Below are 288,358 nucleotides of genomic sequence, written 5' to 3'. Positions count from 1 at the left end.
AATGTTTTTCTCAATTTCTTATCTTCTCTTCTAGACATCAACTCAACTATATTCCTCACATCATATAATGATTAAAAAAATCATTATCTTGTCAAAGACTAATTGATCAAGTTCTCCTTGCAATTTCATCATACCTACTCCTAATTACTCCTCAACTTTACCAAGTCATCTAGATATCTCTCTTTTCAAATCTACTTCATCAATCAAATATATATGGCACTTAGCACATGTAGTAAATCTCTCTCCATTAGGTTTGACATTAATGGCAACATAAAAATTTTTCTAATTGCAATTTCCAACAATCTCCATCTTTGGCATTGATGGTGACACTTGTGATTCCCATGCAAATGCAAAATACATCACTTGATGTATCAGTATTAGATCCCTCTATGATTTGATATAGATCTTCATTAATATCCTTAGTTTCATTTTGATTCTCATCTTTCACTCACTTACACTTCTCCTTCTAAGATACCAATTGTATAGTTTTCAAAGATAACATCATTTGTATTACCAACAATTTTGGCAATACTTCTAGTTATATGTCTCCCTCTTTTGACAACTATCACTTTATATAGATTCTCTATGTAGATATAGAATGGTAGCAGAATAACTTCTCCATGTCATATATACATCATCCTAATGTCATTGTCCAACTAATATAAAAATATCACTTCCTCTTACATGTTTTGATTTAAGTCCTTGTAGTCTCATTTACTCATAGTTCAATCCATCATTTAAGAATTTTTACGAAGCTCCTAAAGTGTGACCTCTTTGCATCAATGTGTAAGGTATTCTTATCATGACATTTTATGCAATGCATCATTTCTTCTCAGATTTCTTCAAATGGGGTAATTATACCTAACTTACCTCTTAGATACTCATAAGAATCCTTAATTAATGCCTTAGTGAATATATCAGCTATCTTCTCTTTTGTATTCACATATTCTAGCCTCACTTCTTTGTCTTGTACCAACTCTCTCAAGTAATGATACTTGATTGCAATGTGTTTTGTCTTTGTATGCATCAAATGATTCTTAGATATGTTTATAACACTTAAATTATCAAAATGTATCACAAGAGGTCCAATGATTTCTTCATTCATACCTTTCAACAATGATTTGATCCATATAATGTTTGAATAATTAATTGATGTAGCAACATATTCAGCCTTTGTTATGGATTAATAAATTGAAAATTTCTTCTTTCTTATCCATGAAATCAATCTCCTGACTAGAAAGAAAATGCCCCCACTTGTACCTCTTCTATCATCAATGTTGCCTACCCAATCAACATCTATATAAATCTTCATCTCAAACTTGTCACTCATTTTATACTATAATCCATAGTCCTTTTCTCCTTTCAAATATCTCAGTATCCTTTTTACAACCAACATGTGATTTTCTCTAGGATTGGCATAAAATCTAGTAACAATATCAATTTCTAATACAATTTCATGTCTATTATATATTTACAACATATTGTAGTTTTCCAATCATTGACCTATATAATGTTAGATTCACCTTAGCTAAATCATCATTCTTTGAAAGTCTATGTCTAGTCACCATAGGTGTTTCATTTGGTCTTGAGTCTTCCATTCCAAAGGTCTTCAATATCTCCTTAATTGAGTGATATAAATACCTTTCTTCATATGATAAACTTGCAAACCAAGTAAGAAATTTATCTCTCCAAAGATTGATAGTTCAAATTTCTTCTTTATCTCATTAGAAAATTACTTGCACATCAAATATTGTCCTCCAAATATCTTACTTTTATATTCACTTTTCAAGTACAAATTTCTATTGTCATTAGTTCTTGCAAAACTAACTTTTACCAAATAAGTGTATAATCTTTCATACAATTCTCTAGGGGCTTGCGTCAAACCATATAATTCTTTATACAATTTACATACCATATTCCTCTTGCCCAAATCAAAAAATCAATCAAGTTGTTCAATATATGATTATTCTTCTAAGATTTCATTCAAAAATGCAGATTTGACATCCATTTGGTATACTTTGAATCCTTTGTCAATGACATATGCAAGAAAAGTTCTCACTCCTTCCAATATTGCAACTAGTGTAAATGTCTCTCAATAGTGAACTCCTTCTTGTGCATATTCCTTACAAACTAGTCTTGCTTTGTTCCTTGTGACTTCACCTTTCTCATTTATCTTGTTTCTAAAAATCCACTTGGTTTCAATCACATTCTTGTCCTCTGGTTTGGGTACTAATTTCCATGTATTGTCCTTCTCTATCTAATCAATTTTCAAATTAATTGCCTTAATCCTGACTTCATTCTCTATAGAACCTTTAATTGATTTAGGTTCAACTCACAGAATAGAAATGTATCATTTTAAAACTTACTTCTTGTTGTGACTCATGAATCTTTGTTTCCAATGATTTGGTTAGTGCATGACTCCTTACATAATTTTCTAGGATAGGTTTAGGTCTTCTTTATTCTTTCCATATCTCACATGTTTCTTCTTTCTCTTCTATTTTAGGTATATTTGGCTACAACTCAACATTGTTAATATGCTATTTGGTTCCCTCATTCTAATGTTTGGCTTCATCTATCTATGACTCAACTCCTACATCTTCATGCTTGGAACCTTGGTGATGCTTGGAAAATATTTTCTACTAAACCTCAATAGTGTCTAGCTACTAATACTCAACAACCTCCTTCTCTAGTCTAGGTAAGGTACTAGGTTCACCTTCATATATGTAGAGAAATATTTTTTAATGTTCAAGTTCTTTCTTGCATTCCTCCTCATTCTTTTCTACAAATTCACGAAATCTAACATTTGCACTTTCCACAATTTTGTTAGTGTTAAAACTCAAACACTTGTATGCCTTGGTTTTAGTGGAATAACCTATGAATATGTTGGAAGTCTAAATTGGAAACCAAGATATTAAGAGGGGGAGGGGGTGAATTAGGATCTGTAACACTTTAACCTTTTTAATATTTCTATAATGCATTCACCACATTCACCATCTCATATCCAATTGTCTATGCATGCATAACTTATATAACCAAACTAAAATAACATATAGATCTAATATATTAAACACATGGATTAAAAGTAATAACATGACACAAAGATTTTGGGTACCCAAACACACTTCAATATGAGTGTAAACTTGGGGTGGGGATGGCAATGATAAATATTCACTAATGTAATAATAAAGTTAACATGTTAGGGTTACAATATTTTACCATATCTAATGATCAACCCTATGATGTGTCTTCCCTATTAAAAAATTTTGAGAATATTAGATCTCACCCTATTAAAGGATTCACACTTACAACAAAGTAAGGATTCTATTAGGAGATTTACAAAGATCTGTTAAGACCACTCTATTAAGATATTTACTCTGACTCAATCTATTAAAACTAATTTAGTACCTAATAAAAAACTCTCTTTACCTCTTCTAGAATGTTTGCACATTCACATTTGAATTGTATGAATATCTTGTTTTCTCCTTCATATCACCATACACTTCACCATACCATACAAAACTATGTTAAGTCCTTCCCTATTTAAAGATTTCATAAAGAGTTTTCTAGATGCTTCCCATTTTTGCCTCTCCATCTGATTCACTCATCACAGAACATAGGGATCTATGATCCACATCATAAAAAACATAAAACTCTCTGTAACAAACTTTGAAAATATTAAATGTCTTTCCCATGTCATCCTAAAATGATTTACCTCAAAGTTTGTATCATTCTTGACTTGAGTGTAAATTATGCGTTACTCAACACTTATTTTTTTTGATACTCAGAACTAATTATATATGCTATGACACTCGGTCTCTACTAAGATTGGTACCTTCTATGTAACTCAGATTTAATAGACTCAAACTACTTGATCAACATTAGACCTGTCTTGCATTGAGAATACTCAGCAACCATAGACTTACTTAGCTCCTATAGATCTCGGTATATACAAGTTTATATATAAGTCTATCTCTTGACTCGACCTATATAGAGTAGCTTGGTCATAGTAATGATTGTTTGACTCCACCTCATAAATGACCAGGTGTTTGCAACTAATAGACAAGAATAGTTAGAGAGACCAACAATCTCCCCCTTTAACATTAGTGGCAAAAGAACTTTTTCATGATTAGATAATTACAATGCTAAACATGATTACTCCCCCTAAGCCTATGATTTAGTTCAAAAATAGAACTACAAAAATTTGACTTATGCCAAATAAAAAAATAATGAAAAATATATACACATGACTCTAAGTAGTTTGATTATTTTAGTGTCATACCCTATTTTCCTTTATCATTTTGATTGCCTTTTGAACTTTGAACTCTTCTGATCATCACTATATTCCCCTTGTTATTTTCTTCTTTTCTCCATTCAAAATATGTAATCATCATTACAATTACATTTCCAACTTGTTTTTTTCAATTATGTCTATTTCTAGGGTTGAATGGGTGGAATCAGACAATACTTTTCAATAAAAGGTTTGTGTACTTGGGTTATCATAGAGAGTACATGATCCCAAGTGGTTCTTGTTGATTCCAAAGTGTGATTTTGCAATTGTAACCTAGCTACCAAATCAATCAGCCAAATCAATCAAATTATCAACCACTAAAAGATTATGATCTTCATTGACAAGATCTTGGGCTGATTTGATTTATCTCTACATAACTTCTAAATGATGTATCAACTTTGATTGAATGGAGATCAATAGTGATCTTATGTTGCTATCAGTTGCTTGAGGCTTGACCAATTTTCCTTGACCATTCAATAACTTATTATAGTTTTGGGAGCTAGAGTTAGGTGACTATAAAATAGTGTGTCTTTTTGTCTTCATATTAGCCTAACTTTGATGGATATTTTCCTAAAGATCACTAGTGAGTCTTGGCACATCTCATAAAATATTGTACAAATTATGTACTTTCTAAATTAGTTCTATTGTGTTCTGTACACATTCTTGCAATTGAACTTTCTACTTGGAAATTGTTGTAGAAACTTTGTCCACAACCTTATTCTCAAATTTTCATTGGAGAGAGGTCCTTTATTGCTTTCCTTGTACGAGGTGTAGAAATTTTGCTTCTCAACACTACTTTGGGAGGTGGTGAGGGAGTATCACCACTCAATCATGTTTGTACATCAATGCTAGAGACAACAATAGTAGCACTTGGCTCTATTTTATTTTCCTCCTCATTTACCTCAATGTGAGGTCCTAACACTTTTGGTCCTTCTTGACCTTTGGTAGGAAAGTCTACACTAGTGTCCTTATTAGTTTCTTCCACCTCTTGCTCCTTTTCTACATCTGAGGGCTTCTCTGGAGCATCAACGGTGTTGGTATGAATTGGTGACATGTTGCCTTGCAGACTTGACACACCTAAACTAATTTCATCACTCTCATCATCTTGAATGGTAATAGTCTTAATATGTTTCTCTTCTTTTTTTATGAGACCAAAAATGCTTTTCCAAAGTAGCTCGTTTTGTTGAATTAAAATTTCAGTATTATTTTGCAATAACATAAATATTCTAAATTTAGGAATGAATCTGTTCCTATATCTCTATTGGTTAACAATTTGTCACTCTTGCTAACTTGGCTTTACCTTGACTCTAGATGCCCAAAATGTGAGGAAATAAAAGGATGTTACCAATAAATGGGTCAATGTATGTGTTATATCACTACCCTATGAATTATAAGGTATAACTCCTTTATATGCAATATATGTAATGAATTGTGTTTTTAGTAGATTATTAGGATATTAGATATGCTCTTAATCTGAGAGAAGAAAAGGATAGACTAGGATGTTCATAACTACAAACACCCTAGGCATAAATAGATTTGGGAAACTTATAACACCCAGTGGAATGGATATCACAAGCTACCTTGAAGTTCTTCAAGAATCTACTCCTACTTCTAAGTGTAGGTTTACCATTTAAATGCGAAAGATGAATGAAGAGATAAGCACATGAGGGAAAATTGAATTTCTTTCACTACCAGTCTTGAATGAAAAGGAATCCAACCAATAACTAATAGATTCATATTCATTTATCTTTCATTTTCCAATGAAACTATCTAACATGATATGAGATGAACAAGAGAGGAAGTAGAATCATATGTGAGGAAAGTAAATGGAATCACTTTCACTACAAACATCAAAATGAAATGGAATCCACTTGATTATCACAGATTCACATACAATTATCCTTCAACTCTTTATGCAAAACTAATCTAAGAATGGGAAATAAAACATGACCAGTAAACATAAAGTAAATTGAACTAAAGACTCATTCACCATCAAGTTTGCCAACCTTTGTATTGTCAAATGAGGTTACATTTATGGCTAGCTGTTATCCTTTCTAATTTTGGCAAAGCAACCATCATAAATAGAAAATAAAATGAGGATGAAATATGACATTATCCAATAATATGACCAAGTGGCATCTTCTCCATTAATGATTCTAAATCAAAGATATTCTTGGAAGCCCTCCATGATTTTTTAACTTCTTTCAATCTTCAGAGAACCCTGTAATAACACTTTTTTCTCCATCTTCTAGTATTTTGTGCCAAATATGCATGATTCATATCCCAACATTCACTACTAATTTAAAATTCCATCATTGATCTTAGAATCTACAATCAAGATTATATCATGAGAAACCTCTTTATGTCTTTCCTTTATATTTCCTCAGTGGGTCCCTCTTATTACTATGTTGCATAGAATAATGATCAAGCAACTTCCCATAGCGAGATAGTGACATTCATAGATCTCTTTCTTATCTCACAGTGATAACAAAATGATGTTTCATCTTTTTACTTTGTGGCATGGGTCCCTCTTTCCAGCTAGGCACACCATGGTGAACAAGTGATGTCATTTCATTACGTGAAGGATTTGATATGGACTTGTTTTGGTTTGTGGCTAAGTTTTGACTATGGGTCCCTCTTGTTACTATGTCACTATGAATAATGGTTGAGAAACTCTACATAGTAAGATAGTGACAAATATAGATTCATCCTAATCTAACAATGATCATTTAAGATTTTAACTCATTAATTTCCCTTTGCATCATGGGTCTGGCTTCCAGTTATATACTTCTTGGCATACATGTGGTAGTACTTTATTGTCTAACATTAGACTATTTTGCCTCATTGGCACCTTGTGACTAGATTCTAATGGTGCTTCGTGAGATGTGATAGCCCACTAGACACGTGTATTCATGTTGCTATGTCACAAAGAATAATGATCAAACATCTTAATATAGTGATATAAAGACCTTCATAGATCTTGTTTGATCTGACAATCAATGATATGCATTTAACTTTTCATTTGAATAAGACCCAATATGAAGGGTAAGCATCTGACTTTTCAACTGGCCAATAGCATAGGTTTTTTCATTTAATTGACTTTTTAGCTTGGTGATGTGGATAATTAGACATGTTTTGATTCATCAAATTGATTTCAACTTTTCTCTTCACCACCTTTGACCACGTTCTTCACCATTTCTACATTTTTTAGTATTCATTCTACATCAAATTCAACTAAGCTTCTTGTAGTTCATTCTCACAATCTGTATATTGTCTTTAAGCTTGGTCTTTGATGTTCCTCTACTATATTTTCTCTGTATATGCTCATGATTTCTCCATTTTACCTGCATTTTGTCTTTGATGGAACACTTAATCATAGGGTCACAATTTCTCAGAGATTTATAGGACTGCTTTCATGAAGAGCTACATTTCAACATGAATCTTTTCCTTCAACATCATTAGGAACAAGAAAATATGAATTAGCAGAATATCCATACCTTCTTCTCATCAAGAAAATGCATAACAAACCCTTCAAACACTAATCACCTAGCTTTGGACTTATGCATTGCTCACATGATTTCCTGCATTACATTTGCTTGAAGGAATGATGAGAAGAAAGATCATCCTATAGGAAATCTAGACTCAAACTCATTACTTTGACACGTGAATTGACTCAAAACCTTAAGGAAAAAGATATGAATTGAAACTTGGTCAATAATCTCTCAAAAAATGTATCCTTCTATTCTTGTGGTAGATCAAGAATAACCTTGGATAATGTGCTAGTTCTAATATTTTTCTCTTCTTGTACTTCCTATTGCCACCTTCTAACAAGTCTATTGTATAAATCTATAGGTATATTCATCTCTAGTTCATTTGGAACTAACTTATAAATTTCCATCATATCTATCACGACTTCCTCAAATTTTGTTCCATCAATATTATCCAATGTGTCATATTTCACAAATCTAAAACTAGATAAGCCTGAAGATTTTCTTAGGTCAGCAAATACCTCATCAACAAAATTTGTTCTCCTTGTGAGTGGTCCTTTAATCATTCTTCTTCTCTTTGGTTTTGATCTACTCGACTCAATAGTCTCTACTACTCTTTATTTTGTAGACTGCTTGGTACTAGCTACTGCCCTAGTCCTTGGTTTGGTAGGTGGTGGAGGAGAGAGGGGTGTCACCACTAGCTCCTTTGTAGTTTCTTTAGCCTTTTTTCTTGGTGGTGTGACAACAACTAGGGCTTTACCCTTGACTCCTTTTACTTCCTCTTCCTCATCATCACTACCCTTTTCTTCATATTCTTTAAGACCTTGTGTAATCTATAGGGGTTCCTTTCTCTTTCCTTGGGTGCCATAATTTTCTTGTAGGTCTTCAATCATTTTCTTTCTTTTCTTTTCATTAGAATCTATCTTGATATCTATAGTAATTCTTGCCTTAGCTTCTTCATATTTCTCACAATATTTAGCTTTTGTATCAATATCTTCTTTCAATAATGCAACAATGTTTGCATTAACTATGTCATTGTCAATCTTATAATCAAATAATGTTAGCCATGCCTTCCTTGGCTTAATTTCTTGCACATATGTGTTATCTGTGTCTACCAAGAAACATACATCATCAAAATGTTTCATTACCAAATCTTCTAGTATCCTCATCCTCATTCTCATTCTTTGTCTAAATTCTTCAAAATATGTATCCATGATATTTTCAAAATTCTCTCCTAATTTCTTTATATACTCATTGATTTTTCTTATTATAGTTTTTCCTTGTTCCCAAACAATATTACCAATACCAAGAAAATGCTTCTGAATGTAAAATAAAATACACATGACAAGTGAACCAAACTTACACATTGAGTTCTTTGCCTTCTTGATGGCTATTAGGTTTTCTACTAATTGCAGTCTCTACAACTTGGCAAGATCATATTCATGACCTTTCATGACTATCTTCCATCCTTGATCCACTCTGATACATGACATACTATCCAATTTGTAAGAAATAACTCTCACATTAAATTCAATCAATGGATTAGGAATTTTTATGATGGACACCCTCATCCATTCCACTCGGCATCTATGTTTGCATCAACTTTCTCATGACTCAAACTTCTCATTGTCTTCTTCTTGTCCAATGTAGGAGAGCCAGTAATCTTGTGAATCATCTTCTTGGTTATTTCAATTTGTCCACTTTGTAGCCAAAACTTCATGTTGTGGATCTTGATTAGCACAACCTTGATCCATTCAATCTTGAAATTTCTTGGGAATTCTAGGGAATGATTCTCTCAATGATTTTGAATACCTCCTTCAAAACCCCTTCATCACACAATTTCTCATATGCTTCCCAAATTTCATAATATCCTACTTCTCCAATTTTACACATGTAGCAACTCTACACATCATGTATCATAATTACCTTGGGTGGTATCAAGGATAACACACCCATTGAGTCACCTTTCATTGCAATCTTGGGAATAGCATGAAATTTAGGTGGAGGACAAGCATCACCCCTCACTAATTGAACATTACTAATCTCTACTACTTGACTCTTTCTTGCAAATGATGAAGTTGCCATTTTTCTCTTTGTTAGGGTTTGAAAAATTTCTTCCTTTGGATCACTCAACACTACTCAAAATTTCACTTGATCAATCTTCTTATATCATATTTTCTCTTAAATCACCTTAGGACCTCTATTTCACTCAAATCACTCTATTTTCTCATATTCTGTATGCAAGGTATGAAATAATGTCTTCAAATTTTTATATATACTTCCTTTTAATCGATTTAGGTTCTCCATTAATGTTGTTTACTCAAGTACATGGAAGCTAGCTATCTTGGTTGACAATGTGTCTTTGAACTAGGTCTTTATTATACAACTCTGTCTCTTCCATCTAACTTGGCCTATACATTAGTTTCTTTAGAAATACTAAGCTAGATATTGTAATGCTTGGTCAATATAGACAATTTTTACTGATGTTCAACACTATCTATACAAATGATTCTTTTGCACTATTCCTTTCATAGATCTATTCTTATGCATGTTTTCTTATGAAAATATGAACTTTAGCATACTTTGTGTTAGGAATTGATGTAAAATGCATCATTAGATATACGGTTCCATACATACCTTTCTCACCTAATTTGCAATGATATGATCACTTTCTCCATTGGATTGGGTGATTTGAACTTCATTTTCTCCATTGTTTCCATCTTATGTCTTTTTCTTCCATGTTTGATCAATGTGAACTTTACCTTTACCCTTGGTGTTGTTGAGATTTATTGTTGGTACTTGAGTTCTGTAGTATTTTCTTGAATTTCCAAACTTGTGACATTTGGAACATACATTGTTAGGTGCATGGTTCTTCTTTTGATTAGTCTAGTAAGGATTTTTTTGTGATCTACATTCATATGCTCTATGTCCATACTTTTGAAAATTGTACCAATAGCCTTCAAATCTAGGTGTAGTAGAGACATTCTTAATTCCTAACCTACACTCATGTATTTTGTGTCATTGCTTCTTGTAGTAAAAACAATAATCGATAAACTTAGGTTTAGGATTTTTCATAACATTTTTTGTTTGGTAGCTATTTGTAGTATGACCAAGTTTTCCAAAATGATAGCATGTTATTTTGCCTTAGATTTTTCATTTCTCAATTCTCTACTGTTGGATGATTCTCCTAGCTTGGTAGATGAATTTCCTAAACTAGTAGTGTTGCCAGGTGACCTCATAAGTTCTTCAAAGTATTTCATTGCTTCATTTGGCTTGATGAATCTCTCCACAAGTTCTTTCTTAGTTTTTAGTTCATTCTCTAGTAAGTCCTTCTATGATATCAAATATGATATTTCTACATCCTTTTTGTCCACCTCTTGATTTGAAAACATAGCCTTACTGCTTGAATCTTGCTAGAATATATAGCTCACTGATATAATTGGGGGGGGGGGGGGGGGTTTAATCGGTTATCCAAAAATGATCACAATTATCAACCTTAAATAAACTTAACCATATGATCAATATAAACTAAAACCACAACAACAAGATATTCATACACAATAACACCATATATGTTAATTAGGGAAACCCTTGATCAGAGGGAAAAACTTGGTGGAGATGGTACACACAAGATGATATACTAATATAAATATTGCTTGTTAGAGGATGATCCTGTTAGGACTTTGTGAATACATTCAGTATATATGAGTCTTTGTTAGGAGACTTTGAATCCTTGTTAGGATATTCCAACCCTATTAGGAGTTGTGGAAGACAACTAGACCCACTACCCAAATAGCTTCAAGGGCAAGACCAATGAACCCACTATCCAAATGATCTCTGTATTATTCCTTGAATAATAATAGAAATGAAATATACTTCCTTTCTCTTCCTATGTCCTATCAACTGAACCTCTACTCCTTTTGATCTTGTAACTAAATCACATAACTCACATCTAATAATCCCTTAGATTGCTTAAACACATTCAGTAATCAGTTTGCTCCTTTTTTGCACTTCACACTTCATAGATTTTCCACACTTACAAACAAGGAAAACATCTTTCCTTTATACCATATCTTCATAATAATTCCTTGAGTCAACCTTGAGGCTTTTTCAATTAATTATATTAAGATAATTAATTAATTACAATTACAACAACATTGTCAACTCACAATCTATACAAAGCTTCATATGTGTGATACTAGGGATTGTGCACTTGCTGAAATCAACAACAAACTATCCTCTATCATTGCTTGACTATGCATCTTCTTATTGCATCTCAGATATAAGATAGTGAACAAACATCAAGAATTGCTTTCCCAATACTCTATCTCTAAACTGCTCTCTGTAAATTAGGTACAACTTCCGTACATCTTCAACTTAGACTCTGCATACTTGACCACATCATTAGGAAACTATGTCGAACATGTCCATAATGGTGCATCACTAGCTAATCAAACCATTGTCTATGCCAGTAAGATCTATGTCTACTACTCAACCAATCTTTATAGAAACCATGCTATATTGACATCAATGAAAAACACAATCATGAATGCAACATGTCAATACTCTCCAATGCTTAGGATACTCCCCCAAAGTAGTATCATCAACATTCATGCTAAAAACCTCCCCATTTGGCATTGATGGCAACATAGATGAAAAGCCATCTAAGTTTCGAGAATGCTAAATAGTGTTATGCTATTGTTGCCAACTAGCATCAATTGTCCACACACTAAAAATTCTCAATACAATGGGCATATACTCTTGCTTCTTAGGCATCAATTATTTACTTCACACTAAACAATTCATAGTAAATTAGGTGTGTAACACTCTACTTAGGAATCCAAGAGAAATAAACCTAACATATTACAATGTTTACTGAACTATTAAAATTTTTTTTTAAACAACATCAAAGTAACAACGCGAAAGAAATATACACATGCACAACATTTACAAAAATAAAATTACAATATGGATTTCATTCCTAAAGGGTTTCTTTGCACTGAGTTACATTTAAGAAAGTTTTATTAATAAATTTAAGTCTCAATTACAATGTCCATAATCATAGAATGAATAAAAACATATATAATCATATAAGAAAATGCATAAGTAAAACTAATAATATGAAAGCACATCTAATGAGTAACATCCACTACACATGTCATAGGGTATGTGAAAATAAATACAAGTACATCAATATACAATACAATATTCCATAGGATCTCAAAACACATGATACATAGATACATCAAATGAAAAGAAGTCTTTAAAATAAGAGGAAGAATGATAATGGTACCACTGTATCAATGAGTATCCAACATCTATTAATTTGAGGGGGACCCAAATGGTAAGAATACACTAACTCCCAACGATGTGGACACCTAATTAGGCTCCCACTCCCACCGTGTAGGAGAGATAATGTACAATCCACACACAAATAATCAAATTATAAAATAATCCTAGGCAAGGAATACTTGTAGCCAAAACTACCTCAAGGGTAACACAAACTACTAAAGAAGAAGAGATAATCAAAATTGAAAGGACACTCATTCCAATACTAACATATCATACCAAGTCAACATACAAATATCAAAACCAAAAGTATACAACCACCTCAAAATCAATATCAAGTGTCACAAACACAATGACCAACAAATAACAACTACCATCAATAAAAGTAAACTATCAATCACTAGTTCCAACAATAAAAATACTACCAATTAATAACTGATCATTCATTAATAAAAGTCAATTATAATCAATGATGAACAACTCACAATAAATACACCATCAAAAATTAATATCCAACAAGTACACCACTAGAGGCCAATATAAAAAAAACCATGAAGGAGACTCAGACTACATACTATGGAGTTTCATCACATGAGCTAACTCTAAAGCTACCTTGGCAGTCTCTCAAGACCCTGACCCCCTAGTGACTCTATGCAGAACCAAAATACCCTCTTGTGATGATGAGGAAACTAGTCATACCTCTCAAGGTATCATCTCCATCTCATCCCTAGTCTATATAAGCACTCAAGGCATGGACAAGAAAAAAGCTCTAACTTATCTTTTAAATGTATCTTAAGCAAAATGACTAGGCAAGATATTTTAATTACTATGTTATCACTGACACAACTTACAATGAGTTACCCTAGCAACCACTTTGGGCTTCGATCCCCATTACAAACCACTCACATAGACATGCACCTAGACTACCTTCCCAAAAGTCACAAACCACAATAGTTTCCCATACCACAAGAGTAATATTGATTGAATTTGGTTCCTTAATAGGCAACCCAAAAAAATAACATTGGTTCTGGAAACTCAAGTTCTCATAAATGCTCAATAGCATAAAGCTCATAAAACATAAATCTCAATTAAAATCATAAATTTCATCATGACATCCACTCAAAGAATCATAAAAGAAATCTCAAAAATGCGTCTAGTGCACATCCTAACTTGGCCAACTAAACAACCCACAAAGAATAACTTTCAAGAAAATAAACATTATAGGACTATAAATAGAATATTAGAAAACACATAGATTTTAGCCACACGATCTAATTCCACCAATTTCTCTTCTTTAGTTTGGGTCACAAGGATGTGTTTAGAAATAAAGTAAGAATATACATGTTAATATAAATAGTTATGCTAATATATTTATTTAAAAAAATAAGTATTTAAATATCCAATCCTTTTGTGCATATAAAATATCATGCAATATTATCATGTTATTAATTTAAATAATCTTAAATCATAAATGAATTAATTAATAACATAAATGTATATTATTAGTTTAAATACTAATATCAATTTCATTTCTAAAATATTAATTATTTAAGTCCAATATTAATATTTACTTTTTATTTAATTCATAATGCAACTAGAGATAAAATTATAAACTTAATTTAATTATTTATAATTTCTCTCATAAAGTCAAATAATTATTAACTAAATGATTACAAAGTGAACTCTACCACAACTTCTTTTAAAATATAATAAAATTCTAAATATTTATTTATTAACCTCCCACTTGCATTAATAAATATAAAATTATTTATATGCAATTAAGATTTTAATTAGACTTAAATAATCACTAATACTAACATTCACTTAATAACTAAATGGATAATATTTATAAAATTCTAGAAATTAACAAATTATTATTATTATTTTTAAATAAATAAATCTGAAAATTAAATTATATCAAATAAAAATACACATGCAATTATTATTTTCACATGTCTTTGATCTCTCATATCATGCAACTATACTATACTTAGTTTTCTATTTTTAACATATTTGTTTTCACATGCATGTAACCATACTACACTTATATTTCTATTTTTAGCATATTTGTTTTCACATGCATGCATAAATTTAGTTACAACATGCTTTCCTCTCAATCAATCTTTTTTCTTTTTTCTAATAAATTTTGTAATTAAATTGTTTTAGTTATAAGAATAATATTTATCTATATTTAGAAAATTCATGATAATCTCATGGCTCTAATAACAAATTCAAAGTTGAAAACTTAACTGTTCAATTTATTATTTTCTTCCAAATTTCCATAATCAAATATTCCCTAAATTATCTAAAGGGGTTTAAAAGAATACACTCATAATAATTTTCTACAATTTTTTTATAATTTTTTTCAATCAAGTTTTCTTGATTAATAAGTTTTCCTTTTCAAAATTTACAACATAATTCCTTATTCAACAATCACTACAATAAATTAATAAGCAATATGCAAACACCTAGGAATACATGAAGTAGATAGATCTTTCAATCAAATTTTACAATGGGTTTTCAAACCTTACCTCAAAACCACAACTAAAATCTGAGACAATATGTGAATGCATGCAAATCCAAACCCTCTGAAACTTTCAACAATTCTTTTGATCTGATTCTAAATTTTTGCTCCCAAGACTTGTGTGTGTAGAAATGAGTTGAAATCTCTTAATAAAGAGTTTTCAAACATGCAAAGGCCTCTCCTTAAAAATAAACTTTTACTATTTAATTCTTTCATGCACACTTATAGAACCTTTTAAATCAAGATATTCTTTTATATTTTATTTTTCTCCAGTTTATTTATAGTGCAAGCACTAATTATATCATAGTTTATTAATTAAATTAATAATGACAATCAAAGCTCATTATTTAAATGTAATTAATTTTTATTAAATAAATAATTAGAATAAAGCATTATTAAATCTTTAACATTTTAATATTTTAATTTTCTTTTTGTCTAACTTCTTAAATCAGAGTTTTAAATTAAATCTTTTAAATTGAAGTATATATTTAATTAGTTAATAATTAATTAATAAAAATTAAATATCATCATATTCTCATTTCTCTATAAATAATTTTCTAAATTTAGACTTCTAAATTAAGACTTTAAATTAAAGGACATATTTAATTAGTTTTTAAATTAATTAAATATTCTCATGCTTAAATATTTTCTTTTTAATCAAATAATATTTAATTATATGATTAACCCAAATATTATAATTAAATCATTTACCAAATAAATCACATAGCGAAATCTACATAAAAGCAACATTACCAAAATAGACCAAAACTAAAAATCAAACAATATAGACAAAGATAAACTCATATGTTTAAAAAAGGTGAAAAGTCAAATACATGTCCTCCTTCTCAGGACAAGTAATTAGGCTATGATTGGGATTGAACCTAAACATTATCTCCCTATTCGTGTGATTAAGTTATTGCAATAGGGCATGTTCATCCTAGCAATTCAGTGAAGTCGATGCTCGGTACCTGCAAATTTGTATAAAAGATGAGCATGTACATATTCATATATATCTAAACTAAACAAAAAATGGTAGGGAGTGATCCATTATGTACATCTCAACTAGCAGATGACTACAACTCCCCCCCTTAACCACATCATACATGTCAGATAGAAAAGTAAAACAAACACGCACACTATACACATACAAGTATGGGATAAGTACTATAATAAGTCTTGAGTACAAATCATCACATATTCAAATATGGAAAACTCATCATTGTGGATATAAAGTACTCATCATTTGATATCATCTAAAAAATAATCATATTTTCATAATTATAAATCCAACACCCTTGAAACTAACACATGCATGAAATAGGCATAAACATAGTTTGATAAGTATAATGGAAAAGTAAACTATGGGTGGGCACTACAAGGTACATATTCCTACTTCCTTTCATTAATATTTCTAAATCTCTCTTTAGAGATATCTCTCCCTCATGCATATTCTCTCCCCCATACTTAGGAGTATTCTCTCCCTCATACTTAGGAGTTGTTTTGCATGCATATTCTCTCCCCCATTGACATCAATGTCAAAGGCCTCAATCTTAGTGTTACAACATACCAATTGTTAATATGCTACACCAAGTCTTCAACTAGCTTGAGTGTCCAAAGACACTATTCAAAACCAAATACCAAGAGTTCTCAATGACTCTTCTCATCATAGATACTCTCCCATACAAGAAGCATCAACATTTTGTCCAAGCTAACAATAGTGCTCTATACCACTAGATTGATGCACTCTCTGCATCATCTACTTAGGAGTAGGAAGGGGGATAACCCCAAGCATACCTCTTGAGTAATCAAATGTATCTTTAGGAAAAGGCTTTATAAAGATATTTGCAATCTAGTCTTTAGTACTCACATACTCCAATCTAATCTTCTTTTTTGTTGCTTTCTCTCGCAACACATGATACTCAATAGATATATTCTTAGTCTTAGAATGCAATACAAGATTCTTAAACATACTCATTGTACTTATGTTATCACAATAAATGATAATAGGTTCTTCAAACTCAATTATGATATCCTTCAACATCTTCTTCATCCACATAACTTGATTATAGTTATTTGCTTCTGTAACATACTATGTCTTAGTTGTACTCTAAGAATTGAAATCTTGCTTCTTTCTTAGCCAAGAAACCAATCTTCCTCCAAGAAATAATGCTCCATCACTAGTGCTCTTTCTGTCATCCATACTACTTGCCCAATCCGCATTAGTATATTCATATAGAGTGAAATCACTTGATCTATCATACCAAATTCCATAGTCAGATGTTCCTTTCAAATATCTGAATATTCTATTTACTACTGAAAAATGATACTCCTTAGGATCAGTTTGAAATCTAGCTACAATCCCAACTGTATTTTATATATTTAGTCTAGTGTGAGTTAGATACTGCAAACCTCCAATCATGGATCTGTACTTCTTCTACTCTATTGCAGGTGTCTCATCTTTATTAGATAACTTGTGACCAGTTACCATAGGTCTACCAACAAGTTTACAACTTTCTAAAAGAAATCTTTTCAACAAGTCATTTAGGTACTTAGCTTATGAAATTAAAATACCATCACTATTCTGTACAATCTGCAATCCTAGGAAAAACTTCATTTCTCCTATCATGCTCATTTCAAACTCATTCTTCTTCTCTTCAACAAACTTATCACTTGTTTCATCATTTCTTTCAAAAATGATGTCGTCAGCAAATATTACTATTATTAGCAAACCATTCTCAACTTCTTTCAAATACAAATTATTATCTATTGTACCTTTAGAAAATCCAAGCTTTTCCAAATAACTATCCAACCTTGCACACTAGGTTCTAGGTGATTTCTTCAAACTATATAAATCTTTCTTTAATTTACATACCATGTCTTTGAGAAAAGCCTTCAGGCTTCTCAATATATACCTCTTCTTCAAGTTCTCCATTTAGGAAGGCTGATTTAACATCCATTTGATAAACCTTGAACTACTTATTTGCTACATAAGCCAAGAACATCCTTACTACTTCCATTTTGGTTATAGTTGCATATGTCTCCTCATAGTCTATGCCTTCTTGCTATGAATATCCCTTGCATACAAGTCTAGCCTTGTTCCTCACAACTTCACCTTTCTCATTCATCTTATTTCTGAATACCCATATAGTTCCTATCATGTTCTTGTTTTTAGGTCTAGGAACTAACTCCCATGTATCATTCATCACAATCTGATCTAATTCTTCCTTCATTGCTTGAATCCAATGATCATATTTACATGCTTCATCTAATTTCTTAGGTTAAGCTTAAGATATCAAACATATCTCCTCATTTACTATGTTTCTTATCATCACACCTTTGTCTTTGCTTCCAATTATCTTCTCAAGAGGATGATTCTTTGTCAGATTCCTGTCAGAGGTAGGAGTTGACATCTCAAATTTTTATCTCTTCTCTAGGTTCAGATCTCTTCTCTCCTCTTTTCTCAACAGTTAGCACATCATTTTGCAAATTATTGTAAGTCTCAAAGAAAACTTCAACATTCTATCTAACAGTTCTAGAATTATCTTCTTCTTCATCTAAATTATAATATATCATTTTTTCCTTAGTTCCTATCTTTTCATCAATCCTTACATTTGCACATTCATCTATTATCTTAGTTCTATAGTTAAAGCATATGTATGCCTTTCTTTTTGATGAATAGCCAAGAAAAATACCTTCATCACTTCTTGGATCAAACTTACCAATGTCATCATCTCTCTTAATATAACATTTTCTCCCAAATATTTTGCAATATTTAATTGTTGGTGAATGAACAAACCATAGTTCATAAGTTGTCTTATTCATACCTTTTCTGATATGTACTCTATTTAGAGTGTATACTATTGTATTGACTGCTTCTCTTCAAAATGTCTTAGAAACATCATTCTCAAACAACATCACTCTTGCTGCTTCTACTACTGACTTATTTTTTTTTTTAGCAATCCCAATAGCTATCTTTTGATTCCACTCTCTTCACAAAATATGTTAAACTTTCTAGAGGTGAATTCTCCTCCTTTGTCTAATCTCAAACAATTTATCTTAACATCAGATTCATTCTCAACTCTATTATTGAACATCTTAAACTCCTCAAAAGCTTCAATTTTCTTTTTAAGAAATACTACCCACATCATTCTAGTGAAATCATCGACAAAAATCATAAAGTACCTTTCACTATAGAATCCTCTTGTTCTAGAAAAACCACTTAGATATGTGTGAACTATCTCCAATTTCTCTCTCATAGTAAACTTCTTGCTAGGAAATTATACTTATTTTGTTTAGCCAAAATATATTTTTTACACACAAAATTAGTAAGTTTTTTAATCTTAGACAAGTCTCTGACTACAAATGTGCTACTAATCTTCACATTATTATCAAAGTTTATGTTAGAAAATCTTCTATGCCACAATCAATTGTTGTTCACTTTAGCTACCAAACATGTCATTTTAGTAGGATTCAATTGAAATATATTGCCTATGGATCTTGTGCCTATTCCAATTAGCTTACCATTTCTATCTTTGATAATGTAGGTCTTCTCAGTAAATTGCAATTTACTAACACTCAAAAAGTTATGCTTCAATCCATCAACAAAATAAATATCATTAGTGTTAGTGTTATCATCAAAAGTAATGGATCCAATTCTTATTATATGATAGGCTACATTGTTACTAGCTCTAACAATACCTCCATCATGATTCTTGAACTTAAAAAACTTATTCATATCACTAGTCATGTGATGTGAACAACCACTTTCTATTATCCAATCAAAATTCTTTTCCACTTGGGAAATTAGAGCTCTTTCTTCTCTAATTTCTCTATCAATATCATCTTTCTTGATAGCCACAAGTTCCAATTCATCATCACTTTCACTTTGAGCTTTCTCATTAGATTCTTCATCTTCATTTGCATACAAACAATTTCTTCTCATTAGATTCTTCATCTTAATTTGTATACAAACAATTTCTATCTCTATCTCTTCTAGGCTTAAACTTTCCCTTATACTTTCTCTCTCTTTTAGGACATTTAGATGCATAATGACCAAACTCATCACAAGTCCAACATTTAAAGATTTTCTTACCATCTTTTTCTCTTCTCACAAGAAGGGATATTTCTTCCTTAATCTTCTTGTCTTCATCAAATTTTTTGCTACCAGCAAAATCTCCAAGTATACTTGCACTCCTTGTCAGATTAAGTTGAATGTTGAGGGCACTAAAAGCTATTTTGACTCTAGCTAGATCTCGAGACTGTCTCAGATCTACTTGTACAGATTTTAATCTTCCAAACAATGTTTCCTTCCTAAAATCTTTAATGTAGGGAATTACTAGCTAAATCATCTAAGCTACTTGCTTGAATGGTGACATCAATATTTTCAAGATCTTCCATATTCTTTCATCATCTTCCTTGATTTCACCAAGGGATTGAATTCCTGCAACAATTTATGATATTCTACCAATATAAATTCTTATTGATTCATCTTCCATCATTTTAGTATCTTGAAATGTGCATATCCAATTCTCCAATCTCATTCTTTTTTCATGTGTATCACCTTCAAAAGTATGTTCTAATGCTTTCCAAATTTCATGAGATATTTGAAGTAACTTTACCTAATTGTATACATTCTCTTGAAGAGCTAATAGTAGAGCTTCTTTGTCTCTCATGTTACACATGAAGAGATCTCTTTTTGCTTTAGTGCATTGTTCAAGTTGTTCTTCATCCATAATTGTCTTATCACTCTTTGTCAAGATCCAATAACCTAGACCCATGCACAAAAGACAAGTCTTCATCTTCTCCTTCCAACTGTCATAGTTGGTCCCATCAAATCTAGGACTATCCTTTCTGAAAATATTTTCCATTGATCTCCCAAATTTGTTAAGCTTATCCTTCAAAGACCTAATGCTCTGATACTAATTGTTAGAACATATAGTCCACTAATATAACTGAGGGGGGTTGGGTGAATCAGTTATCCAACTATTATCAAAATTATCAACCTTAAAGAAACTTAACCATATGAAAAATATAAACTGAAACCACAAAAAGACACTCATACACAATAACACTAGATATATTAAATAGGGAAACCCTTGATCAAAGGTAAAACCATAGTGGGGATGGTACCCACAAGATGATGTACTAATATAAATATTCCTTATTAGAGGATGGACCCTGTTAGGAGTCTATGAATACATTCAGTACATATGAGTCCTTGTTAGGAGACTTTTAATCCTTGTTAGGAGATTTCAACCCTGTTAGGAGTTGTGGAAGACATCTAGACCCACTACACAAAAAAAATCAAGTAAAGACAAATGAAGCTACTATCCAAATGATCTCTGTATTATTGATTGCAAAATAATAGAAATGGAATGTACTTCTTTTGTCTTCCTATTCCTCTATCCTATCAACTAAACCTCTACTCCTTTTGATCTTGTAACTAGATCACATAACTCGCATCCAATAATCCTTTGGATTGCTTACACGCATTCAATAAGCACTTCACACTTCATATATTTTCCACACACTTACAAAAAAGGAAAACATCTTTCTTTTATACCATATCTTCATAACAATCCCTTGAGTCAGCCTTGAGACTTTCCTAATTAATTATAATAAGATAATTAATTAATTACAATTACAATAGCATTGTCATCTCACACTCTATACAAAATTTCACACGTGTGATACTAGGGCTAACATACTTTCTGATGTCACCAATAGACTATCCTCTATCATTTCTTGATTGTGCATCTTCTCATTGTATCTTAGATGTAAGATATCAAACACACATTAGGAACTACTTTCCCAATACTTTTTCTCTGAGCTGCTCTCTATAAATTAGGTACAAATTCCATATGTCTTCAACTTAGACTTGGTACACTTGGCCATGTAATCATGACACTATGCCAAAAATTTCCATAACTACACATCGCTAGACAATCAAACCATTGTCCATACCATTAAGATCTCTCTCTTCTACTCAACCTATCTTTATATAAACCATGCTATATTGACATCAATGATATAAAAAGTCATGAATTCAACATGTCAATACTCTCTAATGCTCAGGATACTCCCCCAAAGTAGTATCATCAACATTCATGCTAACACCAATAGTGTTGTTAGGCAACCTCATAAGTTCTTCAAAGTATTTCATTTATTCATTGGTCTTGATGAATCTCTCCACAAGTTCTTTCTCAAGTTTTAGTTAATTTTGTAGTAAGTCCTTCTATAATATCAGATTTGATATTTCCACATCCTTTATATCCAACTCCTAATTTGCAAGGATTGGCTGATTCATCATGTCAAGTTGAGTGTTTGTGATGTTATTTACATCATATATCCTTTCTTCAAGGCTAGTTTTCATTATCCCTTTCTCTTCCTTAGCGAAAACCTTGTCTTCCTCATATTTATTATTTTTCTCAATTACTTCACATAGCCTTACTGATTGAATCTCATGTTCCCTTTTTAGTCCCCCATCTTCTTCCTTCACGATTCTATTCTTATCTAGTAGTTTTATAGATGATGTGTCATTTGAATTTAGTGTTTCAAATAGTCCTTCCAGTTTGACTTCTTCATAATGAAGCTATTTATCCTGAATAGCCAATTCCTTTCTCCTTTTTAGGGATTTTTTCATATTTTTTCAAGCTATCTCAAATTTCTATAGTATGATTTACATATCAATCACCTGCTTGTCAATAAATTTTGCCAATTTAAAAGCCTCCATCTCCAAGATCTAAACTCCAAGTTGTTAAATGCATCCAAGAGAACTTTTCTCTAATATCAATGATTGGAAATCTAAATTGAAACCCAAGATACTAAGAGGGAGAGGGGGTGATTTAGGATCTGTAACACTTTAACCCTTTCAATAATTCTCTATGGAATTCACCACATTTATCATCACATATCCAATTTCTTATACATGCATAACTTATATAATCAAATTGTAATAACATATAGATCTAATCTATCAAAAATGTGCATTAAAAGTAATTGCATGACACAAAGATTTTGGTTAGCTAGAAACACTTCAATATGAAGGTAAAACTAGAGTGATGATGACACCCACAAATCTTCACTACTATAGTAATAAAGTTAACATGTTAGGGTTACAATGTTTTACCATATCCAATGATCTCCCTATTACAAATGGTTGGAATAAATGACAGGGGGGGAGTGAATTAGTTACTCAAAGTCAATATGTACCACTTGAACAATTAAACAATAAAAACTTTAGTGTTCTTCTTATCTTGTTGTTGCTTAGCCTATACCATAAAACTATCATAAAAATAAATTGCATTGCATAATGAAAATATTATCAAATACAAGCACACATGAAGCATTCATCACAATTTTAACACTAGGATTTTATGTGGAAACCAATTTGGGAAAAACCACCAGCAACATGTAACTCTTTTTCACTTTTTCAAAGTGGGATCTGTTAGGAGCCAACCCTATTAAAGTTTACAAAACAAACTATTAAATGTTACCTAGTTAGAGGATTTATTCACCCTATTAAGAGTGGCCTTGTAAGAGGACTTTGATCATTTCATTTAGAATGTGACCTAGTTAAAGGATTTATAGAGACTGTTAAGTCTTCAAATAAATTTTAGGACAACCTCTATTAAAAATATTTTAATACAAACTATTTACAATCACTAGAAAGAAAATAGTAGGTTTGATCTATGTGATTACAACTGACTTTTATGGTTTAGATCTCTATTCAGTCCTTGTGCTAACTGGATGATAAGTTCTTCACTTTCATCTTTGATCTAAATTCTCTTGGACCCTTCAAGAAATCAATCCACTCTTCCCAATAACTCTTAAGCCTTCTTCTTAGATTCATTTATCAACATCAACATCATCTTTGAAATATTTCTATATTAGCTTCACAATGGCTCACACTCATGTATTTTTGATCAACCTTTCTCTGTATGTCTCTCTTTACATACAAGATTCACACATACACACTCACACACACCACATTACACCCTTGTTCATATTTGTACCTCCTTAAATAGGCAATTCATGCTTTACCATTTTCTACATCCATCATAGATCTTAGGGTTTATGATCAGGTTCAACTCAATTCACTATATATGTCCATTTTCTTGATCTTCTTCTAGAAACTTCTCTAGAATTTTTCTATTGGGTATTTACCTAATCCTTTCCTTGAATTTAATGATCCAACTAATCAATCTTATCGTCAATGCAATTTACATCTCCCAAGAAATCAACTAAGTCAACTTAATGTCACAATTTTCTTGAATTCATTCTTATACTGTCACTCAACAATCTCTAAACTTTGGCACTAAGTCATCACTAAAATACTTAGTCTCTATAAAGGTTTCTAACTCGGTATCAACTATCTTTCTCAGTCAATGCTAATTCTCGGTCAACACTAGATTTTCTTAGCACTAATTTTAGCTTGGTTGACACTAGCATTACTCGATACTAACTATATTTTACACTTATGCTTGACTTTTCTTAGCTTTCTTGACATAAAAAATCACTTTTTTTTATCAAATTTTATCTAATCAAATGCCCATTGTAACTTCCTTTTCATAACTCAACCTTTCCTCTAGGTGCTATTTTTATGAGAAACTTCTCAAATCCTCTTCATCAATCAAATAGATATGACATTTAGATTAGTTAGCAATATATCTTATCAATAGATTTAACGTCAATGACAAAACAACAATTACTCCAATTGCAAGTTTCTAACAATCTCCCTCTTTGACATTGATGGAAGCATCTCAAACATCTTAATAGTAATTGTATCTTAGTTACCATAGAATCAAAAAGATTTTTTTATTGACACTCTAATTCTTCTTTTCTAAATTGCTCTCTCTGAATCTCTCTTAGGAGTAATTTCTCCCTCTTTTTGTAATCTCTCCTTTTGTAAATTTTTTGAATTTCTCTCTCTAAAATTTCACATTTTAGTAATTTTTCACTTTTAATTAATCTACCCCTTTGAAAAAAATTTCAAATATGTGTAGCTATCTCAACTTTAAATTCTTCATACATATGAATTATGTAGATTTAGTATGTCTTGTTGATACCTGTCATTTTTTTATGACTGATCTATTATGTTGCATTGAATTGGTTACCTTAGGCATTTCCCAAAGTAAAATTTTATTTCATCACTATGTAGGATATCCTAATTAGTATATGTGATGCAATGCACCTTTCCTGCTTAAATAGATTTTATTACGGGAATCACTCCTAGTTTACCTCTAAAATATTCATGAGCATATTTAGGTAAGGGTTTTGTGAATATGTCAGCAATATGCTCCTTGGAATTCACATATTCTAGCTGCACTTCTTTGTCTTGAACTCATTCCCTCAAGTAGTGATACTTGATAGTAATGTGCTTTGTCTTAGTGCACATCACTAGATTCTTTGAAATGTTGATAGAACTTGTGTTATCACAATAGATAACCACTAGATCTATGATTTCTTCTTTCATGCCTTTCAGTAATTGTTTGATCCACATAATATTTGAATAATTAACTATAGATTCCACATACTTGACTTCAGCTATAGATTGGGAAATGCAAATTTTTTTTTTCTTGACCATGAAATCAATCTCTTTCCTTGAAAGAATGCATCTCCACTAGTACTTTTTCTACCATCAATATTTCTTGCCCAATCTAAGTCAGTAAACACCCTTAGTTCAAACTTATAATTTATTTTGTAATACAATCCATAGTCTTTAGTACGTTTTAGATATTTCATTATACTTTTCACTACCATCATGTGATTCTCTTTAGGATTTTTTGAAAATATAACAACTATTTGAACTGCCAAAGCAATATCTAGCCTATTGTGAATAACATAGTGTAGTTTTCCAATCATGTATTTGTATAGGGTCTGATTCACATTAGAAGAATCATCAGTCTTAGATAGATTATGTCTAGTAGACATAGGTATACTCAATGGCATGGAATCTTCCATACCAAAAGTCTTTAGTATCTCCTTGATATATTTGGATTCTATAAGGAAAATACCAAACTTCATTTGAGACACTTGTAGTTCAATAAAGAATTTTATTTCACCAAACATAAAAATTTCAAATTCATTCTTCATTTCATTAGAAAATGATCTTCATAAAGATTTTCTTCCTCCAAATATAATAACATCTTTAATTTATACTTTTTCCTCTAGTATACCATTTAAAAATGTAGATTTGACATCCATTTGATATACCTTGAAATTTTTGTAGGGCGAGTTCTAACCTCTTCAAGTCTTTCCACTAGAGCAAAAGTTTCTTCATAAAAAGCTCCTTCTTCTTGAGCATAACCCTTGCATACCAGTATTTCCTTGTTTAGATTGTTACTTCTCCATTCTCATTGAGTTATTTCCTAAAAACCCACTTTGTCTCAATGAAAATTTTTGTCTTTAGGTATTGGCACTAAAGTCCAAGTATTGTTATTCTCAATCTAGACAATTTCTTCATTCATTGCCTGGATCTAATCTTCATTGTCTAAAGCATCCTTTATTGACTTGGGATCAAAATAAAAAAGTAAGCATGTATTATCTTTGAGTCTTCTTCTTGTCATAACACTTGATTCAAAATCACCAATGATTTTTTCATTTTTATGATGTCTTCTCACATATTTTTCTAGCATAGGTAGTTTCCTTCTCTAATCTTCTACAGGTTCATCTTGAAAATTAATCTCAAATTCATTTGCTCTTCCTTTCTCTAGTTTTGGTTTAGGTTCTGCATGCTCAAAATTTTTGACGTAATGGTTGATATTTCATTTTTGTGACTCAACATCTTCAATTTTTTGCTCAATACCCAATCTTAGCTACTCAACAATTTGCATTTGTATTCCATCATTTCCTGTCTAATGGGAACTTGCAACTTGACTTGTCTATTCACTTTGAGTATTGGGAGTATCATCGTCCACATAGATGAATGTACTATAGTCTTCAGCTTCTTCATTACATGAAGTGTCACCACTTTTTACAAACTCATCAACTCTCACATTTGCACTTTCCACAACTTTGTTAGTGTTAGAATTTAAACACTTATAAGCTTTTCTTTTAGTGGAATAATCTAGGAACATGCCTTCATCACTTTTTGCATCAATATTTCCATTCCTATTATCTTTTAGTATATAGCATCTACTACCAAATATTTTTAAATATTTAACATTAGGAGCATGGCCATACCATAGTTCAAAAGGTGTTGCATTTGTAAATTTTTTGACTTTTACTCTATTCAAGGTATAGACAATAGTGCTAACCGCTTCTCTCCAATATTAATGTAATACATTCTTCTCCATCATTAATGTTCTTACACAATCCATTTTTTTAATCTATTACTCCTTTTAGCTATTCCATTCCAAGGAGGGGTCCTTGGTATTGACATTTGTCTCTTGATTCCTCTGTCATTGTAGAATGTATTGAACTCATGTGAAATGAATTCATTACATCTATAAGATCTCAAACACTTTAGAATCTTCCATGTTTCTTTTACAAATTTGGCTAAATACCACTTAAATAATTGAAAAGTATTAGATTTATCTTTAAGGAACATCATAGTAATAAATTTAGAGTAGTCATCCAAAAATAGAATGAAAAATTGATCTACACAGTAACTTTGAACACTAATGGGTCCACATAGGTTAGTATGAACCAATTCAAAAGTATCATTAGTAGTATATGTTTTTCTGTTAAAACTAGACTTTTTCATCTTTCCCAATCGACACTATTTACACATAGCTTTTTCAATCTTCTTTAGTTTAGGAAACCCTCTTACTTTCATCATCTTACCGATATTCATGAAATTGTCAAAGTTCACATGACACAATATTTTGTGCCACAACCAAACATCTTTTGATAGCTCTAGATAGAATAAGTTACATCTTGTCTACTCACAAATTCCAATTATCTTACCATCATCATCATGTATCTTGGAATTTCTATTATGAAATTCAACTTTGTAACCTGATTTGTTTAGCTATGAAAGACTCAAAAAATTGTAGTTAAGTACTTCAACCCAGTAAACATTGTCACATGTTCTCTTGTCAGTTAGTTGAATAGTAACTTTACCTTTTATAACACATGGGATATCATTACCAAATTTAACACATCCACCATTATATGGACCAATATCTTCAAATTTATCTTTATCACCAGTCATATGATTAGATCATCCACTATCAATTATCCATCTGTCACTTTTGTTCACATAAGAAATTAATGCAGTTTTCTCATCTTCATTAGAATCGTCTTTCATAGAAACATAGAAAACTTCATCATCATTACTCTTAGATTCATTTTCAGTCCTTTCTTCATCAATATAACAAGATTTATTACCTTTTTCATCCTTTCTTCTCTGTAGTGATTGTCATATTTTCTTCCTTTGTACTTTCTTTCATTCCTTTCATCCTTATCTTCTATGTCAAGACATCTAGCAGCAATATGACCAAATTTATTGTATGAAAAACAAAAATGATAGGTAATTAAAAATTTTATTTACCTCTTCCTCTTCCAAACCTTTTTGCAATGAGGGATTCAAGTTCATCAATCTCATCATCAAAACTATCACTTTCACTATTCACATATTTCCCTTTCTTCTTGCTAAGAACTAGTTGTGACTTGAAAGAAGATTCAATAGTAGTAGGTGTGTAGTTATCAAAGTTAGACATTTCAAAAGAAGTAAGTCTACCAATTACACCTTGTAAGGTCAAATTGTTACATGGTGTGCATCTTAGTTCTTGGATTGCAAAGACTCTAATGCCATAAATAGGGAGTAGAGTCCTCAATACCTTGCTTATCATTGTTTCATCTTTGATATTTCCTGCATTTGCACTTCAAATAGCATTAACAACCTCTTTAAATATTTTGAAATATTTTACTATGCTCTCACCTTCCATCATTCTCATGTCATCAAATTTACCTCTCATGCTTTCTCATTTTGCTCTTAGAACATTGTCATCACTTCTATATATGGTCTTCAATTTTTCCCACATCTTCTTTGCATTATCATAGTCTTTTACATCATAAAACTTGGAATAGATTAGTGATATAGAATTATCCAACATTTCTTGGTTGTGTTCTATCTTCTATTTTAGTTTCTCAATAGTTAGAGGAGTAGTTATTACCTTTACATATTCATTGTCTATAAAATTGACAACAACATCACTGATACTCGATATGTTCAACTTCATCAAGGTCTACCATGTAGGAAATTTCTTCTTATTTAGCTTGAGTATATGTCTCTTATTAGTCATGATATTTAGCTTTAAGTACCTTCAAAATTTTCTCTACAAGCATTAAGCTTTGATACCAATTATTAGAAATGTTTAGAATAGCTAAGAGTGGGGTGGGGGTTGAATCAGTTACTCAAGGTCAATATATACCACTTGAACAATTAAACAATAAGCACTTTACTATTTTTATTATCTTGTTGTTTCTTGGTCTATACTATACAATTGTCATAAACATAACTTACACTGTATAATGAAAACATTATCAAATGTAAGCACACATAAAGCATTCATCACAATTTTGACACCAGGATTTTGTGGAAACCCAATTTAGGAAAAACCACCAACAATATGTCACTCTTCTTCACTCTTTCAAAGTGAGCTCTATTAGGAGCCAACCCTATTAAAGCTTACAAATCACACTATTAAATGTGATATGGTTAGAGAATTTATTCATACTATTAGTAGTCTCCTTGTAAGAGGACTTTGATCATTCTATTTAGAATGTGACCTAGTTAAGGGATTTACACAGATTATTAAGTCTTCAAATACAAATCAAATTTTTGGTTTAGATCTCTATTCGGTCCTTGTGATGACTGGCTGATAAGTTCTTCACTTTCATATCTGATCTTGATTCACTTGGAGACCCTTGAATCAATCAATCTAGTCTTCTTAATAACAATTAACCCTTCTTCTTAGATTCATTTCTCAACACTAACATCATCTGTGCAAGATTTCTCTATTAGCTTTATAATCAATCACACTCATGCATTTATGGTCAACCTTGCTATGTATGTCTCTCCCCACATACAAGGTTCACACATACATACTCAAATTCAACACACCACACCCTTGTTCATCTCTATACATCCATAAATATACAATTCATGCTTTACTTTTTTCTATATCCATCGTTGATCTTAGGTTTTATGATCAGGTTCAAATCAATTCACTATATCTATCCATCATCTTGATCATCTTGTAAAAACTTCTATAGAATTCATCTATTAGATATTTAACTAATCTTTTCCTTGAATGTAATGATCCAACTCATCAATCTTATTTTCAACATGGTTTACATCTCCCAATAAATCAACTGAGTCAGCTTGATCTCATGATTTCCTTGAATTCATTCTTAAACTATCACTCAACACTAGCATTACTTGACACTAATTATATTTTACACTTCTTCTTAGCTTGGCTTAGCTTTTTTTCATAAATAATTACTTTTCTTTATCAAAGTCTATCTAATGAAATGTCCATCATAACTTTCTATTCATAACTCAACCTTTCCTCTAGGTGATAATGTTTATAGTAGCTTCTCAAATCATCTTCATCTATCAAATAGATATGACATTTATATTAGGTAGCAATATATCTTATCAATAAAGTTGACATCAATGAAAAAATAAAAATTGTTCCAATTGTAAGTTTCCAACACTACCCTTTGAGGGGTCTGCCTTGTTAAAAGCTTTTGAGATTGTTAAATCTCACCTTGTTAGAGAATTTCACACTTATAAAAAGGTAAGGACTCTATTAGGATATTTATAAAGATATGTTAAGACCTCTCTATTAAGAGATTTACCTTGATTCAATCTATTAAAACTAATTTAGTGCTTGATCTTTGGTCTACTATGATAAGATGATATTGGATCTCCTCTTTCCAATCTGATCTGATCTATAATCTGATAACACTTTTCTATCCTTCACTGCTTGACTAGGTCACTTACTCTATTTTTGAATAGCAAAACTCTTTTTTCCTCTTCTAAAATATTTACACATTCACACTCGAATTGCATGAATAGCTTGTCCACTCCTCCATATCACCATACACTTAACCATACCATACAAAACTATGTTAAGTTCTACCCTATTTAAAGATTTCATAAATATTTTTCTAGATTCTTCCTTTTTTTTCCTCTCCATCTAATTTGTTCATCATAGAACATAGGTATCTATGATCCACATGATAAAACATGTAAAACTCTTTGTAACAAAATCTACAAATATTAAATATCTTTTTCATGTTGGCTTGAAATGGTTTACCTCAAAGTTTTTATCATTCTTGACTTGAATGTAACATTTTTGTTTCTCAACACTTACTATTTATGATACTCAACACTAACTATATATGTTACTGATGCTTGGTCTCTACTTAGATGGTTACTTTTTGTGTAACTCAGCTTCAATATGCTTGAACTGATTGGTCAAAATTCATCTCGGCTTGCATTGAGAATACTCAATTGCCATAGAATTGATCAACTCTTGTATAGCTTGGTATATACAAGTTTATATATAAGTCTATCTCATGACTTGATCTATATAAAGTAGGTTGGTAGTAGTGATGATCGTCTGACTATACCTCATAAATGACTCATTGTTTGACACCAATAGAAAAAAATAGTTAGAGAGACCAACATGAATATATCTTCATCACTTTGTGCTTCAAGTTTTCCTTTCCTTTCATATTTCAATATGCAACATTTTCTTTAAAAGACTTTGAAATAATTGATATTAGGTGCATAGTGATACCAAAGTTAAGAAGGGGTTTTATTTGTACTTTTCTTTACTTGGATTTGATTCAGAGTATAGAATATAGAACTTATAGATTTCCTCCAATAATTTTGTAAAATATTCTTCTCCATCATCAATGTCCTTCAATAGTCCATGATTGATCTATTCCTTCTTTCATCTATCCTAGTTTGTGGTAGAGTTCTAGGTGGACTCATTTGTCTCTTGATTCTTTTTTTGTTGCACAATATATTGAACTCATCTTATATGAATTGATCTCCTTTATCTGATCTCAAAAACTTCATACTCTTTCCTAATTTCTTTTCAACTCTAGCCAAATACTACTTAAACATTTGAAATGCATTAGATTTCTCTTTAAGAAATATCACAGTCATCATTGTAGAGAAGACATCAAAAAATAGAATGAAATATTTTTCACCATAATAGCTTTGCACTCTAATAGGACCACATAAGTTAGTATGAACTAACTCCAAAATATCATAAGAATAATTAATCTTACTCTTGAAACTAGATTTTTTCATTTTTCCCATTTTTAAAATCTTAGTAATCCTCTTACTCTTTTCATCTTACTAATTCTCACCAAATTATCAAAGTTCACATGACATAGCCTCTTATTCCATAACCAAATATCTTCAAATTATGCAAATAGACAAGTATCTTTAGATAGGTCTAGATAAAATAAGTTACCTCTTGTTTGATCACCACTTCCAATTAGTTCACTAGTAGCATCATTAATCTTTTCCTTTTGATTTTGGAATTGAACTCGGTATCTTGAATTGATCAACTCTACCATAGTCAAAAAAATTATATTTTAAACCAGCAACCAAATATGAATTGTAAAATTTGGCTCTATCATTCAATATTTTTGATCCTTTACCATTCACATAACATTTTGCATCATTGCCAAACTTAACACTACTTCCATTATAATTTTCTAGCTTTTAAAAATATCTTGTATCACTAGTCATATGATGTGAATAGTGTTATCATAAATGCTAATGATACCATTGTGGAGAGTACCCTAAGCTTTGAAGAGTATTGACATGTTGCATTCATGACTGTGTTTTTCATTGATGTCAACATAGCATTATTTTTGTAAAGAATGGCTGAGTATTAGACATAGATCTTGGTGGTATAGACAATGGCTTGATTTTTTGGTGATGCATAGTTATGGACATGTTCAATACAATATTTTTGATGATGTGGTCAAGTTCATAGAGTCTGAGTTGAAGACATATGAAAGATTTACCTAATTTATAGAGAACAATTTAGAGACAAAGTATTGGGAAAGTAGTTCCTAATGGTTGTTAGCTATCTTACATCTGAGATGTAATGAAGAGATGCATAGTCAGGTAGTGAAAAATGATGGTCCATTGATAACATCAGTGAGTGCACAAGCCCTAGTATCACACATGTGAAGTTTTGTATGGACTATGAGCCAATAATGCTATTGTAATTGTAATTAATTAATTATCTTATTATAATTAATTGAGAAATCCTCAAGGCTGACTCAAGAAATTATTATGAATATATAGTATAAAGGAAATATTTTTTCATAGATTTTAACATGGATGTGTTGAAAATAGATTGATACAAGTATGATAAATGTGTTTCAATCATTGTTTTTTCACTGATGTCAAACCAACTAGTTTTTGGTAAGATAATTGATTATATGATTTAAGTACTATCATTTATTTGATTGATGAAGAATATTTGATCAAATGAGGTAACAATAACACCTAGAGGAAAGGTCTAGTTATGATATGATAAGGAGTACAAGAATTAGTTAAGACCATGATATTATAGTGCACTGATAATCTATTTAAGGTTGCAAAGGTTGGTTACACTAATTAAGTTTAGAAGAACAAGTTAAATGAAGTTTTTCTATCAAGCTTAACATTATTCACAATAGATGCCAAGAAAAACTAGTTCATGTTGAGCCAAAAATTAGTTGAAGATGAGAAAAGTTAAGCTGAGTGAAACAATGTAAGCCAAGTAAAGTTTAGTTTATGCCAAGCACTAGTAAACTTTAGTTCATGTAGAGTGATTTAATAGAGGATATTGAGCAACATAGTATATGATGAGTATTATAAGCTAGTTAATGTAGAGTGTCAACATAATGAGAAAGAACAAGAATTTGATGAATCTGAGTTGACAAGTTTGATTTCTTGGATTGTGTGAACCATGTGGAAGATAAGGTTGATGAGCAGGTGGCATAGAATCCATGGTAAACCATTTTGAGGAAAATTTCAAGAGGATTGAAGGAGAAGTTTCTAGAAGGTAATGTAATGAAATGAGGGATAGATTCATTGAATCCTACCTAATCCAACCTAACCCTAAAATGGACAATAGAGGATGAACGAAAAAATATCTTAGTTCTCTATTTATAGAGATGGCTATTTAGAAACAAGGGTTATCATGTGTGAGAACCTATGGAAGAGAAGGAATCTAGGGTATTTCTTCATTTAGTGACCTAAGAGAAGAGAATACATTGGAAAGCAAAGAAAGAAAGCTTAAGGGTATGTATTCTTGAAGGGTGAACAAGCTATTAGAGCTGAAGTGTATGAAAGCCAAGTAGAATAGAGGACTGAAACAAAGATTTGTAATCTAAAAATGGAGTTGTAAGTGTTGAAAGCATGAATGCTGATGATATTCCTATGGGGGAGTATTGTAGAAACACAATTAGATCATTATCATGATGATATGTTACATTCATGACTATTTTTGTCATTGATGTCAACATATAAGTTTTCTATGGTATCTAATAGAAGAACAATGGAAAGATCAATTTGGTACAAATAGACAGTTGAGAATTTTCACTAAGTGAGGTTAAAGAGAGATCATACTATGTGTCTAGTATATGTAGCTAACCTTGAAAGCATAAGATATTAAGTTTAGAAGAAGTTATGCAAGTTTTGGTGAAGACTATTGTGATATAGAGTTTATAAAGGCATTTCTGGTAAACTTGTTATATCTCTTAGTAGAGTTGTTATTTTGAGAAGCCAAAGTTAAAGATGTGAAGAAGACATGTTGTTGATGATGTGGCTAACTTTTCTCATCATAATGACACATGTATTGAAAGTTATTTAAGTTGTAAGGTGAAAGATTAAAGTTATCAGTAAGTGTAATGTGCTCTTAATGTTGTCCTATAATAATTAATTGAGAAGGTGTAACAATTGACTTAGGGAATTGTTTTATGCTTTCAGTATAAAGGAAGGCCATTTTCCTTTATGATATATAATGAATATGTGATATGTATGAATGATTTTAAGTAGCACAAAGAGAGGAATGCAAAGTTGAGTAGAGTAGAGAGACGGTGAAGGAAAATTTGTTGTTGAGGTTTTATTGTGTGATCCAAAGTTTGATATTTGGATCTAGAGTTCGCAAACTAGTCTACAAGGTCTAACAGTGATTGGTATAGTTGAAAAGATAGAGGGAAAAAGTTAAAGTATAGTGAATACAATTATTTTGAAAGGAATAGTTGAGAGATTATTTGGACAGTGAGTTCAGTGATCTTTCCCCATAAGCTATTTGGATAGTGGGTCCTTCTATTTTCTACAACTCCTAACAGAGTTGGAATCTTCTAACAAGGATTCAAAGTTTCCTAAAGAGGACTCATATGTACTAAATGGTGTAATAAATTCCTAATAGGGTCCATTCTCTAACAAGGAATATTTATATTAATACATCATGTTGTGGGCATCATTCCCACTAGGGTTTTCCCTCTGATCAAGGGTTTCCCTAGTTAACATATCTCATGTAATTATGTATGTGCATATTTGTATGGTTGTTTTTAACTTTAGTTGAATGCTTAAATTTATTTAAGGTGGATAAATGTTTTAATCATTGGATAACTAATTCACCCCTCCCACCTGCCTTAGTTATCTTGGTGGACTATTGTCTCTAACAATTGGTATCAAAGTATCAAGTCCTTGAAGATACAGTTTAACAGCTTTGGGAGATCCATGGCAAACATATTTAGGAAAGATAGTCTAAAGTTTGATGGAACAAATTTTGATAGTTGGAAGGAAAAGATGAAGACACATCTGCTATGTATGGGTCAAGGATATTGGATCTTGACAAAATTAGAAAAGAAAATCATTGCAAAGAAATATTTGGAAACTTGTACCGAGGAAGAAAGGGAACTCTTCATGTGTGACATGAGAGATAGAGAAGCACTATCTGCACTTCCAAAAATTGAGTACAATTAGGTAAAGTAATTTGTTAGTTCTCATATGATTTGGAAAGCTTTGCAAAATATTTTTGAAGGTGATGAACATTTTAAGATTTGAGGTTACAAAGTTTGATTTGTGCATTTAAAGATGCTAAGATGATGAAAGACAAATCTATAAAAACATTTGTAGGCAAAATATCATAAATTATTGTAGGCATTAGATGTCAAGGAGGAACCAAGCAAGATGATAAGGTGATATGGAAGATATTGAAGAGCTTAACACCACCATTTTAGCTAGTAGTTCAAATGATATAGTTGTTGATCTCTTGTACCAAAGATTTCACAAAGGAAATATTGCTTGGAAGACATGAATCACTTGAGAATGAGCTTAGATAGTCTAGAGAATTGACTAGAATAGAAACAACTTTTAGTGCCTTGAATATTTGACCTAGTTTACAAGGATCACAAGTGCTAGAGGAGACTTTGATAGTAGCACTAGAATTGACGAGGATAGAAAAATTGAAGAAGCAATAGCCCTTCTAGTAAGAAGAGAAAAAGATGGTAAGAAAATATTTAAATGTTGGACTTGTAATGAATTTGGTCATTATGCATGTAAGTGTCCTAAAAGAGAGAAAAATTATATAAGTAATTTCAAACCTAGAAGATATAGAGAATGTTTGTATGCAAATGAAGAAGTTGATTATGATGAACAAGCAGTAAGTGGTAGTGATGATGAAATTGGATTTGTGACTATTAAAGAAAAAAGTCCAGAGAAAATGGCTTTGGTATCATAGGATGAAAATAAATCTGATTGGATAATTGATAGTGGTTATTCACATCATATGACTAGTGATATGAACAAATTTGTTAACTTCAAAAGTCATGATGGAGGCATTGTTAGAGTTGGAAAAAATGCAACATGCCAAGTCAAAGGTATTGGATCTATAACTCTTGATGGTAAAACTAACATTGAGGATGTATATTTTGTTGATGGTTTGAAGCATAATCTTTGAGTGTTTGATGACTAGTGGACAAAGGTTATTAGGTGTAGCTCATAGAGAAGACATGCATGATTAGAGACAAAGACGGAAAGGTAATTAAAATAGGAACTAGATTTAGAGGTAATGCATTTTAGTTGACTCCTCCTGAAATGACATGTTTGGTTGCTAAGGTTGATGATAGTTGGTTATGGCATAAGAGATTTTGTCATATAAACTTTGATAACATTGTGAGGACTAGTAGTATGTTTGCAGTTAGAGATTTTCTTAAGATTGTAAAACCTACTAACACAATTTGTAAGGAGTGTGTCTTGGCAAAGCATAACAAAACTTCTTTTCCCATAAAGAAGTTTACTACTACAACAAAAGTGTAGATTGTACATATAGATCTCAGTGGTCCTACAAAGACTAAAGGATTATATGGTGAAAGGTATTTAATGAGTTTAGTTGATGAATTTTCTAGAATGATGCAGGTTGCATTTTTTAAAGAAAAATCTGAGGCATTTGATAAGTTCAAGATATTAAAGAATAGAGTTTAGAATGAATTAGACATGAAGATTAAATGTTTAAGATCAGATAGAGAAGGATAATTTATTTCAAATGAATTTAACATCTTTTGTGAAGCTAATGGAATAAAAAGATAGTTAGCAGCTCCAAGAACCCTTGAACAGAATGGTATAGCAGAAAGAAGAAACAAATTAGTAATAGAAGTAGCAAGAGATATCTTAGCTAAGAATGTTGTATCCAAGATGTTTTGGAGAGAAGCTATGAATACAATAGTCAACACTATGAATATAGTGCAAGTCAGAAAAGACACAAACAAGACCCCTTATGAATTGTGGTTTGGTCACTCACCTATAATTAAGTATTTCAAAATTTTTGGCAATAAGTGTTATATCAAAAGAGATGATGATATTGGTAAGTTTGATGCTAGAAGTAATGAAGGTATGTTTCTTGGTTATTCATTGAAAATAAAGGCTTATAGATGTTATAATATAAGAACTAAGACCATTATGGAAACTGCTAATGTGAGAGTTGATGAGAAATTTAGGATACAAGAAAGTATAGTTGATTACAATTCAGATGATGAGGATGTTGTTAGTAAACCAAGGAATGATGAAGTATTATTTGAGACTAAAAATGATTTGTAGAATGAAGGAGAGACAAGGAAGGAACAAAGTTCAGAACCTTCAATAGAGCTAAGAGTTGAGATAGCAACTCCTGCCTCAGGTAAGAATATGACAAAGAATCATCCACTTAAGCAGATCATAGGAAGTAGAGATAAAGGTGCGATGAAAAGAAGTAGAATCAATTAAGAACTATGTTTGATATCTGAAGTTGAACCTAAGAATACAAATGAAGGATCTAAATATGACTATTGAAAACAAGCTATGAAAGAGGAATTGGATCAGATAGTAAATATTGAGACATGGGAATTAGTTCCTAGACTAGCAGAGAAGAATGTGATAGGAACTAAATGAGTATTTAGAAACAAGATGAATGAATGAAAAAGGTGAAGTTGTAAGGAACAAAGCAAGATTGGCATGCAAAGGTTACTCACAACAAGAAGGAATAGACTATGATGAGACCTATGCTCCTGTGAAAAGAATAGAAGTAGTAAGGTTATTCTTTGCATATGCATCATATAATAAATTCAAAGTATATTAGATGGATGACAAGTTAGCATTTTTGAATGGAGAACTTGAAGAAGATATATACATAGAACAACCTAAAGTGTGTCCTTTGATAGATGAAAAGGATATAGTATGTAGACTGAAGAAAGCATTGTATGGCTTGAAGCAAGCACCCAAAACTTAGTATGCAAGGTTGAGCAAGCATTTGGCAAAGCTTGGATATAGCACAGGTATGGTAGATAGTAATATCTATTGGAAAGAAATTGATGATGGATTGATGATTTTGGTAAGATTTGTTGATGATATCATATTTGGAGGAAATGATGATGAAAGTGACAAGTTTGTAGAAGAAATGAAGAAGGAATTCAAAATGAGCATGATAGGAGAGATGAAATATTTTCTAGGATTACAAATTGTGTAGGACAAAGAAGGAATCCTTATTTCTCAGCCTAAGTATTTGAAAGATTTACTGAAAAGGTTTGTTTTGGAAACATGTAAATCCATTGGAACACCCATGGTAACTAGATACAAGTTATCTACAAAGGATGAGACACCTACTATTGAGCAAAAGAAGTAAAAATCTATGATCAGAGGATTGCAATATTTGACTCACACAAGGCTAGATATAGAAAATGTAGTTGGAATTGTTGTAAGATTCCAAGTTGATCCCAAAGAATCACATTATGCAGTAGTCAAAAGGCTATTTAGATATCTAAAAGGAATACTAAAGTTTGGATTGTGGTATGATAGATCTAATGATTTCACTCTACATGCTTATACTGATGTTGATTGGGTAGGTAGTATGGATGAAGAAAGAGCACTAGTGGTGGAGCCTTCTTTCTTAGAGGAAGATTGATTTCTTGGCTAAGCAAGAAGTATGACTGCACCTCACATAGTACAATGGAAGAAAAATATGTTGCACCAACAAACAATTTTATTCAAGTTGTTTGGATGAAGTAGATGTTGAAGGATATAAGGATAGAATTCAGTGAACTTGTTGTCATACATTGTGAAAACATAAGCATAGTTAATATATCTAAGAATCCACTGTTGCATTCTAAGACTAAGCACATTTCTATCAAGTATCACATGTTGATATAAAAAGTTATAGAAAAATAAATTAGATTGGAGTATGTAAGAACTAAAGAGCAGATTGCAAATATTTTCACTAAGCCTCTTCCCAAAGAGACTTTTGAGTATTTGCAAGGTATGCCCCTTCCTACATCAGAATGGATTGATGCAAGAGTGCATCAATCCAGTGTAATAGAGCACTATTGTTTGTCTAGACTAAATGTTGATGCTTTGTATATGGGGTAGAAATAATTTTTGCAGAGATTGTTGGTTGCTGAAACCTTTGACATTGATGTCAATGGGAGACAAGTTTAGCATGAAAAACATGTTGGTGAAGTACAAAAAAATAGGTTGGAAAAGTATAACATGGAAAAATAGTTTGATGTAGACAACATTGAGTTATATTAATGTGAAAGAATGATTGATGAAGATGATTTGAAAGGAAAAGATTAACAATCTTTTGTAGTTGGTATTCTTGGAATTAGATATTTTTCATCTATGTTGCCATCAATGCCAAAGGGGGAGATTGTTGGAAGCATGAATTTTGATGATATTCCTATGGGGGAGTATTAGAGAAATATGATTAGATCATTATTATGATGATATGTTACATTCATGATTGTGATTTTCATTGATGCCAACATAACAATTTTTTGTGGTATCTGACATAAGGACAACGAAAAGATAAAGTTGGTATAGATAAATAGTTGAGCATTTTCACTAAGTGATGTTAAAGGGAGATCATACCATGTGTCTAGTATATGTAGATAACCTCTAAAGCATAAGATATTAAGTTTAGAAGAAGTTATGCAAGTTTTGGTGAAGACTGTTCTGATATAGAGTTTACAGAGGCATGTTCTAGTAAACTTGTTATATCTCTTAGCAGAGTTGTTATTTTGAGAAGTTGAAGTTAAAGATGTGAAGAAGACATGTTGGTGATGCATTGGTTAAGTTCCCTCTTCATAAAGAAATGTGTAAAAAAAATTATTTAAGTTGCAAGGTGAAAGATTAAAGTTATATCTAAGTGTAACATGTTCTTAATGTGGTCCTATAATAATTAATTGAGAAGGTGTAACAACTGACTTAGGGAATTATTTTATTGATTTAGTATAAAGGAAGGACAATTTCCTTTATCATATATAATGAATATGTGAGATATATGAATTATTATAAGAAACATAAAGAGTAGAATGCAAATTTGATCAGAGCAGAGTGAAGGTGAAGGAAACTTTGTTGTCAAGGTTTTATTGTGTGATCCAAAGTTGGATACTTGGATCCAAGGTTTGTGACTTGGTCTACAAGGTAGGAAAGTGATTGGTCTATTTGATATGATAGAGGAAAGAAGTTAAAGTAACGTACATACAAATATTCTAAAAGGAATAGTTGATAGATTAATTGGATAGTGAGTGCGATGATCTTGCCCTAGAAGCTTGGATAGTGGGTCCTTCTATCTTCTACAACTTCTAACAAGGTTGGAATCTTCTAATAAGGATTTAAAGTCTCCTAAAAGGGACTCATATGTAATAAATATTTTAATAAACTCTTAATAGGGTCCATCCTCTAACAAGGAACATTTATATTAGTACATCATCTTGTGGGCATCATTCCCACTAGGTTTTTCCCTCTGATCAAGGGTTTCCATAGTTAACATATCTGGTGCAATTGTGTATATGCATCTTTCTATGGTTGTTATTTACTTTGGTTGAATGGTTAAGTTTATTTAAGGTGGATAAATATTTTAATCATTGGATAACTAATTCACCACCCCCCTCTCAGTTATCTTGGTGGACTATTGTTCCTAACAATAAGTTTTTATTAGATCAAGCCTTACTATTACTCTCTAATCATTGTATCAATCTAGGGTAAATCTTTTGGATTAAGGTTGACCTAACAGTCATTTGTAAATCCTTTAACCATGTGACATTCAAAGTGAATGATCTAAAGTCCTCTAACAAGGCTCACTCCTAACAAGATGATTGAAATCCTTTAACTAGGTCTAAATTTGGTTTTCATGTTAAATCATTATGTCAAATGTGTTATTGAATCTATTATGTTTCATGTTTATATTTCTGTAAATTGACTTGATAGTAACCTACAAGTTTAAGTGATTGCATAATCTAATGGATGTAAGCATGATGAAATTTTTTTTATGGATATGGATTCACTAAGCTATGAAAAGTTTTATTTGTATATCTAGACCTTGGATAAGTGATTCACCCACCCTCTTAGTTATTCTAAAGAATTCCAACAATTGGTATTAGAGCCATCTACTTAAGAAAGCACAAAGATTAAGATGTCAAAAAGAGGGTTACCCAAGATTAATAGAGATAACTTTCCTACTTGGAAAAGTATGATGAAGCTACACCTAGGAGGTCTTGGAGATCATACACAAACTATCATTACTGTTGAGCATGTCAATCCTACTAGAGCCATAATTATTGAAGATTTGAAAAAGAAGAAAGAACACAACTAGGCAATGATGGAGATTGCCTCTACCCTAAGCTATGTCAAGTTTGATGATATCAAAGGTCTTGATAGTGCAAAGAAAATGTGGGATGCTCTACACACTATCTATAGAGGTGAGAAGAATTTTCTAAGAGCCAAAGCTAAAAGTCTTAGAGGTAAGTTCAATGATATGAGAATGCAAGAAGGTCAGAATATTGCTCAATATTTCTCTAGGATAAAAGATTTTGTTAATGCAATAATAGGAGCTACTAGTACAATAGATGATGATACTACACTAAGAAATTTTTTGAGAACACTACTATCTATATATGTTATTAGAGTTTCTACAATACAAGAATTGAGATGTATGCCAGAGAATAATCTAACTCTTGAAGGTCTGGTAGGTAGGCTCACTGCTTTTGAGCTATCTAACTTGGATAATTATAGACCTGAAAATATTGAATCTTCTTTTAAAGCTAAGCTATCATTAAAGGAACCCAATGAGAAGAAGAAGAAAAAGGAAAAATATGTGTCCAGTGATAGTGATACAGATAAGGAAGATGTAGATCAAATTGAAGCATTATTAGAAAGGAGATTTCATAAAGGTCAAGGAAAGTTTAAAGATAAGTTATCTGTCATGTGTTCCAATTGTAATGAGGTTGGTCATATTGCTGCCAGATGTATAGAGAAGAAGAATTACAGAGGAGATGACAAGTACAAAAGTGGAAGAGATGAAGACAATAAATTCTACAAAGACAAAGGCAATAAGTCTTGCTACATTGCTGAAGAGGAAACAAAAGATGGATCTGGCAATCATGATGATGAAGTGGTGTATGTTGCAATGAAGGATGAATCTGATGAGGATGAGGCAACTACACTAGTGTCTTGCATGAAAAATAATGATAGATGGATCATTGATAGTGGGTGTTCACATCACATGATTGAAGAAAAAAGTAAGTTCATTACCTTGAATTATTATGATGGAAATAGTGTAAGGTTTGGTAATGATGCACCATGTTTGATAAAATGAAAATGTTCTATCAAGATCATAGAAAAGATTTTATGTGACAATGATTACTATGTTGAAGGACTTAACTATAATTTGTTGAGTGTGTCACAACTAAATAATTTAGGATGTAAGGTTGAGTTTGAAAACAAGATTTATAAGATATATGATATTGATGGAAAAATAATTGGAAAAAGTGATCAAACTAGATGTAATATATTCTACTTTGATATAGAGGATGGTACTTGTTTATTTATTGAATTTAATGATGTGTGGCTATGGCACAAGAGGTTATTTCATGTTAATTTTGATAACTTGGTTAGTATCAGTAACATGAAAATAGTAAGAGGCTTGTATAAGTTGAAGAAGGCTAACAATGTAATTTGCAAATAATGTCACATAGGCAAAATGAAAAAGTCAAGTTTTAAGAGTAAGAATCATACCTCTAAAGGAATATTAGAGATTTTTCATATTGACTTGTGTGGAAAAATTGAAGTGAAAAGCTACAAATGAGATAAGTACATTATACTACTTATTGATGATTATTCTAGAATGATGACAGTCATGTTTCTGAAATAGAAATTTTATGCTTTCCAAATGTTTAAGTGGTACTAAGCAAGAGTTGAGAAAGAAATAGGTAAAATTTTAAAATGTTTGAGATCTAATAAAGGAGGAGAATTTACATCAAATGAGTTTGAGATGTTTTGTAATGATAGAGGAATCAAAAGACAAACATCTACTCTTAGAACTCCTCCACAAAATATAATTGTTGAAATGAGGAACAAATTTGTAATGGACTATGCTAGGACACTAATTATGGAGAAGAATGTTGCTTTGAAATACTAGAGAGAAGCTATAAGTACAACTATTGATACCTTGAATCATGTACAAGTCAAGAAAGGTACTCATTCAACACCTTTTGAAATATGGTATGGATACTCACCCAATGTAAAATATTTTAAAATATTTGAAACCAAATTCTATATTCTCAAAGATTTCAAGAATGGTAAACTAGATGAAAAAAGTGAAAAAAGTATAGTTCTTTGTTATTCCACAAGAAGTAAAGCTTATAGGTGTTTAAATACTAACACTAACAAAGTTGTGGAAAGTGCAAATGTGAAATTTGATGAATATACAGAAGAATACAAATCATTTGCATACTTTTATAAAGGTATGCCTATTGATGAAGATATTTTAAATCAAGTTGCAAACCAAATACAAGTTTTAGTGACTGTCGAGTCACATACTATGGATGTTGAGTTGCATTCATGAACTCAGCTACATTCAGGTGCTAAGTTAAAAAATGAAGTTGAGGCACATTTTGATTCTAAAATTTGTGTACATGAAAGAGATTTTGAACTACCTTACAGAGAGGTACATAGTGATTCAAAAGTTGAGAGACCAAATGTAGAAGTAAGAGCTAAACCAAGATTGTCTAAGTATCTCAAGAGACATCATCCTAGTACACCAATCATTGGAGATAAAGATGCTAGACCAATGCCAAGGAATGAGTTGAGAAATAATACATGTTTGATAAGCATGCAAGAACCCAAAACAATGAAAGATGCTTTAGAAGATATGGACTAGAGTAAAGACATGAAAGAAGAGATTGAACAAATTGAGAAAAATAAGACATGGACTCTAATTCCTAGACTAGAAGAGAAAAAATGTGATTGGTACCAAGTGGGTATATAGAAATAATTTAGATGAAAATGCTGAAGTCACAAGGAGCAAGGAAAGATTAGTTTGTAAAGGATATGCATAGGAAGAAGGGATTGACTATGGAGAAACATTTGCCCCTGTTGCAAGACTAGAAGGAGTAAGAACTTTTCTTGCTTACTCTGCATAGAAAGGTTTTAAAGTTTATCAAATGGATATTAAGTCTACATTTTTGAATGGTATATTGGAGGAAGAGGTTTATATAAAACAACTAGAAGGATTTTTTGATGCTAACAACAAAAACATGGTAAGTAGACTACACAAAGATTTATATGGTTTGAAGCAAGCACCAAGAGCATGGTATGAGAGGCTTCATAATTATCTTGTGAAGATTGGATTTGAGAGGAATGATGATAAAATAAATCTATACTTGAAGATATAAAAAGAAAAAGGTATTTTTTATCTAAATTTTTTGTTGATGTTATCATATTTGGAGGTCAAGATACTTTATGTAATGCTTTTGCAAATGAAACAAAGAAAAAATTTGAGATGTCTATGTTTGGAGAGATCAAGTTCTTTGTGGGTTTGTAAGTACATTAGATGAAATATGGTATATACATCACTTAATAAACATATGTCAAGGAGACACTAAAAACTTTTGGATTGGAGGATTCAAGGCCAGTAAGTACACCTATGGTGATAGGACATAAATTGTCAAAGAATGATGATTCAATTGAGGTGAATCAAACATTATACTGGTCTATGATTGGAAAATTACAATATGTAGTACATAGAAAACCTAATATTGCATTATCTATAGGGATAGTTGAAAGATTCTTTGCTAATCCTAGGGAGAATCATTTGATGGATGTTAAGAGAATAATGAGATATCTAAAAGGAACAGAAGACTATGGTCTATACTACAAGAAAAATGAGAAATTTGAATTAAGAGCCTATACTGATGCTAATTGGGTTGGAAATATTGATGATAGAAAGAGCACCAATGGAGGAGCATTTTTCTTAGGCAAATGGATGGTTACATGGACTAGCAAGAAATAAAATTGTATTTCTCAATCTACTGCTCAAGCTAAATATGTTGCTGCTGTGGTAAATTGTACAAACATTGTATGGATCAAACAACTACTCAAAGGTATGAAGGAAGAAATCATTGAACCTATGATATTTTATTGTGATAATACAAGTGCTATAAATATATCAAATAATCTTATGATGTATACAAAGACTAAGCACATTGAAATCAAGTATCATTACTTGAGAAAATTAGTTCAAGATAAAGAGGTGAAGATGGAATATGTTAACACAAAAGAGAAAATAGCTAATATCTTCACAAAAGAGTTACCTAAGGATGCTCATGAGTATCTAAGAGGTAAACTAGGGGTGATATCCCTATCAAAGGCTATCTAAGAAGCATGAGGAGTGCCATGCATCAAATGAATTGATTGACATATGTTACACATTGATGAAATGTATATTACTTTAGGAGCTGCCTAAAGTTATCAAAGAGATAGAGCTATAAATCAATCATAAGCAAGGTGATAGGGGGATAAATTGAAAATATTCATATCTACATATGAAGATGAAAAGTCTATGTCATTGTTGTCAAAGAGGGAGAAAGTGTATTGAGAGTTAAAGCATACTTAGAGTTGACTGCTTGGGGAGTAAGTGTGCTGAGGGAGAAAGTGTACCTCCTAATTACATCTACATAGTAAGAGGGAGATAATGTTGAGGGAGATATAATAAGTAATTAAGAGCGAGTCATAAGGATGAGTTGATTGATTTTCTATTGGTTAGAACATAATTTTGTAACCTATTCAAAAGATGAAAGTTGCCGATAGAGGGAGAGATTTGAATGCAATGAACTATTTTCTTTTTGGTATTCTAATTGGTCATACTAATTATGTTTGGTTAGTTTGGTTTGGCATCAATGCCAAAGAGGGAGATTGTTGAAAAAAAACTGATACAAGTATGATAAATGTGTTTCAATCATTGTTTTGTCACTGATGTCAAACTTGCTAGTTGCTAGTACCATCCCCACTAGGGTTTTCCCTCTGATCAAGGGTTTCCCTATTTAACATATCAAGTGTTATTATGTATGAGTATCTTGTTGTGGTTTTAGTTTATATTACTCACATGGTTAATATTTTTTAAGTTTGATAATTTTGATATTAGTTGGATAACCAATTCACCCCCCCAAGTTATATCAATGGATTATATATTCTAACAATTGGTATTATAGTGTCAGGTCCTTGAAGGATAAGATTAACAACTTTGGGAGATCAATGAAAAATATTTTTAGAAAGGATAGTCCTAAATATTATGGGGCCAACTATGAAAGTTGGAAGGAGAAGATGAAGACTCATCTATTATGCATGGGTCTAGGATATTAGATTTTGACAAAGAGTAAGAAGACAATTGTTGAAGAAGAAAAGCTAGAAGGTTTAAGTGAAGAAGAGAGAGATCTATTCACGTGTAACATAAGAGCAAGGGAATCTCTACTAACAACTCTTCTAGAGAATTAGTACAGTCAAGTAAAGTCACTTGAAACATCTTATGAAATTTAGAAAGCATTAGAATCTATTTTTGAAGGTGATGATCATGCAAAGAGAATGCGATTACAAAATTGGACATGTGCATTTCAAGATGCTAGAATGATGAAAGATGAATCTGTAAGAAGTTATATTGGTAGAATATTAGAAATGTTTTTAGGAATTCAATCTCATGGTGGAACTAAGGAAGATGATGAAGTCATATGGAAGATCTTGAAAAGTTTGACACCACCTTTCAAGCCAATAGCTTAGACGATTTAGCTAGTTATGCCTTGCACTAAGGTTCTCACAAAGGAAACATTAATTGGAAGATTGGAATAAGAAGAAGCAAATCTAAGATGGTTTAGTGAACTTTAAAGAGTTGAAAAGGCTTTCAATACCCTAAAAATTCAACCTAATTTGACAAAAAGTGCAAGCACTCCCAGATATTTTGCTAGTAGCAGTAGAGCTAATGAAGACAAGAAGATTGAGTAAGGAATAACCCTTTTGGTAAGAAGAGAAAAAGTTGGTAAGAAGATATTTAAATGTTGGACCTTTAATTAATTTGGTCATTATGCATCTAAATGCCCTAAAAGAGAGAAAAAGTACAAGGGAAAGTTTAACCCCAGAAGAGATAGAGATAGAAATTGTTTATATGCAAATTAAGATAAAGAATTTGATAAGAAAGGTCAAAGTGAAAGTGGTGATGAATTAGGATTTGTGGATATCAAGGAAGATGATCTTGATAGAGAAACTAGGAAGAAAGAGCACTAGTTATTGTTGTTACAAAAGCTTGCACCCTTGTCCAAAATTTTACCTAAGTACAACCTTGTGAAACATGGAAACAACCTCCAAGCTATGGGACTTGAACTATGAGGTTGAGTCTCTAGAGAAGGTCAGCTTCCTTTGTTATCAAGATGCACCTAAACTAAACTTGAAGAGGAAAAGGGAGAAGGAATGCATATAAGAAAACTACCTAGTCTATTCTAAGGAGGCAATGCACCAAAATAGAGTGTTTGACCTTAGCTCTACCCATAAATGCATAGTTAACCAGTTATAACCACAAAAAATATAGATTCAGAACTTGCTTAATTTAAAAACCACATATAGATCAGACAACAAAATAATGTTACAGGAAGAAAATTCACTCAATATCATTCAAATGCCAAAAATAGATACATTCATACAAAATTGCAGAATATAGACAAGAACATTAACCAAAGGCAAAGAAGTATTGCATAATGTGTTAATGGCTGAAAGAGATACAATAGAGGATTACAATGGCTTAGAGGTAAAGAGAATTTATAATGCACATGCAAAACATGCCAAGGGAAATAGAGAATTATATATATATATATATATATATATATATATCATTTAGGTTTATCAAATGTGCTTTTATAGCTTAAGAATAACTAGATATTTCTGACATAATCACTTCACGACCACTACATCCAACTACTATTGCAAATATGGAAAATATATAATCATGGTACAAAAATGGATGCTGAAAATTCACTTGTCCACCAAAAAAAGCTCTAAGAGGTTAGAATAGTGGCCATTAACTTTTGATTGAATAGGTGGATCAAGAGGCAACAATAGAGTGTTCTTTTGCATTTATTAGACCTAGGGAATGATGAAAGTGGTTACAAGAGATTGAAAAGATTAGATCTATCACCAAAGAGATGCTTCCTTTGTCATAACTGCACCAAAATTAGCTATGTCATTAGTTAACTAGAGTCAAACCATCAGGCCTTTCCACATGGTCCAAACATCCTTTATCATTCTACCACTTTGCTAACATTCAACCTTATGTCTTATGTTTGATTGCTCATGATCACAACTTCACCACCACCTTTCTTAATTAATAATTATTTCTTATGAAACAATGAACAACTAGAAATCACTACTTTATAGCCTTCCCTTGATACCTTTCATTAACTACCATGACCTCATGAAGCTTGAGATCTTGACCACATTCTCACTGTCGCCACTTTGACCTGAGGTTCACCTCCCAACCTTGAGACCAAGAAAAACAAAGAAATCACTTGATCAAAACTCTAACCATAGCTTCATTCTTAACATGCTATGATAGCACACTAGTCCTAGATTTGAAAATATCTAACAATTTAAAATGCATCCTTGAAATACGAAAGATTTTTCCCTTACTACACTGTTGCAACCTAAACCACAGTATGCCAAACTCACCCTATAACCAAGTGAAAACAATGTAATCACCCTGTTGGGATCCTACCTTGGTTGAGCCAATTGACTCTATGGAAATGCAAATACAATGTAATCCCACCTTCCCCACTTGAACTCCAGTTAGCACTTAATGCATCGCAACAGTGTGAACCTAAAGGGTGATTGCATGGTCACAACTTAAAATATTTCAAAGGAATACATGAAATAAGGCCATGAGACTTAGGATAAAAGATATGGAAAAAGTTTTAAATAGATCCTTGTGTAACATTTGATCACTTGAATATTTGAAAAAGTATGACCATTATATGACTAAACATTTTGAAATCAGTTTCTGGTGGGAAGACATTTTGGTTAACATTTCTTGCAACTTAGAGGGGATGTAAGCCTACTTGGCATAAGACTAGTGACCACTAAAGATTCATTGGGCTATAGGGTCTTTGAATCTAAGAACATATCCATTTCATCATCTCTACTGCATCCTAAGCCATAAAACAAATCTTTCTATCTCTATAACTCTACAAAACTTGAACCAAAACTCTCTACTACAAAAAAATGTGCCCATGCACTTCTTGGAAAACAAGAAAGAATAGTAAGCAAACTAACTAACCATATACATGAAATATTTATTCCTATAAAAAACAAGGCTTGAAATATATTTTATTGATTGGAATAGGCAAGATTTCACCATTAGGCTTTCTTAATTGGAAAACATTGGCTTGCTTGCAACTGATGATTACATAGGGACCACTCCATAGTGCATCAAATTTTGAATGTCTTCCTACCTTCACTCTATTTGCATCCCATTTTAGCACAAGATCACCCTCTCTAAAAATTTTGAACTTAGCTTTCTTATCAAATCTTTTCTTCACCTATTTTTGATGCATTTCCAAGGTCCATATTGCTTGATGTCTCTTCTCCTCCAACTCTATCAGTTCTATCATTCTTATAGACATGACATCATTTTCAATTAAATCCAACTAATGAGCTAGCTCAAGAACAGGAAGCTCTAATGAAATTGTAATTCTTGCTTCTTTTCCATATACCAATATGATAGGAGAGTTTCTAATAGCCCTTTTAGGTGTTATTTTGTTAGCCCAAAGGGTAGTTCTCAATTTTTGGTGCCAACACCTTTGATTATCTTCAATAGTCCTCTTGATGATTTTGATAAAATTATTATTGGAGGAATTAGCCAAGCCATTGCCTTGGGGGTAGTAATTAGAAGAAGAGCTCAGGTATATGCCATGATCAATTGCCCATGCACAAATTGGAGCTCCTACAAATGATTTTGCATTGTTTGAAATTATGGTGGAAGGGGCACCAAACTTGGTTACAATTCCATCAAGGAATTCAATAATTGAAGATTTTGTGGCATCCTTTAATGCAATTAACTTTGTCCATCTGGTAAAGTAATCTGTAGCATCTAGAATCCATTTGTGACTAGAGATGGAAGGTGGATTGATGGGAGCAATAAAATCTAATCCCCATTGATTTAAGGGTTGATCCACTTGAATGGTATGCAGTGGAAGGACCTTGAGTCTTTGTTTACTTGAAAAGAAGGTGCACTTTCACACTTCCTTACATGTCTATGGTAGTCACAGAACAAGGATGACCAATAGTAACCAACTCTCATTTGTTGAAAATAGATTGATACAAGTATGATAAATGTTTTTCAATCATTATTTTGTCATTGATGTCAAACCTACTACTTTTAGATAAGACAATTGCTTAAATGATCTAAGTACTATCATTTGTTTGATTGATGAAGGGCTCTCCCCTTGATACCATAAACCATAACATAAAACAAAGAAATAACAACAAATGCAAGAAAAAAAATGGACTTCTTATTTGTACAAAAAATGTAGAATTACAAAATTCACATGTACAATATGCTAACCCACATGGGCACCTTCATTACAATAAATTGCAAGATAAATTGTGAACTATCACCCAAAGTTGTTTTAGACAATGTTCAAGCCTTTCTTAAATAGGCAATTTTATGCCACCCAAGAAGCTTCGAGATGCTCAAACTTAATATCTAGGGCCAACAAACCCTAACAATACTTATAGAGTTGGCTAAATACATTTTTGACAAATTATTTTAGAAATTTTGGTATATCAACTTTAGAAGGCCATAACTCTCGAACCATTTCTCTGATTGGTTATTGTAACCGCTTTTCAAAAACACAAGCTCTTGATCAACAAGCTCATAACTATGCAATTTCCCTTTCGTCGAGTTTCATACCTCATCTAGGCACTCTAAGGCCTCCAATGGTGAGCCTGAAGATTTTTCTACAAATTTTTCTTCCAAAAATCCACAATAACTTTTTTGATACTTAAGTTGGAGCAATGAGGTTTTTATGGTAGGCTTATAACTCTAAAATGAACCTCCTTGTAGAAAATGAGAATATTTTGAGCTCATATGACAAACTTACTAAAAATAGAAAGTTCCCATAAATAGTAATCACCTTGTCTACTAGTCCTTATTGAAATAGAAAAGATTGAAAATAAAATATTTTTGGGTGATCCAAGATTGCTCTTACACCCACGATGCTCCTACATCATTGATTGATGAAGAGAATTTGATCAAATGAGGTAACAATAGCACCTAGAGGAAAGATTAAGTTATGATATGAAAAGGAGTACAAGAATCAGTTAAGATAGTGATATTATAGTGCATTGATAATCTACTTAAGATTGTAAAGGTTGGTTACATTGATTAAGTTTAGAAGAACAAGTTAAATGAAGTTTGTCTACCAAGCTTGACAGATTAGACAACAGATGCTGAGAAAATTTAGTGCAAGTCGAGAAGAAAATTAGTTGGAGCCGACTAAAGTCAATTATAGTGTAAGCCAAGTGAAATAGTGTAAGCTGAGTAAAGTTTAGTTGATGCTGAGCACTAGTAAACTTTAGTTCATGCTAAGTGTTTTGACAGTGGATGCTGAGAAATACAGTATGTGATGAGCATCAGAAGCCAATTAATGTCAAGTGTTAGCATTATGAGAAAGATCAAGAATTTAATGAATCTGAGCCAAAAAGTTTGATTTCTTGGATTGTGGGAATTGTGTGGAAGATGAGATTGATGAGGTGGTGGCACATAATTCAAGATGAACCATTTTGAGGTGAATTTAGAGAGAATTGAAGGAGAAATTTCTAGAAGGGAATAAAATGAAGTGAGGGGTAGATTCAATGAATTCTACCTAATCTAACCTAACCCTATAATGGATGATGGAGGATGAATGGAAAAATATCTTAATTCTATATTTATAGAGATGGTTGGTTAGAAGAAATGGTTGTCATGTGCGAGAACCAATGGATGACAAGGAGTCTAGGGTATTGCTTCATTCAGTGAACTATGAGAAGAGACTACATTGGAAAACAAAGCAAGAAGGATTAAGTGTATGGATGCTTGAAGGGTGACCAAGCTACTAGAGCTGAAGAGTGTGAAAGCCAAGAAGAATGGAGAACTGAAATAGAGATCTATAATTTGCAAGTGAAGTTCTAAGTTGTTATTAGATCAAGCCTTACTATTACTCTCTAATAATTGTATCAGTCTAAGGTAAATCCTTTGGATTAAGGTTGACCTAATAGTTATTTGTAAATCCTTTAAGTAGGTGACATTCCAAGTGAATGATTTGAAGTCCTCTAACAAGGCTCACTCCTAACATGGTGATTGAAATCCTTTAACCAAGTCACATTAAAACAATCCATATTGTAACCTTTAACAAGGTTAGCCTTTCACAAGGCATCACTTCAGAAGAGTGAGAATGAGTAGCATGTTACAAGTAGTTTTTCCCAAATTGGGTTTTCACATTAAATCATTGTCTCAAATGTGTCATTGGATCTATTATGTTTCATGTTTACATTTATACAAATTGGTTTGATAGTAACCTACAAGTTTAAGTGATTGCATAATCTAATGGATGCATACATGATAAAAATGTTTCATGGACATAGGTTCACTAAGCTGTGAAAAGATATAATTGTACATCTAGATCTTGGATAACTGATTCAACCCCCTCTTAGTTATTCTAAATAATTCCAACATAATTATCTTCATGGTAGTTGGCCTTGCTAAAAAGTGACTACCATTAGGACCACCATGAAGCTTTTTAATCATTCTCTCTTCTTGGTCTGCATCAATACATCTTACCAAAGCTTCATTGAAGTCCTTCCTAAAAAGAAAACTATCAACTATAGAATAGGGGATTTATTTCAATATGAACTATCTTCTTTTGGCCATATACAACCCTTGAGGATATCAATTTCTTTCTAAGAAGGTCTTCATGTCATCTATCCATCTCCTTAGATTATTATTTCTCACCTCCTACTGTTCTATCAATACCAAGGCAACTTCTTCATCTAATTTGTGAGATGCAATCATCTACTTGCACAACCCTTTCACTCTTACCATATTGTACTTTGGATGTCCACATCATACTCCATCATCTTAGTGATCCAACTTGCCCTTTTCTCATTGATATCTTTTCTCAATAAGAAATCTTTAACACTTGCATGGGAGATTAATAAGTGGATCTTATTGTGAGATATAAGGTGCCTGATCTTCTTAAAAGCTCTCATGACCATAAGGGGTTTCTTCTCCACATAGATGTACTTATCTTCATACTCCTTCAACCCTTCACTAAAGAAGGCAATAGGTTGTTGTTCATTCTTATCATTCAATTGAGTCAAAACAACACAAATACTTGATTCACCACCCAAGGTGTAAAGGATGAACTCCTCAAAATTTAGATCAACGAGAGTAGGGGTTGAAGCTATGGCTACTTTGATCTCTTTAAAACTTTATTTCCATTCCTTAGTCCATGAAAAGACCATATTCTTCTTAAGCATAGCCATAAGAAGTTTCACCATGGTAGCTAAATTAGGAATAGACCTCCTTAAAAAATTTATTCTACCAAGAAAACTTTACAGACCTTTCTTGTGGTTAGGAAGAGAGAGAGCAAGTATGACTTTGGTTCTTTTTGGATCAATAGTTAGACTATCCTTGGATACAATGTGTCCTAACAACTTCCCTTGGCTAGTGGAAAAGAAACACTTGATTGGATTCAAAGATACTCCATACTTTCTATATTTTATGAATACTTGTCTGAGATGGCCAAAATGATCTGCTACATTTTTTGAATATATTGTAATATTATTAAGGTAGACCAACACAAACCTTTCAATAATGTTCTCTAAGGCCATCTCCATTGCCTTTTGAAATGTGGCACCTACATTTGTTAGTCCAAAAGGCATTTTACTATAGGCATAGATGCCCCATTTGGTGGTGAAAGCAATCTTATATTTGTCAGCCTCTTTGACTAACACCTGATTGTAACCAAAGAATTCATCAAGGAATGAAAAACTCTCTGAACCACTAACTTTGGACAATATTTTTTCCATGGAAGGGAGGGGATGATGATTCTTAAGGGGGGCTCGGTTAAGATCCCTAAAGTCTACACATAGTCTGATTGCTCCACTCTTTTTCCTAATAGGGATAGGGTTTGATACCCAAGAGGAATGCTCAATAGGTAAAATGATATTGGCCTCAATTAATTTAGATATCTCTTTTCTCATTAATAGTTCAATTTTGGGATTCATTGGTATCTAGTTTTGCCTAATAGGTTTGACATTATCAACTAGATCTATGGTATGTTGAAACAAATTTGGGTCAAAACTATTTAAATCATCATATCTCCAAGAAAGTACATCATTACATTCTTGAGATAGATGAACAAATCTTTCTTGCTCAATTTCAGAACATACCTTCTCCATGTTTAGCATCCTTCCATTAGCTACTACAAGTGGCATATGATCATCTTTATTTGTAGAAAGGTTCAAAACTTTATCCCTTACATGATCATTAGGATTGAAGATGCTCTCTAAGGTAATAAGACCCTTAGGCAACTTATTGGAGTTGAGGTTGATGATTTGATCACCATACTAGTCATGCAATATTGACTGATTTCTATCTAAGAACTCCACTTCATTCTGCAAGAAACTTATAATTTGTGCATTAGATTCAAAGACTTGCCAATTGATATTATTATCAAGGATAGAAGGTCTAACCACCACTTTAATCTTTTGTCTCTTCTCATCTTCAAGGCTCCTTGGTACATCATAAGATGCACCCACAATATGTCAACATGTCTATTTCCTTTTCTAGGGATGCTTTGAATATTAAATGCATTGAAATTTTCAAGAAAATCTCATACTCTATGTTTATAAAACTTGGAAAACTATTTTTGGTGATATTTTGATTTCTCACTTGATTAACCACCAGATCACTATCTCCATATACACTTAAGACTTGAATTCATCTTTTTTGAGCAAGTAGGATACCCTAACTTAATGCCTCATGCTCAACCACATCATTAGTACAACTAAATTGAAACCTAAATGAGAAGTAGTACCTTTCTAGTGTATGAGAAACCAACATCACACCAGCCCTTGATCCATTTTTATTTTTTGATCCATCAAAATACATACTCCATGTCCTACTTGTGTCTTCTTTTTTATTCATTAGTTTAGGGATGAGAGCATCCTTGTTTGATATACAATAAGTACCAAGGCCTATCTCCAAGGTTTCTACTATAAGATCAAACTGATATGTATTAGCCCATTCATCTAAGAGGAAATTAGATATCTCTACTAGAGAAGTGGAAGGCTTGTTTGCTCTATCATTTTCATCTATCTCTAGGATGATGTAGTTCATATTGATGAGATTAGGAGTATAGGGTTCAATATGATGGAGGGCTAATGGTTTTTCTCTTATTGAAGCTTTGGTTCCATACCTTGTTCTAAAAAACATGTAAGGGCAATCTGAGGATATGTAACCACCTATTTTGATGGAAATCTCTTGAAAGACAAATGATAAAGTGTGGTTTAACCTCAGAAATTGATATATTTTGAGCTACAGTACAACCAGGACATACATGTAGGACTATTGCAACATTCCTAAGGATTCCTACAATTTTGATAGTACTACCATCTAACTACAATATATCCTTAACAATGGGTTCATATTTCATTTTTAAGATATCGACAACACACTTGAGCAATACTGAACTACTAGCCCCTGAATCAATTGTGCAATTGTGGACTAGCTTATCTCTTATAATCAAAGAAATTTAAAATGGAGGCCTAACCTTTTTACTTGTTTCTACCTCTTTTGATTCTTCCTTCTAACACAATATCCATAGGAGTAGTTATAAGAAGGGCATAAATCTTGATCTTGGGCAAGATTTTTTAAGGGACTAAAGCCCTATTTAGGTTGGTGTTTGTAGTCTGGGTATTTTCAATAGGTCTATTCTAATTATAGGGAACCTGACTCTAGTTTGGAGGTCTATTATGTATGGGACCTTGATATTGGAGTTGGGAAGACTTATTATTTTGAGCTTGTTGCCTCTTCATAGTCACCAACTCATTGCCCATTTTTTGCACTACTAAACTATTGTACCATATCTTCTTTTCTTGATCATGCATCCTCTTATCCATATTATGCATCAATGTCTGCATCATGACCTCAATCCTATCAACTCCATTAGAGGATATGGAGGCTATTGGGACCACAACATGAGGCTGAATTGTAGAGGAAGTATGAATAGGGGCTATAGTAGGCTAATGATTGGGCATGTTAGGGAAGAAAGAAATTGTAGGCCTTGAAGATAAATTCCCTCCTTGTATCAAGATATTTTATTCTCTTATGGAAACCTCATAATCATTTGGTAGAGTGTCCCCTCCCATAGATTACAGAGTGGTAGCAATATCATTGTTCAAGGCTTTAAGGTAATACAAGAATGCATTACTAAGAGAAGGCTTCATTGCATTAGATATTTTGTCCCATGTCTTTTGAAATCTATAATTAAAATCAATCATACATTCATGGGGTTCCCTCTTGATAGTTTTCAACTTTCCTAAAAGTGATAGGTGATCAATTTTTTCCTCAAAATACTTGCATAGGGCTGCTCCTAACCCATCCCAATTAGAAATAGAGTTATGAGGCAAACCTCTATACCATTGTAGCACTTTCCCCTTGAAGTATGAAGCTAGAAGCCTAATAAAAATATCATCCTTAGATATTTTGTGTATACTACATACATTTGAAATCTCATGGATGTGTTCTAAGGGGGAGATGGAGGTTTCACTAGTAAACTCATGGATACTTTTAAGAGCTAATATTGGTATGTCATGTCTTTGGGCTAATAGGAGTGGACTTCCACCATTAAAGGTGGTGAAAGCATGAGCTCTAGCCATGTAAGCAAATGATCTATTTATGTGAGTAGATGGTATTATAGGTTAAGATCTAACAATAGGAGGAGTCGAGATGGATCTTACAGGGGTATGTGTTATTGTTGCACTCCTAACTAGTGATAGAGATACCCTAACCTTTCTTCTTGGATTAGAAAATGAAAGCTTCCAGTATTGGAACTTACCTATAGAAGATGTCCTTGTTTTAGCTTTGGGCATGAATCAAAACAACTTGGTCTAGAAACTAGATGTGGAATGGAGTAGAGTCCCTAGCTACTTGGATATGAGCCTCTTGAAGGCCTAAAAAATAGTGAGAATAACACTATCTTCTCACTGCATATTGAAATTTTTATTTTCTGACACTAGTGAACTTGAAATCTTCTGAATATAGTCCCACCAGGCATGCCAAAAACTTTTGTCACAAAATCTTTCACCCTTGTCCAAAATTTTATGTAAGGAAAACCTTGTGAAACATGGAAATAACCTCCAAGTTGTGGGACATGAACTATGAGGTTGAGTCTCTAGAGAAGGTTGGCTTCCTTTGCTATTAGGATGCACCTAAAATAAACTTGAAGAGGAATAGGGAGAAGGAATGCATAGAAGCAAACTACCAAATATAATCTAAGGAGGTGATGTACCAAAATGGAGTGTTTGATCTTATCTCTTCCCATAAATGCACAGTTAACTAGTTATAACCTCAAAGAATATAGGTTTAGACCTTGCTTAATTTAACAACCACATGTAGATTAGAAAAAAAAGAATGTTATAGGAAGAAATTTCACTCAATATCATTCAAATGCCAAAAATAGATACAATCATGAAAATTGTAGGATATAGACAAGAACATCAACCAGAGGCAAAGAAGTCTTGCACAGTGTGTTAATGGATGAAAGAGATACAATAGAGAATTACAATGGCACACAGGCAAAGGGAATTTACAATGCACATGCAAAACATGCCAAGGAAAAAAAAGAATAATTTATATATCATTTAGGTTTATCAAATGTGATTTTATAGCTTAAGCATAACTAGATATTTTTGACAAAATAACTTCACAACCACTACATCCAACCACTATTGCAAATTTGGAAAATATCTAATCATGGTACAAAACTAGATGCTAAAAATTCACTTGTCCACCAAACAAATCTCTAAGAGGTCAGAAACAATGTCCATTAACTTCTGAATAAATAGGTGGATAAATAGGTGGTGATGGAGTGTTCTTTTTCATTTATCAAACCTAGGGAAAGATTAAAGTGGTTGTAGGAGATCAAAAAGATCAAATCATCAAAGAGCTTATTAGTTTTCCATAAGTGTGCCAAAATCAGCTGTGTCATTGGTCAATTAGAGTCAAACCTTTAGGCCTTTCCACGTGGACCAAACATCCTTTATCATTCTACCACTCTACCAGGACTCAACCTTATGTCTTATGTTTGACCGCCCTTGCTTATAGCTTCATCACCACCTTTCTCCATTAATAGTTATTACTTGCAAAATTGTGACCAACTGGTAATCACTACTTCATAGCCTACCATTGACACCTTTCATCAATTTCCATGACCTTGAAAAGACTAAGATCCTAACCACATTCACACGATCACCACTTTGACCTAAGGTTCACCTCCCAATCTTGTGACCAAGCAAAAAAAGAAATTTCTTGATCATAACTCTAACCATAGATTCCTTCTTAACATGCTATGATAGTGCACTAGCCATAGATTTGAAAAGATCTAACGATGCAAAATGCATCCTTGAAACACTAAAGATTTTTCCCTTACCACACTGTCACAACCTAAACCACAGTATGCCAAACTCACCCTATGACTAGGTGAAAACAACATGATCACCCTATCAGGACCTTGGTTGAGTCAACTAAATTTGTAATGATCTAGCACAATGCAATCATTTCTTTGCCACTTGAACTCCAGTTAGAACTTAACCCATTACGAGTGTGTGAACCCAAAGGGTTATTGCATGGTCATAATTTGAAATGTTTCAAAGGTATACATGAAATAAGGCCATGAGACTTAGGATGAAATAACTGAAAAAAGTTTTAAATAGATCTTTTTATAACATTTGATCATTTGAATATTTGAAAATGTATGACTGTTAGATTGCTCAACATTTTGAAATCAATTTATGGTGGGAATACATTTTGGTTAATGGTTACCAAAGTAGAAAAGAAGTTAGATTGGACAATTGATAGTGGTTGTTCACATCACATGACTAGTGATATGAATAAGTTTGTTAAGTTCAAGAATCATAATGGAGATATTGTTAGAGTTGGTAACAATGTAGCCTATTATATAACATGAATTGGATCCATTACTCTTGATGGTAAAACTAACACTGATGATGTCTATTTTATTGATGAATTGAAGAATAGCTTATTGAGTGTTGGATAGTTGGTGGACAAGGGTTATCTATTGGAGTTCATTGAGATTACTTGCATTATCAAAGACAAAGGTGGTAAGATGATTGGAATTGACACTAGATCTAGAGGTAATGTATTTCAATTGAATACTACTAAATTGACATGTTTGGTAGCTAAAGTGGATAGCAATTGGTTTTAGCATAGAAGATTCTATCACATAAACTTTGATAATATTGTGGAGGTTAGTATCACTTTTGTAGTTAGAGACTTGCCTAAAATTACAAAGCCTACTAATGTTGTGTGTAAGGAATGTATTTTGGCTAAGCAAAAGAAAGTATCATTCCCTAGCAAGAAGTTCACTACCATAGAGAAGCTGGAGATCATTCACATAGATCTGAGTGTTCCTTCTAGAATAAGAGGATTCTATGGTAAAAGGTATTTTATGATTTTTGTTGATGATTTCACTAGAATGATGTGGGTAGAATTTCTTAAAGGGATATAAAAATTCTTTTGAGAAGTTTATGATATTCAAGAATAGAGTTTAGAGTTGCTTGAGAATGATGTTTCTAAGAAATTTTGGAGAGAAGCAATCAATATAGTTATATATACTCCTAACAGAGTATAGATTGAAAAAGGTATCAAAAAGACACCTTATGAACTATGGTTTGGTCATTCACCATTAGTTATTTATTTCATAATTTTTGGGGGCAAATGTTACATTAAGAAAGATGTTGACATTGGTAAGTTTGATTCAAGAAGTGATGAAGGTATATTTCTTGGATATTAATTGAAAAGTAAGGCTTACAAATGTTTCAACTATAGAACTAAGACAATAGTTGAATGCACAAAAGTAAGGATTGATGAAAAGTTTGAAACTAAATAAAAGATGGTAGATTATAACTCAGATGGAGAAGAAGATAATCTTGGAATTGTTAGACAAAATGATAAAGTTTTTGTTGAGACTAACAATGATTTATAGAATGATGTGCTAACTATTTAAAAAAGAGGAGAACACAGATCTAGACCGAGAGAAGAGATGAGAGTTGAGATGTCAACTCATACCTCTAATAGGTATTGAACAAAGAATCACCCTCTTGAGTAGATAATTGGAAGCATAGACAAAGGAGTGATGAGAATGAATAGAGTAAATGAGGAGATATGTTTGATATCTCAAGTTGAATCTAAGAGTATAGATGAAGTAGTCAAAGATGATCATTGGATTCAAGAAATGAAGGAAGAATTGGATTAGATAGTAAAGAATGATACATGGGAGTTAGTTCCTAGACCTTGATGCAGGAGCATCTTGGGTTTGCTTGCAATCCTATATATTTGGAGGGATTTTGGTTAATTGTTGTGGATCTTGGTAGATACTAGTGCTTAGCATGGTTTGGGAACTTGGCATGGTCTTTGTTTACTTGACATGGTCTAGGAACTTGACATAGTCTTTGGTTGCTCAGCATGGTTTGGTAACTCGACATGGTCTTTGGTTGCTCAGCATGGTCTAGGAACTTAGCATGGTCTTTGGTTGCTCAACATGGTCTAGGAACTCAACATGTTCTTTATTTTTTTGGCATGGTCTAGGGACTCGGCATGGTCTTTGGTTACTCGACATGGTCTTTGGTTGCTTGACATGGTCTATGTAGCTTAGCGTTGCTTAGTAATTTGGTGCCTATTGCAGGCCATATAACTAATTTTTTACAATGAGTTAGAGGATGAAAATTTTAGGGATTGAAGAGGGCCTAGATTAATAACTATGGTTTGAAGTGAGAGTTCTAATTCAATCAAAACTAGGAGATATCAAAATTTTACTTAGATATCAATTTTGGGCATTTAATTGCTATAACAGGCCAACTTGTGGCATTTAATTTATGTATTTGTATTTAATTTGTGTTCTTGGCTGACTTTTGGCTTAGATTGGTATAAGTAGGGGTTGTGGGGAAGTCTTTTGTCATTATTGATCCATCTTGGAGAGGAGGAGGAGCTAGAAGAGTGAATTTTGAGCAAAGCTAGTAGTTGAGGCTTGTGAAACAAGGAGACTTCGTGGAGGCTTGCGAGCACAAGTTAAGATATTGGAGGTTTCTACTAGAGTGTGGATTTGGACTAGCTAGAGTTCGATTTGGATATTGAGGGATCTTGTAGAACTATTACTTGCTTTGTATTTGGTCGTAATCGAAAAGGCCTTATTGCCTGACACATTGCATGTAATCAGTTATATCTATGAATAAACTATTGTGACTTGGCTTCAAATCTTGCATTATTATTTGTGTTTCCACTATGTAGTTATTTGCGAGGGGCTAGGATATCTCCTTTGGGGATTCTACTACCTTGCACTGCATCAAATGGTATTAGAGTGAAGGTTGTTCTTGAGTGTGTTGATAGATTGTTGAAGCTGAGGCAGTTTACACCAGGATCTACAAATAAGGTTGATCTTGTGGCTAATTGATCTTCTAGATTGGTGGATTTTTTGCTTAGGGTTTTCTAAAATTTTGGAAGACGCCTTCAAGAAGATTGGACCCTAGGAAAATTATTTATCTTAGTGATGCTGTAGAAGAATAGATCTTAGAGAAGGTTAAAGAAAATTTTAGATTTGAGATGGAGGAGGTTAAAACCAATTTTAGATCTTAGATAGCATTAATGAAGAGTGACATGGTTGCTGAAATTGTAAGTTCTTTAGGTGGCATACCTAGGCATGAGGGTATTGAAGGTAGTTATGAGAAAGTTTCCAAAGACTTTGAAGTTGCTAGATTGAGTAAAAAGAATATAATTGATTATGTAGAGAGACCTATTAGAATTAGGGTTGGTTAGTTTGATCAACCTAGATCTCAATTGAAGCTAAAGCATAAGATGGAAGTTTCTAATTTCTTGGATACTTTGAATCTTGGAGACTTAATTGATTGGATTGGTGAATTGGAAGACTACTTTGAGCTTGAGGATATTAAAGATCCACTTAGAGTAAGATTGACACAAAATAAGTTGAAGGGACATGCTTTTCTTTGGTGGAAGGAACTACAAAGGGATAGAGAAGAGGAAGGTGAAATGAAGATCACTAGGTGGAGATTGATGGTGACTAAGTTGAAGGCTAAGTTCATTCCTATTGATTATGAACTTGAGTTGTTTAAAAGGTTGTAGAATTTGAAACAGAAGGATATGAATGTGAAGGGTTATATCGAGGAGTTCTACAAGTTGACTATTCAATTTGGGCATAGAGAATTGTCAAAGGAAAAGGTAGCATGGTACATTAATGGTCTGAAATTAAATATTTAGGATGAGTTTGGTATGCTGAATATTTCTTCAGTTGAGGATGCTTATTAGTGTTCTTTGAGAGTAGAGGAGAAGCTAAAGAGGAAGAATCAAGGTAATTCCCAATGGAAAGAGAAGTAGGATAGCTCAGCACAAGTTAAACTAAATGTAGAATGTGAATAGAAAAGAAGGATAGGTGCAGGTTGGTTCCAAGGTAATTGTTTCAAGTGTGGCCAATAAGGGCATAGATATTTTGAATGTCCAATTGCAAGGAAAACTACTGTTGTGAATGAGGATGCAGTCTTCGACAGTCAACTTGAGCAAGGAGAGAGCTTGTTGGCTTGGCAAATATTTATTGGTAAGAGGACATTGGATTCTTGTTAGAGGACTAGTTTTTCAAAACTCATTGTAATTCTAGTGGTAAAGTGTGCAAAGTGGTTGTGGATGGTGGTAGTATTGATAATCTTGTTGCTGAGGAGATGGTTTAGAAACTTGGTTTGAAGAGAGTGAGACATCCTTATTCTTATAGGATTGGTTGATTGCAAGGTGAGCATGCTTTGGAAGTGAGGGAGAAATACCTTGTTGATTTCTGGATTGGGCAATATAAGGATCAAGTGTTGTACAATATTGTGGATATAACCAATTTTCATGTATTACTTGGTAGACCTTGGCAGTATGATTGTAGGGCTATGCATGATTGTGTTAGAAATGTGTTTATTATTGAGAAAGGTGGTAGGAATTTTTCCCTAATTCATTTGCAAAATGAAGAGCTCAGTAGGAGGAACCTGAGTATTGGTAGCCTAGTTGAGTTGGTAGATTCTAAGAAGGTTGGAGATCAAAATAGAAAGTAGACCTATGAAACACATGTGGTGGATGTGAAGAAGAAGAAGAAAAAAAAGGGAAAGAATGTACAAGTTGAAGACTTGGAGGACATGTATGTGAAGAATGAATTTGGGATTTATGTGCAAATTCCTAGAAGATGTTCTTCCAGTTACTAGAACATCTTTTCGAACCTAGGGTTCTGATGTAGGAGCATCTTAGGTTTGCTTGCAATCCTACATGATTGGAGGGATTTTGGTTAAGTATTGTGGAGCTTGGTAGATACTGGTGCTCAGCATGGTCTGGTAACTCAACATGGTCTTTGGTTGCTCAGCATGATCTGAGAACTCAACATGGTCTTTGGTTGCTCGACATGGTCTGGGAACTTGGCATGGTCTTTGGTTGCTCAGTATGGTCTAGGAACTTAGCATGATATTTGGTTGCTCAGAATGGTTTGGGAACTTAACATGGTCTTTGGTTGCTTGACATGGTTAGGAACTCGACATGGTCTTTGGTTGCTCAACATGGTCTTTGGTTGCTTGACATGGTCTATGGAGGTTGGCCTTGCTTAGGAATTTGGTGCCTATTGTAGAACATGTAAATAATTTTCCATAATGAGCTAGAGAATCAAAATTTCAAGGATTGAAGAGGGCCTAGATTACTAACTAAAATTTTAAGCATGAGTTCTAATTCAACTAAAACTAGGAGATATCATGATTTTACTCTGATATCAATTTTGGGAATTTAATTATTGTTGTAGGCTGACTTGTGGCATTTAATTTATGTATTTGTATTTAATTTGTGTTCTAGGCTGACTTTTTTCTTATATTGGTATAAGTAGGGGTTGTGGGGAAGTCTTTTTTAATTATTGATCCATCTTGGAGAGGAGGAGGAGCTAGACGAGAAAATTTTGAGGAAAGCTAGTAGCTGAGGCTTGCAAAACAAGGAGATTGCTTGGAGGCTTGCGAGCACAAATTGAGATCTTGGAGGTTTCTATCAAAGTGTGGATCTAAACTAGCAAGGGTTTGATTTGGATCTTGAGGGATCTTGCAAAACTATTACTTAATTTTTATTTGGCCATAATTGGGAAGGCCTTACAATCAGATACATTGCATGTAATTAGTTATATTGATGAATAAACTATTGTTACTTGGCTTCAAATCTTGCATTATTATTTTTGTTTCCACTATGTGGTTATTTGCTGGGGGCTAGGATATTTCCTTTGGGGATTCTCCTACCTTGCACTACATTTGACCTAAAGACAATAATGTGATAGGAGCCAAGTGGGTATTCATGAATAAGATGAATGAGCAAGGAAAAGTTGTGAGAAACAAGGATAGAGTTGTATGCAAGGGATATTCATAGCAAGAAGGCGTAGACTATGAGGAGACATGCACTTGTAGCCAAAATGGAAGTAGTAATGATGTTCTTATCTTATGCAGCAAATAATAAGTTCAAGGTTTATTAGATGGATGTTAAGTCAACCTTTCTGATAGAGAACTTGAAGAAGAGGTATATATTGAGAAGCTTGAAGGTTTTTCTTTATCAAAAGACAAAGACATGGTATGTAGATTAAAGAAAGCTTTATATCATCTAAAGCAAGCACCTAGAACCTGGTATGAGAGGTTAGACAATCATTTGGCAAAGCTTGGATTTGCTAAAGGTATGACATACAATAACTTGTATTTGAAAGAAGTTGAAAATGGTTTGCTGATTATTGTAATTTTTGTTGATGACTTCATTTTTGGAGGTAATGGTGAAGAAGGTGATAAGTTTTCCAAAGAGATGAAGATTGAATTTGAAATGAGCATGATAGGATAAATGAAGTTTTTATTAGTATTGTAGATTGTATAGAATAGTGATGGTATTTTCATTTCACAAGTTAAGTACTTGAAAGACTTGTTGAAAAGTTTTGGTTTGAAAAGTTGTAAACCTGTCAGTACACCTATGATTACTGGTCACAAGTTATCAAGCAAAGATGAGACACGTGCAATAGAGAAGAAGTACATATCCATGATTGGAGGCTTTTAGTATCTAACTCACACCAAACTAGATACAGAAAATTTAGAGGGGATTGTAGCTAGATTTAAAGCTAATCCTAAGGAAGATCATTTTGTAGCAATGAAGAGAATATTCAGATATCTGAAAGGAGCATCTGACTATGGAATTTGGAGTGATTTCACTCTATGTACATATATTGATGTAGATTGGGCAAGAAGTATTAATGATAGTAAGAGCACAAGTGGTAGAGCATTCTTTCTTGGAGGAAGATTGGTTTCTTGGCTAAGTAAGAAGCAAGATTATATTTTGTAGAGTACTATCAAGGAAGAGTATGTTACAACAAAAAATAACTATATTCAAGCTATGTGGATGAGGAAGATGTTGAAGGATATCAAAATTGAGTTTGAAGAACCTATTATCATTTACTATGATAACACAAGTACAATGAGTATGTCTAAGAATCTTGTATTGCATTCTAAGACTAAGTATATATCTATTATGTATCATGTGTTGAGAGAGAAAGCAACATAAGAGGAGATCAGATTGAAGTATGTAAGTACTAAAGATAATATTGTAGATATCTTTATGAATCCTTTATGTAAAGATACTTTTGAGTACTTAAGAAGAATGCTTGGGGTTATGCCTCTACCTACTTTTGAGTAGATGATGCAGAGAGTGCATCGATCAAGTGGTACAAAGCACTATTATTAAGCCTAGACTAAATGACGATGCTTCCTGTATGGGGGAGTATCTAGTATATACTGGGTCATTGAGGAATCTTGGTAATTGGTATTTAATAGTGTCTTTGGACACTCGAGCTGATTGAAGAGTTGAAGAAGTAGTTATAACAATTGGTATTTTTGTATGTGTTTGAGGTATTTGACATTGATTTCAATGGGGGAGAATATGCATGAAAAACTTCTCCTAAGGTATGGGGGAGAGCATCTCCTAAGTGTGGGGGAGAGATAGCTTTCTAGAGAGATTCATTAGAGAAAGCAAGAATGTGCACTTGATGTATTGTGTATTATTTAGTGTGAAGTAAACAATTGATGTCTAAGAAGAAGGAGTATGTACTTATGTGCATCTATTGTGTTTGAGATTCTTTGTAGCATGTGACAATTGATGCCAGTCTCAAAATCCAAAGGATTTCAAACTTTTTTGATGGAGAAGATTTGAGTAGATGAGAACAAAAGAAGCAATAGAGTATTATTTGGTATTCTTGGAACTTAGATATTTTTTATCTATGTTGTCATCAATACCAAAGGTGGAGATTTTTATCATGAATGCCGATGATACTACTGTGGAGAGTATCATGATCTTTGGAGAGTATTTGAATTTTTTATTCATGACTATGTTTGTCATTGATGTCAACATAGCATGGTTTTTGTAAAGATAGGCTGAGTAGCAGACATAGATCTTGATGGTATAGACAATGGCTTGATTTTCTAGTGATGCATAGTTATGGACATATTTGACATAGTGTTTTGATGATGTGGTCAAGTGTATAGAGTCTAAGTCAAAGAAGTACAAAAGATGTACCCTATTTAAAAAGAGTAGTTTAGAGATAGAGTATTGGGAAAACACTTCCTAATGGTTATTAGCTATCTTACATCTGAGATATAATGAAGAGATGCACAATCAAGAAATGGAAGAGGATAGTTTGTTGATGATGTCAACCAGTGCACAAGCCCTAGTATTGCACGTGTGAAGTTTTGTGTAGAATGTGAGCTAAAAGTGCTATTGTAATTGTAATTAACTAATTATCTTATTATAATTAATTAGGAAAGCCTCAAGGTCAACTCAAGGAATTATTATGAAGACATGATATAAAGGAAAGATATTTTCCTTGATTATAACATGGATGGTGTGTTTATTCAAGTATTGTGATCATCGCATCAAGTGTGAAGTGCAAAAAGGAACAAAATGCTTATTGAATGCATGTAAGTGATCCAAGGGATTATTGGATGTGATATTTGTGATTTGGTTACAATACCATTCTATGATTCTACAAGGAATAATATAGAGATCATTTGGATAGTGGGTTCATTGGTTTTTCCCTTAAATCTATTTGGGCAGTAGGTCCAACTATCTTCCACAACTCCTAACAAGATTGGAATCTCCTAACAAGGATTCAAAGTCTCCTAACAGGGACTCATATATATTGAATGTTGTAACAAACTCCTGATAGGGTCTATCCTCTAACAAGGAATATTTATATTAGTACATCATCTTATGATTACCATCCCCACTAGGGATTTCCCTCTAATCAAAGGTTTCCCTATTTAACATATCTAGTGTTATTGTGTATGAGTATATTGTTTTGGTTTTAGTTTATATTAATCATATGGTTAAGATTGTTTAAGTTTGATAATTGTGATATTAGTTGGTTAACTAATTCACCCCCCCAACCCCCCTCGTCTCGTAGTTATATTAGTGGACTATGTATTCTAACAAACAACCACTATCAATTATTCATCTTCCATTCTTATTCACATGTGAAATTAAAGAAATTTTCTCATCTTAATTAGAATCATCTCTTATTGCTACATATACAACTTCTTCATCATTGTCATTAGTATCACTAATAGAACCATCTTCTTCAACAATTTAACAATATTTCCTACCTTTTACTTCATAGTCTTTTTTACCTCGATTGTCTTTCCTTTCCCTTCTTCCTCTTTATTTTCTATCCTTCCTTTGATTCATTATCGCTATCACTATCCACATATATTATCTTCTTCCTTATCTTAGATCCATCAATGGTTAGTTGAGACTTGAAAGAACATTCAACACTAGAAAGTGAAGACTTATCAAAATTTGATGACTCAAATGTAGTGAGTCTACCAGTTAGCTATCCAAGGTTAGATCATTACTAGGTGTACATCTTAGCTCTTGAAATATAGATACTCTACTTATATAGATAGGAAGAAAAGTTCTCAATATCTTATGTATTATAGTATCATCATATATGATTCCTCCAACTCCTCTAATAGCATTCATAAACTCCTTGATTTGGCCACAATACTATACAATAATTTCACCTTCTTTGATTCTCATGTCATCAAATTTACCTCTAAAACTTTTAACTTTAGCTCTCAACACATTTTTGTCTCCTCCATGGAGTTGTGATTGGTTGTCCCACATTTTCTTTGTAGTAGTAGATTCCTTCTCATCATCAAATTCAACATAACTTAGTGGAGATGCCAGATCCATATATTTGGTTATGTTCTTGCTTCTCCTTCATTTTCTCAATAGTCATGGGTCTAGGAACTTCAATGTATTCATTTTCTAGGTTGTATGTTGCAAAATATCTAACTCTAGATAGATACAATTTCATCAATTATTTCCATGCTAGAAAGTTCTCCCTATTCAACCTAGGTACCTCTCTCTTGTACATCTTGATCTTTAGCTTAATTCCTTCAAAATTTCCTTACAATCACCAAATAATCTGATACCAATTGTTAGAATATTTAGAATAAATGAGGGGGTGGGGGTGGGGGTGAAATAATTATCCTTAGGTCTAGATGTACCAATTCAACATTTAATAACTTCAAATAGCTTAAAAAAACTAATTAAATAACTTGGTCTATAAAGCATATCATCATCAACTTAACATTTTTTTCAGTACTAAACTATTTGTTCAGTATATATGCCAACTAATAGCAAAATAAACAATAGTAAATAATATGACTAGGATTTAGCATGGAAACCCAATTTGGGAAAAGACCATCAATAACATGCTACCACTTTTCATTCTTCTAAAGTGAGCTTGATTAAGAGCCAACCCTATTAAAGGTTACACAACATACTATTAGATTTGATCCTATTAAATAATGTAATTACCCTATTAAAAAAAAGCTTAGCTAGAGGAATTTGGATCATTCCATTAGAATTCCACCTTGATTAAATATTTAAAAAATAAATGTTAGGTCAGCCTTGATTAAAGGATTTTGACCACCATAATGGTTAGAAAGTAATAGCGGGTTTTATCTGTAAAACACAACTCACTTCGCAAATTCAAATCTCCATTCAGCTCATGGTAGTTCATTGAATGGACTTCATTAACATCTTCATCACTGATCTTGTTGGAAACCCTTCAAGTAATTACACTTCTCCAATCTCCTCACTTTTCCTCTGCTACTCTATTCTTCATAGGTTCTTTCTTAAGATTTCCAAACAACAAAAAACCAACCCTAGGAAACATCTCTTATGCTTGCTTAAGTAGATAGCTTTGATCTTTTTATACTTAAATATCACCTTAAATATTAGGGTCATAATAGGTCCATTGAATCTATCCATAATTTAATACTTCTACTCCTTTCTTGATACTTCTAGAAACTTCTTGTTAAATCCTTACCTTGGATTGCATAAAAAAATCAATTTGTGCATTAAATATTCCAACTCATAAATCTTTATCTTTCACATGCTTTAACTAATATGAAAATTAAATCATGTTAGCCACAAACTCGATTCTTTTGCAAACTATTATTTTTCTAACACTCAACCATCACTATGTTCTTCTGCTCAATCACCAGTGTGTAGCTCATTCTTTACTGTTATGTCTTGCTTGGCTTCTATTGGCCTTCTCAGTCTTCACTATGCTTGGTATCTACTATATATTATTGTTCACTTTCTCTTTCATAACTAACACTTGGCTCATACTATTTTCTTACCTAACCATAAAGGTCCTTAATCTTCTACTTCAATAGCCTTGTAAAACTGTCACTTAGTCAAGATTAGTATCTTACTCAATTTCTAATTGTCTTCTCTTCTAGACATCAACTGATCTATCTTCCTCACTTCATATAATGATTTAAAAACTCATTATCTTGTCAAACACTAACTGATCAACTATCCATTATAATTCCATCATACTTACTCCTCATCACTCCTCAACTTTACTAGGTCATTTAGGTATAGATCTCTTTTCAAATTCTCTTCACCAATCAAATAGATATGACACTCAACATGGGTAGTAAATGCCTCTCCAGTAGGTTTGACATCAATGACAACATAACATTTTTTCCAATTGTAGTTTCCAATAAAGTGTACATATAGGGTTACACTATCATGTTTAATGAGCTTTATCAAAAAATAGAATGTCATCAAAACCCTACATTATTTATCTTATCAGAGACTATAAGACTTGTTGGCATAACAAAACAGAAAAGTAAAAAAACTAATTTATGGAAGGGTTTGGAAATCCTAATTAGGTCATAGAGTACAAAAAAAAAGTAAAATAAATATATAGGATAGTCTGATGTGTTGGAGGAGTGCTTTGCATTAGTAAGGTGATTATCAAAATAGTGAACAATGAATTGACTATTGGTATAATGCAACAACCTATGGAAATGAAAACATATAGCAAAGAGTAAAGAGGACCTATCATGAAAAAGGAAATTAAAAGTACAAGTCAGTTTCTTGTTAATTTTATCAACAAGTTTTCAACAAGATTATAAACTTCTTTCACAAGATGGTCTTTAAAAGGACTTAGAAGTTCCTATTATTAACTTATTGTAAATCCTTTAATTGGGTAAATGTTGTATTAGTGGGATTTAATCTCTTAACATAGTAGTATTTAATATGATTTTGGATACTTTTTGCAGGTAATTATAGAATTTTAATATACTGTAGTCATTCAGAAGATGACAATATTGTAAGCTCTTATTCAGGCACCTTGTTACTGCACTAATGAGTTGTGGGTATCATCCTCACTATAGATTTTCCCTCTAACCAAGGATTTTTTGTGATACAAAAATTATTATGTTATGTATTTTATGATTTTGTGATTTTTTTGGTTACTTTACATTATTAATTTTTATATGAATGCATTAACTATTGATAATTTTATCGGAGACATAGAAGGGTTGTTGGCTTAAGTATTATAACAGACTCAATTTATAAGAAGAAAAGGGTTGGAACTAAAAATGATTAGGTATTGATTCACCCCCACCCCCTCTTAGTACCTCACATGTAGCTTACCAAATATTGGTATCAGATCCCTTGGTTCTTGGAAGGAAGTTTGACAACTTGAGCATATTTGGGACTATGTTGAGCTACAAATATAAGCAAGAACTGAAAGAAGTCATGCAAGATGCAAATGAACAAAATTTTGAATAAAAATTAAAATTAAGAGCATCATATAAAAAAGGAAAAGAACTTGCTAGAAAATTACAATTAATTCTTGATTATTTGGAAAGATTATCATAAGGAATCAGATACTCGAATAAATGAACTATTGGGTAAAAATGGCAAATTAATTAAAAATAAAAATGAATTGAAGGAAAGGCTTAGTCCAATGAAAAGAGAATAAGATAGACAAGCTACTAAACTAACTAAATTATGGGATAGAGTGGGAACTCTTGATAATGAGAAACATGATATTGAACCAAGATATCAAGATGTTTCAAAGACAATTACTAGTAAAGACCTAGTTATGGAGAGACAACATAATGATATTCAAGCACAAGATGATTTGATTAACAGAATTAGTGAAATAAGTCAAAATATTGAAACTAAGAATCAAAGACTAAAAAATAATAATAGTAACCTAAGAAATAAGCTAAAAGTTAAGAAGGATATAAATGTTAGAATTACCAAATTTGAGGAAAGTACGCTTGAACTAGAAAAGCCCTTGGTGAAATATAAGGAGAAACTGAATGACATGAATAAGGTTACTATCAAAAATACTACTAAGGATAAATGTGAGACACCAAAATATGAATGATCAATGAAAGAAGAAGATGGAATAGGAAGGTTAAAATACATCCTAATTTCTACTATGGTCAATAATATATCCATATAGAATATGAATGGAAATACAAGCAAGAAGTAAATCCAAAAAGGATACCTTTTAATGGTTACTACTATAATTGTAACACATATGGTCACAAATCTTGAGAGTGCAGGTCAAGAGCTAATATCAGGATAGATGGAAAGAATTTTAATGGTTATTTCTGTAAACACAAACAATATGGTTACAAGGAAGAAACTTTCAAGATAAGATCATTGTGTTGACTAATGGAGGTATCAATAGGATAATCAAGATACTAAGAGGGGTCATGAATCAGAATCTTAAGCACTTTTACTTTTAACCAATTCATTCACACATTCACTAGTTAACCTATGCATGTAAAACTTGTAATAATGAACTTGTTGTATCATGTAAATCTAATCTATCACATGCATGAAAATAAACACATAAGATAATATTTGTTACCCAAAAACCCTCCAAGGTGAAGGTAGAACTGGGGTGAGGATGACACCCACAAATCTTCACTACTACACTCATAAAGCTAATCTATTATGGTTACAATGTTTGATCATAAAATATGATCTACCTTGTGAGGGGTATGCCATGTTAAAATCTTATGAGATTTCTAGGTCTCACCTTGTTAGAGGATTTAACACTTACAAGAAAGTAAGGACTCTATTAGGAGATTTACAAAGATCTGTTAAGACCACTTTGTTAAGAAATTTATCCTACTTCAAGTCGATTAGAATTGATTTAGTACCTGACTCTCGATATTCTTTGTAAGTTGATTTCATGTCTTCTCCTTGCTAATTGATCCTCTCCTCTGATATGATAATAATTGTCTTCCCCTTCACTACTATGATTAGGTCACTTTCTTTGCTAAAAGATAAAAAAATAGCTTTACTAACTTCTAATATAATCTTGATCCTTCACTTCACTAATCACTTATTACTCCTTATTTGCATGCATATTCTTCTCTTCTCCATGCCATACTACACAATTCTCTCTTTGTCTCTATGATATAAGTTAAGATCTTCTCTATTTAAAGAGTTTCATAAAGAGGTTTCTATATGCTTCAATAATAGCCTCTTCATCTAAATTGTTGATCACAAAATATAGGGATCTATAATCCATGTCATTCATGTGTAAAACTCTCTGTAACAATCTCTAAAAATATTAAATATTCCTTCCATGTCAGATAAAATATAATTTACCTTAAAATATACTCCATTCTTGATTTCTTTAGAAAACTAAACATTGCTTGGCCTTAACTATTTTTTGACACTCGACACTATTACTACTCAGTCTGTATTGTGCTTGGCATAAACTATGTCACTCAGCACTTGTATCCCCAAAAAATTCTCAGTTGATGTTGAGCTCAACTTGTATAGAAAATTCTAAGTGACCATACACTTGCTTGCCTCCTAAAGAGCTCGGTACATACTTGCTTATCTACATGACTTGCCCTATGTAGAGTAGCTCGGTCACAATGATGACCATCTGACTTTACCTTGTAAATGACTAAGTGTTTAACACTAATAGAGAACAATAGTTAGAGATACCAAAAATATCCCCCTTTGACATTAGAGGAAAAAATACTTTTCCATATTTACACCATTACAAATACAATCTGATATAAGTTTTCCCCCTAAGTCTTAAGACTTATGCAAAAAATGAATAATGAATATGTTGCATATATTTCCAAAATCTAGTTCCCCCTTATTTTTGAACACTTATTTCATGACTAATGGGGTGGAATGTGTGTAATAAATCCATATCTTTCAATGAAAATCTTATGAACTCAGGTGATCAAGGACAATGCATGATCCCATGTGGTTCTTACAGTTCCAATAATATGATTCTGCAACTGTAATCTTGTATCTAAGTCAATTAAGTTGTTAGCCACTGAAATATTGTGATCTTATTTGATAAGATCATGAGCTGATTGCAACTCCCTTTACATTACCTCCAAATGAGGTATCATCATTTCTTGAATAGAGATCAATTTAGATCTCATGTTGCTGTCAACAAATTGAAGCTCAACCAATGTGCCTTGAGCAATCATTAAATTATTGTAATGATCTATGCTAGATCCTACTGATTGAGAAATAATGTTGTTGGATCTCTTCATATCAGCTTGAATTTTGTTTATTTTTGCCTAAATATCATTTGTGAATCATGGCATATCTAACAAAATGTTGTACAAGTGTTGTACCATTTGAAATAGTTCTGTCACAACCTATATTTTCTCTTGTGATTGTACTTTTTTCTTAGTAATTTTGTGGAAACTTTGTCAAAAAAATTACTCTTGAATCTTCTTGCACACCAATCCATCAATTTTTTGTTTGACTCCATATTACTAGCATTGACTTGTTCAACAATGTTTACAAGTTGGGTGATGATTGGAGCTTCTTCATTAAAATTTTGTATATCAAAAGCATGAAATTTTTTTTTTTTCACATTATAGAGTACCTAATTTTTCTTCTATTCTTTTCCTAACTCATCTTGTTGTTTCTTATTTTCCAAAACCTCCTATAGAAAAATGGTTTTCTCCAAGGTGAGATTTTCCAAGTCCAATTGTGGTATCTCAATTATTTCATCTAGACTAACTTCAATATCTGGTGAAGTATCCTTTACTGTTCTCCTTTTCCTTGCTGAAGAACTGATGTTGCTCAACACTACTTTGAGAATTGGTGAAGGAGTTTCACCACTCGGTCATGCTTATGCATTTATGCTTGAGACAACAATGGTTGCACTTGATTTAGCTCTACTTATTCCTTTGTTTTCCTCAATGTGAGGTGTTGAAATAGTCTTACTTTCTACACTTGTTTCTTTTTCCTTGGTTCCTACCTCTATATCTACAAGCCTTCATTTCTTGGCCTCTGGAGTGTCAAGGGTGTCAACATGTACTGGTGACATGCTACCTTGCAGACTTGGCACACCTCAATTTTCTCCACTTTTGTAATCATCTTCAATGTTTATAGTTTTTGTCTCTACTACCTTGGTAGATAATCCAAAAATGATTTTCCAAAGCAATTCATCTTGATGTGCTACAACTTCTATTTTATTCTGTAGGATCAAAAATATTTTTAATTTACCAACAAATATGCTCCTTTACTTTACCAAAAATATGCCTTGGTGATCCTAGGACAGATCAGCCATAACTCTGACTAACATGTCAAACGTTATCTTTTTCTCTTCTACTTCTACTTGCAACCATCTTCTTTCTAATATCTCAAATAATTCCTTAGGTGTTTCCTTCTCAATTTCACTAGGAGCTAACTTATGATTAGCAATCATATCCACCATAGTTTCCTTAGTTCTAGTTTGGTCAGCATTATCCAATGTATCATACTTTGCAAATCTAAAATAGGATAATCTTAAAGATCCTCATAAATTTGCACATACCTCTTCAATAGATTTAGATAACCCTTTAGGTGGTCCTCTAACCAATTTCCTTCTCTTTATTTTAGGGGCACTGGGCTTAGTAGTCTATGATACTCTCTATTTTGCATACTTCTCAACACTAGTAGCTACCCTGGTCCTTGGCTTATTATTTATAACATACATGCCCAGTTACAAGGCCTTCTAGGTTACAACCAATTACAATATATACTTATAGATTCACGAACCAACTTTAGGTTTGCACTTCAGACTCATATCCCTTTCAATCCTCTAAGTTCTAAGTTATACCCCTCTATCTAAAACTCAATCCTAGACCTCCTTAAATTTTTTCAAAAATGGCTTACAGAAGATTCTAGAACATAGGAAAGCCACAAGTCAGCTCACAATAATTATTAACTAAATAAATTAAATACAAACAAGGTCAGCCCAAACTGGAACTAGACACAAACTACTCAGCAAATGAAAACTTTTCCAAAATTGGCACTTGGCATCCATAGAAGCTCAACATCCAAAGAATCACTCGGTAGCAACTACAAACTCGACATCCTCTAATGCTCAAAAACCATGGAGGACTCGACAACCAAAGAATTAATCAGCAACAAAAGGAAATCACTCAACAACCAAAGGATGACTCAGTGACCAAAGAAATCACTCGATAATAACTAAGAACTCAACAACAACTAGAGCTAGACAACAACTGGCAGAATGAAAAAAAAGTGTTCAATTAGGCAACCCAAGATGCTCCTACATCAAACAACCAGGGTAGGAAGAAATAATTCTCCTGAATCATGTAAGTGTCACAACCTGAGCTAAATCCAACTCAAATTGAGAAATCCATGTAGGAACTTCAACTAGTCTATTCTTCCACTTGACTAGATACTCATAGTAATCTTTTCCTCTTATGCTTTTACTGACTCTCTGATCCAATATTTGTTCAACTTCTTCAATCTATTTCTTAGGATAATCTTTTGATACAACAACTTCATCATCTGACTCATGATACTTATATAAATTAGCAACATTGAATATAGGAAATATATCCATGTCATTAGGTAACTCAACTTCATAAGCATTGCCACTTTCAAACTTCTTCATCTTCAACTTACTGTATGTTCCAATAGAAAATCTTTCTTTCTTCAAATGAACCATCACCTCATCACCAATTTTAAAATCATAATGTCTTCTAGACTTATCAGCATTCTCCTTATACTTCTGATTACTTTGTTCCAACCCCAACTTCACTTGATTATGCAAAGATCCCATAAAATCAAAAATTCTTCTCCTACAACACTTCTCTTTTCCTCAAAAACAACATCCCTCAAATTTGATACTCCTCTAGGCTTCATTTTGGTAACGATCTCAAAAGGTGTCTTTCCTATACTTCTATTCACATAATTATTACATGCAAACTCAGCTTGTGCTAATACCATCTTCGAATTACTTGGCTTGTCTCCAACTAAACATCTCAAAAAATTAGCCAAGCTTCTATTCACAACCTCTTTCTATCCATCTATATGTGGATGGAATGTAAAACTAAACTTTAACTTAGTACCCATCTTCTTCCACAAAGTCTTCCAAAAATAACCAACAAGCTTACTATCTCTGTTAGAAATAATACTTCTTGGTAATCCATGCAATCTCACAATCTCTTTAAAAAAAAGTTCAACAACATGCTCAACATCTAATGTCTTCTTACATGGTATGAAATGAGACATCTTAGAAAATATATCCACAAAAACAAATATAGAATCATACCTCTTTACTATTTTAGGCAATCCAAGAACAAAATCCATATTGATGTCACTCCAAGGTTTCTCAGGAACAACAATAGGTATATACAAACCAATATTCTAACTTACTCCTTTTGCAACTTGACAAACTCCACAAATCTTCACAAATATTTGAACATCCTTATACATTTGGAGCCAATAATACTTATCCTTCAACAAACTCAATGTCTTATCAATTCAAAAATGTCCAACTAATCCACCCTATTCTTTTCCATGATCAAATTAACTCTCATAGAACTTGTAGGAATGCATAATTGCATAGCTTTGAACAACATACCTTATTGAATTAAATTCTCATCATGCTTTCTTATGTGATCTTTGAGGTTTGGTGCTTTGCACTCCCTCCATGCCTCATAAAAATTAGGGTCAATATCATACAACTCTTTCATTTCATCAAAACCAAGAAATTCAACCTTCATTTCAATCAATAGAGAATGTATTCTACTCAATGCATCAACAACTTTATTAGTAACTCCACTCTTATGCTTAATTACAAATGTGAAACTCTACAAGTACCCAACCCACTTCATGTGTCTTTGGTTCAATTTATGTTGACTTCCCAAGTACTGTAAATTTTTATAATTAGTATACAACACAAACTCCTTGGGAATCAAATAATGTCTTCACTTCTTTAAGGCTTGAACAATAGCATAAAACTCTTGATCATACATAGAATACTTCCTTTTAGCATTATTCAACTTTTCACTAAAGAAAGCAATAGGTTTTCCTTATTGACTTAATATAGCTCCTATTGCACTACCACTTGCATCACATTCAAATTGAAATACTTTGTTCAAATCAAGTAAAGCCAATATATGTAACTCAAATACCTTTTGTGTCAAAGTCTCAAAACTCTTATCAGCTCCATGTGTCCACTTGAATTCCTTCTTATCTCCTCTCATTGTCTTAGTCATAACATTACAAACAGAACTGAAATTCCTTATAAACTTTCTATAAAAACTAGCCAAACCATGAAATGATCTTACCTCACCCACATTCTCAGGTGTAGTCCATTCCAAAATTGCTTTAACCTTCTCTAGATCCATTCTCAAACCATGATATGAAATAAAAAAATCCCAAATACACAATCTCCTCTTGCATAAAAGAACACTTTTTTAGATTAATTAGTAAATTCTCTTTCAATATTTGCAATACTTGTCTGACATGCTCAATGTGTTCTTTCTTAGTCTTATTGAATATCAGAATATCATCCAAATAAAATAAAAAACTTACCAAAAATATTTTTCAAAAATTCATTTCTCAACCTCATAAAAGTACTAGGTGCATTAGTCAAACCAAAAGGCATAACCAACCATTCATATAAACCATATTTTGTCTTGAGAGTAGTCTTCCATTCATCATATTCTCTTATTCTGAAATGATGATAGCCACTCTTCAAATCAATCTTGGTAAAATAATTTTCTCCACTCTAATAATCCATTATGTCATCCATCCTTGGCATAGGAAACCTATATTTCACTATAACCTTGTTAACAACTTTGGAATCAGTACACATTCTCCATTCTCCATTCTTCTTAGGTGCCAACAGAGTAGGTACATCACATGGCCTTAAACTTTCTCTGATCAATACTATTGGCCTGGATTTTTACCATCTTTGTTTTGTTGAATCAACAGTGAAAAACCCTAAATGTGTGTTCTAAAATTTTGACATTAGGATATGACCCTGGGTAAAATTTGAAAAAAACATAAAGCCTTTATTTTGTTTTTCCTTAGCCCTTGAAATTTCCTAAAAAAATATTTCAAATAGAATTTAGGTGGGACATGCTTATCCTAATAGTATTATTGTGCAAGGCTTATTTTATTAATTTTCATGATAAACCTTTATTAACCTTGCCTTTAATTGCAATTATTTTGAGTGTTTTTCTTAACTACAACAAGATTTTGATTCACCGTTGATCTAAGTGAGATTGATGAATGACATATCCCCGCTATAAGAAAATGCAAGGTCTTTAACTAAAGTGGGCATGTACCTTTGTGCCATGTAACCCTTGCTGATGGTGGATTTTTAGTGTGCTACAAAAGCCATGGTCTATCAGAATCTGTCAAACCTTTTGTAGAGTTGTCAGTGCTCATCAGTGCACATTCTAATTTTTAGTGATGTCATTGGTTAGATCATTTAATAAGGATGAAACTTTGCATTCAATTATACTACATCATTGACTTGTGCAAAATCAATAATCAATGCTTGCCTACTTGATGAAGTTGAAAGAGATTTAAATAATGTAGACAAGCGCTATGCTAACACTTGTCCAAGATGATAATGGGTGACATGCTATGAGTAGATTTTAAGATTTAGATTGTTCCACCATTGATATTTCAAAGATGAATGACTAGCATTTCCCTACTATAAGAAAATGCACAACTGATAAATAAAGTGGGCAAGTGCCAATGCGCCACATGCCATAGTGAGAGCAAGCTTTGAGGAGGACGCTGAGTCACACAATTTTGTAAAGCCTTGTTGAATTAGAGTGCATTCATTAGTGGAGCATGACATACATACCAAGTTGCAAATGATGTCATGGGTGCAAAAATTCTCAGAATTAATATTACAGTCTGTGCCACTATCAAACTTGTTAGAGCACATTCCTTTAAAAGGTGACATCCTATTAGACAAAATAGCTGACTGGATGACACAAGAGTGCAAATTTGTGTGATCATTAATTTGTGCAAGATCAAAGGCAAGTGTTTGCCCAAATTTTCAAGATGTAAGAGATTTAAATAATGTGGGGAAGTGCCTTGTGGACAAGTGTCCATGATGATATCAACACCGCAAGATAGACCAGTACTACTAACAGTTGTTCTCCTTCCATATCACAAGTTTCAAAATTCAATAAGTTCTTTATGCTAACATGGTTTATAATAACATCTCTTGGCTCCACCATTGATCTTGACTTGGTCAATGGATAACACTTTCCTTCTTGATGAAGTTGCACGACAGATAAATAAAGTAGGTAAGTGCCTTAGTGACATGTGTCCTTAATGATGTCATCACTTTTATCTCAAACTATCAAAAGGGTTTAAATCATCCAGTTGTTCATCTTTCAAAGATGTACAACTGGTGCTTGCCTACATTATGAAAGTTCTCATTGGTTAGACAAAGCGAGGAAGTGCTAGCATGACACATAACAAATATGACGTTAGGGATCCACCCCTTCAGGAGATAATAAGGTACCTATTTACATAGAGTTTTTTAGAATGTACTGCTTCAAACAAAGATTTTCTATTGGTTGATGTAGCTGATTGGGTGTTATAGTAGTATAGTAATCTATGATCGTCGATTTAACCATGATCAAGGGTGGGAACTTCCCCACATTCTCAAGGTGCAAGGAATTTAAGAAATGTAGGGAAGCGTTAACATGACATGTGGAAAAGTGGGACCAACTACAACCAAGGTGGGTTGATGTGTACCAGGTTGGAAGATTTATCATGCCCAAGTCAGAAGTCAGATGAAAGATTCTGATCATTGGATCAAGTTCAGATCAACAATTATTGCCGTGTCACTATGAGAAGTTGTGCATTGTTTACCCCATGTTACATGGTAACCAAGGGACCCACTATGGTTATGTGAATGTAATTTAGTTTCCTTACCTTTAGATAAAATCTAGATCAATGGATGTTGCTTTGTTGCTATGGCAACATGCTCATTTTTTATGTATAGCAATATAGCGACTCAACAAAATGTGTCCTCAAGGATTAGTGGGTCCAGTTTGAAGTGCCAACAGTGAAGAAAAGGTATAGATGGAGATTTTTCATTGGTTTGACTACCAATAGTATTGGAATATGCCATGGACTAGTAGGAAAAATATGTTCAAAGTGATGACACTGGTTCAAAATACAATATCATAGAGGAATATACTAGTGAAGGTGAATAGGGGAGTCTAAATGCCTAATGTTCAAAAGATGTAGAATGCAATATGGATAAAGATGATAACATTAGCAAAGGTGAAGCTAATAGCAGGGCTCATTTTCATAGATCAAAAAGAAAGAAACACAAGATAGAGGGTACATTGTTTACATCTTCTGGAAGACATTCCAAGAAGAAAGATGCAGAAAGAGGTGATGGAACTCGAAGCAGGAAAAATAAGTAAAAATATTCTAGACATGGCACATTTCTTGCAAAGGAAAGATTAACTTAAAAAACCATAAGACCACAGAGACATGTTGTTTCAAATGCCCTTACCTTATTTTCCTGCATAGGTGATAGTTCTATAGATGAAGAATGTGATAAAGGAAGTAGTGGGAAGATACATGGCATTATGCATTCGGGATTGGCTCGACCACCATTAAAGTGTTGAGATATATAAAAGGAAGCTACCAATTAACAAGGGACCCACCTAGCATAAAAAGGGTATTTGAATGTTTTTAATCCCCCATGCCTTATGAAGGGGATATTTGAAGTATTTATATATTAAACCATGCAGGATGGAAGATTTCTTAAAAGACATTGGCTTTTGGAAGCTTAGGCTCACATGCATGGTGGACCCCATGGATGGCCAACTAGAGATTCCCTACAAATGTTTTGAATGTGCACAATGAGGAGATGATGTGGATTTGGAGGCATCAGATGATGCCATGTGGATGATCTTGCGGTAGGTGCTATATTGCCAAGGAAAAGATGCACGATGATTAACATGGTGACATAGCGACCAACCTAGGTGGTGGGTGACATGGTGGTGATCATGCAATGATGTGGTGATGATTAGGAAATGAGGTTGTAGAAGATGTGGACCTGAGAGTAAATCAAATTTTTCCATGTGGCACAACCCAAGAGGCTAGTCATGAGATCGGGTGAGGAAAGATTAAGACCTCCAATGTTACACCCGAGCGATGTTACAACCATGTCGTGTGGTTGGGGACCAGATTTAAAAAAATGCATGATGTTACAATTTCATCATAAGATTGGGATGGTCTAAGGATTGGAGATGCAAGCCTGGAGTGGTGCGATGCTATGATGCCATCGTAGAATTGTAGCATTGAAGGATCGAGAAATGAAGAGAAAAGGTGTGTGATATTACGATGGTTTTGTAAGATTGGAGTAGTGGACTTCACAATGAGATCATAACCAAAGATGCATGGTGATATGATGCTACGACCAGCCCTTTCCATGAGGTCGTGAACTTCAAATTGAAAAGCCTTGATGTTATGATGGATTACCTTGACATTGTAGGATCACAAGGTACTTTTAAAATGTTTATAATGTTATGCAAATGATGAGGTTGTCATAGGATAAGAGAAAGAAAATTCTATGGCCATGATAATATGATTTCACTTGATCATAATATCGTAAAGTTCAAATGTTTCAAATGCATAATATGATGTGGGGCTGCTCGAGGACAATTAGCAAATGGAGGATGGATAGTTGGCAGTGGTTGATTGGAAAAATGAATATAAAAATCAATTCAGTAATTTCAATGTAGTATTCTAAATGGTTTAAATATTTAAATGATTTTAATGTTTCTATATAATTTTGACTATATAATCTTTTAAATTTTTTATTAAAGCTCTATTCATGGCTTGGGAGCCAGAATTTTGGACTCATCTCATGGGCACAATTTTTATCAAAAATATGTAGCATAATATACCATTGGAATTGGCAAAGAACAAACTCTCCATTTTTGCAGTTAGATTTTGTGCAAGTGTTAACCATGAGCAGCTACATGCAAAATTATAATTTTGGGGCCTTCTAAGTGAAATGGGCTAAAATTGAAAACACAGTTATAGGATTAGTAAAACATGGTAAAAATGCAGTTGGGGTCACTTTTGATCACCTTTATGCAGTTTAAACCCATTTTTTTGCTAGCATTTCATGAGATTTTAAAATTTTAGGCAAACATAATGGTTTTCATCATTAAACAGGAGATGTTTCAAGTTAATTAGAGAAGATTAATGAAAACCAAATTAGATCAAAGGGGAGAGAGATTATAGAGATTCTTTTCATTGCAAAGGAGGGAATTTCAAGTGGACACATGTCATCTTCTTATCAGATCCAGGAAATTGCTCCTTGTCTATATCTTCTTCTTTCTCATCCACTGTAAGGGGTTGGAAAATATTAGAAATTCTAGAATGAAAACATTTAGTAGAATTGGCTCTAGAATTGATGAAGTTTGAATGGAAAGATCTTAGATGTGTTTGTTCTAGACCATGAAGCTTTTCTTTGGCTATGATACCCCCTTCCCATCCCATCAGTTTCTCATTTCAACCATTTTCTCTCTTGTATGATAGCATATGTTATTATACATTCAAGTTTATTGGGTATCTTGTGAGTCAATTTTATGCATTTTCATGTATTATTTCAAGAAAATCAATACAAAGAACAACAGGTGTTGAGTTTCAGTTTAAATCTTGTCTCCTTTCTCAATAAGTTGTAATGTTTTATGATCTTTGAACAAAGTTCCTAGATCATAGTTGTAGTCCCTTAAGGTTATATGTTGTTTCATTATTGCTTGTAATTCAAGAAATTATGTAAATGCTTTAGGGAAATCAATAGGGTTGCAGGTTTATTGAGGAGGAAATTAGGTAAGAATGAGATTTAGATTGAACATTGATATCCAATTTTCAAGTTAAATGGATAGATCTAGAGTCTTGGCATAGGATATGTGTCTAGGATATCCAAAATGCATAAGAGAGATTTATGAATTTTTCTAATGGATTAGGCACTGATCAACTACAGGATCATTAAGTTGTTGTCTATACTTGGTTTTCATCCACTTTCCCCACCCACATAAAATCAAATCAAATTCAAATCATCTTTATATTTTATGTTGAAGAGCTATAATAGAATTACCTCACTTAGCTTGTGAATTTCATTATTTTTCACTTAGCTACTACAAATCTATGTCATTTCATCAGTCATTAGGACAAATAAGGCTTAAATTTGCTCAATAGATTCAAGAATATATTTTTGCATTGGTACCAAATTAATTGAATCTGAGGTCTACCCACCTAGGTTTTGTAGAGCTTGAAGTAGAAGAAGGGTCAAGCCTTATAGTTGGCTCAATGTCTAAAATGGCATGTTAAAATGGGAGTTAGCTACCCCTAGGTGTACCATATTCTCATCAAGGTAATTTGAAACCCGTAACATTCCAGAACACCAACAAAATGGTGGCTCTACTAGGGAGTTACATTGAATCTAAATGGTAGAAAAATCTTGAGAATTTGAAGGAGATTCAATGCAATAGGAAGAATATTTTATAGCAGTGAGGTAATTGTGATGTTCTTTTCATATCCATGCTAAATTTTGTGTTCCCTAGTTAAGATTTTTTCATGGACATCAGTATGTTGTAAGATTGGATGTAAATTGTGTTTTATGACTATTATAAGTCTATCTTCAATTAGTTCAGTCTTTGCAAGTGCTGTTGAGAAAGCTTTAGAGTCAAGAATTGATTTATGAAGTGTATTCTCTTTTTAAGGTGTTAGTGATCTGCAAGTTTTTTCCATATTGAAAGTTTGGTTCAGAATTTATAAGTGGTAAATTGTTTCAAATATTTTCTCACTAAATGTGAGTGGAAACTCTAGTCTAAACCTTTGTGCTAGTGCATGGTTTATTTTAAAATCATAAGCTTTTAGTATTTGTGGGCAAATCTATTTTGTTGGGAAAGAGGAAGTATCAGTTTCTTGATTGATAGTTTATGTGGTTGTTTATATCTACTAAAGTAATTGATTTCAAAAGGTGAATCACTATTGTGATTTCATTTTCCTCTTTAAGGAGGTGGTGGCTCTAAAGGATTCTATCTATAGTGTGAAGGATTTCATGTTTGCAACTATGCCAATTAGTAGATTAGAGGTTTCAAATAGCAACACATAAAGGTATTTTCAATTTTCATGTATTTGTCGTTCATGAAAGTTAAATGAACAAAATGGTTGCCTCCATCTAGTGTTTCAACACTAAGAAAAAAAAGGTAGGAGTTTAAAATTTTAAAAGATGGATTTAGAGACTAGGTTTGGAAATGATATGCCAATTCTTGAATGTGTTCGTGCAAATATTGCTAGGTTGAAAAGAAAGATTTATGATACGATTTTCATAATATTAAGAGATACAATTGGTGATATTAAGGATCTTAGTGGATTCAAATTTACTTGAAGTTTAAATTAGTATTTATGAATCTTGATGAGTTTTTCAGACCTAAGGAGTCTTCATGGCTAGTGGTACTCTTAGAAGTTTTTATGCCACATTCAATTGATTGGTCAACAAAGTCAAGATTAGATAAGATTTGTGAAATCCAAGATTTTATCATGGAGATTGAAAGTGCTTTGAATGCTAATGAATCTAATGATAATGAATTAAATGAATCTATTGAAAAAGATGTTAAAGATGAAGTGTCTTAATTATATGAATCAGAGGATAGTAATTAGCAGTTTGATGACATGCATAATGTGGATTCATTTTTTTATGATGATGAGTATAAAGAAGAGGAAAAGTGTAACAATAGTAATAGTCTTTCTTCTAGTGATGAATGTGAATGTGTTATGATACTAGTCGATAAGGTATTGTCTAAAGAAGAAGATGTATGGAATGATTAGAGTTATGATTCTTCAGGATGTATTACTAATGAGTTTGTTGTTATAAATGTGTCAAGTTATCTAGATAATAATCACAACCAAGGAAAAGAAGCTAGTAATGAAGTCTTGTTAAGTGTTGATGAGATTTCCAATTTGTTGGCTCATGATTTTGAAAGGTATGCTAATCTATCCAAGGATGCTTGTACTTTGCCACATTTTGTATTTTCATATGATGAAGTCATTTACCCTAAATTTGATGTTGAAGAAGATATAATTTCATAATATGCTCTTTCAAATTTTGGAGATGTATGTGATGGTAATTCATACATCAATACACATGATGACTTCTATGTTGAGAATGAAGATGTAGAGATAAGGTTTGTTGCTGGTTCATTTTTTTTTTTTTTTTCATGAAGCCAAGATACATTCAAATTGTTCATGTGATGAGGAAAGAAATAGTAATGAATTAGTTCATTCTAATGAGTTAACTAAGGAAAACAATGATATGGATCAACATATTGTGAGAAGGCAATTTCATGATGATTCTTGTGATTTGGTATCTAATCATTTGTTGGAATGTGAAGAAAATGTAGCAAATGTTTAGTCTAATTTATGGAGTATTGATATTCCAGCCAAGGAGAAATCAGATTTTTCATTCCCTTCATACCTAGATGCACAAGGTGATTTACAAATTGATTCATGTAACTCTTTGAATGAAGTAGAATATCAAACTTTTGTGTTTCCAATTGAAGGTGTCCATGAATCAGTTAATGATGACCAATTTCAGTTTGATATCAGTAGTTATGATCATGTTGATTCATATTTTCATAGTGAGCAAGATGAATAAAATATGTCTGGTTTTTTATGTGCACTATGAAAGTGATGATAATAGTTTTGTTTTGCCTAACGAAGTGAATGAAAGTACTAATGTGTTGGATGAAACAAAGGAGAATGAAAATTGTAGTTTACCTCATGAGAATGTCAATGATAATTAGGTATATGATAGAGGTAAAAATTTTTTTTGAAGTTCAGTGGCCTGGGGCCATCGGTTGTACATAGTAGAGGTAGTTGTTTCTTGCTTTCAATAAAGTTGTTCAAGAGAGAAGTTTTTGATGTTTTGAGAATTGTCTACTTCTTCTAGAGATCTGAATCCTTGTCATGCCCGCAAGGGACATGCATCCCCAGATAGAGCCATTGTTGGCCTAGTTTTTTACCATCCTTGTTTTGTTGAATCAGCAGTGAAAAACCCTGAATGTGTGTTTTAAAATCTTAACATTAGGATAGGACCCTGGGTAAAAATTTAAAAAACCCTAGTGCCTTTATTTTGTTTTGCCTTAGCCTTTGAAATTTCCTAAAAATAATATTTCAAATAGAATTTGGGTGGGACATGCTTATCCTAATAGTAATAATGTGCAAGGCTTATTTTATTAATTTTCATGATAAAAATTTATTAACCTTGCCTTTAATTACAATTATTTTGAGTATTTTTCTTAATTGTAGCAAGATTTTGATTCACTGTTGATCTAAGTGAGATTGACAGATGGTGTATCCTTGCTATAAGAAAATGCAAGGTCTTTAACTAAAATGGGCAAGCGCCTTTGCACCACGTACCCCTTGCTAACAGTGGATTTTTAGTGTGGCAAAAAAACCATTGTGTGCCAAAATCTATCAAACCTTTTGCAGAGTTGTCAGTGCTCATCAACACATGTTCTAATTTTTAGAGATGTCATTGGTTGGCTCATTTAATAAGGGTGACACTTTTCATTCAATTCTATTGCACCATTGATCTGTGCTAAATCAATGATTAGTGCTTTCCTGCTTGATGAAGTTAATAAAGATTTAAATAATGTAGGCAAACATTGTGTTGATACTTGTCCAAGATGACAATGGGTGACATGCTATGAGAAGAATTTAAGATTTAGATCATGAAAGATCAATAGCTAGTGCTTCCCAACTCTTAGAAAATGCACAACTGATAATTAAAGTGGGCAAGCGCCAATGCGCCACGTGCCATAGTTGGACCAAGCTCTGAGAAGGATGCTGAGTCATGCTAGGTTGTAAAGCCTTGCTGAATTGGAGTGCATTCAATGGTGGAGCACAACATATATACCAAGTTGCAAATGATTTCATGGGCATAGAAATTCTCAAAATTAATATCATAGTCTGTGCCACTATCAAACTTGTCAGAGCATGTTCGTTTTAAAGGTGACATCCTATTGGAAAAAATAGCTAACTAGATGACATAAGGGTGCAAGTTTGTGTGATCATTGATTTGTGCAAGATCAAAGGCCAACACTTGCCCACATTTTCAAGATGCAAGAGATTTAAATAATGCCGGTAAGTGCCTTGTGGACACATGTCCATGATGATGTCAGTGCTGCAAGATAGACTAGCACTATTAATAGTTGTTCTCCTTCTGTATCATAGCTGTCAAAATTCCATAAGTTGTTTATGTTGACATGGTTTCCAATAACATCTCTTGGCTCCACCATTGATCTTGAATCGATCAATAGACAACACTTTCCAGCTTGATGAAGTTACACAATAGATAAATAAAGCAGGTAAGTGCCTCAGTGACATGTGTCCTTTATGATGTCATCACTTTTATCTCAGACTATCAAAAGGGTTTAAATCATGCAACCATTGATCTTTTAGAGATCAATGACTGGCACTTACCCACATTATGAAAGTGCTCACTAGTTAGACAAAGTGGGGAAGCCCCAGCCTAACACGTACAAAATATGATGTCAGGGACCCACCCCTTTAGGAGATAATAAGGTACCTATTTACATAAAGTTTTTGAAAATGTACTGCTTCACATGGAGATTTTCTATTGGTTGATGCAAATGACTGGGCATTATAGTAATACAATAATCTATGATAATCAATTTAACCATGATCAAGGGTGGGTGCTTGCTTGCATTCTCAAGGTGCAAGGAATTTAAGAAATGCAGGGAAGTGCTAACGGGACATGTGGCAAAGTGGGACCAACTACAACCAAGGTGGGCTGATTTGTACAAGGTTAGAATATTTATCATGCCCAAGTCAAAAGTCAGATGAAATATTGTGATCATTGGATCAAGTTCAGATCAATGATTATCACTACGTCGCTATGAGAAGTTGTGTGCTGTTTAGCCCATGCAACATGGTGACTAGGGGACCCACTATAGTTATGTGAATGTAATGTAGTTTCATTGCCTTTAGATCAAATCTAGATCTATGGTTGTTGCTTCATTTCTATGGAGATTTGCTCGATTGTTAAGGATAGTGACATAGCAAGTAGAGGAAATGGATAGGGGGCCCACCACATTTGATATTTAAAAATGCATTAAAATATTTGTCGTCAGATTGAGATGAAATCAATGGCTATCACTTCATCGCTATGGAAACATGCTTATGTTTTATGTATAGCAATGTAGCAACTCAACAACACGTGTCCTCAATGATTAGTGGGTCCAGTTTGAAGCACCAACAATGAACAAAAGGTACAGATGGAGAGTTTTCATTGGTTTGACTTATAGTAGTATTTGAAGATGCCATGTATTGGGAGTAGGAAAATGATGTTCAAAGTGATGACACTACTTCAAAAAATAATATCATAGAGGAATGTACCAGTGAAGGTGAACAGAGGAGTCTAAATGCCTATTCTTCAAAAGATGTCGAATGCAGTATGGATTAAGATGCTAACAGTAACAAAGGTGAAGCTAATAGAAAAGCTCATTTTTGTAGATGGAACTCGAAGCAGGAAAAGAGAAGTACAAATATTCTAAACATGGCATGTTTCTTACAAAGGAAAGATTATCTCAAAAAACCACAAGACCATAGAGACATGTTGCATAGGATGACCTTACCTTATTTTCCTACATAGGTGATAGTTCTATAGATGAAGAATGTGATAAAGGAAGTAGTGGGAAGAGACAGGGCTTTATGCATTGGGGATTGGCTCGACCACTATTAAAGTGTTGAGATATATAAAAGGAAGCCGTCAATTAACAAGGGAGTTGCCTAGCATAAAAAGGGTATTTGAATGTTTTTAATCCCACATCTCTTGTGAATGGGATATTTGAAGTGTTTAAATATTAAACCATGCAGGATGGAAGATGTCTTAAAAGACATTGGCTTTTGGAAGCCTAGGCTTGCATGTATGGTGGACCCCATGGATGGCGATCTAGAGACACCCTGCAAATATTTTGAATGCATGAAATGAGGAGCTGATGTGGAGTTGGAGGCATCATATGATACCACATGGATGATCCTATAGTAGGCACTATGTCACCAAGGAAAAATGCACAATGATTAACATGGTGACATAGTGACCAACCTAGGTGGCGGGTGACATGGTGGTGATCATGCAATGATGTGGTGATGATCAGGAAATAAGGTTGCATAAGATGTGGACCCAAGAGAAAATCAAATGTTGCCACATGGCATGACCCAAGAGGCCCATTGTGAGATCGAGTGAGGAAATATTAAGACCTCCACTATTACGCTTAAGTGATGTTATGACCATGTCATGTGATTGGAGACCAGCTTTGAAAAAATACACGATGTTATGATTTCATCATAAAATTAGGATGGTTGAAGGATTAGAGATGCAAGCATGGATTGGTGTGATGCTATAATGCCATCATAGAATCATAGAATTAGAGGATCGAGACATGAAGAGAAAAGGTGTGCGATATTGTGATGGTTTCATAAGATTAGAGAAGTGGACTTCACCATGAGATTGTAACCAAAGATGCATGGTGATATGATGCTACGACTAGCCTTTACCATGAGTTTGTGAACTTCAAATTGAAAAGCCTGGATGTTATGATGGATTACCTTGGCATTGTAGGATCACAAGGTACTTTAAAAATGTTTACGATGCTACAAAAATGATGATGTTATCATGGGATCAGAGACAGAAAATTCTATGGCTATGATAATATAATTTCACTTGATCATAATATTGTAAAGTTCAAATGTTTCAGATGCATAATATGATGTGGGGCTACCCAAGTACAATTAGCAAATGGAGGATGGATAGGTGGTAGTGGTTAATTGGAAAAATGAATATAAAAATCAATTTAGAGATTTCAACGCAGTATTTCAAATGGATTAAATATTTAAATTATTTTAATGTTTCTATATCATTTTGACTATATAATCATTTAATTTTTTTATTAAAGCTCTATTCATGGCTTGGGAACCAGAATTTTGAACTCATCTTAGGGGCACAATTTTTATCAAAAATATGCAACATAATATACCGCTGGAATCAATAAAGAATGAACTCTCCATTTTTGCAGTCACATTTTGTGCAGGTGTTAACTATGAGCGGCTATAGGCAGATTTATAATTTTGGGGCCTTCTCAGTGAAATGGGCTAAAATTTAAAATACAGTTACAAGATTGGTAAAACTTGGTAATAATGCAGTCAGGGTCACTTTTGATCACCTTTATTTAGTTTAAACCAAAATTTTACTAGAATTTCATGAGGTTTTTAGATTTTAGGAAAATAGAATGGTTTTCATCATTGAATAGGAGATGTTCAAGTCGGTTAGAGAATATTAATTAAAACCAAATCAAATCAAAGGGGAGAGAGATTAGAGAGATTCTTTTTACTGCAAAGGAGGGAATTTCAAGTGGACACATGTCATCTTCAAATCAAATCTAGGAATTCACTCCTTGTCTATATCTTCTTCTTTCTCATCCATTGTAAGGGGTTGGAAAATATTCGAAATTCTGGAATGAAAACATTTAGTAAAATTGGCTCTAGAAGTGATGAAGTTTGAATGGAAAGATCTTAGATGTGTTGCTTCCAAACCATGAAGCTTTTCTTTTGCTATGATACCCCCTTCCCATCCCATCAATTTCTTATTTTAACCATTTTTTCTCTTGTATGACAACATATTTTATTGTACAGTCAAGTTTATTAGGTATCTTGTGAGTCAATTTTATACATTTTCATGTATTATTTCAAGGAAATCAATACAAAGAATAGCAAGTGTTGAGTTTTAGTTTAAATCTTGTTTCCTTTCTCAATAAGTTGTAATGTTTTTTGATCTTTGAACAAAGTGCCTAGATCATAGTTGTAGTCCCTTAAGGTTGTATGTTGTTTCATTGTTTCTTGTAATTTATGGAATTATGTAAATGCTTCAAGGAAATCAATAGGGTTGCAGGTTTATTGAGGAGGATATCAGATAAGAATGAGATTTAGATTGAATGGTTATATCCAATTTACAAGGTAAATGGATAGATCTGGAGTCTTGGCATCGGATACGTGTCTAGGATATCCAAAATGCATAAGAGAGATTTATGAATTTTCCCAATGGATCAGGCACTGATCAGCTATAGGATTATTAAGTTGTTGTCTATACTTAGTTTTCATCCACTTTCCCCACCCACATAAAATCAAATCAAATTCAACTCATCTTTATATTTTATGTTGAAAAGCTATAATAAAATTCCCTCACTTAGCTTTTGAATTTCATTATTTTGCACTTAGCTACTGTAGATCTATGTCATTTTATGAGTCATTAGGAGAAATAATGGTTAAATCTGCTCAATAGATTTAGGAATATGTTTTTTCATTGGTACCATATTAATTGAATCTAAGGTCCACCTACCTAAGTTTTGTAGAGCCTAAAGTAAAAGAAGGGTCAAGCCTTATAGTTGGCTCAGTGTCTAAAATGGCATGCTAAAAATGGGAGTTAGCTACCCCTAGATGCACCATATTCTCATTGGGGTAATTTGAAACCTATAACATTCCAAAACACCAACAAATCCTTTCTCCAATAATTCATGAACTTGTTTATTAAGTTCATTCTCTATAGGTGTCAATCTATATAGTCCTTTATTCAACAAACTAGCTCTAGGAATCAGATCCATACAATGACTTATGCTTCTCACTAGCGATAAACCATCAGAAATATCCTCAGTAACAATCTCTGTATACTCATTCAGAAATTTTTTAATTTCCTATGGTACTCGGCTACCACTATCTATTGTCACTTTGTCATTACTACCAACACTCAGTCCTCTAGGAACTATAGCAAAACAAACTTGATTCTTCTTTACTTCCTTTTCAAATTGCTTTCCATTAACCATGCAAAATTTTATTGCAGTACAAATAACCTCATCTAGACTTTTAATCAAAGGCAGTAATATTTGCTTCCTCCCATTCACCCAAAGAGTATATTGATTCAATCTTCCATCATGTATAACATATCTATCATATTTCCAAGGTCTACCCAAGAAAATATGACAACAATCCATAGGCATAATATCACACAAAAGTTCATCAAAATAATGTCCAATCTTGAACTTCACAATACATTGCTCACTTACCAATATTTTATGCTCATCTTTGATCCATGAAATGTGATAGGGTTGGTGTTGGAAATATAGATGAAGTAATTGAGAGGGGAGGGGTGAATTGGTTACCATAAAAACAATTTTAAAAATCCCTTAGATGTCTATAATACTTACTGCTGATACTTGATAAATAGTACAGGAATATTGCAACTTGGTAGATTAACTAATTACTGATCATCTAACATTCATAGTTTTTATTATGCTTGCAAAGGTTAAAATAAATGAACACAAGAGACACTAGATTTAACATGGAAACCCAATATGGGAAAAACCACCAAGTAACTAGTCACCAATTTTCACTCTTCTGAAGTGAGCCCTGTTAGGAGCCAACCTTGTTAAAGGTTACAATTCACACTGCTAGGTGCGACCTTGTTAGAGGATTTAATCACCCTATTAGGAGTGGCCTGGTTAGAGGTCTTTAGAATAATTCAACTGAACTATCACCTTGTTAGAGGATTTACAAAATGGCTGTTAAACCAACTCTATAAAGAGATTTTGGATTCACTATTACAATGATTAGAAAACAACAATGAAGTGATTTGAATGATATGCAACTTATCTTTTTCTGATTACAGATCTTCATTCGGCTTCACTGGATCCTTACTGATCAAATACAACTTTGCAGCTCCAACAGGATATCTAATCCTTCATTAGAATTTGCTCAATATTTGCTTATTCCATCCTCATCCATATACTCACATTCACACTTTAATTCACAACTTGAACATCTAAATATATACCTTTCAGATTATCAAGTCAGCTCAAATATAAGTTACAACAACTGAAAAAATTATTACATTAGTCGGCTGCATGAAATAATTGAACTTAATATCAAACCAATAAAATCCTTCATTAACCACTGCTCCAGAATGGTTTTCTAGTGTTAACCAAGTGAGGCTTGGTAAACAATGTAAACCCTGCAAAAATTCTTTGGAGACCGAGTGAACTTGGTTAGCACTGACCTTCTTTTGCTGACCTTGTGAGCTCGGTAGAAGCTAACTCTCTACCACATTTCCTTTGATAACCAAGTGATCTCAGTAGACATTAACTTTTCTTCATTAACCTTGGGAGCTCGGTTAACACTAACTTTCTGCTACAAAATCCTTTGATGCCTGAGTGAGCTTGATAAACATTAACTTTTCTTCGTTAACCTTGGGAGCTCGGTTAACACTAACTTTCTGCTACAAAATCCTTTGATGCCCGAGTTAGCTCGGTAAGAACTGACTTTACTAAGTAATGTTCGAGAATGCTTGGTAGACACTGTAAATTGCTTTGGTGATCATCTGAGCTCGATAGACTCTATCTGATGACTGATATGAAATTTTTGTAACATCAAAGACAATACACAATTAAAAATTGTATCCAATAGTTGGGATGCTTCAGCCTCAACAACTAAAACTTTGTAACCAACTCTTTTGATGCCAAATTTTTAGAACTTCCACTATCAATGATCACTTTGCAACATTTTCTAGCCATCTTGCACCTAATTTTGAAAAGACTTCTCCTTAAAATATGGTCCTCATCACTTCCCTTATTACATAATGTTCTTATTACCATTGGATTTTCTCCAGCCTTAGGTACACTTGGTGAACTCTCAATGTCTCCTTGGATCACAAAATTTCTATTATTCTGCCTAATTTCAAAGGATCTATATTCAAAAGAGCTCTGCCCTTCTTTACCACATCTAAAACAATTACCATGAAAACCACCTCTAGAATAAGAATTACCTCTTCCTCAGTAAGAACTAGTACCACCTCAATAAGAATCACCACCTTTCCACTTGGTCTTGCCTTTGACATCATTTTTCCATTCAAATTTTCCTTTATCTTGCAAAAAAAATTAGATCTACCACCTTCTATAGAGGATCTACCTTTGCCTCTGTGGAATCTACCACCTCTACCTCTTTGTCTTTGTTCATTCTTTTTTGTCAAGATCTCTTTAGCTTTTAAGGCATATTGATATGCTTCTTCCACACTTTCCAATTTCACAAAACTTATTTCATCTTGAATTCTAGATTTCAATCCATTTATGTACCTTGCAATTTTCTCAACATCATCATCCACATGTCTAGATCTGATGTCCAATCTATAAAATTCCTTGGTATACTCTTTCATAGTTATGTCCCTTTATCTCAAATTTTGCATCTTTCTCAACAAGCTAACTTGGTAATCAACAAGAAGAAATTTGTTCTTTACCTTGTTCACCATTTTTACCCAAGTCCTATTCTTCTCCTTTCATCTCCTTTGTCTATTAGGTCACAAATGCTCCCACCATAGTGAGGCATGACCTTTCAACCTTGTAACTACAATTTTCACTTTCCTATTATTAGGAGTGTTTTCATACTCAAAGAACTCCTCCATTTTAAAGATCCAACCAACAGAACATTGGTTTCCAATTTTCCATCATAAGGAACAACTTTTATAGCATGCTTTGGATTTTCCCTAGACAACATCCTGAATAACCTTGCTTCATCTTGGTTTTCTTTAGGTTTTGGATTAGTGTTTGGTGCTACTACTTCATCATTACTTACATCATCAAGATGTGCTCCTCTCCTCTAGGTTATCTCCACAACATCTAATCTGGCTGCAATTTGTCTCAATGTATCTAATATTGCATTATCAACATTTCCTCTACCTCGAACCATCTTTAAAAATTAGGTTTCTGCAAGATCATAGACCTCTACAAGTTATAGGTCAAATCCACAGATCTACTTCCCCACAACCAAATTCACTTAGGTTTCTATATGATCCAATCACCACAAGGATGAACCTCAAGCTATGATACCACCTAACATAAGGAGAAAGGGAAATAATTAGGCCCAATGGCACACCCAGCAATCTAATCTACCTTGCAAGAGTTAACACAGTGGAAACAGGCAACAAAGCACAACATTAAGGACGAAGAGAACAAATGTTTTATTGATTTATTAGATAATCAACATACATGCCTAGCTATAAGGCCTTTTGGGTTATGAAAAATTACAATATATAATTACATATTCACAAAACAACTTCAAGTTTGCATTCTAGACTCATATCCCTTTCAATCCTCTAAGTTATACGTTCTACCCCTTTGTCTAAAACTCAATCCTAGACCTCCTTAAATTCTTGCCAAAATGACTTACAGAAGATTCTAAAACATAGGAAAGCCACAAGTTGGCTCACAATAGTTATTAACTAAATAAATGAAATACAATAAAGGTTGGCCCAAATTGGAATTAGACACAAACTACTTGACAAATGAAAGCTTTTACAAAAATGGCACTCAGCATCCAGACAAGCTTGACATCCAAAGAATCACTTGGTGACAACTATGAACTTGGCATCCTCCAATGCTTGGCAACCATGGAGGACTCAAAAACCAAAGGATTACTTAGTAACCAAAAGAAATCGCTCGACAACCAAAGGATCATTTAACAACCAAAGGATCACTTAGTGACAAAACAAATCACTCAGTAATAACTAAGAACTTGGCAAAAACTGGAGCTTAGCAACAACTGGTAGAATGAAAAAAAGTGTAGGATTACAAGGCAACCTAGGATGCTCCTACATTATGCATCCTCATTTTCATTCTTTTCCTAAATTCTTCAAAGTAAGCATCCATATCATTCTTAAAATTTTCTCCTAATTGAGTAATGTATTCATTTATCTATCTTTTCATTGGGTTGTCTTGTTCCCAAACAATATCACCAACACCATGAAAATACTTTTGGATATAAAATAAAATGGATAGAATGAGGGATCCAAACTTTCACATTGAATTCTTTAATTTCCTTATAGATGATAGATTCTCTAGTACTTGCACTTTTTGTAGCTTGGCAAGATCATACTCAGGATATTTCATCACTATCTTCCATGCTTGATCCACTACCATACACGACATACTATTTAATCTTCTTGAGCTATAAACCTCACTACAAATTCAATTAGTGGATCAATTTTTTTTTGTAATGGATAGACCTCATCCATTCCTCTTAGCTCCAATGTTTGCTTCAACTTCTTTACGACTCAGGCATCACATGGTTTTCTTCTTATCTAGGATAGGATAACCTATCACTCTATGAATCATTTTCTTCATGATTTCCATGGGTCCATTCTGTAACCAATATTTCATGTCACGGATTCTTCTCTAAACAATATTAATCCATTTGATCTTGAAATTATTTGAGAATTGTAGGGCACAAGTTAAACCCTTTCCTCTCAACAACTTTATATTCATCCTTCAAGATTCCTTTGTTGCATAACTTTTCATATGCATATTTGATCTCATAGTCTCCCACTTCTCTAATTTTACACATGTAATATCTCCTAAAATCATAAATCATAATAACTTTGGGTGGTATCAAGGATAGCGCACCCATTGAATCTCCTTTCATTTCAATTTTTGGAATAGCTCAAAACTTTGGTGGAGGACAACTATCACTCTTCACCAATTGAATTTTAATAAACTCTTGGATAATTCTAGTGGTAGATGAAACTTCCATATTTATTGTTAGGGTTTGAAGTCTCTTATTTTACCTTTGAATTACTTGGCATGTTTTAGATCTTCACTTGTTTTAGGCTTCTTTCCCAAATTGCTCCTGAAATCCTTTGCTAGCCACTCAAATCATCGAATCGCTCTTTTCTCTTGAAATATATATGCAAGGTATGAGATAATGTCTTCAAAATTGGTATATACCTTCTTTTGACCAATTTAGAGTCTACATGAATTTTGTGTACTCACATAGGTGGAAGCCAATTGTCTCGGTCAATAATGATGCCTTTAGAACTAGGTATTTTCTCTACAACTCATTTGCTTCCATATCACTCAATCTCTACCATTTCATTCAGTCTCTACCATTTCATTATGAGGTGCTTGATCTTTTTTGCAATACTCGATCAACATAAACATTTTTTACTAATGCTTAACAATCCTTCATGAATCTATTCTTATACATCTTTATATATGCAGATACGAACTTTGGCACATTTCATGTAAGGAACTAGTTTATCATATGTCAATTAAATATATAGTTCCATACATACCTTTCGTTCTTATTTTGAGATGACATGATCACCTTCTCCATTGGATTAGGTGACCTCATCTCCATTTCCTCCACTATTTCCATCTTATGTTCTCTTTTTCCATTTTTGATTCATTTCCTTCTTAATTTTCTGAATCTCTACTTTTCCTTTGCCTTTTCCTTTTGTTTGATTTTTTGAATGCACTTGAGCCCTATAATTCTTGCTTAGATATCCAAACTTGTGACATTTGGAGCATGCATTGTTAGGTGCATTATTCTTCCTTTGATTTGTCTATTACGATTTTGAATAGAAAGAAATTGTATTCTCTTCTCAACTCTAATTTCCAAAAGGAATGATCTAAATTGATTAAACACACGAAAGTGATCAATGCAGAAATGGATCATGTAATGGAGAATAGGGAGAAAAGAGTTCCTACGGTCTTTCTATTTTGAGGAGTGTGTGCTTAAATCTTGAAATAGATAAAAGACAAATACTAACCTTGAAGTAGGTAAATGTTGTTTTCTGATGTCTATGTATAGTTTTGGGGAATTCTCCCAAATGTTCTAGCTTGGAAATGTCAAGATGGAGAAAACCTAGAAATGTTTTGTCCTTTTGAAGGGAGGTTGACCTTGACCTTGATAGCAGGGCACAATCTTACCCTAGGGCACAATTGTACCTTGAAATGTTGACCTTGAATTGCACTACTCTAACAAAATTTTTGTTTGCAGATCTTGCAAGTAAAATGGTTTGTTTTATTGAATGGGTTGTTTTCCTTAGTCAAACCCCAGTTCATAATGAACCTTGAAATATAATTGAAATTGTAATATGTATAAACAAAGTAAATGGAACTATTCACCTTGCCTATGTTGAGATCCTTGTGGAAGATTCAAATCCTTGAATTTACAAGTATAGATTCTCCCAATGAATGTATAAATGTATGTAGGATGTCTCCAAATCAATGGCATTATATTTTCAACACCAATCTTGAATGTATCTTTGCATAGGATAAGTCTTGGATGAATATGGATGGAGAAATATTCAACAAGAGGGATCCATAGAGATTGAATCCTTCAATAGCTAACAATGGATCTCCTTGATGAATCTTGAATGATTGAATGTTTGAACATTTGAATGCTTGGTGGATAGTAGATATTCACTTCATGTAGGTGGATGCTTGCATAGTAATAGATGTAAAAATGAGGGAAGAAGGATTCTTTACATAGAGATCTAGGACACTAACTCCTAGAGTAGGTTGACATGGGAGAATTAAATCCCATTTAACCTTAACCCCTAGAAGTGGACCTAGATTAAATGTAATTTAAGAGTCTACCATTCTGAAAACTAAAACAAGTAACCTAGAAGCTAGAAAAGAAACTTTCCAAAGCCTGAGATCCCAAAAATTTCAAAAATTGAAAAATGAACCTGGGGTAAGGGACGAGGTCAACCTTTCCATAGGTCTAGCTGGAGGTCATCCTAGAGCTAGGTAAAGGTTGAGGTCAACCTTGACCTAAAAGGTCATCCTTGACTCAAAAGTCAAAGTCCTCAGTTTCATAGAGAAAGTTATTAGAAATAGGATGGAAATCGATAGAGAGAAGCAAAACATGAGGGAAACAAGTAGATCCATGCAAAGACCCATTCAAGGAGCTTGAAATGACCCATACTACTTACTCAGATGGATAAACATGTTAGAAATAGGAACTACTAGGTAGGGTGGGGGGGTTTAATCAATAATCTACAAACTTTAGTTGCCAACCGGATATTATTTGTTACTTTAAACCATACATAACAAATTAATAAAGTAATACTAAACATTAATAGTAACCATGCAAAAAGAAAACTAATAACACCATATTTTGTTAACTAGGGAAACCTTGGCCAAGGGAAAACCTTGGTGGGGATGATACCCACTAGATAATATACTGATATATAAGTTCCTTGTCAAAGGATGGACCCTATTAGGAGCCAATGAGAAAATTCAATATAGAGAATCCTTGTTAGGAGACTTTGAATCCCTATTAGGAGATTCCAACCCTATTAGGAGTTGTAGTACAATAGATGCAAGATGAGCCCATTGCCCAAACATGCACTTCCAATTACAAGAAGAGCTCACTACTCAAACAATTAATCAAACTTATAGAATATAGATTCTATAACTTTTTTCTCATCAGATCTCTAATCTTTAACACAATCTTGGATCACAAAAATAGCTTTAAAAAACTTCACATATATCACTTTTACAAAAGTTTGCATACAACATATCACAACTTCTTTTCACAATTACTCACTTGAATTCGCAAGATGTCCTTTGCATAAATCCAATGTCTTGACACAAATTTATGATAAGTCAACTAAAACCATAATAGACTTTTCCAACCTAGAGTAAACATCTAGGATGTTGACCCTAATTGGTCAAGTAATTATTGTAAACAAAATAATTCCTTTCCTTTAATTCTACTATCCAATTTCATTTGTAAAACAAAAATATCTCTTTATCATATAGTTTATACTAAATTCTAAGGTTATACACATCATCATCAACATGTATACTATCTCCATCTAACTTCACTAGTCATAATATGACATTAGCAACAAGTTAGAAACAAAAAAATACACTAATGTATACCAAATTCCTACTTAGACAATTTTTGGTTACCAAAAGCTAAGTATCTTTATTTATGAGGTTTCCTGTAAGCATGTACACCATCTGTTGCCATAAATGACAATAATTACATATTTTCATTATCCAATTGTCAACAATCTCCCCCTTTGGCATTGATGGCAACAAAATAGGGAAAATTGGCTAAGTATCAAAAACTTGTCAAAAATAATAAAGTAACACTTCATGAATCATCTATTACAAATTGTCCATCTTACATATGCTCCCCCTTATAATATGTTTTCATACCTTACAATATTATTTTCTCCTCTTTACTTGATTTAATATTTTCTTAAGTACTTCTCCCCATTTGACATCAATGACAAAGGTTAAAAGGCCAAAATTGTCCAAAACTTGTCCATCTACTATCAAAATCTCTGTAAACATCTACCTTAAACTGATAGTATCTTCATGCAATCATAAAAACTTGCCTTAATATTGCTCATACCTTTTGTCCATGTATCCCTATTTGATTTAGTAGAGGTCAGACTTGCACATAGGGAATATGATACAATCTCAACTGCAGTAAGGTCGAAGTATAAAAAGTTAGAATAAGTGTCCTTGGCCTTGACACATTCCTCCAGCTATTTCTCAACAATAAATATTTTTAGAGAAATAGACTCTCTGAAATCCAATACTCTCTTCAAAATTTTTTCCTTTTTAAGTTCTAGTTTTGTAATATCACTATGAATATTGCTCACTTGTCCTTCAAAACCATCAATTTTACTAGAAGGATATTGTAACTAGCTAGATAGATCTTCTAGCTCACTCATCTTTCCTCCAATTTTACTATCAATATCCTTAGTAAAATTATAAGATATGATACACTTGATGTACAATATCTTGTCATCCTATTGACACTTTCAAATTTTCTTGATACAAGTATCAAGACTTATAGAATTGTTCTTGTTGTTCTGACAAATAGTGCTAAACAAGTTAGCATCATGTGAGATCTATGCCTTTGTTTCTACAACATTCAATAAATTTGTGAATTCCTCATCAAATAATTTTAGCACTACCTATGCCTTATATTTAGGATCTACCTCTATATGTTGCACTACCAGAGTACTATGCAATCTATTAGTAACCTCCATCAAGGTTCTTTACAAGCTCTTCACTATCTTGTTCTTCTGAATAAGATTTGACAAAGATGAGATCAAGTCAGTTTGATCATCATCATCAATTTCTAGGCTAGCAAGTGAAAGCAAAGTAGATGAACTAGAAGGTTTAGTGTCATCTTCCCTTTGCTTCTTTTCAACTGCCTCTTTGACTCTTCTTTCTTCTTCCTCTTTCTCTTCTCTTTCCTTTCTTTCTTTCTCTCTCTTTTCTTCTTCTTCTAATATCTTCTTCTTATCTTCCTCTATTTTCCTTTTCATTTCTTCTTCAACTAATCTTTTCTTCTCTTCCTCTACTTTTCTTTTCATCTCATCTTCAAGCAATTTCTGCTTAGCTTCTTCTATTTTCTTCTTCTCTTCCTCTAATAACCTCTTCTCTTCTTCAATTTGCTTCAATTTATCTTCAATATCTTTGGTGTGAGGTTCATTCCATTTAGAACCCTCAAAGGGATTTATATCATCAATGTTAATGGTAACATTGGTCTGATCTATCTACATTGTGTCACCACTCACTAACACTTTTGAGCTTTTGAGTGCTGGTGATGATGCTTCCTTGGAATCTATCATCATCTAACTTATAGCTGATGTAGTTTCACTTATTATCTTATCTTTCTCACCCCATAAATAGAAATGGTCTTACTTTGTTCCTCAAGTAAGGTGCTAGATTTTTCAACAATCTCATGACTTCTTCTTCTTCATCAGTCTTGTATATTGTTCTTATCATAGACTTCCAAAGTTCTATGTCCTCTTCTTGGGCTGGTGCCTTCTTTTCAATGAGTCTATCATAGACCTTTTGGTTTAGTGTGCCCTCAATATCTTTTAGTTTAGGATTATTGGCTATTATGTATCTCATAGTAGATATATCAATTTGATCTTTCTCAAAATTATTATATAAGTCATAAATTTTTTTCATCTGAACAAAGTTTCCTTCATTAGCAATAGCTAAACTTTTCTTATTTATCTTCGACTTCTAGGGCTACCGAGATTTTCTTTCTGACTACTTAGAAGTAGTTATCTTCTTTGCCCATTTATCTTGTTGTTGTTGTTGTTGTTCTTCACTAGACTCAACAATTGTCAACAATGTCTTTTGTATCTTTGCTAGTCCGATGGCTTGTTGCTTGACCCTTTTTGTCTTTGTGGTTACAACTTCCACTAATCTCTCTAATTTCCTCTTCAGCTCACTTGGCTGAACATTTGATACTGTCGCATAAGGAATGCTTTGTTCCAAAGATGTCTCTACAATAGACACTAAAAAAGGTTGCACACATGTTATACCTTTCTTCATGGTTTGCCTGACTACTTGTGACTGACTCTCAGTCCTAGTAGCTTCTGTTAAGGTTTTCTTCATTATTATTTCTATCTTCTTATGAGATCCCTTCTCTAAGGATGTCTAATGAGTTGATTGGGTAATCTAATCATAAGTTCCAAATCTATATTTAGCTTGGTTCTTCTCTAATTTCAACAATAAATCAATGTATCCAACTATTGTTTCATCACTCAATTCATAACCCAAGGGATCAAGAAATGTTTCCTAAGGTTCTACTACTTGAATATAAGTAAAATATGTATCAACTGTAAAAAAAAAATCTTCTTTAAATCTATCTACAATTGTAGGTGTAATTCTAAATCTTTGCCTCATATCAATCTAAAATGTTTTCATTATCAAGTTTCCACTATCCAATATTTTATCTGCTGGATGTCTTCTACATAAATCTATTATCTTCTCCATTGTACACCTCTCACTTCTCATAATCTCTATGACTGAAAAATATGGAAATCTCTTAAGCACATGAAAAAATAAATGATTAATTAGTGACTAAAATTTAAACACACTATTCTTAGTCTTTTTGATCTTCTCTAGGTTCTCAAGAAGTTGCATTCTTAGAATTTCACTAAGGTTAACTTGTTCCTTCTCAAAACATATTTTATATGCTGCATAGATGAGTCTGGCTAACAATTCATCAATCTTTGAACATGCACATATAGAGTAGGCAATGATTCTACTCAAGAATCTTACATCATCTTGTTTAATGGTGTTGATCACCATGGTCTTTCCATTATACACCACCTTTGTATAGCTCTCAACTTTTTTCTTAACCAATCTCTCACCTATAGGTACACTCCTTATTTAAAAAGACCAATTACCTCATGAATAAGGTTGGCTGAAATATCAACTACACTATCTTCCATCCATAGTTTTCCATTATGTATTCTACTTAGTATGATCTTTGCCTACACATTTGTATCTAATTCTCGATAGAAATGATATTTGAACAACTCTAGTTCCTTGAAGTGTTCAAATCTAGATTTCATAGTCATATCGTGATTAAAGACTAATTCCATATCCTTGTTCATATACTCACTCCCAATAGATTCTAACTTACTAGTAAGATAACTTCATATATCTTCGAAATACACTACATTGTTTGGAGCAATGGATAATATTGAGTTAGGGTTTCCTTCTATGGATTTCATGGAAACAACCTTCAATCTTTGTATGTCCTCATTCTCAACATTGTGAGCTACTAATATATCCATGATTATATCAAATATGAACTTTTATCAAATAAATTCTACATAAAAATGATAAAATACCTCTTTTTGAAAATAGGGTTTTCTTCAAAATCACCTTGTCAAGTTGCTTCTAAGTGCTCTATACTTCTGATGTGATCACAATGAAGTGAAAATCAAGCATGTACTCCATTTATTCCTTCAACTAGAACTTGCATTAATTATATATTTTGCAAACATGAAAAAGTTGTCAATTACATTCTAAAATCAAAACTGCTCAACATCTTCTATCTGATCTTTAGATGCTACGTAAGGTTTTCTATAGCTTCCTTCCATCATAATAATGCTCCACAAAACTTCACTCCATGAAATTCTCTATAAAAAAAAAGTTTTCATCTTTTGCCACAGAATTAAATTTCTCTATAATAACAGTAAATCTTTAATTCCTTTGTAACTAGTTTACATAAGCTCCAAATTACAAGTGAGCTTAGCTACCATCTAAACTTATCTCGATGTACCTTTTCCCAACTTCACTACCCACAATTTGATCTTTGAATGAAGTTTTCAAATTCTGGTGTTGTGAACAAGCTTAATTCAACTTAATTGGATCAAACTTGATAACTAACTTCGATCTTCCTGTCTCATCATCATCTAACTTATCTCTTGAGATGTATAATCCTTTTACAAAAGCCTCATTTAGTTCTTCTCAAAGTTCACTGACTACATTTCTTTGTTCCTCACTATCTTTCTTAGTTTTGGATTTCCTTTCATGGTTGCTTCTATCATTTCCAACATTTCTTCCATCATTCCTTCTATTTCCAAAGTTTCTTCCATTGGTCCTTCTATCTTTGAAGTTTCTGTCCATTCTACAATACTTTTTTGTATGTCTAAAGTTGTTACATAACTAACATATTGGAGTTCTTCTTATAGGATTCTGCTAATCATTAGGTGTATGACAATTTTGAGCTATCTGTCCAAAGTTGTTACACTTATAACACATGATCTGCCTTCTTTCTTCATAATGTCTTCCTTCTATTGATATCCTTTCATTAGATCTTCTTCTATCTATAGGGTTAGTATTTCTAGAAATTCTACTATTCCTTTTATTATTATCATATTTAGGTTTCCTACAATCATTTTCTTTATGACCCATACCATGAAAATTATGACAATAAACATCTATAACATGATTGAATGACTTATCTTTACAATCTCTTTTCATATGACATATTTCATTACATGAAAAACACTTACCTTTAAATTCATACCTAGTTTCCTTAGGAGATTCCACTTTCTTTGGTTCATCCAAAATCTCAACGTCTTTGTCTTGTCCAAATTCTTTAGGTTTATCAGAGGATTGACTAGATTCAATCTTATCATTAGATTTGGCTTTTTCTTCCAAATCTGATCTACTCTCAAGTTTCTTTCTAGACATGTTAAATAGATAACCAAGACTGGTCTTCTCAAAAGTAGGTCTTTGTATTGACATTGAATCATCAAGATTTTCTCTACTAGAATAAAGCTTCTCAAGTGGTTTCTTGCACTGAGTTAATTCACCTTTCACAATAGTGTTGTACTTATGAAGTTCTTCATGATCTTCTTTCAATGTTTCAAACTTAGATGTCTGCTTTGACAGACTTGCTCTAAGATTTGCATTCTTAGTATTCAAATTAGTTTCAACTTTGCTAGGATCACTCCTAAATGTTAACTTCAAATTCATAATCTTCAATTCATGCTTCAAGATCTTGTACTTTATCTTCAATTTTAAATAATCATCATCACTAGTTTCAGACTTGGATTTGAGATGTTCAATCTTTTCCTTCAATTGTCCAATATATACTTTGGAGTCTTCATATATGTCCTTCATCTTATCTCTTTCTTCAATTAGGAGATCAATTTGTTCAAGTGCCTCTTCAAGGTTCTTCATCAACCATTCCATATCCATAGGGATCTCACTCAAGCGGTTAAGCATCTTTTGAGTAATTGGGCTCTAATACCATTTTTTAGAAATAGGAATTACTTGGGGGGGGGGGGGGGGGTGTGAATTAGTAACCTAAATTTAGTTTCCAACTGGATATTATTTGTTACTTTAATCAATACATAACAAAGTAATAAAGCAATTTTGAATAGTAATAATAATCGTGCAAAAAGAAAACTCATAACACCATACTTTGTTAACTAGGGAAACCCTAGCCAAGGGAAAACCCTAGTGGGGATGATACCCACTAGATAATATACTAATAAATAGGTTCCTTGTTAGAGGATGGACCCTATTAGGAGTTAGTGAGAAAATTCAATATAGAGAGTCCCTGTTAGGAGACTTTGAATCCCTATTAGGAGTTGTAGTACTATAGATACAAGATAAGCCACTACCCAAACATGCACTTCCAATTACAAAAAGAGCTCACTTCTCAAACAAGTAATCAGACTTCTAGAATATAGATTCTATAACTTCTTTCTTGTCTAATTTTTGATCTTCAACACAATCTTAGATCACAAGAATAGCTTTACAAAAATTTGCATATATCACTTTCTTAAAAGTTTGCATACAACATATCACAACTTCTTTTCACAATTACTCACTTGAATTCGCAAGATGTCCTTTGCATAAATACCATGTATTTACACAAATTACTACTAGGTCAACTAAGACCACAATACACTTTTCCAACTTAGAGTAAACATCTAGGATGTCAGCCCTAATTGGTCAAGTAATTATTTTGTAAACAAAATAATTCCTTTCCTTTAATTATGTTGTCCTATTTCATTGGTAAAACATGAATATATCTTTACCATACAATCTATACTGACTTCTAAGGTTATACATGTCATCATCAACATGTATATTATCTCCACCTAACTTTTCTAGTCATAATATTACATCAGCAACAAGTTACAAACAAAACAATACACTATTGTATAGCAAATTCATACTTAGACAATTTTTGAGTACCAAATGCTAAGTATCTTTATTTTTGAGGTTTCTTGTAAGAATATACATCAAGCGTTGCCATAAATTGAAACAATTACATATCTTCATTAGCCAATTGTCAACAAAACATTCTTAACATGGAAGTGCTTCTATTTTAAGATGATACAAGTTTTATCCGAGATCTACATTCATATGCTCTATGTCCATAGTTCTGATAGTTATAGAAATATGCTTCAAATATAGGTGTAGTAAATGCATTCCTAATTCTTGACTTACACTCATGTATTTGATGTCATTATTTCTTGCAGTAAAAGTAGTAACTAGTAAACTTAAGTTTTATATTTTGCATACCATGTTTGTTTTGACAAATTTTTGTAGTGTGACCAAGTTTTCCATAGTGATAACATGTTGGTTTTTTCTTTGACTTTGCATTTCTCATCTCTCCATTCCTAGATGATTCTCCTCGCTTAGTGCATGAATGTCTTGACCTATCAAAACAACTAGATGACTTCATAAATCCTTCAAAGTATTTCAATGCCTCTTTTGGTTTGTTGAATCTCTCCATAGATTCTTTTTTAGTTTTCAATTCATTCTTTAGTATGTCCTTTAGTGATTTGAGATTTACAATTTCCACATCCTTGTGATTCAATTCCTAATTTGCAAGCACTAGTTGATTCATCATGTCTAGTTGTGTGTTTGCGAGCTTCTGCACATTTGATATCCTTTTTTCCAGTCTTGTAGACATTTCTCTTTTGTCTTCCTTAGCCATAGTCTTGTCATCTTCGGATTTTTTATTTTTATTTTTTTTCTTCTGTCAGTTCACATAATCTTACTAGTTGGATTTCATTTTCTTTTTTCAATTCTCTTATTTCTGCATTTAGATTTTTTCTCTTTTCAAGTAGATATGGAGATGATTTATCATTCAGATTGATTGATTAAAAAAATCCTTTAGTCTCAACTTCTTCATAAGATTTTTTTTTTAATCTAGACAACAATTTTCATTCTCCTTTTTAGAGAGTCCTTTAGATCTTATCTTGCTTTCTCAAGTTTTTGTAGTATGAGTTGGACGTCAATGAGCTAATTTTCAATAACCTGGTCCACTTTAAAATCCTCCATCTCCAAGATTTAATCTTCAAGTGTTTAAGCTTCTCTCAAAGAACTAGTGCTTTGATGCCAATTGTTGACTGATGGAGGTATAAATAGGATAATCAAGATACTAGGTGGGAGGTTGAATTAGAATCTTAGGCACTTTTACTTTTCACCAATTCATTCACATATTCACTAGTTAACCTATGCATGTAAAACTTGTAATAATGAAATTTTTATATCATGTGAATCTGATCTATCATATTTATGAAATAAATACACAACATAGTATTTTTTACCCAAAAACCCTCTGAGGAGAAGGTAAAATTGGGGTGGGGATGACACCCATAACTATTCACTACTATGGTAATAAAGTTAACTTGTTATAGTTACAATGTTTGATCATAAAATATGATCTACCCTATGAGGGGTCTTCCTTGTTAAAATCTTAAGAGACCTCTAGGTCTCACCTTGTTAGAGGATTTAACATTTACAACAAAGGATGTAATCTATTAGGAGATTTATAAAGATTTGTTAAGACCACTCTCTTAAGAGATTTACCTTGATCCAAGTTGGTTAGAACTGATTCAGTATGCTTTGTAAGTTGATTTTGAGTCTTCTCCTTGCTAACTGATCCTCTCCTCTAATATGATAATACCTATCTTCCCCTTCACTTCTATGATTAGGTCACTTTCTCTATTAAGAAATAATATAAAACCTTCACTAACTTATGATCTGATCTTGATCCTTCACTTTATTAATCACATATTACTTATTTTTTTCAAGTATAATCTTCTCTTATCCACACCATACTACACCATTCTTTTTGTCTCTATGATCTAGGTTAAGATCTTCTCTATTTAAAGAGTTTTCTAGATGCTACAATAATAGCCTCTCCATCTGAATTTTTTCTCACAAAACATAGGGATTTGTAATCCATGTCATTCATGCATAAAAATCTCTATAGAAATCTCTACAAATATTAAATATTCCTTCCATGTTGGCTCGAAAACAATTTACCTAAAAATTTGATCCATTCCTAACTTTTATGTAAACTCTACATTGCTTGGCCTTTACTATTTTCTAACACTTAACATAATTTTTTCTTAGTTTGTATTGTGCTCAACACAAACTATGTCACTCTGCACTTGTATGCTCAAAAACTACTTGGTCAATGTTGATCTTGGCTCATATAGAAAATACTAGGTGACCAATACACTTTCTTGGCTCCTATAGATCTCAGTACATACTTTCTTATCTACATGACTTGACCTATGTAGAGTAGTTCAGTTGTAGTGATGACCATATGATTTTGTCTTGTAAATGATTGAGTGTTTAAATTATCTAGAAGATAATGGAGCTAAGCTTTTTATGATGTTATCAATTTGGAAGACACAAACACATAACTAATCTATGGAGATCACTTAGAACACCATGTTATTTCCTCTCTAAATATGTATATTCCACCTATAACTACTGGTATCTTTTTGGTGCTAACAATGATCAAATTGGGAAAGGAAAAAGAACTGTGGATAGAGAAAAATTAAGAAATGAAATGAAAGGGATATGGGTTAGGAAAGGAGAAGAAACTACAAAAACCAAGGAGCCCTTGTTGGATGCCTGTTGTGGTTCCATAACACACGCCCCATTCCCTACTAGGAATGGGGACCCCCTAGTTTTTTTGGGTCCCCAAACTCACAATTTGGGACCTGGGAAAATTTAAAAAAGCCAAAAAAATTAAAAAATAGAAAAACCAAAAAAATTGAAAAATTGAAAAAACCAAAAAAAAATTGAAAAATCAAAAAAAAAAAAAAAAAATTGAAAAGGACATAAATTTTTTAAAATTTAAACAAAAAATCAAAAACTTTTTGTGCACTCACTCACCTTATGTGCTTTGCAAGGGCATGCACCTACATATTTGTGTAGGGGTGTGTCATGCACCCTAAGGGCAAGCGGGGTTATATAAACCCTGCCCCCTCCAAACTTTTCACTTATTTTTCTTGTTTCCTATGCGTAGCTTACATTTTGGCATTCCAAGTTTGCACCTTTGACTGCACACCTAAATGAGGTGCACCCCTCCTCCCCACTTCATGAACCACACATGCCATGCACCACCATATAACACATTGCACACACTACCACTATGCTTGCCACCATGCAAAAACTCATGAATGCACTTCAAACCCATGCTTGCCACCATGCGTGGCCTGCACCACACTCTCTATGAAACCCAAAACACACCTCCACTTCACCCTATATGTGGCCCCTCTTTGCAACACAAACACCTACACCCCACACTCATGACATCGCTCCTATCACCATGCACGTCAAACATGCCTCCCCTGTGTGCTGCTACATATTCTCAATACCATGTGCTCCATGCTTACTCTCATGTACCATCATGTTGCTTCACCACGATACCCCCCCACACCCCCTGCATGTTGTATATCGACTTTGTCGTGCCCTCATTCCACCGTGCACAATGCATGACTGACACCGCGTCACATGTGCCAAAAAGCATCACGTTCTCATCTATGCCTTCAAAAAATAAAAATAAAAATTATATATATATATATATATATATATGTATATATATATATATATATATATATATATATATATATATATATATATATATATATCTATATATATATATATATATATATAAATTTAAAATAATAATAATAATAAAAAATAAAAGTGCCAAAATTGAGCATCATATATATATATATATATATATATATATATATTTTGTTTTTATTTGTTAATAAATAATTGAATGCTTTTGTGTTTTAATTTCTAAGTTTATAATATTTTTGAACTAATAGATGCCTTTCTTGTGTCGTATAGATATAATGGCATCCACATCCAGAGAGAAAATGACACCTAAGCCTATTGTGTTTAAGTTCCAAGGCATGCCATTGAAGTCAAAGTTCCATGATGATTATGCAAAAATTAAAGACAATGATTTGGGATGTACTCACTTGGGAGAGTTCTTTAGAATCTGCAACAAACCCATTGAAAGGTTAGGTCTAATATCCACCTTGATCTGTTTTAGGTTGGTGAGTGCAACTTTTCATCTAGTATCAATACAATCAACAAAATTGATCATGGTGCTAGCTCAACATTTTGTTCCTGAAGAGAGAGTGGTTAAGAGCATGATAGGAGAAGTGGTCCTTAACCTCTAACCCAACAACATTGAGAGGGTCTTCCATCTCCTAAGGGTGGATTAGTTCATAAGACTCTCCTATGAAGTAGTAGAGAGGTGGTACAAGGAGCACCTAAAAGAAACATCTGAAATCATCCAATCCTCATATCTCATTAAGAAGACTCCTTTAAATAGGATCACAAGGAAAGTGGACATGATTAGGGGATACATGAAGGAAGATATTGGCTATTCCATCATCCTTTTGAGCAAAGTCATGGGTCTACTAGTAGTTGGCCACCTCAGTGCTTTCATGGTCAATTTTATTGAGACAATCAAGACGATGAGGATGCCACTAGACTTGGCCACCACACTAAGTGAAAACTTGTGTGAGCAATTAGGGGTAGTTAAAAACAAAAGGAAGTTCTATATGACTTCTTACATGGTATATCTACTTTTAGCAAGAGTGACAAACTACCCCGATTTGTACAAAGAGGTAGTATGCAAGATCCTAATGCCTAGCCCTACATTGTCTACCATCAACTAGTGAGGAAGAAGCTCTCAGCACAGAGTAAGGAATACATAATCATGAATGACGCATTCGTCTTCATGGTTATCTGATTCATAGAAGGTGATTATGCAAAGAGGTTATCCAATGAGGTAAAAGCATAGATAATAGCTCTTGGGGCCTATTTCATCCAGTTTAAGACATTCACATATTTGTGGGTAGCTGGTGCACCTGTCAACCCTAGGAAGCTCCCCAGATATCTAAGTGACAAACTGGTGTTATTGGAAATTTCTTGATAGATTGAATTTTTGTATGAGAGGGTGAAGAGATAATGAAGACCTTGTTGGACATGGCCCTTGCTCGTTGGACCATACTAGGTGAAACAAAAACAAGATATTCTATCCTTTGAGTAGGAGTGGCAGAATTATCCCCTTAAGGAGTACAATTCTCCTAGGCCCTATTTTGATAATATCATAAAGGTAGAGAATTTGGCCAGCAAGGAGTTCCACCATGAAGATGTCATTGAAGACCATTGGATGAATGCAACAAATGACTACAATGTCCACATTAGGGACTATTGTAGGATGACTTTGTATTTAGTAGAGAAGGCTCTCAAACTAGACATTCTGGAGGAAATAAGGCAACAAGATTCATGGGAACTACTGGACCCCTTGTTCAACTTAGAAAAAATAAGAGAGAGACCCATCATGAATGCTGAGGTTGATAGGGAGGAGGTTAATGATATTAATCATTGGGCAAGGCATGTAGTAAGAATGACAAAGGATTGGATCAAGAGGCCTTTTTAGCTTGATCCAATACTGAACACCATGATTTTTCATGCTCAAGCCTGACCAAAGAAAGGTAGAGGGGAAAAAGTTACAATTCCTACCTTCGAGGCCTAGTCTCCCATCAGGCTAGAGATGGTATACCAACTTGATCACCCAATTGGATACTATCATCCTCCAGAGAGGAAAGGAAAGAACAAAAGGAAGAGGACCTCCCCTCAAAGGATTCAAATAGAATAGGATGAAGCACAAGTACCTCCCCAACAACAAGAAGAGAGTGTACAAGGGTCTGAGGATACTAGAGTTGCTCAAGTCCAAGATGACCCTTAGTTGCCTCCCTTTGTGCCTAGCCAATCAAAAGAGGGAAAGAGTTAGTGGGTTTCCATTCCTCCTTCACAAGAAGAGATAGCATCCCCTTCTGCCTCTACAAAAAAAAAGAGGATTAAAATCCGAATGAAGAAAAGGCAAAGGGTGACCAAAAGAATGGTCCCTTTTCCATTTGTTCTCGAGACCATACCAAAGGGAGAAGAAGAGGAGATAGATGAAGGAGAACAACTACCCCTGTAGAGAAGAACTCAACTAGCTAGAGCCATAGAGAAATAAAGGAGAAGAAGTATCACAGGTGCATTTCCATCCACCCTAGCAAGACCCTTGGAAGTCTCTTCTTCTAAAGATGAAGTAAAAAATTGGGTGGATGAGCAGAGTGAAGAAGGTGTTGACATTTTCAAAATGTTAGATTTTGATTTCATGCCCGTTAGAATAGAGTTAATTGGGGATAAGATCAGGGATATCCCTATAGGTGAACCTCAATAAGAAGACTAGATGCAGATGCTGCCAGAATCACAGGGTCCTGATCTTACTCCCCCCATCTCCACCACAAGTCATGGTGGTAGATAAAGGCTCAGTTACTCCTTTTCCCCAGAGTTGAGAAGAGGAACAAGTTCAAAAGGAACCATCACAAGGGGAGGAACCAAAAAAAATGGTGACTGATGAAGTTTTGAAGGGGGGATAGATGGTAGAATATTCTCAATCACCTTCCCAAGACACTAAGGTGCAAGTTGTATAGTACTAAGATAGAGACCACATAAGGAGAACCCTCATAAAAGGAAACATCTTTGAGGAAGAGTGATAAGGGGAAGGAGGTAGTAGAACATACTCCTTCATCCTTAAGAGGTAGGTCTGATGTAGGATCATCTTGGATTTACTTGGTGACTACTTTGGAGTTCATGGGAGGAGGCTCAGTAGTTGCTTTGGAGGGTGTTTGGACTGGTACTCGATCAAAGAAGGATTGAAGCTTGGCATGGTCTAGGGAGCTTGGCATGGTCTAGGGAGCTTGACATGGTCTATGCATCTCAGCATGGTCTTGGGAGCTCAGCATGGTCCTTGGTTTCTCGGCATGGTCTATGGAGCTTGGCATGGTCTTTGGTTGCTCATCATGGTTTGAGAATTTGGTGTCTATTTTAGGCTATATAACTAATTTTTCACAACGAGTTAAAGAATGAAAATTTTAGAGATTTAAGAGGGCCTAGAATTCTACCTATGGTTCAAATCTTGAGTTCTAATTCATTTGGAGCTAGGAGATATCACAAGTTTACTAAGACATCAAAATTTGGGAATTTAATTGTTGTAGGAGGCCGACTTTGGCATTTAATTTATGCATTTGCATTTAATTTGTGTTTTGGGCTGACTTATGGCTTAGATTGGTATATGTAGGGATTGTGGGGAAGTCTTTAGTCATTATTCATTCACTCAGAAGAGGAGTGGGTGTGGGAAGTAGCTGAAGAGTGAGTTTTCCTGAGTCTATGAATAGAGCGCCGAATGTGAGGCAGTTTACACTTGGATGAAATTGGAGCAGAGCTAGTAGTCATGGCTTGGAAAATAAGGAGATAGCTTGGTGGGCTTGTGAGCACAAGTTGAGATCTCCCTTGTGGGTTTCTACTAGAGTGTGATCTAGACTAGCTAGGGTTTGGGATTAGATCTTGAGGGATCTTGCAGAACTATTACTTGCTTTGTATTTGGCCATAACCAAGAAGGCCTTATAGCCCGACACATTGCATGTAATTAGTTATATTTTATGAATATATTATTGTGATTTGGTATCAAATGTTGTGTTATTGCTTCTTGTTATTGTGTTTTTGCTGCATGGTTTTATTGTAGGGGGCTAGGACATCTCCTTTGGGGATGCTCTTGCCTTGCACTAGGTCAAGGTCTTTAGCTGAGTACATCCCAAGATGGCTTCAGAAGGAAGTAATGAGAAGTAGCAAACCTCAATTTTGTGCCAGTGAGGAAGATATTTTAGAGATTTTAGAGATTTTGAATAAGCCTTAGTCCCTATTGCATGAGGCAAGATTGTTGGCATTTGTCACCAATACATGAGACTAGGAGTTGTTTGCACAAGTGGCTATCCCACCTAAAGACACATATGTAGAAAGCATTGGTCCCCAAGATTATCAACTCAAAGAGGTTATGCTAGGAAGACCTACATGGGATACAACCTGACTGATGGTGACCATGGGAATCAAAAAATTCTTCAAGAGCATGGAGTAGGAAGAGATTGAACTCTGAACACTTCAAAGGTAGAATGAGATCCTGAGGGGATATTTGGCTTAAGTGGTTGGTGCTCTTGATCCTAAGCACTATGAGGAAACATTGAATACCATACTCAAAGAAGGGGTAGCTGTACATGTAGATCCATTTTTTGAAAGCTTGTCAATAGTGGTAGGAAATTTTTGAGGATAAAGGAATTTTGATAATTCAAGGGAACCTAAAGTTACTGCATGCTATGCAGGAGAATGTGAATAAAATGGTAGTGACTTTGAAGTAGGACTTTAGCATTATGGATGAGGTAAGGGCCTAGAGCAAGGACTTACAAATTTTCTAGACAATAAAGAGGCAAAGGTATAAAGTTTTGGTAGATGTGTACACTACTGAAGAATTAGATTTGATCAATGATTGGATATAAAAGATCATTGATAGTAATAAAGTAATGGAAACACTACATGCGAAGACCCATAGGCTCAAGGACCAAGCTCGAGAGAAAATTTTGGAAGCAAAGAAGCATTACAACAATGCTGGCCTAAGGATTTTTGGCAATGAAGAATAGGAGAAGTTGTCTGTAGAGGTAGTAGTGTAAAGTTTTAAGAAGATTTTTGTGGAAGCTACTAATGATGAAGATATCTAACAAGCCTTTAGGATTGAAGAAGCTTTGTTAGAGTTGGATACCAAACTTGGGGATTTTGTTGAAACCTAAATTGAAGTAGACAATTGTAGGAAAAAGGTCAAGGAAAAATACGAGGCTTTAGATTTACTAGATGTGGCTAAAATTAGTGAGATTATAGAGAAATTCAAGGGAAATTATCCAAACTTAGCTTTGGGATTAAGAAGAACAAAACCCAGATGCTAGAATTTTAATTTTGACACTCAGTAAAATTTTGAAGTTTTGGACCATTTTGAGGTGTGTAGGTCCACAAGTCCATAGCTCTATAGGTGCATAGGTCCATAGCTTTGCAAGTTTGTAGATGCACATTTTCAGAAAGCTTTGCTAATAGTTAACTGTTAGTTCCAAGAATAGAGCTTTCCATGCATCAGAAGCACATTAAGATGGTAGTTTAACTTCAACTAACACCTAGTAAAGGATCAACTTCCAATTTGGCACTTCAAGATACTTCCACTTTGACTCAGAGCTTTCTCATTCTTTCTTCTCTCATAAATTCTTTGTTTTTGACATGTAAAGGCTCATGCATCCAATTAATAAATATAAAGTGGATGGAGTCCCACTAAGCACCAGTTAGATAGTTAGTTCGTATATAATTAGTTTGTTTTATTAAATTAAAAGCATTTTATTTCATGAAGATATCTCTCAGTCTCAACACAAATTGAGGAGATGATTTCTCATAAATACCCCATTGTAATATGTAAGGAGGGTCGTTGCTATTTTGCAATAAAATTATGTTTTTGGTGCTTGCATTTGGAGTGTAGTAATTCTTGCCTAAATTTGTCATTGTTTTGTGAATTATATTCATGGAATTGTGATTGAGCCAAAGGTTTATTGCTTTTTTTCTGGTTGTGCATTTCATTAGTTCTGGTGTTTGTTATGGTATTGACGAATTCCACTATGTAACTAGCTTAAGAAGAAATCGTTGAATTGTTCCTACATAAATTTTCAACTCACATAAGTGCACTTCTCATGGCCTTTCAATTTGATGAAGGGTGAAACATCATACACTCATTAAGGTTCTCACCGATGATAGCATCAGAGGAATTAGGGAAGCGTTGCTCCTTTTTTCATTGGTTATTTTGATCTCTTTGAAAGCTTAATTTGTAGACGTGTCATTCTCCATAATTTATGTCTATTAGGAATTTTCAACTTCATGTTATTTAAATTTGAGTTTCATTATTTTCTTTGCTAACCCGCTTGTTAGAATAGGAATTCATATTAGTTTCATTCTTAGCTTGCATTAATAAGAAAAACATGGAAAATAAAAAAACATAGTTCTTTTCCACATGTTATTTTGAAGTAGTGTGCAGATTTTTCATCTCATCCAAAATCAAAATGAACCAAAAAAGACCTCCTTGTGAACAATCACATTTATATTCAACTGAATAGATTCTAGTAGATCACAAGATCAACCCAAAACCTTGGAGTTGATTCACAAAATCAGCTTTGCAAGAGAGGAGTTCACAAGAATTCCTGTCATTTAGCATCATGCATAACCTAATGTAGTGCAAGGCAGGGGAGTGCCCAAAGGAGATTTCCTAGCCCCAAACTATATAACCATGTAGTGGAAACACAACAAGAAGAAGCAACAATGCAAGATCTAATACCAAATCATAATAATATATTCATAAAATATAACTGATTACATGCAATGTGTCAGGCTGTAAGACCTTCCCAATTACGGCCAAATATAAAGCAAGTAATAGTTCTACAAGATCCCTCAAGATCCAAACCAAAGCCCTAGCTAGTCCAAATCCACATTCTAGTAGAAATCTCCAAGGAAGATCTCAACTTGAGCTCACAAGCCCACCAAGCATTCTCCTTATTTTCCAAGCTGCAGCTACTAGCCTTTTCTCAACATTTACTCTCTCCAATCTCCTCCTTTTCTCCACAATGGATGATTAATGCCTAAAGACTCCTCCAAAATCCCTACTTATACCAATCTAAGCCACAAGTCAGCCTAGAACACAAATTAAATAAAAATACATAAATTAAATGCCACAAGTCAGCCTCCTACAACAATTAAATTCCCAAAATTGATGTCTTAGTAAAATTGTGATATCTCCTAGTTCTAAATGAATTAGAACTAGAGCTTAAAACCCTAGGTATAAATCTAGGCCCTATTCAATCTTTTAAATTTTCATCCTTTAAATCATTTTGGAAAATTAGTTATATAGCATAAAACAAACACAAAAATTCCTAGACCATGCCAAGCTCCAAACCATGTCAAGCTCCATAGATCATGCCGAGTTCCATAGACCATGCTAAGCTCCCAAGACATTCCAAGCTCCCTAGACCATGCCGAGCTCCATAGACCATGCTGAGCTCCCAAGACCATGCCAAGCTCCCAAACCATGCCGAGCTCCATAGACCACGCCGAGCTCCCAATGTATGTTGAGCACCAGTATTCACCAAGTTCCATAACCCTTAACCAAAATTCCTCTCAAACATGCAGGATTGCAAGTGAACCCAAGATGCTCTTGCATCATAATAATAGCTCAATAATGACATAGGGATTTCATCCACAAACTAATCTTGTAAGTGCATGATTAGGGACATGAAATTTCATTGACTATACATAAGGCTCCAAAAAGATTAAATAAGGAGAAAATTACATCTAGGCATAGTTTGGTGAATTGGTGAAATTGAGTTAAATATTTTGTTATCAATAAATGAGTTATTAGTTACCATCAACTAGCATTTTAAGTTATTAGTCAAATAGTCATTGAACACTATTACTATAATTAGCAAAAATTGTCATAAAAGTTTTCATAGTTGTGAAAAAAGAAAGTTTTTGAAAGAGAAACTAAAAAAAGTGAGATCTTAAGCTAAAGTTTGGAATCAAATTGAAACACTATGGAAATAAAGAGTATACTAATTAGGAGATCTAGTGAAGAAGAACCTCAATATAGGTTGTACTCATTTAGACCTAAAGATCTAGCCAAAATGGGAGCATTATCAAATATACTATATGATGTATTGTTCATAGAGGATGTGAGCCAAAACCTATAGAGAAAGTAAATTAAAATTGGAAATGAAGAAATTGGCATACATACGAATAATTTTTCAATACCATTAAACACACAATGATGAATTTGGGTTGGCACACATTGTTCACATGCCCAAGAGCCTTGATTAAGATTGGGTCAACATTGTACTCAGTAGGAAATATAAAGAGTTTCTATGGTTGGAAAATAGGAAAGTGGAAATAAAAAAGGACATTATTTGTAATGTTATAGGACTATAGAGGAATGATTGAAAGTGCATAAAGGATTTTGATTCTAATATAAAAATCATTAAATTGATGAGATACATTCAATACAAGAACATGTTTGATGTAAGTACTATCAAAGACAAAGGTGTGAAGTTTGCATCTCTGATTATAGGATATAAGATCTATCAAGATAAAAAGTTGACAAGACACCCGAAGGAGCCATACCAGTAACTTATGAGACAATCATGGAAGGAAATAAATTTGATTTAGCTGAAATATTAAGAGATTAGTTGATGAAAAATCCATGGAAGATGAAGAAGAAAGGATTAAGGTATGGACACTTACTAGTTTGCATATTCTTTATATGCAAAATTATTTTCCTAGAGTTGGAATAGTTAACTAGATAGCTAGAGAACCTATTGTACATCAGATAAATATATTTGTTGAGAGATTAGGAAGGAATTACAATAGTGTAATGCAATTTTACTTAAATAAGTTTAAGAGAAGATGAAGAGATGAAATCAAATTCCATATCAGATAGTGAATAGACATAGGAAGGACATATTTTTCTAGTAAGCACAAATTCATGCATAGTAAAGGCTATATAGAAAAGATTATCATGGGTAACACCATTTGGATATGAAGTATTGGATGATACATAAATTACTTTTTGAACGTAAAGATGAAAGAATTGAAAGATCTGGGACATATGAGGAAAACTACAATAAAATTACCACCAAAGAGAAGAAGTCAAAAGGTGAAGGAAGCAACAAACATAAGTCTACCGATATGCCTCTAACATATGTGGAGATAAAGAAGAAAAAAAAAGTCACAGAATGAAAGAAGAGGAGACAAAAAAAGTCTACAACAAATCAATCTTCTAGAAGGATGAGAAGCCATATTGTAGGAAGAACTCAAACAAGAACATAGAAGAAGAAGAAATAACCTCAGCTAGTTGAGAAACAATCAAGAACAAGAATTGAAAGGATAGTAGAAGAAATAGAAAAAGGTATGAAGGAATTTTTAAGTATAGGAACCATGTAGAATTATAAATTTAGTAAATGGAATGAAGAAGAGAAATAAATTATAGAGGAAGTTGTGATATACATAATGCATAATTTTTTTTGATATTTTTGAAGTGTGTTGAAGGACATAATCCCAAAATAACTTTATGAAAAAATTGTAGTAAAATGGAATAATGCAGATCATATAGAAAGGGAAAGTAGAGAAAGAACATTGTATATGGCACAACTAGATAGAGTCATTATAGAGACAGATAGATTGTTAGAGGAGCATGCAAATAAATTCTCAATTAGTCATAGGAAAGAAAAGATAATGGCTGGAATGTTTGAAGATATTGAGAAAGATAGATTGAGAATTTTGAACATAATTTTCCATGCTAAAGACACTACAACAGAGTAATATTTACCTATAGGAATAGTAAATGATTTGAATTAGAAAGTAGAGTGAAGTGGGAATATTTACTTAACCTTGATGAAATCCCAGTGAATCTAGAGAGCGAATATGAAAATGCTACAAATTTTTATGATAAACTTGAGGTAGAAACCAAAGAAGATGATAAGTAAGAAGGAAAGGATGAGGAATGAGAAGATAAACTAACAAATCTACCCAATATATGGAAGGAACCAAAGAAGAAGAAATGTCCATTGATAATCCTATTTTTATTGAAGTAGTGATGAATACAAGTACAAGAGAGAGGATATAAGTTGAAAAAAAGGTTTTGGAAGATAAAAGCAACTCTCTAGAAGTGTAGGTTGCTAGAACTTTGTAGAACATAACATAGGTGGAAGAAACCACAAAGAAAAGAAAAAGAGAAATTGATGATGAGGAAAAGAAAATTAATAAAAAGGCTTAATTTTAAATATTAATGAGGCCCTAGATGCTGAAATTAGTCAAGAAGATCAAAAATTATATGCAAAGAGGCTACAAGAGAGGAGAGATTTATTAAGTATATTCGAAGATAAATAGAGAATGAGGAATCTAAAGAGAAAATTAAGGGAATTCTCACATTTATTACTTGAAGTAAAAATTGACAATGAACAACAAAGTTAAAAATAGTTACAAATTGTTTTGGATGCAATAAAGAAGGATCTTAATATCAAGAAGGAATTGAATGGAAAACTACAAAAAGGATCAGACAAGGTAATATTAGATGAAGCTATGATAGTAATATTGGTGAAGAAGAGAAAACTATAAGATATAATAAAAGAAGGTTTGAAGATTATAAAGATGATTCTAATGATAAATGAGCCTACAAAGAAGACTCTTATCAGGTATCACTGTATATGAATCTCATGTACCAACTTATCCAAATGTCAGATACTCTATTAAGTAAACTATATATAGAAAATGATGAAGATGTTGGCGATCTAATAATATAGGTAAAAGGTCATATTTCTAGTAATACAAGTTTGCAAGATCATTGGAATAATGTTTTGATGAGTATAACTAGAAAGATGACATATATTGAGGTAGCCACATAGTGAGAATGATGAGTTTTATTATTTTCCTTTGGCGTTGTTGTAAAATGAGGAGAGATGTATATATCAGAGAGATTGAGAGATTGTATTTATGAGAAAGATGTATTAGGCATAAATCGTAAGGAGATATGTATAGAATTGATTGAATAGAAACAAAAAGGATCAAAAGGGGATTATTTGTTAATCTCATATTGGTTTTGACAAGTGAATGTATATATACTTAAGTCATTTGCTTAGTTTATGCCAAATAAGTAACATATGCCGAGCACAACATGTAAGTTAGAGCATGCCAAGTAAATAGTGAGTGCTGATTCACTCATGTGTCGAGTCATTCAAGTGTTGAGTAGATAGTATGTGTCGAGTGATTTAGTTGTCAAGCAAGCAATGCATGCCATTCAGATACCAAGTGACAACATTGAATTCATAGTTAGTGCCAAGCACCCAGGACTTTAGATGCTTTGTAACACAGTTTTGACACAATTGTTTGTATTGGCACAAACTACTATGTAAACATTTTTTAGCTAAACTAAGGATTGATTTACAATCTTTTGTTGATAAGGAAAAATCTTAAGTGTGAATCCCTATGTATTACATGCATCCAATTAGAAAAAGGGAATGTTTAAGCGGTAATATGGGTGAATCACAACCATTAATTCATACCTAATCCTAAGTCACCTAGGTCTTCTTAAGGAGGACAAGCCCTAAATGTTCCAAGCATAGATAGAGAGAGAAGAGTAGAGAATCACAGTTTTGCATGTGAATATAGAACATTCATGGTGACCAAGGTATTATGATATGAGTTACATTTTATAATTAGTTCAAGGAGAATAGAGGAAGGAAACAACGGAAAATAGAGAGACATCTGATTAGAAAGGATCAAGTACACATTAGTATAGAGGTGATCTGACATCAAACAATAGGGTGTTAATTGTAGAATCATTGCTAAGACATTCTAATAGGTGAATCAGTTAAATCTCTTGATAGAGTAGTCCTAATAGGCTGTATTGAAATCCTCTAACAAGGTGCTTACTTAATTGTGAGTTGAAGTCCTTTAATCAGACACACTTCTAATAGGGTGTTGAAATCCTTTAACAAGGTAAGACCTAGTAGTCTTTGTAAGCTTTTAATAGGGCATACCTTTCATTAGATAGATCATGTTTCATGATCAAATATTGTAACCTTCATTAGATACACTTTATTATTGAAGTAGTGAAGATTTGTGGGTGTCATCCCCACCCCAATTTTACCTTCTCATTGGAACCCTACATTGTTTATCTCATCAGAGATGATAAGACTTATTGAGATAACAAACTATAAATCAAAATTAGTTTATGGAAGGGTTTGGAAACCCTAATTAGGTTGTAAAGTGAAAAAAAGTAGGTAAGAAAAAATGAGAAGAAAATAAGTAAAATAAATATATATATAGGATAGTGTGATGTGTTGGAGAAGGAGTGCTCTATAGTAGTAAGGTGATTATGGAACAATGAATAGTGAAGTTAAGTATTGGTATAGTACAACAAGCTATCAGAAGGAGAACAAATAGTAAAGAGTAAAGAGGACCTATGAAGAAAAAGGAGGGGAAAAGTAAACATCAATTTCTTATTATTTTTACCTAATAAGTTTATCAAAAAGATTGTAAAATACTTTTACAAGGTGGTCTTTAATAGGACTTTAAAGTTCTTATTATGAACTCATTGTAAATCCTTTAATGGATGAACACTATAATAGTGGGATTGAATCTCTTAATAGAGTAGACTTTAATAGGACTATTGATACTATTAGAGTAAATGACTAATTTCATTTCATTTATTAAACTACCTTTACTTCCTTCTTTAGATTTCACTTTATGCTCATGCATTTCCATTTAATAATTAAATTGTAATTATTAAAAGTCATTTATCTCTTAGGGTTTCTCTTTTAGGTTATATGATCTCCTTCTACGAGGATTGATCAAATGTAAATCTCAATTCATTCTTTAAGTTTGATAATATAGTTTTCCATATTTTTAGAGAAAATCTCTTTCCTCTTATTTGTCTTTTTTCAAGTTTTGTGGATTTGTATTGCTCAAATCCTTCATGGTATAAGAGTTGGATCTTTTGTAGCTTGTTTAGTTTTTGAAGAAAGAGGGAATGAGGGTTTGATAGAACACATCTAGCTATTCTTGGGTATCCAATAGTCTACAATTTCATCTTTATGGGTGAAATACCCCTTTAGTTATGTAGACCAAGCTTGATGACTTGTTTGGTACAACGAATGAGTTTAGGGTACTTCATATTGAGGTTGAGCTTACCTCTCTTGTACCAGATTCTTTTCCTTCCATTAAGGAATTTTTAATGAAGTTCAAACAATAGAGATATTTATTGTAAGGTTGCGGGGAAACCAAGGCTAGCACTAAATGCATTCACCTTATTCTTTCTAAGCTTCATTAAAACTTTTAGATTTTTGCTTCCACCTTCCATTCCACCATGCATGCTTTGGGTACTATATTTACCATGCCATTCTTTAAGGATTTATGAGATCGTTTTTCTTGAGAGCAAGCTAAGCTCTCTCAGTTAGATTCTCTCATAGGATTATAGACTTATGCATTGGTAGCTCAAACATCTTTTGGAAAGAAGGAGAATAAGTAGAAGTCACATCCTATAGAGTTTTGGATTGATTCTAGCCCTCAAATCACATCAGGCCCACCTCCTCCTAAGGGGGCTAAATTAAATCTAGATAGACTAAAGTTTTCTTATTGTAATAATCCAAATCATGATGAGTCACATTGATATGAGAAGAAGTTAGATGGCTAAACCAAACAAGTTTTAGATTTGACAACTCTCCTACAGAAGAGAAACATTGATATTCCTTCTACTTCTCATAGATATTCTTCATCATCATCATTTTAGTTAGATGGTAAAGACATAGGAAAGGGTCATGCACTATGTGTAACTACTACTCCACATTCTTTTAGATGCTTACTAGATTCAGGTGCTTCACACCATATGACATATTCTCAAGATTTGTTCTCTTCTTTTGAGACTTCTCCTACTCCACATATTTTGATGGAGAACAACACTATTATGACTATATGTTGGAAAGGTTTTATTAACACTAACAATGGTATATTTCATGATGTACTATGTATTTCATCTTTATCCTCTAATGTTCTCTCTATTTATCAAATGACACATAGTGGGACAATGAAGATAATTAAGTTTGCACAAAATTCAATGCACATGAGAGATAATGAGACATAAAATATTGTTGCTATAGGGAATGTTGACCATTTTCCCTACTTATACTTGTTGTGGTTTCATAATGCACACCCTATTTTTCCTAGAAATGGGGACCCCCTACTTAATTTTTTTATCTTTTTGGATCCCTAGTATGGGGTCTGAGTCTTTTTTCGCACTCTATCTAGTGTTTTTGGTCAAATTTGGGTCCTGATTTAGAAACCTAGATTCTAAAAATCATCATTGGAGAGATAAGTCATTATTGCAAAGAAAAAATGCACACCAATGCACCTCCCTAGGTGTGCTAGTATGCCAAAGCACTTAGTTCAAAGCATCACCCTTGGTGATGCAAAGTAGCACAACACCAAGTGGTGCCCTTGGTCCATGGGTCTATAAAACTTGGGACCCCCACCCCTCTCCCAACTTGTTTTCATTTCTTCTTCTCTAGCCCAATCAACCACAACACCACACATACTGAGGTGTGCATCCTCAACTTTTCCACTTGTACTCATTCAAAATAAACAAACTCTAAGCATAGGTGCATAGCTGCACACCTTTCTTTCAATTGCAAAACCTCTAGAAAACTTGAAAAATCTTAAATCTTTAATAAGCTTAACACCCATAAAGGTGCATAGCTTCTCACCTAGTTTCATCCTCTATTTTTTGCACTAAGTGTTTAATAGGGTGCACATAAGCACACCCCATGAGGTGCACTACTATGAATCCCATATATTAAAAAGCCTAATAAGGAAAAAGGTGCACCGAATGACTAGATGTACCTTTTTTTTCTTAAAAGGGTTGTAATTAGGTTTTTTAGGTATCTTCGAGCAATTCAGGTTTCTATTTTTTTTTTGTGTTGGTATTAGGGCTTGAGTTAATTAATTTTCTTTAGCCTTGGACTAATATGCATTCCTTTTGTGTAGATTCAATGGCCTCTTCATCATCTTCCCTTGCTGCAAAGATGGTTCCAAAAACTATGTTATTCAAGTTTTAGGGTGTTCTAACGAAGTCATGTTTCCAGAAGGATTATTCAGAGATTTAGGACACCAAATTGGTCATATAGATTTAAGCACATTCTAGCACCATGCAAAAATCCCACCAAAAGGTCTCCAATGATATGAGATTTGATCCAATTGGCACTTGTTAATGCAACATCACATCCAGTGTTAGTGTAGTCCTCAGAATTGATTATGACACTCGAGGAAAACTATTTGCCCGAAGAAAGGGTTGTGAAGAGAATAATTAGTGAGATCATCTTGGATCTCCAACCCAATAACATAGAGAAGGTGTTACATCTTTCAAGGGTAGATCAATTCATTAGGTTAACCTATCACTGAGTAGAAATATGGTACGAAGAGCATGCTGATGAATCTTCTCAAATCATTCAATCCTCATACCTCATTGAGAAGACTCCTCTAGGCCATAAAAAAGGAAAAGTCAACATGACAAGAGGATATATGAAGGAAGATATTGGATATTTGATCATACCCTTGAGTAGAGTAATGGGGTTTCTAGCATCGAGACACTTGAACATTTGGATGGTGCATTTCATTGAGACTATCAAGATGAAAAAGATGTTGATTGATTAGGCTTCCATTCTCAGTGAGAACTTGGGTGAGTAGCTGATGGCAGTTAAGAATAACTAAAATTTTTACATGACATCATACTTAGTGTAGTTGTTAGCTGCAAGGGTGAAAAATTACATTGGGCTCTACAAAAAGGGTAGCATGCAAGATGTAAATGCATGGCCCTATATAGTATATCCTCAGCTAGTGAATAAGCTCCCACATCACAACAAGGAATACATAATAGTGAATGATGCATTTATATTCACAATAATCCAGTTCATTGAAGGAGATTATGCAAAGAGGAGGTCAGAGGAGGTAGTAGCTATGATATCAAAGGTTGGAGCCTACGACATCCAATTTTGAACATTTACATATTTGAGGGTAGTAGGTACAACTATCAACCTAAAGAAGCTCCCTAGGTATCCAAGTGATAGACTTATATTGTTGGAGATTGTTCAACAACTCTTTTCTACATATGGAAGAGTTAGAAAATAGCACAAAATATGTTGAGTATGGCCTATTATTATAGGACCTTTGAGTGCGGTTCAAAGACAAGACATTCCATCTTTTGAGCCTGAATGGGATCAATATCCCTTAGAAGAATATAATTCTCCTTAGCCCTATTTTGATAACATTGGGAGAGTGCAATATCTAGTTGGCAAGACATTTCAACATGAAGGTGCAATCGAGGATCACTAGATGAATGAAATAGATGACTAAGGTCTCCATATAAGGGATTATTGTAGGATGACTCTCTATCTAGCAGGTAGTAATTGAAAGATAAAAATTCCTTTGAAGGAAATACAACAAGATACATAAGATCTTCTCAATCCATTGTTCAATAGGGAGAAGATTGGCAATAGACCTATCATGAATGCCATGAATGATAAAGAAGAAAACTTGAACATCAATCAAAGGGTGAGGCATGTCATCAAATTGATAAAGGATTGGATCAAGAGATCTTTCAAACTTGATCCAATTCCTCAAGCGATGGTCTTTCATGCTCAATCCCACCTAGCTAAAGGTTGAGGAGCTAAGGTCTTAGTACCTACATTCACAGCTCAATCACTAGTTAGACAAAAATGGTGCACCATCTTGATAGACTAGTTGGATATTATCGAGCTCAAAAGGGTAAAGGTAAGAGGAAGAGAACTTCTCCTCAACAAGCTGAGCCAAAAGAGCAAGCAACTCAAGCACCTCCATAGCTAGGAGAAGAAAATGTAAAAGGGTCAAAAGATGTGGAAGCCACATAAGCCCAAGACAATCATCAAGTGCCGCCAGCTGAAAAAGGCCAAGGAGAAGCTAAAATAGAAGTACAAGAGGTATCCCCACCTCAAAAAAAGGTACAAGTATATTAGAAATATAAGAGGAGTAACTGAGAGGGGAGGGGTGAATTAGTTACTAAAAAATAAATCCCAAATCCCTTTTGATGTCAATACAAGATTATAAACTAAAACTAAGTTCTATTGATGCTCTGTAAAAGTACTATAGCTCAGTAAATGTAGAAAATGTTAACTTTGTAGAACTTAAGATATTGTTAGTGATTACTTAATCTTAATAGCAAGCATGAAAATAAAAACATGAACACATATTACACTAGGATTCAACGTGGAAACCAAATATGGGAAAAACCACCAATTGTAAGTAGTTACTATTTTTCACTCTTCTAAAGTGAGCCCTATTAGGAGCCAACCTGTTAGAGGTTACAAAATACACTATTAGGTGTGACCCTATTAAAGGATTTAATCACCCTGTTAGGAGTGACCTTGTTAGAGGTCTTGATATAATTCAATAGAATTTTCACCTTGTTAGAGGATTTACAAATGGCTATTAAACCAACTATGTTAAGAGATTCTAGATCACTACTACAATGGTTAGAGAGTAACAACAAAATGACCTAATTGAGATGCAACTGAATTGCTGATTATAGATCTCTGTTCTAGTTTATACTTGATCCTTCCTGATTGAATATCACTTTTCTGCTCCACAAGGATACTGCTTATCCTTCAAGTTTTCTTCCTCCTTTTATCCCTTACAACTCAGTCAATACTTCTTACATCCTTTGGAATCACAATTTGACCTTTTACTTATACCTTCCAAATTATCAAGTTGGCTCAAATAAAAATTGGAATAACTAGTATTCATCGCCATAGTCGGCTAGAATCAATAGATACAAAAAATAAGCTTCACATACCAAAATAAGAAAATTCTTCATTGGCTGACCCAGCTTGGTAGAGACTAACTTAGAAGCAATTTCCTATATTAACTGTTGGTCATTTTTGCCTTCCTACCAGAATCACCGCATTTTGATCTAACGTATTAAAGTTCACAAGTTTTAAATATTCAAATATTCAAAAGGGGGCACAAAATACCTTATGTTAACCTTATTATATTTCTTTCCCTATGCATTTTAATGCTTCTGCGAGCTTGCAGGTCCCCATCATCGGATTGAGATAGATCGACGGTTGGTGCTATCTCACTACGGGAAGTTGCATGTTGTTTTTCCATAGTGACATAGCACCCTTTGGCCATGTGTCAGGTGGGTCCTCCCTTCCCTTGTTGTTTCTTCGACACTGAGTTTTGCTAGATCCACGGTGGGCAGTATGGTGCTATTGAAAAATCTATGTTCCTCACCATTAGCGACACAGTGCCCAGACGAAAAATTATACTGCATCAACATTAGAAGGAAGGTGGGTCCCAAGTATGCCCCGTTGGATATCAGTGATGAAATTTGTCAGACACGTTGGCAGTTGGTCAATTTTTTCATTGGCTAAAGTATGACTGTGTAGAGTGTGGGTCCTACTTCACTTGGCATGCCACAAATGAGGATTTGTTAGACAGGTGGGCACGTGGCCAGTTTCTATTGGTTGGTATACTAAAAGGTCAGATCCATCTTGCTCACCGTAAGATCTCAGAAAATCAACGGTGGGCACTATCTCGCTATGGGAAGCTGCAAGGATATTATCCATAGTGACATAGCGCCTCGACGATGCGTGGCAAAGATGACGAAATGGGCCCGCCCTTCTCCAAAGTAATATTATGGCTTGTCCTCGATGGCAGTTGTTAGGTGGGTCATAGTATAGTGGTGATATTTCATTGGTCCATTCAGCCAACTCAATGTGCGGTTGTACAATTTTGTTGATCACCATAGATCTAAGGAAATTGATAGTAGGTGCTATCTCACTATGGGAAGCTACGAGGATATTACCCATAGCAACATAGCACCATTGTGCCATGTGGACAAGTGGGGCCAAGTCCCACCAAGATGAGGATGTCAGGTTGTGCCAGGTGTTTTTCAAGTGTTTCATGGGCCCAGAGGTTTTAAGGAGATAGCACAGTAATACAATGAGTCTTCACGATCGTCAAATAAATCTGGATCCATAGTGGACACTATCTCACTATGGGAAATTGCTCAAAGGATATGCATAGTGACATAGCACCTCAGTGACATGTGTCCTAGTGGGTCTAGTTAAGGCAGTAACGGTTAGCGACTGGCAGTTAATGTGATTGTCACAGTCAGGGTTGCAAGGTGGCACAGTTAGTAAAGAAAGATTGGTCAACCATGGGAAGACCTTATGGGTGGCAAAGAGAAATTAACTGATTGGTCCATGTAGTCTATATTTCTTACAGTGTTTGGCTAACTCGCTGACTTTGCTGATTCATGCACCAAAAATGATAAGAAATTGAGGTTTTACATGCATCTGATCTTATGATCGATTCCAACCACCAGAAGTGAATGTGAAGCATGCAAAGACACTCTACCACCCCAACCTAATCTATCTACTTAGTCAGAGCATAGTTATAGTGCCACCTCTATCTTCTCAAGGCCCTGTTTTAGTTAACAATCAAATTTCGTGGTACCAAAAGCTATACTTAGATCAAATTTCTTCAGATCCCCATGATTGTTCTTGACAGAGCCTTGATGGCAGTGGTTGTAGGATAGTTTTGGAGGGAAAATCTTAGTTATGCCTGAACTATAAAGGCAATTTTTGTGAATTTTGTAGAGTTGACCTTTCTCTATTTTCTTTGTTACTGCTCTATAGATTCTCAGTGTAAATTCCCCTGTGCCTCTGAACTACATGATTTTCTGTCCCATCTCCTTCAACCATTGGTATGAAAGTGCAAGAATTCTTTGCCTCTTACTATTGTTTAGTAGAGATCTATGATCTACATGACTGTATCTCCTTGGCCTATGAATGATAATATAAGTGAATCTCTCTTTCCTTGTGTCATTCATCTTGGTCTTATGATCTGCATGTGATTATTAGATTAAAGAAAGTTTGAATGTGTATATCCTTAGTTTTATTTTGGTTCAATAGTGCATATATGGGCAGAGTTTGGTCTAAATACTCTACTTTGGTGCATCACCTCTTTAGATTAGATTAGGTAGATTTTCTTTCATGCTCTCCTTCTCCCTTTTCCTCTCCAAGAGTAGTTAGGTGCATCCTAATAGTAAGAGGAAGTTGACCTTCTCTAGAGACTCAACCTCATAGTTAAAGTCCCATAGCTTGGAGGTTGTTTCCATGTTTCACTAGGTTGTCCTCATGCATAGGCTTTGGACAAGGGTGCAAACCTAAGTGACAACAATTTTTGGTATGCCTAGTGGGACAAATTTTTCAAAAAATTTCAAGCCTACTAGTGTCAAAAGGGAAGATTTCAAGATCAATACCAAGGAGATAATACTAACTTCAGTGTTTAAGCCTTCAAGAGGCTCATTCTTCAAAGTACTTGGCAACTTTGAGCTTCAAATACATATCTGGTTCTAGACCAAAGTTGCAGTGATTCATGCCCAGAGCTGAAACAAGGGCATCTTCTAGAGGTAAGTTTCAATATCAAGAGCTTTCATTTTCAAACCCTAGAAGAAGGAAGACTAGAATATCTTTATCATCAGTTAGGAGTGCAATAGTAAAAAATACACCTACAAGATCTATCTCTACTCATCCTACTGTTAGATCATAGCCTAGATTGCCATCAATACATATCAATAGATCACTTGTCTATATGGCATTTCCTAGAGCTCATACTTTTTCCACCTTTAATGGTGGGAGCCCTCTCTTATTAGCCCAAAGACATGACATACTAGTAGCTGCTCTCAAAAGTATATCAGAGTTTATTGGTGAAACTTCTACCTCTCCCTCAGAACACATTCAAGAGGTTGCAAATATTTGCAATATCCATGGTATTACAGAGGATGATGTTGCAGTTAGGCTCCTAGCCTCATCCTTGAAAGGAAAAGCACTACAATAGTATAGAGGTTTAGCTCACAGTTCTATAACAGATTGGGATGGATTAGGCGTAGGATTGTGCAAACATTTTGAGGATAAAAGTGACTATTTATTACTTTTAGAGCAGTTGACTACTATAAAAAGAGCTCTCCATGAATGTATGACTGAATTTAATTATAGATTTCAAAAGACATGGGATAGAATACCTACTTCAGTGAAGCCTACCCTTGGTAATGCCTTCTTGCATTACCTTAGACCTTTTAATAGTGATATTGCCACTACAATCCAAACTATGGGAGGAGATACTTTTCCTAATGGTTATGACATAGCCATAAAATCAAAAAACATCCAAATACAAGGAGGTAAGCTAGCTCCAATGCCTCCTATGTCTTTCTTTCTTGATGTTCCAAATCATCAACCAACAATGGCTCCTCTTCCCACAACTTCTACATCACAATCCCTTGTCCTAGTCCCTCAAGCTTCCAAATCTTCAAATGGGATAGATGAAATCAAAGAGATGATGCCATCTCTAATGCAAAACATAGATAAAAGAGAAAAGAACCTAGAAAAAAGATTGCAAGATTATGGGAAGAAGCTGGAGGATAACTCCTCTATGATGTAGAAAGTAAGCAACAAGGTGGTGACTTTAGAAAGATATCAAGCTCAAGGTAGTAAGCCTCATCAATTTCAATATCAAACTCCAAGAAGTGGCATGCCTCCAAATCCTAATCATTGGAACAATTCTTTTGATCAGAGTAGGTAGGGTGGCCATGCTTCAACCTCAAATGTGAACCAAAGTAGGGCCATAGTCCCTCAAAACAATATGGCTCAAGATCAAGATTCTTGTCCCTCCTGTAACTACTCCTATGCCTATTGTATGTGTCAAAAGGCTGAATCTTTTATGTAGGGTATAATTTAGTGGCTAATATTCGTAAATTGGCTAATTTTAGAATTTTTTGGCTAGAAATTTGGCTAATAATTTAAGATTTAATACAACTTAAATCGCCATAGTTTTATAAAATTCAGTTAAAGAATATTTAAAATCGCTCAATAATTTATTTTATTAAAAAATTTAAACGCAAATATTCACCACAATATTCATTACATGAATAGATTTGAGTTACCTAAATATAATATGTTATTGGAGAAATTAAATTGAACTAATCAATAATTATCATAATTATTAGTTACTTTAGGGAAATATCACCAATATTTATTTTTCACTATTGATTTAAAGCATATGTAACAATTCTCATAATATTCCACGAGGTAAAAAAATGTTCAATTTTGATTTGTAATACTCCATGGTGATTAATGAAATTCCTATTATTATTGAGATTCATCAATATTTTATACAAAAAAAATTATGATTTAAAAATAATCGCCAATATTAATCATATTTAGAATAAAAAATTGAGAGATTTGCCAATAGAAATAATTTTGTTTTTACAAAATAATGAAAGATTCACCAATATTTTATTTCTTTATTTGGAGGTGGCTTTCTTAAAGTTTACCTTGCTTTTATGGCTTTGGTAGTCCAAGAACCTACAATACAACTATCATACAAGGAGGACCAATTTAAAGATACATCAAATATGCAAAGATAGGGTGATTGCTCTTTTATGAATCATTAGATGGAGGAGCATTGTAATGTAAACCAGGATTCCATTGCTCATAACACTAGAAGCAAAAGAAGAGCTATGGAAGATGTTGTCCCTCCTCCCCCCAATTAGGCCTTAACTTCAAATGCGATATCTAATGAGAAAGTAGAAAATAATCAATCAAGTATCTTTTAGCAGCAAAGGCAAAATCATGGCAGAAAGGATGCAAGTGATCCTCAGGTTATTCCATCTCAACCTCATAAAATTGCAGCTCCCAAAGCTTCTACCAAAGTACCTACTATGCCATTCAGTGTGGTAGAGAAAATGAAGAAAACAAATGTGAATATCTCCATGTGGGATGCTATTGCTACTATACCCATGCAAAAGAGGTTGCTACAACAAGAATTAGAAAGAATTGAACCAAAGGATCAGACACTCAGCATGGAAAGTGCCACAAGCCTAGTACAACCATCAAGGGAGGTAGAAACAAGTAAAAAGGTTAGACCTCCTCCATTCTAAACTAGTCCATAATTACATGATTGATTCAGGGGCTAGCAGTTCAATGATGCCTAGGTGTGTTGCTGATGCTTTAGGAATGAAATATGAGCCCATTGTTAGGGATGTATTTTAGTTGGATGGTAGTATTGTCAAGATTGTAGGGATCCTTAGTAATGTGGAGATGGCCTTGCATACATGCCCTGGTTGTACTATAACCCAAGATATCTATGTTGCTGAGGTCAAACCATATTTTACCATCTATCTATCAAGAGACTTCACTGCCCAAATAGGTGGTTTCATATCTTCTGATTGGTCATATATGTCTTTTAAGATGAGATATGGAGCCAATGCTTCAATCAGAGTAGAGCCTCAAGCTCTCCATCATACTGAATCTTACACCCCTAATTCCATCAACATGAATTGCCCTATCCTAGAGATGGATGAGAATGACATAGTGAATGAGCCCACCACTTCCCTAGCAGAGATACCTAATTTTTTCTTGGATGAGTGGGCTAATGCATTTCAATTTGATTCTACATTAGAAACTCTTGAGACAAGTCTTAGTACATATTGTATATTGGAGAAAGATGCTCTAGTTCCCAATCTTGTGGAGACTAAAGAAGATATGAGTGGGATATGGAGTATGTACTTTGATGGATCAAGGAATAAGATTGGGTCAGGGGCTGGTGTGATGTTAATTTCTCCTGCACAAGTAAGGTACTATTTCTCCTTTAGGCTCCAGTTCAGTTGCACTAATAATGTGGTTGAATACGAATCCTTGATTCAAGGTCTCCTACTTGCTCAAAAAAGAGGAATCCAAGCCTTAAGGGTGTATGGAGATAGTGAGTTGGTGGTTAATCAAGTAAGGAATTAGAATACCACCAAAAATGGTTCACTCAAGTCTTATAAAATAGAGTATGGGATTTTCTTGAAGGTTTCAATGCATTTAATATTCAAAGTATCCCTAGAAAGGAAAATAGATATGCTGATAGACTTGCAGCAATAGGTGCATCTTATGATGTGCTAGGGAATCTTGAAAAGGAGAAGAAGAAACAAATCAGAGTGATAGTAAGGCCTACTATCCCTGATAAAAACATCCATTGGCAAGTGTTTGAATTTGATGAGAAAATTGTGAGCTTCTTGCAAAATGAGGCAAAATTTTCAGAGAGAAATCAGTCAAGACTGCAAGATCAATATGGTGACCAAATCATTAACCTCAGCTGCAACAAGTTGCCTAAGGGTCTCATTACCTTAGAGAGTGTTTTTAATCCTAATGACCAAGCAAGAGGCAGGGCCATGAACCTAGTTGCTGATGAAGGTGACTACACTCCAGTCACGATTGCTGATGGAAAGTCCTTGAACATGGGTAAGGTATGTTCTAAAATTGAACAAGAAATTTTTTTTCATCTATGTCAAGAATTTAATGATATATTTACTTGGACATATGAAAATTTAAAGGGTTTTGACCCAAGGTTATTTCAGCATACTATAGATTTAGTTGATGATGTAAAACTAGTAAGACAAAAGCAGAGACCAGTGAATCCCAAGATTGAACCCTTAATGAGAAAGGAGCTATCCAAGTTGATTGAGGCCAATATAATTTTTCCCATTAAACACTCATCATGTGTAGCAAACCTTATCCCTATTAGGAAGAAGAACAAAGAAATTAGATTGTGTGTGGATTTTAGGGACCTTAACCAAGCTTCCTTTAAAGATCACCATCCTCTCCCTTCTATGGAGTAGATTTTGTCCAAGGTCAGTGGTTCAAAGAGATTTTCATTTCTTGATGGGTTTTCTGGCTACAATCAAGTGCTGGTTAAAGAGTCTGATAGGTAGAAGACTACATTTACCACTAAATGGGGTACCTATGCTTATTGTAAGATGCCATTTGGGCTAACCAATGCAGGTGCTACATTTCAAAAGGCAATGGAGATGGCCTTCAAAAGATTGATTGACAAGTTTGTCTTAGTTTACCTTGATGATATCACTGTGTATTCAAAGGATGTAGATCATTTTGATCATCTAAGACAGGTATTCCTAAGGTGCAGAGAGTTTGGGGTTTCCCTTAACCCAAGCAAGTGTGTCTTTGCTACTAACCAAGGAAAATTATTAGGACATATTGTATCTGAGGATGGCTTAACCATTGATCTAGAGAGAACAAAAGCAATACTTGCCCTCCCTCTTCCTCAACACAAGAAAGGGCTGCAAAGTTTCCTAGGCAAGATAAATTTTGTGAGAAGATTTATCCCTAATTTTTCTACCATGGTGAAACCTCTTACAGCTATGCTCAAGAAAGGTATGGTCTTTGCATGGACCAAGCAAGGGAAGGAAAGTTTTGAAGAGATCAAGACAGCCATAGCCTCAGCCCCTACTCTCATGAATCCAAACTTTGAGAAAGATTTCATCTTTTATAACCTAGGTGGTGAGTCAAGCATTTCTACTGTCCTGACTCAAAGAAATGATAAAGATGAAGAGCATCCCATAGCCTTCTTTAGTGAAGGGCTTAAAGAATATGAAGATAAATACATCTATGTAGAGAAGCAATCCCTTGTAGTCATTAGAGCTTTAAATAAATTTAGACACCTCCTATCTCATAATAAGATTCATTTGTTAGTACCTCAAGCCAGTGTGAAGTAGTTCCTTTTGAGCAAAGATGTTAGTGAGAAAAGAGCTAGTTGGATTACAAGAGTGATGGAATATGATGTTGACATCCAAATCATCAAGCTGGTAAGAGGGAAAGGATTGTGCAAATAGATGCTATCATCTTAGAAAATAGATGAGGAAGTTGCCATGATATTAACAGAGCAACAAGAGGTAAGAAATAACGACCCAAGGAGTTGGATGGATGATATGATGAATTTCTTATTAGGCAATGGATACCCTCAAGGATTAGATAGAAATAAAAGGAGATAGTATAGATTATAGTTAATTCCTTATGTCATCATTGACGGTGTCCTCTTTAGAAAAGATTTTAATGGAGCCTTATTAAGATGCCTTGATGCAAACCAGGCTGAAAGAATGATCAAAGAACTTCATGATGGTCCTAATGGTGGCCACTTCTTAGCAAGGAAAACTACAATGAAGATCATGAGGGCTAGTTATTATTGGCCATATTTGTTTCATGATTGTCATAAGTATGTGAGGAAGTGTGAAAAATGTACCTTCTTCTCTGGTAAACAAAGGCTTGCAGCTCTTCCCCTTCATCCCATTTAGGTGGACTGGCTTTTTTCTCAATGGGGATTAGATTTCATAGGCCCTATTAATCCTCCTTCTAATTTAGGTCACAAATGGATTTTAGCTACTACAGATTACTTCACCAGATGGACAGAGGCAGTTGCATTGAAGGATGCCATTATATCTTTAGTTGTTGAGTTCCTTGATGGAATTGTGACTAGGTTTGGTGCCCCTTCAACCATTATTTTAGATAATGCAAAGTCTTTTGTTGGAGCTCAGATTTGTGCATGGGAAATGAATTATTATGTCTATTTGAGCACATCCTCAAATTACTATCCTCAAGGTAATGGTTTGGCTGAGTCCTCCAACAAGAACCTGATCAGGATCATGAAAAGGTCAATAAAAGATAACCAGAGGTGTTGGCATAAAAAACTAAAGACTGCACTGTGGGCTGATAGAATAATGCCTAAAAGGTCAATAGGGAATTCACCATTTGTGTTAGTTTATGGCAGAGAAGCAAGACTTCCAATTTCATTGGAGTTCACATCCCTAGAGCTAGCTCATTAGTTGGAGTTGATTGAAGATGATGCCATGACAGTAAGAATGGAAGAGCTGATGGAGCTGGAAGAAAAGAGAAATAAAGCCATGTAGACCCTAGAGACACACCAGCAGTAGGTAAAAAAGAGTTTTGATAGGAAGGCTAGGGTCAGAATCTTTAGGGAGGGAGATTTGGTTTTGAAATGGGATGCAGATAGGGAAAAAATAGGAAGACACTCAAAGTTTGATGCATTGTGGAGTGGTCCCTATCTGATTATTAGTTGCAAACAAGTCAATGCTTTCCAGTTAAGCAAGCCTGACGGTGAGATTCTGCCTATCCTAGTCAATGGGATCTATCTCAAGCCATGTTTCTGAGGGTTTGAGATTCCATGTACATAGTTATCTTAGTTTTGTTCCCAGTTTGTTCCCTGCTTTTCCAAGAAGTGCATGAGCACAGGATTGTCTTCGCAAGACAACAAGTTTTGAAATTTTGAAGGTCGCAGAAGGAGGTTTTGGTCTCTAGTTTCAGTTGCAGAGATAGGGGTTCAAGGTTTTCCTCTCAGAGGTAGGGTTAGGGTTTCATAGTATATTCAAGATCCACATCTTTTTGACTCTGTAGCCCAATAGATGTATGAGGTCACTGGTCTACGCATAGCTAACTTGCATCCCCTCTAACTCGCCAGATTTGTTGGTCATTTTTTCCTTCCCGCCAGAATCACCTCATTTTGATCTAATGTATTAACGTTCACAAGTTTTAAATATTCAAATATTCAAAAGGGGGCACAAAATACCTTATGTTAACCTTATTATATTTCTTTCCTTGTGCATTTTAATGCTTCTACGAGCCTGTAGGTCCCCACATTGGATTGAGATAGATCAACGGTTGGTGCTATCTTGCAATGGGAAGTTGTACATTATTTTTTCATAGTGACATAGTGCCCTTTGGTTGCATGTCAAGTGGGTCCTCCCTTCCCTTGTTGTTTCTCTGATGCTGAGTTTTGCTAGATCCACGGTGGGCGCTATGGCACTATCAAAAAATTTGTGTTCCTCATCATTAACGACATAGCACCTAGATGGAAAATGATACTGTGGCGACATCAGAAGGAAGGTGGGTCCCAAGTATGCCCCGTCAAATATCAGTGATGAAATTTTTTAGACATGTTGCCAGTTGGTCAATTTGTTCATTGGCTAAAGTATGACTGTGTAGAGCGTGGGTCTTACTTCACTTGGTAGGCCGCAAATGAGGATTTTTCAGACAGGTGGGCACGTGGCTAGTTTCTATTGGTTGGTATACTAATAGGTCAGATCCATCTTGCTCACAGCCAAATCCCAAAAAATTAACGGTGGGTGCTATCTCACTATGGGAAGCTAGGAGGATATTATCCATAGCGACATAGCACCTCAGCGATGTGTGGAACAAATGACGTAATGGGCTCGCCCTTCTCCAAAGTAATTTTATGGCTCATCCTCGGTGGCAGTTTTTAGGTAGGTCATAGTACAGTGGTGATATTTCATTGGTCCATTTAGCCAACTCAATGTGCAATTGTACAATTTTTTTGATCACCATAGATCTAAGGAAATCGACGGTACGCGCTATCTCGCTATGGGAAGCTGTGAGGATATTACCCATAGTGACATACCACCATTGTGCCATGTGGACCAGTGGGGCTAGGTCTCACCAAGATGAGGATGCCAGGTTGTGCCATGTGGTTGCCAAGTGTTTCATGGGCCCAGAGGTTTTAAGGAGATAGTGCAGTAATACAGAAAGTCTTCACAATTGTCAGATCAGTCTGGATCCATGCTGGGTGCTATCTCGCTATAGGGAATTTCTTAGAGGATACACATAGGACATAGTGCCTTAGTGACACATATCTTAGTGGGTCCAGTTAAGGTAGTAACGGTTAGCGGCTGGCAGTTAATGTGACTATCACGGTCAGGGTTGCAAGGTGGCGCAATTAGTAAAGAAAGATTGGTCAACCACGGGAAGACCTTGTGGGTGGCAAAGAGAAATTAACTGATTGGTCCACGTGGCCTATTTTTCTTATAGTGTTTGGCTAACTTGCTGACTTTGCTAATTCATGCACCAAAAATGATAAGAAATCAAAGTTTTACATGCATCCGATCTTATGATCGATTCCAACCACTAGAAGTGAATGTGAAGCATGCAGAGACACTCTACCACCTCAATCTAATCTATCTACTTGGTTAGAGCATAGGTATAGCACCATCTCTATCTTCTCAAGGCCCTATTTTAGTTGACAGTTAGATTTTGTGGTACCAAAAGCTATACTTAGATTAGATTACTTTACATCCCCATGATTGTTCTTGACAGAGCCTTGATGGTAGTGGTTGTAGGATAGTTTTGGAGGAAAAATCTCAGTTATGCCTAAACTATAAAGGCAATTTTTGTGAATTTTGTAGGGTCAACCTTTCTTTGTTTTCTCTGTTACTACTTTACAGATTCTCAGTGTAAATTCCCTTGTGCCTCTGAACTAAATGATTTTATGACTCATCTCCTTCAACCATTGGTATGAAAGTGCAAGAATTCTTTGCCTCTTACTGGTGTTTTGTAGAGATCTATGATCTGCATGACTGTATCTCCTTGGCCTATGAATGATAATATAAGTGAATCTCTCTTTCCTTGTGTCATTCATCTTGGTCTTTTGATCTGCATGTGATTATTAGATTAAAGCAAGTCTGAATATGTATATCCTTAGTTTCATTCTAGCTCAATAGTGCATATATGGGTAGAGTTTGGTCTGAACACTCTATTTTGGTGCATCACCTCTTTAGATTAGATTAGGTAGATTTTCTTTCATACTCTCCTTCTCCCTTTTCCTCTCCAAGAGTAGTTAGGTGCATCCAGATAGTAAGAGGAAGCCAGCCTTCTCTGGAGACTCAACCTCACAGTTCAAGTCCCACAGCTTGGAGGTTGTTTCCATGTTTCACTAGGTTGTCCTCATGCATAGGCTTTGGATAAGGGTGCAAACCTAAGTGACAACATTAACCAACATAAGCTTGGTTAACATTGCGAACTTGCAAAAATCCTTTGCTAACCAAGTGAACTTGGTTAACACTAACTTTGTTCAACTTTTCCTTCATTAACCGAGTTAGCTTGGTTAACACTCTTTTCCTGCATAAATTCCTTTGATGCTCGAGTGAGCTTGGTAGACATTATCTTTGCACAAAGAAAACATAGGAATGCTTGGTAGAAAAGGAAAGTTGTCTTTATTGACCAAGTGAGCTTGACAAGCACTGACTGTAAACTGATATGACATTTGTGTAACATCAAAGACAACACACAATTAATCAATTATATCCAATAATCTCCCTCTTTGGCATTGATGGCAACACAACATGTCATAGCATAATGAAATTTTGAAGATAAGACTTCCTCTTTTATTTCACATAGAAGACTTCTCATACATAGAAATATTTTCCCTCTGTGAAGGAACTACTTAACTTGTTCCTCTTGGAATGACAAAATTTCAGAAAGATATGACAATAAACTTCTCCCTCTTTGAGAACACATGCCAAAGACACTTCTAATTAGTATCAATGTACCTTGAGTATTGATTCATCTACAATATGTTCTTGTCAATACTCCATCAACTAGATGATCTTCAACTTAGTTCGTCTTCATGCACCACTAAACTCTATTTGTGAGCTTCAAATAGGGGAATGACCCCTAGCTTACCTCTTAGATAAAAAAATGCATCCTTAGGTAATAGCTTGGTGAATATATTTGCAATCTATTCTTTTGTATTCACATATTCCAATCTGACTTCTTTGTCTTGTACTAACTCTCTTATAAAGTGATAATTTATAGAAATGTGCTTTGTTTTGGAATGCATCACTAGATTCTTTGATATATTGATTGCACTAGTGTTATCAAAATATATGACTACTAGTTCTTTGATTTCATCCTTCATTCCATCCAACAATTTTTTGAACCAAACAATGTTAGAGCAATTTACTACTGCCACCACATATTCTACTTTTGTTGTGGATTGAGATGTACAGTTTTGCTTCTTACTTGTCCAAGATACTAGTCTTTTACCAAGAAAGAATGCTCCACCACTAGTGTTTTTTCTATCATCAAGATTTCCTACCCAATCAGCATTAGTAAACACCTTTAAGTCAAGATTTCCTCCAAGTTTATACCATAAGCCATAATCTTCAGTACCTTTCAGATATCTCATGATTCTTTTAATTGTCATTATGTGGTTTTCTTTGGGTTCTGCTAAGAATCTTGCCACTATTCCAATTGCTAAGGCAATGTCATGCCTTGTATGTACTACATACTATAATTTTCCAATCATTGATCTATATAAGGTCTAATCTACTTCTTTGGAGTTTTCATCTTTGGTAAGCTTAAGTCCAGTACACATGAGTGTCCAACTAGTTTTGAATCTTCTATTCCAAACTTCTTGAGTATCTCCTTTATATACTTAGATTGAGTGATGTAGATACCATTCTTGTTCTACTTTATTTTCAATCCAAAAAGGAATTTTATTTCACCAAACATGGACATCTTGAATTGTTTTCTCATTTCTTCTAAGAATGTTTTGCATAAATCATCATTTCCCGTAAATAAAGTATCATCAACAAATATTTTTGCCAACACAATCTTCTTATCTGGTCCTTCCTTGATATGCAGACTACTGCTATCATTAGTCCTTTGAAAACTAATATGTACCAAGTAATTATGGAATCTTTCATACCAAGCTCTGGGAGCTTGCTTGAGACCATATAAAGCTTTGTGTAGTTTTTAAACCATGTCTCTTTTGCTAGGATCTACAAAACCTTTTGGTTGCTCAATGTAAACTTCCTCATTAAGTATTCCATTCAAGAATGTAGATTTAACATCTATTTGATATACTTTAAATCCTCTATGTGCTGCATATGCTAGTAAATTTATAACACCTTCAAGTCTTGCTACAGGAGGAAAAGTTTCACCATAGTCAATATCTTCTTCTTGAGAGTAACCTTTGCATTGCAATCTTGCTTTGTTTCTTGATACCTATCCATCTTCATTCAACTTATTTCTAAATACCCATTTTGTACTAATTACATTTTTATCCTTAGGCTTAGGAACAAGAGTCCAAGTTTTTTTCTTTTCTATCTATTCTATCTCTTCATTCATTGCCTCAATCCAACTTTCATTTTCCAGTGCACCCTTAACACTTCTAGGTTCAAATTCAACAAGTAAACATGTACCTTTTAATTTTCTTATTGTCATTGTTCTAACTAATTTGTCTCTAATGATCTGATTAGGTGTATGATGTCTTTTGACATATTTGGCCAATACAAGTTCTTTGGTTTTTAAATGAATTTCATTGTCTTCATTTTGAGCCTCAACTTTAGGCTCAAGTCCTTCTATCCATGGCTCAGGTTTTTCAAACTCAGTTTGAACTAGCTCGTTAGCCTCTAAACGTGACCCAGGTCCTTGTGACTTGGTTTGTACTTCCTACAATTTGGTAACTATTGGAGATTTGGGGAGCTTAGGAGATGAAGTCTCCTTTTTGTCAAATATTTTTGGCAATGTATTAGGTTCATGGTAAAAAAATCTTCTATAATCTTCTGGCTCCTTTTTGTTTTCTTCTTCACTCTTTTCTACAAACTCATCAATTCTTTCATGTGCACTTTCTATGGTCTTGTGAGTAGAAAAATTCAAACATTTATATGCTTTACTTTTGCTCGAATATCCTAGGAATATACCTTCATCACCTTTTACATCAAATTTTCCTTTTCTAGATTCTTTCAAGATATAACACTTGCTGCCAAATACTTTCAAGTAACTTACATTGGGTTTGTAGCCATACCATAGTTCATAGGGAGTTTAGTTTGAGTCCTTTAATGAAACTTGGTTCAAAGTATGAACTATAGTACTGATAGCTTCCTTATAGTATTTGATAGCAACATTATTTTCAATCATTAGTGTCCTTGCACAATCCATGATGGATCTATTTCTTCTTTCAGCTATCCTATTTTTCTTAGGAGTACTAGGGGCTAATACTTGTCTTTTGATTCCTCTTTCAATGCAAAAATTATTGAATTCATTTTAGATGAATTCACCACCTCTATCTAATTTTAACCATTTCAATCTCTTTCTAGTTTCTTTTTCTACTCTTGCTAGATACCATTTGAATTTCTTAAAAGCTTCTAATTTTTCTTTTTGATACATCACAGTCATCATTCTAGAATAGTCATTAACAAAAAGAATGAAGAATTTTTCTCCACTATAACTTTCTATTGCAATGGGTCCACATAAATCAATATACACAATTTCCAAGACATCTTATAACTGATAGCTTTTACTCTTAAAACTAGTCTTTCCCATTTTACCAATTTCACAATTTTTGTACAATCCAACATCAGGTTTCTTCAAACTAGGGATACCTCTTACTCTTCTAAGTTTACTTATCTTGATCATATTATCAAAGGTTACATGACATAGTCTTCCGTGCCATAACTAGCTTTCTTCTACTTGAGCAATAAAATATGAGCAATCACCAAGATTAAGATAAAATAGGTTACTTTTTGTTTACTTGATTGACCTAATTAGATTTCCTTTGTCATCCAACAACTTTACCTTTCCATTCATGAATTCAACCTTGAATCTAATGTTGTTCAACTATTCCACACTAAATAGAATATGCTTTAGTCAGTCAAGCCAATAAGCATTATCACATACAAGTTCATTGGTTAATGAGATACAACCTTTTCCATTTATGCAATAGGTTCATTGTTTCCAAACCTTACACTACCTCCATCATAGTATTCAAAATGCTCAAATTTTTTTTTTATCTCTATTCATATGGTCTGAACATCCACTATCTATGATCCATGTATCATTTTTACTAAAATGAGAGATAAGTGCCATCTTATCTCCTTCATCATCAGATTCATCTTTTACAACAATATACACTATTTCATCTTCACTGTCATTAGTGTCTTTAGCCATAAAAACAAGTTTTCTTACCTTTGTCTTTGTAGGATTTGTGACTTTTGAATTCCATCTTTCCTTTGCACTTGTGACTTTTCTTTTCATCCTTGCCTTTTTTTTTGGACACCTGGTAGTAAAATGACCAATTTCTTCACAAGTAAAATAAATCAAAGTAATTTTACCCTTGTACTTTCCTCTACTCCTAGAATATTTCTTTACAAGTAGATCTTCAACAATTTTGAGATCACTGTTAGAACTTTCTTTAGTTTCTTCCTCACTTCCTGATTGATTGTCTTTTATTTTCTTTCCCTTTTCTTTTAGTGAGAGTTTAGCTTCAAATGTAGATACATTGTTCTTGGAAGCATGAATATAGTTGTCAAATTTGTCTAGTTCAAAAGTTGTTAGTATTCCTACTAGGGCATCCAAACCTATCTTGTTGTTTGGATCAAATCTCTTTTCTTGAATAATAGACACTCTAATTGCATAGATGGGAAGAAGAGTTCTAAGTATTTTACTTCAAACAATTTCCTCTTTGATTTCTCTTCCAGATGCTCTAATTGCACTAACACTGGCTTTGATTCTTTCCACATATTTTGCAAATGTTTCATCTTCTCTCATCCTCATTTGATGAAATTGTCCTCTAAGGCTTTTTTATTTGGCTCTTCTTACATTTTCATCTCCTCCATAGATTTCTTTCATTTTTTTCCACATATCATAAACAATTTTATAGTCTATTGGAGTTCTTTCTTGTAAAGAACATATGAAGTGAATTTAAACCTGATACCAGGAAGCAAATATAGGGACAAGCCTAAGGATGAGCTAAATCCTATATTCAACAAGGCTAAATCTAAGTTTTGGACCAAACATTGACAGAGTCATCATGACTCACTTCACTTTAGGCTCTACTAAGCCAAGGCAGGAAAACTTAAAGGGTTTGTCTTATTAACTTGATATTCTTCTCTACAAGATTATCCCCTATAGCAAAAATGTTCAATATCTTCTATGATTTTCTAACAAGCCTCCCAACTACAATAGCTAATTACAATTTAAAGAAAGCATAGCAAATAATCCATGACCAATGCTTCTATCTCTTCAATGCATGAAAGTAAATTGATTTGTTGTTGTGATTGTTATGTAAAAAGGTGAATCAGTAATGTACTCTTGAACTTTACAGTGGACCAATGCTTTATCTAGTGGGATATAGAGTCAAAGATTAGCAGGTTTAGACCTTTTTTAATCAACTTGTGATTGAAAATGTTGACATTAAACTTTTAGTTTCATTGTGATTCTCATCTTTTCCATAAACCCTAAACCTTATCAATTATAAAAAGCAATTACCCAATTCTTTGAATCACCAACAATCAATAAGAGACATACAACCTTTTGGATTGCATTAAACTCAAGAGAAACTTGTATATTTAGTCCCAAAGCTATAGATATATGAAAAAGAGATAAAACTTAAAAGATAATAATATTCAAGGATAAATCCTTCAATTTAAATCTTAACACTGCAAATAAAACTCATAGTATGACATAGAGATGAAACCATTGGTCTGAAATATTCTTTTTGTATTCAAGTATGCATACATGTGAACTCATTCAAATTATTATAGAACAAAATGGACAGACTGCAAAATAATACATGACACATAAATTTTTTACAGACAACTGACCTCTACTTCTCACCTTGGGAATCCATATATAGGATTGCAACAAGCTACAGATGAGAGGAGGACACATGTCAAAATTATAAAGGAAAACAAAAAATTTATGGAAGATGTACATAATAAATACATAGAACATTCTTTCAAAAATATCAATTAAAAAGATAAGTAGCTGAGATGATAGAAAAGCATTAATGTTGAATCTTTGATCTTTTCTTCTCCATGTACTTTAGCTTCCTGGCTTGCAAAATATCTCAACTACTTTATTATTGAGCTAATTGAGTATCAATACTCATCCTTCTTGGATGTGATGATTCAATAGTGTCCTTGATTGGCATTGATTTTCATTGTCCCTCTTCTCTCTAAGATGGAGCCATCCTCTATTCTACTTGTGCCAGTTGTTCTTTGAGTGATGGGATTTCATCCTCAAGTCCCTAGATTTTGGCCTTAAGCTCAGCAATTTTTTCTTTATAGACATGGTTGCACCAAAATCCTACTGGTTGAGAAGCCTATTATTCATTTCATGACATTATGTTTCTTTCAAAATAAGCTCCGATGATATTACAAAAAAGGTGGCTGAAAATACCTTTCATAACATCACATTACTACAACACTGGCTTTTTGATCTTATGATAATACTTTGAAAAACTCTTATCGACCAGTCAAACACAAAGGAAAAACCCCTTTATGATCTTACGAAAACCCTGTTCTCACAACATTGACATCAACTTCATTTCCTTATACGATCTCATGATGACCACCAAATTTGTAGCATCCTACACCTTGGAATTGAGCCTCCTAACAATACGATGCCATCATAACAATGTAAGTCACTTTTCTTTAACCTATGATCATATGATCACAATTAAGCTCACCTCTCATAACATTGTGAATGATCCTTTTTTCTTCTACAATGTTACACCAATCCCTTGAAACCTTCATATCGTAACATCAACGACTTATGATTTTTCTTGTGTGATCTTACGATTAAGCCTTAGTCATGAGATCAGAGAGCCTCTTTCATAACCCTAAGATCTCATGATGAAGGATTCATCATAAGATCAAAAACCACTACTTGTCACTCCATTTAAACCTTTTCTAGTCACTCTAACTCTAATAGCATACACACTTGACACTCGTACACTTGCTCAGTCTAATCAAGAAGTAGACACTTGTCTAATAGCTCATCACCCTATTTTCCTTTATCATTCTTATGATCTTACGATGACAAGGTATCATGCCATTGCAACACCTTCATATTTTCTTCTATGATCACATGACAAACCCATTGTCATAGCATCTTAGCCTTCAAATAAAACTTCTCAACCATATGACTACATCATGGGATCGTAGAGCTCCATCTTTTGCTTCACAATCTAACAATAAACACCTTAGCATAGGATTGTAACTGCCCCTTTTCTCTTCTCTTGATACCATGACAAGCCCTTCATCATAACATCGGAGAAGACCACAATGCAAACAAAATAAAAGGCTATATAATCATATGATACAAAAGCTATCGTGTGATTGAAGAGGTTCAAAATTTTGTCCATGATATCACGACACAATCTTAATCATGAGATCAAAAAAGGTTAACATCCTTGCTTACAATATTCCACTAACCCTCCATCATAACATCATAAGAAACAATGCATTTAAAATAAAAAAACCCACTCACTTATATGGCCTAGGGTTAGGGATCAAAAATGATGGAGACCATGCAAATTTGGTAGGGTTAAACTATCAGTGGGAATAGTATAAACATAACCCTATAAAATAATTTAAATATTTTCACCAAAAAATTTAAAAATTTATCATCAGTGGAAAAAGGAGCTCTTAGTGGCTCTAGCTAGGGATGATGGATAACTTGTATCCATGCAAGAATTTAGAATTTCTAGTTTGAGCAGACCATATACTTGAAAATATGAACAAGAACTAGAGACTATACAAAAAAATGTACATATATACAAACTTTATATACATTTTCATAGGTATTTACAGAGATATATTGTTCTTGGGAAGTAAAATAATACCTTCAATAGAAGTATCTCTTCAAAAATTGCCCATGAATTGATAATTCTAAAAAGCTTCCTGACAATTCTTTAATGAAATATGAATCTTCACCCCAAGAAGAGTCAACCAAATAAGGTCCTAGCCAAATGGGATCAAATTTCCCATGTTTACCTTTATCTTCCACCCTTGCATTCCACATCAAAACAAGATCATCAGATTGAAATTTCCTAGTCACTGCCTTTTTGTCATATAAATGCTTCATCTATAATTGCAATTTCAAATTTTTTGTAGAGGCTTCTTTTCTTGTTTCAGCTAATCCAACCAATTCATCTATCCTCTCATGCATGTCATTAATAATATCATCATCATACATCTTAATATAGTTATACAAATCCATCAAACTATTCTGAGGCATTCTAGCTTGAATTCCATATACAAGGTCAAAAGGTGATACACCTATTGCCTTCTTTACTATCACTCTATTAGCCTAGATAGCTAACTATAATTTTGAATCCCAAGCCTTTTTTTTATCATCCAAGGTCCTCTTGATGACCTTTAATAAACTCTTATTTGTAGATTCTTCTTGTCCATTCCCTTGTGGATGATAGGGTGAGGAAACTAACCTAGTGATGCCATACTTTTCACAGAATTTGATAAATTCTTCGGATCTAAAGCACATAGCATTATTAGTTAATATTCTTTCAGGGCATCTAAACCTTGTAATGATGTTATTGTGTAAGAAATTATTGACCACTTTGTTGGTTGAATTCCTAGCAGGAATTGCCTCAACCCATTTTTTGAAATAATCAGTTGCAACTAGGATCCAAGAGAAACCACTACTAAAGCTAAGTGAAATCTCAGCTATAAAATCCATTCCCCATTGCTGAAAAGGTGCCTGGACTTCAACTAATTTCAAAGGTGTAGTTCTTGAAAATTTTAATTTTCCTACAAACCTCTGGCATGAATCACATTTTCTTACTAAGATTTGAGCATCTTTAAAAAAATTAGGCCACCAAAAACCTACCCTCATAACCTTATGGGCTGTAGTCTTTTCCATATAATGTCCACCACATATTCTTGAATGCATGTCATTTAATATTTTTTCAGATTTTTGTTGATCAATGCATTTCAGCAATACACCTTCAAAATTTCTCCACCATAAAATTCCATTCACAATAACATATCTAACTGAATGCAATTTTATAGTCCTCCTTTCATTGTCTATTAAATGAGGTGGAGATTTCATATGTTGCAAGTAATATATTACATCTTTATACCAATCGCACTGATCCATATCACATATGCCAAGGCTAGGATTTTGATCTTCAACATTTATTTGATTAGCATCCAATTTTTTCTGTACCATAAGATTTGCTAATCCCTAACCTCTTACCAGCTTAGTAATCTTGATATCTATATTAAATTCTTGGATTCTATTAATCCATCTACATCTTCTGCCAGATACTTCTGGCTGAGAGAAAATATCCTTTACTATTGCATTTGGCATGAAAGTTATGACAATAGCACCAACGAGGTAACACCTAAAAGCCTTAATAGCTTTGACTAGAGCATATGCTTGCTTCTAATTTATGTCATACTTCAACTCTATAGGTTATAGGGATTTACTAAAAAATGATATAGGTTGTTCATGTCCATTTTCATTTTTTTGAAGTAAGATTATTGCAATAGTATGAAAAGATGCAAAGGAGAAAATATGCATGGGTTATTCATAATCAGGGGTCCTAAGAACTAGAGCATTCTTAATAGCATTTTTAATATCTTGGAAAGCAGTAGTAGGGTCACCTTCCTAATTTATTGTAGCACCTTTCTTGAGCATTTTTGAAATTGGCCTACTAACTTTAGCAAAGTTAGTCACAAATCTCCTTAGAAATTTGACCTGTCCAAAGAAAGATTGTATACCTTTAACAATATTTGGCTTTTGGACCTTGTCAATTGCTGCTACCCTTTCAGGATCAATCTTTACTCCTTCCTTTGAAACTATATTTCCTAGAAGCTTTCCCTCCATGACCCCAAGGGTACATTTTCTTGGGTTCAAAGATACTCCATACTCCAAATCCTTAATGAAAATCCTTTCAAGATGCCTGCATTGGTCTTCAATTTTCTTTGAATAAGTAGTCAAATCATCTTGGTATACTACCATGAATTTATCAATATAGTCTTTGAAAGCCACATCCATAGCTCTTTGGAAAGTTGCTCCAGCATTTATGATTCCAAAAGGCATTCTTACATACACATAAGTCCCCCATGCAGTGGTAAAAGTTGTTTTGAACTATTCTTTTTCATCAACAAGAACCTAGTTATATCTTGAAAAGTCATCCATCATGGACATGAATTCTGAACTAGTTACTTGTTGAAGCATAGACTCTATGTTAGGCAATCCATAATTATCTTTTAAAGATGTAACATTTAGGTTTCTAAAATCAACACATAGCCTGATATCACCATTCTTTTTTGTAACAGGTGCCAAATTAGACACCCATGAAGAATGTCTAATAGGCTTAATTATCCCCCCATCTTTGAGCTTTAATAATTCTTCCTACATCTTAGGGGCCAGAGTAGGATTAACAGGTCTTTTTTTTTGTTTGAAAGGTTTCACACCTTCTTTAAGAGTTATTACATGTTGGAAAATTTTTTTCCTATAAGCCTTGAGGCCATCATAAGACCATGCAAAAACATATCTAAATTTTCTTAATAAATTAATCAAAGACTTCCTAATCTCAAGGGTTAAGGTCTTTCCAATGTATACCTTCTTTAGGGAATCAACTATGCCCAAATTGATTTCCCTTAGTTCTTGTGGTTTGTTATCATGTACATTTGAGTGCACTCTATCTTGATTATCAAAGTCACTTTCCAATACAACCAAACCATTGTGTACCTTGTTATTCTTTAATTGTAGGATCTCTTGCCCAAAAATTATTTCTTTCCCATCAATTGTTTCTACCCAGGCACTACAATCAAGTTCCTGTCCATGATATTTCTCCTCATTGAGTAGAAAATTTAAAATATATTTTTCATCCTCAAAAACATGCCAACTATGTATATAATCTGGGATTGAAGGTCGATTCTATACTTCTATAGTAGATACACGAGCGAATGATATATCATAAGGTTTTATGGCCACATTTTCGAATAGATTTGCCATCTTATATTATTACTCCTGTCTTTCCATATTATTCCAAAAGCATCAAAAGACTCAATCATGTCCCAAATAGCATTCCTATATTGCTTCAATATTTTATTTTTTGACACATATATACCTCTAACCTAAGAGATAATCAATTCAAAATCACCAATAACACGTATTTTCTTAATTCCATGATGTGCTGCAACTTTCAATCCTAACAACAAAGCCTCATATTCTGCAACATTATTGGTACATGTAAAATTTATATGGGGAGACAAAGACAATTCCAGCTCCTAATCCTTCCTATGAGCTTGCTCCATCAAAGTACATGTTCCACAACTTTGAAGAATCCAAGCAACATGTGACCTCCTGTTAAATTAGTGCAGGCAATTTTTCAATTTCTTGGATGATCAATTCAGCTCTAAATGCTTTCACATCTGTGTCTATGAAACAAGTTGTATCCTTTTCAATATTTTCCTCAAAGATATGAGTTACTCTTGGTTCTCTATTGACCTTGATAGCCTTTTTCCTTACTTGAAAAGTGGCATATGACAAATCACATTGCATACTACCTCCCATTGCAGCACTTCACTTCCTTGAGAGTAACATCCCATAGTGGGGGGGAATATCTACTACAAGGACTGAAATAGTTAGTTCTTCATCAGGATACACAACAAGTCTTAAAGGTAAAGCATTAATAGTACCTATGATAGGTACCTCTCTAGCATCCATTGCCCTACATCTACCTTGTCTAGTGTCAACTCCTAGACCAAGAGCCTCCATAACCTTGAAAGGCATTATATTATTTGAAGCACCAAAATCAATCATACAATTTTTTAATGTCCTACCTTTAATGATCAAACACAAGAAAAAGGGGTCAATATCCTGCAAGTATGCAACTGATGAATTGTCTAGATACATTTGGGGTATTTGAGACATAACTCCATTCTCTTCCTTTTCTTTTTTTGGAACTAGGATCTATAGTGTACTTGTTGGTTTTTATGTAACAACACTATTATCTTGTATCCCTCCTAGCCAAGATAGAGCCTTTCTCTTATGTTCCTCTATCCTAAACATTTCTAACAAAGGAACCTTGATAAATATTTGTGATAGCATTGAAATCATGTCAATTGGATTATAAGTAGTATTTTAGACACTAACACCTAAAGGTATAGGAGTTTTGACAACATATAATTCCTTTTTCTTAATAGCTTCAGATCTTGTTTCCTTTTCTGAGGTAGTTGGCTTACTAATTTATTCATTATTGAAATGCACATTTTTCTTCGGTTCCCACTTCTTATTCTTATTCTCCTTAATCTTAGGAACCTTAGGAGGATTATTTTTATTTTCATGAGTAATTTTTCAATATTATCTTTGATGAAAATGCCAGATGACTTCACATGGGCACTATTTACAACTCTATTTCTCAGATTGTAAGTACTTTGGACTTGTGCAACTAATTTTGAAGTGATTCTATCAATTTCTTCATTGGAAGGTTTTTCAAATTGAGACAATCAGTTGTAGCTAAAGTGTTACATATGACATTGTCATCTTGGTCCTCACTATTAGAAGAAACTTGTTGGTGATATGTGTGATATACATTGCTTTGGTTTGTAATATCATGGCTAGATTCATTAATATATGATTCTCCATCACTACCACAAAGATGAATCATGTTACATGTAACATCCTCTTGATCTTTATCATTTACATCTTCATCATTTTGTAGCTACTGATTTGCAATAAAAGATTGAGCCACAACACAAAAATTAGGGGAATGTGGTCATTGACAAACAAGAAACCAAGGAATATCATCACTCATATTTATAGAGTTTCTTTGCAAAGGGTTTGGTTTTCCTTTGCCCATATTCCCTTGTGTGGGATTAGGAACTAGCTTTCCATCCTTCCACTAAGTAGTATAAAGATAATTTTGCATCCTAGGTTGCCTATTAAAATTGTTATTAAAAGGAACCTTTTCTGCAACATTTTTTTTGTTTGCTTGGTAAGCTAGAGGACTTAATTATTTTAGTAAACTTAGAACCTGTCCCATTGTATCATCCTCAAGTTTCTTTCCTACAACAAGCTTTTCACTATCTTTCTTACCTCTAGGATTTAACAATTTAGGGTCATCCCTTTTCTCAAGTTTCCCAACAACTCTTCTATTGTTTTCAATATTTATAGCCATTTTATAAGTATCCCTTAATGTTTTTGGATCTTTATCCCTAAGGACATAAGCCATCTTGCTATCAAAAGCATTAAAGCAAGTAGTAAGACACACATCTTCATTTAATCTCATTACTTGGAAAAGCTTATATAAGCCTTTTTAAACCTGACATTGAAGTCAAAAGCTAATTCATTTGGGTTCTTCTTGATGTTATTGAAGTCATTCAGCATGAAACCAACATTAGTCTTGTCACCATATTGTTCCTTGAATAGGGTTTCAAGATCACTCCATGATTTGATACTGTCATCAAACAATCTTCTGAACCAATCTCTAGCATCCTCAATTAGTGAATGAACAAAAAGTTTCATCACTACATCCTCATGTTCAACTTCATAATCATTAAGCATATTAAGGAACCTCATGAGATGCTCTTCACTAGTAATAGCATCATTTCCAGCAAACTTGGTGACTTTGTCCCTAAGGTCATTTGCAACAGGATGAGGAAAACCAAGGGTACCCAAGAAAGACATATGCTTATATTTTTCCATATGGACTGGTTTCCTTTGGGAGACTAGAATTGAAGCACTTGCACCAATGTACTAACTTTGGAAAGGAAGCTAAGTTTGCTAGGAAAGTTGGATTAGGGGAAAATGGCTAGTTGTAGTAGATGTTAAAATTGGGGCTAGATGTGAGGAACTTTGGCCTACTATGACCAACACTAGATATGGTAGGTAAAACTTGTGAAGGTTGGCCTAGTTGAGCTACTAAGGCATAATTTGATTTTATGAACTAGACTTTTCTTCTAGCCTTAGCTACTTGAACTTCATTTTTTACCCTTTCAAGTTCCTTGGTTATAAGATCTTCCTTTTCCTTTCTTGACTTCTCTAGATCTAAATCAATTTTTGACATAACAAAAGAAATGGGTTTATTAGGAAGATGGGGCTCATTAATTTGTGTCCCAATAGCCTTTTGTTTTCCTTTATCTAAGTCCTTCCTATGTTCCTCCTCCATTCTAGTCTCCAAAGACTTGTAAGGCTGAACCTATGTAACAACAGGGGCCTAATTCTGTTTAAGAAGTTGTTCCTGTCTTTGAACATCAGTCTTTAGAACATCCATATCTCCAAAGCTGTCAGAGTGCAAATTAGAAGACCTTTCTTCCAATCTCTTTTTCTTCTCTTGCAAGGAGGCCATCCTCCTAAGTAGGTTATCTCTTTTAATAATAGTATTCAAAATAATCTTCTCCTTTTCCTTTTCCAAGTGCATATGTCTAGCTTCCTCATCTGCAACTTTCTTTCTGAGAAGGACAAACTCTAGAATTAACTCCTCACGATCTGTATTAGCAACCTCAGAATCTCTTTTTCTTCCAATCTCTTTTTCTTCTCTTGCAAGGAGGCCATCCTTTCTTCCAATCTCTTTTTCTTCTCTTGCAAGGAGGCCATCCTCCTAAGTAGGTTATCTCTTTTAATAATAGTATTCAAAATAATCTTCTCCTTTTCCTTTTCCAAGTGCATATGTCTAGCTTCCTCATCTGCAACTTTCTTTCTGAGAAGGACAAACTCTAGAATTAACTCCTCACGATCTGTATTAGCAACCTCAGAATCTACCAAGTCAAAATCTATAAGGTTTTCTACATAAGGCTCTTTTCTAGGGCTAAAACCCATCCCCATGTTTTCCCTAAAACCCCAACTATGGTTCATTTCATTCACCATGTTTGATCTACAAGGAAAATCCCCCACAAGTGACATATTTTTATCATGGAAAACCTTTAATGAGCATGAAAAAATTTCCCCCAAGAGTGCAACTTCCTCTAACTCAGTACTTTTGGAGGACAACTCCTTCTCTTCCATAGGATGATATAATGAATGGGCTAACACATTGCTTCTAGGGACCCATGTAGAAATAAAATCAAACTTCTTCTTATTTTGGTTCCTTTCTACCCCAGGAGGTAGTTCAGCTAAGAGTGGTATCTCAAGATGATTTCTAGTAAAGGCACATGTATTCTTCTTTTTCTTAGCTGTTGATTTAAGGATTTTCTTAAACCTTTTAGCACCAGCTACAAAACCTTGACTTGAGTCACCACCCTATAATGGGAAAGTATGAAATAAAGCTAGAAACAAAGAAGAACAACACAATTATTTTGATGTTTTGAAAACACAACTTGATAGTAATTCCTTAGCTCCCTAGTAGAGTTTCTATTTTGTTGGAGTTCTTTCTTATAAAGAACATATCAAGTGGATTTAAACCTGATACTACGAAACAAAGACATGGACAAGCCTAAGGATGAGCTAAATCTTAGTTCTAGGCCAAACATTAATAGATTCATTAGGACTCACTTCACTTTAGGCTCTGCTAAGCCAAGGCAGGCAAACCTAAGGGGTTTATCTTATTAACTGGATATTCTTCTCTACAAGATTATCCCATAGAGTAGAAATGGTCAATATCTTCTATGATTTGCTAACAAATCTTCCAACTGAAATAGCCAATTACAATTTAAAGAAAGCACAGCAAATAAGCCATGACCAATGCTTCTATCTCTTCAATGCATGAAAGTAAATTTATTTTTTGTTGTGATTGTTATTTTAAAAGGTGAATAAGTAATGTACTCTTGAACTTTAGAATGGACTAGTGCTTTATCCAGTGGACTATAGAGTCAGAGATTAGCAAGTTTACACCTTTTTAAATAAACTTGTGATTGAAAATGTCAACATTAAACTTTTAGTTTCATTGTGATTCTCATCCTTTCCATAAACCTTAAACCTTATCAATTATAGAAAGTAATTACCTAATTCTTTGAATTAGCAACAATCAATAAGAGACATACAACCTTTTGGATTGCATTAAACTGAAGAGAAACTTGTCTATTTAGTCCCAAAGCTATAGATATATGAAAAAGAGACAAAAATTCAAAGATAATGATATTTAAGGATAAATCCTTCAATTTATATCTTAACACTACAAATAAAACTCATAGTATGACACAGAGATGAAACCATTGGTTCCAAATATTTCTTTTGTATTCAAGTATGCATACATGTGAACTCATTCAGATTATTACATAACAAAATGGATAGATTGCAAAATAATACATGACACATATTAAAATTCTATAGAAAACTGACCTCTACTTCTCATCTTGGGAATCCATATATAGGATTACAACAAGCTACATATGAGAGGAGGACACACGTTAAAATTTTAAAGGAAAAAAAACTTATGGAAGATGTACATAATAAATACACAAAACATTATTTCAAAAATATTGATCAAAATGATAAGTAGCTGGGATGATAGAAGAGGATTAATGTTGAATCTTTGATCTTTTCTTCTCCATGTACTTTATTTGCCTGGCTTGAAAAACATCTTAGCTACTTCGTTGTTGAACTGATTGAGTATCAATACTCATCCTTCTTGGCTATGATGATTCAGTAGTGTCCTTGATTGGCATTTATGTTCCTTGTCCCTCTTCTCTCTAAGCTAAAGCCATCCTATGTTCTGCTTGTGCTAGTTTCTCTTTGAGTGATGGGATTTCATCCTCAAGTCCCTAGATTTTGTCCTTAAGCTTAGCAATTTTTTCTTTATGCACATGGGTGCACCAAAATCCTACTAGTTGAGAAGTCTATTGTTCATTTCATAATATTATGTTTTTGTCAAAATAAGCTCCTATGATATTACAAAAAAGGTAGCTGAAAAGACCTTTCATAACATCGCATTACTACAACACTGGCTTTCCAATCTTACGAACACACTTTGACAAACTCTTGTCAACTAGTCAAGCATAAAGGAAAAACCTCTTTACAATCTTATGACAACCCTATTTTCATAGCATCAGCATCAACTTCATTTCCTTATATGGTCTCACAATGACCATCGAATTCGTAGTGTCTTATGCCTTGGAACTGAGCCTCTTGACAATACGATGTCATTGTAACATCGCGGGTTGCTTTTCTTTAACCTACAATCATATGATTGCAATTAAGATCACCTCTCGTAACATTGTGAATGATCCTTTTTGCTTCTATGATGCCATGCCAATCCCTTGAAACCTTCATATTGTAACATCTGTGGCTTATGATTTTTCTTGTGCAATCTTACAATTAAGCCCTAGTTGTGAGATTGGAGAGCCTCTTTCATAACCTTAAGATCTCACAATAAAGGATTCATCATAAGATTGGAAACCACTACTTGCCACTCCATTTAAACCTTTTCTAGTCCTACTAACTCTGATAGCATACACACTTGGCACTCATACACTTTCTCAGTCCAATTAGGAAGTAGACACTTGTCTGACAGCTCATCACCCTATTCGTCTTTATCATTCTTATGATCTTATGATGACAAGATATTGTGCCATCACAATGCCTTCATATTTATTTAATGATCACATGTGAAACCCATTTTCATAGCGTCTTAGCCTTCAAACAAAACTTCTCGACCATATGACTACATCATAGGATCATAGACCTTCATCTTTTGCTTCATGATCTGAAAATGAACACCTTAGTGTAGGATCATACCTGCCCCTTTCCTTTGCTCCTGATACCATGAAAAGCCCTTCATCATAACATTGAAGAAGACCACAATGCAAACAAAATAAAATATTATATGATCATATGATACAAAATATATTGTGTATTCGAGAAGGCTCAAAATTTGGTCCACAATATCATGACACAACCTTAATCATGAGATCAAAAAAGGTTAACACCCTTGCTTACGATATTTTGCTAACCCTCCATCGTAACATCATAAGAAACAATGCATTTAAAAAAATAAAAACCCACTCACTTATATGGCCTAGTGTTAGGGATCAAAAATGATGTGTACCATGCAAATTTGGTAGGGTTAAACTGTAAATGGGAACAGTATAAACATAACCCTATAAAATAATTTAAATATTTTCACCACAAAATTAAAAAATTTATCATTAGTGGAAAAAGGAGCTATCACAGTCTTTGACCTCATCAAACTTAGCATAACTGAGAGCAGATGCAGTATCAATCATCATGATGTTGTGGTTCTTTTTCTCAACAATATCTTCAACTGATAATGTTCTAGTGGGAGTTATATATTCTTCATCAAGATATTTGCAACCTGAATCATTTATGGTAGCTATATGAAGCCTCATAAGTCCTTGTCATGCTACAAAGTTGTCTCTGCTTACCTTTGGAATCTCTCTTTTGTAAGACATCATGATCTTTAGCTTAGATCCTTGAAACCTTCTCTGCAAGCACCAAAAGCTTTGATACCAATTGTTGGAAATAAAAGAGGATTAACTAAGAGGGGAGAGGTGAATTAGTTGCTACAAAATAAATCCCAGATCCTTTTTAATGTCAATACAAAATTATAAACTAAATCTAAATTTTACTGATGCTTGATAAAAATACTGTAGCTCGGTAAATGTAGAAAATGTTAACTTTGCAAAACTTAAGATATTGTTAGTGATTAGTTAATCTTAATTTCAAGCATGAAAATAAAAACATGAACACATATGACACTAGGATTTAACGTGGAAACCCAATATGGGAAAAACCATCAATTATAACTAGTTACTATTTTTCACTCTTTTGAAGTGAGCCCTATTAGGAACTAACCCTATTAAAGGTTACAAAACACATTATTAGGTGTGACCCTATTAGAGGGTTTAATCACCCTATTAGGAGTGGCCTTGTTAGGGTTCTTGAAAATTTTTTATGGAATTGCCACCTTGTTAGAGGATTTACAAATAGTTGTTAAACCAACTCTGTTAAGAGATTTTAGATCACTGCTACAGTGGTTAGAGAGTAACAATGAAATGACCTAATTGAGATGCAATTGAATTGCTGATTATAGATCTCTGATCTAGTTTATACTTGATCCTTCCTAATTTAATATCACTTTTATGCTCCACAAGGATACTGCTTATCCTTCAAGTTTGCTTCCTCCTTTTATCCCTTACAACTCATTCAATACTTCTTACATCCTTTGGAATCACAACTTGACCTTTTACTTATACCTTCCAAATTGTCAAGTTAGCTCAAATTATAAATTAGAATAACAAATATTCATCACCATAGTTGGCTAGAATCAATAGATAAAATAATTAAGCTTCACATTCTAAAATAGGAAAATCCTTCATTAGCTGACCCAGCTTAGTAGAGACTAACCCAAGTGATTTCCTGTGTTAACCAACAAAATCTTGGTTAACACTGCAAACTTGTGAAAATCCTTTGGTAATCGAGTGAACTTGGTTAACACTAACTCTAGTCAACTTTTCCTTCATTAACTAAGTGAGCTCGGTTAACACTCTTTTCTTGCATAAATTCCTTCGATGCCCAAGTGAGCTTGGTAGACATTGTCATTGCATAGAGCAACCATAGGAAAGCTCAGTAGAAAATGAAAGTTGTCTTTATTGACCAAGTGAGCTTGGAATTCACTGACTTTCAACTAATATGGAATTTTTATAACATCAAAGACAACAAACAATTAATCAATTGTATCCACAAAGTCTCCCCTTCTACTCCTAAGAGAAGAAAGATTAAGAATCTAGTGAAGAGGAGGAAAAAGATCATTAGGAGAGTGATTCCCATCCCATCAGTTCTAGAAGCTATCCTAGAAGAAGATGAAGAAGAGGATGATGAGGATGAAGAGGATAAGTTGCCTTTAAATTGGAGGACTCATCTCATAAGAGACACATAATCAGAATAGAGAAGAAGCTCTACAATTACATTGCCATCCATTCTTGAGCAACCCATTGAGTCTACAAGCTCTGAGGATGAAATGCAAAAATGGATAGATGACTAGGATATTGAGGAGACTTATGTCTTTAAGATATTAGATTTCAATTTTATGCTAGTGGGCACTAAATTGGTCAAGGATAAAATTAGAGATACTCCAACCAATTAACCTCAACAAGAGGATTGGAGTTAGTTTCTAGCCAAGCCACAAGGACCTAAAGTATCCCTACTATCACCCATTCATCTTACATTTTGTGTAGACAAGGGATAAGTTGCCCCTCTTCCTCCAAGCACTGAAGGAGAATAGGTTCAGGAAGAACAAGAGGAAGAGCCACAACAAATACCCACTAAGGAAATGTTAGAGGAAGGGTAGATAAGTGAGCAACCTCAGGAAACCTCCCAAGACACAGAGGTGAGAATTATGGATTCCATAGATACAGAGGCTCTCGGTGTGGATCCCTCATAGAAGGAGAGGACTCTAGAAAGGAGGGATAAGGGAAAGAGCATTGTAGAGAAAACTCCTTCATCCTCAAAAGGTAAATCCCCGATAGAGCATGTACCAAGATAGCTAAGAAAAGAGGTCATTAGAAACAAAAAGCAACAATTCACCACTAAGGAAGAGGATAGGATGGAATTAATTGAAGTTTTAAGGAAACCTGAGTCACCACGAAAGGATGCATGGCAATTAGTCTTCATCATGAGTGATTAGAATTGGGACTTATTTGCTCACATAGCTATCCTTCCTCTAAATATAAATTTTGAATAATTGACTCCAAGAGATTATCAGATCAAGGAGGTCATGCTAGGAAAACCTACATTGGATATTGCTAAATTGATAGTAACAATGGGGATCAAAGAAGTGTTTAGACACTTAGAACAGGATGGGGTAGAATTAATAACACTTCAAAGGAAAAATGAGGTCCTAAAAGGATATCCAGGTGAAGTTGTTGGTCCCTTAGATCCTACAAAGCTCGAAGAGACTTTGAATGCAACATTAGAAAGAAGAGATAAGGGTACATGCCAATTGTATCCATTATTGAAAGCTTGTCAGCAATGGTGATAAATTTTTGAGGAGAAAGGTGTACAAATTATATAGGGAAATCTCAAGTTGCTGCACCATATACAAGATAATATGGATAGGGTAGTGGCCATTTTGAATCAAGATTTTGGTTTGATGGACAAAGTGCATACCTAGGGCAAAGACTTGCAGGCACTACAGGCAATTGAAGGCCAAAGTTATCAGATTTTGATGGAAGTATATATAGTAGAGGAGTTAGATAAAATTGATGATTGGATAGAGAAAATTGTGAATGGTAATAAATTAATGGAAACAATACATGTAGAGATTCACAAGCTCAAGGATCACACCCAAGAGCAAATTTTGGAGGTAGAGAGCTATTTTAGTGACGTGTGTTTGGATATTTTTGAAGATGATTGTAGGGATAAGTTAATTCCAATAGAGGTAGTAGTTGAGAAATTTTGGAAAATTTTTGAAGAAGCTTCTAATGATGATGACATTAGGAAAGCATTCACAATAGAGGAAACATTATTAGAATTAGATGTAAAACTCAGAGATTTTGTAGAGACTTGCATTAAGGTGGGCAACTATAGGCATAAATTAAAGGACAAGTATGAGGCCTAAGATTTTCTATATGTAACTCAAGGCACTGAGATCATTGAGAAATTCAAGGGAAAAATACCCAAACATAGCTCTGGTATAAAGGGGAACAAAACCCAGAAGCTAGAATTTCAATTTTGACACTTAGTGAAATTTTGCATTTTTCTAAGGTGTAATGGTGCACTGGTGCATTGGTGTGTCATGTGCATAGGTGTGCAAGTGTGCTAGGTGCATAGGTGCATCTTTTTAGTGGTGTTCTAGAAGATTTTGAAGAATCAAGATGCGCACCAATAGCTAACTACTAGTTCTAAATTTAGAGCTTTCCATGCATTGAAAACTCATTCTAACAGCAGTTTAACTCCTACAAATGCCTAATGAAGATGAAGCTTCTATTTTTGGCTCTCCCAAAAACTTCCCCATTATCTGATGGCTTTCTCTTTCTTATTTTCTCATATTTTCTTTGTTTTAAGACATGTAAAGTCTCATGTATCCAATTAATGATATAAATTTGGATGGAGTCCTACTAAGCACCAATTAGATAATCAGTTTGTACATAAATGGATTTGTTTTATTAGTTTAGAAGCATATGATTTCATAAAGATATCTCTCACTCTCAACACAAATTGAGGAGAATATTTCTTATAAATTTAGGAATGTACACTAATACATTAGGGGTCAATTTGCGACGGCAAGAAAAGGTAACGTGGTTTTGGCTTTTTTTTTTCAATTTTAGCCCGATGTCGTCGCAATTGCGACGCCAGTGGGATATAAGAGGAAAAAAAAGCCAAAAACCCTCATTTGAATGAAATTGTGCGACATAGCTGGGTTCTTTTGCAAGGAAAGGCGCACACACAGGAGAGGCGAACTCGAGGCATTTAGAGGGTCAGGCAGAGACGTGCGTCGGCAAGGTGTCAGACAAATAAACCCATTATTTTTCAGAGACGCGCATCGGCAGAGACGTTCTCCATGTTTTTCAGTGTTTCCATGTCTTAGTCGCTTAATATCATATTTATTTTGCCTACTCTTTTGCTATTATTTTTGTGTTCAATGTTTGGCTTTCCAAAAGGTTTCAGGGCCCCTTAAAAACATATTTTACCCATAAAATCAAAAACTTTCATTTCCTCATCCTCTTTATTATGGAAATTGCTAGCCTCAAAGAATGGAGAGGGAATCTCCTTCAATAGGAAGGCCTTTCATTCTTTAGCCTCACATTTCTGTGAACCTATATTAAGAGGCTTCCACAATCATTTTAGTGTGGATCACTTGGCAAAAAGTTACCACAACTCATTCAAAGCAACCTCCTATGGTGTTCATTATTCTTGCCCGCCCTGAATTAATTTTGGACACTCCATTAATATTGAGCTTGTAAAAGCCTAAGGGAGGTGGATCCTAGTTTGTATATTTGCAAAAGGACAAATAATGCTATGGGCAGTAGAAAGGGATGTCATGGTGTTGGCCCTTGGGGAAATGGGATCTAATTATTTTGAGTAATTAGTAGTTACTTTACAAATTTACAGATTCCCAACATCATTGTCTCACTCAAATAGATAAAGAAAATGTCTTTTCCAAAAAATATATGTAAGAAACTTGCAGTTTGAATAAAATTTTTAATTTTTATTTTTATACTCAAAAACCAAAACGTGTCTCATAGCCTTTAAAGCAATATGGAAAATCCATAAACAAGATAACATGGCATTATTAAGATATTATTCAAACTGTACAATGTTACAAACACCTCAACCCGACACTGACTTGAATAGACAAATTTTGTCACTATTTTTAATATGACAAACTATTGCTCTCTTCCCTCAGTCATGAATATTGTTGATTCTAACACTTCACACTTCAATATTTGAGTGTGTCATCACCATTCATTATTGCTTTCACGTGCTACTAATTTTAGGTTGTAGAAAAGTGCCATCACATCTCAATATATTGCCATGAACTTCAGTGTGCAAGTTAAAAATTAGACCTGTACAGGAAGCCCTCTAATTGCCGACATTTAAGATGCAATCATACAATAATATCCACCGCACAGCTTCGCTTAAAACATCAATTTGCATGTCGGTTAAAGTATATATTCTACAGAATTGATATCTAATGAGATATATCAGACCTACAAGATTATACCAATAACGAATTCTGACAATAATAATTGAGAAATTTTCATTCCAAGAAGACCTACATTATGTAAAAAGCTACATGACATCAGGCATACATCAGATTTAAACATCAAATACTTATAGAATGGCATACAACAGATTTAAACATCAAATACTTACAGAATGGCCTCAACCAAGAGACAATCTTCCAACTTAGACCCCAAATGAAATTTTCATTTCAATGTGGGACTATATGGACTGGGACATGGAGCTACAACAAGATCGGGTAATCGATCAATAATTTCATTAACTGCTTTTGGGCACGTGTTAAGCATTTTTTTCTCTATTCGTACCAACTGTGTTGCCACCTGCCTTTTGGGGTCCGTACTTGGGTCTGCAAGCTGATGCAGTGCAAATATGTTGTAAAAAATCACTTTGAAACATATGTTGCTTGAAAAAGTATAAGGATATAGTTATCCCCAACATGAAGGGAACAAATTCTTACCACTCTTTCATCTTCACTAGCAGTTGATGGATAGCCTGCAAGTCGTTCTCTAAAGTAACTAGATAACTGATCTAGAACTGCTCTTTTTGTACATGGACTCATCTGTACTCATATTCTAATTGGTTAAATTGACTTTTCATAATAAAGGCAATATATAACCAGTAAGAATAATGAAACACATAAATTACCAATACAGCGAGGTATGAACAAAGAGGTGGGTGATAACAAAGAGCTCATCAATTTTCACTGTGTTATCTTCTGGCTACAAGTCTACACCATTCTTCACTGTTTTTTATTTATACCTAATACAATTTTATTTTTCAAAATGTTTATCACTACCATAGTTTTTGACAGTTGGCTTCTTTGTATTAACGCCTATAAGGAGCCATTGGATATTGGAAGATAAACGTTATAAATCTCAGGTAGTTTGTCTACAAGATTTCTTTTGGATTTGGCTGTGTTACATGAAATGCTGAAGTAAGATGCACTATGCTGAAATCCTCACACATTTTCTTGGACTTACACAGGAACTATGCTGCCCTGTAGCTCTTGTTAAATATGTTATCAACTTGACTTTTCTATTAAAGGCTCTCATGCTGAATTGAAAGCTAGGTAAAGAAAAAGATATTATACACTATTTTGTTGGTACCCTGTGCAGCACAACAAACTTGTTCTTACTATAAGAAAATTTTCTTTTCTTTTGTTTTATTGCAGATCTTCTTCTTTCACGGAGTTCTCTCCCCATCATTGGACACACTTGATAACATTTGAGCTTTGGATCGCATACAGGAAGTTTGTCTATACACATAAGTATAAACTTCTTCTTTTCCCACAACACGTATAACAACAATTTTAAGTGCTTGCAAGGTATATACTTATGAATAAATATTACATCCTGATTTAAATGTATGAAAACAATTTTCATTCCTTTTAAGCTTCATTTATCTTGAGGTGAAATTCACAAACTCAAGAATAGTGGCTTTTGTTTTTCAGGATACCTTTAGGGGAAGAGTATGTGAATGCCCCCTTGTGTCTAGAGTCTAGTTTAGAGGAGATGGCTATTTGCACTGCTAAGGTTTGTTGAATCTAATTCTGAATAACATTGCTTGCTATTGTTGAATCTAATCTAATGTATATTTTAACTAGACTTGTAGCTTATATGTTTTGAAATTTTTGTTAGGCCTTGTAGTTTGTATAATTTCATTGCTGGAGAGATTCTACAGCTAAGCAAGAAGGTCATTGCACGAGTTATAGCCGCGCGCTCGGGTATGAAAATTGTTTTTCTTTTATTCTAATGTATATTTTAACTAGAATTTTAGCTTATATGTTTTGAGATTGCTTTTAGTGGCTTAATGTTGTAAGGTCTCTTGAAATAAGACCTTCAGGCAGTTGGTCAAAGTTTTACAAATAATCTTAGGAATAAAGTCAAAGAAAGTATTTTTAAAATATTAAAGTATTTAGCTAGGTCTAAGAAGATTTGTGTACTTTCGACAGTTTTGCTTAGTTTGTGAAAGTTGTAGACCGAAGTTTTCATAGCCCAATTTTTGCTTCCTGCAAAGAACGATCATGTCAAATAATATAAGTGAAGAACAAAATAGGGAGACAATTGCTAGATTGTGGTATAACTTGAAAAGAAAAGGTGATGGAAAATGTTATTGTCCTTGCAATATTTGTAAGGGCTTAAACCGTAGAAGACTACTAATCAAAATAGTTAAGAGACATTGTAGGGAGAATGGTCACATTGAAGTGGGGCATGACTATCATCCACTAGTAAGTTGTTCATTATATCATTTTAACAATTTATATACATATGAAATCACTTGATGATGAGTTGATGATCATGGTTTATTTATGTTAATCAATTTTATATAGGTTGATCTTCCCAGGGAAGTACATGATATGAACCACAACAATCCGAAGAATATGGTTTTCAAAGTGGAGGAACATGGAGGTGCAAATATCCAAGGTGAAGATAATGATCCCATGGAAGATGACGATCATGCACCAGAAAACACAATTGAAGAGGATGGTATAAATACATTGATCCATGACACATCTAGTCCAAGCGTATCTGATCATGATGATGATGATAGCCTCGATGTACCTCTACTTCAGAAGGCATACGAGCCCCTATACAAAGACTCCCAAACAACTCTTCTCTCTGCTGTATTGTTGTTGTTGAACTTGAAGGTTATGAATGGTTTATCCAACATAACAATGTCACGTATGTTAAGGTATGTCATATATGTCTTTATAGTTAACAAAGGGTGAATAATGTACCACTAATATTTTTTATATTAACAACTTATATTTTTTGCTATAGATTGATAGGTGAGTTTCTGTTACCATCATCAAATATTCTACCTCACTCATATCGAGAATTAACTGTTGTTATGAAAGATATTGGAATGGAGTATGAAGCAATACATGCTTTTCCCAATGATCATATTATATATTATAAAGAACATGAATTTGCAACACAATGCCCTGTATTTCATACGAGTAGATATCAAACAGATTGACTAACAAAAAAGCTGCCTCAAAAGGTTCTTCGTTACATCCCCATTATTCCACGGATGCGACAATTATTCAGGTGTAGTAGCTTGGCTCAATTTATGGATTATCAAGCATGCAATAGAAATCGAGATGACATTATTCGAATCCCTACGGATGGTTTGGCATTTATGCAAATAGAGGAAAAGTGGCAACACTTCAAAGAAGAACCTCATAATCTCAGGCTTTCATTGGCAGCAGACGGTGTCAATCCATTTGGAGAGATGAGATCTGTTTACTCAGTGTGGCCTATTTTTTTTATCAACAATAACATTCCTTTGTGGATGTCAATAAAGAGGGAGCACATTATGTTGGCAATGATTGTTCCAGGTAGCTTATCATTTGATAGTTATTAATTTACATGTACTTACAAATCTTGCAGTAAAACAGTCACAATAATTATGTAATGTTACTGTTCATTCAAGTAGGTAAACATCAAGTAAAAGATATGAATGTATATATTGAGCCTCTTATCGACGAGTTGGTGGAGTTATGGAACGGTGTCACTATGTATGACATGTCTAGACCAATAGGACAAAGACAATTTCAATTCCATGCAATACTTGCATGGACAATACATGATGCCCCAGGGCTAACACATTTTTGTGGTATGTTATAGTGAATTCAAGTTGTGCACAATAATTCTAATTATAAAAATCAACATATTTAATAATCCAATTACATCATTATCTTGTAGGTCTTCAAACAAAGGGAAAATTTGCATGTCCAGTTTGTGGTCCAAAGATGAAATCTCATCATTCAAAAAGTTTAGGAAAGTAGGTGTTTGATGAGTGTAGACACTTCCTCCATAGGAATCATAAGTATCAAAGTATGGAAAAACCTCTTTTCAATGGGAAAGAAGAGACTACATCAAAGCCACGAAGAATGACACCTCGCCTATGGAAGTTGGAATATAATAGAATTAATCGTCGAGGTAATGTCGTTCCACCTAATGGTTTATGTTTGTAATTTATATATTTCTATTATGATTTTTGTTGACTAATTGTGTAATTGATGATCGTGAAGGTCGTCAAGGCAATACTGACAACCTTCCAAAGGGACTAAAAAGCTATCCCAGACAATTTAGTAGGTTGCCCTACTATGAGCACTTACAAATTGTGCATTTGTTTGATACTATGCATATTGGAAAGAATATAACAGAGACATTGTGGAAAATATTGGATGGAAGGCATGACAAAGAAAAAATTATCAAAATTTGTAATGACATACATGAATCCAATCATGCATTGAAAAATTTCATTCACTCAAATAGCAACAGAGATCAAATTAATATAAGTGCCCTTCCATGGTTATTAAAGGAGCAATAAAGTGATGCCATAAAAGAAGTCATACGAAAAATTTGATTTCCCACAGGATTTTCTGCGAACATAAACAATCTCATATAAAAAAAAAAGTGAATTTGGGCTAGGGCTCAAAATGCATGATTGGCATACTTTCGTCAAGGTAACTTATGTTCTTTTGTATTTACAATATGTTCATAAACTACGTGTACTGTTCATTATGTTATGTTAGAAAACAACGAAATGATTGGTTTATAATTACTGCAGTACATGCTTCCTCTATCTCTCCCAGAGCACTTCAACAATAACATCAAACAAGTGATATATGATCTTGGAAAATATATGAGGTAAGAAGTAATATCTATTCAATTTTTTGTATATATTTATTATATTTGCGATTTTTTTTTCTTGCTATGTAATCTATTGTATATTATTTTGTAAAGTCTCATATCTATATATTTTTTGTGACTTGAATCTCTTAATGTAGGTGGTTGTCATCTAAAGAAATCCATAAAGAAGATATAAACTATTGGAAGAGAAGAATTCCTCATTTACTGTGTGAAATGCAAAAGTGTCTACCTCCAACTTTTTTCAATGCACAGGAACACTACCTCATACACCTAGTTGAGGAGATTGAATTGTGTGGACCTGTACACACTAGGTCAATGTGGATGGTTGAGAGGCATTTGAAATCTTTGAAGGCTTTGGTTCGACAAAGAGCACATCCTGAGGGTTCTATGGTAGAGGGATATATGGTATACTAGACTATGGTGTACATTACTGAATATCTTCCTAAGTTTGCATCAAATATCCATGTAGATCGCATTTGGGATCTTGAGCCTTTTAAAAAATTAGAAGGGGAGTAATTGATGGGGAAAGGTACATTGAGGAAAGTGAGAGGTAATAAATTATAAGATGTTATTGTAATAAATTATTTCTTAATCTTCAAAATAAATCGGTTGTAAGTTGTCTATTTTTTTTTGTACAAGTGCTCGAGAGTGGGATGCACTACATTTGTATATTGCAAACAATCTTGATTGGATGACGGTATGGATTGAACGATGTGAACATTCTAGTCGCACATTAACATGGGAAGGTGTATCTTCATTGGTTAAAGAAGCTCATCGTAATGGAGATTCCAATGTTACACAAAGGGAAATAGATTTAGCACGTGGTTCAAGAGATTTCTAGGTACGTACAAATTTATTAATCACCCGCATGTTTATCAACTCACGATACAATAATTTTGATATGTTTCACATATTATTGTAGGTTAAACACCACAAGGCTATGTTCTGTAATGGTCAGAAATTTTGCGTCAAAGTGTTGGATGACACGAAGAAAACTTGTGATTCAAGAATAACTGCAGTCTTTCAAGTGACTAATATTTCATCTAGAAACGACTTACATCCTCAAGAGTCTAAAAATTGATACTATGGTATTTTGGATGAGATACTTGAGTGTGACTTTAGTTCCTTCAAATTAGTACTCTTCGTTGTCAAATGGTACAGGCTACGACTTAATCCAAATGATCTTGATAGAACTATTATTGAACATGATAATGGATTTACAATGGTTAATACAAGGTCATTTGAGCCAGTTGGGGATGAGCCTTATGTTCTTTCAAGCCAATGTGAGTAGGTATTTTACTCAGAGATTCCACATAAACCAGGTTGGTCATTTTTTGTTAGACATGAACCAAGAGGAAGGCCAATAAAGTATAATGGGATGGAAGAAGAAGATACTGAAGAAGTAGAAGATGATGTAGATGGTGATCATGATCGACAATTATTGGATGATGTTCCTAACACAAATTTTCATGAAGAAGAAGAAGAAGATGATGACGATGATGCTGCTACTGATGATGATGATGAAGATGATGTTGATGTTGATGATGATGACGACGGTGATGATGATGATGAGGATCCCATGATTGTTTTGTAGGAAATGATCTTTTTTGGAGAAAACTTGGTGATGAGTGTTTGTGAATATTCAGGCCCACCATGCATACCTGGTGGAACATCATATCCTAACTAAAACCCCAAACCACTATTTTGATTTCATATCATTGCTATAATAGTTTTCCTTTTCATCCATTTCTTGAACTGTATATATCAAAGGTAGCTTCACTTCATTTATGAGTCTAACATGTTTTTTTTTACTTAAAAGGTAGAATAACCAATGCAAACCATTGAAGGATGATCTTATAGAGAGCATGACCCAACTCTTTGGACCTCGTGCATTCGAGAGAAACAAGCTCCTTGAAAAAGTTGGTTTATGTTTGAAGTATATTAGGGACCAGTACAAAAAAAATTTACGGGATAACCCCAGGTATGAGCGTCTGCCCTATGTTCCTGAGGCTGAGTGGCAAGCTCTGATTTTGGATGGAAAGTATAAAGCTAACAAGAAAAATAATATTACACCAGTGGAGAGTACAGCAAGGTATGTGATACAGTTGAGAATCTAATTATGTACTAATTAACCTCTATATTTGTACTATCTAACATATTTCAAACTTTTCATAGATTTCCTAACACATCAAAGGCAACAAAGGCAAGACTAGAAAAGCATGGGACACACAAGCTCGGCTCTGGTGGTTTTTTGAAACTTCAAGCAAGAGTTGTAAGTATTAGTAAATGAAAAATTGTATCAAATTCTTTATATAATGTGATGGGAAATGCTAGGACTCCCTTATTTAGCTCATCAATTATAAATAGGTCAATAGAATATAATAACAGTAGTGGATTTTCATATTCAATATAAACAATTCAACAATTGAAGTCAAACTCTACAATCTAGATTAGTGAAGATTCCTTCATTTACTAATATTACATTATTTACAGCTGCAAGAGAAACAAAGCAAACAATATAACCAGTGGCTCCAATCACTAATATTTTACTTTTCTCTTCATTCACAAAATCCTCATATGAAGAAATCTCACAAATGGAGGCCATGGTTGAGACTAAATTTTCCTCCAATAGTTGAGAATAAAGGTAGTGATTGAAAGAATGAGGGAATGCAGCCATTTTTATTTCCAAAGAGCTGAACTAACTCTTACCCAACTTAAGAATTTGGAGAAAATATGTTGGTACAAGCAAAGCATACAAACACACAACATTTATATAGTAGATTGTTCCATCAAAACTGCTCGATTTTTTTCCTATTATATTGTGATGGATATATATGATTTGTTGTTGATATTTTAACTACCCTCCATTGGTTGATGAAACAATGCAAGTAAAATTCACCATACCACGCAAAAATGCAGGGCTCAGAGTTCAAGAGATGCCTCACAGAAGAGGATAAGAGAATTGGCTTCCAACAAGGCTATAGAGCCATGGCTAAATGGCTACGAGCTGAAATCAGTGTGGAAGGTTCTAATAATGATGCATCTAAGCCACATGTAAATAGGATAAATGAAATTTATTTCAAATTGAATACTTTACCAATTAGTCTATTTGATGTTAAGCTCTAATATAAAGTGAGTATATTTGTTTTAAGCAAGCAATGATAACAATGCGTAGGATGTTGGAATGCAGCCTAACAATCCTTCTACACAATCTGTGGATGCCAAAGGTTTGCATGATGCACATCCCAGTGGTGGAGGTATACATTTGCTATTAAATTTTTTATATTTAATTGCAATTGGTGTTTGGATTAAAGTAACATTTTGTATAGCAGTTGTAGAGGAATGAGGGGTCGATGTTCATGACCGTGTTGACATCGAGTCCAGACAAAATGATGTGGTCAGATCAGGTAAAGAGCGCCATAGTTATGTTATTTAAAATAATTAAATACTTGTAACAATTATAATAAATTATTTTTAATTTAACTCTTTTATTTGTTATTGCAGAGGACCCCCCTTTGCAATAGCATAGGAATTTGAGATCATCAAGAATAGAGAACAGAACAACTGATGAGGGGGGAATTGATGATGACACTGATGCTCCTCTTAGAGCTTACATAGAAAAAAGAAATAGAAAGAAAAAAAAGAAATGATTGTCATCTACATACCTTAATTGATAATGAACGAATTTTATGTCTCAATGAATTTAATTATGTGCTAATGAATGTTCATGAATTATGTGTTAATGCAGAATATTGATGAATGTTGCATGTTAATGAATCTAATGTGTTAATGAATGTTATCATGTGATATTGATTGAATGTTATCATGTGATATTGATTGAATGTTACATTTTATTAATGGTTGAAAGAATGAATGAATTTTAGATGTTAACAGGGAATGTAGAGTGATGTTAGGGGGAGGGGGGTGGGGCCAAATGAGCTTCCACCTTCACGTGGTTGGTCCTGTTTACTAGAGAATATTAAACTATTCTCAAAACAAAGTGAAGCTCAATAAGATACTAACAATAGGTAGAAACAAGAAGAAATAACAAGCTCCTTCTAGAACATAACTCTTACCAATTATTGCTATCTTCCTCGCACTAGGAATCTCCATCATATTCTCATATGCCTGAAACAAAATTCTTTTTCTGTCTTCATCAGCATCCTTTCTCTTTACCTCTGCTACAACCTTTCGAACCTTTTTGGTGTTAGGTTCTCCTTGCTCTTCACCACTTGATTTTTGCTCATTTGTTATTTGTCCTTCAAATGCACAACTTGTCTTCATATCATCCTTTTCTAGGTTCTTTTCCTCGACCTCATTCTCATTAGCTGTTTGCTTCAAAGAATCATTTTTTTTTATCAAAAAATCTTCCATTGCTTCACCATGTTCCTCTTTTCTTAGGAACCTTTCCCTCTCAAAGATGCCAATGCTCACTGACACCTTCGAAGTTGTCTTGTGCTCCTCCAATGGTGTTAATACCATCTTCTCTCCATTATTTGTGAAAGTGTAGGTGTTCTTTCTGACATCATGTAGGGATCTCTTCTCAACCTACCAAGCCCTTCCTAAAATTATTTGACAACCACTCAAAGGTACAATGTCACACAACACAACATCATTATATGGTCCAATGGTGAAGGGAACATAACCTTTCTCCTTCACATCAACACAACATCCAACATCCAATCCTTGTGCTTTGTAAGGCCTAACATTTGCTATTATTGGTAGATTCAATTTTTTAACCATCTCAAATGAAACAAGATTTGTAAATGAACCACTTGAAACAATAACCTTTTAAAATTTCACAGATTGGAACATGAGATTGGATGGCTTGAAGCTGGGAAGCCTTTCTATCCAACAATGTTTGATCCTGTACTTCAAATTTTTAGTCATGACCAACCACTTAGTTGTTTGGGAAGACCCAGGTATGTAATTGCATTGTATTAGATATGGTTTACATTTTTGTCAAGATTCTATTACTACAAAAATGTTGTGCAGTCTGTAACTTCTAATTGTATGTTGTTTTAACATAATTTTTGTTTTAATTTGATTTAGTTAGATTGAAAAATGTCTACACAGTTACTGCTAGAAGCTCATTCAATTTTCACCTGATGGAATGTAGAAATATCATGTCTTCAAACGTTTAATAGAATATGTATATGAATTTTGCTCACTTTCTTTTATTGCAGGTCAATTATTCAACTAATTTTTTGGGATCGACATTTGAACTTCCATTTTCAGAGGTTAGAAAGTTAGGCTTAGAAACTCAAGTTATGCTGAACCATGCTTGGACATCAATGTCCGGTTCAAATAATAGTAAATCTACATAGGAATCTCAATCTAAGAGAAGCTCTAAGGTGTTCTTTTGGTCAATAAATAAGTTTTGTTCTTGAATTGTGTTCATCGTTGAGGTTGTACTGAGATTTGAAACGATCTATTGTTGAAAGAATTATCCCATTACATGGTAGTGGAGCAGTTAGATGGGGGTGTGAAAAGAGATCAATGTGAATGATGCAAAGTATAAGTGAAGGCTCTAGAACAACTCAAAATTGATAAAGCACCACATGTTCTTGCAATTCATCTCAAGCACTTTAGTGTAGTTGGATCTGGAGGAAAAATTGACAAAAAAGTACACTTTGGTTGTACGTTAGATCTCAAACCATTTGTTAGTAGTTCACATGTAAGTAGCCCTTACAATATTATTTGCCAGTGGATCACATTTTCAGTGGAATCTAATAATATAGTTTTTGTAATATCTACTGGTTTTTTAATAAATATTGCACATTTGAATGATATTCTAGTTTCTTTGTCTATTGATCAATCACAGGAGGGAAATTTTAAGAACACTCTTTATGGTGTTCTTGTTCATGATGGCTAGAGCACACATTTTGGTCATTATTTCTACTTTATTCATTCATCCACAAGCATCTGGCATGCTTTAGATGATAATCGGGTATACATTTGCTACAGTTGTGAAGACATGTTTAATTTGCAAAGTGCTTGGAGCTAATTCTTTCATAATAAGGTATTTGGATGGAACCAAAATACCTATCTTATAATGGACAGGATTTGAAACTTTATCAGTTATGATTGTTTTCCAGGTTGGGTTTTGTTGTGTCTTAGCTTAGTCTTTTCCTTTTTGTTTTTTCTTAGCTCTATTTTTAGTCTAGTCTGTTAACTACATTTAGCCAAATGATGCAATTAGGTTTGAAAATATGGCCTGATATACAACTCTGATGATTAAAATAAACCTCAATGAGTGGAGCTAAAACTGCAATGGCAGGCTGGGATCAAGCTATCTCCTTGAGTCTAATGCCTGTGATCAAATTCAGATTGTTAAGAAGTGGCCCCTCTAATTCAAAACTGAGGTCTTCAGAAAAGGTTGATATCAGATCTGCAATCAGATTTTATTTACTGGTGAAGGCTTCACTATAATCTAAAATCAGAATTTGACAATGGTGTTAGTATGAAGTCAAAGCCTATTTAATTTTAATTGATTTGGGATATAATCTTCTTGACAGTACTAGCTTGAGGATGGATTATCATGATTGATACAGGCACCATAATAGTCTTAATTTGCAAACGCAGGTCATAATGATGGATTAGACCTCTGCTACTCTCAACAATCTCAGTAAAATGAAACAACTTTATTCAAATCTGTCTCTGAAAATTTGAAATTTCTACCCTTTTCTTGCAATTGCAATCAAGAGATCTTCAAAATAGAGCCCTGCTACCTTGCCTTCATAGCAAATGTCTTGGTATATGGGGCAATTATCAGTGCAACTTAATCTTAAATGCTTGCAAATTTTCATTAAATGAAGATTGCCTCAAGTTCTGAGGGTGAGAGACATGGCATTTAATTCATTTCCCTTTGAAATCTGAAATTCAAGATTGTGCATCGAGTAGAACGTGATAAAAGATATTAAATTTAATGCCTCGATTCACAAAGGTTAAGGTAAGACAATGATAGCAAGGGCTGCCATTGACTTTTGGGCCTAGATCTGCATGTATTTAATTCAATTAATCCTCCATACCCCTACTCGAGTTTAATGCCCAAGATCCAGCTGTTTGGATTGAACTAGGGCCTAAGCGACTTAAATTTAAATCCTTAAGGCTAGATGCTACATCTTTAGGGCCTAATTTAGCCAACTGATGTTACATTCTGGGCATAAGGGTTCATTTCATTGGTCTTTGAGCACAGATCTGGGCTTAATTCACCCTAAGTTAGCCATAGGGCAGACCCCATTTCAAATTACAAACACATTTTGATGCTCTCAGCCCATACATTTTATCTAGGATAGGGCTTAGTTGATTGAACTCTCTGATCAGATCATAAATGGGCCTATATTAGGCCACACGTCTTATACATGGGTCTTAATTAAAAGCCTTACATCCACACACCTCAAATAGGGGCAAGTTTCAATTCATTTCAAGTATAACCCCACTGTCTTAGGGCTTCATCCACCTTGAAATTGGGCCCAGATCTGGCATACATTCAATTATTTGTTCTTATAGTAAGGCCTTAGATCCCCCCCCATACGTAATATAGGGCTACACTTTGCACAAGATGCAAATTTAAAATCCACTGTTATCAAATTTAGATTTGGCCTTCTGTAGTAAAGGGCAGATCTGAGTTGTAATTACTTTTAGATTGTAAAGTTCAAGGCCATTTGGAGCTTATTAAACTCAAATCTTGGCTTAAGCAGGCTTTTAAGGTCACAACATTTCATTGCCAGGCCCTGATTATTAAGTTTTAGGCCTTCTCAAGCCCATTCACCAACCATAGTGCCCAATTTTAAGCCCCATTCTTATGGAATTGTGGCTTGGTGTTATTAGACTCAGCCCCCACGTTTTACCCCCAAGGGCTATCTATATGCATTAGATGTTGCTCACAAGCCTAAGTTTACATTCTCAGCTGTAGGGCATTATTACTAATACTAAGATTTTTGAGCCATGTGGGATTGAATTTTGGGCCCATAGGATCAATCTCGGGCCTTATCCGCTTCTCCCTTCACATCTCCATTTGCTAGGAATGAACAAGATTCTCAGCTCCATTTGCTAGGAATGAAGAAGAGTCTCAGTTCTATTTTCAAGGAATGAAGAGGAATCTCATTTGCTAGGAATGAAGACTAGTCTTATCTCCATTTGCTAGGAATGAATTGGAGTCTCATTTCCATTTGCTAGGAACAAAGAGGAGTCTTAGCTCCATTTACTACTTCAGCAAATTTTACATTTCCTTAGCTCAATTTCTATCTTTACTCCCCCTTTTAGAGTTAGCCAAATTTTCTCAATTTTCATACTCTATCCAAACACAACCTTTTGCACCCCAGATTGCTGCCAACCTACTCAACTAGCCATGCTCATCAGAAAAAGAGGAGGGGGGGTCACTATTTGCAATGGGGTGATGTTGTGAAAACTGCTTAACAAGTAGTACATCTAAAACTAGACTAATACATAAACCTAACTAGGTACTTTTCTCTAAGTTTTTCTACATATAGTGATGCGCCCCCCTTATCTCAAGACATCAACCAATAAATTACTTCATTATCTATGCATCCAAGAGAGAAAGTACACCATCTCCTATCTCTTTGAGGAATATGGTGATTTATCTCAACGTGTACCTTTTGAGAATAAAAATTTAGATGCTTTCTCTCCCACTGTTTGATGTCTTTTTATAGTTTTATTATTGGTATCCCTTTCTACAATCTTTTGATAAGAACACTGTATTTAGTTTTGAAAGTGTAATTTTAATCTTATAATTCATTCCAAATTCACAATATCCTTTTCACCGTATGTGAAGAAAACATGCATTCTTTCCAAATGACAAAAATCTCTTTCAGTGTTGTAGGTGTAAACAAGATATCCCAACAGGTAGAAAATTTGTCAAATGTCAATTTCATTTCAAAAAGTCTAGAAAAGAACACAAGTTCTGGCCAGTCATGCAGTAAATCCAGATCATTAGCAAATCATGATGCATCATGCTTGTGGCGGGGCCGCTGTGGCAGCAACGTGAGCAGCCTTGTTGCAAGCATGATGCACCATGATCTGCTGATGATCTAGATTCACTGCATGATTGGCCAGAACTTGTGTTCTTTTCTAGACTTTCTGAAATGAAATTGACATTTGACAAATTTTCTACCTATTGGGATATCTTGTTTACACTTGCAACACTAAAAGAGATTGCTGTTGTTTGGAAAGAATGCATGTTTTCTATCACCTGGGGGGCATATGAATTCATATACCCCATGATGCATAATGCTTGTTGTGGGGCCGCTATGGTGGCGACGACAGTTGGCATCGCCGCCACAGTGGCCTTGCCATATTGCTAACCGCAGACATCGCAATTGCGACGCCCACCCATGCATTGCAACAAAATGTGCGTCGCATGCTTAGTGATGCCATCGCAATTCTTGACTATGCGTCACAATTGCGACACATTTGGAAACATTGCAACGGCCAGTAGCATCGACATTAGCACTACCACGCCACTAGCACCGTCGCGTCCCCATCGCAATTTTCTAAGACCGTCGCAAGTGTGACGCCAGAGGATCAGCGAACCTGTGGGAAGATACTGATGCCACCCGTCGCAATGCGTGGGGAAGCCATCAAAATTGCAACGGGATCTGCATGCATTGCAAAAAAAGTCGTGCTGGTTTAGAATGGTGAGATTGCAATGAATAGGCATCGCAATTGTGACATCTAAGGATAGACATCACAATTTGTGACTAAAAAACAATGATGTCTGTTGTCGTCACAGTGGCGACACATTTCTATCACAATGGCGACACTTGGCCGTCACAAATCGATGCCAAATGTATTAGTGGTAGTATGTATTCCAGGCTGCCATTATTTTGATTCAATAATATATGATGTTGGTGCTCACATTTGGAGTGTAGTGATTCTTGCCTAAGTGTGTTATATTTTGTGGATGTATGTTCTTGAAGTGCAATTGATCTAATTATTTTATTACATTGTTCTGGTTATCTGATCTTTTAATTTTGGTGTTTTCTATGGTTTTACAAATTCTACTGACGTACTTAATTTGAGAACAGATCACCCTATTGTTCCTACATAACTTTTTGTCTCACATGAGTAAACTTTCCATGGCATTGTGATTTGATGAGAAGTGAAACATCTTACGATTACTGAATTCCCATCCATGATTACATCAGTGGAATTAAGGAAGCATTGCTCCTATTTTCATTAGTTACCTATCAATCTTTTCAAAAGCTTAACTCGTAGAAAAATTGTTTTTGTGGCTTATGTCGGTTAGAATTTTACTTTCATGTCATTTTCTTAAACTTCTTGTTACCCTATCTTCATTATTTTCTTTACTAACCCCTTAATTAAATTAGGAATTCATTTAGTTGCATTGTTAGATTGCATTCATCTTAAAAATAGAAAAATAGAACAATATATTTCTTTTTGTGTCTTTTATTCTTTTGAAACAATAAGCCAATTCAAAATCTTATCTGAATTATTTAACGAACTAGAAAAGGGCTCCTCAAGAACACTCACATTTATCTTCAATTTAGTGGATTTTAGTAGGTTGCAAGATTGCCTGGAACCTTGGAGTTGATTCTAGATCATCTTTTCAAAAGAGGAGTTCAAAAGGATTCCTACCAATAAGCATCATGCAAAATGATAGCTCTTCAGAAGTGGCACTAGAAGGAGGGCCCCTTGAGATTTAGAATAGAAGAAAAATTTTGTGAACTTCAAAATTTTGCATTTTTTTTAGAAGTTCAATTTTTTTTTTGAGCTTTCAAGGTGCGCAAGTGCGCTAGGTGTGCTAGCTTGCAAGGTGTGCCTGATTTTGTGAAAAAGTGTACTTTTGTAGAGGTGCACTCTTTCTATAATTAATGTAAATTAGAGGATCCTAATCTAGAATCCCCATTCAATGAGCTTTAAGATCTTTACCAAGTGCACATGAGTTCCTCAAGCTTAGCCATTTTTGCAAGCCCCACAGTGACAAAGGAATACCTCGAATTCTACCACTTCCATTCAACATTTCATCATCTTCTTTAGTTCCACCTCTGCAACAACCACCCATTATTCTACCAAACCCTCTAATGGCCTTTTTTGCAAATTTTGTAGACTCACCAATCAACTTGATAGGTGTACTTAATGATCTTCCTAAGAATTCTTAGAGGTTTTGCCTAAGGTTCATCTATGAAGAGACATGAACTACTAAAGATCACATCAAGGTATTCAAATAAATTTGCAACCAAAAGAAGATTGCTAACAAAAATATGGTTCTTCATTTATTTCCCTACTCTTTGGGGGAAGTTTCCTTTAATTGGTATGTTAATTTTCCACCTTAATGTATTGGAGACTGGGATACTTTCAAAAAATTGTTCTTGGAACAATTCAAGACCTTCATCAACCCAACTATGATACATCAACAGTTCATATCAATAAAAATAGACCTAGCTAAGATGGTTTCGCACTTCAATCATCACTTTCACATGGCATATTGCAAGTTAGAAACACCATACACTATACTAGTTGAAGCTACTATTCAAATTTATCTGAATGCTATGGATCATCTCATTGCTATTTTTCTAAGAAGACTTCTTGCAACAAATATCAAAACATTAGACAAAGTCTTCACAAAAGTAACTACCTTTACAAAGCAAGCCAATCCTAATGGAGGAGGATTGATGCTTCTAGCTCAAGCTATTACAACAATGCTAACATATCATGTTTGAGCATCTATGATGCCTAGCCAATTCATACCTATGAATCCAATTCCATTATAGTAGGCATCAGATCTGCAAAACCCTATGTTAACCTATCTACGGTATGAACCTCCAAAAGCTACTTACTTTGGGAAAAAGACAACAACTTCCACTAAGGTAGACAACATTTTTGCCTCTGATTTTGGTCAAATAAAGAAGACTATGTCACAAATGAACAATGAGCTGAATCACTTAAGGTTTTCATAGGGGCAAAATAACAACTTTCAAAGAAACAATGTTGGTCCTTACAACAAAAAAAACTATGGTTAGAACTACAATAGGAATTTCAATGGAAATATAATGTAGGAAATAATAATGGAGGAAATAATTTCAATCCTCTTGATCGTAATAATGGCTTCCAATGATAGAATCAACAATGGAACACTCATCCAAACCATAGAAGCATTCTTGTAGATAAAAATAACAATAATGTTCAGTATGTAGACATCAATCAGTATAATGATAGCCAAAATGCATCCAACAATGATGGTTCATACCACAATGGAAATCAAGAGATGAATCAGAATTCACAAGTGAATGATAATGTCCCCCTTGTGGAATTTAATACTATGTTACTAGAATCTTATGATTCTACATAGAAAATTATAGGTGGAACAATCTCCCAATGAAGAATTCTCTTTCCCATTCAGTCAAGAACTAGAGATTCAGTGTGAAGGGATGTTTTCTTTTTGTAATAACAATCTTAATACTTACAATCTTAGAAGCAGGAAAGAACCTATGACAGCCAGAATTCCTCTAGTACTACAACCAAATCCTCCCAATCTAAGAGTGAGTAACAATCCTATACCAATTAGGCCACTATATGGAGGAAAACAAAACCAAAGTCAAGGAAATGTGATAACAATATTGAAGAATCCTACTTGGTCTACTGAAAAGTATAGTATGATCAAAGATTTGAAATGAAAAAAGGCCAACATGTCCATGTTTGACATGCTACAAAACTATCCACATCAATAAGAGGCACTCATAAAGATTCTTGATCATAAAAAGGCACCTCTTAATATGACTATTGTTCCTCAAAAGATAGTATCTCAACAAGTTAATGCTTCAGAGGCAATGCTAACTATGTTTAAAGACAAGGTTAAGGTGCCCCGATTTCTACTTAGCATTAGGATATATGGGAAGAATCTTCATAATTACCTAATTGATTTAGGAGCCTCTTGTAATGTTATGCCACTATCAATAGCACAAAGGTTGTGAGTCACTCCTTAGCCTCTAATCAAATAGTGATATAGTTGGATAAAACAAAGGTGAAAGTCCTTGGGGTGTTGAAAGATGTTTGAATATAATGGGCAGTTGACCCCAAATTCAAGATATCATTGATATACATGTGGTTGATATTCCAAAAATATATAGATTACTTCTAAGAAGAAAATGGAAAAAATGCCTAAGAGGATGATTTTCTAAAGATTTTATCAGTTATGGTTACCATGGAAATGATTGAACAATCAAATCAAGATAGATGCAAAGCAAAAGTTAAAAACAATGATTATAGAGTAAAATGCCTTGAACGAAGTGGCATTCTTAAAATTAGATTTGGGCTCTTATAAGGTGATGAAATTTGATACAACTTCAACCACAAGGATAGATAATCAAAATGAAATTTCCAACATTTCAATCCCAAAGCCAAAGATTGTGACACAGTTCATAGATAACATGGTGGCTAATTTACAATGTTTAGGAGAAGAAGCTGACCCCAATATCCTACTTCTCCTAGGATTTTTCCATTTGCATAAAGTTATTCATTCAAAGTTTGAATGTTCATTGTGCCAAGAAGCAGTCACTAAGGTATTAACACAAATGATGGGAATAAAGAGTGATAACATTTCGAAAGATGAACTCACAAAAAATCAAAGTCCTATAAACATATCTAAATTTGTGGAAAAGTTTGAAGAGGAAATTGTAGATATAAATGTATCATATAGTGATACTTCCTCAGATGGAATGATCAAAGTTCAAAGAAGAAGATGGTACGTGAAAGGTCGAGGATGGACTTCACTAGTCATCCCTCCTAAAGACAAAATGGATGAAATTATAGAATTGATGGGGAAAATTTATGAAAAAAAAGAAAAGCTACAATTCCAATGTCAATCACTAATAATGAAAAATCATCAAGTCTACCTTGTGAAAGACTATAGTGGATTCCCAAGAAACAATCCTTTCAAGCCTAAGTGAAAGAAAAGCTAAGGACAAATAAGCATAAGGTTAGAAAGCCCAAAGAAGATCCAATCTAGATGCTTCACTTCAATGGTTCCAAATGAAAATTAGGAGCTAGCATATTTATTGAGTTGATCAACCCAAAAGGTAACTCTTTCTATGAAACATATCAATTATATTTTAGATGTACTAATAATGTTGCAGAGTATGAAGCATTGATAAGAGGACTTCTTTTCACATTGGAAAAAGGAATCACAAACCTCATAGTCAAGGGAGATTTTTATTTGGCTATATGACAAGTGAAATTAGTATAATCCTACAATAATAAAAGGTTTCTTACTTATAGGAAAAGAGTATGGGATTTAATGGATGATTTTGAAGTTTTGAATATAAATTCAATTCCGATGAGGAAAAACATGGTAGCAGATGCTCTCACTATTTCAGCTAGTGCATTACAACCAGTCGAAAGAACAAAATGAAAAAGTTTTTTAGTAGAATTGGTTGCTACTCCATCTATCTTGAACAACATTGCAAACTTTCAAGTCTTTCAGGATGATCAACACATTCTTGAATTTATCATGTGCAATGGCCACTTCAAAGGGCAAGAGATTTATGACACTCTAGATGATAAACTTGAGGATGATGAACTTGAAGATGAAGATGGGATCCTAAATATAAAAACCAACACTATTAATAAGGGAATGGTTGAATTGGAACATAATTTTGATTGTGATGAATCAACACTTAACAAAATAATGGTACAAGGAAAAGGGATCGAAGAATGTGATTCATACAATCTAGGTACTGATGAAGATCCTAGAATGGTAAGGACCAAAAAGGTGTGCAATGCACATAAAAGAGAGGATATGCTCAAATTACTTATAGAGTATAAGGATTTCATTTCTTGGAGCTATGAAGAGATAAAAACATATGATCTTGAGATTATTATGCATGACAATTCATTGAAACTAGACGCCAAACCTTTCCACCAAAGGCAAAGACCCATTAATCCTATCATTGAACTTTTGATAATGAAAGAAGTTAAGAAACTATTTGATGCCAATATTATCTTCCCCATTTTCCATTCTACATAGGTGGCTAATTTGGTTCCTATATAGAAAAAGACTAGAGAGATTCATCTTTGCATGGATTTTTGTAACTTGAACCTCGCATCTCAAAAGGACAACTACCCTTTTCCTTCACTAGATGAGGTATTGAAAATTGTAAATGGTTCAAAGATGATTTCCTTCTTGGATGGATACTTAGGATATAATCAAGTAATGGTTAATGAAGAAGATAGGCTAAATATGGCCTTCATGACTAAATTGGGAACATTTTCTTACAAAAGAATGCCATTTGGGATGATTAATGTAGGGGCTACATTTCAACGAGCCATGGATGAGGCTTTTAAGGGATTGATAAAAAAGTTTATAGTCATTTACATGGATGACATAACTATATTTTCAAAAGGATCAAAGCACTCATATTTTTTATTTAAGATAGGTATTCAATAGATGTTGTAAATACGACACATCACTCAATCCTAAGAAATGTTCATTTGGGGTTACCAAAGGAAAGCTCCTAGGTCATATCATCTCTAAAGACATAATGTCCATTGATCCTAATAGAACCAAAGCTATTCTAAAGTTATCATCTCCTCACAGACAAAAAGAACTTAAGTCTTTCTTTGAAAAGATAAATTTTGTGCAAAAATTCATAAGCGAATTTACAAAGATTGTTCATCCCCTTAATGATTTACTCAAAAAGGGAGCTAAAACATAATGGGTTCCAAAAATTAAGAAATCATTTGAGGATATCAAATGGCCATTTCCACGGCCCTAGTACTAGTGAGTCTAGATTATGGACTACCTTTCAAAATATATTCTTTTGCTTCAGAACATTCATGTGTTGGGATTCTAACATAGAAGAAGGAAAAGAAAGCTGAAAGGCCCATTGCCTTTATGATTTTCCTTCTAAAAAATGCCAAGTTAAATTATTCCAACCTCGATAAATAGTCATTTTCTTTAATCAAAGCGGTAAAGAAATTTTGCCATTATATACTAAGGAGCAGGGTATACGCAATTGTGCCTGATCCAATGATTAATATGTTTTTGATGAAAAATGAACTTGATGAAAGATGAGGGAAATGGATGGAAATAATTCAAGAATTTGATTTAGAGATCCAACCCATGAAGTTAGTAAGAGGCCAAGGATTATCGAAAATGATAATGTATAACTAGATCAAAGATGAAAAGAAGTTCATATTTGATAGTGAAATAGATATTGAAGATCAAAAGAGGATTGTAATATCTCAAGTTGATATTGAAAAAGGTGTAATAATTGTCAAAGTTGATGAAAGTTAACTTTATAGTTCACCAAGATCACCTGCATGCAAATAACCAACTGAAGAGAAACCAAAGAAGGAAGGAACAATAACTTGGAGCAACTCAACAAATTGAGAAAATATATTGCAACAATGAAAAATAAAATTGTTGTACAATATGAGATGATATGAAGTTACAATAGGAGAGTCTATTTATAAAGGCCTCTAGGAAGCTTCTAGAAAAAGCTAGAAAGCTCTAGGAGATAAGGTTGACAACTAAGCATACGTCCACAAAAGGTGGATTATCCTTGATCAAGGTGAGAAGATAAGTATGACTAGATAGGAACAAACTCCTGTTTTGTCAACAAATCCTAGAAGAAAACTAATAAATAAATGCATTTATCCTAAGCAAGCTTAGGTAAAGCTTAAATAACAATTATTTACTCTAACACCCCCCCCCCCTTAAGTGCAACTTAGGGGAATGCACTTAAGCTTACAAAAGCTAAGAAGAAATGCAAAATGGGTCCTGAAAATGAGGCGATGTTAGGTTCCCATGTATAAATGCAAAGAAATGTAGTGCAATCTCTGTAAACTAGAGACAAATGATAAAACCTAGTGGGAAAAACCCCTCTCCAAAAAGAGATAGCTGAAATCCTAGTGAAGGACTAAAGAAGCCTCCAACTAGAGGAATGTTCTAGAAAATAAGAACAAAGAAAAGATTATGAAGAGCATCATAAAGCATGAAGAAGCCACAAACCCTATAAGAAAGAAACTACTAATCTAAAGAACCTCCATGGAAAATAGAAGGTTGTGAACTAAGAGTGTTTATATGGTAGATGATAAATCTCACCAAAATGCATAGGTAGCCAACCACTGCAATCACCTATTATATAGGATCAAATACTGAATACATAGTGTACTCCATCAAACCATCAAACCAAGGAAGCATTAGAAACAACAGAATAACCCTCCCTTAATGCAGATAGGGTGAGGTGATAGGCAATTGAGAAAGTGGGCCAAAAACCTCTACAAAAAGAACCAAGAATAGTAAGAGAGAGGAAGAGGTACAAACACTTATAAAATCATGTGTCACTAACACATCATGGGGCTAATGTCATGGATGGGACATTCACTTGAAAAAGGAAGAGGGCACAAAATGGCATACAACTAACCCCCCATGGTACTTTATAATATAGTGCAAGTACAATTGTCTCAAAAGAACGTTCATGATCTTGAAATGCAAGAGTGACACCTTATCTCAATGCATTTGCATAGAGATTCTTACAAATGATATCAACAATGATTAGAAAGGGAAAAAAGTGGATACAATAGAAAGTACAACTCAAAAGAAAAGACACCATGCCATGAAAATGATCCTTGGACCTAGAATATCTAAGATATCCACCATATTGCAGAAAAGCAAAAAAAATGATAGAAAGAGCATGGGGTAGAATTTGAAGGAAATTAAAACATTTTTGAAAAGATGATAGAACTAGCTTCCCAAAAATATAACATTTTTAAAAAACAAAGATGGGATGCACAAGATATGTTTACTAGAGTGAAAAATAGAACATCCAAATTTAACTACAAAAGTAGGCAACCAAATTGCATCAAAACCAAAAAATACCTACACCAATGTCTCTGTCCTAGAACCAACTTTTTGGTGTTTCTTTTAGAATGGAACAATACCTCTGGATGCTCAAATTATGGCCAAAAAATCATGAGTAGGTAAAAAGGGACCTGAAGAGGATGCAAGAGTGTTGATGCAATGTTGACATCATGCTAATGCCAGCATATCACTGGCCAATAATTAATGGTTTAGAGGATATCGAGGCAAAATAAGACTACCACTTAGCTACCACGTGGTAGTGTCACATGGCATCTACATGGCAATACATCTACAAAATGATGATGTGGCCATGACCATGTGGCACATGTAGGAGATTCCACATGTGTACTAGCAATGGAGGGTGGTAGGAAGGCTACAGGGGTGGTTTCCACTAGGGAAGGTGGTAGCAGAGCTGCTGAAACTGGCAGCATCATGGAGGTGGGTGGCAGCACAGCAGTGGCCGTGGCTATGCTGCTAGTGGTGGCAGCACCTGAGCTGTGCACTAGCCACATGATTTTGGCCACTAGGCAGTAGTGTCAAAAACAATATTTTTTTATTTTAAAAAAAAATCATCTCTACAATTTGTATGGCCTCCCAGGGGGACAAAAAAAGTTTTTGCCAGAAGCTACAATCACCAAAAATGGAAAGATTTATATGGATGCTAACTATAACAGGCCTTTTGAACTTAATGGTAGCATCTGTTTAGACCCAAAGTTCTCTAAAAAAATGCTCTTCCTCCCAATTGAAGAAAAAATCACAAATAAACTAGGGTTTGTGTCTTTGAATCTTGGCTTCAAAAATCCTTCAACCAGGAAGCAACAGGGAGGCTCTAATACCATGTAGAAGTTGATGAAATCCAACTTCATAGTTTCTCCAAGCTCTACCCCTCCTCCTTTGGTTTCTCTTCAGCAAGTTATTTGCATGTAGGTGATCTTGGTGAGCTATGAGGTTGGCTTTAATCAACTTCTACAAAAATTGATGTCTGGTACCAAGATATTGTCTACTATCTTTTACAAAATTAGTAACCCAGTTGGATGAATAGTTCACATCATTGTGGACTCAAAATGAAGTGTGAATCCTACATGTTGCATGATAGAAAATTATAAAAAAGGAACTATGAAGGGATTTACCTAAAATGTTTGGGATGTGAGGAATAAAAGAAGTTTTGGAACAATTTCATGATAAGTATGGAACAAGGCATGGCTCAGCAGAAGCAACTACTCATATGATTTTGAGATTAGGTTATTTTTGGCCAACAATATTCAAGGATACTTTTGAACATGTGCATAGTTTCCATATTTGTCAGACTAGTACTAATAGAGAAAGACATCCTACAATGCCATTACAACTAGTATTCAAGACACGCCCCTTCTTAAAGTGGTGGTTGGATTTTATTGGTCCAGTAAACCCACCATCATCAACTTGACATACTTTTATTCTCACAACTACTTATTATTGTACATGCTAGATAGAAGTAGAGACATTTCATAATTGCATGGCTAAGGTGGTTATAGACTTCTTGGAAGAACACATTTTTACTAGATTTGGGATGTCATTCTCCCTAATGTTCGATAATGGATCAGCTTTGCATTAGTATTCCTAACTCAATGGGCATTGGAAAATCAAGTTATTGTCAAGTTCTCTTCAAATTATTATCCACAGGGAAATGGTTTGGTTGAATCTATGAACAATAACTTGATCATGGTAATAAAACATTTGTTAAAGGAGAATCCTAAAGATTGACATACACAACTCAAATATGCTCTATGGATAGATCAAGTTAGGGTCAAGAACGCTTTGGGGATGTCTCCATATCTTCTTGTCTACGGACAAGAGCTAGTACTCCCACTTAACCTCAGGATTCCTATTTTGAAATTCATGAGTGGTTATGTTGAAGATGTAGACAAAGTATAAATCAGATTGATGAATATTTTAGAGATAGATTAAAAATAGACAATTTCTTTGGAGCATATGGTGAAACATCAAGTTGTCATCAAGAGGTGGTTTGATAACAGGGCCACAATATATTCTTTTAGAATATCTGACCTTGTTCTACTTTGGGACAAGGTGAAAGAAAAGTTGGGTAGTCACACTAAGTTTCAATGCTTATGGATTGGTCCTTATCAAATCATGCAAATTCTAGGAGAGAACACTATTAGATTGAGTTCCTTATAGGGGAAATTGGATCTGTCGCTAGTTAATGGGAAATTCCTAAAGTATTACTTTGAAGCCTAAAAGAAAAAAAAAGAAAAAAAGAAAAAAAAAAAGGAAAAAAAATTATTTTCTACAAGTGTTTATTTCTGTAAGTGTGTTTCTTTTTGGTTGCATGTTTTCTTTCAGTCATGTTTTTGTTTTCAAAGTTGCATCAGTCCATGGGGTAGGTGTACTCAAGATTTTATCTTGATGTATCTTATTAACTACTCTTTCGGTTTAGATTTTTCAGAAGAGGTATTTCTTTGTCAAAACATTTTGATGATTTTTTTATCTTATACCAACTAAGGAATGGATGTTACTTGTAGTAATAAGGGACTTTCAGTCTTGAATTTAGAATTGTAGATCGACAAGTTCTCAACACTTTGGAAATTTAAAGATCAATTATCTTAGGTGTTTTCAAAGCAAGGTTGAAGGCAGCAAGGGATAGTCCAAACTTCACTAGTTCAAGTAGAAGGATCGTCTCGAAGGAATTACTAAAATCATTGTTCAGCATGAGAGTTTCTAAAAAAGCTCCTAAAAGAGGAATGCAAGGGATGTTCACAAAAGATCAAATGTAAGAAATTACACCAATGTCTTTGCCACATAGTCTAACCATGGTCAGGATAAAGAAAGAAAGGTGTTAAGAATGAAAGATTCTATAAAGTCTAAGGAAGGTAAACTGACTATAGGGATATGCACTCTAAATGAGTTATCTAGTATCCAAACCATTGTTTCAATGAAGAATAAAATGGAAACATTATGATCTACATAAAGAAAGTCTTCAAAAGATTGCCCAAGACTTGAAATGAAAAAGTGATAACTTGCTAAGAGCCCTTAGAACTGAATCTCTCATCTGATCAGACAAAGGAATGATAAACAACTTTTGTGAAGATTCCCATAAAATGGATCAGAAGGGGTGGAAGATTGTTCCAAGTTGCTAGAAATTTCTAATAGATTGCATTCTGAGATGTCGAAGGAAATGGATACATTGAACATGGAGATTCAAGATTCTAAGATTTTTTATTGTAAAGTGACTCAAAATACACTTGGGGTATTTAGGATTCAGTTGGTGTTGGACACATGTCGAAGGAATGTTTGTTGATGAAGAAATGCCTTTGTTATTTCTTCCTTTTTGTCAGGGCTATTTGTTGTGGTTTCACAATGCACACCCCATTTTTCCTAGAAATGGGGACCCCCTACTTTATTTTTTAGCTTTCTAAATCCCTAGTCCAAGGTTAGAGATATTTTTAGCATTTTATCTAGTGTTTTTGGTCAAATCCAGGTCCTGGTTTGGAAACCCAAATTCTAAAAATTATCATTGGAGAGATAAGTCATTATTGCAAAGAAAAAAGGCACACCAACCCACCTCCCTAGGTGTGCTAGTGTGCCAAAGCACTTATTTCAAAGAATTACCCTTGGTGATGTGCAACACTGAGTGGTGTGCTAGGTCCTCAGGTCTATAAAATCCAAGACCTCCACCCCTCTCCCCACTTGTTTTCATTTCTTATCCTCCAGCCCTATTGACTGTAGCACCACACCTACTGAGGTGCACCTCCTCCACTTTTCCACTTGCACTCATATAAAATAAAAAAACTCTAAGTATAGATACGTAGCTATGTACCTTGTCTTTTCAATTGCAAAACATTTAGAAATCTTGAAAACCCTTAAATCTTTAAAAATCTTAACACCCTTAAAGGTGTGCAGTTGTGCACCTTTAGTTTCATCCTTTGTTTTTTGTGCTAAGTGTTTAATAGGGTGTAGATTAGCACACCTCATGAGGTGTGCTACTATGCACCCCATATATTAAAAATCCTAATAAGGAAAATGGCACACCAGGCAGCTAGGTTTCCCCTTTTTTACTTAAAAGGATTATAATTAGGTTTCTTAGGTATCTTTGAGCAATTTAGGTTTCTATTATTTTTTCATGTGGGTATTAGGGCTTGAGTTAATCAATTTTTCTTTAGCCTAGGACTAATATGCATTCCTTTTATGTAGATTCAATGGCCTCTTCATCATCTTCCCTTACTACAAAGATGGTTCAAAAACTTGTGGTATTTAAGTTTTAGGGTGTTCCAACAAAGTCACATTTCCAAGATGATTATTTAGAGATCTGAGACACCGAATTGGTCATACATATTTGAGTCCATTCTAGCACTATGCAACAAGCCCATTGCAAGGTCCCCAATGATATGAGCTTTGATCCAATTGGGACTTGTTAACAAAACATCACATCCAATGTCAATCCAGTCCTTGGAATTGATCATGACACTCATTAAAAACTATGTGCCTGAAGAAAAGGTTGTGAAGAGCATAATTAGTGAGATCATCTTAGATCTCCAACCCAATAATATAGAGAAGGTGTTCCATCTTCTGAGGGTAGATCAATTCATTAGGTTAACCTATCACCAAGCAAAAAGATGGTATAGGGAACATGTTGATGAATCTTTTGAAATCATTTAGTCCTCGTACCTCATTGAGAAGACTCCTCTGGGCCGTAATGAAGGAAAAGTTGACATGCCAAGAGGATATATGAAGGAAGATATTAGATATTCAATCATACTCTTGAGTAGAGTTATGGGGTTGCCAGCATCAGGGTACTTGAACATTTCGATGGTGCATTTCATTGATACTATCAAGAAAAAAAAGATGTTGACTGATTAGGCTTCCATTCTCAGCGAGAACTTGGGTGAGCAACTGGTGGTAGTTAAGAATAACTAAAAGTTTTACATGACATCATACTTAGTGTACTTATTAGTTGAAAGGGTGAAAAATTACCCTAGGCTCTACAAAAAGGGTAGCATGCAAGATGTAAATGCATGGCCCTATATAGTATATCCTCAACTAGTGAAGAAGAAGCTTCCAAAGAACAACAAGGAATACATAATAGTGAATGATGCATTTATATTCACAATAATCTAGTTCATTGAAGGGGATTATGTGAAAAGGATGTCAAAGGAGGCAATAGCTAAGATATCAGAGGTTGGAGCATACTACATCTAGTTTTGAACATTCACATAGTTGAGGGTGGTGGGTACAACTATACTTCTGAAGAAGCTCCCTAGGTATCCAAGTGATAGACTTATACTATTGGAGATTTCTCAACAACTCTTCTCTACATACGATAGAGTCAAGAAACAACACAAAATATGTTGGTTATGGCCTATTACTATAGGACCTTTTAGTGTGGTTCAAAGACAAGACATTCCATCTTTCAAGCCTAAATGGGATCAATATCCCTTAGAAGAATATAATTCTCCTCGGCCTTATTTTGATAACATTGTGAGAGTGCAATATCTAGTTGGCAAGATATTTCAGAATTAAGATGCAATCGAGGATGACTAGATGAATGCAATAGACAACTATGGTGTCCATATAAGGGATTATTGTAGGATGACTCTCTATCTAGAAGGTAGTGCTTTAAAGATAAAGATTCCTTTGAAGGTAGTGCAACAGGATACAGAGTATCTTCTCTATCCATTTTTTAATAGGGATAGGATTGGTGTTAGACATATCATGGATGTTGAGATTGACAAAGAAGAAAACTCAGACTTCAATCACATGGCTAGGAATGTCATCAAATTGACAAAGGATTGGTTCAAGATACCTTTGAAACTTGATCCAATTCCTCAAGTGGTGCTCTTTCACACTCAAGCCCACCCAACTAAAGGTTGAGGAGCTAAGGTCATGGTACCTACATTCATAGCTTAGTCATTAGTGAGACTAGAAATGATACATCAACTTGATAGACCAGTTGGATATTATCGGGCTCAAAAGGGTAAAAGTAAGAAGAAGATAACTTCTCCTCAACAAGGTAAGCTAGAAGAGCAAGCAACTCAAGAACCTCCATAGCCAAGAGAAGAAAATGTACAAGGGTCAACAGATGTGGAAGACACACAAGCCCACATCAATCCTCAAGTGCCACCAGTTGAACAAGGCCAAGTAGAAGCTAAAATAGAAGTACAAGAGGTACATGCCTCCCCTTCCACTCCTAAGTGAAGAAATATTAAGACTATGATCAAGAGGAGGCAAAAGATCATTTAGAGAGTTATTCCCTTCCCATCAATTCTAGAAGCTATCCTAGAAGAAGATGAAGAAAAGGATGATGAAGACAAAGAGGATAACCTTCCTTTAAACTAGAGGAGTCATCTTGCAAGAGCCATGAAATCAAAATGGATAAGAAGCTCTATAATCACACTGCCATCCATTCTTGAGAAACCCATTCAATCTACAACCTCTGAGGATGAAATGCAATAATGGATAGATGAGTAGGATTTTGAGGGGACTGATGTCTTTAAGATATTAGATTTTGATTTTATGTTAGTGGACATTGAATTGGTTAAGGATAAAATTAGAGACACTCCAACCAATCAACCTCAATAGGAGGATTGGAGTTAGTTTCCACCCAAGCCACAAAGACCTGAAGTAGCCCTACCATCGCCCATTCATATTACATTTTGTATAGGCAAGGGATTAACTACCCCTCTTCCTCCAAGCACCAAAGGAGAACAAGTTCAGGTAGAATAAGAATAAGAGCCACAAAAAGTATCCACCAAAGAAGTGTCAGAGGAAGGGCAGATAAGTGAGAAACCTCAGTAATCTTCCCAAGACATAGAGGTGAGAACTATGGATTCCATAGATACAGAGGCTCCTAGTGTGGATCCCTCATAGAATGAGAGGACTCCAGAAAGGAGGAATAAGGGAAAGAGCATATGATGCAGGGTGCTCCCCTTAAAATCATAAATTCATAATAGAAACAAAGAAACAATAGCCAATGCGAGAACAAAATATGGACTTCTTATTTATGCATTTCTTAAATAGGTAATTTTACACCACCTAAGAAGGTTCTAGACATTGAAATTTAATACCTAGTGCTGATAGACCCTAACAATACATATAGAGTCTGCCAAATACATCTTTGATAATTATTTTAGATATTTCAGGTAGCCCAACTTTAAAAGGCCATAACTCACAAACTGTTGCTTTGATTGGCTATTATAACCACTTTTTAGAAACACCAGCTCTTGATCTATAGGCTTGAGACTGCGCTAGTGCCCTTTTGTTGAGTTTTCAGACCTCACTTGGGAAATCTAAGGCCTCCAAAAATGAGCCTAAAGGTTTTTTTGGAATTTATTCCACCAAAAATCCACAATAACTTATCTGATACTTATGTTTGAGCAATGAAATTTTTATGGTAGGCTTACAATTCTAAAATGAACCTTCCTCTAGAAAATGAGAACATTCTAAGCTCATATGAAAAACTTACTAAAAATAGTAAGTTCCCATAAATAGTAACCACCCTATCTACTAGTCCTTATTAAAATAGAAAAGACTAAAATATACTTTTTTTTGGGTGATGCAAGATTGCCCTTGCACCTAGGATGCTCTTGCATCAAACACTCAGGGTAATTTGAGAAGTGACCCCATCATGTCTTAGGTGTTCAGAGGAGAACCAAGATAATTAACCTCCTCCTTTGCTAGCCATGATGAATCCTCAACTGGTCCCCCTTTCCATTTGACTAGATAGTCCTCATAAGTTTTGTTTCTAGTACTTTTTCTAGCATGACTATCTAGTGTCTCCTCAATGTCCTTTATAGCCGAATTAGCTATTGGAATGCTCCATTGCACTTTTACAACTTCATTTCCATCACCTCTTTTATAATACTCTATCAAATTTGAAATATTAAATACTGGTGAAATTTTCAATTTAGTAGGCAACTCCACTTCATATGCGTTTCTAGAATCATGCCTTTTCCCTATCTTGCACAGTCCAAACTTCATTTTTAGATTATTATATGTACCCATTGGAAAATGTTCCTTTCTCAAATGAACCATGACTTCATCTCCAATATGAAAATCCTTATATCTCCTTTTCACATCTACCTTATCCTTATACTATGTATTCATCTTTATGATGTGCTTCCTTACCTCCTCATGGATGTTCTTCAAATGTTCAAAAAAATCTTTTGCTTTAGCACTACTTATCTCTCCTTTATCCAACTACCTCAGTTCAGAAGCATTTCTGGGACTACTTCCATATACAATTTGGAATGGTGATTTACTAGTATTTCTATTAATAGAATTATTATATGAAAATTATGCCTATGGTAAAATAATATCCCATCCTTTTAGTTTATCTCCAAACAAGCATCTTAGGAAGTTTCCCAAACTGTGATGCATAGCTTCTATCTATCCATCAATCTATGGATGATATGATGAACTAAACTTCAAATCTATCTTCAAATTCTTCCACAATGTATGCTAGAAATAGCCAACAAATTTGGTATCTTGATCTGAAACTACACTCTTTGACAAACCATGTAATCTCACCACTTCTCTAAAAAACAACTCTACTACATGAACAACATCACTAGTCTTCTTGCAATGAATAAAATGTGCTATCTTTGAAAACTTGTCAACCACCACAAAAATACAATCATGTCCACACTGTGTCCTTGGTGATCCAAGAACAAAATCCATGATGACATCCTCCCATGAATTTTTTGGTACAGGTAATGGCTGATACAATCCTATATTCTACTCCACTCCTTTCGTCATCTGACATACTTGAAAACTTTGTACAAACTTCATCACATCTTGTTGCAATTGTGGCTAGTAGTAATTTTTAGCAACCAAAGCTATGGTTTTATCTCTGCCAAAATATCTAGCCAATCCTCCACTATGCTTCTCCTTGATGCGATTCTTTCTCATTAAACTTCTAGGAATGCACAACTGGCTTCCTTTGAACAACATATTATCCTAGATCATGAAATCCAACCACTTTGTCCTGTCAAGTGTAGCAAGTTCTATACAAGTCTTCCATGCTTCACCAAAATCAGGATCATCTAGATAAAAAGTATTGAGTTCTTGAACCCAACCACATCTATCTACATTTCTATCTGCAAAAGTTGTCTTCTACTAAGAGCATCTGCAACTTTTTTAGACTTCCTGCTCCTATGTTTCAAAACAAATGTATAACTTTGCAAAATATCAACCCATTTTAAATGGCTTTGGTTCAATTTTCCTTGACTATTCAAAAAATTGCAAAGCTTGATGATTAGAATACAATACAAACTCCTTGGCAAGAAGATAGTGTCTCCACTTCTTCAATGCTTGAACTATAGCATAAAATTCTTGTTCATAAAAAAAATATTTTCTTTTTGCATCATTCAACTTCTCACTAAAATAAGCAACTAGTCTACCTTCCTAGCTCAAAATAGCTCCTATTGTAGTACCACTAGCATCATAGTTTACTTGAAACACCTTGTTAAAATCAGGAAGTGCTAAAATAGGCTGCTCAATAAATTTCTATTTGAATAGATTAAAACTCTTATCTACTCCTATAGTCCACTTAAACTCTTTCCTATCCCCTCTCATTATTTCAGTCAAAGGTCCACAAATACTACTAAAACTTCTTATGAACTTTCTATAAAATGTAGCTAGTCCATGAAAAGATCTTACCTCTATTACACTTCTTCGAGTAGGCTATTAAAGGATAGCCTTCACTTTCTCTAGGTCCATTTTTAGACCTTCTATTAAAGACTAAAAATCCTAGGTACACCAAATTTTCTTTACAAATGTACACTTCTTCAAGTTTATCAACAACTTTTTTTTCCTCAACTTATCAAACACCTTGTGAATATGAATCAAATTCTCCTCCAATGTCTTACTAAAGATCAATATATCATCTAGGTAAACAATGAAAAACTTATCCAAAAACTCCTTCAATACTTCATTCATGAGCCTTACGAAAGTGCTTGGTGCATTGGTTAGCCCAAAAGGCATGACTAACCACTCATACAGTCCTTCCTTTGTCTTGAAAATAGTCTTCCACTCATCACCTTCTCTGATATGAATCTGATGGTACCCACTCTTTAGATCTATCTTCATGAAATACTTAGCTCCACTCAAACAATCCATAATATCATCCATCCTTGGCAATGAAAATCTATACTTTATTTTGATCTTGTTGATAGCACAAGAATCTATGCACATCCTCCATTTTCCATTCTTCTTTGGTGCTAATACTACTAGTACATCATATGGACTCAAAATCTTTCAAACCAATCCCTTATGCAACAATTCATGAACTTGCCTATTCAACTCTTCACTTTCTGCTAGTGTCAGTTTGTGTGCTGCCTTGTTTGGAAATCTAGCTCCTAGAACCAAATCCATTTGGTAACTAATCTTCCTCATTGGGGGTAATCCATCAGGTACATTATCTGATACAATATCAAAAAAATCTTCCAATATATCTACAACTTCTGTAGGTACCTCCTCTACTTCTTTACTATATTTAGGAATTATAGCAAAACACATATGCTCATGTTTCATACCTTTGAGAAACTCTTTTCTATCAACAAAACATATTCTTGAAACACTACATACCTTTTCTTCTTTATATTTCAACGGTTTCAACTTATGTTTCACTCCATCCTTAGAGTGTAGGTATTTGCTTGCCCATCATGTACAACATACCTATCAAACTACCATAGCCTACCCAAAAACATATGACATATGTCCATAGGTATGATATCACATAGTACCTCATCCTAGTAGCTTCCAATCTTGAACTTCATTTACCATAACCTTGTGGTCATATTGCACCCAAGCAATACGATATGGATGTAGGTGTTTCTGCCTCTTTAGCTTCAACTTGGTGACCATCATTTCTGACACCAAATTGTCAATACTTCCACCATCAATGATCACATCACAATACTTATCTTCACATCTACACCTTGTGTGAAACAAGCTCCTTCCTTATTCAGGTTCATTATCACCACTCAGTAGGACTCTTCTATTAACTAGGACTTCTCCTCTTTTGGCATCTTTATAATGTGAGGCATCTTCATCAACGTGTGCAACTCTAGCCTAGCCTTCTGTTCTTCCATATGTCCTTCCTTGGTGTTGGGTGCATTCAAATGCTCTATGCCCTTCTTGTCCATAGTGAAAACATTTCCCATAGAAGCCTCCTCTTCCAAATACTTGTCCTCTGCCTCTTCCTCTCTGATCTCTATTGTTTTGATCATGGAAAAAATTGGAATTATTTCCCCTTTGGTTCTAACTACTACTTCCAGCCTCATCCTTATTCTTCTGATCATCATTATGACCTCCATAAGATCATTTGCCAAATCTTCCACCATGACCTCTTTCGCTATTCTTATTGACAAACTTCTTTCTCAATTTCTCCTCAACTCTTAGGAAAAATTGGTATACCTCCTTAATATTGCTCATTCGAACAAAACTTAGCTCATCTTGAATGCTTGGCCTTAACCCATTAAGATAATGGGTGACTTTCTCCTTATTAGCTTCTACATGGCCAGTTCTAATGAGAACTCAGTAGAACTCTTCGATATACTCTTGAACAAATTTTCCTGCTTGCTTCATTCCTTGCATCTTCTTCAAAAGATCAAGCTCATAATCCATAGGAATGAATTGTTAGTTAATTTTAGCTATCATTCGATCCCATCTGGAGATTTTTCCCTTTTTCTTTTTATTTCGCTCCAACTTAACCTCTTGCCACCATATCTTTGCATGTCCCTTTAGTTTTTCCTTCCCAAACTTGACCCTATGTTGATCCTCAATATCTTCATACTCAAAGTACTCCTCTAGTTCATTGATCCAATCAATCAACTCTTATGGGTTAAGATTTCTTGAAAATGTGGGAACCTCAAACTTAGGTCTTTTTCCAATCTTGGAGATGGCCCTAAAAAGCCTCTCTTCCTCTAGGTTTAGAAGTGCCTCTGCTGTAGCATTTTCTTCTACTTCATCCTCATGCTCACTTTCATCTCTCATAGGAAGATTTATTCCTCTTCACATTTGTTCTTCCAACACTTGCATTTTCCTTTGGAGGACTCAAAAACCCTCATGGGTAACACCTATAGCTTTTTTTCCATGCTCTCTTTGTGGAGGCATTTTCACACTTTCACTGAAACCCTAGTTCAAACTTCTTCACAATTAGTGATATGTCTACACACTCAGGCCAAACCACGATCTTGGTGCAAACTGCCTCATGATCAACGATCTATCCACACACTCAATAAATCTAGCTCTGATACCACTTGATGCAAGGTGCTCCCCTTTAAACCATAAACTCATAATTGAAACAAAGAAACAATAGCCAATGTGAGAAAAAAAATATGGACTTCTTATTTGCACTGTAAATGCATAATTATACAATTCTCAACTACAATATGCTAACCCACATGGATGCCTCCATTACAATAATCTTCAAGACAAGCTACAAATTATCACTCTTAGTTGTCCTAGACAATGTTTGAGCATTTCTTAAATAGGCAATTTTATGCTACTTGGGAAGGCTCTAGACATTGAAACTTAATACCTAGGGCTAATAGACCCTAACAATACATATAGAGTTGGATAAGTATATATTTGACAATTATTTTAGATATTTTGGGTAACCCAACTTTAAAAAGTCATAACTCATGAACCGTTGCTCTAATTGGCTATTATAACCACTTTTTGGAAATACCAGCTCCTGATCTACAGGCTCAAAATAGTGCTTGTGCCCTTCTATCAAGTTTTCAAACCTCATCTAGGCACTCTAAGGCCTCCAATGGTGAGCTTAAAGATTTTTTTGGAAAATTTTCCACTAAAAATTTGCAATAACTTCTCTACTACTTATGCTTGAGCAATGAGATTTTGATGGTAGGCTTAGAACTCTAAAACGAACCTTCCTATAGAAAATGAGAATATTTTGAGCTCATATGAAAAACTTACTAAAAATAGTAAGGTCCCATAAATAGTAACTACCCTATCTACTAGTCCCTATTAAAATAGAAAAGACTGAAAATAAATTTTTTTTTTTTTGGGTGATGCAAGATTTCCCTTGCACCCAGATGCTCCTACATCAGCATAGCAGATACAACTCCTTCATCCTCAAAAGGTAAATCCCTAATAGAGCATGTACCAAGATGGCTAAGAAAAGAGGTCATTAGAAACAAAAGGCAACAATAAACTACTGAGGAAGAGGACAAGATGGAATTAATTGAAGTTCTAAGGAAACTTGAATCACAACCAAAGGATGCACAGACATTAGCCTTCATCATGGGTGATTAGAACCAAGACTTATTTTCTCACATAGCTATCCCTCCTCCAAATATAGATGTTGAAGAATTTACTCCAAGAGATTATCAGATCAAGGAGGTCATGTTGGGAAAGCCTACATTTGATACTGCTAAATTGATGGTAACAATGGGGATCAAAGAAGTGTTTAGACACTTAGAATAGGATGGGGTAGAATTAATAACACCTCAGAGGAAAAATGAGATCCTAAAAAGATATGTAAGAAAATTTTTTGGTCCCTTAGGTCCTACAAATCCCAAAGATACTTTGAACACAACATTGGAAAGAAGAGATAAGGGTATATGTCAATTGGATCCATTTTTGAAAGCTTGTCAACAATGCCGAGAGATTTTTGAGGAGGAAGGTGTATAAATTATACAAGGAAATCTCAAGTTGCTACACTATATGCAAGATAATGCTGATAGGTTAGTGGCCATTTTGAATCAATATTTTGGTTTGATGGATGAAGTACATACCTAGGGCAAAGACTTGTAGGCACTACATGCAATTAAAGGATAGAGGTATCAGATGTTGATCGAAGTATATACAGTAGAGGAGTTAGATAAAATTGATGATTGGATAGAGAAAATTGTAGATGGTAATAAAGTAATGGAAACATTACACATAGAGATTCACAAGCTTAAGGATCAAACCCAATAGTGAATTTTGGAGGTAGAGAGGCATTATAGTGATGCATGTTTGGATATTTTTGATAATGATTCTAGGGATAAGTTAATACCAGTAGAGGTAGTAGTTGAAAAATTTTAGAAAACTTTTGAGGAAGCTTCTAATGATGATGACATTAAGCAAGAATTTAGAATAGAGGAAGCATTATTAGAATTAGATGTAAAGCTTAAAGATTTTGTGGAGACTCACATTGAGGTGGGAAACTACAAGAAAAAAGTAAAGAAAAAGTATGAGCCCTTAGAATTTCTAGATGTAACTCAAGTCACTAAGATCATTGAGAAATTCAAGGGCAAATACCCAGACATAGCTTTGGTATAAAGGGGAACAAAACCTAGAAGTCAGAATTTCAATTTTGAAACTTGGTGAAATTTTGCATTTTTTCAAGGTGCACAGGAGTACTTTTCCAGTGGTGTTCTAGAAGATTTTGAAGAATTTAGAGGTGCACTGATAGTTAACTGCTAGTTCTAAATTTAGAGCTTTTCATGCATCAGAAATGCATTCTGATAGTACTTTAACTCTTACAATTACCTAGTGAAGATGGAGCTTCTATTTTTGGCACTTCTAGACACTTCCCCATTATCTAATGGCTTTCTCTTTCTTATTTTCTCATATTTTATTTGTTTTAAAACATGTAAAGGCTCATGCATCTAATTAATGATATAAATTTGGATGGAGTCCTACTTAGCACCAGTTAGATAGTCAGTTTGTACAAAATGGATTTTTTTAATTAGTTTAGAAGCATATGATTGCATAAAGATATCTCTCACTCTCAACACAATTTGAGGAGAAGGTTTCTTATAAATTTAGGAATTTAATATGTATTCTAGGCCACCATTATTTTGATGCAATAATATATGTTTTTGGTGCCCGCATTTGGAGTGTAGTGATTCTTTCCTAAGTGTATTATATTTTGTGGATGTATGTTCATGAAGTGTAATTGATCCAAATTTTTTATTGCATTGTTTTGGCTGTGTAATCTTTTAATTCTAGTGTTTGCTATTGTTTTACAAATTCCACTGACTTAGTTTGAGAAGAGATCACCCTTCCTAGATAACTTTTCATCTCACATGAGCGCACTTTCCATGGCCTTGTGATTTGATGAAAAGTGAAACATCTCATGGTTACCAAATTCCCATCAATGATTACATCAATGGAATTAAGGAAGTGTTGCTCCTATTTTCATTAGTTACCTACTGATTTTTTTGAAAGCTTAACTCACAAATGCATTGTTTTTGTGGCTTATGCTCATAAGGATTTTACTTTCATGTCATTTTCTTAAGCTTGTTGTTACCCTATCTTCATTATTTTCTTTACTAACCCCTTGGTTAAATTAGGAATTCATATAGTTGCATTGTTAGATTGCATTCATCTTAAAAATAGAAAAATAGAAAAATATATTTCTTTTTGTGTGTTTTATTCTTTTGAAATAGCAAGTCGATTGAAAATCTTATCCAAATTTTTTAATGAACCAACAAAGGCCTCCTCATGAGCACTCACATTTATCTTCAACTAAGTGGATTCCAATAGGTTGCAAGATTTCTCGAAACCTTGGAGTTGATCCCAGGTCATCTTTTCAAGGGAGGAGTTCGAAAGGATCCTATCGTTAAGCATCATTCAATATGACAACTCAACAATACTCTTTCTCTCATTTTGGTCCACCATCTCCACTATCAAATACTTACTCTCCTTCTTCATGAGAGACTACTGAGGTGAAGTTGGGTCACTTGAACTTATGTGTTGTTCCTAAGACCAATTTTGTTACTTCTATACTGCCATCTCCTATTCAGATTCCATATATTGTACATGATTAAAATTAATCATTTCCTACCATTTCAACTCTAGTTATGGAGCCACGTAGTGTAGTTATTGAGGATATATTAGAGGACACACGTATCCTCTTAGATGATAGATTCAACACACTTGTTATCCCACCTCCATTGGAGATTCCATTTTAGAATTATCATGCATTCTCCTTTGAGCATCAACTAGGACTTTTGGCTTCACCTTACATTTGAGGGTTTCATCCTCCTTTTCCAATACCTTTATTTCTTTTAGATTGGAGCTATATTGGTTTGTTCATCAACACATGAATTCTAGCATTCTTGGGGGGCTACAAAATCTCAAGCCTCTATCATGGGGGGTTTCATTGTACTTATGGTTCGAGAGAGTCTCTTGAGACATATCATTTGTACCTTTTTCTTTCTATCACTTTTTGGAGTAGGGTTTTTCCCATGTAGTTTTCCCTATTTCTCCATTTCATAGAGATTTGGTTATGATTGGGTACCTCATCAGACCTTTTTGTTAGGACCCAAGTTTGACCCAATTTTTCTTTTAGCATTGTAGCTTCATTTTCTTTTCATGTATTGTTTGTAGCTGAATTATTTCTCATCTCAAGGGTGGGTATTAGAGTAAAGGTTCAATTTCATTTTATTTATTAAATTACCTTAATTCCCTTTTTAAGATTTCACTTTATGCTCATGCATTTCCATTTAATAACTAAATAGTAATTATTAAATGTCATTTACCTCCTAGGGATTCCCTTTTAGGTTTTACAATCTCCTTCTATAAGGATTAATCAATTGTAAATTTCTATTCAATCTTTCAGTCTAATAATATAATTTTCCATATTTTTAGAGCAAACCCCTTGCCTCTTCTTTGTCTTTTCTTCCCTATGATAGGTTCTTGCATGCAGATGCTTTTGGGTTTTGTGCATTTGTATTGCTCATAATAATTAAATAATTATTATTAAATGTCATTTACCTCTTTGGGTTTCCCTTTTCAGTTTTATGATCTCCTTCTATATGAATTGATCAATTTTAAATTTCAATTCATTCTCTCAATTTGATAATATAAGTTTCCATATTTTCAAAGAAAAACCCTTGCCTCTTCTTTCTCTTTTCTTCTTTGAGATAGGTTCTTGCATGTAGGTATTTTTTGGGTTTTGTGGATTTGTATTACTCAAATCCTTTACATACTCTTAGAAAGGTATTAGACACTTTTAATAGAGTGTATTTATTTATAAGATAGCACTATTTTAAGCTCCTAATTGGACACCTTGTTACTACAATAATGAGTTGTGGGTATCATCCCCACCATAGTTCTTCTCTCTGACCAAGATTTTTCTATGATACCAAAATCATTTTGTTATGTATTTTATGAGTTTATGGTTTGTTTGGTTACTTTACATTAATTTATCTTTGGATGAATGCATTAACTATCAATAATGATATCAGTGACATAGAAGGTTTATTAACTTAAGTGTTTTAACTAACTGTTGGTTAATGAGAAGAAAAGGGTTCAAAATCCAAAGCTTCAACTTCCTCAAATTCACTAGTGATATATCTTTGAGTTAATTTTAAAACTTTTATATTTTTCTCATGACTTCTTCAATGGTTCCTTCAGCCTTTCAAAAACATCTTGAACCTCTACAAGTTGGTCCTCATTTTGTATCACATATCTATCTTGCTTGATTTCTAAATTAAGGATCTTCCCAAGTAATTAAGCTTCCTCATGGGAGATTGGATTCAATACCTATTTTTAATGCTAAATGGCACCACAATGGGAGTGAATGAGTAAAACCACAAACTTGTATCCTTTAAAAATTATCTTCCATAATAATATACAATAAGTAGAAATAAAAACTTAGAAGCAAAGTAAATAAAGCATCCACACATGCAAAAGGAGAACACACATATTTTTCATGTGGAAACACTTAATTAGAAGGGAAAACTAGTGGAAATTAGAACCCACAAATCTCACTATTGAAGTAATAAGTTTTCCCTCTTAGGTGTTAGAATATATAGTCCACCAATATAATTGAGTGGCGGGAGGGGGTGAATCAATTATACAACCATTATCAAAATTATCAACCTTATTAAATCTTAACCATATGAGCAATAAAATTAGAAACCACAACAAGATACTCATGCACAATAACACCATATATGTTAAATAGGGAAACCTTGATCAGAGGGAAAACCATTGTTGGGATTGTACCCACAAGATAATTTAATAATATAAATGTTTCTTGTTAGAGGGCAAACCCTGTTAGGAGTCTATAACAGCATTCAATACATATCAATCCCTGTTAGGAGATTCCAAATGAATAAGAATGATGAAACCTATCATGGAAAAATCATTATTTTGTTACTGATGTTAGTACTTTTTTGTGAGACAATTGCTTACTTTGGTCTAAATGCTATCATTTGATTGATTGATGAAGAGGATTTGAAAAGAAAGGTTAACAAGAGAACCTAGAGAAGTTGAGTTATTTGGTGTATAAAAGGAGCACTAAAACCAAGAAAGACATTGATGATACAGTGTATTATTTATCTATTTAGGGTTATATTGAAATGATAATTGAGCAAAGACTAGGATACTAAGTAAAGAAATGTGTTTGCCAAGCTTGATTGAGAAAATAATGGAAGCTGAGAAAGTATGTATGAGCTTAGTAGAAAGTTAGTTGAAGATGAGAAAAATTTAGTATGTACCAAGAAAAGAGAAATCGAGTTGGTGTCGAGTGAAGAAAGTGCCAAAGATCAATAAAGACTTATTGTATTTCATGCAACCTAGTGTTGGTCGAGCATCAAAAGACTGTGTTTTCCAAGTAAACAAAGTGTTATTATTGAGTGACAATAAAATGTGTTAGATCAAAGCTTTGACAAATTTGAGCCAACAGAGTTGATTTCTTGAATTGTGTGAAGCATGTGGAAGATAACTATGATGATATGGTGGAAAATAATTCAAGATAAACTATTTTAAGTCAAATTCAAAGAGGATTGTAGAGGAGGTCTCTATAATGAGATAAAATGGAAAAGTAGGTGGATTTAATAAATTTCACCTAATCCTAGAATGGATGATTGTGGTTAAGTGCAAAAAGACTTAAATTCTCTATATAAGGAGATAGAAGGCCAGAAGTAACATTGTCCTATGCGAGAACCTAAGAGAGACAAGAAGTCTAGGGTATTGATTCATTTGGTGGTTGAAGGAAAGAATTTTTAATTGACATATTAAGTAAGAAGGCTTAAGGAGATGATGAGGATGAATGTCAAGCAGAATGGAGGATTGAATGTGAGATTTGTAACCTGCAGGTGAGTTGTTTTATTATCACAACAAGTCTTGTTGTTACTCTCTAACAATTGTATTAGTTTGGATAAATTCTTTTGACTAAGATTGACCTAACAATCATTAGTAAATCCTTTAATAGGGTGACATTCTAATGGAATGTTTTAAATTCCTCTAACAAGGCTCACTCCTAATAGGATGATTGAAATCCTTTAACTAGGTCACATTTAATAGTGTGCATTTAACCTTTAACATGGTTGGCTACTCATAGAGCTCACTTTATAAGATTGAAAATTGGTAGCATGTTACTAGTGGTTGTTAACCTCATAATGGATTTTGACAATTGAGTGCCAACACACTTAATTACATTCTACATTGGAGCCGAGTACATCATGTATGCCGAGCCACAACATGAGCCGAGTTAGAAAAGACATCAAGTGCCGAGTAATCTTTAGGTGCCAATCAATTTTCAAGTGCCGAGTGAGTACAGGTGTCGAGCATGATCCAAGTACCGATCATCATTTAGGTGTTGAATCTTAAAGGATGCCAAGAAAGATAGGAGCATGTATAGAAGCTGAGTTACAAAAGGTGCCAAGCATCAGGAAGTAGTAAGTGTCGAGTAACACAAAATCAGCATATGAGTTTGAAACTTCACAAACTCAGATGTAAAACATTTTCATAGCTAACATAAGAAAAATCTCGAAGGATCTAAGTGATAAGATCAAATCATTTATATTTCCTATGCAATCTACATGCAGCCAATAAGAAAAATGGAGAAGGCATGCAATAAATAAGCAATGTGCAAGGAATAAGCAAATATTAGAGATTAAATATGGCTCATAGATCCATACCTAACCCTAAGTCTTTGAGTTTCTTTATAAGGAAGACAAAATCAGATCAAGATTAGATAGAGAGGCAAATAAAAAAAGGTGTTTAAAGAAAACTATTTCATAGAAAAGAGTATTATATCTCAAAGAGGATCAAGATCACAGAAGAGCAGATCAAGTGTCTGTATTCAGCAATCAAAGGATTGTAAGCCATCAGGTTTATCATACCTAATACTCTTTAGCCATTGTATTAGAAAGTAAACCCTATGATGATAGGTTAGCTTAGCAGCTATTTTTTAAATCCTTTCAATAGGTGATTAAATCCTTTAACAAGGTAACACTTCATGTAAAGTGTTTGAAATCCTTTAACCAAGTCACTATTGATACAGTGTAAAGCCTTTGATAGGGTAGGCCTTTAACAGGGTAGACCATCAGAAGTGGTTAAACATTATTACTGCAGTGATTTTGTGGGTATCATCCCCACCCTAGTTTTACCTTCTTATTTTTGGAGGGTTTCTGGGTTACCAAATCTTAAGTGTTATGTGGTGATGCATATTTGTTTCTTATGATTGCTTAAATTTTATATATGTGCATGCTCATTTCAAAAATATGTTATTACGGATTTGAAACAGTTAAAAAGGCTAGTACTTTTGATTCACACCCCCCCCCCCCTCTCATAAGCATTCTTTCCAATAAGATAATCCAAAAATTGGTATCAGAGCTTAGTTTCTCACAAAGAGAAGCCTAACAGCTTGGAGGAAAAGATCTAAGGATGGAAGTCTTCAAACTTGGAAAGATCATTGAAAACTAGGTGATAGATGTGCATCTCGCTCTACAAAAGGTAGAGGAAGCTAGAGTGGAATTAAGAAAATCTTTAAAAAGAAGAAAGGAGATATCCATAGCTGAAAATGACATACACTACAAGGAGATTGATACCACACAAGTGTTTGCCAATGGAGACACTAAAGAATTTGATGCAGCAATAGCAGAACTGATGGAGAAAAACAAAGATCAAGAAAATGAGATAAGATCTCTCAAGATGAAACATGAATCGCAGGCCATAATGTTATGTGAAATTAGTAAACAAAAGAAAAGAGCAGTTGAGGGCAAAGTCATGATGGAAGATGACAAACAAAATCTTGCAAACAGACTAGAAGAAAAGAGTACTGAATTAACAAGGATCTCAAACATGCAAATGGATACACTTGCTCAAATGATGAACCTTCATCATGAACTTAATATGAAAGATATTGAGATCTCTACTCTGAGGATGCAGAATGAACAATTATAGAATGAACTAAATAGAGAAAGGGAGATAGCAAAAAATCTCAACAAGTCAAGCTAAGCCATAAAGTACTTTGAATAGTTACTGAAATTCCCAAGATCAACCCATGATACATCAAGACTTGGATACAATAGCACTAAAGTTGGAGAATCATCAAAGAGTATTGAACAAAGAAGTGACAAAGGTAAGGAGTCTAAACCCACTTGTCATTTCTGTAATAAAAGGGACATACTGCTAATATTTGCAGGAGTAAAAGAATCAATCAGTATAACACACATAAAAGCAAGAGTTACTGTCACAAGTGCAAAATGCAAGGACATATGACACAAGACTATAGATTCAAAATCCCAAGAATACAAAGATTTGATGGAAATTATCATAACTGCAAGAAATATGGACATAGGGCATTTGAATGCAGATCAAAGCCCATGTGGACATCATATCAACCAGCAAAAGGAAATGAAAGTCACTACTATTGGGATTACAATACCAGGTATAGTTGTCACTATTGCCAGGAATATGGACATACACCCCAAAATTGCATAAGAACACATTTCAAGGGAAACTATAAAAGATGGTTGAGTCAAACTACATGTTTCAGTTGCTTGAAAACTGGTCATACCAGCAAAAATTGTCCAACAAGGTCCAAAGCACCAAATACTGATGCCAACAAAGGAAAAGAAAAGATTGATGTCATAAGAGGACAAATGAAAAAGACTTGGAAGAAGAAAGATGAGTGTAGTACATCAAGAAAAGGGATCACTTCACCTAACGGGTCAAGTGATCACACTTCATCAAACTAAACATAAGGGAGATGTATGGGACTGATATCCAAAGTTATATCATACATCAATCCCAAGACAAAGAAGCACTGAAAAGAAGAATTAAGCATAAGATAAGATGCTAAGACTAAACTCGAACAATGATGCTGAGTCATCTTTGGATGCTGAGTGAAACTGCTTTGGATATCGAGTTATCAGCAAAGTTAGTAGATGCCGAGTAAGCATAGCTATCAAGTGGATGCCGAGTTGAATAACATTTGGAAGCCAAGTGACAGGTGTAGGTACTAAAATGCATTAAATGCAAAAGTTTCTTCTGTTGTTTAAAAGTATAATTCAATTCATTCTTGAGTCATTCAAATGAAGAGCAATTATTTTGAGCACGTCTAAGTGATTTTCAAGCTTTCAACTAGTGATTTGAAGAAAATCAACATCCACCCAAGCGATCAAAGTATCTATTCAGGTATTTCCCACAAGTGTCAAGTTTTACAGTTTGAAAAGTTTTGCTTTAAAATTGTTAAAACCCTAGTTTGGATAAAAATGGCGACAAGCTCAAAAATGACCCAAGAGAAAATGAGTCATGAAATTCAACTTGTCAGCAACGAAGTTAAGCAACTTGAGTTTAGACCAATTCCAGAGGTTGCATACAAAAATGATTCCGCTGGTGCCCTATCCACCATTCCTGAAAAATTCTTTATGGTTTAGGATGTGCGAAAATGCTAAAACTATAAAATAGGAGCAATAGGAGATTTGGAAATCTTCAATGCCTATGACAAACTCTGCAAAATTGGTATTCTGAAAGATGAGTTTTCTATCATAGAAAAGAAGGGTTTAACCAAAGCCCTAGTTTTCCCAATCATATTAAAAAATGAGTGGATATGCATTATACTTAGCAGAATCCATGATGGATCATTCTAGTTAGAACAAGGGCAAGTTAGGATTACTAAGAAAATGGTTCATAGGGTTACTAGTTTTCCAACCCTAGATCGGCCAAAAACATTGAGGAGCGAAAAAGAAGGAAACAATTGAGAAAAATATAGGTGCAAAGTGGAACACCAGAGGAATGACCATAGATACTGTTACTGATCCTCTTTTATATTTTTCTATAAGGATCATATCATATAAGTTCTACCAATCTAGCAGGTTAAATAGTGTACCCTACATAGCAGTTGATGTGGCATACAAAATTGTAAAGAAAGACCACACTTATGATCTTGCAGAACTCTTGTTGCAACAGATTAATGAAAATCTTGGAGCTATTAGAAAATCCAAGGGAGCACAGTGCAAATTTGGTTTAGTGTTGGTTTACATGTTCTTCTATGTAATGAAGGAATTTCCTTCATTTGGCAAAGTCAACTGGAGTCAAAATAAAACAATTGTTGATCAAATTAATGATTTCATTGCACAAATGGGAGATAGCTTTGATGATCAAATGTCTATCTATTTTGAAGATTTCAAAAATACAATGAAGAACAGAATGAGAATACCAGTCTCACTGGTAGAAAAGCATATAAATGACATATGTTTTCTTGTTGATATTGATTACACCTACATACATCTTTACTTGCAGAAGAAATGGATAAATCTGCCAAGGCATTTGGGACATATGACACTCTAAAATCAAGAGTTGTGACAAAACTCAAGACAGTGTCAGTAGTAAAGAAAAAGGACAAGCTGGTAAAGCAGATAAAGAAGAAATTTGGTATTGAAGAATCAAGTGCAGCAAATGAAGAAGAAGAGATCAGTGAAGGAGAAGAAGAAGGTGAGCTAGAACAAGAGCCACTTGAACTGCCTCAAAGACAAGGAGAAGAAAAATATGAGAGTGCCAAAGAAACAAAAACCAAGGAAGCACCCATCAGAGGTAGAGTCATTAAAAGGAAAACAAAGACCTCTCCTGCTTCTCAGCCCCCACCAAAGAAAGCTACTGTGCAAATGTCAAAGAAGCCAACAACCAGAGCTGCAACAAGGGCCTCTACCCATAAGGCTAAAGAGGAAGCAACAAAGAAGAAAAACACAAAGGCACAAGAAGATCCAAAGAAAAGGAAAAGATATGTGGCCCAACCTGATACTGATGAAGAAGATCAGATTGAAGAGGTAAGCCCTCCTAAATCTTCAATTGATATATTATGTAAGAAGATTAGGAATGGAGACATAAATGAAATGAAAAAGCTTCATTACAATAAGTTCAGTAAAGAGGAAAAAAATAGCACAGAAGAATTAGTCTATGCATTTATTGCACAGTTCAAGTATACACCTCTTGAACTAGATGGACAATTGCCAAAGGAATTGTCTAAAATTGTAGAAGACAGATGGCATTTCTGCCTAATGATGGAGAAAGAAATGAGGGAATCAACCCTAGCAAACTTACTGCCTAATTTGACAAAAGAACAAGTAACTCAAGCAGTCAAAAGGCATAATAAAAGGTTTACACCCAAATATAAGGCATTCTCCATCTTGCAAAACAAAATTGAAGAAGTTGTGCAGAGAACAACAAGAGTATGGAAAAACTTGTACAAAACATTTTAAGATGTTCTTGAAGAAATATACAAAGAAGAAGCTGTTGCCAAACCAGAAGAAAGAAGGAAGAGGAGAGAAGAGAAAACTGAAGAAGAGAAAAAGTTTAAAGAAGAGGAAAATAAGAAAGAAAGAGAGGAGGAAAGGAAGGATGAAGAAAAAGGAACTGATGAATAGCAAAGTGTGCAAGACACACATCCTTCACCTCCTAGCTCGCCTCACTCACCTACCACACCTATAGAAATCATAAAGATTAAGGATGTTGTTGACACCACTTGTCAAAACATCAATCCACTAACTGTAGTGGATCTTACCAAGATCCTTGACCAAACAAATCTACAAGCACAATTATGTACAAATCCCATATTGGTCAGTGTGGATAGTCTTCAAAAGTCAGTAGATAAACTTAAAGAGGTCAAGGTGCCATCACAACAACCACCTCAAATCACTCAAACTACTAGACTTACATTTCTACCACCTCTGTCACTACCAAGATTAGGCACTCAAACTCATCAGGAGCCAAGTGCAACAATAGAGGTTATCACAGGGACAACAAATCAGATAGTGAGTACACCCCCAACAACAGTAACACATCAAGAAGAAGAGGAGAAGGAAGACACCTAGAATAAAGAGGAGTCTACAATACAAACTTTGGTTGAAATACCAAAAATAGCAACTCCCACAAAACCTAGTCATGAGCAAAGTACTGAAAAGATAATTTTATATGCCAGTACACCAAGTTCAAGTTCTACAAGGGTAGCTAGGACCATACATTATGGTATTCCTCAGCTTGATGAAGAAATCAAAATACCCTATTATGATTCAAGCACTTTCAATGAGGAGAAGATGAATGAAATACAAAGTGCATTGGATAAAAGGAGGAGACAAGAGGAAATGAGAAAATATTACAAATACAAGAAGGCACTGAATGAAATAAAAGATATATTCATGGATGCTTTTAGTCTTCAACCTCCAAATGCAAACAGGCCAATACTTGAGCAATTATCCGATATAGTTGATCAAGTAAATAATGAAGACCATGATACTAATGCAAAACTATTGGAATGGTCAGAAAAGAATTTTTTGGGAAAAGTCAACCAGAAAATAGCTAATAACATAATTTTGGGACAGGTTGACCTAGCCAAGAAATTAGAAAATGTAAAAAGTGTATTAGGGAACATATTCTCCTTTTACAATAAATTGTGTGAATTTTTCCAGGTTCACACAAGAAATAAATCAAAAAATTTTGAATCTTGAGAGTAAATTAAAACTCTCCAGCATGCAACTACCCTCCGATCCTACATAGAGTGCAACACAATTGGCTCATACCTTACACACTCAGAGGGAATTAGCTGCATTATTAGCAAAAGATGCCACTATCAAAGAAAAGCTGATGCAAATTCAAGCCTCCATAACTCCTCACTTAGAAGTATTGCACAAGGAGCAATTGTATGCAGAAATAGTCTTGAAAAAGGATCCCACTATTTCCATGCATGAAGGACTTGTTGATCTCGTAGCAGAGCTTGCAATCCAACAAAAGTCATTGGATTTTGCCTTAAATAACTAGGATGTAGCTCTCCAAATACTCCTTGAGGTAAACAAGACATTTTTGGCCAAACATGGCATTACTATTTAAGACCTTTTGACATAAGTGTCAAAAAAGGGGGAGGAAAGATATAATGAAGGGGATATAGATATTATACACAGGGGAAATAATGAGTTAATGAAGGAGCATAATACACAACACAAGATAGCACAGATACTAGCACAATCAACTCAGGGGGAGTTACAAAATTTTTGAGGTATATATACATTTTGCAATTTTGAGTAAGGTTTTTCAACCTCTGTATATACCGAGTAAGTTTAGCACATGTACTCATAAGGTTAGTTAAGTGTTTTTGCCACTCATGTCAAAGGGGGAGATTGTTAACCTCATAATGGTTTTTGAAAATTGAGTGCCACCACACTTAATTACATTCTACATTGGAGCCGAGTACATCATGTATGCCGAGCCACAACATGAGTTGAGTCAGAAAAGACATCAGGTGCTGAGTGAAGATCAGGTGCCAAGTGAGTACAGGTGCCGAGCATGATCCAAGTATTGATCATCATTCAGGTGCCGAATCTTAAAGGATGCTGAAAAAGATAGGAGCATGTATAGAAGTCGAGTTACAGAAGGTGTCGAGCATCAGGAAGCAGTAAGTACCGAGTAACATAGAATCAACATATGAGTTTGAAACTTCACAAACTCAGATGTAAAACATTTTCATAGCTAACATAAGACAAATCTTGAAGGATCTAAGTGATAAGATCAAATCATTTATATTTCCTATGCAATCTACATGCAGCCAATAAGAAAAATGGAGAAGGCATGCAACAAATAAGAAATGTGCAAGGAATAAGCAAATATCAGAGATTAAATATGGATCATAGATCCATACCTAACCCTAAGTCTTTGAGTGTCTTTATAAGGAAGATGAAATCAGATCAAGATTAGACAAAGAGGTGAATAAAAAAAAGGTGTGTAAAGAAAACTATTTCACAAAAAGGAGTATCAAATCTCAAAGAGGATCAAGATCATAGAAGAGAAGATCAAGTGCCTATATTTAGAAATTGAAGGATTGTAAGCCATCAGGTTTATCATACCTAATACTCTTTAGCCATTGTATTAGAAAGTAAACCCTGTGATGATAGGTTAGCTTAGCAGCTATTTTGTAAATCCTTTAACAAGGTAACACTTCATGTAAAGTGTTTGAAATCCTTTAACTAGGTCACTATTGATACAGTGTAAAGCCTTTGATAGGGTAGGCCTTTAATAGGGCAGACCATCAGAAGTAACCATTATTACTGCAGTGATTTTGTGGGTATCATCCCCACCCCAGTTTTACCTTCTTATTTTTGGAGGGTTTCTAGGTTACCAAATCTTAAGTGTTATGTGGTGATGCATATTTGTTTCTTATGATTGCTTAAAGTTTATATGCATGCATGCTAATTTCAAAAATATGTTATTAAGGATTTGAAATAGTTAAAAAGGCTAGTACTTCTTATTCACCCCCCTCTCAGAAGCATTCTTTCCGATAAGATAATCCAACAGTGGTTATTCCTAAATTGTGTTTCCATGTAAAATCCTTGTGTCAAAATGTTTGATTGATTTTGTGGTGTTTCATGTTTACTGCAAACTTATTTTGACCTGGGACAACAATATGCAAATGTTTAAGATATGGAATGATTAGTGAATGCATAAGGATAAGTTCAAGTACCAAAAGGTTTTATTTGTACATTTGGACCTTGGATAATTGACTCACCTCCCCTCTTAATTATTCTAAAAATTATACCAATTGGTATCAGAGCACCAAGTGCTTGTGAAGAAAAAGTTTGAAGCTACTTAAAGTTAAAGATCAAGATGTATAGAAAGAAGGTGCCCAAGTTAAACAAGGAAAACTTTCCTACATGGAAAATTCTGATGAAGCTACATCTAGGATGTATTAGAGATTATGCACAATCAACTATCACCACTAAGCATGTTGATCCAACTGGAGCCCCAACTATTGAACAATTGAAATAGAAGAAGGAACAAAATCAAGAAATGTTAGAAATTACATCTGTCCTAAGCTATTCAGAGTTTGATGACATCAAAGGATGTGATCCCACTAAGAAAATGTGGGATGCCCAATAGAAGATCTATGGAGGAGATAAAAATGTATTGAGAGCCAAAGCTTAAAGTCTTAGAGGAAAATTTGATGAAATGAGAATGTAAGAAGGTAAGACTATAGTCCAGTATTGTGCAAGGATCAAAGATATTATTATTGCAATTTGAGGATCTAATGGGCATATTAAAGATGAGAATGTGATTAGAAAAGTATTGAGAACCTTGTTGCCTATCTATTCTATTAGATTCTCTTCTATACATGATGCAGGGGCATCCAAAGGTATAAGGGCAATCTTGTGTCATCCAAAAAAAGTACTTAGACTTAGTTTTTGTTTCATGTGTTTTCATTTCTAGATACCCATTTGGGTCAAATAAAGGTTCCAACTCTCATAGTTCCACTATCAGTGTTCTAGGATAGAGTATTTGAACACCTTGGGATACATGTAAATTCTAGAAAAATAGGAGTATGTAATTGAGCCATCATTTTGGTGAACTAGAAGGTGTAAATTGGTCAGATGATTGTAATTGTAATTTAGAGCATTCTAGAAAAAGAATTAGGTCAAAAGGCTCCATGGTTTGAAAGTTATCACAATTTTTCAATTTCTGGAGACATCCTAAGAATACTTCAAAGTTAGGATAGGGGCATTAAATGACCTTGAATAGGGCTGAAAATGAGGGACAAGCAAAGCTTTTCCATAGGGCTATAGAGCACTTTAAGAGCTTTTTGGAAATGTAAACGGTTCATCAATCAGAGCTACGGTTCAAAAGTTATGCCTCCCAAAAGTTTGGTTACCATTTCTGGATTCTTCTAATTTCGTGCCAACTTCTAATATGACTTTTAGAGCCTTCTATTTGGTCGGTGGATGCCTACTATCACTTTCTAGAATGTATTCCTAATCCTTAACCCTCCAGGGTCTATTTAAGAACATTTCTAGCATTGTAAAAGATAGTTAGAAGTGGAGTTTGAGAGAAGGTACTGGGAGAAGAATTTATCTCCAAATTTATGGTATTGTAAGCCCATAGGGCATGTTTTAGAGTCTTTTTCTCTACACTAAGTGTACTAGCATATTTACATAGTTAATAAAATTTTCTCTTTCCTATTGTGTCCATTCTATGTTTGGGTTGTGTCCCCATCAAGTGGTATCAAAGCAGATTTTCCTGAGTGTGTAGACAGAGTGCCGACTATGAGGCAGTTTGCACTAGGACTGTGTGGTTGTGGGATTGAATTAAGAAGATGTCTCCATGAAGAGAGCATGGTGGAAGGGCTAGAGATATTAATCTTGAGGAGGTTAGAGCCCTCCAAAGATAGGTACAAGCATTGCAGGAGGAGCTCCGTAGAGGAACAAATGTTGCTACAGGTGACAAAAGTGAGGATGACAATGAAGAAGAAGAAATTCAACCAGAAGGGGAATTTTATGGGGAATTTCTGAATTAGGCAGAGGAAAGGCTTTTTAGGGCCATTACTAAGTTTTGGAAAAGACCTACAATTGATGTGGGTGTATTTTCAGGAAATTTGAAACCAGATGAGTTGATCGATTGGATCAATGAACTAGAAGAATACTTTGAGTATGAGGATATCAGGGACCTAGATAGGGTTAAGTTTGCAAAGGCCAAACTAAAAGGGTATGCCAAAATTTGATGGCAAGAGTTTCAATTGGAAAGAAATAGAAGAGGAATGGATAAGATCACAAGGTGGGATCGCATGGTGGACAAACTAAAGAAGTAGTTCATTCTTATTGACTACGAGCTTGATTTGTTTAAGAACATGCATGGGTTAAAGAAAGCAAGAAAATCAATCCAAGAATATACAGAGGAGTTTTATCAACTTCTGATTAGAGTAGGGCATGCAAAAGAAAATAAGGAGAAGGTTGCTCAGTTATATCAGTGGGTTGTGACCTAGCATCCAGGAGGAATTAAGTTTGGTAAGAATGACCAACATTGAAGAGGCATACCAGTTTTCCCTACAAGTTGAAGAGAAGCTAAATAAGAGGTTTGAAGTGAGACAAAGAGGGCATGGTCAAGGAGGAAGGGGTAGTGGTAGGTCATCTGAAGATCAAAATGAAACCCAAAAGAAAAATGAAGATGTGGTACTAGTAGAAACTAGAGGAATGAGGGTTTCAACCACTCTCATGATCAAGACTTTGGAAATCAGAGAGGAAGAGGTAGAGGACATGGACAAGGAAGAGAAGGATTTTATGGTACCTTTTTCCATTGCAATGAAGAAGGTCATCATGCCTTTGAATGCCCTCAATGACAAGGAAGGACAGATAGGAGAGCTGAGGGTCAAGCTAGGATTGCTCATGTGGATGAGGATGCACAATCATCACATTCAAAGGATGAAAAAAGAGGAGAGACTTTAGTAAATGAAAGGGTCCTACTAAGTGGTGAGATTGAACCAGGACAAAGGAGGATTTTATTCCATACCAAGTACAAGTGTGAGGATAAATGTGAGGATACATTGGTATCAGAGGAGATGGTCTCTAAACTGAATTTCAAGAGGGAGAAACACCCCCACCCCTATTGGTTTGCTTGGGTGAAAGATGATCATAAGGTCCTGGTAAGTGAACAATGTTTAGTGAAATTCAAAATTGGGAGTTACCATGGTGAAGTTCTCTGTGATGTTATTCCAATGGATGTTTTCCATCTATTGTTGGGTAGACCATGGCAGTTTGATAGGCATGCAGTACATGATGGTCATGCAAACACATACTCTCTAACAAAGGATGGAGTTCACCACAAACTGAAGCCCATGAAAAAGGAAGGTGAAAAGGTATGTAGCAGTGCTAGGATTTGTCTTGTTGATGGAAGGAATTTTTTAGATGGCATGAAACATCAGGGTATATGCTATGCTTTGATCCCTAGGAAAGATAAAGAAGGTAGTAGTGAAATACCACTTGAAGTTTCAGATTTACTAGGTGAGTTTGGAGATATCATCTCTGATAATGTTCTAGAAGGATTGCCACCAGTAAGGCAAATCAGTCATCAGATAGATTTGATCCCAGGCGCTAGTTTGCCTAACAAGGCTGCTCATAGGATGACCCCTACTGAAATTAAGGAGCTAAAAAGATAGGTGCAAGAGCTATTGAGGAAGGGCTTGATTTTAGAGAGCCTAATTCCATGTGCAGTACCTACAGTATTGGCACCAAAGAAGGATGGAGAGTGGAGGATGTATACAGACTCTCAAGCTATAAATAGGATAACCATCAAGTATCAGTTTCCTTTGCCAAGAATAGATGATCTTATGGACTGCTTGAGTGGAGCTCAGTACTTGACAAAGATAGATCTCAAGAGTGGCTATCATCAGATATAGATTTGACAAGGAGATGAGTGGAAAATTGCCTTCAAGACCAAGGAGGGTCTTTATGTGTGGTTAGTCATGCCCTTTGGATTGACGAGCGCCCCAAGCACCTTCATGCAGCTTATGAATGAGGTACTCAAGAAGTTCTTGGGAAAATTTGTTATTGTCTATTTGGATGATATTTTAATTTTTAGCAAGAATTTGGAAGAAAATTTATTGCATATTCATAGTGTCCTTGAAAGGTTGAGGGAAGAGAAACTATTAATTAATCTGAAGAAGTGTATCTTTGCATAAAAGGGAGTTAGTCTACTTGGGGTTTTTTATATTACCTGAAGGTCTCAAAATGGATCCAAAAAAGGTAAAAGCCATCTTGTAATGGCCTACTCCAAGGTCTACTACTGAGGTAAGATCATTTCATGGTCTAGTTAATTTTTACAAGAAGTTCATTTAGAATTTTAGTGGCATTTGTGCACCTCTGACTGACACAATAAGAGGGGATAGAAAAGATTTCAAATGGACTGCGGCAGCTGTGAGAAGTTTTGAAATGCTGAAGAAGAAGGTGATAGAACAACCTGTGTTGGCACTCCCAAATTTTAGAAAGGTGTTCTAGGTGGATTGTGATGCTAGTGGCAGTGCTATTAGGGTTGTATTAAGCCAAGAAGGTAAGCCTATTGCATATTTTAGTGAAAAGTTGAATGATGTGAAAAAGAAGTATTCTATTTATGATCAAGAGTTCTATGCAATAGTTCAAGCCTTAAAGAAATGGAGGCATTATTTGTTGCCAAAGGAATTTGTTTTATATACTGATCACCAGGCATTACAGTACCTAAATAGCCAAGGTAAATTGAATCAGAGGCATATGAAGTGGGTAGAGTTCTTGCAAAGCTATACATTTGTGTTGAAGCATAGAAGTGGAAAATCTAACAGGGTTGCAGATGCACTAAGTAGGAGACAGTTTTTGCTTACAGTAATGCAGGTTGAGGTAGTTGGGTTTGATGAACTCAAGAATCTATACCCTGAGGATCCTAATTTTGTTGAAGCGTGTAAAGCTTGTAAAGAGCCTGTTGTTGTAGGTAGAACCAAGTGGCTAGACTATTTGATTCAGGATGGTATGTTGTTCAAGGGTAGTCAATTATGCATTCCAAGGAGTTCCATAAGGGAAAATCGGATTAAGGAGAAACATAGTGGAAGGATGGCAGGACATTTTGGTCAAGATAAGACCATTGCCATTCTCAAAGAACATTATTTTTGGCCTCAAATGTCACAGGATGTGAAGAAGTTTGTATAGAATTGCCAGATTTGTCAAGTGGCCAAGGGATTTAGTCATAATACTGGACTATATCAGCCATTGCTTGTTCCATCAAAGCCATGGGAGGACATAAGTATGGATTTTGTTCTTGGATTGCCAAGGACACAAAGGGGTAATGAATCAGTATTTGTGGTGGTTGATAGGTTCTCCAAAATGGCACATTTCATTTCATGCCACAAAACTCATGATGTTGTCCATATTGCAGATTCATTTTTCAAAGAGGTGGTAAGACTACATGGTCTCCCAAGGAGTATAGTTTCTGAGAAAGATACCAAATTTGTGGGGTATTTTTGGAGAACATTGTGGAAGAAGTTGAGAACAAACTTGAAGTTTAGTTCTACACATCACCCATAGACTAATGGACAAATTGAAGTGGTAAATAGAAGTTTGGGCAATTTACTGAGATGTTTAGTTGGGGATAAGCCCAAGGGGTGGGATTTGATTCTACCACAAGTAGAGATTGCTTACAATAACTCTATAAATAGGAGTACTAGTAGATCACCATTCCAAATTGTATATAAAAGTAGCCTAAGGACTACACCAGAATTGAGGAAGATAGAGCAAGGGGAGAGAACAAGTGTTGAAGCTGAAGAATTTGTTGAACATATCAAGCATCTACATGAGGAGGTTCAGGCACACATTACCAAGATGAATCAAGAGTATAAAGCTAGGGCTGATCAAAGGAGAAGACATAAATAATTCCAAGTAGGGGATCTAGTTATGGTAAACTTAAGAAAAGAAAAATTTTCAACCGGTACTTACAACAAGCTAAAAATGAAGAAATTTGGCCCCTGCAAAATTTTGAAGAAACATGACTCAGGAAATACATATGAGGTGGAGTTTCCAGATGGTATTTACATTTCTCCTATTTTCAACATTGCAGACTTAATAGAGTATCATGATGATGGTGCAGATGAGGAGCTGATGTTAGAGCCATGTGCAATTCCTGCTTTTAAGAAGGAGGAGATAGAAGACATTCTAGATCATCATGTGGGTAGGAGTACCAGAAATAGGCAGTATGAAGAGTATCTGGTCAAGTGAAAAGGATGATCGATAGAGGACTCAACTTGGATACCAGCAGCTAAGGTTTCCCATTTGGGATTTCCTCTATCATTCATAAAGTGATAGGGTCACTTTTCAATATACCCTAGGTGTCTGATGTAGGAGCATCCAGAGGTATAAGGGCAATCTTGTGTCATCCAAAAAAATGTACTTAGACTTAGTTTCTGTTTCATGTGTTTTCATTTTTGGATACTCATTTGGGTCAAATAAAGGTCCCAACTCTCATAGTTCCACTATCAGTGTTCTAGGATAGAGTATTTGAACACCTTGGGATACGTGTAAATGCTAGAAAAATAGGAGTATGTAATTGAGCCATCATTTTGGTGAAGTAGAAGGTGTAAATTGGTTAGATGATTTTAATTGTAATTTAGAGAATTCCAAAAAAAGAATCAGGTCAAAAGGCCCCACGGTTTGAAAGTTATCGCAATTTTTCAATTTTTGGAGACATCCTAAGAATTCTTCAAAGTTAGGTTAGGGGAATTAAATGACCTTGAATAGGGCTGAAAAATGGGGGATGAGCAAGGCTTGTCCATAGGTCTATATAGCGCTTCGAGAGCTTTCCAAAAATGTAAACAGTTCGTCAATCGAAGCTACGGTTCAAAAGTTATGCCTCCCGAAAGTTTGGTTACCATTTCTGGATTCTTCTAATTTTGTGTCGACTTCTAATGCAACTTCTAGAGCCTTCTATTTGGTCGGTGGATGCCTACTAGCACTTTCTAGAATGTATTCCTAATCCTTAACCCTCTGAGGTCTATTTAAGAACATTTCTGACATTGTAAAAGGCAATTAGGAGTGGAGTTTGAGAGAAGGTACTAGGAGAATAATTTATCTCCAGATTTATGCTATTGTAAGCCCATAAATCATGTTTTAAAGTCTATTTCTTTGCACTAAGTGTACTAGCATATTTTCACAGTTAATAAAATTTTCCCTTTCCTGTTGTGTCCATCCTGTGCTTGGGTTGTGTCCCCATCAATACAAGAACTAAGATGTACTCCTAGTAGTAATTTGACCTTTGTAGGATTGGTTGGTAGACTCACTACTTTTGAACTTTCAAATTTTGATAATTTCAAATCTATGAATGTTGAATCTTCTTTCAAAGCTAAGTTGACACTAAAAGAACCTAAAGATAAGAAAAAGAAAAAGGTCAAACCTGCTGCTAGTTATAGTAATACAAATGATGAAGAGATAGAAGAACTAGAACCACTATTGGCTAGGAAATTTCACATAGGCAAAGGAAAATACAAAGGTAAGTTACCAATCATATATTTTAACTGTAATAAGGTTGGTCATATTGCAACAAGATGTCATGATAAGACAAACAACAAGAATGAAGAAAAATGCAAAGGTAGAAAAGATGATAATAACAAAGGCTACAAGGACAAGGGAAAGAAGGCTTGTTACATTGATGAAGAAGAATCCAATGATGAATCTAAGGATCATGATGATGAAGTCATCTATGTTACTATGAGGATGATTCTAATGAAGATTAGGCAACTGCATTAGTATCATATGTGAACAAAAGTGATAGATGGATCATTGATAGTGGATGTTCACATTACATGATTGGAGACAAAAGTAAGTTCATTACCCTTGAGTATTACAATAGAAATAGTGTTAGATTTGGTAATGATGCACCCTATCTAATAAAAGGAAAAGGATCAATAAGATTAACAAATAATTTTTTGTTTGACAATGCCTAGTATGTGGATGGACTTAACTATAATATGTTGAGTGTGTCACAATTGAATAGTTTTGGTTGCAAAGTTTAATTTGATAAAAGAAAGGCTAAGATCTATGACACCGATAAAAAACTAATTGGAAGTGGAGATTAGACTAGAGGTAATCTATTTTATCTTGACATGAATGATGCTACTTATCTTGTTGTACAATTTGGTGATGTGTGGTTATAGCATAAATGGTTATGTCATGTAAATTTTGACAATTTGGTTAGTATCAATAAGATGAAAAGAGTCAGAGGTTTGCCAAAACTAAAGAAACTTGATAATTTAATTTGCAAACAACGTTAGCTAGGCAAGATGACAAAGTCTTATTTTAAAAGTAAGACTCATAATTCAAAATAAATTCTAGAATTAGTTCATACTAATTTGTGTGGACCAATTGATGTGCAAAGCTACAAAGGTGATAAGTAAATTATCCTATTTGTTGATGACTACCCTAGAATGATGAAAATGATATTTTTAAGAGAAAAGTATGATGCATTTCAAATGTTTAAGTGGTATCTGGCAAGATTTGAAAAGAAAATTGGTAAAAGCTTGAAATGTCTAAGAAATTACAAAGATGGACAGTTTACAACAAATAAGTTTGGAAACTTCTGCAATGACAAAGGAATCAAGAGAGGAAAATTTAGCACCTAGGACCCCTCCACAAAATGGGATTGCTGAAAGGAGGAACAAATCTATAAAGGATTGTGCTAGAACACTAATGATGGAGAAAAATGTTGCTTTCAAATACTAGAGAGAAGTTGTCAGTACAATTATCTATACCTTGAACCAAGTACAAGTGAAGAAAGGTACAAATTCTACACCTTTTGAATTATGGTATGGATACTCACCCGATGTCAAATATTTTAAGGCATTTGGAAGCAAGTGTTACATTCTTAAGGAAAATAGAAATGGAAAACTTGATGAAAAAAGTAAAAAAGGTATATTCCAAGGTTATTCCAAAAGAAGTAAAGCTTATAAGTATTTAAATACTAACACTAACAAAGCTATGGAAAGTGCAACTGCAAAGTTTGATGAATATATAGAAGTGCATGAAGATGAACCAAAGAAGGAACCTAAAAATTACATAACCTTTATATACTACTATGAAGGCATGTCTGTTGATGATGATAATTTTGCAACCCAAGTTTCTAATCAATAAGAATAACTTGTTGTTGTTAGTTTGTGGTGACTAATCAGGAAAGTATTGTACATACTTCATAAATTCTTTTTTTGGGCCCTATTTTTTTAAGATTATAGGCTGACATGTAATCATTAATTATAACCCTAAAGTAGTTTAATACTTGTATAAAAGGGCTTAGGATTAGGGATTTTTTTATAAGGTGATGCAAAAATTGGTTTTTCTAGCGGTATTGAGCTAGAAGGGATTACAGATAATAATCAGGTCATAATCACTAGATTGTAAAAATATTGGACTTGCTATTTGGTGGACATAGCCCAGGGTTTGGGTGAACCACATTAAATCTTAGTGTCTTGTGTTCTTTTCTATGTGATCTTTTTTTTTTTTGATATTGTTTATATTTGCATGTAATTTTTATTTATGTTTGTGGTTTAATCTTAACAAGTGGTATCAGAGCTAGTTGTTTTTCAGCTATCCTCTACAAGAAAGTCTCATGGTTGAGTGGGAGTCTCATAGTTGAGTGGGAGTGATGGAAGATGAGGGTAAGCTAAGGGTTGACAAGTTTAATGGGTAGAACTTTCAGTTATGGAAGATGCAAATGAAAGACTATCTTTATCATAATGATTTATGGAAGTCATTGGAAGGCAAAACAAAGAATCAGGGATCTATGTCAAATGACAAATGATATCTTTTGGATAGAAAGGCACTTGGAAGCATTCAATTATGCCTAGCACCATCGATGACATTTAATATTATAAAAGTGAAGGCAACAGAAGAGTTGATGCAAACCCTAGCAAAACTATATGAAAAGCCCTCCGCTTCAAACAAGGTATTTCTCATGAAGAATTTATTTAATATGAAATTGATAGAAGGTTGATCTATTGCAGATCATTTAAATGAGTTTAATATTGTTACTAGTTAGTTATCTTCTGTGGGAATTAATTTTGATGAAGAAATTAGGACTCTCTTGATTTTATGTTCTTTGTTTGAAAGATGGAATGGCTTGGTAATGGTTGTGAGTAATTTTGTTCTTGGATTTAGTACCCTAAAATATGATGATGTGATCGATCTTATTTTGAGTGAAAAAACTAGCTGGAAAACATCAGGTGGATCTACATCAGGAAGTGCTTTGAATGCACAAAGTAGAGACAGAGCAACTAAGAGAGGAAGTAATTCTTGAAATCATGAGAAATCAAGAGGAAACTCAAAGGGGAGAAGGTCTCAATTGAGAGGACCAAATGACTATTGGTACTATGAGAAACCAGGTCATAAAAAATAAAGATTGTTGGACTGGAAAGAAAAATGAAGGAGATAAACCAGATGGAGACGAGGAAAATGTGGTAAGTAACAAATTTGAAGAGGATGCTTTGCTTTTGTCTCTAGAAAGTGTTGATGATTCCTATGTTTTGGATTTTGGTGCTTCATTTCATGCTACACCTCATAGAGGTTATTTCATTGATTATGTCCAAGGGGATTTTGGAGTTATTTATTTGGGGGATAATGAACCCTATTAGATTTTTGGAAAAGGAAAAGTTAAGATTAAGTTGTAGAATGGGAATCATTGGCTACTACATAAGGTAAGACGTGTTCCAAAGCTGAGTAGGAATTTAATTTCAATAGGAAAACTCAGTGATGAGGGTTGTGTAGTTACTTTTAATGATAAAAATTGGAAGGTTTCAAAAAGTTCCCTTGTAGTAGAAAAAGGTGTGAAAGTAGGAACCTTATATCTTTGTATAGGTCATAATGTTCCTTCTACTTTAATTGTTTCAGAGAAAAATGAATGTTCAGGAATAGTTGATGTAGTTAAGTAAGGAGAACAAATAGTTGTTATAAATTTTGATATAGCACTGTGGAACAACAGACTTGGGCACATGAGTGAGAAAGGTATGAAAGTACTTCATTTAAAGAATGTTTTACCAAGTCTAAAATGTGTTAATATGGATTTCTCTAAAAGTTGTGTGTATGGAAAACAAAACAGAGTGAGTTTGTAAAGACTAGGAAGGAAAACAAAAAGGATAAATTAAAGCTTGTGCATACTGATGTATGGGGACTGGCTTAAGTATCTTCCCTTGGAGGCTCTTATTATTAAGTTACATTTATTGATGATGTAGCTAGAAAGGTATGGATTTATTTTCTTAGACAGAAATATGATGTATTTCAAACTTTTAAGAAATGTAAATGCTTGGTTGAAAATGAGACTAGTAAGAAATTAAAATGTCTCAGATCTAATAATGGTGGTGAGTATTGGAGTTATGAATTTGAAGATTATTGCTCCACTAATGGTATTCATAGACAAAAAAATGTTCCAACGACTCCACAAGAAAATGGAGTAGCTGAGAACATGAACATGACTATAATGGAGCATGCAAGGAGCATGAGGTTGTATGCTAGGTTGCCCTTACACATGTGGATGGAGGCTATTAATACTACTATATATTTTATTAATATAGGTCCCTCTACTTTTTTGGATTGTGAAATTCCAGAGGAAGCATTGACTAGTAAGAAGGTGAGTTATTCTTTTCTCAAAACCTTTAGTTGTGAAGCATTTGCTCACATAGATTCTAAAAATAGAACCAAGTTGGAAGCTAAATCAAAGAAATGTGTATTTTTTGGATATGGCATTAATGAATTTGGTTATAGGCTTTCAGATTTTGAAAATCATAAAATTGTAAGAAGGAGGGATATCATATTCAATGAGAAAGTGTTGTACAAAGATCTGTTGCAGCAACATGAGAAGAAAGAAGATGATTATATAGTGTTGGATGATACTCCAAAAGATGATGTTCCAGCCATTCCTCATGATGTGCAACAACTATAAAAATAAATACCACACACATCAGTGAATGTTAAATAATCAACAACGCAAATTAGACCTCCAAAAAGATTTGTTTCCTCTTTGTATTATATTTTACTTATTGATGCTGGTGAACCTAAATCTTATGATGAAGCTGTGTAGGTGGATACTAAGATTCAGTGGCAGTCTACAATGAAAGATGAAATGGACTCTTTGCTGAAGAATAAGACATAGGATTTATGCAAGTTTCCTACAGGTAAAAGAGCTTTACAAAATAAGTGGATTTATAGGTTAAAAGAAGAGGATGGAGGTAAGAAAATATTTAAAGCTAGGTTAGTTGTAAAAGGATTTGCACAGAAAAAGGGCATTGATTTTGATGAGATATTTTCTGCTATTGTTAAGATGACTTCTATCCATACTATTTTAAATATTATGGCTACTGAATATTTGTATTTGTAGAAGCTTGATGTTAAAATAGCCTTTCTTCATGGTGATTTTGATGAAGAGATATATATATGGATCAGCCACAAGGATTTGAGGTCAAAGGTAAGGAGAACTTAGTGTGCAAATTGAAGAAAAGTTTATATGGCTTGAAGCAAGCACCTTAGAAATGGTATCTAAAATTTAACAGTTTTATGCATAAGCATGGATACAATAGGTGTCATTCAAATCATTGTGTTTATTTTAAGAGGTTGGATGATGACAGTTACATTATTTTATGTTTATATGTTGATGATATGCTTGTAGCTAGCTCTAACATGGATCGTATTAAGAGGCTAAAATGCCAGTTAGCACATGCATTTGCTATGAAGGATTTGGGGGTAGCAAAACAAATCCTTGGTATGAAGATTTGTAGAGATAGGAAAAACAAAAAATTGACGCTATCTTTGGTTGATTATGTTGAAAAGGTGTTGCAACATTTCTCTATGGAGAATGCTAAAGCTGTCAGCACACCTTTACTTGGTCAGTTGAAGTTGACTAAGGAGATGTGTCCCAAGACACACAAAGAGGAGGATAAGATGTCCAAGGTACCTTATTCTTTATCTTAGGAAGCTTGATGTATGCTATGATATGTACTAGGCCAGATATTGCACATATAATGGGAGTCATTAGTAGGTATATGAGTCATCCAAGAATCGAGCATTGGAATGTAGTCAAATGGATTCTTAGACATTTGAGAGGAACATTCAATAAGTTTTTACACTTTGGGGGCTCTACTACTAATTTAAAGGGCTATGTTGACTCAAATTTGGTAAGGGATATTGATCCCAGGCAGAGTACTATAGGTTATGTCTTTATTGTTGGTGGCGCAGCAGTGAGCTAGGTTTCTAGATTATAGAAGGTTACTGCATTATCCACTATAGAGGCAGAGTATGTTGCTACTACAGAGGCAACCAAGGAGATGATATGGCTTCAATTCTTCTTGGAAGAATTAAGACATCCTCAGAAGGATAATAATTTGTTTACAGATAGTCAAAGTGTCATTCATCTTGCGAAGAATTCAACTTTGCATTCCAATAGCAAACACATACTTTGTGGTACCATTTCATTTGGTTAGTTTTGGAGGATGGATAGTTAAAGCTAAAAAAGATATATGTAGATGAAAATCTAGTGGATATGTTTACCAAGGTAGTGACAAGGGAGAAACTGAACTCCTCTTCAGCTTTGGTTGACTGAACATAAATAACAAAATAATAGAGTCTAGGATGGTTTGATCTAGTGGGAGCCTCATGGAGTAGTGGAATAGCTATAGGGTCAATCTTTAAGTTGGAGATTGTTATTTAGTGTGGAGCCTAATCAGTCCCCAAGTGGGAGATTATTAGTTAGTGGTGATTGATCAGGAAAGTATTGTACATACTTCATAAATTCTTTGAGGCAAAAAAAAATTTTGGGACCTATTTTATTGAGATTTTGGGCCAACATATAATTATTAATTATAACCCTAAAGTGGTGTAATACTTGTATAAAAAGGCTTAGGGTTAGGGATTGTTTCATAAGGTGATGCAAAAATTGGTTTTTGCGGTGGTATTGAGCTCTAAGGGATTACAAATTGTGATTAGGTTGTAATTATTGGATTGTACAAATATTGGACTTGCTATTTGGTGGACCTAGCCTAGGGTTTGGGTGAACCACATTAAATCTTGGTGTCTTGTGTTCTTTTTTGTGTGATCTATTATTTTTTGATATTGTTTATATTTGAATGTAATTGTTATTTCTATCCATGGTTTAATCTTAATAGTTGTTGACTCACATACAATGAATGTCGAGTTACAGTCAAGAGTTGAGTTGCATTTAGGAGCTGATTTGCAATCAAAAGATGAGGTACATTCTGATGTTGAGATCAATTTACATGAAAGGAATTCTAAGTTACCTGATAAAGAAGTGCACAATGAATCTAAAATTAAACTTCACGGAAGACTCATTGTAGAAAGGAGAACTAAGCCAAGGTTGTCAAATTATATCAAAAGACATCACCTTGCTAGAAAAAATATTAGAGATAAATAAGATAAACCAATGACAATGAATAGGTTGAGAAATGACACATGTTTGTTAAGTATTCATGAGCCTAATTCAATAAAGGATGCATTAGAGAATGAAGACAAGAATCAAGCCATGAAAGAAGAAATTGATAAAATTAAGAAGAACAAAACCTGGACATTAGTACCCAAACTTGACAACAAGAATGTTATTGGAACCAAGTGGGTGTATAGAAAAAAATGCTGATGAGAATGGAGAAGTCACAAGAAATAAGGCATGATTAGTTTGCAAAGGAAATGCACAAGAAGAGGGAATTGACTATGGAGAGATATTTTCCCTTGTTGCAAGATTAGAAGGAGTAAGAACTTTTCTTTCTTACTCTTCTTACAAAGGATTTAAAGTTTATCAAATGGATGTTAAGTCAACATTTCTAATTGGTATATTGGAAGAAGAGGTTTACATAGAACAACCTAAAGGATTTGTTCATCCAAAAAACAAGAACATGGTCTACAGACTATACTAAGATTTATATTGTTTGAAGCAAGCTCCCACAGCATGGTATGAAAGATTAGATAACTATCTTGTGAAGATTGGTTTTGAGAAGATTGATGACAACAACAATTAGTATTTCAGGATAGAGGGAGGTAAAGGAATTTTACTAGCTGAAATATTTTTTGATGATATCATATTTGGAGGAAAAAATGCAATGTGTAAGACATTTGCAAAGAAAATGAAGAAAGAGTTTGATATGTCTAAGTTTGGAGAAATAAAGTTCTTTGTTGGATTGCAAGTATATCAGATGAAATATGGTATTTACATCACTCAATCCAAGTAAGTGAAGGAAATCTTGAAATTTTTTTGTGTGGAAGATTCAAAACCTATTAGTACTCCTATGGTGATAGGACACAAACTATCATAGCAGACCTAGCATTGCACTAGTTGTTGAGATTGTTGTAAGGTTTTCTACAAATCCTAAGGAGAATCATTTAATGGTTGTTAAAAGGATTATGAGATACTTGAAAGAAACATAAGACTATGGTCTATACTACAAGAAAAATGATATGTTTGAATTGAGAGCCTATACAGATGTTGATTGGGATGGAAAAAATGATGATAGAAAAAGTACAAGTGGTGGAGAATTTTTCTTAAGAAAAAGTTTGGTTACTTGGACCAGCAAGAAAAAAAATTGTATTTCATAGTCTATTGTTGAAGCTGAATATGTGGTTGTTGCAGTGAATTGTAAAAATGTGGTATGGATCAAACAGTTACTCAAAGGAATGAAGGAGGAAATCACTGAACCTGTAGTACTCTACTATGATTATACAAGTTCTATAAACATTTCTAAGAATCATGTGATACACACAAAGATAAACTAAATTGAAATCAAGTATCATTGCTTGACAGAATTGGTTCAAGACAAAAAAGTAAGAATGGAATATGTGAATACAAAAGAACAGATAGTTGATCTTTTCACAAAGGCTTTACCTAAGAAAGCACATGAATATCTTAGAGGTAAACTAGGGGTGATACCCCTATCCAAAGATACTTAAATAGTAATAGTAGTGCCCTACATCAACTGAGTTGAATGACATATTTTACAATTTGATGTAGTGTATCTTACTTTAGGACCTTCCCAAAGTAAGGAAGGAGCTAAAAATAGAAGATTTATAGTCACATGCAAGGTGACAGAGGGAGAACTTGAATTGATTATATATGCATGTATAGATGAAAAGTCTTTGGAATTGTTATTAAAGAGGGAGATATAAGAGAAATAGGGAGAATATAACAGAGAGTTGTACCTAGAACTTGAAGAATATATTGTGGGAGATATTAGAGTTTAATGAGATATCTGAGAGATCAAAGAATGAAGGAGAAATATTGTTAAAGAGGGACAAGAACAATTGAGGGAGAAGTCTAAGGAAGGTGCACATTTTAATAGAGGAAGTGATTTCGATAAATTGTTGTTATTGGTTTCTGCCATCACTGTCAAAGAGGGAGATTGTTGAAATGAAGATTAATGGTGAATCCTATCATGGAACAATCATTATTTTGTCGTTGATGTCAAACCTGCTACTTATTGGTGAGACAATTGCTTACTTTGGTTTGAATGCTATCATTTGATTGATTGATCAAGATGATTTGAAAAGAAAAAATAAAAAGAGACCCTAGAGAAAGGTTAAGTTATTTGGTGTATAAAAGGAGCACTAACACCAAGCAAGACATTGATGATAGAGTGTATTGTTTATCTATTTGAGGCTATGTTGAAAGGATACTTGAGTGAATACTAGAAGGAGGATAAGTAAAGAAATGTGTCTGCCAAGCCTGACCAAGCAAATAGTAGAAGTTGAACAATTCAATGCGAGCCAAATAGAAAGTTAGTTGAAGCTAAGAAAAGTTTAATATGTGCTAAGCAAAGAGAAATCTAGTTGGTACCAAGTGAAGAAAGTTTTAAACTCCAGTAAAGACTTAGTGCATGTTGTGCAACCCAATATTTTCCGATCATTAGAAGACTATGTTTGATGAGAAAATAAATTGTTATTGTTGAGTGGTAGTAAAATGTGTTAGATGAACGTTTTGATGAATCTAAGATGACAAAGTTGATTTCTTGAATTTTTTGAAGCATGTAGAAGATAAATATGATGAGATGGTGGCATAGAATTCAAGATAAACCATTTTGAGTCAAATTCAAAGAGGATTGTAGAGGAAGTTTCTAGAAGGGGATACAATGGAAAAGGGGGTATATTCAATGAATTTGACTTGACCCTAGAATGGATGATTGTGTTTAAGAGTAAAAAGACTTAAATTATCTATAGAAGGAGATAATAGGTTGGAAGAAAAAATTTCATGTGCGAGAACCTAAGAAAGACAAGAAGTCTAGGGTATTGCTTCATTTGGTGGCCAAAGGAAAGATTCTACAATTGGCATACTAAGCAAGAATGATTAAGAAGATGAAGGCCTGAAGGGTGAACATACTATTAAAGATGAAGAGGGTGAATGCCAAGAAGAATTGATGACTAAATGTGATATCTGTAATCTGCAAGTTAGTTGTTTTATTATCAGATCAAGTGATGTTGTTACTCTAATAATTATATCAGTTTGGATAAATCCTTTGGACTAAGGTTGACCTAATATTCATTAGTAAATACTTTAATAGGATGACATTCTAATGGAATGTTCTAAAGACCTCTAACAAGGCTCACTCCTAACAGGGTGAATTAAGTCCTTTAACCAGGTCACATTTAACAATGTGCATTATAACCTTTAATAGGGTTGGCTCCTCACAAAGCTCACCTTAGAAGATTTAAAATTGGTAGCATGTTATTGGTGGTTTTTCTAAAATTGTGTTTCAATGTAAAATACTTGTGTCAAAATGTGTGATAGATTTTGTGGTGTTGCATGTTTACATTTCTACAAAGTTATTTTGACCTAGGACAACAATATGCAAATGTTTAAGATATGGAATGATGAATGAATGCATAAGTATAAGTTGAAGTACTAAAAAGTTTTATTTGTACATTTGGACCTTAGATACTTGATTAAACCACACCCCACCCCACCCCAGTTATTCTAAACATTCCAACAAGGAGTTATAGAAAATAAATGGACCCACTCACCAAATAGTTTTAGGGGCAAGACCAATGAACCCACTATCCAAATGATCTTTGTATTATTCCTTGGAAAATAATAGAATTTTTAGTATATTGCACATTCCTCTCTCTTGGTCCTATCAATCGAACCTCTAGTTCTTTTTTATCTTGATACCAGATCATAAACTTAGCATCCAATAATCCCTTGGATCACTTACTCACATTTACAACAACACTCTATTTTAATTCACACTTTCTTGATCACTTCACATACTTCATTCACACTCACTTTTCTTACAAACAAAGAAAACATCTTTCCTTTATACCCTATCTTCAAAATAATTCCTTGAATCAGCCTTGAGGCTTTCATAATTAATTATAATAAGAAAACTAATTAATTTAAAATTACAACACTATTTTTGGCTCGCAATCTATAGAAAACTCCACACATGGATCTTCAGGACTTTCACACTTAATGACATCACCATCAGACTGTCTTCTATCACTGACTAACTACACATCACTAGATTATATCTCTACTAGAAGATATAATGGGATCATCATAAACTACTTTCCATGCATTCTGTCTATGCACTGCTCTTTGTAAATCAATTATAGATTTAGTATGTTGGTCATTTTTTTGCCTTGCATTTTCTTGATCATGTTTTTCTATGAATGTCTCTGGTTCTTATATGAAAATCATGGTTTGGTATTTTCAAAAATTGGTAAACCCTAAGAAAATCCCTAATTAAAACAAGATTTGTGCACTAAGTGAGCCCTTTAGGTCATATGTTTTAGCGTAAAAGAACAAACCTGTGTCACCTTTTATAAAGAAACGTGATACCAGAATGTGACAGTTCAACATTAATGACAAAAAAAATGGTATTTGTGTTTAAAATATGAAGATGATGTAAATTGATGAAATGTGTAAAATTAGATGAATTTTATGCCTATAATTTTTATAATTATTTTGAGTAAGAATTTATTCATTTTATTTTATTTTGAAGTCCCTTTTTTAACTATAAAAAATATAGGGTGTAGTTCCCGTCAAACAAGTATATGCAAATCATCTTTTTTTGTACTAATTTGAAAATATCCTATAGATTACATGTATAGCTAGTGCACAAAAAAAGAAATAATTATTTTAATGTATATTTTCTTGGTTCTAAGTACTCAAGTTTGACCTTATCAGAATCCAACAATTTTTTCTTCCCGTCAAAACTTCCCTATCAAATCTATACCTTCTTGAAAAAAAATTACACATTCATGAAGAGGATTCTCTCCTCTAGAGATAAATATAATTTTTTAATTTTTTTGATATGATTTACTATTTCTTTTCCTTTTTCGAGGGAGCATCTTCTGAAATGTTGAAATATTGACTTATAATATTTTGAGATTATAACATGTATTATAACTAATCAAAACACTCAAAAATTTATATAATGATAATATTGAATCTGAGATCTATAAAAGGGTATTTTTAGTTTTTGAAAAAAAAAGAGTTTTGATAGAGAAATGAGATTTGACCAAAATAGGTTTTGGTATCATAAACGGTGACACAAATCTGTGCTTTTACCCTTTACCTTTTAAATTGAGTGGGACAAATCATTTTTGAAATAAGTATACTTTTCAGGACTTTTTAAAAGAGTTTTCAATCTTACTTCATTATTCACTGAAAGCTTCTTCACCGTCAAATTTTTTAAGATCTATAGTAGTCATCTTGTCGCTATAAAAACTTGTGTTCATTTCACTTTATGCAACATGGAAACCAAGTGGGACCCATTTAGTTTTTAAGCATGGTTTTGAAGGTAAATCACCTACACCATCAAATCTTTCAAGGATCAATGGTGGTTGCTATATCATTACAAAAGTTACAAGGTTTCTACCCTTTTCAACATGGGGACCTCTCACAAAAGTGAAACATGGATAGGCCAAAAGTAAATACGGTGCCACCAAATTTGTCTATCATTAATGAAGCCTTATCATCATTATGGAAATTCAGATGTGTCAGGCATAGTAAAGAGTGAACCATGAAATGAATGTGTATTAGTCCACGATGTTGGATTTCTTCAACAAATACAATGGTTTCTATGTCACCACTAGAAATTATAAGAACTTCACTAGTTGTGACATAGTGACCTCCCGTGAAAGGAAAAACATAGTGGGACCTATTTTCAAAAGGTAGTGCCAAAAAGGTTAACTATTATAAATGACCATGCTAGCATGTCAAGTTAGTCTAATATCACATGCCATTGGGATTCGCACTTAGAAGAGGATTCATGTTGATTGACGCCATCGGATCTCTACTAGATCAACGGTGGGCACCATGTTGCTATACAAACTTGCTCAAACTTTAGTGCACACAACATGGTAACCAAAGGAAAAATAGAAGGACCCACCACAGTTGCAATAAAATACTCATAAAATGTACATCATCAGATCAAAGATGCATCAACAATGGTCACTATGTCGCATGCAAAAGTTGCTCGACATTCATGCATAGTGATATAGTGAGAGTGTGACATGTGTCCATGAGTGCCCATGGGTCCAGAATAAGGTGCCAGCAATGGATGGAAAAGCTTATGTGGAGAGACTTGATTGGGTTGACTACCAACCTAGCAAATTGAAAGTGAGTCATTCACAATTTTATTCCTAGATCAACAATTTTTTTACAATCGACATTGTGTTTTCAAAATTAGAAGTTGATGCCACCCTATTCCTCCTTACAATTCATTAAAAGCTCCCTGTGTGAACTAGAACCAGCGATATATTGCAAGATTTCACCATTGTTTCTCTACACAAATTAATTTCATAATTTTAGAGAGCTAAGAGCCATTGAAGAATTGTTCTTGGTGTGATTAAAGTGCGAAATAATTTCTAGTGTCCATAGCATGTTGTAGAATTGTAGTGAAAGAGTAAAAAACAACCAAGTAAGTATGTGAATCTATTAGACATTAAAGAGTTATGGTATTCTATGTCACTAGTAAATATGCTTCCAAAGAAAGTTTTCTTAGGAAAGATATATTATGAGAGTAGAAATATACATGATGACTTTTTTGAACTATTGCCTGAGTCTACGAATGAGTCTTCCTAGATGAAAAACTAATTTTTGTGAACCCTAGGGTCAAGATTACGAATAGCCTATATGATAGAGGGAATTGGATTAGGGATGCTACTACTACTAAAATAGGGCTCCATCTTTTTAAGAAGTGGTTTTCAAAAAGAAAATTGTTTTCTCCCCATGGAAACATTTGGAATTTTGATTTAGGAAAACTAGTGGTCCCTAGTGTTTTTATGGATTTTGACCTACTCATGGCCATTGCCCAAAATTATGACCCAGTAGCTAGGATAGTGAGAAGAATAGATGGAGAATGTCTGGTAAGAATAAATGCTAAAGAAATTTGAGAATTTTTTGGTTTAGAACCATTTTCAGATTATCTTGTAACCATTGACCTTCCAGGATTGGAGAAAGAATACTTATCTAAGAGGGATAAGATTAGGTAGGGTGCACTAAGGGCACACTTGGGCTCAATTGGAAATTTTCTAGTGGTTACAACCTCTACTAAAGAGCCCTTTAAAAAGGAATTTTTCACTTCTGGGGCAATAGAAATATATATGACTCTATGTAGGGTTTTTGGTGAGGATGAGAAAAAATTTATGCCAATAAAATTTATGTATATGTTGACTCAAATCTCTTCTTTGGTGTGATATTATTTGTTATTTTGTATCTTATATAGTAGAAGAGATCCACATAGGATCAGTTGGAATTGCAAAGAGAAAGGTGGAAAAAACTTTTAGCCATTATTCACTATTAATGCACATGTTCCTATTTAAAGGGGTTATATATTTTGAAAAGGAGATGGTCTTGAATCAAAAATATGAAGAAGAGGCTCTGACAGTCCAATTGTAGAGTGCAGACATGACCTGGGAGGCAGAGGAGGCTAGTTTTGTTACGTTTGATAGGTATTTTTCTAGATTAAGGTGCCTCTTGTTAAGGGACAATCTGAGAGTCCCCAAGGCATTGATAGATTTTATTTGACCTATGGATAATCCTTCTAATTTAAAAGTGTCCCACAATTGGGCAGATATCATACCATACCCTATTTCAATAATTTTTATGGTTTATGGTTTCCAAGGGACTCCCCATGTACTACCCTACCAGGTGTCTTTGAAGGTAGGGATAGCTGAGATGTTGTAGCAGATAGGGGGATTGGAGGAAGCACAATTGGCTAGAAGAAATAGAGGCTCAATTTTCCCCACTTGTACTATAACCCACCATTTCATAATCACAAAGGGTAGTTGGTTATTCTTGTATAAATTCCTAGACTAGTACAAGATGGTTGTGTCTCATCCCCATTTTTGTGACACTAAGGGATTTTTTGATGTGTTGAGAAAAAGGGCTAAAGTTGGTGCAAAGACCACCAATTCTATTTTCCTGAAGATATAATAAGAAATGAGTTATCTTTGCAAGAGCAAGAGATCAAGAAAGAAAAATGGAGAGTTTATTCTAGAGTTTTGGAATTCATTCATTATTTTGATAATAATTACAAGCCTCTAGCTGATGCCAAAATAGAGGCAGATAGGTTAAATAAACTAATGACCATTTTTCTTGAAATTATGGAGGTCATGAATAAAGAGAAACTATTATTTATCAATTCTTTTCTAGAAAAAGCTAAAGAGGTCATGAGGAGGTTATCTTTTACTCCTACAGTAGGATTAGGGTAGTTGATTGTTCAAAAGAGACCTAGCTATAATGTGATCCAAAATAAAAGAGCCACTGTAGATAACAAAAAATAGATAATGGGATCAACTAGTGTTGTTCTTGATGAAAGACTTGATGAGCCCTCACCCAAGAGGCAAAAAATAGCAAAGGAATAAACACCTCAAATTGAGGAATATTCACTCACTCAGTCCCCATTACAAATAGGACATGAACAACTCACTAGAGAGTAGGTGGAGTAGTTGGGATCCCAAGGGGCAATGTTCATTACTCAAGAAAAATTAGAAGAGAGAAATCCTTAGGAACCTCTAGTGTCAAGCCTTGAGTTAACTATGGCAGATTATAGAGGAAGGGAGTTGGACCTTGTGATGGAACATGCTTGCCATGAATTCATCTCTGATGGTGATTTTATGAAATCTAGATCCTTTTACCAATTTTCTTGGAGAACAAACATTGGAGTGTTTGAGGAAAGATGCAGCAAATTGAAAATAGAGCATCCAAAGATGGAAGATGCAGATGTGCAAAACCAAGTTAAAGAAGAGATAATGTAGGAATTCAAGAGCTTGACCCCTAAAGAAGGGAGACAATTGATAAAAGCATCTAGGGTATTATTGTTACCCAATTGGGATATTGTAGATGCTATGGTTTTTAATTTTTTTATAGATAAAATGAGTGTAGAGGAAAAGGGGAAGAAAGAGATGAAAGGTGCTAAGTTCAATGAAGACCATGTTGCATTGGTCATTTGGTCAATGAGAAAAGGATCCAAGACTATCTCTTCCTAGCTTGATGATATTGGCTTGATATGCAGCCTAATTATGAAGAGAGTTGAAGAAACTGCCATTGAAGAGGTAGTAGAGCTAGGTGTTGGATTAGCCAACTTCACCTTAGCCATAGCTCAAAGAGACAAGAGAGAAAAACTAGAGCTGCATGAAAAGTATGAGAAAGTCTTGGCTACATATAATAAAGAAGTTCAAAAGAGGATTGAACTAGAGAATAAAGTGATGGGACAACCCACCAAGATGAGAATCACATATCCTCACCCACCAGTAGAGCCTTTTAAATCCACTCCTCTCATTAAAATCCCAAATACATCAAAAAGGCCACAATATTATACTGCAGAAGACTTTGAAGAAGAAAAAAGAAAATTATGGGCACTACATGTAGAACTAGATGTATAATGTGAGCATAAGCAAAGGAAAGCTCTCATGTATTTAGTTAATGAAATTGATTGGCCCTCATTTTATGAGAAATTAACAAAAACAATAAATATATGGGATGAGATAGAGGCAATTGATGAAGCCTTGAAGCCAATTGTCAACAAATGGAGTAAAAGGAGCAAAGAGGTTACTCTTTTATGTTTTTCTATCATCAGTTTATCACATGAACATATAGAAAAGACATATGATATTGCCAATGATCTATCAAAATTGATGATAAAAAGAGTTGAGCTACAAAGGAGAATTGTTAGTTATCTAGACAGCTACAAGAGTGTTAAATTTGATTTGTTCCCATATGCTTTAGATAAAAATAATAAATTGAAAAATAAGGAGGAATGGGCCCAAGAACTAGATGACCTATTTTTTCTAAGGATGAATAGAGTCATAAATGAGAATGGAAATGCATGGTGGTCTGTTACAATTGAAGAAATTGTAAAGGTTCAATTATTCTTTGATTCTTTAAGACAAGATTTTCTTGAAATTGACAAAGTTGTAGAATATGTTATGAAAAAGTACCAGGATATTCTACAATTTAATTGGCAGATGACACACTTTTTGACAAGTGGATGGCAGAATTCGTTGATGCAAAGTAGTTAGAACATGTCAAAATTGATGATGAAGATATGGAACAAGATGAAGTAAAAATTATTGACACATCAATAAGAAAATAAGAGGACAAAGATGAGCAACCAACTATGGTTGCAAGCATAGAAACCTAGACTCATGACTTGGCAAAAGATAAATCACATATAACTATTATATAACTATTATCTTATCAGTTCATGATGATATACATGGAGAGCCTCAAGTGGAAGTTAGCCTACAACAAGCAAAGCTAGCTATAGCACAATAAATCCCATTGGCTATAACCTTCAAGGAGCAACAATAGTAATAAGGCCAATCATCATATTTTTCACTCACAAAGAAATGCAACAAAAGGTGTAATAGAAAGTGGTCCCACAAAAGAATGTTATGATGTAAAGTTTTTCTTGTTGCACAAATTTTTGTCTTTTATGGTAGTAACATTGTAGACATTTTTCTATTCTAAGGACAGTTATCAGTTCCTCTATGGCCTGAAGCTTGTTGCATCTAATACTATATAAGTGAGATTCCAAGGCTATAGGAAAGACCCAAGTCATTACATAATTTTAGTTTTTACTAAGTGTTGTTTAGTCTAGTCTTGATGCAATCTTTGTGATGTATTTTCTCTTTAAGTATCTAAGAATACATTGGTGTTACAAGATCTTGATGTCTTATCTTGAGTCATTTTTGAGTTCTATAACAATTGTTATACAATTTTCAAAGGAAATTAATATAAAGATGAACTGTCCCCATATCTTTTCTTCCTAAACCTTGTCTCCAATTTTATTACTTGGTTATCTTGAAATTGCATAAGCAAAGCTTTTCCAATTGAATGCAGTTATGTTAAGTTGTATATCATCTTCACTATTGCTTTTAATTCAATGCATTAGGTAAATGCTTTAGTGAATATGATAGGGTTTCCATGGTAGTAGTGAGGATATGTGTAAGAATGAGTTTTAATGAGAATTTTGAATAATATTGATTGTAATGCAGTCAATTAGGTCCATAAATTGGATAGACTTTAAATTCCAATGGATAAGGCATTGATCAATTAGTTTAGTATTTCAGTCTGCATATGAAGAAACCATGAATAAGCATCAAGCTTAATTTCAAAATAAATTTTATTTTAATGTTTGAAGAATATCAAAGTGGGTCAACACTTGTTTACATTTAAATTATGAGTCTTAGTTAGCTGCTATTGCCTAGAGTTACCTATAAATATAAGAAGAATTGTGACCAATCTTCCATAAGGGATGTGTATTGTTATTGAATGTCATAGAATGAGTGAAATGTATATGTAGTATCATGTTGTAAATCTTTCATCTCTCAGGTTCACCAGCCTTGGTTTTGTAGAGCCTAAAGAGTAGAAAATCTTTCTGATTTTGTTGAAGTTGGGTCCATATCAGAAACACACATGACTATTTATGGGAATTAGCTAATCCTTAGGTTGTTGTGATATTTTTATCTTGGTATTAAGTATTTTTTTGCTTATTAGTGTAAAACATCAACACTGTACATCCTTGACTTAGAATCTGTGCATTTATTATCATCATTAGTACACAATGTGGAACTTGTTCTTACCCACACATCACCTAATAATCAAAACTATGTTTGTACAAGTATGATCTATGTCTTTTATTTTGCTAGTCTTCATAGAATTACTGCTATGTTGACATCAATGACAAACACAATCATGAATGCAACATGTCAATACTCTCCAATGGTTAGGATACTCCCCCAGAGGAATACAATTAGCATTAATGCTAATAATCTCCCTCTTTGGCATTGATGAGAACATAGATTAAAAAAACATCTAAGTTCCAAGAATAAAAAATAGTACTTTTTTGCTATTGTTTCCATTGTTCTCATCTTTTCAAATCCTCTTCATCCATCAAATCTAAAATCTTTTGGAACACTGCTCTGTTCTATATCTTCATGTTGTATATATCCCCCATAGATATATTCATGAATCTTTCAAAATCTCCCTAATAGAGATATATACAATTTTCTCTCAGCCCCCATTCAACTAGAGGATGTTTTTCATGCACTCTTCTGCCCCATTAACATCAATGACAAAGGCCTAATTATGTTAATTTACTACTAAAAGTCTTCAACTATCTCAAGTGTCCAAATACACTATTTAATACCAACTCTCAAGAGTCCTTAATAACTCTTTTCATCACAAATACTCCCCCATATAGGAAGCATCAACATTTAGTCTATTCAAACAATAGGGTTTTGTACTACTAGACTGATGCAACCTCTACATCATCTACTTTGAAGTAGGTAGTGTTGGAATTATGATATATTTGTCATTAGTTACAACACTTATTCGATTATGAATACTTATCAAGCTCATCACTCAGTCTACAGTTCATACCGAGCGTTCAGTAGTGGTTACCGAGTAGAACAGTTCATACCATGTTGAATAGTGGTCACCAAGCAAATGGGAAGTTCAGCAGTGTTTACCAAGTTCTCAGTGTTCACTGAGTCATTAGTTGAAATCAGTGTTTACTGAGTTATCAAGGTAAAAAAAGGACTTAGTATTTACCGAGTAAACAAGATAAATGAAGGAATCAGTGTTTACCAAGTGAAGAAGGTTATCAATGGATTCAGTTTTTACTGAGTGACACAATATTCACCAAGTCACCAATGGTTACCGAGTTCCAAGCTACTTAGACTGATTAGTGTGGACCGTTCCTCTAATCTTACCGAGTGCATGATGATGCAATGTATTGTAGTGGATGTTGAGTATCAAAAGGTCACCAAGTTATTTTGAGGAATCCGAGTTTTCTACTATCTGGCCGACTCAGTAATGTTTTGTTCACTTGTGTTTGGCCGACCTTGCCAGTGTAAATATTAGAATGGTATAGATGTAATGTATTATATCATTTGTAATATATGAAAAAAAAAATTGTATATCATTGTATGGTGTTGTATTGCAATATTTTGAGAAGAGTGAAAGAAAATCAGCAGTAGAATAGAGGAATACAGAAAGGTCAACATAGATGCAGAAAAGTTATATCCATCACATCAGGCGATCAGTGCATAAAGGATCTTATCAGCAATCAGTTGTAACCAGATCCACTACTTCATCCTAATAGGTGAATCAGTTTGTAAATCTTTTAACAAGGTAGGCTTAATAGTCTTTTGTAAATCTCCTAACAAAGTGCATATGTCATTGTATGTTTGTAAATCCTCTAACAAGGGATCTAGCAATCCTACCTGCTCCTAATAGGGTAGATCACCAGAAGTGATCATTGTAAGCCTTAATAGGCCAACTTTATATTATAGTATTGAAGTTTTGTGGGCATCATCCCCACCCCAATTTTACTTTCTAATTGGAAGGTTTTTGGGTCACCAAATCAGTGTGTTCATGTGTTATGAATGAATATTTTTTCATGGATATAGTAGATTAGATGAATGAATGGTGAATATGTTATTATGCTAATTGATTTAAAGTTTTAGAGTTACTAATTCGCCCCTCCCCTCTTAGTAACCTTGTTAGTTCTGACTATTTCCAACAATTGGTATCAGAGCATTATGGTTCTTAGGATAAAGTTTGACAGCTTGAGCAAAGATCAAGGACAATGGAGATATTCAGACTTGACAAACCTATCGAGAATGAAAAGCTAGATCTAGAAATGGCCATGGCTCAACTCAAAGAAGCAAAGGAGCATCTTTTCTCAATCTCTAAAAAGAAGGAAGGAACTTGCAAGACAAATGAATGATCATCAGTATGTTGAAGAAAAGATTGAAGACCTTTTACCATCAAGCAGTTCAAATGAAGCTAATGATGCAAACAATGCAATCAAAGAACTCTTAGAGAAGAATGGATCTCTACAAGAAGAAGTAAGAATGCTAAGAAGAGAATAAGAGATTTAGTCAACAAGGTTATGTGAAATTTTGGAACAAAGGAACATAATGCAAAATGAGATAGAAGGAAGGAGCAATGAAATTCAAAATCAATCCCTTCAGTATGAGGATCTTACAGATCAACTTTCCAATGCAAATGAAAAAATTAGAATTCTCAAAGCACAAAATGAAAGAATAAGGAATGATCTGAATGTTGAAAGACAAATCAATGAAATCTTACAAAGTGACCTAAGATCTAAAAGACAAATCAATGAAAGTTTGGAAAATGACTTAAATGTTGAAAAGAAAGTCAATGAAAGGATGATAAAATCTCAAATAGATGTGGATCAATTGAATCAGCAAAATGAGCAGAATCTTCATAAACAAAAAGGTAAAGCAGGCCTTGGATACAATGAAGAAGGTGAATCTTCCAAACAAGGTGCCCAAAAGAATCAAACACCTACTTGCAATCACTGTAGAAAGATAGGTCATACATCTAATAGATGTTGGAGCAATGGTAAAGGAAAATTCAATGGTAAATGCTACAATTGCAATCAGCATGGTCACAAAGCCAACGAATGCAAAGAGAAACCAAAATTTGAAGGCAAATATCACAAATGCAAGAAACAAGGTCACAAGGCATCTGAGTGTAGATCTAAATCATTCAATCCAGTAGAACAAATTGTCAAAGCATTATTTGGTTGGGACTACAACACTTGGTGCAGATGTCACTATTGTGGAGAATATGGACACATTGGAGTAAATTGTACAAGGCATCACCTAAGGAAGAAAGATACTACCATAAGATGTTATACATGTACCGAACTTGGTCATATATCCAAGAATTGCATGAACATAGGAAGAGTTGAAGATGAAAAGAAAGCCAGAGCTAACAACATTCAAAAATAGATGAGACAACAGTGGATTCCTAAATCTATCGAACCAAAAAGTTCAAATGATGGCAATGTCACTCAAGAAGTGGGTGACTCCACCATTTCTAATTAGACTCATCAAGGAGGATTAGGGACTACATCTTCAAGCCATATCCTAAGCAGTTCCAAAATGAAGGAGTGCAAATGAGAAATCAGTATTTCAGATACAAGACATAGTTCATTGTGATGCATCTACCCAGCAAGGTTGGTCTCAGACTTAACCGAGTTAGGCCGAGAATATGAAAGGTTTTGTTTGTTCACCAAGTTTCAAGGTTTACTGAATAAGTTGGTGACTATCTGAAAAACCCTAGGTCATCTCAACTACCTTCGTACCTGAGTATAATGAATATTTTTCATCAAAAAGGAAAAATTTGATCTCATTTTTCACCGTGAAGTTAGAATATATAGAGCGAAGAGATTTCCAAGAGCACACAAGTGAGTTCAAGTGATTTGAAGTGATTTTCCAGCGAAGAATTTGTTTTACGAAATCGTTCACTCACCGAGAAACAATGGCATCCATGAGCACCAGCAGTAGTAAGGTGAATAGGGGCTCTAAAATGCTTGTGAAGGGAGTCGAATTGAAAGCACCTAGCTTCAAGCTCATTCTCGCCATAGCTGAATCACTCGACCTGCATGGAGCTCAATCACAGATTCCACCCAAGGTACTACTTATAAATGATATTTTTACTCATTTCAAATGCACTATTCAAGACATAGGGAAACTAGATATGGATAATGCCCTAGCTGAGTTATGCATAGATGGAACCCTTAAACCCAAGTTCAAACATCTGGAAACCAAAGGTTTAACCCATATCCTGCATTTTCCAAGAAATTTCCAAGTGAAATGGATAACATACATTTTGAGCCGTGTTCATAATGCTCAGTTATGGTTAGAGCAACCCGCTCTGATTACAAAGAAGATGATTCATAGAATCACAAGTTTACCTATGTTGAGAAAATCCAAAACCACTAAAACCCTAAGTTGGGATGAACTTCAGAAGTTAACCTTGGCTGAATGGGATGGCAGAGGATTGAAACTTAACAATGTATCAGATATAGAGCTAAGATTTGGAATTAGTGTAATTGCATACAAGTTGTATAGTTCCAGCAGATTGAATAGTGTGCCCTATGAGGCTATGGACTTAGCCTATAAGGTTGTGAAGAAGAACATGGAGTTTGACCTAGTAGATGTGATGTTGAAACAACTAAATAAGAACATGGACAGTATAAGGACCTCAAAGAACAACCCTTGTAAATTTGGTTCTTTGTTACCTTGTTTATTTTTCTATGTACAAAAATTTTTCCCTTCTAAAGGTACAGTTGTATGGAGAAAAGATGTTCCAGTTTTGAATCAGATAAATGAGTTTATTGCAGAAATGGGTGTAAATTTTGATAAGGTTATGGATAACTACTTTGAAGATTTCAAGGAGAGAATGAACAACAGGTTCAAGATTCCTCCTAAACTTGTTGAAGACTATAAGGAAGATGTATGTTTCATGGTTGACTGTGACAAAGTATATATACAAGCAGTCAAACCCCGCATTGCATGGGTAAAATCACTTTCCTATGAAGTGAATATTGATGAAACTAGAGACATCATTGAGGCACTGGTAAATGAACTAGTGGATCCCAAATTGCCTACATTTGGAACATTTGATGAGGTAAAGGTAAGAATAGAACTTGAGATCAAGCTTCCCCGAGCAATCTCCAAGGGAAAGAGGAAGATAGAAAAAATGAAAACTGACACAGGACCTCTAATTCTTACTGAAGGAAAAGATGAGGATGAAGAAGAAGAAGAATCTAAAGAAGAGGAGCCAGAAAAGGAGGTAGAGCCTGTGAAGAAGAAAGGTAGGGTAATCATTACCAAACCTTAGGCAATATTCACAAGGAGAACAAGGAAAGGCAAAAAGTGAAGTGAAGTTGTGTTTAACAAGCCTCCTCTCACATTTGTAGATAGGCTAAAACAACTTAGGATTGGTGCAGGAATCAACAACTTTAAAGCCTTAAAGTATGAATCCAGGACTCCTGCTAAGAAAAAGGAAATTGAAGATCTAGTAATGGAGAAGTTAGGAACTTGGAAATTCTCCCCAGACCAATTTGTCTCCCAAATTCCTGCAATATTTTTTGATAAAATAAAGGTAAGATGGGAGGACACCGAGAAAATGGTTAGAGACATTTTTGAACAAAAATTGAGAGAACTGGTACCTAGCTTGACAGATGCAGAAATCAAAAAGGCAATGAAGGATCAAGAAGGAAGAATGAATATGAGATTCAATACATGTCTCATATTGTTAAAAAATATTGAACCAGTTGTTAAGAATGCAACTGATGTTTGGAATGATACTTATAAACTTTATAAGCCAAGTGATGAACCTGTGGAAATCAAGGATGATGACAGTAATGATGAAGAGGATGTGGATGGTGATAACTCTATCACCATGGATGTAACTGATGAAGATCTCCAACAATTAATGAAGGAGAAGGAAGAAGAAGAAAAGGAGGAAGAAGCAGTTGAGGAGGAGGAGGATCCAGTTAAAATTGTAGCAATTGTCATTTCCTCCCTTCCTCACTCTCCACCTAAAATTGTTAAATCTATGGAGGTAGGTTCTTCAAACAAGATTGTGAGCACCATAGAGACATCATTAGCTCAAACTCCTCTAGTCACCTCTCAGCTTTAGGTCTATAATGGAAGTATCAAGTACTTCATCTACCGAGCTAAAGATCACTTCTTCATCTATCGAGCATCAGGCAATATCTTCAGTCACCAAGTCATCCACTATAGTAGTCACTACATTAGGTGTATCAATTCCTCCTACAGTATGTACAGTAAGTTTTCTAGTTTTCACTTCAATTTTGTCATCCCCAGCCACATTGGGTCCAATTTTTTCTCCAGTCATCTCTTCTACTACAAATAATCCAATTTGTACATCAGTTTTGGATATGGGAACATCAATTTTTCCCACAGTTGGCACTTCTCTCAGTCTTCCTTTAGTTGGTCCTATTCCAATTTTGACAGCCAGTCCAGCCTCATCAACCATTGTCTCTTTTTTCAAAGGCAAAGATATTAGCATAGCAAAAAAATCAAAGATTCCATTAAAAATTTTGCTTATAGGCAAGACAGTGGATGAGGATGTAGACTTGGATAATGAAATTGTCATTCCCAAGATAGATCTAGATACTGCTTCAGTTGATGAACTAAGACTGCTCAGTCAGCGTATAGATCTAAAGGCAAAGCAGAAACAACTAAGGAATGAGAGAGATAGAGAGTTTAATATTATTGAAGGAGCGAAGAATATTATTACTAAGGCTATAGGTGTTGATGTTGATACTTCTCAACACATTTTGTTACAATTAGAAGAGGCAGTTAATAAATTCAATGAGGATATCTCTGGTCAAGAAAAGTTGATGGAGAAGGCAGAAAAGAAGTTTGATAATAAGGTGCTTGAGCACATTGCTCAGCATATAGCAATAAAACAGGTTGAATTAACCACAGTTTTTGCCAACATTGAAAATTCTTTTAATAATGTAACATCTCTTTTTGCTAAGCTTTGTGATGTTATCGAGTATACTAAGGAGATAAGAGAGAAATTGAATAAGATAGATGAGGATTTGAAGGCAAGTGCACAAAAGCTGAAGCTTGACCCCAGTTCAAGCTCATCTCATCACCTCAAGATCAAATTTTTGTCAGAGAAGTAGTCAGAGTTGCTTAGAGAAGAAGGAAGGATTCAGTCTACACTGCTAGATATCCAGAACATGATTCTTCCTATCATGGACACAATGCAGAAACATATTGCATACTCCAAAACATTAATCCATGACAACAATTTCTCTGTTGCAGACCATGTGATTGGACTTTCTGCAGAAGTTCAAGTAGATCTATCCACATGAAAAATATTGCAAGAGAATTGGGATAAGACTCTGCAACTCATTCTCAAGGTACATTCTAAGTTTATCCCACATTTTGGTATCTCTATGTAAATACATTATTTTATTCTTTGGCATTATTGTCAAAAAGGGGGAGAAAGAGATACTCAAAAAGAGATATTGGTGAGATAAATGTACAAAAGGGACAAAGAGATACTGTGAATAAAAGTCATATAACTCATGTAAATACCTTGTGTATATTGTATGGGGGAGTTATATGTAAGGAAGCCATGTATATTCAGCAGAATCAAACATCAGTATGTCAGATGTTGTATATAAGTTTTGGCTCATAAGTGTTTTTGTCACTAGTGCCAAAGGGGGAGATTGTTGGAATTATGATATATTTGTTATTAGTTACAACACTTATTTGATTTTGAATGCTTACCGAGCTCATCACTCAGTCTATGGTTCATATCAAGCATTCAGTAGTGGTTATCGAGCAGAATAGTTCATACCATGCTGAATAGTGGTCACCAAGCAAATAGGAAGTTCAACAGTGTTTACCAAGTTCTCAGTGTTCACTGAGTCATCATTTGAAATCATTGTTTACCAAGTGATCAAGGTAAATGAAGGACTTAGTGTTTATCGAGTAAACAAGGTAAATGAAGGAATCAGTGTTTACCAAGTGAAGAAGGTTATCAATGGATTTAGTTTTTATCAAGTGACACAATATTCACCAAGTCACCAATGGTTACTGAGTTCCAAGCTACTTAGAGTGATTAGTATGGACCATGCCTCTACTCTTACCGAGTGCATGATGATGCAGTGTATTGTAGTGGATGCCGAGTATCAAAAGGTCACCAAGTCAGTTTGAGGAACCTGAGTTTTCTACTATCTGGCCGACTCAGTAATGTTTTGTTCACTTGTGTTTGGCTGACCTTGCTAGTGTAAATATTGGAATGGTATATATGTAATGTATTATATCATTTGTAATATATGAAAAAAAATTATTTATTGTTGTATGGTGTTTTATTGCAATATTTTGAGAAGAGTGAAAGTGAATTAGCAGCAGAACAAAGGAATATAGTAAGGTCAACATAGATGCAGAAAAGTTATATCTATCACATCAGGTGATCATTGCATAACGGATCTTATCAGCAATCAGTTGTAACCAGATCCACTACCTCATCCTAACAGGTGAATCAGTTTGTAAATCCTTTAACAAGGTAGACTTAATAGTCTTTTGTAAATCTCCTAACATAGTGCATACTTCATTGTATGTTTGTAAATCCTCTAACAAGGTGGATCTAGAAATCCTACTTGCTCCTAATAGGGAAGATCACTAGAAGTGATCATTGTAAGCCTTAATAGGCCAACTTTATACTATAGTATTGAAGTTTTGTGGGCATCATCCCCACCCCAGTTTTACTTTCTAATTGGAAGGTTTTTGGATCACCAAATCAGTGTGTTCATGTGTTATGAATGAATATCTTTTCATGCATATAGTAGATTAGATGAATGAATGGTGAATATTTTATTATGCTAATTGATTTAAAGTTTTAGAGTTACTGATTCACCCCTCCCCTCTCAATAACCTTGTTAGTCCTGATTATTTCCAACAAGTAGGGGCATAACCCCAAGCATACCACTTAAGTACTCAAATGTATCTTTAGGTAAGGGCTTTGTAAAGATATATTCAATCTAATCTTTAGTACTCACATATTCCAATATAATCTCCTTTTTTGCCACTTTCTCTCTCAAAACATGACACTTAATAGATATATATTTAGTCTTAAAATGAAATACAAGATTCTTAGACATAATCATTGTACTTGTGTTATCATAGTATATGATAATAGGTTTTGAAAATTCTATCCTAATCTCTTTCAACATTTGCTTCATCCACATCACTTGATTACAATTATTTGTTGATGCTACATACTCAGCCTCATCTATATTCTATAAATTAAAATCTTGTTTCTTACTCAGCCAAGAAACCAATCTTCCTCCAAGAAAGAATGCTCAATATTGGTACTCTTTCTGTCATGCATACAGCGTACCCAATTCACATCAGTATAAGTACATAGAGTGAAACTACTTGATCTGGCATACCATATCCCATAATCAGATGTTCTTTCCAAATATTTGAATATCCTTTTTACTAGTGCATAATGATACTCCTTAGGATTAGCTTGAAATCTAGCTACAATCCCAACTACATTTTCTATATCTAGTATGGTGTGATTCAGATATTGAAAACCTCCAATCATGGATCTGTACTTCATCTGTTCGAGTGTAGGTGTCTCATTTTTGCTAGATAACTTGTAACCAGTTATCATTGGTGTACCAAGAGCCTTACAACTTTCCAATCCAAATCTCTTCAAAAAATATTTCACATACTTAGCTTGTGAAATAAAAATACCATCATTGTTCTACACAATCTGCAAACCTAGGAAAACAATCATTTCTCCAATTATACTCATTTCAAACTCATTCTTCATTTCTTCAGAAAACTTATCACTTGCTTCATCACTACATCCAAATATTATGTCATCAAAAAATATTACTATTATCAAAATTCCATTCTCTATTTCTTTCAAATACAAGTTACTATCTATCATACCTTTAGAAAATCCAAGCTTTGCCAAATAATTGTCCAACCTTGCATACCAAGTTCTAGGTTCTTTCTTTAGACCATATAGAGATTTCTTTATTCTACATACCATGTCTTTTTCTTTTGTTAGAGTTAAACCTTTAGGGTACTCAATGCATACCTCTTCTTCAAGTTCTCCATTGAGGAAGGCTAATTTGGCATCCATCTAATACACTTTGAAATTCATATTTGGTGAATAAGCTAGAAACATTCTTACTGCTTCCATTTTGGCTACTGGGACATATGTCTCCTCATGGTCTATTCCTTCTTATTGTGAATATCCTATGGACACAAGTCTAGCCTTTTTTCTTACCAATTCACCTTGTTCATTCATCTTGTTTCTGAATACCCATTTGGTTCATATAACATTCTTGTCTTTAGGTCTAGGAACTAATTCCCATGTTTCATTCTTCACAATCTAATCTAATTATTCCTTCATTTCTCAAATCCAATGATCATCTTTACATGCTTCATCTACACTCTTAGGTTCAACTTGAGAAATCAAACATATCTCTTCATTAACTATGTTCCTTGTCATCACTCCTTTTTCTTTTCTTCCAATGATTTTCTCTGGAGGGTGATTCTTTGTTAGATTCCTATTAAAGGTAGGAGTTGCTAACTCAACTCTTACTTCTTATCTTGGTTAAGATCTTTCTCCTCTTTTCTTAAAACTTTGCACATCATTTTTGTAGATCATTGTTAGTCTCAAAGAAAACTTCTACATTATTTCTAACAATTCTAGTATTATCTTCTTCTTCATTAGAATTGTAATCCATCATCATTTCCTTGACTCCAAACTTTTCATCGACCTTTACATTTGTGCATTCAACTATAGTCTTAGTTCTATGATTAAAACATTTGTAAGCTTTCCTTTTCAATGAATAACCAAGAAACATATCTTCATCACTTCTTGGATCAAACTTACCAATATCATTATCTCTCTTTATATAATTGTTTCTAGACTTTTAGTCTATCCCTTTGGAGCTTCTAGTTTGATGGATTTTATTGAAATTATGTTTAGTTTCTTGTCTAGACAGCCCCTAGATGGCTCTCTTCTCATCAAGCTTTCTAAGGCTCTCCTTTTGTATCTTTTTTGAGCTTCCCTTGATCTACTTCCCCTTATACCTTCATCTAGGATTCTTATCATTACACTACATTAAAGTCTTAGTTGATCTAGCTTTAGGTGGCTTATTGTTTGAACATCTTCCCGATGAGAAGAAAGTCTTATTTATTCTATATATTTATCACTACCTCAAGTAAGCATGTTTCCTGAAGGTTTTTCCCCGTTCTGCTAGTTCTTCGTCTTTGGAAAACTTCATTAAGTAAGAATCTAAGGAACAAAGTTAAAATGACATTTACAAATATATGTCCACTTAGTTCATGAAAAAAGACCAAGAGAAGAAAAGATATAAAGGTATGAAACTCTTAGATTGAAGATCTAGAGTCAAAATTCATCTTTGTGTAGCAAGAGAAGACCTCATGTTGATAGTTGGTCATCCTTTGAAAGCAAGCATTTTTTAATGTGTTTCTAAAACTAAGATGACCTGTGGTCTATTCAGAAGATTTCATGCATCTAGTGGGACCCATGTGCAATGTTATAAACAAATTAAGCTAGGCCCTTAATATGCATCACTAAATGAGGAATCCATGGTTAGCAATTTGTTTTGAGGATATATAAGGAGAAGTGGAAAAGGTAAAGGAAAATGTATCGAAAGGATTCTCACTTCAGAAAGTGGAGGTCTCGATGGTGATTTTCCATTTAATAGAAGCATTCAAGGCTTCCTTTTTGAAGGATAGGGAGGAAAATAATTCTAAGAAATTCATATGAGGATATTCCATGGAGATGCCAAAAAGATGCTTCTGGTGAAGATAGTTGCAAGCCTCTTCCCTTAATACAAAGGAAACCAAAAATTCTTGATCGAGGTAGAGATTCCATTCTATGGCTTCCCCATAATTAAGTTGTGAAAATAAGAAATAAATCCATTATGTAAAAAAGAGGGGAAATGAAGTGCCCAAGGAGTATTGCTCGTGGTGTGATCCTGAATCAAAGGAAAAGGAAGGCTTGTGGAAAGATAAGTCTAAGATTTCCTTTCCCACACATAGGAAGTTGTGGTGAGAATCCTTGTTCAAGATTCTGAAGTAAAGAAGTGAGTTTCCATAAGGCTAAATTAACTAATTTGGTAAGTGGCTAATCTTGCTACTATTGGAGATTTAAAGTGAATGATATGATCGTCGAATTTATGAATCTTCATATGAGTGGAAATGGATAGTTTTAAATAGTCATTAACCATCTAATGTATTACAAATCCAACCATTACAGCTGTTAGTTATGATTTATTTCATTCATTTGATGCCAACGTTCAGATTCCCACATCTATATGATCAAATTTTTCCCAAGCATAGTTCTCCATTGTTTTAATGGCTATTTATCGAGTAGTTTAACCCCTTTATGAAATTGTAAGTTAATGGAAATTAGAGCAATAGGTTATGATCATCTGATTGGTTTGGTAAGTGAATTGAACATTTTCTCAGATACCTCATTCAAGTTTTATGATTTAGGCAATTTACACAGAAGGCTCAACTCTCAGCCAATTCATCCAATAACCCAAAAATTGAAGGAAAGTGGATTAGCTAAAGCTACCAGATTCCCCATGGTTCTACAATGACTAGAACTAGTAAAGGAATGTATCAAAAGATACAATCCAGAGATAAAGAAAATATTGCTACCTGATCAGTCCATTCTACTATCTATAAACAAATAATTGATAGAATTTGCATTTGAAATTTTAGCAAAAGAGGAATATTGTAATATCAAATTCTCATCCTCTGTGTCAATGTTCAAAAAAAAGAAGACTCTAAGAAGAGATGACATGCAAAGAACTTGGTTCTAGACACCTCATTCCAAAAAGAGTAAAATAACAAAGACTCTTTTTGGAACCAATTTTAAAAAAGAGATTGTGGACATCTTGGCACTATTGCTAAGATGAAAGGAAGGGAGGAAATCATAGATTTCATTGAACACCACTTCTTCTTGGTACATTCCATATGTGCTAATGGGCTATAGATTGATTGGTTTGAGATTATATGTAAAGAGATTGCTTCTTGGCTAGGTTCAGCTAAGGCATTCAAGCAATTCTATATATCTTTATATTTAATATATGCCTTAGCCACACATCACCTCTGGCTACATCTTCCTAGTATTGAAGACTATGATAAAAATATGAAGGTGTATGAGTTCTATCCCACATACAACTATAGAAGATTTTTGAAGAATATGTAAATTTTAATGATGCATTTACAATGAGGTTGTACCAGGAATTGCAAGGGTTCCCTAAGCATAGGTTCTCACCTAAGGCTATATCGGTTGTGAGCCAATTCAGATGTTGTTTCATCCAATTCCCATCATTTTCTTACTCGAGGATTGGTACATTTGATGGTTTCTCCAAAAGGCTTTCCAGGTATCCCAAAGACAAGGTTTCTCTTATCAAACTATGTAGACAAATACTAGAAGTGAACACCTTGTGTTCCAATATGTAGAAGATAGCCAAGATTTTCTTCCCAATAGACAAAGGCCTTATTCCTATGCTTCTAGATTTGATACCCTGAACCAAGTGAAACATTTTGAAAGTAAGATTAAACTAATTGACTATGAGGTAATAAGGCCTTAGTATGACCTAGTGAATTTTGTGAGAGATCATCTAAAGCTTTGGTATGCTCATAGACATGTCTTGGACATTGAAGACTACTGGGCTAGATGTTATGATGAATATCATAATAGGGAGAGGTATTGGTCCATGCTAACAATGAATGAAATTAAATTATATGATGATACTATTGATGTTTCTAATCTTACAGATGATGGCTCCTACATGCATCCCTCAAGTTATGAGCAAGTCAAGAAGACTCTCATTGTGTCAACTCTGCCTGAAGGTCCTATTATCGACACTATGGAGGTCTTGATGTATGGGATTATCAAAAGGATGGACAAGTGGGTGGAGTGGAATAGAGTGAGGAAGAAAAGAAATGGAAGTGCAAGCTCTACTAGTGGAGTAGCTTCTTGAATAGCTCAATCAATTGCTGCCATATCTATGACTATTGCAACTTTAACATCAACTGGTCCAACATAGTCTATTGGTGGAGGATGAGAAAAATCTCCTAAAAATAATATCCAAATCTCTCCAACCTATGAAGGAGGATCTTTTATAGACACAGAAAAGTTTTGGAATGATAACAAGAAAAAAAAAGGAGCAGGAGAAGTTAGTGACCATGCCTCCCTCCCCTATGCAAGTCATCAACCTTGATGGTCACAATAATCCCCTAGATGGTCAAGAGAAAGATGCATCTCAGAAAGCTATCACTTTAGCCATCTTAGTCACCAAGGTAAATACCTTTCCTACTACCACCTAGAGAAAGGAGACAACCCTAGTGGTGAGGAATCTCTTTGATCCTAAGACCCTACAGTCAACCAGCAATGTCTTCTCAACTGAGTCATGGTTGGAAGAGACTATTGATCAAAAGAAGAGAAGGTGTGAGTAATTTGCCACATCCAAAGACCTCATTGTATAAGAAATTTCTTCTTAGCCACCATCAAAGAAGCTAAAGAAGTAGAAGACTATAGTGATATTGACCACTGATTCTTCTATTGGTCATATGCTAGTAGAAATTGTAGAATCTCAGGAGGAGGGGAAGTTTCATGAGCTGACTACAAGTGATTTCCAAATCAAAACTATTGACATACATATTCCTATGCATGATTCCATGGTCAACATATGGAAATCAACAAATGAGAAAATTAAGGATAGATTGGAAGAAGTGAGGGTAGAGAAAGAGGTACTAAAGGCCTCAAACAAAGAGCTAATGGATTACATCAAGGCTGCACTTGGAAGCACCTCTACAAGTACATTTGACCTAAGTGTAGAAGAGAACAAGAATGTTCTATTAAACATACAATAGGAGAGGTAATTTGATCGAATTGGTTGTGCTTAGATTGATCAAATGAAGGCCTAAGTTCCCCCTCTCATTGAGAACCTTGGAACCCTGTTGTTAGACACTGACAGATTGAGATCAGTGTCCAATAATCAGACTACAATGTACAAAGCATTAGAGAATTTGATAGAGCAATTGACCTTGTTGCAAAAGGTAATTGATATAAAAGCTAATGTTTCTATGACCCATTGGATTCTTAAAATAGGCCAAGAACCATTGCTTCGTTGGAAGCTATCATTGGAATTCATAGTTGGGAGCTCAATAACATCTGGAAGTGAGCTAAATGATGTACATGATTTAGTGTAGAAAACCATGGATAAGTTATTTGAGCATCTAAAGGTGTTATATACTGAATCATATGTCACCAATAATGGTCAATTGGTTGACATTGAGCAAATGAAAGCTAAATTTATAGAATTTGTACAAGAAGCCATTAATCCATCAAGCTTCCAGATGTTAAAGATGTAGGAGCTCTCAACAGAAGATTCCATTCTAATGCTTACATAAGAGAAGCTCCAATCAATGATTTCCAAAGTTGAAGAGTTAATAAAGATGCATGATTACTAGATGACTCAAGCTAATAACATTATCATCCTAGGAGTCAATGAACTAAATACTGTAACTAACACAATGAAAGAATACAGAGCTAAGGTTGTGACCTCAAAGAAAAACTAATTCTTTGAAACTCTCTTTGACAAGTGTCACCTCTTCTCTTTCTCAAATTCTAATATTGTAGTCATTTTTGACATTCTTCTCATAGGCTAAAATTTTTGTAACTTATGACCATTTAGTCAGTCCTATTATTAGAATTATTTAGAGATACTCTATGGAGTAATCATTAATGTAACTTTTTGATAAGTTAATGGATTAGAAAATTAATTTGTGGGTGAACCCCTATAGCTAGGACTATTGTGTGAGAATCTACATCTGCATCTTGAATTTTCTATTTATCTAGTTTATGTATGGTATTTGGGATAAAATGGGTTAATGAAAACTAAGAGATTGAAAATGGACTTGGTTTTATTTCTTTCATTTTGGTGGGTTGTAAGCTTTACTTTCTTCATTATAGCATGATGCAGGAGCATCTAGTGGTGTAAGTGTAATCATGTATCACCTAAAAATATGCTTAGTGTTAGTTTCTATTTAAAGGGTTTTCATTTATGGATACCCATTTGGGTCAAATTAAGATTCCAACTCTCATATCTCCACTATTGGTTCTCTGGGCTAGACTTTTTGAGCACCTTAGGATATGTGTCAAAGTAGAAAATAGGTTATTTTGTAATTGAGCCATAATTATAATGAGTTAGAGGCGTAAGTTGGAGGGGTGATTATACTTGTAATTTAAAGCACTCCAAAAAAAGAATGAGGTCAAAAGGCTTTATGGTTTGAAAGTTATTGTAGTTTGAAGTTGTCCAAAGACCTCCTAAGAGCAATTCAAAGTTAGATTTGAGGCACTAAATGGCCTCATATGGGCCGAAAAAATGGGAAAAAGAAAAGCTGGTCCATAGGGCTATAGAGAACTTGGAGAGCTTTCCAGAAATGTAAATGGTTCATCAATCAAAGTCTTGAATCAAAAGTTATGCCTCTAAGAAGTTGGACTACCATTTCTGGATTCTTCTAATTTTACATCTACTTCTATTGTGTTTTCTAGAACCTTCTATTTTGGAAGTAGATTCCAAATGACATATTCTAAAATTTATTCCTAACCCTAAAACTTTTTTTTTTTACTTAAGGACATTTTTGGCATTGTAAAGACAGCTTTTGGTGGAGTTTGGGAGAAGGTATTGTGAGAAGGATTTTCTCTAGAATTCGATAACATTGTAAGCCCATAGGGCATGTCATGGAGTCTAGTTTTTTTGTACTGAATGTAATAGCATATCACTTTTGATAATAATATTCCTCTTTTCTTATTGTGTTCATTTTTATCTTAGGTTGTGTCCTCATCAAGTGGTATCAGAGTAGGTTTTCTTGAGTGTGTAGATAGAACACCGACTATGAGGCAATTTGCACTAGGATTGTGTGGTTGTGGGTTTTGATACAAGAAGATGCCTACAAGAAGGGAGCATGGTGGAAGGGTTTGAGTTGTTACTCTTGAGGTTAGAGCCCTCCATAGACAAGTCCAAGCATTGCAAGAGGAGATCCGTAGAGGGATGAATGTTGCCATAGGCGATGAAAGTGAGGAAGAAAATGAAGAAGGAAATATTGGGCAAGAAGGGGAAGGAGATGAAGAAGTCCTAAACTAGGCAGAGGAGAGGCTTTTTAGTTCTATTTCCAAGCTTGGAAAAAGACCTAAAATTGACTTCAACTTATTTTCAAGAAATCTAAACTCGAATGAGTTGATCAAATAGATCAATGAGCTAGAGGAATATTTTGAGAATGAGGATATCGAGGACCCTGATAGGGTTAAGTTTGTGAAGGCCAAAATAAAAGGCCATGCCAAAATCTGGTGACAAGAGATTTAGTTGGAAATAAATAGAAGAGAAAAGGAGAAAATCACAAGATGGGATTGCATGGTGGACAAACTAAAGAAGCAGTTCATTCATGTTGATTATGAGCTTGATTTGTTCATAAAGATGCAAGGGTTAAATCAAGCGAGAAAATCTATCCAGGAATACACAAAGGAATTTTACTGAGTCCTTATTAGGGCACAACATGCAGAAGCAAACAAGAAGAAGGTTGCCTATTACCTTAGTGGATTAAGACCTAGCATTCAGGAGGAGTTAAGTTTGGTTAGAATGACTAACATTAAAGAAGCATATCAGTTTTCCTTGTGAGTTGAGGAGAAGCTAAACAAAAGGTTTGATGGAAGGCAAAGAGGGCATAGTCAAGGAGGAAGGGGCAGTGGCAGGCCATTTGGAGGCTGAAATGAGAACCAGAATAAAAATGAAGATGTGGGTACTAGCTAAAACCAAAGGAATGAGGGTTTCAACCACTCTCGTGATCAAAAATTTGGAGATCAAAGAGGAAGATGTAGAGGACATGGACAAGGTTTAGGAAGAGGAGGCTTCTATGGTACCTATTTTCATTGCAATGAAGAAGGTCATCCTGCCTTTGAATGCCCTCAATGCCAAAGAAGGACAGATAGGAGAGTTGATGGTCAAGTTTGGGTTGCTCATGTGGAAGATGATGCACAATCATCACATTTGGAGGATGCATAAAGATGAGAGGTTTTAGTTAATGAAAGGGTCTTACTAAGTGGTGAAACTAAACCTAGACAAAGGAGGAGTTTGTTTCATACCAGGTGCAAGTGTGAGGGTAAATGTTGTGATGTGATTGTTGATGGTGGAAAAACTAACAACTTGGTGTTAGAGGAGATGGTCTCAAAGATAAAGCTCAAGAGAGAGAAACACCCCCAACCTTATCAGGTTGCTTGGGTGTAGGATGATCATAAGGTCCTGGTTAGTGAGAAATGTTTGGTAAAGTTCAAGATTGGGAGTTACCATGATGAGACTCTCTATGAAATAATTCCAATGGATGTCTACCATTTATTGTTGGAAAGGCCATGGCAGTTTGATAGGCATGCTATACATGATGCTCATGCAAATACATACTCTCTTACAAAGGATGGAGTTCGCCACAAATTAAAGCCTTTGATGAAGGAGGGTGAAAAGGTATGCAGTAGTGCTAGGGTGTCTCTTGTTGATGGAAGAACATTTATGGATGGCATGAAACATCAACAAATAATCTTTCTCTATCCAGTCAACGAAACCTTTGCTTCTTTTGATCTTGATACTAGATCATGAACTTTGCATCTAGTAATCCCTTGGATCACTTACTCGCATTTACCACAACACTTGCTTTAATTCACACTTTCTTAATTAGTTCGCATACTTCATTCACATTCCTTGTTATTAAAAAGAAAACATTTTTCTATTATACCCTACCTTCAAAATAATTCCTTGAGTCAGCCTTGATGATTTCATAATTAATTATAATAAGATAATTAATTAATTCATAATTACAATAGCATTGTCGGCTCACAGTCTATACAAAATTTCACACGTGTAACTTTAGGACTTACAAACTTACTGACATCACCATCAAACTATCTTCTGTCACTGAATAACTGTGCATCACCAAATTATATCTCTGTTAGAAGATATAATAGGATCATCAAAAATTATTTTCAATGCACTCTATCTCTGCATTGCTCTCTATAAATCACTTGTAGATTACGTACATCTTCAACTTAGACTCCACACATTTATCCTCATCATTGGGACATAATGTGGAACATTTCCTTACCCATGCATCACCTGAAAATCAAAACTCTGTCTATACAAGTATGATCTTTGTCTACTATTTAGCTAGTCTCCACAGAATCAATGCTATTTGACATCAATGACAAACACATTCATCATTGCAACATTTTAATACCCTCCAATGCTTAGGATACTCCCCCAAAGGAATACCATCACCATTCATGTTAACATTAGGAGAAATTCCATCCACCCAATTAAAGGCACACCCAGTTATGAGTATCTTAGCTTGGTTAAGAGCTATTGCAAAGACTTGTTAGGATCTACCCAGTGAGAAATTTTTTAACTCCTTATGAGAATCACCTTGCTATAGGATTTTTACTTCAAACCTATTAGGATCATTCTCACCCAGTTAGGAGTGACTTGATTATAGAATTTTTCTTTCCACTATGTAATTAGAATCAACAAGTGAAAATGAAATGATATTTACATGTAATGCATGAAAAATTCAGTGTAACTATGATCAAATGTTCTACCTTGACTTGCTCTAAATATAATTCTACATTTATGAAATATAACCATAACATTAATGATCACACCAATAGTTATCAATCTTTTATCTCCTTTTATACTTTTATTAAGGTGGTGGAAAGAGCCTAAAATGTGTTACCATAAGTTAGATTTTCAAGAAATTCAAAGTTTATGAGAGAGTGACAATTTAAAGAATTTTATGTCATTATATTGGCCCAACACAATTTTCTAGGTAACCAATCCATCCTTTGATTTTAATATTACCATATTACCTAATGTAGGAAAAAACATTTTATTGGTTGCTATGCTCTTTACACCATGCCTAGTTTAACACATCATATCTTTGTCTATACTTTGGTAGATGAAACTTTAGAATTGGGAAGATGTGCCTCTTATAAATCTTCCCTATCAACCAAGCACTCTTAAACATAAATAATATTATTGGACATAGAAAATACTACATCTAACTCTCTATTCATCAGTACAATAAACACTTCATAAATCTACATATTTGTCAATTCTTCTATCAATATAGCCAAAACATTGTCTCCAGAGTACTATGCTACCAAAAATGACAACACCATAACGATTCTCCATGTAATCTAATACCAACAATCTCCCCAATTGTATCATTATGTGAACACATAAGACAAAGATAAAATTATAGTTACCTTATGAATATCATATAGAGCTTGATAATGAAATTCCCACACACATTATGGCCATGGAATAATGTATCCCTTGTTGCTAATTTTTTTAAAGGAAGTATAAGTGACAAAAATCACCGAACACTATGAAAAAGTAGGCCATATAGACAAAACACAAAAACATAAAGTAAAAAATAAACAACCTTTTGAAATAATTAAGCCAATGCAAGTTGGCAAAGCAATATTATCATAATCCAACATGATTTGATTGTCAAACAAAACAATAAATAAAATATTTATCATAATTTAAGACCAAAGTTGTATCACATGATTGAAACAAAAGACTAAGATTTTTTAATGAATGAATTGAGTAACTCAATATTTTTCAGTAGGATCTAAAATCACCTCTAAAAGATAAGATTACATCAACATGTGTATTGTACATAGTAATCACAAGTGAATGACCCATGATTTAAAGCGAAAGAGTCACATGATAAATAACCCATGAAAGCCATGTTTTGAATAATATAACACAATGAGTATCACAAAACAAACCATCAAGCATACTACCCCAAGAAAGGAATATAGTCAAAAATAGATTGTAAATTAAATGAATTATTACACAAATAGTATGATCTCCTAAAGCAAGCCACCAACATAGCATAAAAGTATACATCCTCAAATCACATTCATAATCACTAGAACTTTGAAGTGAAAGATGTACACTAAATTTTATTGCTCATTTGTACACAAAATATGAATTCCCTCAAGCAAGAAGTGTAATCACAATCCACATGGAAGTTGAAAGAAATAGAGCAAAGGTATACATGTTTAAATATAATTGCCCCCAACAATCAAGTCATAGACTATTTGAATAACAAATGAAATAATTTACACCGTACAAACCTAGCATGATGCATGGATTGAACTATATAAGCAAAATGATTAGATAAGATGACAAAGAATATCAACCATCGTCTCCTAATTCGATGCAACTTGGTTAACTTCTCTATAACAATGCTCAACCTCAAAAGTAAATTTAGTCTATAGCAAAATAGTTTTAAATTAAAATTAAAATATCACATTTAATATAGATATCTATTAACTTTTTTTATCTAGGTATATGTAATATATTTATGCCAATTTAAATATTGCAAATATTCTATTTAAGTTATTGATTTAATATGCATATCAATGGGTCCTTAATATTATATTGAAGTTGGATGACTTTGAATGAGTGCTAGATTTCAAATCTTGCTTAGTGTTAGACCTTGACAACATTAGAATGAGCCACAATTATGCCCTATACAACTTCAATATTATAAACACAATTTGATCCTTGACTCTTAGTCAAAGAAACCTTCATTTTAAGGTTTGTAATCTTGCATCAAATAATTAGACAATTTTTACTAAATTAAATATAAAAAACCGACAACAAAAGATCATATAACGACATTTTGATTTTTTAAATATTCCATCCCCTTCTATCCTCCCCCACCTTCTAGATGGAATTAATGCCATCACAAATTTGTGTGAAGGTGGAAGGTAGATTGCCTTGGTAGATGACTTGTGACACAACAAATTCCTTAAAGTTGCTTTCCACTACCAACCCATTTTTGCCAGAGCATCTATCAGACTAGACAACTCACAAAATAGTAAGTAATAATAGACCACAACTCATAAATTAGAATAGAATAAATAAAAACAAGCAAAAAGAGCTCTCTCATCTCATTGTCATCTCAAAGAAGTTGGCTCTCACACGTTTGTCATATATGTAAACGTGTTTGGTCAAGAAAAATTAGGTCGGCTTTTTAACTTGAGCTTGTTTTGTTTTCAGCGGCAGATGCAGGCCGGGATAATGACTCAAACATTTTCCCCTTCTTTAATTTTTTAATTTTATATCCTCTCCATCGTGAAAGGTCGTATAAATTTTATAAATCTATTAAATTGGGAGTGTCATTATCTTATGTCAAGTTCTGGACTTTCAAAAGTAAACAATTTGAAGAAAAGAAGGCAAATTTGATGGGACATTTATTTACTCGTGTTGATGTAAAGTGAACCCTACTTAAAATCTAGAAGAGGATATTTCCAACCTAAGTCTCCTCCACTCTTCTATTTGTGGGGCCCCATCTCAAATACTTTTGTTTATTATAGATTATTTTCAGTATTGTACAAAGTTTTGTTCAATAAAAAACGAGTGCTTCTATTGTGGATATTTGCTTTTATAATTTAGTGTTACACATTGTTTGGTCTAAAAACATTGAGATATGAATAGTATTGTGTTTATAAATGCAATATTTTAAAATATTTATTATTTTATTAAACTCATATGTAATAAGAGATAAATATAATACATGGTGGTGGTGGTGGGTTATGGTTATTAGGATTATGATATTGTTATTGAAATTCAATGTGTAAAATTTGAGTCAAAATTATTGAATCGTGTTTCATGAATAGTGGTTCATCAGATTGTGTATATTTTGATTCAAATTCATTGATTTGTGTTTCATGAGTTCTTGATATCAATATTATAATTAGACTTGCAATGGACAATATATCATACTTATCAATTTTCAGAATTGTTGTAATCATTGAGAAGTTTTTGGCCATTCAAAGTTGGCTTTTTTGGCTCAATCCTCATTGTTTCAACTTGTGGTGGCGTTAATTCATAATCCTCCACATTATCACATTTGTTTTTGTTCTCTCTACAATGCACTAACATTTGTACTGTCATTAACGATCAATTTGGTGACATATATTTTTTAAGTGGCACTTTTCCCCACCCCACATTCTTTGTTCAATTTGGAATTATGGATATACGGTAGCAATTGCACCTTGGTTTGCAATGAGTATGCTAAAGAAGTGTGGAAGGAGAGTTTTAAGAAATATTGTTTTCTTACATCTCTTATGTGCAGCAGATAGGGTCAATTGATAGGCCATTTAAAAAAAATCATTTATGCAACAAAGGTATCAATGGAGTGATAATTTCGACTCAAGCATGCATTCTCATTAAGAAATGGTTAGAAAGAGGGTGGAATCTAGTTAGAGAGATGGAGGGGGGAAGAGACATAGAGGGATAATAAGATTGAAGAAGAATTTGAAACAAGTTATGATCAGATTATGCAAAAGAAAACTTTGTGAGAGGATCAAGGAAATGATATGGAAAATGTAGAAGTAAGTTGTCCTTTAAATATTTTAATTGTGGAAGAATTGGTCTTTTCCATCGATTGTTCAAGAAATTCCCATGCCTATAGACCAATTGGCTGCTAAGGTCTATATTAACACAAGATTCTAGAGTTTTTTTAGGTTTGTCAAGGCTAAATTTTGTTTCTCCTTCATGTGTCTGAGTTGCCATGTTTAGAAATCTCGATCTCTTCGAGCTTTCTTCACAAACCAACAATTTTGTTGGAAAATACCCTATTTATGAAACAATGCTATTGTAAAAGTTAAATTCTTTTTCAGTTGAGCCAACTACAACATTATTTTAATGTTAAAATTTGATAATGTATCATGATAGAAAGCCAACTAATGAAGTTAGAATTATTACAACTACCATGTGTTTTTCTAGCCTTGTACTTTACAAAAAACTCCCATAAATCATGAAATTCTTATAGAAGATTTTATAACTATTTTTCAATTTGTTTAACTAAGCTTATTTACAATTTTATTGTTCTATGCTGCAATTGGGAAAATAATTAAAGAGGGTTGTTTTTAGTGAGAATTAATTTGGAAATTTGTTGCAATGTGGATTTCTCTTGGGTTCTATTTTTTGTAGAAATGACATTGTTTCCATCAATCCTTTGATAAATTTCCTTTCTAGAAGACCAACTTGTTGGTAAGATTTGTATTGAGAGGAGATTCTTGAGTTTTTTTTTAAAATGTTTTTCATAGCTAAATTTTGTTTCACATTTATGTGTCTAAGATCCCATTTGTAGATATCTTATTCTCTTCAAGCTTTCTTCACAAACCAAAAATTTGTTAGAAATATATAATGCTAAGGAGTGGGGGGAGGGGGGGAAGGGCGTTGGGGGAGTGGGGTGAATTAATATTCTACAAACTTGTTCCCACAACTGAATGTTGTTAATTACTTTATAACTTGCATATGAAAGTAAATTAACAATCTTGAACATTAAATATAACCATGCACATAGAGAACTCATAACACCATTATTTGTTAACTAGGGAAACCCTGGCTAAGGGAAAACCTCGGTAGGGATGATACCTGCTAGATGATTCACTAAACAATAAAATCCTGTTAAGGATATTGACCCTGTTAGGAGTCTATGAAGTACATATAGTGTCTCGAGTCCTTGTTAGTGATGTAGGAGCATCCTGGGTGTAAAAGCAATCTTGCATCACCCAAAAAAAATTTATTTTCAATCTTTTCTATTTTAATAAGGACTAGTAGGTAGGGTGGTTACTATTTATAGGAACTTGCTATTTTTAGTAAGTTTTTCATATGAGCTCGGAATGTTCTCATTTCTACATGAAGGTTCATTTTATAGTTATAAGCCTACCATAAAAATCTCATTGCTCTAGCTTAAGTATCAGAGAAGTTATTGTAGATTTTTGGTGGAAATATTTGCAAAAAAATCTTCAGGGTCACTATTGGAGGCCTTACAATGCCCGGATGAGGTTCAAAAACTCAATGGAAAGGTGCTTGTGCCATTCAAAGCATGTAGATCAAAAGCTAGCATTTCCAAAAAGTGGTCATAATAGCCAATTGGAGCAATAGTTCATGAGTTATGGCCTTTCAAAGTTGGGCTACCCAAAATATCTAAAATAATTGCCAAAGATGTATTTGGCCGACTCTATATGTATTGTTAGGGTCTGTTGGCCCTAGGTATTAAGTTTCAATGTCTAGAACCTTCCTGGGTGGCATAAAATTGCCTATTTAAGAAAGGCCATAACATTGTCTAGAACAACTTTGGGTAGTAGTTTATAGCTTTGTCTTGTAGATTATTGTAATGAAGATGCCCATTTGGGTTAGCATATTGTAATTGTGAATTTTGTAACTCTGCATTTGCAATGATAATAAGAAGTCCATATGTTGTTCTCGCATTTGTTGTTGTTTCTTTGTTCCTGTTATGATTTTATGGTATTAAGGGGAGAACATTTCATCAAGTGGTATCAGAGCTAAAGTTCCTAAATGTGTGGACGGATTGTTGACTGTGAGGCAGTTTGCACTAGGACTATTGTTTGGGATGAGCATGTAGAAAGATTTTTGATTGTGAGATAGTTTGCACTAGGGTTTTAGCAGAAGCATGAAAATGCCTCCACAAAGAGAGCATGGTGGAAGATTCAACAATGTTACACTTGAGGATTTTAGAATCCTCCAGAGGAAAATGCAAGTGATGTAAGAATAGATTCGTAGAGGAATGAATCTTGATGTAGGATATGATGAAAGTGAGGATGAAAGAGAGGAAGAAGAAAATGAGTACTCATACATAGTAGAGGAAGTCCTTAACCTAGAGGAGGCAAAGCTCTTTAGGGCTATTTCTAAATTTGGAAAAAGACTTAAGTTTGGTGTTCCCACATTTTTAGGAAATCTCATCCTGCAGGAGCTGATTGATTGGATCAATGAATTGGAAGAGTACTTTGAATATGAAGATATTGAAGATCTGGATAGGGTCAAGTTTGTGAAGGCCAAACCGAAGGGTCATGCAAAGATCTAGTGGCAAGAGATCCAATTGGGTCGAAATAAAAGAGGACAGGACAAAATCACTAGATGGGATCAAATGATAGCTAAAATGAAGTGATAGTTCATTCTTGTGGATTATGAGCTTGATCTATTGAAGAAAATGCAAGGGTTAAATCAAGTAGGAAAATTTGTTCAAGAGTATACTAAAGAGTTTTATAGAGTTCTCATTAGAACCAACCATGTAGAAGTTGATAAGGAGAAAGTCACTCATTATCTTAATGGGTTACGACCAAGCATTTAGGATGAAATGAGTCTTGTTCGAGTGACCAGTATTGAGGAAGCACATCATTTTTCCTTAAGGGCTGAGGAGAAACTAAGCAAAAAGTTTGATAACAAGAATAGTGAAAGAGGTCACAGTGGAAGATCTAACAAACAATCTTATGGAGGCTGTAATGATGATCAGAAGAACAAGGATGAGGCTAGAAAGAGTAGTCAAAAATAGAGGCAAAACAATTCCAACCATTTACATGATTAGAACAATAGAGATCGGATAGGAAGAGGTAGAGAATACGGATCTGGAAGAGGAGGCTTCTGTGGGAAATGTTTTCACTACCAAGAAGAAGGGCATAGAGCATTTGAATGTAACCAACACCAAGGAAGGATGAATCAAAGAAAAAAAGGCCAGGCCAGAGTTGCACATGTTGATGAAGATGCCAGATCATTGCATTCTAAAGATGCTAAAAGAGGAGAGGTCCTAGTTAATAGAAGAGTCTTTTTGAGTGATGAGAATGAACCTAATCAAAGAAGGAGCTTGTTTTGCACAAGGTGCAGATGTGAAGATAAGTGTTTTGATGTGATCATTGATGGTGGAAGTACTAATAATCTAGTGTCAAAAATGATGGTCACGAAGTTGAAGCTAAAGAGACAAAAACACCCATATTCATACCATATTTCTTGGGTGCAAGATGACCACAAGGTCATGGTCAATGAGCAGTGCTCAGCAAAGTTCAAGATTGGAAGCTACCAGGATGAGGTACTATGTGATATCATACCTATGGACATATGCCATATGTTTCTAGGTAGGTGATGGTAGTTTGATAGGCATGATGTACATGATGGGCGAGAAAATACCTACATTCTGACCAAGGATTGAGTGAAGCATAAGTTGAAGCCATTGAAGGATAAAGAAGAAAAAGTATTTAGTGCTGCTAGAATATGTTTTGTTGATGTAAAAGAGTTTCTCAAAGGTATTAAGTGTGAGCATATGTGCTTTTCTATAATTCCAAAAGATAGTAAAGAAGAAGTAGAGGAGGTGCATGCAAAATTTGCAAATATGTTGGGAGATTTTTCTGATATTGTATCAAATAATGTACCTGGGGGATTTCCCCAATAAAGAAGATCAGTCACCAAATGGATTTAGTTCTAGGAGCCAGTTTGCCAAACAAGGCATCGTACAGAATGACATTAGCAGAAAGTGAAGATTTGAACAAACAAGTTCATGAGTTGTTACAAAAGGGGTTGATTTGAGAGAGTTTAAGTCCATTGTTATACTAGCAGTATCAGCACCAATGAAGAATGGAGAATGGAGGATGTGTACAGATTTTTATGCTATCAACAAGATCACAATTAAGTATAGATTTCCATTGCCAAGGATGGATGATATTATGCACTATTTGAGTGGAGCTGAGTATTTCACAAAGATATATCTAAAGAGTGAGTACCATCATATTCATATCAAAGAAGGTGATGAGTGGAAGATTGCTTTCAAGAGAAAATAAGGATTGTACGATTGGTTAGTCATGTCTTTTGGGCTAACTAATGCACTGAGCACTTTAATGAGGATCATGAATGAGGTACTAAAGGAGTTTCTATGTAAGATTTTCATTTTTTACCTAGATGATATTTTAATCTTTAGTAAGACATTAGAGGAGCATTTGATCCATATTCACAAGGTGTTTGATAAGTTGAGGGAAGAAAAGTTGTTGATAAACCTGAAGAAGTGTAGTTTTGTAAAGAAGGAGTTGGTGTACCTGAGATTTTTAGTCTTAGTAGGAGGTCTGAAAATGGACTCAAAGAAAGTGAAGGCTATCCTTGAATGGCCTAATCCAAGGAGTGTGACAAAGATAAAATCTTTTCATGGACTGACTAGTTTTTATAGAAAGTTCATAAGAGGTTTTAGTAGTATTTGTGAACCCCTGACTGACACAATGAGAGGGGATAGGAAAGAATTTAAGTGGACTATAGGAGTAGATAAGAGTTTTAATCTGTTGAAAAAAAAAGTTAGTGAGTAACATGTTTTAGCACTTCCTTATTTTAACAAGGTGTTTCAAGTAGATTGTGATGCTAGTGGTACTACAATAGGAGCTTTCATGAGGCAAGAAGGTAGACTTGTTGCTTATTTTAGTGAAAAGTTGAATGATGCAAAAAGAAAATATTATGTTTATGATCATGAATTTTATGCTATAGTTCAAGAATTAAAGAAGTGGAGACACTATCTTCTTCCTAAGAAGTTTGTTTTGTATACTGATCATGATGCTCTGCAATATTTGAATAGTCAAGGAAAATTGAACCAAATGCATTTGAAGTGGGTTGAGTTTTTTACAAAGTTATAAATTTTTTTTGAAACACAAGAGTGGGAAGTCTAACAAAGTTGTAGATTCTCTTAGTAGAAGACAACTTTTTTTGTCAAAAATGTAGATAGAGGTGGTTGGGTTCAAGGAACTTAATACTTTGTATCCACATGATCCTGATTTTGATGAAGCATGGAAGGATTCTATAGAAACTATTACACTTGATAGGAAAATGTGGTTGGATTTCATGATCCAGAATAGTATGTTGTTTAATGGAAGCCATTCTTGCATTCCTCAAAGTTCAATGAGATAGAATATCATCAAGGAGAAGCATAGTGGAGGATTGGCTGGACATTTTGGCAGAAATAAAACCATAGCTTTGGTTGCTAAGAATTATTACTAGCCATAGCTACAGAAAGATGTTAAGAAGTTTGTATAGAGTTGTAGAGTATGTTAGATGGAAAAAGGAGTGAAGTAGAATACAAGGTTGTATCAGCCATTACCTATTACAAAGAAGCCATGGGAGGATGTTAGCATGGATTTTGTTCTTGGATTACCAAGGACACAATGAGGACATGATTCTATTTTTGTGGTGGTTGTAGATTTTCAAAGATGACAAATTTTATTCCTTACAAGAAGACTCTGTTCATTTAGCATAGTTATTTTTCAGAGAAGTGGTGAGACTACATGGTTTGCCACAGAGTATAGTTTTAGATCGAGATACCAAATTTGTTGGGTATTTCTGGCTACATTATGGAAGAAATTGAAGATAGAGTTGAAGTTCAACTCATCACATCATCCACAGACTAGACAAAAGTTGTGAATCGTAGTTTGGGAAATTTACTAAGATGTTAGTTTGGAGACAAGCCAAAAGGATGGGATATGGTTTTTTCACAGGAAAAATTCATATATAATAATTCTGTTAACAAGAGTACTAGTAAATCACCATTCTAGATTGTATATGGAAGTAGTTCCAAAAATTCTTTTTAATTGAGGCAATTGGATAGAGGAGAGATAAGTAGTGCAAAAGCAAAAGAATTTGTTGAACATTTGAAGAACATCCTTGCAGAGGTGAGGAAGCACATCATAAAGATTAATACACAATATAAGGCTAAGGAAGATGTGAAAAGGAGGTATAAGGAATTTTAGGTTAGAGATGAAGTCATGGTTTATTTGAGAAAGGAGCATTTTCCAGTGGGTACATATAATAAGCTGAAGATGAAGAATTTTAGACCATGCAAGATCATAAAAAGGCATGATTTTGGAAATTCTTATGATGTGGAGTTGCCTACTAAATTGAATATTTCACTAGTAATTAATGTTTTAGATTTGATGGTGTATTATGAAGGAGGTGATGAAGAAGTGGTAGAAGTACAGTGTAGTATTTTAACAGCTAGTTCAACTACAAAAGAGATTGAGGAGATACTGGATAGTTGTATTGGCAAAAGTACAAGAAACAAAACTTATGAGGAATACCTGGTCAAATGGAAAGGGAGGCCAGTAGAGAATTCATCAAGGCTAGCAAAGGAGGAGGTTAACCATCTTGGTTTTTCTCTGAACACCTAAGACATGATGGGGTCACTTCTCAAATTACCATAGGTGTTTTATTTAGGAGCATCTTGGGTGTAAGAGTAATCTTGCATCACCCAAAAATAATTTATTTTCAATCTTTTTTATTTTAATGAGGACTAGTAGACAGGGTGGTTACTATTTATGGGAACTTTTTATTTTTAGTAAGTTTGTCATACAAGCTCAAAATGTTCTCATTTTATACGTGAAGGTTCATTTTAGAGTTATAAGCCTACCATAAAAATCTCATTGCTCCAGCTTAAGTATCATAGAAGTTATTGCAGATTTTCGGTAGAAATATTTGCAAAAAAAAAATTTAGGCTCACCGTTGGAGGCTTTAGAGTGCCCATATGAGGTCTGAAAACTTGATGGAAGAGCACTTGTATTATTCTAACCCTATAGATCAGGAGCTAGCATTTCCAAAAATTGGTTATAATAGCCAATTGGAGCAACGATTTGTGAGTTACAACCTTTCAATGTTGGGCTACTTGAAATATCTAAAATAATTGTCAAAGATCTATTTGGCCGACTCTATATGTATTGTTAGGGTCCGTTAGCCCTAGGTATTAAGTTTTAATGTCTAGAACCTTCCCAAGCAGCATAAAATTTCCTATTTAACAAAAGCCAAGACATTGTTTAGAACAACTCTAGGTAGTAGTTCGCAGCTTTGTCTTGCATATTAATGTAATGAAGATGCCCATTTGGGTTAGCAAATTGTAATTGTGAATTATGTAACTCCATATTTACAATGATAATAAGAAGTCCATATTTTGTTCTCCCATATTTTGTTGTTTCTTTATTCTTGTTATGAGTTTATGGTATTAAGGGGAGCACCCTTCATCAGTTAGAAGGCTAAGCCTTGTTAGAAGCCTCAACCCTGTTAGGATTCAATTCTTCACAAGAATAGATATACATATAATGCTTTATGTCTGTTGTATTTCACACTTGTTTTGATCATACATCAGATGCAGTTCACATATCATTAACTTTAGATCAATCAAAAATATCACATAGATCATACATATGCCACATATTTCATCATATATCACACACTTATCTTCACAAGATAAGATCTTTACTTATACCTCTCATATTCATAATTCACTTCTTAGTTGACCTTCATGTTTTCACATGCTTGGAATAATATGAAATAACTTATGGAATAATATCCACATAGTCAACTCATCATAACTTGGTAATTATTTTGTTAACAAAGTAATTCCTCAAGTCATACAATCCAATTCTTTGCTATGCTCTGTTTTGCTCTATTAAACATCCATACTAGTATTTCAATCATATCTCGCATCGTACTATCAATACATACCTATGCTTTGGTATACATCATCATGAAAATGTCATAGAACTTTCCTCAATCGTGCATAAACTAACTCTCAATGAGTCATCCATACACATCACATCTTCTCTCTATGCTGCTACAAACTGTCTAACACTTAGACAATTTTCTATTTCTAAATGCATAAATGAAATGTTGAATATTTGTTGCTATAAATGACAACACTCAATACATCTATCTAATCATATTGCCAACATGATTTTGTTGAAAAATTTTGCATTTATGAAACAACAATGTTGTAAAAAGTAAATCCTTTACTAATTGAGTTAGCTACAACATTATTTGAAAGTTGAGATTTGATAATGTATCAGGAAAACCAATAATGTTATTTGATTCATTTTTCTTAAATTTATATCTAGATAGGGAAGGTCATTTAATAGTCTACAATGCCAACCATATGTTTTTGAGTCTACATGTGGTGATAGAAATATAAGACTACCTTGCACTCCTTGTGGGAGGCATCCATTAGACTACAAATAGGGCACATGTACTCAACCCCAGTCAGATTTGAACTTGTGACATTTCTTACATGAGTAAGAGTGCTCCATCTTGTATCATATCTTGATTATTGTTGGATGTATTTATGCCTTCAAGATCCATCCTTTCATTTCTTTTCCCTTTCTCTTAACCTTTTTAACTTGTACATGTATGTGAACCAACAACAACGAGGCCAAACTAGGGACTCTAATGCAGTAAATAAATTAAAATTATCTTATTATAGTCAAACTAGCAATATAATTAAAGTTAATCCATTTTGAAAATGAGCACCAATTATAAATCTTGAGACTCATTCCACTCAGGTTACATAATTAGGAGAAGCCCCAATAAGACACACTTAATGCAAAAATAGAACAAACAACTAGAGAAACAATCCTACAATTGTTTCAAGCTATTATCTCCTTTAGGATGGCTAATTGTATATATTTGGGCTATTTAAAGAAAATTTACTCATATAAAGTGATGTAGATATGATTCTTTCAAACCAAAAATAGCTTAACATTACACATTAGCCCCTTGATGAATGTCATTTCCTTTCATTTATAGGGCATTGCATGAAACTTCTCAATCATGCTCTTCATATGTATTTTTAAGATCATATCTAGAAGAACTCTATTTTCCTAAATGGTTTGATAGACTCTTATACTCCTATAAAGAAGAATAATGCAAGGATTTTCCCAAAGATACACATTCCTACCATGATTTTATATGTGAAGGGAAAAAACACTACACACACACATTTCTAGAGGGGATCCCCTTTAAAATATCCATCTACATAGCACCAACCTTCAAATGATGCCTTAATTGGTGCCTCTGTTCTACTTTCCAGTCATAAATTGAACCGGTAATGAAGCTAGATAAAATTAAAAAATTGTTAGATTATCCATGGTAAAAAAATTGTGTATGACACCAAAGTCCAACCCAAGCAGTTCAAAAATAGAAGTGGTGTTATAAACCAAGGGACAATGTATCCTAGACCAACAAGTCCCTACATAGAGAGATCTAGACCAACCCATTACAAAAAAAAATCCCAATAGCCATTATAATTTGATCTACTACCACTGCCACTAGTTGTGGATATGCATAGTCCCTATGGAGAAAAGAGTAAAATATAAACTCTTGGGAAAAGACTCAATTTATAATACTCTTTGTTATGCTATGGAAATTATTGACCATCATTAATAGCCTACTATCTTCTCTTTACAAATAAAATAGATATTCACTAGGAGAAACTTGAAAATAATGAGAATTCAAAACAGGAAAATAAAATGACAGGACCAAAACAAGAAATTACTATAAAGAACTCAAACCTCATGTCATCACATGATAAAAGTACTTATTTAAGCATTAAAATTAATAGTAAGGCCAAAATTTTAATACTATAAATGAAAGCCTAGTTTAATGACCTTCTATGTGAAATAATAACTCATAACCAGAAAAGAGTGGGAAGAAAGAATAAAACTTGTTGATATTAAAAAGCTTGTTGTAAAGATCACTACTTACCCTTAGAAGATCAAGAATATGTGGTAATAGAACTTATATTAAAAATCTAAAGTATGCTTAGTCATATCACTATCCTTCTAATACAATTTTACCATAAAAGAGTATGGAGGTTAGTTGATATATCATGATTTTTACCATGAAAGTTATTGCATCACTATCCCAAAGCCTATAACCAAATTCATTAATGCCATATCCAACAAAGACACATTTCTTTGATTTAGCTTCTAGCTTGGTTCTATTTCCAGAGTCTATATGAGCAAAAGCTTCACAACGAGTCTTGAGAAAAGAATAACTCACCTTCTTACTAGTCCATGCTTCCTCTAGAATACCATAGCCCAAAGGAGTAGAGGGACCTCTATTAATAAAAAATATTGTAGTATTGATAGCCTCTGCCCACATGTGTAGGGGCAACCCAACATGCAACCTCATGCTCCTTGAATGCTCCATTATAGTCCTATTCATGCGTTTAGCCACTCCATTTTCCTATGGAGTCCTTGAAATAGTTTTCTGTCTACGAATACCATTAGTGGAGCAATAATCTTCAAATTCATGACTGTAATACTCACCACCATTATCAGATCTGAGACATTTTAATTTGTTACTAGTCTCATTTTCAACCAAGCATTTCAATTTCTTAAAAGTTTGAAATACATCAGATTTCTGTCTAAGGAAATAAACCCATACTTTTCAAGTTGCGTCATCAATAAATGTAACATAATAATGAGAGCCGCTAAGGGAAGAGACCTGACCTGGTCCCCACACATCTGTATGCACAAGCTCTAATTTCTCCTTTTTGTTTTCCTTCGCTGTCCTTACAAAACTCACTCTCTTTTGTATTCCATACACACAACTTTCATAGAAATCCATATTCACACATTTTAGACCTGGTAAAACTTTCTTTGAATGAAGTACTTTCATACCTTTCTCACTCATGTGCCCAAGTCTATTGTACCATAGCGCTGTATCAGAATCTATAGCAGCTATTTGTTCTCCCTGCTCAATTGTAGCAATTGTTCCTGAACATTCATTTTTCTTTGAAACAATTAAAGTAGAAGGAACAATATGACCTGTACAAAGATATAAGGTGCCTACTTTCACACCTTTTGCTACTACAAGGGAACCTTTTGAAACCTTCCAATTTTTATCATTAAAAGTAACTACACAACCCTCATCACCGAGTTTCCTAGCTGAAATTAAATTTCTACTCAGACTTGGAACATGTCTTACCTCATGTAGTAGCCAATGATTCCCATTCTGCAACTTAATCTTAATTTTTCCCTTTCCAACAATCTGACAGGGTTCATTATCCCCCAAATAAACAAGCCCAAAATCCTCTTGGACATAATCAATGAAATAACCTCTATGAGGTGTAGCATGAAATGAAGCACCAAAATCTAAAACCCATGAATCATCAACACTCTCTAAAGACAGAAGCAAAGCATCCTCTTCAGATTTGTTACTTACCACATTTTCCTCCTTGTCTCCATCTGATTTATCTCCTTCATTTTTCTTTCGATTCCAGCAATCTTTCTTTTTGTGCCCTGGTTTCCCACAGTACCAGCAATCATTTGGTCCTCTCGATTGAGACCTCCTCCCCTTTGACTTTCCTCTTGATTTCCCATGATTTCTAGAGTTATTTCCTCTCTTAGTTGTTCTGCCCCTACTTTGTGCATTCAAAGCACTTCCTGATGTAGATCCACCTGAGGATTTTCTACAAGTTTCCTCACTTAAAATAACATTGATCACATCATCATATTTTAGGGTACTAGATCTAGGAATAGAATTACTCACCGCCATTACCAAGCCATTCCAACTTTCAAGCAAAAAATACAAAATCAAGAGAGCCCTAATCTCTTCATCAAAATTGATTCCCACAGAAGATAACTGACTAGTAATAGTATTAAACTCATTTAAATGATCTACAACAGATCCACCTTCTGCCATTTTCATATTAAATAAATGCTTCATGAGAAATACCTTGTTTGAAGCGGAGGGCTTTTCATATAGTGTCGCTAGGGTTTTCATCAAATCTTCTGTCGTCTTTGCTTTTGTAATATTAAATGCCACCGATGGTGCCAAGCATAACCGAATGCTTTCCAGTGCCTTTCTATCCAAAAGATCCCATTCAGCCTCTGACATAGTTCCTTAATTCTTGGCTTTGCCTTCCAACGACTTCCATAAATCCTTCTGATATAGATAGTCTTCCATTTGCATCTTCCATAACTAGAAGTTCTGCCCATTAAACCTATCAACCCTTAGCTTACCCTCATCTGCCATCGCTCCCACTCAACTGTGATACTCCCACTTAATTGTGAGACTTTCCTACAGAGGATAACTGAAAGACAACCTTGCTCTGATACCACTTGTTAGGATAAACAATGGACAAAAATAAAAACTACATGCAAATATAACCAATAACAGAAAATAATAGATCACACAGAAATGAACACAAGGCACCAAGATTTAACGTGGTTCACCCAATCCCTGGGCTACGTCCACCAAACAACAAGTTCGATCTTATTACAATCCAGTGATTACAACCTAATTACAATCCGTAATCCCTTATAGCTCAATACCGCCGCAAGAACCAATTTTGTATCACAACATAATGAAAAATACCTAACCCTAAACCCTTTTATACAAGTACTTTATTCATTTTAAGGTTTCAACATGTCGGCTATATGTTGGCCATAATATGTCAGCTACCATGTCAGCCATGGCCCAAAATTTTTTTTGGGGCGATGCCCCGAACCCCACTATTTATGAAGTATGTACAGTACTTTCCTAATCAGTCAACATAATCTAACAAAAATATTGGCATACACCAACTATAGTAGCATTACAAGGGTCCCCCTGAGGCACCATTCAAAACTAATTTATTCTCAAAGGAGGTGTTTCCCACTGATTACATTAAAACATGATAACAAAGGTAACAACTAAAATGAGTATCCAATATTTCAAACATTTCTCTACACCAACATTACAAATATGTATTATTGTAAAAATACCTATTTCCCAGTTGTTACTATCTAATACTCACTATATTGATTTACTATGTATCTAACTAATATTCTCTATGGCAATTCTTATACAACTACCAAAACAAAGGAAGAAGCATGCCTATAGCTATTGTCACCCCTTCAACCATCCAAACCAACCACAACATGACAACATCAACTTCCAAAGGTAACAATCAAAATGTATATCCATTATATCAAATATTTCTCAAAAAAAAAAAAATCATACATATGTGGAATACACATTTGTTTCCCAATTGTTTCTAACTAATATTAACTTTAAAATGTAGGTGTACAACATATTAGGATTCTAACATTTGTCATTCTACTAAAACAACTAATGCATGTTTTAGTAACACTATCCACTCATGATCTACTTTCTCTACTAAATGTTTTCAAAAAATTTTTTATATACCAAATTCATGATTTCTTCATAGTACACACATTTCTCCAACAAAAAGTAAAAGTAACATTGCAAGAGAAACACCTTTGATTAATTAGTCATGATTTTGATGTTCTTTTGTAGACCATAGAATACCAATTCCACTCACTTTATTACAAGCTTTTGTACAGGATCTCATGATCTTCAACATCTTCACAATCTTTCTTAAAGACTCTTATTTTATTAAAGAATAGAGTTTTCAACATTAAAAACTTCAATAGTAAAGAACATTTACACTTTTATTGATTTTTTTATGGCATCTGCTATCAATATGATCACTAATTATACTTCTCAAATAAGATATTGTAATTCAAGCAATACTATGTTTTCTAAAAATATATTTCTAATAATTTCTCAAATCTCTTTTTAAGATAATTAATTATAAAGTTATCTATGCTCAATCTATGGTTAATTTTAAGTTTCCTTATTTTGCAAAAGTAGCAAGATCTAGCACATTTGTAATTCTACACTCATCAATTAAGAAAGAGAATAAAACTTATAATCTAATTTTTGCACATTACATTAATGTGCAACTACTAGTTTAAAAAATAATAAATAAAAAGAACTCAAATATGATACATGTTGACCCAACTGGTCTTATTGGCATAACAAAGGGCAGTTGGTGTCATAAATAATATACATACCACAAGTGTTGTCATTGATTAGAAATTGGTCAAGAAGTGTATACCATATCATAAGTGTTTGTAGAAATCTACATTGTATGCATAGGAAATGAAGATGAGATAACGACTATTACAATAAGCATGAAAAATCATTTCTATGAGATGGAAGATGCAAACATAGAAAATATTCAAATGGGGGTAGTATTTTGACACAAAAATAGAAGACAACAAGGAAAAAGGAGTTGAAGATAGGGAAAGAGAAAAATATAAAAGCTACCACTCTAGACTCAATGTTGTAGATGTCATAGATTATTTGTGAACCACAAAGTGGAACACATCAAAATTTGAATTGATTGGTTTGAGTAGGATATTCTTCTAGGTATTTAACACCTATAAATAAAAAGGACTTCAAAAATATAAAAAAAGGTGGTTGTGAAGGTTGAGAAAGAACTAGTGTATGTCAAAGCCAATGGAAGCCATTGTCTAAGTAAGTGTGAAGAGAAACCAGAAGTGTAAGATGGTATGTTGAAGTGGTTTAAAGATAAGAGGCTATAAAGAATAATATTTTTTGAATGGAGGATTGAGATGAAAGGAAACATCAACCAAAAATATGGTTTGTGTAGTGGAGACAAGTGGAAGTAGATAAAGATAAGAAGAGTGATACAAAGAATATCACTAAGCTCTCCTAAGAGGCAAGAGGAGATCACATAATCTTGTAAAGGTATTCACTAAAGATCTATCAGGAAAGGTATGCTACATGTACTAGATCACATTTTATTTCTCTCTAACCATTATAATAATTTTATATGTTCTTAAACAAGCATGCTTGATTAGTAAGCATTTGATAAATCCTTTAACTAGATGCCTCTCAAAAGGAGTACTCAAATCCTTTAACAAGTAGCCTTAATAGGTTGATTACAATCCTAATAGGTTGCAAACATTTGTAAGTAACTAGATGTGTTCTCAAAAGGAACAGGTTGTAGATTTCAATTAGGCAACCTTTTATCTTTAGTAAAAGGCTAGTCGATATATTATCTCCAATGTTCTTTTCATCCTTTAAATGAGGATTTCCACATAGAAATTTGTGTGCCCATTGATGAATTCTTGTTTGTGTGAGTCCATTTACTTTTATTTCTCTATATTCATAGTTGTATTAATATTCAAGTGGTTGTTGTTAAACATATTTAGAACGATTAAGAGAATAAATGGTTTCAAATCTTATAACTTGATAGTTACAAGCCTAAAAAATGAGGGAAGATCAAGCAACAATCATGAAATACAATAACAAATAGAAGAAAGCTATTGACACTATTGATGATATAATCAAGAGGTTAAGATAATCATTGGCTAAGCAATAGAAAATTATGAAGAAACTTAGTGAAAGATATGAAATCATTCAGAAGATAGAAGAGTAAGGTGACACATATTTTTTAGAGGAAACAATCTCTAGCCCAATAATGAACAAAAAGAAGCTCAAAAAGTCTCTCATAGAGATTCATAAATGTTAGTGTAAATAATTAATTATTATTGCACTTTACTTAAGTTTACTTAGGAATATGCATAGTCATATGAGTTGTCTTGTTGACAACATAGGAGTCAGCAACTTATTAGAGCACATGGTGTCTACAACATCTGTTTATGAGATACACCTATGTAAAATTATCCTCTCGTCATCACTCAAACTCCTATTCTCAATGGAGGATAATCCACCTTTGGTGAACATGTGTTGAGTTGTAATCCTTATCTCTTTGTTGAGTCCTAGTCATTCTAGTTGCTTTTATATACAGGCACTACTAGTGTGTATTCATCGGATATCCATTATCATCTTGATCATTATTGAGATTCTCATTTGATCATAATTAGTCTCTCTTGTGATAGTGCTTGAGCTTATTAGCATCATTTTTCCCTAAGAAAAATTCTTACATGGTATTAGAGCCATGAGAGCTTCATTGCATAGCCATTGGAGAGTTTTTTTGCAGGTCAAGATCGGAGCTTAGTGGTGCAAATCAAATATTGGCATCACATTCAAAAGGTCAAAAAACCCCCAAACTGGCTTTTCTTTCATCAAAATTAGACATCTAAGGTGAAATCTAGAGTCATTTTTTTTTTGAAGGTGGGATGATGACAATTCAGGAAAAATAATTACAGAGGTGATTTTCAAACAATGACATCTCCCTCATACGAATTCCTTTTTTTGAGCAATTTTTTTTTGTTTTGGGGTAGAATTTTGTGATCTACACATTGGTGCAAGTTTGTTGAGAAATTTCCAATCTCAATTTTCACAACTTTAGAGGCTTCATTTGGGTTCATATGGACACATATTCAGGTGCTATTTTTTTTGAAAGTGCATTTTTTTGTCTACTTTCTAGATTTTGTATCACTTTGGAATAATTCTGAGTAGACATAGTACTTTCATAATTTGGTTATTTTTGTCCTATTCTGGCACTTGTAATTAGATCCTTGAGAGATCTTGTGTGTTATATTGTTGAGTCTGATATAGTTTCATATGTGTTGTTGTAAAATATAAAGTCCACTTAAGCCCTAAATTGGCAAGTGGCTATTGTAATTGCACTAAGTATAAAGTGCCTAAAGGATTCATTGGGGGGGGGGGGGGGTGGGTGGGTGGGTTCTTTGATTGAGTGAAGGGGGGGGGGGTGTCTCTCTTGGTGTTGTGTTCCTTTCTTGTTGTTGTTATCTTTCTTTCCTTGCATTATGGGAAATATTAATGTTCCAAAATTAACACCAAATAATTATGCCACATGGTCAGTTAAAAAATGGTGTGAATTAATGAATGAAGAAGTTTCTCAATATGTAGATGGATCTCTTCCTAAACCCATAGGTAATAAAGTAACTCAAAGTGATATCTGTGCTTGGAAATTGATAGATAGAAAAACCCTAGGAATCCTTAGGTTAAGGGTTGATGACAAGATCCTTTATTAGATCATAAAATATGATACATCCAAGGAAACTTGGGATGCCCTTTAAAAGCTATATGGGAAAGTGACTAAGGAGGATGTTTACAAGATTGAAGATGAACTTATCTCCTTAGATCCTAAGAACTTTGATTCCATCCAGGATTTTATCATTAAGGTGAATGAGTTGAGAACAAAACTTAATGATTGTCGTAGTCCCATTAAGGATGATAGGTTGAATTTATCTAATTTAGAATAAGCTACCATCAAACTACTCCACATTTGTCTCTACTTTCAACACCTCAAAGGCAAACTTAGGGGCTTCTTATCAAAAACTCAATTTTTATGAATATGCTAAGGTGTTAGAAAATAATAAAGCTAAGTTGATAACAATGGGGATTCTCAAGTCTACAAAGTCTAAGGCATTGGTGGCTAAAAATGAGAGCTTCAAAAATCCAACTAGTGAAAGTCCACACAAAGGCAAGGGTAAAAAGAACAAGAGGAAAGATAAAAAACAAGGGGACACAAAAAAGTCACCACCTAAATTAAATAAAAAACAAGGCAAGTCTTCTCCTAATACCAAAAAAAAGGGGGACAATAATTAGGAAAAGAAGAAATGTGCCTATTGTAAAAGAATTGGTCTTGATGAACATGAGTGTTATCACAAGTAGATTGATGAATTGAAAAACATCATGAAGAACCACAATGTTCTATTGCCTAATGCTTATAAGGAAAAAGTGTCTTCATCTTTAAATTCTAAGAGCAAAGGGCAAGCTTTACTCACACACACTATCAGTCAAGGGGAATGGATTATTGACTCAAGTGCCACACATCACATGGGGGCTTCAAAGAGACATTTTTCTTCAATGACACCTTCAAAGGTACCACACATCTTTATAGGGGATGATACTAAAGTAGAATTTGAAGGAAAATGTTGAGTTAAGATGGAAAGTGGAATGTTCAAGGATGTTCTCTATGTTCCTAATCATACCTCCAACCTTCTTTCAATCTACCAAATCACTCACTATGGAGGTGGAAACAAGGTTGAATTTCTTCCAAATTTAGTTATTGTGAAAAGCATCAAATTTGATTCTATGGTTGCAATAGGTGAAGCTAAACATGATTCAAGGCTTTAAACTTTCTCTTCCTTTGTGCCTAAGTCTAATGCATAAGCCTTGTTAATTCATTTGAATACAAAAAGAAAATTGTGACATGAGAGGTTTGGACATCTCAACTACATGTATCTTCAATAACTTAGCAACAAGAATATGGTTAATGGTCTACCTCAAGTCTAATTCTTAGATGGTGTTTGTTTAGGTTGCACATGTGGGAAGCATCTAGAAGAAAATTTTGACAAGGGGAACTCTTGGAGAGCACAAAGTGTTCTTGAACTAGTTCATAGTGATGTGGTAGGCCCATTTCTAGTGCCATCATTTGGAAAGTCTCACTATGCACTCACCTTCATTGATGACTATTCTCGCTATACTTGGGTATTCTTCATGGCTCATAAGAGTGAAGTGTTTGAATGATTTCTCACCTTCAAGGCTCAAGTAGAAAAGTAGTTAGAGAAAGCCATCAAGATTCTTTGAATAGATAATGGAAGGGAGTATGTGAACTCAAGACTTATATTTTTTTTACTCAAGATGAAATTGACCTTCAACATTTAGTACCATACACTCCACAAAAAAATGGTGTTGCAGAAAGGAAGAATAGAATCCTCAAGGAGATGACCACTTGCATGCTAATATATAAGTCTCTTGATCAATTTTTTTGGGTTGAAGCAATGAACTATGAAAACTACATCCCAAATTGGAGTTCTCATAAAGCTTTGGATGGTTTAACTTCTTTTGAAGCTTGGAATGGAAGGAAGCCTACTGTAAAGCACTTTAGAGTCTTTGGTTGTCTAGTATGGGCATGAATACCTCCATAGAAATTCAAGGCATTGGAACCTCAAAGTAAACCTTGCATCTTTGTTGGTTATACGAACTCTCATAAAGCCTATAAATTGATGGATCCATGGCCACATGAAATTTTCTATGAGAGGAGTGTACACTTTGAAGAAAGTTGTCCAAGCTTTACTTCTTCAACTCCTGCTTCTTCCTCCTTCATTGAAGAGAGTAACAATGATAACTGTGACTTGGAAGATGTTCGTCCACAACCCAAATAGAGGCATCATAAAAATGATGTTGACAAAATCCCTTCTACTTCTACATCTTCGTCCACTAGACCTAAATGGGCTCAGCAAACATTAGATACAATGGGACCATTGGTAGGGAATCCTTCAGATACTAGGAGGACAAGATCAAAACATAACTCACTCCCTCATGTGTATATTGTATTTTCTTCCAATCCTCAATCGTTCAAAGAAAATTTAGGAATTCTAGGATGGGATAAAGCAATGGAGGAAGAATACAATTCTCTTATGAGAAACAACACATGGGATTTAGTTTCTCTTCCTAAGGGAAGACAATTGGTTTGGTGCAAGTGGATCTATCAGACCAAGTTTGTAGCAGATGGAAGTATTGATAAGTATAAGGCAAGACTTGTTGCAAAAGGTTTCTCTTAGGTGCCTAGTATTGACTACACTAAGACCTTTGCCCCAATTGCAAAAATGAATTCCATTCATTTGACACTAGCTATAGCTACAACTTAGAGATGGGTTGTTCATCAAATGGATGTAAAGAGTGCATTCTTGAATGGTGATCTTTATGAGGAGATTTATATGGAGTAGCCAAAGGGTTTAATTCAAGATTCTACTTTTTGTTTGTAAGTCGAAAAAGTAAATCTATGGACTATAACAAGCTCCAAGATCTTGGTATGCCAAGATGGATTCTTTCCTTCTCTTAGCAGGGTTCACCAAATGTCATTCAGATTTGAATGTCTACATTCTTCACTAGGATGATTCTCACTTGCTACTTGTGCTTTATGTTGATGACCTAATCATTATGAGGAGTAAAACATCCATCATTAATAGTGTCAAGTCTACTTTGCAGGATAGATTTTCCATGATAGACTTGGGTCTACTTCATTATTTCCTTGGTATTAAGATACAACAATCTTCATCAAGGATCACATTATCTCAACCCAAGTATGCTCTTGATCTACTTACTCGATTTCGCATGAGTGACTACAAGGCTACATTTACTCCATTTCTTTTATGTGTTAAGTTAGAAGAAAAGTGTTCCACTCCACTTTTTGATGCTACTTTATATAGATAGTTGGTTGGAAGTCTCATCTACTTGACACATACATGCCTTGGCATATCATTTGTAGATGGCATGGTTTCTCACTTCATACAAGAGACACATGAACTTCACTAGAAGGCAACCAAACACATCTTACACTATATCTAGGGTACACATACATATGGGATATGCTATGTAGCTAGTACTAGACTATAATTAGTGGGTTATACTGACTCAAACTATGTAGAGGATCTCGATTCTCGCAAAAGCACTTTGGGATACATGTTTCGTCTTGGTTCTAGCCCCATTTGTTGGCAGAGTAAAAAGAAAAATACTATTTCTCTTTCATCTACTAAGGTTGAGTATCAAGTAGCTATCATTGTGGCTACATAAGCTATTTGGTTACAACATATTCTGAAGGAGTTTGGATTTGACATATCTAGACCCATAGTCATACATTATGATAATTAGAGTGCCATTGAAATCTCAAAACATCCAGTGCAACATCAATGTACAAAACACATTGAGGTTCATATGCACTACATTAGAGAGTTGATTCATGAGTAGGTCATTGCATTGTAGTATTGTCCTACAGAACAATAGCTTGTAGATATCTTCACCAAGCCCTTCACTAAGGTCAAGTATCTTCATTTACGAGATCTCTTGGGGGTGCAAGATTTTTCACCAAGGGGGGTCAAATAACTCTTCTCTTCTTTATTGTACTTATCTCTCTTTTTGGAGGAGCTTTTTCCCATGAGGTTTTCCCTCTTTCTCTATTTTCAGAGAGATTGCATTGCATTTAATTACATAGCATTGTATGTAGAGCATTACATTTGTACATGGGTACCTAACATGGCCTAGTAGCTGAGACCCACATTTCATCTTTCATTTAGCTTTGTGAGCTTAAGTGCATTCCCCTAAGTTGCAATTAAGGGGGGGTGTTAGTGTAAATAATTAATTATTATTATACTTTACTTAAGTTTACTTAGGAATATGCATAGTCATATGAGTTGTCTTGTTAACAACATAGGAGTTACCAACTTATTAGATCACATGGTGTCTACAACATCTATTTATGAGATACACCTATGCAAAGTTATCCTCTCATTGTCACACAAACTCCTATGCTCAATGGAGGATAATCCACCTTTGGTGGACATGTGTTGATTTGTAATCCTTATCTCTTGGCTGACTCCTAGTCACTCTAGTTTTCTTTATATATAGACACTTCTAGTGTGTATTCATCGGATATCCATTATCATCTTGATCATTATTGAGATTCTCATTTGATCATCATTAGTCTCTCTTGTGCTAGTTCTTGAGCTTCTTGATCTTGGTGTCATTTTTCCCAAAGGAAAATTCTTACAATAAAGAATTGAAATAAGTGTTAGAGAAAGTAAGCAATGAAAAGAAAAAGAACGGAGACATTGTACATGCACTAGAAAGAATCAAAAGCACACTAAGTGAAGCACTAGAAGAAAAATTAATGAATGAGGAGAACACTAGGATAAAGGATGAGAATATCCAAAAATTGACTAAGGAATTAAGGAGAACCAACTACATAAATGAGAACCTTAAAAGGTTTAATGACAAATATGAGGAAATAGATGAGCAGCTTAGGGCTCAGAGGAAGACCAAGGCACAAATGGTCTTATCTATGAAGGTGACAACAAAACTAGAAGAGGTGAACCATCCGAAAGAGAGAACTAGACTAAACAAGGACAAGGGAAAACATCATGTAAGGGTAAGAAACCTAAGAAACCCACCTATCATTTTTGTAATAATGTAGGTCACACCTCAAATGCATACTAGCATTAAAAGATTTGATGGGTACTGTTAGTTTTGTAAAAAGTATAGATACAAGGCATATGTCTATAGATCAAGAGAGTAGGAAAAGTAGGAGGATCAAAGAACCTCTAGTTCTAGTTAGAAAAACAAGTAGAGAGAACATGTATGTTCAACATATGAGAAATAAAAGAAGACATATGATAGATTAATAAAATGTGATAATTGATCAAAGGAACTACTTAGGACCATGGAGATGAATGAGAATGACCTAATATTACTATAGAAACTTAGGTCATCTTGCTAGAGCTTGTAGATCAAGTAGACAATCTTGAGTGCAAAACTTAGACAAAAAAGTAAAGAGAAAACTATTTGACCAAGAGGAAGTGATAAGAGACTTCAACAAGGTATGGGAAAAGAAGGTCGACAAGAGAAATGTGGAAAAGTCTAAAGAGGTTGGAAGCTTGCTAGTTGAGGGTGAGACTTTTGTAGTAAAAAAAGCTAGTCCAATCTTAGAAGGGGTTGTCAATAGAATGTTGCATGAAGCAAGCATAAGGAGCCTATATTAAGGTAGGAGAATGTCAAGATTATGACCTTTTTTGTATAGGTCATTGGAATTAATTGCAAAATGATAGGTAGGTAAGTATCTTGTTTACCATTGAGAATTAATGTTAACCTAATGATTATTTGTTAAAGGATATAAATAGGTTAACAAGAAGATATTATTCACTTTTCAAAATGAAACTCTAGAGTTGAGATATTGCATGCCATTTTACCTATGGAGAAAACCCTAACTTAGAATTGTAGAGATAGAATCAAGAAAAATGAATCTATTATAGCATTCATAGGATTGATCTGGTGAACAACAAGGAATTGAATGAACCAAAGTATGAGATTTCCTTGCTAAGGAGCGATGTAAGAAACTAGACATTGGAATTATCCTCACTATTTGTTGATGTGCTACTCATTAAAGATGTGAGTGCACATTTAAAATGAAAAATTGTAGAATTGGGAGTTTAAAAAATTAATGAGGTATTCAACACAATTATGGTGAACAAAATATTGAGAAGTGAATGAGAACACATGTTGAATACTACATTGCATGATAAAATAGATATTCCTAATTTCTTCTAGGAATACTAGGTGAGACTGGTACTAAGAAGATTAAATAGAGAGTAGATGTAGTTATATAGGCCCTACAAAACTACCAAACAAGTTATCAAGAGGATAATTGGATTCAACAACATTGGGGCAATATCGAATGCTAGAAAGATAACATTGGAAAAGGTTGCTAGAATGATTGGAGCAAGGAAGGGAGGATGATCATTGGATATAAATGATATGAGATTCCCCAATATGAAAATTACATATCAACTTTATTTCAATAGCAATCCAAATAGAACACCCTATGAAGTAGTACATAGCACATACAAAATCATTCACAATAATGGTCCACTTGACCTAAGAAAATTTCAACTAACATTTTCAATATTAGATTACAGCATATATATACTTTTCTCTTTATAGAATAACTGAGAAATACATCTTCATCTCTTCTAGGACCAAGTTTACCTATTTAATCTTCTCTCTTGATA

Source organism: Cupressus sempervirens, chromosome 3, assembly GCF_028749045.1.
Source record: "Cupressus sempervirens isolate cs-2001-9-10 chromosome 3, ASM2874904v1, whole genome shotgun sequence".
NCBI lineage: Eukaryota > Viridiplantae > Streptophyta > Pinopsida > Cupressales > Cupressaceae > Cupressus > Cupressus sempervirens.
Note: the sequence above shows the minus strand (reverse complement) of the source record.